Genomic DNA, 280,754 nt, shown 5'->3' on the forward strand with positions numbered 1-280,754 from the left:
TGGGTGTCAGTGTATGTCTGTGTTAATGGGTGTAATTGTATGTCTTTGTTACTTTGTGTCAGGGTGTGTCTTTGTTACGTGGTGTAAGTGTGTGTCTGTGTTACTGGGTGTCAGTGTATGTCTTTGTTACTTGGTGTATGTGTGTGCCTGTGTTACTGTGTGTCAGTGTATGTCTTTGTTACTTGGTGTAAGTGTATGTCTTTGTTACTTGGTGTCAGTGCGTGTCTTTGTTACTTTGTGTCAGTGTGTGTCTGTGTTACTGGGTGACAGTGTATGTCGTTGTTACTTGGTATAAGTGTGTGTCTGTGTTACTGGGTGTCAGTGTATGTCTTTGTTACTTGGTGTAATTGCGCGTCTGTGTTACTGGGTGTCAGTGTATGTCTTTGTTACTGGGTGTCAGTGTGTGTCTTTCTTACTTGGTGCAAGTGTGTGTCTGTGTTACTGGGTGTCAGTGTATGTCTTTGTTACTGGTGTCAGTGTGTGTCTTTGTTACTTGGTGTAAGTGTGAGTCTGTGTTACTGGGTGTCAGTGTATGTCTTTGTTACTGGGTGTCAGTGTGTGTCTTTGTTACTTGGTGTAAGCGTGTGTCTTTGTTACTGGGTGTCAGTGTATGTCTTTGTTATTTGGTGTCAGTGTATGTCTTTGTTACTTGGTGTAAGTGTATGTCTGTGTTACTGGGTGTCATTGTGTGTCTTTGTTACTTGGTGTAAGTGTGTGCCTGTGTTACTGGGCGTCAGTGTCTGTCTTTGTTACATGGTGTAAGTGTATGTCTGTGTTACTGGGTGTCAGTGCATGTCTGTGTTACTGGGTGGAAGTGTATGTCTTTGTTACTTGGTGTAAGTGTTTGTCTGTGTTACTGGGCGTCAGTGTCTGTCTTTGTTACTTGGTGTAAGTTTATGTCTTTGATACTGGGTGTCAGTGCGTGCCTTTGTTACTTGGTGTCAGTGTTTGTCTGTGTTACTGGGTGTCAGTGTATGTCTTTGTTACTTGGTGTAAGTGTGTGTCTGTGTTACTGGGTGTCAGTGTATGTCTTTGTTACTTGGTGTAAGTGTATGTCTTTGTTACTTGGTGTCAGTGCGTGTCCTTGTTACTTTGTGTCAGTGTGTGTCTGTGTTACTGGGTGTCAGTGTATGTCGTTGTTACTTGGTGTCAGTGTGTGTCTGTATTACTGGGTGTCAGTGTATGTCTTTGTTACTTGGTGTAAGTGCGTGTCTGTGTTACTGGGCGTCAGTGTCTGTCTTTGTTACTTGGTGTAATTGTATGTCTTTGTTACTGGGTGTCAGTGCATGTCTGTGTTACTGGGTGGAAGTGTATGTCTTTGTTACTTGGTGTAAGTGTGTGTCTGTGTTACTGGGCGTCAGTGTCTGTCTTTGTTACATGGTGTAAGTTTATGTCTTTGATACTGGGTGTCAGTGCGTGTCTTTGTTACTTGGTGTCAGTGTTTGTCTGTGTTACTGGGTGTCAGTGTATGTCTTTGTTACTTGGTGTAAGTGTGTGTCTGTGTTACTGGGTGTCAGTGTATGTCTTTGTTACTTGGTGTAATTGCGTGTCTGTGTTACTGGGTGTCAGTGTATGTCTTTGTTAATTGGTGCAAGTGTGTGTCTGTGTTACTGGGTGTCAGTGTATGTCTTTGTTACTGGGTGTCAGTGTGTGTCTTTCTTACTTGGTGCAAGTGTATGTCTGTGTTACTGGGTGTCAGTGTATGTCTTTGTTACTGGGTGTCAGTGTGTGTCTTTGTTACTTGGTGTAAGTGTGTGTCTGTGTTACTGGGTGTCAGTGTATGTCTTTGTTACTGGGTGTCAGTGTGTGTCTTTGTTACTTGGTGTAAGCGTGTGTCTTTGTTGCTGGGTGTCAGTGTATGTCTTTGTTATTTGGTGTCAGTGTATGTCTTTGTTACTTGGTCTAAGTGTATGTCTTCGTTACTGCTTGTCAGTGTGTGTCTTTGTTACTTGGTGTAAGCGTGTGTCTGTGTTACTGGGCGTCAGTGTCTGTCTTTGTTACTTGGTGTAAGTGTATGGCTGTGTTACTGGGTGTCAGTGCATGTCTGTGTTACTGGGTGGAAGTGTATGTCTTTGTTACTTGGTGTAAGTGTTTGTCTGTGTTACTGGGCGTCAGTGTCTGTCTTTGTTACTTGGTGTAAGTTTATGTCTTTGATACTGGGTGTCAGTGCGTGTCTTTGTTACTTGGTGTCATTGTTTGTCTGTGTTACTGGGTGTCAGTGCATGTCTGTGTTACTGGGTGGAAGTGTATTTCTTTGTTACTTGGTGTAAGTGTGTGTCTGTGTTACTGGGCGTCAGTGTCTGTCTTTGTTACTTGGTGTAAGTTTATGTCTTTGATACTGGGTGTCAGTGCGTGTCTTTGTTACTTGGTGTCAGTGTTTGTCTGTGTTACTGGGTGTCAGTGTATGTCTTTGTTACTTGGTGTAAGTGTGTGTCTGTGTTACTGGGTGTCAGTGTATGTCTTTGTTACTTGGTGTAATTGCGTGTCTGTGTTACTGGGTGTCAGTGTATGTCTTTGTTAATTGGTGCAAGTGTGTGTCTGTGTTACTGGGTGTCAGTGTATGTCTTTGTTACTGGGTGTCAGTGTGTGTCTTTCTTACTTGGTGCAAGTGTATGTCTGTGTTACTGGGTGTCAGTGTATGTCTTTGTTACTGGGTGTCAGTGTGTGTCTTTGTTACTTGGTGTAAGTGTGTGTCTGTGTTACTTGGTGTCAGTGTATGTCTTTGTTACTGGGTGTCAGTGTGTGTCTTTGTTACTTGGTGTAAGCGTGTGTCTTTGTTGCTGGGTGTCAGTGTATGTCTTTGTTATTTGGTGTCAGTGTATGTCTTTGTTACATGGTCTAAGTGTATGTCTTCGTTACTGCGTGTCAGTTTGTGTCTTTGTTACTTGGTGTAAGCGTGTGTCTGTGTTACTGGGCGTCAGTGTCTGTCTTTGTTACTTGGTGTAAGTGTATGGCTGTGTTACTGGGTGTCAGTGCATGTCTGTGTTACTGGGTGGAAGTGTATGTCTTTGTTACTTGGTGTAAGTGTTTATCTGTGTTACTGGGCGTCAGTGTCTGTCTTTGTTACTTGGTGTAAGTTTATGTCTTTGATACTGGGTGTCAGTGCGTGTCTTTGTTACTTGGTGTCATTGTTTGTCTGTGTTACTGGGTGTCAGTGTATGTCTTTGTTACTTGGTGTAAGTGTGTGTCTGTGTTACTGGGTGTCAGTGTATGTCTTTGTTACTTGGTGTAAGTGTATGTCTTTGTTACTTGGTGTCAGTGCGTGTCTTTGTTACTTTGTGTCAGTGTGTGTCTGTGTTACTGGGTGTCAGTGTATGTCTTTGTTACTTGGTGTAAGTGCGTGTCTGTGTTACTGGGTGTCAGAGTATGTCTTTGTTACTTGGTGCAAGTGTGTGTCTGTGTTACTGGGTGTCAGTGTATGACTTTGTTACTGGGTGTCAGTGTGTGTCTTTGTTACTTGGTGTAAGTTTGTGTCTGTGTTACTGGGTGTCAGTGTATGTCTGTGTTACTTGGTGTAAGTGCGTGTCTTTATTACTGGATGTCAGTGTATGTCTTTGTTATTTGGTGTCAGTGTATGTCTTTGTTACTTGGTGTAAGTGTATGTCTTTGTTACTGCGTGTCAGTGTGTGTCTTTGTTACTTGGTGTAAGTGTGTGTCTGTGTTACTGGGCGTCAGTGTCTGTCTTTGTTACTTGGTGTAAGTGTATGTCTGTGTTACTGGGTGTCACTGCATGTCTGTGTTACTGGGTGGAAGTGTATGTCTTTGTTATTTGGTGTAAGTGTGTGTCTGTGTTACTGGGCGTCAGTGTATGTCTTTGTTACTTGGTGTAAGTGTATGTCTTTGACACTGGGTGCCAGTGCGTGTCTTTGTTACTTGGTGTAAGTGTCTGTCTTAGTTACTGGGTGTCAGTGTATGTCTGTGTTAATGGGTGTAAGTGTATGTCTTTGTTACTGGGTGGAAGTGTATGTCTTTGATACTGGGTGTCAGTGTATGTCTTTGTTACTTGGTGTCAGTGTGTGTCTTGGTTACTTGGTGGAAGTGTGCGTCTGTGTTACTGGGTTTCAGTATATGTCTGTGTTACTGGATGTAAGTGTATGTCTTTGTTACTGGTTGTCAGTGTATGTCTTTGTTACTTGGTGTCAGTGCGTGTCTTTGCTACTTGGTGTCAGTGTGTGTCTGTGTTACTGGGTGTCAGTGTATGTCTTTGTTACTTGGTGTAAGTGTGTGTCTGTGTTACTGGATGTCAGTGTATGTCTTTGTTACTTGGTGTAAGTGTGTGTCTGTGTTACTGGGTGTCAGTGTATGTCTTTGTTACTGGGTGTCAGTGTATGTCTGTGTTACTTGGAGCAAGTGTGTGTCTGTGTTACTGTGTGTCAGTGTATGTCTTTGTTACTTGGTGTAAGTGTGTGTCTGTGTTACTGGGTGTCAGTGTCTGTCTTTGTGACTTGGTGCAAGTGTGTGTCTGTGTTACAGGGTGTCAGTGTATGTCTTTGTTACTGGGTGTCAGTGTCTGTTTTTGTTACTTGGTGCAAGTGTGTGTCTGTGTTACTGGGTGTCAGTTTATGTCTTTGTTACTTGGTGTTTGTGTGTGTCTCTGTTACTGGGTGTCAGTGTATGTCTTTGTTACTGGGTGTCAGAGTGTGTCTTTGTTACTTAGTGTAAGTGTGTGTCTTTGTTACTGGGTGTTAGTGTATGTCTTTGTTACTGGGTGACAGTGTATGTCCTTGTTACTTGGTGTCAGTGTGTGTCTGTGTTACTGGGTGTCAGTGTGTGTGTGTGTTACTGTGTGTCACTGTGTGTCTTAGTTATTGTGTGTCAGTGTATGTCTTTGTTTCTTGGTGTCAGTGTGTGTCTGTGTTACTTGGTGTAAGTTTGTGTCTTTGATACATGGTGTCAGTGTATGTCTTTGTAACTGGGTGTCAGTGTATGTCTTTGTTACTTGGTGTCACTGTATGTCTTTGTTACTGGGTGTCAGTGTGTGTCTTTGTTACTTGGTGTTAGTGTGTCTCTTTGTTACTGGGTGTCAGTGCATGTCTTTGTTACTGGGTGTCAGTGCATGTATTTGTTGCTTGGTGTAAGTTTGTGTCTGTGTTACTGGGTGTCAGTGTATGTCTGTGTTACTTGGTGTAAGTGTGTGTCTTTGTTACTGGGTGTCAGTGTATGTCTTTGTTATTTGGTGTCAGCGTATGTCTTTGTTACTTGGTGTAAGTGTATGTCTTTGTTACTGCGTGTCAGTGTATGTCTTTGTTACTTGGTGTCAGTGTATGACTGTGTTACTTGGTGTCAGTGTCTGTCTTTGTTACTTGGTGCAAGTGTGTGTCTGTGTTACTGGGTGTCAGTGTATGTCTTTGTTACTGGGTGTCAGTGTTTGTCTGTGTTACTGGGTGTCAGTATATGTCTTTGTTACTTGGTGTAAGTGTGTGTCTGTGTTACTGGGTGTCAGTGTATGTCTTTGTTACTTGTTGTCAGTGTGTGTCTGTGTTACTGGGTGTCAGTGTATGTCTGTGTTAATGGGTGTAAGTGTATGTCTTTGTTACTGTGTGTCAGGGTGTGTCTTTGTTACGTGGTGTAAGTGTGTGTCTGTGTTACTGGGTGTCATTGTATGTCTTTGTTACTTGGTGTATGTGTGTGCCTGTGTTACTGTGTGTCAGTGTATGTCTTTGTTACTTGGTGTAAGTATATGTCTTTGTTACTTGGTGTCAGTGCGTGTCTTTGTTACTTTGTGTCAGTGTGTGTCTGTGTTACTGGGTGACAGTGTATGTCGTTGTTACTTGGTGTAAGTGTGTGTCTGTGTTACTGGGTGTCAGTGTATGTCTTTGTTACTTGATGTAATTGCGTGTCTGTGTTACTGGGTGTCAGTGTATGTCTTTGTTAATTGGTGCAAGTGTGTGTCTGTGTTACTGGGTGTCAGTGTATGTCTTTGTTACTTGGTGTCAGTGTGTGTCTTTCTTACTTGGTGCAAGTGTGTGTCTGTGTTACTGGGTGTCAGTGTATGTCTTTGTTACTGAGTGTCAGTGTGTGTCTTTGTTACTTGGTGTAAGTGTGAGTCTGTGTTACTGGGTGTCAGTGTATGTCTTTGTTACTGGGTGTCAGTGTGTGTCTTTGTTACTTGGTGTAAGAGTGTGTCTTTGTTACTGGGTGTCAGTGTATGTCTTTGTTATTTGGTGTCAGTGTATGTCTTTGTTACTTGGTGTAAGTGTATGTCTGTGTTACTGGGTGTCATTGTGTGTCTTTGTTACTTGGTGTAAGTGTGTGCCTGTGTTACTGGGCGTCAGTGTCTGTCTTTGTTACATGGTGTAAGTGTATGTCTGTGTTACTGGGTGTCAGTGCATGTCTGTGTTACTGGGTGGAAGTGTATGTCTTTGTTACTTGGTGTAAGTGTTTGTCTGTGTTACTGGGCGTCAGTGTCTGTCTTTGTTACTTGGTGTAAGTTTATGTCTTTGATACTGGGTGTCAGTGCGTGTCTTTGTTACCTGGTGTCAGTGTTTGTCTGTGTTACTGGGTGTCAGTGTATGTCTTTGTTACTTGGTGTAAGTGTGTGTCTGTGTTACTGGGTGTCAGTGTATGTCTTTGTTACTTGGTGTAAGTGTATGTCTTTGTTACTTGGTGTAAGCGTGTGTCTGTGTTACTGGGCGTCAGTGTCTGTCTTTGTTACTTGGTGTAAGTGTATGGCTGTGTTACTGGGTGTCAGTGCATGTCTGTGTTACTGGGTGGAAGTGTATGTCTTTGTTACTTGGTGTAAGTGTTTATCTGTGTTACTGGGCGTCAGTGTCTGTCTTTGTTACTTGGTGTAAGTTTATGTCTTTGATACTGGGTGTCAGTGCGTGTCTTTGTTACTTGGTGTCATTGTTTGTCTGTGTTACTGGGTGTCAGTGTATGTCTTTGTTACTTGGTGTAAGTGTGTGTCTGTGTTACTGGGTGTCAGTGTATGTCTTTGTTACTTGGTGTAAGTGTATGTCTTTGTTACTTGGTGTCAGTGCGTGTCTTTGTTACTTTGTGTCAGTGTGTGTCTGTGTTACTGGGTGTCAGTGTATGTCTTTGTTACTTGGTGTAAGTGCGTGTCTGTGTTACTGGGTGTCAGAGTATGTCTTTGTTACTTGGTGCAAGTGTGTGTCTGTGTTACTGGGTGTCAGTGTATGACTTTGTTACTGGGTGTCAGTGTGTGTCTTTGTTACTTGGTGTAAGTTTGTGTCTGTGTTACTGGGTGTCAGTGTATGTCTTTGTTACAGGTGTAAGTGTGTGTCTGTGTTACTGGGTGTCAGTGTATGTCTGTGTTACTTGGTGTAAGTGCGTGTCTTTATTACTGGATGTCAGTGTATGTCTTTGTTATTTGGTGTCAGTGTATGTCTTTGTTACTTGGTGTAAGTGTATGTCTTTGTTACTGCGTGTCAGTGTGTGTCTTTGTTACTTGGTGTAAGTGTGTGTCTGTGTTACTGGGCGTCAGTGTCTGTCTTTGTTACTTGGTGTAAGTGTATGTCTGTGTTACTGGGTGTCACTGCATGTCTGTGTTACTGGGTGGAAGTGTATGTCTTTGTTATTTGGTGTAAGTGTGTGTCTGTGTTACTGGGCGTCAGTGTATGTCTTTGTTACTTGGTGTAAGTGTATGTCTTTGACACTGGGTGCCAGTGCGTGTCTTTGTTACTTGGTGTAAGTGTGTGTCTTAGTTACTGGGTGTCAGTGTATGTCTGTGTTAATGGGTGTAAGTGTATGTCTTTGTTACTGGGTGGAAGTGTATGTCTTTGATACTGGGTGTCAGTGTATGTCTTTGTTACTTGGTGTCAGTGTGTGTCTTGGTTACTTGGTGGAAGTGTGCGTCTGTGTTACTGGGTTTCAGTATATGTCTGTGTTACTGGATGTAAGTGTATGTCTTTGTTACTGGTTGTCAGTGTATGTCTTTGTTACTTGGTGTCAGTGCGTGTCTTTGCTACTTGGTGTCAGTGTGTGTCTGTGTTACTGGGTGTCAGTGTATGTCTTTGTTACTTGGTGTAAGTGTGTGTCTGTGTTACTGGATGTCAGTGTATGTCTTTGTTCCTTGGTGCAAGTGTGTGTCTGTGTTACTGGGTGTCAGTGTATGTCTTTGTTACTGGGTGTCAGTGTATGTCTGTGTTACTTGGAGCAAGTGTGTGTCTGTGTTACTGTGTGTCAGTGTATGTCTTTGTTACTTGGTGTAAGTGTGTGTCTGTGTTACTGGGTGTCAGTGTCTGTCTTTGTGACTTGGTGCAAGTGTGTGTCTGTGTTACAGGGTGTCAGTGTATGTCTTTGTTACTGGGTGTCAGTGTCTGTTTTTGTTACTTGGTGCAAGTGTGTGTCTGTGTTACTGGGTGTCAGTTTATGTCTTTGTTACTTGGTGTTTGTGTGTGTCTCTGTTACTGGGTGTCAGTGTATGTCTTTGTTACTGGGTGTCAGAGTGTGTCTTTGTTACTTAGTGTAAGTGTGTGTCTTTGTTACTGGGTGTTAGTGTATGTCTTTGTTACTGGGTGACAGTGTATGTCCTTGTTACTTGGTGTCAGTGTGTGTCTGTGTTACTGGGTGTCAGTGTGTGTGTGTGTTACTGTGTGTCACTGTGTGTCTTAGTTATTGTGTGTCAGTGTATGTCTTTGTTTCTTGGTGTCAGTGTGTGTCTGTGTTACTTGGTGTAAGTTTGTGTCTTTGATACATGGTGTCAGTGTATGTCTTTGTTACTGGGTGTCAGTGTATGTCTTTGTTACTTGGTGTCACTGTATGTCTTTGTTACTGGGTGTCAGTGTGTGTCTTTGTTACTTGGTGTTAGTGTGTCTCTTTGTTACTGGGTGTCAGTGCATGTCTTTGTTACTGGGTGTCAGTGCATGTATTTGTTACTTGGTGTAAGTTTGTGTCTGTGTTACTGGGTGTCAGTGTATGTCTGTGTTACTTGGTGTAAGTGTGTGTCTTTGTTACTGGGTGTCAGTGTATGTCTTTGTTATTTGGTGTCAGCGTATGTCTTTGTTACTTGGTGTAAGTGTATGTCTTTGTTACTGCGTGTCAGTGTATGTCTTTGTTACTTGGTGTCAGTGTATGACTGTGTTACTTGGTGTCAGTGTCTGTCTTTGTTACTTGGTGCAAGTGTGTGTCTGTGTTACTGGGTGTCAGTGTATGTCTTTGTTACTGGGTGTCAGTGTTTGTCTGTGTTACTGGGTGTCAGTATATGTCTTTGTTACTTGGTGTAAGTGTGTGTCTGTGTTACTGGGTGTCAGTGTATGTCTTTGTTACTTGTTGTCAGTGTGTGTCTGTGTTACTGGGTGTCAGTGTATGTCTGTGTTAATGGGTGTAAGTGTATGTCTTTGTTACTGTGTGTCAGGATGTGTCTTTGTTACGTGGTGTAAGTGTGTGTCTGTGTTACTGGGTGTCATTGTATGTCTTTGTTACTTGGTGTATGTGTGTGCCTGTGTTACTGTGTGTCAGTGTATGTCTTTGTTACTTGATGTAAGTATATGTCTTTGTTACTTGGTGTCAGTGCGTGTCTTTGTTACTTTGTGTCAGTGTGTGTCTGTGTTACTGGGTGACAGTGTATGTCGTTGTTACTTGGTGTAAGTGTGTGTCTGTGTTACTGGGTGTCAGTGTATGTCTTTGTTACTTGATGTAATTGCGTGTCTGTGTTACTGGGTGTCAGTGTATGTCTTTGTTAATTGGTGCAAGTGTGTGTCTGTGTTACTGGGTGTCAGTGTATGTCTTTGTTACTTGGTGTCAGTGTGTGTCTTTCTTACTTGGTGCAAGTGTGTGTCTGTGTTACTGGGTGTCAGTGTATGTCTTTGTTACTGAGTGTCAGTGTGTGTCTTTGTTACTTGGTGTAAGTGTGAGTCTGTGTTACTGGGTGTCAGTGTATGTCTTTGTTATTTGGTGTCAGTGTATGTCTTTGTTACTTGGTGTAAGTGTATGTCTGTGTTACTGGGTGTCATTGTGTGTCTTTGTTACTTGGTGTAAGTGTGTGCCTGTGTTACTGGGCGTCAGTGTCTGTCTTTGTTACATGGTGTAAGTGTATGTCTGTGTTACTGGGTGTCAGTGCATGTCTGTGTTACTGGGTGGAAGTGTATGTCTTTGTTACTTGGTGTAAGTGTTTGTCTGTGTTACTGGGCGTCAGTGTCTGTCTTTGTTACTTGGTGTAAGTTTATGTCTTTGATACTGGGTGTCAGTGCGTGTCTTTGTTACCTGGTGTCAGTGTTTGTCTGTGTTACTGGGTGTCAGTGTATGTCTTTGTTACTTGGTGTAAGTGTGTGTCTGTGTTACTGGGTGTCAGTGTATGTCTTTGTTACTTGGTGTAAGTGTATGTCTTTGTTACTTGGTGTCAGTGCGTGTCTTTGTTACTTTGTGTCAGTGTGTGTCTGTGTTACTGGGTGTCAGTGTATGTCGTTGTTACTTGGTGTCAGTGTGTGTCTGTATTACTGGGTGTCAGTGTATGTCTTTGTTACTTGGTGTAAGTGCGTGTCTGTGTTACTGGGCGTCAGTGTCTGTCTTTGTTACTTGGTGTAATTGTATGTCTGTGTTACTGGGCGTCAGTGCATGTCTGAGTTACTGGGTGGAAGTGTATGTCTTTGTTACTTGGTGTAAGTGTGTGTCTGTGTTACTGGGCGTCAGTGTCTGTCTTTGTTACTTGGTGTAAGTTTATGTCTTTGATACTGGGTGTCAGTGCGTGTCTTTGTTACTTGGTGTCAGTGTTTGTCTGTGTTACTGGGTGTCAGTGTATGTCTTTGTTACTTGGTGTAAGTGTGTGTCTGTGTTACTGGGTGTCAGTGTATGTCTTTGTTACATGTTGTAAGTGTGTGTCTGTGTTACTGGGTGTCAGTGTATGTCTGTGTTAATGGGTGTAAGTCTATGTCTTTGTTACTGGGTGTCAGTGTGTGTCTTTGTTACTTGGTGTAAGTGTGTGTCTGTGTTACTGGGTGTCAGTGTATGTCTTTGTTACTTGGTGTAAGTGTGTGCCTGTGTTACTGTGTGTCAGTGTATGTCTTTGTTACTTGGTGTAAGTGTATGTCTTTGTTACTTGGTGTCAGTGCGTGTCTTTGTTACTTTGTGTCAGTGTGTGTCTGTGTTACTGGGTGTCAGTGTATGTCGTTGTTACTTGGTGTAAGTGTGTGTCTGTGTTACTGGGTGTCAGTGTATGTCTTTGTTACTTGGTGTAAGTGCGTGTCTGTGTTACTGGGTGTCAGTGTATGTCTTTGTTACTTGGTGCAAGTGTGTGTCTTTGTTACTGGGTGTCAGTGTGTGTCTTTGTTACTTGGTGTAAGTGTGTGTCTGTGTTACTGGGTGTCACTGTATGTCTTTGTTACTGGGTGTCAGTGTATGTCCTTGTTACTTGGTGTCAGTGTGTGTCTGTGTTACTGGGTGTCAGTGTGTGTCTTTGTTCCTGTGTGTCAGTGTATGTCTTTGTTACTGGGTGTAAGTGTGTGTCTTTTTTACTGGGTGTCAGTGTATGTCTTTGTTATTTGGTGTCAGTGTATGTCTTTGTTACTTGGTGTAAGTGTATGTCTTTGTTACTGCGTGTCAGTGTGTGTCTTTGTTACATGGTGTAATTGTATGTCTGTGTTACTGGGTGTCAGTGCATGTCTGTGTTACTGGGTGGAAGTGTATGTCTTTGTTACTGTGTGTCAGTGTATGTCTTTGTTACTTGGTGTAAGTGTGTGTCTGTGTTACTGGGCGTCAGTGTCTGTCTTTGTTACATGGTGTAATTGTATGTCTGTGTTACTGGGTGTCAGTGCATGTCTGTGTTACTGGGTGGAAGTGTATGTCTTTGTTACTGTGTGTCAGTGTATGTCTTTGTTACTGGGTGTAAGTGTGTGTCTTTGTTACTGGGTGTCAGTGTATGTCTTTGTTATTTGGTGTCAGTGTATGTCTTTGTTACTTGGTGTAAGTGTATGTCTTTGTTACTGCGTGTCACTGTGTGTCTTTGTTACTTGGTGTAAGTGTGTCTCTGTTTTACTGGGCGTCAGTGTCTGTCTTTGTTACTTGGTGTAAGTTTATGTCTTTGATACTGGGTGTCAGTGCGTGCATTTGTTACTTTGTGTCAGTGTGTGTCTGTGTTAATGGGTGTCATTGTATGTCTTTGTTACTTGGTGTAAGTGTGTGTCTGTGTTACTGGGTGTCAGTGTATGTCTTTGTTACTTGTTGTAAAGGTGTGTCTGTGTTACTGGGTGTCAGTGTATGTCTGTGTTAATGGGTGTACGTGTATGTCTTTGTTACTGGGTGTCAGTGTGTGTCTTTGTTAGTTGGTGTAAGTGTGTGTCTGTGTTACTGGGTGTCAGTGTATGTCTTTGTTACTTGGTGTAAGTGTGTGCCTGTGTTACTGTGTGTCAGTGTTTGTCTTTGTTACTTGGTGTAAGTGTATGTCTTTGTTACTTGGTGTCAGTGCGTGTCTTTGTTACTTTGTGTCAGTGTGTGTCTGTGTTAATGGGTGTCAGTGTATGTCGTTGTTACTTGGTGTAAGTGTGTGTCTGTGTTACTGGGTGTCAGTGTATGTCTTTGTTACTTGGTGTAAGCGCGTGTCTGTGTTACTGGGTGTCAGTGTATATCTTTGTTACTTGGTGCAAGTGTGTGTCTGTGTTACTGGGTGTCAGTGTATGTCTTTGTTACTGGGTGTCAGTGTGTGTCTTTGTTACTTGGTATAAGTGTGTGTCTGTGTTACTGGGTGTCAGTGTATGTCTTTGTTACTGGGTGTCAGTGTATGTCCTTGTTACTTGGTGTCAGTGTGTGTCTGTGTTACTGGGTGTCAGTGTGTGTCTTTGTTACTGTGTGTCAGTGTATGTCTTTGTTACTTGGTGTAAGTGTGTGTCTGTGTTACTGGGTGTCAGTGTATGTCTGTGTTAATGGGTGTAAGTGTATGTCTTTGTTACTGGGAGTCAGTGTGTGTCTTTGTTACTTGGTGTAAGTGTGTGTCTGTGTTACTGGGTGTCAGTGTATGTCTTTGTTACTTGTTGTAAGTGTGTGTCTGTGTTACTGGGCGTCAGTGTCTGTCTTTGTTACTTGGTGTAAGTGTATGTCTGTGTTACTGGGTTTCAGTGCATGTCTGTGTTACTGGGTGGAAGTGTATGTCTTTGTTACTTGGTGTAAGTGTGTGTCTGTATTACTGGGCGTCAGTGTCTGTCTTTTTTACTTGGTGTAAGTGTATGTCTTTGATACTGGGTGTCAGTGTGTGTCTTTCTTACTTGGTGCAAGTGCGTGTCTGTGTTACTGGGCGTCAGTGTATGTCTTTGTTACTGGGTGTCAGTGTGCGTCTTTTTTACTTGGTGTAAGTGTGTGTCTGTGTTACTGGGTGTCAGTGTGTGTCTGTGTTACTGGGTGTCAGTGTGTGTCTTTGTTACTTGGTGTAAGCGTGTGTCTTTGTTACTGGGTGTCAGTGTATGTCTTTGTTATTTGGTGTCAGTGTATGTCTTTGTTACTTGGTGTAAGTGTATGTCTTTGATACTGCGTGTCAGTGTGTGTCTTTGTTACTTGGTGTAAGTGTGTGTCTGTGTTACTGGGTGTCAGTGTGTGTCTTTGTTAGTTGGTGTAAGTGTGTGTCTGTGTTACTGGGTGTCAGTGTATGTCTTTGTTACTTGGTGTAAGTGTGTGCCTGTGTTACTGTGTGTCAGTGTTTGTCTTTGTTACTTGGTGTAAGTGTATGTCTTTGTTACTTGGTGTCAGTGCGTGTCTTTGTTACTTTGTGTCAGTGTGTGTCTGTGTTAATGGGTGTCAGTGTATGTCGTTGTTACTTGGTGTAAGTGTGTGTCTGTGTTACTGGGTGTCAGTGTCTGTCTTTGTTACTTGGTGTAAGTGCGTGTCTGTGTTACTGGGTGTCAGTGTATGTCTTTGTTACTTGGTGCAAGTGTGTGTCTGTGTTACTGGGTGTCAGTGTATGTCTTTGTTACTGGGTGTCAGTGTGTGTCTTTGTAACTTGGTATAAGTGTGTGTCTGTGTTACTGGGTGTCAGTGTATGTCTTTGTTACTGGGTGTCAGTGTATGTCCTTGTTACTTGGTGTCAGTGTGTGTCTGTGTTACTGGGTGTCAGTGTGTGTCTTTGTTACTGTGTGTCAGTGTATGTCTTTGTTACTTGGTGTAAGTGTGTGTCTGTGTTACTGGCTGTCAGTGTATGTCTGTGTTAATGCGTGTAAGTGTATGTCTTTGTTACTGGGAGTCAGTGTGTGTCTTTGTTACTTGGTGTAAGTGTGTGTCTGTGTTACTGGGTGTCAGTGTATGTCTTGGTTACTTGTTGTAAGTTTGTGTCTGTGTTACTGGGGGTCGGTGTATGCTGTGTTAATGGGTGTAAGTGTATGTCTTTGTTACTGAGTGTGTGTGTGCGTCTTTGTTACTTGGTGTAAGTGTGTGTCTGTGTTACTCGGTGTCAGTGTATGTCTTTGTTACTTGGTGTAAGTGTGTGCCTGTGTTACTGTGTGTCAGTGTATGTCGTTGTTACTTGGTGTAAGTGTGTGTCTGTGTTACTGGGTGTCAGTGTATGTCTTTGTTTCTTGGTGTAAGTGCGTGTCTGTGTTACTGGGTGTCAGTGTATGTCTTTGTTACTTGGTGCAAGTGTATGTCTTTGTTACTTGGTGTCAGTGCGTGTCTTTGTTACTTTGTGTCAGTGTGTGTCTGTGTTAATGGGTGTCAGTGTATGTCGTTTTTACTTGGTGTAAGTGTGTGTCTGTGTTACTGGGTGTCAGTGTATGTCTTTGTTACTTGGTGTAAGTGCGTGTCTGTGTTACTGGGTGTCAGTGTATGTCTTTGTTACTTGGTGCAAGTGTGTGTCTGTGTTACTGGGTGTCAGTGTATGTCTTTGTTACTGGGTGTCAGTGTGTGTCTTTGTTACTTGGTATAAGTGTGTGTCTGTGTTACTGGGTGTCAGTGTATGTCTTTGTTACTGGGTGTCAGTGTATGTCCTTGTTACTTGGTGTCAGTGTGTGTCTGTGTTACTGGGTGTCAGTGTGTGTCTTTGTTACTGTGTGTAAGTGTATGTCTTTGTTACTTGGTGTAAGTGTGTGTCTGTGTTACTGGGTGTCACTGTATGTCTGTGTTAATGGGTGTAAGTGTATGTCTTTGTTACTGGGAGTCAGTGTGTGTCTTTGTTACTTGGTGTAAGTGTGTGTCTGTGTTACTGGGTGTCAGTGTATGTCTTGGTTACTTGTTGTAAGTGTGTGTCTGTGTTACTGGGGGTCGGTGTATGTCTGTGTTAATGGGTGTAAGTGTATGTCTTTGTTACTGAGTGTGTGTGTGCGTCTTTGTTACTTGGTGTAAGTGTGTGTCTGTGTTACTGGGTGTCAGTGTATGTCTTTGTTACTTGGTGTAAGTGTGTGCCTGTGTTACTGTGTGTCAGTGTATGTCGTTGTTACTTGGTGTAAGTGTGTGTCTGTGTTACTGGGTGTCAGTGTATGTCTTTGTTTCTTGGTGTAAGTGCGTGTCTGTGTTACTGGGTGTCAGTGTATGTCTTTGTTACTTGGTGCAAGTGTGTGTCTGTGTTACTGGGTGTCAGTGTATGTCTTTGTTACTGGGTGTCAGTGTGTGTCTTTGTTACTTGGTGTAAGTGTCTGTCTGTGTTACTGGGTGTCAGTGTATGTCTTTGTTACTGGGAGTCAGTGTATGTCCTTGTTACTTGGTGTCAGTGTGTGTCTGTGTTCCTGGGTGTCAGTGTGTGTCTTTGTTACTGTGTGTCAGTGCATGTCTTTGTTACTTGGTGTAAGTGTGTGTCTGTGTTACTGGGTGTCAGTGTGTGTCTTTGTTACTTGGTGTCAGTGCATGTCTTTGTTACTTGATGTAAGTGTATGTCTTTGTTACTGGGTGTCAGTGTGTGTCTTTGTTACTTGGTGTTAGTGTGTCTCTTTGTTACTGGGTGTCAGTGTATGTCTTTGTTATTTGGTGTCAGTGCATGTCTTTGTTACTTGGTGTAAGTGTGTGTCTGTGTTACTGGGTGTCAGTGTATGTCTGTGTTACTTGGGGGAAGTGTGTGTCTTTGTTACTGGGTGTCAGTGCATGTCTTTGTTATTTGGTGTCAGTGTATGTCTTTGTTACTTGGTGTAATTGTATGTCTTTGTTACTGCGTGTCAGTGTGTGTCTTTGTTACTCGGTGTAAGTTTGTGTCTGTGTTACTGGGCGTCAGTGTCTGTCTTTGTTACTTGGTGTAAGTGTATGTCTGTGTTACTGGGTTTCAGTGCATGTCTGTGTTACTGGGTGGAAGTGTATGTCTTTGTTACTTGGTGTAAGTGTGTGTCTGTATTACTGGGCGTCAGTGTCTGTCTTTGTTACTTGGTGTAAGTGTATGTCTTTGATACTGGGTGTCAGTGTATGTCTTTGTTACTTGGTGTAAGTGTGTGTCTGTGTTACTGGGTGTCAGTGTATGTCTTTGTTACTTGTTGTAAGTGTGCGTCTGTGTTACTGGGTGTCAGTGTATGTCTGTGTTAATGGGTGTAAGTGTATGTCTTTGTTACTGTGTGTCAGTGTGTGTCTTTGTAACGTGGTTTAAGTGTGTGTCTGTGTTACTGGGTGTCAGTGTATGTCTTTGTTACTTGGTGTAAGTGTGTGCCTGTGTTACTGTGTGTCTGTGTATGTCTTTGTTACTTGGTGTCAGTGCGTGTCTTTGTTACTTTGTGTCAGTGTGTGTCTGTGTTACTGGGTGTCAGTGTATGTCGTTGTTACTTGGTATAAGTGTGTGTCTGTGTTACTGGGTGTCAGTGTATGTCCATGTTACTTGGTGTAATTGCGTGTCTGTGTTACTGGGTGTCAGTGTATGTCTTTGTTAATTGGTGCAAGTGTGTGTCTGTGTTACTGGGTGTCAGTGTATGTCTTTGTTACTGGGTGTCAGTGTGTGTCTTTCTCACTTGGTGCAATTGCGTGTCTGTGTTACTGGGTGTCAGTGTATGTCTTTGTTACTGGGTGTCAGTGTGTGTCTATGTTACTTGGTGTAAGTGTGTGTCTGTGTTACTGGGTGTCAGTGTGTGTCTTTGTTACTTGGTGTAAGCGTGTGTCTTTGTTACTGGGTGTCAGTGTATGTCTTTGTTATTTGGTGTCAGTGTATGTCTTTGTTACTTGGTGTAAGTGTATGTCTTTGTTACTGCGTGTCAGTGTGTGTCTTTGTTACTTGGTGTAAGTGTGTGTCTGTGTTACTGGGCGTCAGTGTCTGTCTTTGTTACTTGGTGCAAGTGTATGTCTGTGTTACTGGGTGTCAGTGCATGTCTGTGTTACTGGGTGGAAGTGTATGTCTTTGTTACTTGGTGTAAGTGTTTGTCTGTGTTACTGGGCGTCAGTGTCTGTCTTTGTTACTTGGTGTAAGTTTATGTCTTTGATACTGGGTGTCAGTGCGTGTCTTTGTTACTTGGTGTCATTGTTTGTCTGTGTTACTGGGTGTCAGTGTATGTCTTTGTTACTTGGTGTAAGTGTGTGTCTGTGTTACTGGGTGTCAGTGTATGTCTTTGTTACTTGGTGTAAGTCTATGTCTTTGTTACTTGCTGTCAGTGCGTGTCTTTGTTACTTTGTGTCAGTGTGTGTCTGTGTTACTGGGTGTCAGTGTATGTCTTTGTTACTTGGTGTAAGTGTGTGTCTGTGTTACTGGGTGTCAGTGTATGTCCTTGTTACTTGGTGTCAGTGTGTGTCTGTGTTCCTGGGTGTCAGTGTGTGTCTTTGTTACTGTGTGTCAGTGCATGTCTTTGTTACTGGGTGTCAGTGTGTGTCTTTGTTACTTGGTATAAGTGTGTGTCTGTGTTACTGGGTGTCAGTGTATGTCTTTGTTACTGGGTGTCAGTGTATGTCCTTGTTACTTGGTGTCAGTGTGTGTCTGTGTTACTGGGTGTCAGTGTGTGTCTTTGTTACTGTTTGTCAGTGTATGTCTTTGTTACTTGGTGTAAGTGTGTGTCTGTGTTACTGGGTGTCAGTGTATGTCTGTGTTAATGGGTGTAAGTGTATGTCTTTGTTACTGGGAGTCAGTGTGTGTCTTTGTTACTTGGTGTAAGTGTGTGTCTGTGTTACTGGGTGTCAGTGTATGTCTTTGTTACTTGTTGTAAGTGTATGTCTGTGTTAATGGGTGTAAGTGTATGTCTTTGTTACTGAGTGTGTGTGTGCGTCTTTGTTACTTGGTGTAAGTGTGTGTCTGTGTTACTGGGTGTCAGTGTATGTCTTTGTTACTTGGAGTAAGTGTGTGCCTGTGTTACTGTGTGTCAGTGTATGTCGTTGTTACTTGGTGTAAGTGTGTGTCTGTGTTACTGGGTGTCAGTGTATGTCTTTGTTACTTGGTGTAAGTGCGTGTCTGTGTTACTGGGTGTCAGTGTATGTCTTTGTTACTTGGTGCAAGTGTGTGTCTGTGTTACTGGGTGTCAGTGTATGTCTTTGTTACTGGGTGTCAGTGTGTGTCTTTGTTACTTGGTGTAAGTGTGTGTCTGTGTTACTGGGTGTCAGTGTATGTCTTTGTTACTGGGTGTCAGTGTATGTCCTTGTTACTTGGTGTCAGTGTGTGTCTGTGTTCCTGGGTGTCAGTGTGTGTCTTTGTTACTGTGTGTCAGTGCATGTCTTTGTTACTTGGTGTAAGTGTGTGTCTGTGTTACTGGGTGTCAGTGTGTGTCTTTGTTACTTGGTGTCAGTGCATGTCTTTGTTACTTGATGTAAGTGTATGTCTTTGTTACTGGGTGTCAGTGTGTGTCTTTGTTACTTGGTGTTAGTGTGTCTCTTTGTTACTGGGTGTCAGTGTATGTCTTTGTTATTTGGTGTCAGTGCATGTCTTTGTTACTTGGTGTAAGTGTGTGTCTGTGTTACTGGGTGTCAGTGTATGTCTGTGTTACTTGGGGGAAGTGTGTGTCTTTGTTACTGGGTGTCAGTGCATGTCTTTGTTATTTGGTGTCAGTGTATGTCTTTGTTACTTGGTGTAATTGTATGTCTTTGTTACTGCGTGTCAGTGTGTGTCTTTGTTACTCGGTGTAAGTGTGTGTCTGTGTTACTGGGCGTCAGTGTCTGTCTTTGTTACTTGGTGTAAGTGTATGTCTGTGTTACTGGGTTTCAGTGCATGTCTGTGTTACTGGGTGGAAGTGTATGTCTTTGTTACTTGGTGTAAGTGTGTGTCTGTATTACTGGGCGTCAGTGTCTGTCTTTGTTACTTGGTGTAAGTGTATGTCTTTGATACTGGGTGTCAGTGTATGTCTTTGTTACTTGGTGTAAGTGTGTGTCTGTGTTACTGGGTGTCAGTGTATGTCTTTGTTACTTGTTGTAAGTGTGTGTCTGTGTTACTGGGTGTCAGTGTATGTCTGTGTTAATGGGTGTAAGTGTATGTCTTTGTTACTGTGTGTCAGTGTGTGCCTTTGTAACGTGGTTTAAGTGTGTGTCTGTGTTACTGCGTGTCAGTGTATGTCTTTGTTACTTGGTGTAAGTGTGTGCCTGTGTTACTGTGTGTCTGTGCATGTCTTTGTTACTTGGTGTCAGTGCGTGTCTTTGTTACTTTGTGTCAGTGTGTGTCTGTGTTACTGGGTGTCAGTGTATGTCGTTGTTACTTGGTATAAGTGTGTGTCTGTGTTACTGGGTGTCAGTGTATGTCTTTGTTACTTGGTGTAATTGCGTGTCTGTGTTACTGGGTGTCAGTGTATGTCTTTCTTACTTGGTGCAAGTGCGTGTCTGTGTTACTGGGTGTCAGTGTATGTCTTTGTTACTGGGTGTCAGTGTGTGTCTTTGTTACTTGGTGTAAGTGTGTGTCTGTGTTACTGGGTGTCAGTGTGTGTCTTTGTTACTTTGTGTAAGCGTGTGTCTTTGTTACTGGGTGTCAGTGTATGTCTTTGTTATTTGGTGTCAGTGTATGTCTTTGTTACTTGGTGTAAGTGTATGTCTTTGTTACTGCGTGTCAGTGTGTGTCTTTGTTACTTGGTGTAAGTGTGTGTCTGTGTTACTGGGTGTCAGTGTGTGTCTTTGTTAGTTGGTGTAAGTGTGTGTCTGTGTTACTGGGTGTCAGTGTATGTCTTTGTTACTTGGTGTAAGTGTGTGCCTGTGTTACTGTGTGTCAGTGTTTGTCTTTGTTACTTGGTGTAAGTGCATGTCTTTGTTACTTGGTGTCAGTGCGTGTCTTTATTACTATGTGTCAGTGTGTGTCTGTGTTAATGGCTGTCAGTGTATGTCGTTGTTACTTGGTGTAAGTGTGTGTCTGTGTTACTGGGTGTCAGTGTATGTCTTTGTTACTTGGTGTAAGTGCGTGTCTGTGTTACTGGGTGTCAGTGTATGTCTTTGTTACTTGGTGCAAGTGTGTGTCTTTGTTACTGGGTGTCAGTGTATGTCTTTGTTACTGGGTGTCAGTGTGTGTCTTTGTTACTTGGTATAAGTGTGTGTCTGTGTTTCTGGGTGTCAGTGTATGTCTTTGTTACTGGGTGTCAGTGTATGACCTTGTTACTTGGTGTCAGTGTGTGTCTGTGTTACTGGGTGTCAGTGTGTGTCTTTGTTACTGTGTGTCAGTGTATGTCTTTGTTACTTGGTGTAAGTGTGTGTCTGTGTTACTGGGTGTCAGTGTATGTCTGTGTTAATGGGTGTCAGTGTATGTCGTTGTTACTTGGTGTAAGTGTGTGTCTGTGTTACTGGGTGTCAGTGTATGTCTTTGTAACTTGGTGTAAGTGCGTGTCTGTGTTACTGGGTGTCAGTGTATGTCTTTGTTACTTGGTGCAAGTGTGTGTCTGTGTTACTGGGTGTCAGTGTATGTCTTTGTTACTGGGTGCCAGTGTGTGTCTTTGTTACTTGGTATAAGTGTGTGTCTGTGTTACTGGGTGTCAGTGTATGTCTTTGTTACTGGGTGTCAGTGTATGTCCTTGTTACTTGATGTCAGTGTGTGTCTGTGTTACTGGGTGTCAGTGTGTGTCTTTGTTACTGTGTGTCAGTGTATGTCTTTGTTACTTGGTGTAAGTGTGTGTCTGTGTTACTGGGTGTCAGTGTATGTCTTTGTTACTTGGTGCAAGTGTGTGTCTGTGTTACTGGGTGTCAGTGTATGTCTTTGTTACTGGGTGTCAGTGTGTGTCTTTGTTACTTGGTGTAAGTGTGTGTCTGTGTTACTGGGTGTCAGTGTATGTCTTTGTTACTGGGTGTCAGTGTATGTCCTTGTTACTTGGTGTCAGTGTGTGTCTGTGTTCCTGGGTGTCAGTGTGTGTCTTTGTTACTGTGTGTCAGTGCATGTCTTTGTTACTTGGTGTAAGTGTGTGTCTGTGTTACTGGGTGTCAGTGTGTGTCTTTGTTACTTGGTGTCAGTGCATGTCTTTGTTACTTGATGTAAGTGTATGTCTTTGTTACTGGGTGTCAGTGTGTGTCTTTGTTACTTGGTGTTAGTGTGTCTCTTTGTTACTGGGTGTCAGTGTATGTCTTTGTTATTTGGTGTCAGTGCATGTCTTTGTTACTTGGTGTAAGTGTGTGTCTGTGTTACTGGGTGTCAGTGTATGTCTGTGTTACTTGGGGGAAGTGTGTGTCTTTGTTACTGGGTGTCAGTGCATGTCTTTGTTATTTGGTGTCAGTGTATGTCTTTGTTACTTGGTGTAAGTGTATGTCTTTGTTACTGCGTGTCAGTGTGTGTCTTTGTTACTTGGTGTAAGTGTGTGTCTGTGTTACTGGGTGTCAGTGTGTGTCTTTGTTAGTTGGTGTAAGTGTGTGTCTGTGTTACTGGGTGTCAGTGTATGTCTTTGTTACTTGGTGTAAGTGTGTGCCTGTGTTACTGTGTGTCAGTGTTTGTCTTTGTTACTTGGTGTAAGTGTATGTCTTTGTTACTTGGTGTCAGTGCGTGTCTTTATTACTATGTGTCAGTGTGTGTCTGTGTTAATGGGTGTCAGTGTATGTCGTTGTTACTTGGTGTAAGTGTGTGTCTGTGTTACTGGGTGTCAGTGTATGTCTTTGTTACTTGGTGTAAGTGCGTGTCTGTGTTACTGGGTGTCAGTGTATGTCTTTGTTACTTGGTGCAAGTGTGTGTCTGTGTTACTGGGTGTCAGTGTATGTCTTTGTTACTGGGTGTCAGTGTGTGTCTTTGTTACTTGGTATAAGTGTGTGTCTGTGTTACTGGGTGTCAGTGTATGTATTTGTTACTGGGTGTCAGTGTACGTCCTTGTTACTTGGTGTCAGTGTGTGTCTGTGTTACTGGGTGTCAGTGTGTGTCTTTGTTACTGTGTGTCAGTGTATGTCTTTGTTACTTGGTGTAAGTGTGTGTCTGTGTTACTGGGTGTCAGTGTATGTCTGTTTTAATGGGTGTCAGTGTATGTCGTTGTTACTTGGTGTAAGTGTGTGTCTGTGTTACTGGGTGTCAGTGTATGTCTTTGTTACTTGGTGTAAGTGCGTGTCTGTGTTACTGGGTGTCAGTGTGTGTCTTTGTTACTTGGTGCAAGTGTGTGTCTGTGTTACTGGGTGTCAGTGTACGTCTTTGTTACTGGGTGTCAGTGTGTGTCTTTGTTACTTGGTATAAGTGTGTGTCTGTGTTACTGGGTGTCAGTGTATGTCTTTGTTACTGGGTGTCAGTGTATGTCCTTGTTACTTGGTGTCAGTGTGTGTCTGTGTTACTGGGTGTCAGTGTGTGTCTTTGTTACTGTGTGTCAGTGTATGTCTTTGTTACTTGGTGTAAGTGTGTGTCTGTGTTACTGGGTGTCAGTGTATGTCTTTGTTACTTGGTGCAAGTGTGTGTCTGTGTTACTGGGTGTCAGTGTATGTCTTTGTTACTGGGTGTCAGTGTGTGTCTTTGTTACTTGGTGTAAGTGTGTGTCTGTGTTACTGGGTGTCAGTGTATGTCTTTGTTACTGGGTGTCAGTGTATGTCCTTGTTACTTGGTGTCAGTGTGTGTCTGTGTTCCTGGGTGTCAGTGTGTGTCTTTGTTACTGTGTGTCAGTGCATGTCTTTGTTACTTGGTGTAAGAGTGTGTCTGTGTTACTGGGTGTCAGTGTGTGTCTTTGTTACTTGGTGTCAGTGCATGTCTTTGTTACTTGATGTAAGTGTATGTCTTTGTTACTGGGTGTCAGTGTGTGTCTTTGTTACTTGGTGTTAGTGTGTCTCTTTGTTACTGGGTGTCAGTGTATGTCTTTGTTATTTGGTGTCAGTGCATGTCTTTGTTACTTGGTGTAAGTGTGTGTCTGTGTTACTGGGTGTCAGTGTGTGTCTTTGTTACTCGGTGTAAGTGTGTGTCTGTGTTACTGGGCGTCAGTGTCTGTCTTTGTTACTTGGTGTAAGTGTATGTCTGTGTTACTGGGTTTCAGTGCATGTCTGTGTTACTGGGTGGATGTGTATGTCTTTGTTACTTGGTGTAAGTGTGTGTCTGTTTTACTGGGCGTCAGTGTCTGTCTTTGTTACTTGGTGTAAGTGTATGTCTTTGATACTGGGTGTCAGTGTATGTCTTTGTTACTTGGTGGAAGTGTGTGTCTGTGTTACTGGGTGTCAGTGTATGTCTTTGTTACTTGTTGTAAGTGTGTGTCTGTGTTACTGGGTGTCAGTGTATGTCTGTGTTAATGGGTGTAAGTGTATGTCTTTGTTACTGTGTGTCAGTGTGTGCCTTTGTAACGTGGTTTAAGTGTGTGTCTGTGTTACTGGGTGTCAGTGTATGTCTTTGTTACTTGGTGTAAGTGTGTGCCTGTGTTACTGTGTGTCTGTGTATGACTTTGTTACTTGGTGTCAGTGCGTGTCTTTGTTACTTTGTGTCAGTGTGTGTCTGTGTTACTGGGTGTCAGTGTATGTCGTTGTTACTTGGTATAAGTGTGTGTCTGTGTTACTGGGTGTCAGTGTATGTCTTTGTTACTTGGTGTAATTGCGTGTCTGTGTTACTGGGTGTCAGTGTATGTCTTTGTTAATTGGTGCAAGTGTGTGTCTGTGTTACTGGGTGTCAGTGTATGTCTTTGTTACTGGGTGTCAGTGTGTGTCTTTCTTACTTGGTGCAAGTGCGTGTCTGTGTTACTGGGTGTCAGTGTATGTCTTTGTTACTGGGTGTCAGTGTGTGTCTTTGTTACTTGGTGTAAGTGTGTGTCTGTGTTACTGGGTGTCAGTGTGTGTCTTTGTTACTTGGTGTAAGCGTGTGTCTTTGTTACTGGGTGTCAGTGTATGTCTTTGTTATTTGGTGTCAGTGTATGTCTTTGTTACTTGGTGTAAGTGTATGTCTTTGTTACTGCGTGTCAGTGTGTGTCTTTGTTACTTGGTGTAAGTGTGTGTCTGTGTTACTGGGTGTCAGTGTGTGTCTTTGTTAGTTGGTGTAAGTGTGTGTCTGTGTTACTGGGTGTCAGTGTATGTCTTTGTTACTTGGTGTAAGTGTGTGCCTGTGTTACTGTGTGTCAGTGTTTGTCTTTGTTACTTGGTGTAAGTGTATTTCTTTGTTACTTGGTGTCAGTGCGTGTCTTTATTACTATGTGTCAGTGTGTGTCTGTGTTAATGGGTGTCAGTGTATGTCGTTGTTACTTGGTGTAAGTGTGTGTCTGTGTTACTGGGTGTCAGTGTATGTCTTTGTTACTTGGTGTAAGTGCGTGTCTGTATTACTGGGTGTCAGTGTATGTCTTTGTTACTTGGTGCAAGTGTGTGTCTGTGTTACTGGGTGTCAGTGTATGTCTTTGTTACTGGGTGTCAGTGTGTGTCTTTGTTACTTGGTATAAGTGTGTATCTGTGTTACTGGGTGTCAGTGTATGTCTTTGTTACTGGGTGTCAGTGTATGTCCTTGTTACTTGGTGTCAGTGTGTGTCTGTGTTACTGGGTGTCAGTGTGTGTCTTTGTTACTGTGTGTCAGTGTATGTCTTTGTTACTTGGTGTAAGTGTGTGTCTGTGTTACTGGGTGTCAGTGTATGTCTGTGTTAATGGGTGTAAGTGTATGTCTTTGTTACTGGGAGTCAGTGTGTGTCTTTGTTACTTGGTGTAAGTGTGTGTCTGTGTTACTGGGTGTCAGTGTATGTCTTTGTTACTTGTTGTAAGTGTGTGTCTGTGTTACTGGGTGTCGGTGTATGTCTGTGTTAATGGGTGTAAGTGTATGTCTTTGTTACTGAGTGTGTGTGTGCGTCTTTGTTACTTGGTGTAAGTGTGTGTCTGTGTTACTGGGTGTCAGTGTATGTCTTTGTTACTTGGTGTAAGTGTGTGCCTGTGTTACTGTGTGTCAGTGTATGTCGTTGTTACTTGGTGTAAGTGTGTGTCTGTGTTACTGGGTGTCAGTGTATGTCTTTGTTACTTGGTGTAAGTGCGTGTCTGTGTTACTGGGTGTCAGTGTATGTCTTTGTTACTTGGTGCAAGTGTGTGTCTGTGTTACTGGGTGTCAGTGTATGTCTTTGTTACTGGGTGTCAGTGTGTGTCTTTGTTACTTGGTGTAAGTGTGTGTCTGTGTTACTGGGTGTCAGTGTATGTCTTTGTTACTGGGTGTCAGTGTATGTCCTTGTTACTTGGTGTCAGTGTGTGTCTGTGTTCCTGGGTGTCAGTGTGTGTCTTTGTTACTGTGTGTCAGTGCATGTCTTTGTTACTTGGTGTAAGTGTGTGTCTTTGTTACTGGGTGTCAGTGTGTGTCTTTGTTACTTGGTGTCAGTGCATGTCTTTGTTCCTTGATGTAAGTGTATGTCTTTGTTACTGGGTGTCAGTGTGTGTCTTTGTTACTTGGTGTTAGTGTGTCTCTTTGTTACTTGGTGTCAGTGTATGTCTTTGTTATTTGGTGTCAGTGCATGTCTTTGTTACTTGGTGTAAGTGTGTGTCTGTGTTACTGGGTGTCAGTGTATGTCTGTGTTACTTGGGGGAAATGTGTGTCTTTGTTACTGGGTGTCAGTGCATGTCTTTGTTATTTGGTGTCAGTGTATGTCTTTGTTACTTGGTGTAATTGTATGTCTTTGTTACTGCGTGTCTGTGTGTGTCTTTGTTACTCGGTGTAAGTGTGTGTCTGTGTTACTGGGCGTCAGTGTCTGTCTTTGTTACTTGGTGTAAGTGTATGTCTGTGTTACTGGGTTTCAGTGCATGTCTGTGTTACTGGGTGGAAGTGTATGTCTTTGTTACTTGGTGTAAGTGTGTGTCTGTATTACTGGGCGTCAGTGTCTGTCTTTGTTACTTGGTGTAAGTGTATGTCTTTGATACTGGGTGTCAGTGTATGTCTTTGTTACTTGGTGTAAGTGTGTGTCTGTGTTACTGGGTGTCAGTGTATGTCTTTGTTACTTGTTGTAAGTGTGTGTCTGTGTTACTGGGTGTCAGTGTATGTCTGTGTTAATGGGTGTAAGTGTATGTCTTTGTTACTGTGTGTCAGTGTGTGTCTTTGTAACGTGGTTTAAGTGTGTGTCTGTGTTACTGGGTGTCAGTGTATGTCTTTGTTACTTGGTGTAAGTGTGTGCCTGTGTTACTGTGTGTCTGTGTATGTCTTTGTTACTTGGTGTCAGTGCGTGTCTTTGTTACTTTGTGTCAGTGTGTGTCTGTGTTACTGGGTGTCAGTGTATGTCGTTGTTACTTGGTATAAGTGTGTGTCTGTGTTACTGGGTGTCAGTGTATGTCTTTGTTACTTGGTGTAATTGCGTGTCTGTGTTACTGGGTGTCAGTGTATGTCTTTGTTAATTGGTGCAAGTGTGTGTCTGTGTTACTGGGTGTCAGTGTATGTCTTTGTTACTGGGTGTCAGTGTGTGTCTTTCTTACTTGGTGCAAGTGCGTGTCTGTGTTACTGGGTGTCAGTGTGTGTCTTTGTTACTTGGTGTAAGTGTGTGTCTGTGTTACTGGGTGTCAGTGTGTGTCTTTGTTACTTGGTGTAAGCGTGTGTCTTTGTTACTGGGTGTCAGTGTATGTCTTTGTTATTTGGTGTCAGTGTATGTCTTTGTTACTTGGTGTAAGTGTATGTCTTTGTTACTGCGTGTCAGTGTGTGTCTTTGTTACTTGGTGTAAGTGTGTGTCTGTGTTACTGGGTGTCAGTGTGTGTCTTTGTTAGTTGGTGTAAGTGTGTGTCTGTGTTATTGGGTGTCAGTGTATGTCTTTGTTACTTGGTGTAAGTGTGTGCCTGTGTTACTGTGTGTCAGTGTTTGTCTTTGTTACTTGGTGTAAGTGTATGTCTTTGTTACTTGGTGTCAGTGCGTGTCTTTGTTACTTTGTGTCAGTGTGTGTCTGTGTTAATGGGTGTCAGTGTATGTCGTTGTTACTTGGTGTAAGTGTGTGTCTGTGTTACTGGGTGTCAGTGTATGTCTGTGTTAATGGGTGTAAGTGTATGTCTTTGTTACTGTGTGTCAGTGTGTGTCTTTGTAACGTGGTTTAAGTGTGTGTCTGTGTTACTGGGTGTCAGTGTATGTCTTTGTTACTTGGTGTAAGTGTGTGCCTGTGTTACTGTGTGTCTGTGTATGTCTTTGTTACTTGGTGTCAGTGCGTGTCTTTGTTACTTTGTGTCAGTGTGTGTCTGTGTTACTGGGTGTCAGTGTATGTCGTTGTTACTTTGTATAAGTGTGTGTCTGTGTTACTGGGTGTCAGTGTATGTCTTTGTTACTTGGTGTAATTGCGTGTCTGTGTTACTGGGTGTCAGTGTATGTCTTTGTTAATTGGTGCAAGTGTGTGTCTGTGTTACTGGGTGTCAGTGTATGTCTTTGTTACTGGGTGTCAGTGTGTGTCTTTCTTACTTGGTGCAATTGCGTGTCTTTGTTACTGGGTGTCAGTGTATGTCTTTGTTACTGGGTGTCAGTGTGTGTCTTTGTTACTTGGTGTAAGTGTGTGTCTGTGTTACTGGGTGTCAGTGTGTGTCTTTGTTACTTGGTGTAAGCGTGTGTCTTTGTTACTGGGTGTCAGTGTATGTCTTTGTTATTTGGTGTCAGTGTATGTCTTTGTTACTGGGTGTCAGTGCATGTCTGTGTTACTGGGTGGAAGTGTATGACTTTGTTACTTGGTGTAAGTGTTTGTCTGTGTTACTGGGCGTCAGTGTCTGTCTTTGTTACTTGGTGTAAGTTTATGTCTTTGATACTGGGTGTCAGTGCGTGTCTTTGTTACTTGGTGTCATTGTTTGTCTGTGTTACTGGGTGTCAGTGTATGTCTTTGTTACTTGGTGTAAGTGTGTGTCTGTGTTACTGGGTGTCAGTGTATGTCTTTGTTACTTGGTGTAAGTCTATGTCTTTGTTACTTGCTGTCAGTGCGTGTCTTTGTTACTTTGTGTCAGTGTGTGTCTGTGTTACTGGGTGTCAGTGTATGTCTTTGTTACTTGGTGTAAGTGTGTGTCTGTGTTACTGGGTGTCAGTGTATGTCTTTGTTACTTGGTGTAAGTCTATGTCTTTGTTACTTGCTGTCAGTATATGTCTTTGTTACTTTGTGTCAGTGTGTGTCTGTGTTACTGGGTGTCAGTGTATGTCGTTGTTACTTGGTGTAAGTGTGTGTCTGTATTACTGGGTGTCAGTGTATGTCTTTGTTACTTGGTGTAAGTGCGTGTCTGTGTTACTGGGTGTCAGAGTATGTCTTTGTTACTTGGTGCAAGTGTGTGTCTGTGTTACTGGGTGTCAGTGTATGACTTTGTTACTGGGTGTCAGTGTGTGTCTTTGTTACTTGGTGTAAGTTTGTGTCTGTGTTACTGGGTGTCAGTGTATGTCTTTGTGACTTGGTGTCAGTGTATGTCTTTGTTACTTGATGTACGTGTGTCTGTGTTACTGGGTGTCAGTGTATGTCTGTGTTACTTGGTGTAAGTGTGTGTCTGTGTTACTGGGTATCATTGTATGTCTTTGTGACTTGGTGTCAGTGTATGTCTTTGTTACTGGGTGTAAGTGTGTGTCTGTGTTACTTGGTGTCAGTGTATGACTTCGTTACTGTTTATTAGTGTTTCTCTGTGTTACTGGGTGTCAGTGTGTGTTTGTTTGTGTTACTTGGTGTCAGTGTATGTCTTTGTTACTCGGTGTAAGTGTGTGTCTGTGTTACTGGGCGTCAGTGTCTGTCTTTGTTACTTGGTGTAAGTGTATGTCTGTGTTACTGGGTTTCAGTGCATGTCTGTGTTACTGGGTGGAAGTGTATGTCTTTGTTACTTGGTGTAAGTGTGTGTCTGTATTACTGGGCGTCAGTGTCTGTCTTTGTTACTTGGTGTAAGTGTATGTCTTTGATACTGGGTGTCAGTGTATGTCTTTGTTACTTGGTGTAAGTGTGTGTCTGTGTTACTGGGTGTCAGTGTATGTCTTTGTTACTTGTTGTAAGTGTGTGTCTGTGTTACTGGGTGTCAGTGTATGTCTGTGTTAATGGGTGTAAGTGTATGTCTTTGTTACTGTGTGTCAGTGTGTGTCTTTGTAACGTGGTTTAAGTGTGTGTCTGTGTTACTGGGTGTCAGTGTATGTCTTTGTTACTTGGTGTAAGTGTGTGCCTGTGTTACTGTGTGTCTGTGTATGTCTTTGTTACTTGGTGTCAGTGCGTGTCTTTGTTACTTTGTGTCAGTGTGTGTCTGTGTTACTGGGTGTCAGTGTATGTCGTTGTTACTTGGTATAAGTGTGTGTCTGTGTTACTGGGTGTCAGTGTATGTCTTTGTTACTTGGTGTAATTGCGTGTCTGTGTTACTGGGTGTCAGTGTATGTCTTTGTTAATTGGTGCAAGTGTGTGTCTGTGTTACTGGGTGTCAGTGTATGTCTTTGTTACTGGGTGTCAGTGTGTGTCTTTCTTACTTGGTGCAAGTGCGTGTCTGTGTTACTGGGTGTCAGTGTGTGTCTTTGTTACTTGGTGTAAGTGTGTGTCTGTGTTACTGGGTGTCAGTGTGTGTCTTTGTTACTTGGTGTAAGCGTGTGTCTTTGTTACTGGGTGTCAGTGTATGTCTTTGTTATTTGGTGTCAGTGTATGTCTTTGTTACTTGGTGTAAGTGTATGTCTTTGTTACTGCGTGTCAGTGTGTGTCTTTGTTACTTGGTGTAAGTGTGTGTCTGTGTTACTGGGTGTCAGTGTGTGTCTTTGTTAGTTGGTGTAAGTGTGTGTCTGTGTTATTGGGTGTCAGTGTATGTCTTTGTTACTTGGTGTAAGTGTGTGCCTGTGTTACTGTGTGTCAGTGTCTGTCTTTGTTACTTGGTGTAAGTGTATGTCTTTGTTACTTGGTGTCAGTGCGTGTCTTTGTTACTTTGTGTCAGTGTGTGTCTGTGTTAATGGGTGTCAGTGTATGTCGTTGTTACTTGGTGTAAGTGTGTGTCTGTGTTACTGGGTGTCAGTGTATGTCTGTGTTAATGGGTGTAAGTGTATGTCTTTGTTACTGTGTGTCAGTGTGTGTCTTTGTAACGTGGTTTAAGTGTGTGTCTGTGTTACTGGGTGTCAGTGTATGTCTTTGTTACTTGGTGTAAGTGTGTGCCTGTGTTACTGTGTGTCTGTGTATGTCTTTGTTACTTGGTGTCAGTGCGTGTCTTTGTTACTTTGTGTCAGTGTGTGTCTGTGTTACTGGGTGTCAGTGTATGTCGTTGTTACTTTGTATAAGTGTGTGTCTGTGTTACTGGGTGTCAGTGTATGTCTTTGTTACTTGGTGTAATTGCGTGTCTGTGTTACTGGGTGTCAGTGTATGTCTTTGTTAATTGGTGCAAGTGTGTGTCTGTGTTACTGGGTGTCAGTGTATGTCTTTGTTACTGGGTGTCAGTGTGTGTCTTTCTTACTTGGTGCAATTGCGTGTCTTTGTTACTGGGTGTCAGTGTATGTCTTTGTTACTGGGTGTCAGTGTGTGTCTTTGTTACTTGGTGTAAGTGTGTGTCTGTGTTACTGGGTGTCAGTGTGTGTCTTTGTTACTTGGTGTAAGCGTGTGTCTTTGTTACTGGGTGTCAGTGTATGTCTTTGTTATTTGGTGTCAGTGTATGTCTTTGTTACTTGGTGTAAGTGTATGTCTTTGTTACTGCGTGTCAGTGTGTGTCTTTGTTACTTGGTGTAAGTGTGTGTCTGTGTTACTGGGCGTCAGTGTCTGTCTTTGTTACTTGGTGTAAGTGTATGTCTGTGTTACTGGGTGTCAGTGCATGTCTGTGTTACTGGGTGGAAGTGTATGTCTTTGTTACTTGGTGTAAGTGTTTGTCTGTGTTACTGGGCGTCAGTGTCTGTCTTTGTTACTTGGTGTAAGTTTATGTCTTTGATACTGGGTGTCAGTGCGTGTCTTTGTTACTTGGTGTCATTGTTTGTCTGTGTTACTGGGTGTCAGTGTATGTCTTTGTTACTTGGTGTAAGTGTGTGTCTGTGTTACTGGGTGTCAGTGTATGTCTTTGTTACTTGGTGTAAGTCTATGTCTTTGTTACTTGCTGTCAGTGCGTGTCTTTGTTACTTTGTGTCAGTGTGTGTCTGTGTTACTGGGTGTCAGTGTATGTCTTTGTTACTTGGTGTAAGTGTGTGTCTGTGTTACTGGGTGTCAGTGTATGTCTTTGTTACTTGGTGTAAGTCTATGTCTTTGTTACTTGCTGTCAGTATATGTCTTTGTTACTTTGTGTCAGTGTGTGTCTGTGTTACTGGGTGTCAGTGTATGTCGTTGTTACTTGGTGTAAGTGTGTGTCTGTATTACTGGGTGTCAGTGTATGTCTTTGTTACTTGGTGTAAGTGCGTGTCTGTGTTACTGGGTGTCAGAGTATGTCTTTGTTACTTGGTGCAAGTGTGTGTCTGTGTTACTGGGTGTCAGTGTATGACTTTGTTACTGGGTGTCAGTGTGTGTCTTTGTTACTTGGTGTAAGTTTGTGTCTGTGTTACTGGGTGTCAGTGTATGTCTTTGTTACTGGGTGTCAGTGTATGTCTTTGATACTGGTTGTCAGTGTATGTCTTTGTTACTTGGTGTCAGTGCGTGTCTTTGCTACTTGGTGTCAGTGTGTGTCTGTGTTACTGGGTGTCAGTGTATGTCTTTGTTACTTGGTGTAAGTGTGTGTCTGTGTTACTGGATGTCAGTGTATGTCTTTGTTACTTGGTGTAAGTGTGTGTCTGTGTTACTGGGTGTCAGTGTCTGTCTTTGTTACTTGGTGCAAGTGTGTGTCTGTGTTACTGGGTGTCAGTGTATGTCCTTGTTACTGGGTGTCAGTGTATGTCTTTGTTACTTGGTGTAAGTGTGTGTCTGTGTTACTGTGTGTCAGTGTATGTCTTTGTTACTTGGTGTAAGTGTGTGTCTGTGTTACTGGGTGTCAGTGTATGTCTTTGTTACTTGTTGCAAGTTTGTGTCTGTGTTACTGGGTGTCAGTGTATGTCTTTGTTACTTGGTGCAAGTGTATGTCTTTGTTACTGGGTGTCAGTGTATGTCTTTGTTTCATGGTGTATGTGTGTGTCTGTGTTACTGGGTGTCAGTGTATGTCTTTGTTATTTGGTGTCAGTGCATGTCTTTGTTACTTGGTGTAAGTGTGTGTCTGTGTTACTGGGTGTCAGTGTATGTCTGTGTTACTTGGGGGAAGTGTGTGTCTTTGTTACTGGGTGTCAGTGCATGTCTTTGTTATTTGGTGTCAGTGTATGTCTTTGTTACTTGGTGTAATTGTATGTCTTTGTTAGTGCGTGTCAGTGTGTGTCTTTGTTACTTGGTGTAAGTGTCTGTCTGTGTTACTGGTCGTCAGTGTCTGTCTTTGTTACTTGGTGCAAGTGTATGTCTGTGTTACTGGGTGTCAGTGCATGTCTGTGTTACTGGGTGGAAGTGCATGTCTTTGTTACTTGGTGTAAGTGTGTGTCTGTATTACTGGGCGTCAGTGTCTGTCTTTGTTACTTGGTGTAAGTGTATGTCTTTGATACTGGGTGTTAGTGCGTGTCTTTGTTACTTGGTGTCAGTGTTTGTCTGTGTTACTGGGTGTCAGTGTATGTCTTTGTTACTTGGTGTAAGTGTGTGTCTGTGTTACTGGGTGTCAGTGTATGTCTTTTTTACTTGTTGTAAGTGTGTGTCTGTGTTACTGGGTGTCAGTGTATGTCTGTGTTAATGGGTGTAAGTGTATGTCTTTGTTACTGTGTGTCAGTGTGTGTCTTTGTTTCGTGGTGTAAGTGTGTGTCTGTGTTACTGGGTGTCAGTGTATGTCTTTGTTACTTGGTGTAAGTGTGTGCCTGTGTTACTGTGTGTCAGTGTATGTCTTTGTTACTTGGTGTAAGTGTATGTCTTTGTTACTTGGTGTCAGTGCGTGTCTTTGTTACTTTGTGTCAGTGTGTGTCTGTGTTACTGGGTGTCAGTATATGTCGTTGTTACTTGGTATCAGTGTGTGTCTGTGTTACTGGGTGTCAGTGTATGTCTTTGTTACTTGGTGTAATTGCGTGTCTGTGTTACTGGGTGTCAGTGTATGTCTTTGTTAATTTGTGCAAGTGTGTGTCTGTGTTACTGGGTGTCAGTGTATGTCTTTGTTACTGGGTGTCAGTGTGTGTCTTTCTTACTTGGTGCAAGAGTGTGTCTGTGTTACTGGGTGTCAGTTTATGTCTTTGTTACTGGGTGTCAGTGTGTGTCTTTGTTACTTGGTGTAAGTGTGTGTCTGTGTTACTGGGTGTCAGTGTATGTCTTTGTTACTGGGTGTCAGTGTGTGTCTTTGTTACTTGGTGTAAGCGTGTGTCTTTGTTACTGGGTGTCAGTGTATGTCTTTGTTATTTGGTGTCAGTGTATGTCTTTGTAACTTGGTGTCAGTGTATGTCTTTGTTACTGCGTGTCAGTGTGTGTCTTTGTTACTTGGTGTAAGTGTGTGTCTGTGTTACTGGTCGTCAGTGTCTGTCTTTGTTACTTGGTGTAAGTGTATGTCTGTGATACTGGGTGTCACTGCATGTCTGTGTTACTGGGTGGAAGTGTATGTCTTTGTTACTTGGTGTAAGTGTTTGTCTGTGTTACTGGGCGTCAGTGTATGTCTTTGTTATTTGGTGTCAGTGCATGTCTTTGTTACTTGGTGTAAGTGTGTGTCTGTGTTACTGGGTGTCAGTGTATGTCTGTGTTACTTGGGGGAAGTGTGTGTCTTTGTTACTGGGTGTCAGTGCATGTCTTTGTTATTTGGTGTCAGTGTATGTCTTTGTTACTTGGTGTAATTGTATGTCTTTGTTAGTGCGTGTCAGTGTGTGTCTTTGTTACTTGGTGTAAGTGTGTGTCTGTGTTACTGGGCCTCAGTGTCTGTCTTTGTTACTTGGTGCAAGTGTATGTCTGTGTTACTGGGTGTCAGTGCATGTCTGTGTTACTGGGTGGAAGTGTATGTCTTTGTTACTTGGTGTAAGTGTGTGTCTGTATTACTGGGCGTCAGTGTCTGTCTTTGTTACTTGGTGTAAGTGTATGTCTTTGATACTGGGTGTTAGTGCGTGTCTTTGTTACTTGGTGTCAGTGTTTGTCTGTGTTACTGGGTGTCAGTGTATGTCTTTGTTACTTGGTGTAAGTGTGTGTCTGTGTTACTGGGTGTCAGTGTATGTCTTTGTTACTTGTTGTAAGTGTGTGTCTGTGTTACTGGGTGTCAGTGTATGTCTGTGTTAATGGGTGTAAGTGTATGACTTTGTTACTGTGTGTCAGTGTGTGTCTTTGTTTCGTGGTGTAAGTGTGTGTCTGTGTTACTGGGTGTCAGTGTATGTCTTTGTTACTTGGTGTAAGTGTGTGCCTGTGTTACTGTGTGTCAGTGTATGTCTTTGTTACTTGGTATAAGTGTATGTCTTTGTTACATGGTGTCAGTGCGTGTCTTTGTTACTTTGTGTCAGTGTGTGTCTGTGTTACTGGGTGTCAGTATATGTCGTTGTTACTTGGTATAAGTGTGTGTCTGTGTTACTGGGTGTCAGTGTATGTCTTTGTTACTTGGTGTAATTGCGTGTCTGTGTTACTGGGTGTCAGTGTATGTCTTTGTTAATTTGTGCAAGTGTGTGTCTGTGTTACTGGGTGGCAGTGTATGTCTTTGTTACTGGGTGTCAGTGTGTGTCTTTCTTACTTGGTGCAAGTGTGTGTCTGTGTTACTGGGTGTCAGTGTATGTCTTTGTTACTGGGTGTCAGTGTGTGTCTTTGTTACTTGGTGTAAGTGTGTGTCTGTGTTACTGGGTGTCAGTGTATGTCTTAGTTACTGGGTGTCAGTGTGTGTCTTTGTTACTTGGTGTAAGCGTGTGTCTTTGTTACTGGGTGTCAGTGTATGTCTTTGTTATTTGGTGTCAGTGTATGTCTTTGTAACTTGGTGTCAGTGTATGTCTTTGTTACTGCGTGTCAGTGTGTGTCTTTGTTACTTGGTGTAAGTGTGTGTCTGTGTTACTGGGCGTCAGTGTCTGTCTTTGTTACTTGGTGTAAGTGTATGTCTGTGATACTGGGTGTCACTGCATGTCTGTGTTACTGGGTGGAAGTGTATGTCTTTGTTACTTGGTGTAAGTTTATGTCTTTGATACTGGGTGTCAGTGCGTGTCTTTGTTACTTGGTGTCAGTGTTTGTCTGTGTTACTGGGTGTCAGTGTATGTCTTTGTTACTTGTTGTAAGTGTGTGTCTGTGTTACTGGGTGTCAGTGTATGTCTTTGTTACTTGGTGTAAGTGTATGTCTTTGTTACTTGCTGTCAGTGCGTGTCTTTGTTACTTTGTGTCAGTGTGTGTCTGTGTTACTGGGTGTCAGTGTATGTCGTTGTTACTTGGTGTAGGTGTGTGTCTCTATTACTGGGTGTCAGTGTATGTCTTTGTTACTTGGTGTAAGTGCGTGTCTGTGTTACTGGGTGTCAGAGTATGTCTTTGTTACTTGGTGCAAGTGTGGGTCTGTGTTACTGGGTGTCAGTGTATGACTTTGTTACTGGGTGTCAGTGTGTGTCTTTGTTACTTGGTGTAAGTGTGTGTCTGTGTTACTGGGTGTCAGTGTATGTCTTTGTTACTGGGTGTCAGTGCATGTCTTTGATACTGGTTGTCAGTGTATGTCTTTGTTACTTGGTGTCAGTGCGTGTCTTTGCTACTTGGTGTCAGTGTGTGTCTCTGTTACTGGGTGTCAGTGTATGTCTTTGTTACTTGGTGTAAGTGTGTGTCTGTGTTACTGGATGTCAGTGTATGTCTTTGTTACTTGGTGTAAGTGTTTGTCTGTGTTACTGGGTGTCAGTGTCTGTCTTTGTTACTTGGTGCAAGTGTGTGTCTGTGTTACTGGGTGTCAGTGTATGTCTTTGTTACTGGGTGTCAGTGTATGTCTTTGTTACTTGGTGTAAGTGTGTGTCTGTGTTACTGTGTGTCAGTGTATGTCTTTGTTACTTGGTGTAAGTGTGTGTCTGTGTTACTGGGTGTCAGTGTCTGTCTTTGTTACTTGTTGCAAGTGTGTGTCTGAGTTACTGGGTGTCAGTGTATGTCTTTGTTACTGGGTGTCAGTGTCTGTCTTTGTTACTTGGTGCAAGTGTGTGTCTGTGTTACTGGGTGTCAGTGTATGTCTTTGTTACATGGTGTATGTGTGTGTCTGTGTTACTGGGTGTCAGTGTGTGTCTGTGTTACTGGGTGTCAGTGTATGTCTTTGTTACTTGGTGTAAGTGTGTGCCTGTGTTACTGTGTGTCAGTGTATGTCTTTGTTACTTGGTGTAAGTGTATGTCTTTGTTACTTGGTGTCAGTGCGTGTCTTTGTTACTTTGTGTCTGTGTGTGTCTGTGTTACTGGGTGTCAGTGTATGTCGTTGTTACTTGGTGTAAGTGTGTGTCTGTGTTACTGGGTGTCAGTGTATGTCTTTGTTACTTGGTGTAAGTGCGTGTCTGTGTTACTGGGTGTCAGTGTATGTCTTTGTTACTTGGTGCAAGTGTGTGTCTGTGTTACTGGGTGTCAGTGTATGACTTTGTTACTGGGTGTCAGTGTGTGTCTTTGTTACTTGGTGTAAGTGTGTGTCTGTGTTCCTCGGTGTCAGTGTATGTCTTTGTTACTGGGTGTCAGTGTATGTCTTTGATACTGGTTGTCAGTGTATGTCTTTGTTACTTGGTGTCAGTGCGTGTCTTTGCTACTTGGTGTAAGTGTGTGTCTGTGTTACTGGGTGTCAGTGTCTGTCTTTGTTACTTGGTGCAAGTGTGTGTCTGTGTTACTGGGTGTCAGTGTATGTCTTTGTTACTTGGTGCAAGTGTATATCTGTGTTACTGGGTGTCAGTGCATGTCTGTGTTGCTGGGTGGAAGTGTATGTCTTTGTTACTTGGTGTAAGTGTGTGTCTGTATTACTGGGCGTCAGTGTCTGTCTTTGTTACTTGGTGTAAGTGTATGTCTTTGATACTGGGTGTCAGTGCGTGTCTTTGTTACTTGGTGTCAGTGTTTGTCTGTGTTACTGGGTGTCAGTGCATGTCTGTGTTGCTGGGTGGAAGTGTATGTCTTTGTTACTTGGTGTAAGTGTGTGTCTGTATTACTGGGCGTCAGTGTCTGTCTTTGTTACTTGGTGTAAGTGTATGTCTTTGATACTGGGTGTCAGTGCGTGTCTTTGTTACTTGGTGTCAGTGTTTGTCTGTGTTACTGGGTGTCAGTGTATGTCTTTGATACTTGTTGTAAGTGTGTGTCTGTGTTACTGGGTGTCAGTGTATGTCGTTGTTACTTGGTGTAAGTGTGTGTCTCTATTACTGGGTGTCAGTGTATGTCTTTGTTACTTGGTGTAAGTGCGTGTCTGTGTTGCTGGGTGTCAGAGTATGTCTTTGTTACTTGGTGCAAGTGTGTGTCTGTGTTACTGGGTGTCAGTGTATGTCTTTGTTACTGGGTGTCAGTGCATGTCTTTGATACTGGTTGTCAGTGTATGTCTTTGTTACTTGGTGTAAGTGTGTGTCTGTGTTACTGGGTGTCAGTGTATGTCTTTGTTACTGGGTGTCAGTGCATGTCTTTGATACTGGTTGTCAGTGTATGTCTTTGTTACTTGGTGTCAGTGCGTGTCTTTGCTACTTGGTGTCAGTGTGTGTCTGTGTTACTGGGTGTCAGTGTATGTCTTTGTTACTTGGTGTAAGTGTGTGTCTGTGTTACTGGATGTCAGTGTATGTCTTTGTTACTTGGTGTAAGTGTTTGTCTGTGTTACTGGGTGTCAGTTTCTGTCTTTGTTACTTGGTGCAAGTGTGTGTCTGAGTTACTGGGTGTCAGTGTATGTCTTTGTTACTGGGTGTCAGTGTCTGTCTTTGTTACTTGGTGCAAGTGTGTGTCTGTGTTACTGGGTGTCAGTGTATGTCTTTGTTACATGGTGTATGTGTGTGTCTGTGTTACTGGGTGTCAGTGTGTGTCTGTGTTACTGGGTGTCAGTGTATGTCTTTGTTACTTGGTGTAAGTGTGTGCCTGTGCTACTGTGTGTCAGTGTATGTCTTTGTTACTTGGTGTAAGTGTATGTCTTTGTTACTTGGTGTCAGTGCGTGTCTTTGTTACTTTGTGTCTGTGTGTGTCTGTGTTACTGGGTGTCAGTGTATGTCGTTGTTACTTGGTGTAAGTGTGTGTCTGTGTTACTGGGTGTCAGTGTATGTCTTTGTTACTTGGTGTAAGTGCGTGTCTGTGTTACTGGGTGTCAGTGTATGTCTTTGTTACTTGGTGCAAGTGTGTGTCTGTGTTACTGGGTGTCAGTGTATGACTTTGTTACTGGGTGTCAGTGTGTGTCTTTGTTACTTGGTGTAAGTGTGTGTCTGTGTTACTCGGTGTCAGTGCATGTGTGTGTGTGTGCTTCCGTGTTCTTCAATACCTGTTCTGTAATCTTTGTGTGTATGTGTTTATATTGCTGTGTCTGGCTCTGTGCCTATGGTGCAATCTCATGCATGTGTGTGTGTATGTCTGGCTCAGTAACTGGGGTCTGAAGTGTGTGTGTGTGTGTGTGTGTGTGTGTGTGTGTGTGTGTGTGTGTGTGTGTGTGTGTGTGTGTGTGTGTGTGTGTGTGTGTGTGTGTGTGTGTCTTTTTTTGTGTGTCTGGCTCAGTACCTGAGTTGTCATCCTTGTGTTTGTGCCTGTCTGACCATGTGGGCGTGTGTGTGTGCCTGAGTGCCTACATTATGGGGTGCGTGTGTGTGTAATTGTTCATCGCTCAGCACCTGGTTGTGATTTGTACGTTTGGGTGCGTGTACACATGCGTGCATTGCGGGTAGCACTCTGTGTTCCTATGCGTGTGTTGACATATGTGTGTCCCTGTTCGTGTTGCACAGTCCCTGTTTCGTAATCTTTGTGTGTGTATGTGTGTTTGTGTCTCTGGCTCAGTGTCTGTGGTGTGATCTCATGCATGTATGCGTCTGTGTGTACATGTCTGGCTCAGTGCCTGGGGTGTGATCTGTGCATTTGTTTGTGTGTGCGTGTATGTGTGTGTCCAGAAAAGTGCTTGAGATGTGAACAAAGAACAAAGAGCAAAGAAAATTACAGGAACAGGTCCTTCGGCCTCCAAGCCTGCGCCGATCCAGATCCTCTATCTAAACATGTCGCCTATTTTCTAAGGGTCTGTATCTCTTTGCTTCCTGCCCATTCATGTATCTGTCCAGATACATCTTAAAAGACGCTATCGTGCCCGCGTCTACCACCTCCGCTGGCAACGCGTTCCAGGCACCCACCACCCTCTGTGTAAAGAACTTTCCACGCATATCTCCCCTAAACATTTCCCCTCTCACTTTGAACTCGTGACCCCTAGTAATTGAATCCCCCACTCTCGGAAAAAGCTTCTTGCTATCCACCCTGTCTATACCTCTTATGATTTTGCACACCTCAATCTGGTCCCCCCTCAAACTTCGTCTTTCTAATGAAAATAATCCTAATCTACTCAACCTCTCTTCATAGCTCGCGCCCTACGTACCAGGCAACATCCTGGTGAACCTCCTCTGCACCCTCTCCAAAGCATCTACATCCGTTTGGTAATGTGGTGACCAGAACTGCACGCAGTATTCCAAATGTGGCCGAACCAAAGTCTTATACAACTGTAACATGTCCTGCCAACCTTTGTACTCAATACCCCGTCCGATGAAGGAAAGCATGCCATATGCCTTCTTGACCACTCTATTGACCTGCGTTGCCACCTTCAGGGAACAATGGACCTGAACACCCAAATCTCTCTGCACATCAATTCGCCCCAGGACTTTTCCATTTACTGGATAGTTCACTCTTGAATTGGATCTTCCAAAATGCATCACCTCGCATTTGCCCTGATTGAACTCCATCTGCCATTTCTCTGCACAACTCTCCAATCTATCTATATTCTGCTGTATTCTCTGACAGTCCCCTTCACTATCTGCTACTCCACCAAACTTAGTGTCGTCTGCAAACTTGCTAATCGGCCACCTATACTTCCTTCAAAATCATTTATGTATATCACAAACAACAGTGGTCCCAGCACGTATCCCTGTGGAACACCACTGGTCACACGTCTCCATTTTGAGAAACTCCCTTCCACTGCTACTCTCTGTCTCCTGTTGCCCAGCCAGTTCTTTATCCATCTAGCTAGTACACCCTGGACCCCATGCGACTTCACTTTCTCCATCAGCCTACCATGGGGAACTTTATCAAACGCCTTACTGTAGTCCATGTATATGAAATCTACAGCCCTTCCCTCATCAATCAACTTTGTCACTTCCTCAAAGAATTCTATTAAGTTGGTAAGACATGACCTTCCCTGCACAAAACCATGTTGCCTATCACTGATAAGCCCATTTTTTTCCAAATGGGAATAGATCCTATCCCTCAGTAACTTCTCCAGCAGCTTCCCTACCACTGTCGTCAGGCTCACCGGTCTATAATTACCTGGATTCTCCCTGCTACCCTTCTTAAACAAGGGATAACATTAGCAATTCTCCAGTCCTCCGGGACCTCACCCGTGTTTAAGGATGCTTCAAAGATATCTGTTACGGCCCCAGCTATGTGATATGCTTGTGTGTGTGTATGTGTATCTGCTTCAGTGCCTGGGGTGAGATTTGTGTGTGCATGTGTGTGTTTCTTTGTGTGTGTGCATGTGTGTGCGTGTGTGTGTTTGTGTATGTGTGTTAGGATTTTTGTGTGCGTTTGTGTGTGTGTGTCTCTGGCCTGAGTTGTGCTTTGTTTCTTCATGCGTGTGTCTTCAAGTGCCAGGTGCCTATGTCTGTTTATGGCTTCAGTGCCTGGGCTGTGCTCCATGTCTGAGTGTGTGTGTGTGCTTATGTCTCAGGGCCTGGGCTGTGCTGTGTGTGTGTGTGTGTATGTGCGTGTGTGTTTTTGTGTGCGTGTGTGTGTGTGTATTTCAGGGTCTGGGATGTGGTGCGTGCATTTGTACGTGTTTGTTTGTGTGTCTCAGCGCTTCAGTTGTGCCGTGCATGCGTGTGTGTACATCAGGGCCTGTGGTGTGTGTGTGTGTGTGTCTGATTTTTATGCCTTGGGGCCTGGGTTGTGGTGTTTGTGTATCTATGAGAGTGTCTCAGTGCTTAGGTTGTTCTGTGTGTCTGTGCGTGTGTGCCTCTCAGGGATTGTGTTCTGTTGTGTATGTGTGTCTCAGGGCCTGGGCTCTGCTGTGAGTGTGTATGTGTGTGTGTGTTTGTGTGTGTGCGTGTGTGTGTGTGGTTGGGTGGGTGTTTGTGTTTATGTGTGCATCTCAGTGATTGTGTTCTGTTTTGTAATTGTGTCTCCGGGATTGGGCTATGCTGTGTGTGTGTATGTGTGTGTGTGTGTGTGTGTGTGTGTGTGTACTTGTGTGTGTGTGTACTTATATGTCTCAGGGCCAGGGATGTGTGCTGTCTCTCTATGTGTGTGCAATTCTCACTCAGGGTCTTGGTTCTCTTTTTCTGTGTGGTTGCATATCAGAACCTCGTTTGTGCTGTATGTGATTTGTGTGTGTGCGTGTGTGTGCGTGCGTGTGTGCGTGTGTGTGCGTGCGTGTTTGTGTCTATCTGTCCGGCTCTGTGCCGGGGGTATGAACTGAGTCAGTGTGTGTATTTTTATGTGTGTGTGCGTGTGGGTCTGTGTGTGTGTGTGTCTGTGTGTGTGTGTATTCATGTTCCTCCGGACCTGTTTTCTAATCTTTATGTGTGTGCGTGAGTTTGTGCTTGTGTCTGTCTCAGTGCCCATGTCATACAGACAAAGAGTTATACAGCACAGAATCAGGCCTTTCGGCACATCGTATGTGTGCCTGCCATCCAGAACCCAACTATTCTAATCCCATTTGCCTGCACTTGGCCTGTAACTTGTATGCTATGGCGTTTCAAGTACTCATCTAAATACTTCTTAAATGGTATGAGGGTTCCTGCCTCCACCACCCCTTCAGGCAGTGTGTTCCAGATTCCAACCAACCCTCTGGGTGATTTGCTTTTCTCAAATAGCCACTATACCTCCTAGCCCTTACCTTACATCTATGCCCCCTGGTTCTTGACTCCTCCGCTAAAGGGGAAATGTTTCTTCCTATCTAACCTATCAATGCGCCTCATAATCTTGTACACCTCAATCATGTCCCCCTTCAGCCTTCTCCGCTCCAAGGAAAACAACCCTAGCCTTTTCTGTCTCTCTTCATAGCTGAAATGCCGCAGCCCAGGCAACATCCTGGTGAATCTCCTCTGCACCCTCCCCAGTGCAATCACATCCTTCCTGTAGTGTGATGCCCAGAACTGTAACAGTACTCCAGCTGTGGTCTAACTAACTTTTTATACAGCTGCATCATAACCTCCCTGCTCTTACATTCTATGCCTCGGATAATAAAGGCAGGTATTCCATAGGTCTTCCTAAACACCTTATCTACCTGTGCTGCTGCCCTCAGTGATCTATGGACATGTTTACCAAGGTTTGTCTGACCTTATGTACTTCCTATTGTCCTACCATCCAATGTATATTCCATTGCCTTGTTAGTCCTCCCAACTGCATTACCTCGCGCTTTTCAGGATTGCATTCCATTTACCACTGCTCCGCCCACCTTACCAGCCCATCCAAATCGTCCTGTAATCTAAGGACGTTTTCCTCACTATTTACAGAACCACCAACTTTCGTGTCATCTGCGAACTTACTTTTCAAACCTCCTGTATTCACGACTAAATCATTAATGTACATTACAAGCAAGAAGGGTCCCAGCACCGATCCCTGCGGTACACCACTGGTCACAAGCTTCCACTCACAAAAACAGCCGTCAACTATTACCCTCTGCGTCCTGCCACTCAGCCAATTTTGGATCCAATTTGCCAAATTGCTCTGGATCCCATGGTCTCTTCCCTGCTTAACCAATCTCCCAGGCGGGACCTTATCAAAATCCTTACTGAAATCCATGTATACCACATCCACTGCATTACCCTCATTTACACATCTAGTCATCTCCTCGAAAAATTCAAACAATTTAGTTAGACACGATCTCCCCCTGAGAAAACCATGCTGTCTATCCCTGATTAAACCCTGCCTCAGCAATTGGAGATTAATCCTGTCCCTCAGAATATTTTCCAATATTTTCCCAACCACTGATGTGGGAAGACTCACCTGCCTATAATTACGTGGTTTATCTATGGTGTGATCTCATGCGTGTGTGTGTATTTGTGTTCCTCAGTACCTGTTTTGGAATATATGTGTGTGTATGTGTGCGTGTGTGTGTGTGTGTGTGCCTCAACACCTGGGTTGTGATTTGTGTGTGCGTGCGTGTGGGTATATGCATCCGTGCATTGCTGGGTAGTAATCTGTGTGTAAGTGTGCATGATTACATGTGTGTGCGCCTGGCTCTTGGCCTGGCTGTGAGCTGTGTGTGTGTGTCTCTGTGTGTATGCGTGTGTCTCTCTCTGAGCCTGGGATTGTAAATGTGTGTTTGTGTGTGTGTGTAACTCAGGGCCAGGGTCTCATCTTTGTGTGTGTATGCACATCTGTGTATCTGTGTGTCTGTGTTTGTGCATGTGTGTATATGGCTCAGTACAGTATTGTTTTACTGTCTTTACTGTATTACTCAGTACCTTGCTCTATGGCAGTGTGGCCTGGACAACGTACATCAGCCAAGAGAGACGTCTCAATTCATTCCATCTTCGCTGCCTCCGGAGAATCCTTGGCATCAGGTGGCAGGACCGTATCTCCAACACAGAAGTCCTCGAGGCAGCCAACATCCTCAGCATATACACCTTACTAAGCCAGCGGCGCCTGAGATGGCTTGGCCATGTGAACCGCATGGAAGATTGCAGGATCCCCAAGGACACGTTGTGCAGCGAGCTCGTCGCTGGTATCAGGACCACCGGCCGTCCATGGCTCCGCTTTAAAGACGTCTGCAAACGCGACATGAAGTCCTGTGACATTGATCACAAGTCGTGGGAGTCAGTTGCCAGCGATCGCCAGAGCTGGCGGGCAACCATAATTGCGGGGCTGAAGTGAGGTGAGTCGAAGAGGCTTAGTAGTTGGTAGGCAAAAAGTCAGAAGCGCAAGGAGAGAGCCAACTGTGTAATAGCCCCGACAACCAATTTTATCTGCAGCACCTGTGGAAGAGTCTGTCACTCTAGAATTGGCCTTTATATCCACTCCAGGCGCTGCTGCACAAACCACTGACCATCTCCAGGCGTGTACCCATTCTCCCTCGAGACAAGGAGGCCAAAGAAGAAGAGTATATTGTGATCTGTGTGTATGCGTGTGTGTTTGTGTGTGTGCGTCTCTGTGTGCTTGTTTAGCTCAGTGTCTGGAGTGCGATCGCTGTGTTTGTGCGCGCGTGTGTGTGTACTTGCATGCGTGCATTGCTGGGTAGCAATCTGTGTGTATGTGCATGTGTGTCTCTGGCTCTTAGCCCGGGGGTGTGAACTGTGTCTGTGTTTCTGTGTGTCTGTGTGTGTTTGTCTGTCTGTGCATGTGTCCGTGTTAGCATGTCACTCTGACTCAGTGCCTGGGGTCTGTTGTGTGTGTGTGTGTGTGTGTGTGTACCTGTGTGTCTGTGTGTCTGTGTCTGTTTGTATGTGTTTGCATACCTGTCTGGCTCTGTGCCTGGATTCTGATCAGTGTGCATGTTTGGTCATTGGGGCCAGTCAGGAAGGCCCCGGTGAAGGGGATTGGAGGGGTGATCATAAAGCTCAGGGGGAGGGATTTCCTGTGACGTTCATTGAATCCCGGCCGGGTCTCTTCATTGGCCACAGATTGCCCATGGAGGAGGAAGACTTCCCAAGCTCGCAGCTGGGAAACCGTTTATCGAAAATGCCCTCACCACTTGAAGAAACATGATCAAGAAATTTGCACACGATGCAAAAATTGACCATGTGGTAGATAGCGAGGAGGATAACTGTCGGCTCCAGGAAGATCTTGATGGTCTGGTCAGCTGAGCAGAAAAGTGGCAAAATGGAATTCAACTTGGAGAAGTGTGAGGTGATGCATTTGGGAAAGTCAAACAAGCCAAAGGTATACACGATCAATGGGAAAATACTGAGCAGTGTAAAGGACGTGAGCGACCTTGGAGTGAAGGTCTGTAGATCCCTGAAGGAAGCAGGACAGATCGAAAAGGTGGTTAATAAGGCATATGAAATCTTTCCTTTATTAGCTGAGCTATATAATATAAGACCAGGGAGGGCATGCTAGAACTGTATAAATCATTAGTTAGGCTACAACTTGAGTACTGTGTGCATATCTGGTCACCTCATTACAGAAAGGATGTATTTTCACTAGAGAGGGTACAGATGAGATTTATGAGAATGTTGCCAGGACTGGAAAATGCAGCTATGAGGAAAGATTGGATAGGCTGCGGTTGTTCTACTTGAAACAGAGGAGGCGGAGGGAAGATCTGATTGAAATGTTCAAAATTTTGAGGGGCATGGATAGAGTGGAGGTGAATGATCTATTCATCTTAGCAGAGAGATCAATGACTCGGGGGCATAGGTTTAAAGTGATTGGTGGAAAGATGAGAGAGGAGATGAGGAAAAATCTTCATCCAGAGTGTGATGGGGGTCTGGAACTCACTGTCTGAAATCCTGAACGCATTTTAAAGGTGCCTTGATGCACCTCAAGTGCCGTAATCTGCAAGGCAACGGACCAAACGCTGGAAGGTGGGATTCGACTTGAGGGTTCGTTATTTGGCCGGCAGAGACACAATGGGCCAAGTGGCCTCTTTCTGTCTTGTAAACATTCTATGATTTTCTATTATTGTTCTATGATTTTCTAGCTGCCGATAGGCTGTTTCAGTGAAGGAGCGTGTATGTGGTAGGAAGGTCACCTCGGGGTCAAATATGACACCAAGGTGCGAACAGTCTGGCTTAGTCTCACACATTTGCCAGGGAGAGGGATGGTGACGGTAGCCAGGGAATGAAGTTTGGAGCGGGGACTGAAATCAATAGCTTCAATCTTCTCAAATTTGAATTGTCACAGCAGATGTGTGAGGTAATACATTTTAAAAGGATGTATGTGGAGAGACAACACAAGCTACATGTTACAACTGTAAAGGGAGTGCAAGAACAGAGAGACCTGGGGAGTTTATGTGTAAATCGTTGAAGGTCACAGGACATGTTAACAAAGCAATTAATAAAGCATATGAGATCCTGGGCTTTATAAATAGTGGCGTGGAAATTAAAATTAGACGCTATGTTAAATCTATATAAAACACTATGGCACTTCCCAGTACATGACACATGGAACAGCAGAATTTTAATCATATAGTACCAGGGATCTGGAAATTCAGTAAAGTGGAAAGATTGGAAAAGCTGGGATTATTCTGTTCAGAGCAGTGAAGAGAAAGGGGAAATTTTAACACAGAATTCAAAATCACAAAGGGTTTTGATATGGCAATTAATGTGAAACATTTTCCAGTGTCTTAGAAAGTTTGGTATTAAGAAGACACAGATTCAAGATAATTGAGAAAGAACCAGAGGTAATATGAGGAGAATTTACATACACAGCGAGTTGTTGGGATCTGAAATTCACTGCCTGAAAACATCGTGGAACCAGGTTCACTAATATGTTTCAAAATGCGATTTAACAAAAACTTAAAAAGGCAAAAAAAAGGAGTCTGGGGAAAGTGAAGGGGAGAGGAGAGAACATGAAAGAGGGAAAGGGATATAGAAAGAACGGATAAATCAGGTTAGCATCGCTATTTGGGCAGTGGAGTCATGATCTGCCCATGCCCGTTCCTGTTGAGGCAGGTGACACACAAACTTCCTGCTGCCTCCTCAATTCTATTAATTCTACCTCCAGCTATACAGCTATGATAGGCATATCACCCAAACACAGTGCAACAGAATTCCTGACATTCTGCCTTCTCTCTTACAGGGCAGGGTACCCCATAATCAAAGGGAGCAGCGATGTACTGGTGGAGGCCAGGCAAACCTTTATTCCCTGAGCCTGAGGGAGGAGATGGTTCTTCACATCATGGGACTGGCTGTGACTAATCCCGTAGTATCTGGCATCACTGAGCGCTTTCAGGATGATGCTATGTCCGTGCCTTATGTCCCTTCTTAATTCCCACCTCCCCCTCATCCTGCTGTCTGGAATGATGTACAAGCTGCAGATGGTGGGATCATAGATGTCACTGCGGTGTATACATGAGGTTGAGTGATTTGTGGATAGCACGTTTATGGATGTGGTCATCCCACAACTTAAGAAAATGCAGGGATAGAGGGAATGGGTGATCACCAGACTGTTAAGAAGAATCAAACAGGTAGCAAAGGAGACCACTGACTGCATCTCACTCTCCAACCAGTATTCAATACTGAGGAAATTGATGGTTCATCTGGGGACTGCAGTCAGAGACAGGGCCATGGGACCAGGGCTGTCCCAGCTCTACTGGGGGGTACAGGGAAGATTGGAATGTTGATAGTGATAGGAGATTCGATAGTTGGGGAGCAGGCTGGCGTTTCTGTGGCCGTAGGCATGTATCCAGTATGGTAGCTTGCCTCCCTGGTGTCAGGGCCAAGCATAGTACTGAGCAGCTGCAGAGAATCCTGAAGGTGGATGGTGAACAGCCAGAAGTCGTGGTCCACATCGGTACAAACGACATAGGCAGAAAGAGGAATAAGTTCTTGCAGTCAGAATTCAGGGAACAGGGAAAGTTGTGCATGCATCGAAGTTCAATGAAACTGTGACTTTAATGGTCACTGATAGCTCCGTCCTCACCCTAGTGTGAGGTTCCAGGTCGTGTTCAGTAGGTGATACAGCTCTGTGACCACCTCCTCATTGAATCAGAATCGCCTCACACACTGCTCTTGGGTTAGGTGCAGGTAGGAAAAATGCTCTTGGAAAATCCTCCTCCCTCTTTACAGAGCATCTGCTCTCTGCAGCCTCTGCTCCATTTGTTGATCATATTACAGACCCAGAGACACTGTAACTACAGTCCGCATAACTGGTCCAGAGTTGGAGTATCAAGTCCTCTGTCCTCCCTGAATATCTGCATCAGCTCACAACACAACCTCCAAAAAACCATCCACAGCACCTCCATTAAGTTTACAAAAGCAGAAGCAAGACAAAAGTCACTCACCTGTAATTTGGATGACTGGTCCTTTTAAATATCACTCGAGGGGGTTCCGCGTGCAGTTAAGTGAACGTTCAGCTGAGAGTGACCAACACAGGCAGCCAGTGGACACGCACAGTTTCAAAGACGTGTATCGAAATTGTCTGAATTGTACATTCAAACCCCTTCTCATATGAGCAACGCACACATGGTACGACTGAACTACAGCCCTGCCCAGCATGGGACACTGTGCAGACCGCACTAGATGTGGCTGGCTATGTAGATCACACCAACAACACATGTACAGTGTAGCCAGGCTAGACCTCTGCCCAGCATGTGTCACTGTGCAGATCACAATAGGAGTGGCCGGCTTTGTGTTTTTCATCATTTTATGGATCTTTGCTTCCATACCATCTGCACCAGTGGTGCTACAGAGTAGAAAATTATGGCTCAGGACAGAGGGAAAGATATTCATTTTAGAAAGAGAATTGACAAAAATATTGAAAGCAAAAGAGTTGCAGGAATATTTAAATTGAAATGGAATTGGGATTAATTGGAGGGTGAAGCCATGGAGGGATTCAAACACAAGAATGAGAATATTAAAATTAAGGTGCTGCCACACCGAGAGCCAATGTAGATCAGTGAGCACAGGGTGATGGGTGATCGGGTTTTGGTGTGAGGTAGGATAAAGGCAGCAGAGTTCTGGATGGGCTGTGGTTTATAGAGGTTTATAACTGGGAGGATGACCAGGATAGAATTGGAATAGTCAAGACTGGTTTAAAAAAGGCACAGATGAGGGCTCATGTAGCAGTTGGGCGGAGGCAGAGTGCAAATAGGCAATACTACAGAGGTGGTAGTGGGCAGTTATGGAGAGAATATGGAGATGATTTCAGCTCAGGTTTAAATGGAACACAGATGTTGTAAGCAGTCTGATTCAGCCTCAGACATTGGCCTGGCAGGGGTATATGTTTCACAGATCCGGGATGGAGTTTGTGATGGAGACCAATGACAGTGGCTTCAGCATTGCCAAAAATTATATAGCAAAACAGTATTACAGAGAAACAGGGTTTGCAGATCTCCTAGCTAGAAATAGAGACAGTAGCAGCAGCAAAGATGAGACAGCAAATTACAGGAACTTTAGTACAGTTAACAATGGTTTATAGAACATCGAACATAGAACAGTACAGCACAGTACAGGCCCTTCGGCCCACGATGTGGTGCCGATCCTTTAACCTGCCCTCAGATCACACTACCTACATACCCTTCATTCTACTATCATCCATGTACCTATCCAAGAGTCCCTTAAATGTCCCTAATCTGCTTCTAATACGACCGCTGGCAGTGCATTCCACGCACCCACCACTCTCTGTGTAAAAAACCTACCTCTGACATCTCTCCTGAACCTTCATCCAATCAACTTAAAATTATGCCCCCTGGTGACAGCCCTTTCCGCCCTGCGAGAAAGTCTCTGGCTAGCCACACTATCGATGCCTCTCATCATCTTGTACACCTCTATCAAGTCACCTCTGATCCTTCTTCGCTCCAATGAGAAAAGCCCGAGCTCCCTCAACATTTCTTCATAAGACATGCCCTCCAGTCCAGGCAGCATCCTGGTAAATCTTCTCTGCACCCTCTCTAAAGCTTCCACATCCTTGCTATAATGAGGCGACCAGAACCGAACACAATATTCCAAGTGTGGTCTAACCAGGGATTTATAGAGCTGCAACATAACCTCGTGGCTCTTAAACTCAATCCTCCTGTTAATGAAAGCCCACAGCCCATACGCCTTCTTAACAACCCTATCAACTTGGGTGGCAACTTTGAGGGATCTATGGACGTAAATCCCAAGATCCCTCTCTTCCTCCACACTGCCAAGAATCCTGTCTTTCAGCCTGTATTCTGCATTCCAATTCGACCTTCCAAAATGAATCACTTCACACTTTTCCAGGTTGAACTCCATCTGCCACCTCGCAGCCCAACTCTGCATCCTGTCAATGTCCCGTTACAACCTACAACAGCCCTCCACATTATCCATAACTCCAGCAACCGTTGTGTCATCGGCAAACTTACTATCCCATCCTTCCACTTCCTCATCCAAGTCACTTATAAAAATCACAAAGAGCAGAGGTCCCAGAATAGATCCATGCGGAACACCACTTGTCACCGAGTTCCAGGTTGAATAATTTCCATCTACTACCATCGTCTGTCTTCTATGGGCCAGCCAATTCTGTATCCAGACAGCCATATTTCCCTGTATCCCATGCCTCCTACTTTCTGAATGAGCCGACCATGGGGAACCTTATCAAACGCCTTGCTAAAACATATATACCACATCCACTGCTCTTCCTTCATCAATGTGTTTTGTCACATTTTCAAATAATTCAATAAGGCGTGTGAGGCATGACCTGCCCCTCACAAAGCCATGCTGACTGTCTCTAATCAAACCATGCTTTTCCAAATAGTCATAAATCCTGTCTCTCAGAATCCACTCCAATAATTTGCCCACTACTGACATAAGACTGACTGGTCTATAATTCCCAGGGTTATCCCTATTCCCTTTCTTGATCAAGGGAACAATATTTGCCATCCTCCAATCATCTGGTACTACTCAAGTGGACGGTGAGGACGCAAAGATTATCGCTAAAGGCGCAGCAATCTCTTCCCTCGCTTCCCGTAATAACCTTGGGTAAATCCCGTCTGGCCCTGCGGACGTATATATCCTCATATCTTTCAAACTTTCCAGCACATCCTCCATCTTAACATCAACCTGTTCGAGCATATCAACCTGTTTCACTCTGTCCTCACAAACGACAAGGTCCCTTTCACTAGTGAATACTGAAACAAAGTATTCATTTCGGACCTCCCTTACCTCCTCCGATTCCAGGCACAAGTTCCCTCCACTATCCCTGATCGGCCCTACCCTCACTCTGGCCATCCTCTTGTTCCTCACATAAGTGTAGAACGCCTTGGGATTTTCCTTAATCCTACCTGCCAAGACTTTTTCATGTCCCCTTCTAGCTCTCCTAAGTCCATTCTTCAGTTCCTTCCTGGCTACCTTGTAACCCTCCAAAGCCCTGTCTGATTCTTTCTTCCTCAACCTTAAGTAAATTCATTCTTCCTCTTGACCAGCTGTTCCACATCTCTTGTCATCCACGGTTCCTTCACCCTACCATCCCATACTTGCCTCATCGGGACAAACCCATCTAGCTGTCGCAGCAAGTGCTCCCTAAACAATCTGCACATTTCTGTCGTGCATTTCCCAGAGAACATCTGTTCCCAATGTAAGCTCCCCAGTTCCTGGCTAACAGCATTGCAATTCCCCCTCCCCCAATTAAATATTTTCCCATCCCATCTGCTCCTATCCCTCTCCATGACGGTAGTAAAGCTCAGGGCTAATAGCTGAGATAGAACTTCACCAGGGGTAACAGCAGCAGCAAGGATGGCAGAGTAAATAACAGGAGCAGTAATGCAGTTAAACATGGTTTATAGAATCAATAGCGGTATAGAGAGACTTACCAGGGACACCAATAATGGCGAGGATGGGATAGTAAATGTTTTTCGTAATCTGAAGTGCGATGTAGATCCGAGATGTTAATGATAGCCAATCATAATATGTAGAAAGATAATGAAGATCCGAGGAGAAACTCCTGTCCATTGTTGTAACATTCCAGACTATTTTTCTCAGGTTCTGACCCATTGTTGTAACATTCCAATCTATTGTGCTCAGATTGTGATTCTGTTCTCCCTACTCCCTCTCTCTGGAACCGTTGATCACTGTTCGTGCTGGGGGTGATGATCCTGCTGCCAATATGCAGATCACATTGAAAAGAGTGCTGCATTAATAGAAGTTAGAAAGTCTCCAGAGATACAATTATTGTCCATGAAGACTGACATTAATTACAACCACTGAACAAACAGTTTCAGTTAACCCCGTTAAACCCAACACTTTTTGTACCACAATAAAGTGGAATATTTACCCGGTCTGAATGGGATGTATGAGGGCTACTGAGGGAAGGAATGGTATACATAGCAGAGTACCTGGTCAGAATCTTCCAATCCTACTTGGATATTGGAGAGATGACAAAGGACTATAGGGTTGCAAATGTTACACCTTATACAAAAAGGTCAGATGTGGCAAACCCTGTAATTACTGACCAATGAGACTAATGTCACGACTGGGGACATTTCTAGAGGTGCCAACAAAGGGGAAACACATTTGTTGCTTGGAAAGACAATGGCTAGCAACACAGATATGCTAATGACAAATTATGGCTGGCAAACTTCAACAACAACAACTTACACATTTCTAGCGCCTTTAACGTTATAAAACATCCCAAGGTGATTCGCAGGACACTGAGACACAACAAGAGATATGAGCTCAGATGACCAACAGCTTGGTCAAAGAAGCAGGTTTTAAGGGGTGTCTTGAAGGAGGGATGTGGGATGGAGAGGCAGAGAGATGTAGGGAGGATATTACAAAGCTTGGGGCCCGGCAGCTGAAGGCATGGCCGCCAGTAGTGCAGTGAGTAAAATCCCGGATGCAAAATAGGGCAGAATTAGACACGCACAAATATCTCAGTGGGTTGTGGAGCTGGAGGCGATTACAGAGATAGGGAGAGGCAAGGCTGTGGAGGGATCTGAAAACAAGGATGACAGTTTGAAAATTAAGGCATTACATGACAGGGAGCCGAAGTCTGTCAGTGATAGATGAACAGGACTTGGTATGAGCTAAGACATGGGCAGCAGAGTTCTGGATGACCTCATGGAGACAAAGAGCAGAATGTGGGAGATCAGCCAGGAGTGAATTGGAATAGTCACATCCAGAGGTGACGAAGGCAGGAATGATGTTTCAGCAGCAGATGGGCTGCAACAGGGGTCAAGTCGGGCGCTGTTGCTGAGGTAGAGATAGGCTGTTGTAATGATATGCTGAAAATCAGGTTGTAAGCTCATTTTGTGTTCAAATGTGACATCAAGGTTGTAAACAGACTCTCTGAATCTACTTGTATACCCATTAATGTGGTCGCTTGTTAAAAGCGTTTCTAAAGTCAATGTACACTCCATCCATTGCACTTCCCCATTTACCATGTCCACTCCTGCCACAAAGAATTCGATGAAGTTTATCAAGCACTAAGAATTCCTTTTGTAACGTGTGTTGTTGCTCATACAGAAGATTATTATTTGGCACATTAAATGTTAGCAGTGACAGAGAGCCTTTGTTTTAATGCCATTTATCATGAGGTATAACAGGGACATGAGGAAAAACAGGCACAAAGGAACTGATGAAACATTAGAGAAAGAACCAAATGCTTCGTCAGAGAGTGGGGTTTACTGAGGGGAAGGAAATGGGCTGATTAGGAATGATTTTGGAGAGTAGGCCTCAGTCAGCTAAAGATATGGCTACAAATTGTGAGTGGAAGAGAAAGAAGCATACTAAAATACAACAATAGCCAGGTGCATCTGTATAGTGTCTTTAACATAGCAAATTATCCCACGGAGTCCAACAGAGCAATCATCAGATAGCTAGCGACCTGTAGCCGCAAGAAAAGAGATATCAGGAGGAGTGTCCATTAGCTCAGTCTAAAAGAAGGAGATGGTTGGAAGCTGGAGGGCTTAAGGAGAACTTCTAGAGCATGGAGTGAAGGCACAAATAGGGCAACTGTAGGTCATAAATAAAAAAACAGAGGGTGGGAGGGTTGAGGAATTGTAAGGCTTCAGGACATTACACATCTTGGGTTGGAGATAGTGTGAAGGGATTAAAAATGAGGATGGACAACAGAGAGGGGAGAAATTGAGATCATGATTCCGTTTGATGATCTTACATAGACCCGTGCTGATGAGAGACATTGAAAAGGAGGGACACAGATGGAGGGGGGGGGGGGAGAGAGGGGGGAGACCTTCTGACAGTGCAGTGCTCCCTCAGTACTGACCCTCTGACAGTGCAGCACTCCCTCAGTACTGACCCTCTGACAGTGCAGTGCTCCCTCAGTACTGACACCTCTGACAGTGTCGCACTCCCTCAGTATTGACCCTCTGACAGCGAAGCACACCCTCAGTACTGACCCTCTGACAGTGCAGTGCTCCCTCAGTACTGACTCTCTGACAATGCAGCACTCCCTCAGTACTGCCCCTCTGACAGTGCAACACTCCCTCAGTACTGCCCCTCTGACAGTGCAGTGCTCCCTTAGTACTGACCCTTCGACAGTGCAGCGCTCCCTCAGTATTGACCCTCTGACAGTGCAGCACTACCTCAGTACTGAGGGAGCACTGCACTGTCAGAGGGGCAGTACTGAGGGAGTGCTGCATTGTCAGAGTGTCAGTACTGAGGGAGCAATGCACTGTCAGAGGGTCAGTACTGAGGGAGTGCTGCACTGTCAGAGGGTCAGTACTGAGGGAGTATGACACTGTCAGAGGGGTCAGTACTGAGGAAGCACTGTAGTGTCAGAGAGGCAGTACTGAGAGAGTGCTGCACTGTCAGAGGGTCAGTACTGAGGGAGTGCTGCACTGTCAGAGGGTCAGTACTGAGGGAGTGCTGAACTTTCAAAGGGGCAGTACTGAGGGAGTGCTGCACTGTCAGAGGGTCAGTAATGAGGGTGTGCTGAACTTTCAAATGGTAAGTACTGAGGGAGTGCTGCACTGTCAGAGGGTCAGTGTTGAGGGAGTGCTGCACCGTTAGAGGGTCAGTACTGAGGGAGTGCTACACTGTCAGAGGGTCAGTACTGAGGGAGTGCTGCACTGTTAGAGGGTCAGTACTGAGGGAGTGCTGTAGTGTCAGAGGGTCAGTGTTGAGGGAGTGCAGAACCGTTAGAGGGTCAGTACTGAGGGAGTGCTGCATTGTTAGAGGGTCAGTACTGAGGGAGTGCTGCACTGTCAGAGGGTCAGTAATGAGGGTGTGGTGAACTTTCAAAGGGGCAGTACTGAGGGAGTGCTGCACTCTTGGAGGGTCAGTACTGAGGGAGTGCTGTAGTGTCAGAGGGTCAGTAATGGGGGAGTGCTGCACTATTAGAGGGTCAGTACTGAGGGAGTGCTGCACTGTCAGAGGGTAAGTACTGAGGGAGTGCTGTAGTGTCAGAGAGGCAGTACTGAGGGAGTGCTGCACTATCAGAGGGTCAGTAATGGGGGAGTGCTGCACTGTCAGAGAATCAGTATTGAGGGAGTGCTGAACTTTCAAAGGGGCAGTACTGAGGGAGTGCTGCACTGTCAGAGGGTCAGTACTGAGGGAGTGCTGCACTATCAGAGGGTCAGTAATGGGGGAGTGCTGCACTATTAGAGGGTCAGTACTGAGGAAGTGCTGAACTATCAATGGGGCAGTACTGAGGGAGTGCTGCACTGTCAGAGGGTCAGTAATGGGAGAGTGCTGCACTATTAGAGGGTCAGTACTGAGGGAGTGCTGCACTGTCAAAGGGGCAGTACTGAGGGAGTGCTGCACTATTAGAGGGTCAGTACTGAGGGAGTGCTGCACTGTCAGAGGGTCAGTAATGGGGGAGTGCTGCACTATTAGAGGGTCAGTACTGAGGGAGTGCTGCACTGTCAAAGGGGCAGTACTGAGGGAGTGCTGCACTGTCAAAGGGGCAGTACTGAGGGAGTGCTGCACTGTCAGAGGGTCAGCAATGTTTTTATTTTTTTTAATTCATTCATGGGATGTGGGCGTCGCTGGCCAGGCCAGCATTTATTGCCCAACCCTAATTGCCCTTGAGAAGGTGGTGGTGAGCTGCCTTCTTGAACTGCTGCAGTCCGTGTGGTGTAGATACACCCACAGTGCTGTTCGGAAGGGAGTTCCAGGATTTTGACCCAGCGACAGTGAAGGAACGGCGATATAGTTCCAAGTCAGGATGGTGTGTGACCTGGAGGGGAATTTGCATGTGGTGGTGTTCCCATGTATTTTCTGCCCTTGTCCTTCTAGTTGGTAGAGGTCGAGGGTTTGGAAGGTGCTGTCTAAGGAGCCTTGGTGCATTTCTGCAGTGCATCTTGTGGATGGTACACACTGCCGCCACTGTGCGTCGGCGGTAGAGGGAGTGAGTGTTTGTAGATGGGGTGCCAATCAAGCGGACTGCTTTGTCCTGGATGGTGTCGAGCTTCTCGAGTGTTGTTGGAGCTGCACCCATCCAGGCAAGTGGAGAGTATTCCATCACACTCCTGACTTGTGCCTTGTAGATGGTGGACAGGCTTTGGGGAGTCAGGAGGTGAGTTACTCGCCTCAGGATTCCTGGCCTCTGACCTGCGCTTGTCGCCATGGTATTTATATGGCTACTCCAGTTCAGTTTCTGGTCAATGGTAGCCCCTGGGATGTTGATAGTGGGGGACTCAGCGATGGTAATGCCATTAAATGTCAAGGGGAGATGGTAAGATTCTCTCTTGTTGGAGATGGTCATTGCCTGGCACTTGTGTGGCGCGAATGTTACTTGCCATTTATCAGCCCAAGACTGGATATTGTCCAGGTCTTGCTGCGTTTCTACATGGACTACTTCAGTATCTGAGGAGTGACAAATGGTGCTGAACATTGTGCAATCATCAGCGAACATCCCTACTTCTGACCTTATGATTGAAGGAAGGTCATTGATGAAGCAGCTGAAGATAGTTGGGCCTAGGACACGACCCTGAGTTGTAGCTGTACTGGAACAGCTTGGCTCGGGGCGTGGCAAGTTCTGGAGCACAGGTCTTCAGTACTATTGCCGGAATATTGTCAGAGCCCATAGCAGTTGCAGTATCCAGTACCTTCAGTCGTTTCTTGGTATCATGCGGAGTGAATCGAATTGGCTGAGGTCTGGCATCTGTGATGCTGGGGACTTCAGGAGGAGGCCGAGATGGATCATCAACTCAGCACTTCTGGCTGAAGATTGTTGCAAATGTTTCAGCCTTATCTTTCGCACTGATGTGCTGGGCTCCCCCATCATTGAGGTTGGGGATATTTGTGGATCCACCTCCTCCAGTTAGTTGTTTAATTGTCCACCACCATTCATGGCTGGATGTGGCAGGACTGCAGAGCTTAGATCTGATCCGTTGGTTATGGGATCACTTAGCTCTGTCTATCGCATGCTGCTTACCAATTTAGCATGTAAGTAGTCCTGTGTTGTAGCTTCACCAGGTTGACACCTCATTTTGAGGTATGCCTGGTGCTGCTCCTGGCATGCCCTCCTGCACTCTTCATTGAACCAGGGTTGGTCTCCTGGCTTGATGGTAATGGTAGAGTGGGGGATATGCCGGGCCATGAGGTTACAGATTGTGGTTGAGTACAATTCTGCTGCTGCTGATGGCCCACAGCGCCTCATGGATGCCCAGTTTTGCATTGCTAGATCTGTTCAAAATCTATCCCATTTAGAACGGTGGGCGTGCCACACAACACGATGGACGGTATCCTCAATATGAAGGCGAGACTTCGTCTGCACAAGGACTGTGCGGTGGTCACTCCTACCAATACTGTCATGGACAGAAGCATCTGCGGCAGGCAGATTGGTATGGAAAACAGGCTCCATCCCGGGAAGGATTTCTTGGCCCTGGAGTGGGTGCAGCACAGATTCACCAGAATGACACTCGGGTTGAAAGGATTAAATTGTGAGGACAGAGTGCGTAGACTAGGCTTCTATTCACTTGCGTGCAGGAGATTAAGGGGTGATTTAACTGTTATCACAAACCTCTCTTTCCTCTCCATCGACTCTGAACATGTGCCTCAAATACGTGCCCTCTTTCCTACTGCTCCATCTTTCCATCCCTGCCACAGTACTGAAACAGCCCTTATCCAAGTCCCAATTCCCATGCTATGTGACTGCTCTCACCTGTTTCCATTCTTATCTCATCGTAGCCAGAAGATCAGTTGCAATGTCTTCTCGAATATAAAAGCAAAATACTGCGGATGCTGGAAATCTGAAACAAAAACAAGAAATGCTGGATTCACTCAGCAGGTCTGGCAGCATCTGTGGAAAGAGAAGCAGAGTTAACGTTTCGGGTCAGTGACCCTTCTTCGGAACTGACAAATATTAGAAAAGTCACAGATTATAAACAAGTGAGGTGGGGGTTGGGCAAGAGATAACAAAGGAGAAGGTGCAGATTGGACCAGGCCACATAGCTGACCAAAAGGTCACGGAGCAAAGGCAAACAATATGTTAATGGTGTGTTGAAAGACAAAGCATTAGTACAGATTAGGTGTGAATACACTGAATATTGAACAGCAGCAAGTGCAAACCTGAAGAAAAACAACCTGAAAAAAACAGTGGGTAAGCAAACAGAACAAACTAAGATGAAATGAAATAAATGCAAAAAAAGATTGTAAAAAATGTAAAAAATGTAAAAAGGAATGTAAATAAAAAAAAAGAAGGAAGAAAAAATAACTAAAAATGACTAAAAATGAAATTATTGAACTCAATGTTCAGTCCGGCAGGCTATAGTGTGCCTAATCGGTAGATGAGATGCTGTTCCTCGAGCTTGCGTTGATGTTCACTGGAACACTGCAGCAATCCCAGGACAGAGATGTGAGCATGAGACCAGGAGCGAGTGTTGAAATGGCAAGCAACCGGAAGCTCAGGGTCCTGCTTGCGGACTAAGCGGAGATGTTCTGCAAAGCGGTCACCCAGTCTGCGCTTGGTCTCCCCAATGTAGAGGAGACCACACTGTGAGCAGCGAATACAGTATACTACATTGAAAGAAGTACAAGTAAATCGCTGCTTCACCTGAAAGGAGTGTTTGGGGCCTGGGATAGTGAGGAGAGAGGAGGTAAATGGGCAGGTATTATACCTCCTGCGATTGCAAGGGAAGGTGCCCTGGGACGGGGACGAGGTGGTGGGGGTAATGGAGGAGTGGACCAGGATGTCGCGGAAGGGAACGATCCCTTCGGAATGCTGACAGGGGAAGGGAGGGGAAGATGCGACTGGTAGTGGCATCACGCTGGAGGTAGCGAAAATGGCGGAGGATGATCCTTTGGATATGGAGGCTGGTGGGATGAAAAGTGAGGACAAGGGGAACCCTGTCACGGTTCTGGGAGGGAGGGGAAGGGGTGAGGGTAGAGGTGCGGGGAATGGGTCGGACACGGTTGAGGGCCCTGTCAACCACAGTGGGGGGAAATCCTCGGTTGAGGAAAAAGGAGGTCATATCAGAAGCAAACGTCATGGAAGGTAGCATCATCAGAGCAGATGCGTCGGAGACGGAGAAACTGGGAGAATGGAATGGAGTCCTTACAGGAGGTAGGGTGTGAAGAAGTGTAGTCGAGGTCGCTGTGGGAGTCGGTGGGCTTATAATGGATATTAGTAGACAACCTATCCCCAGAGATGGAGACAAAGAAGTCGAGGAAGGGAAGGGAAGTGTCAGAGATGGACCATGTAAAGGTGAGAGAAGGGTGGAAATTGGAAGCAAAGTTGATAAAGTTTTCTAGTTCGGGGCGGGAGCAGGAAACGGCACCGATACAGTCATCAATGTACCGGAAAAAGAGTTGGGGGAGGGGGCCTGAGTAGGACTGGAACAAAGAATGCTCGACATATCCCACAAAAAGACAGGCATAACTAGGACCCATGCGGGTACCCATAGCGACACCTTTTACTTGAAGGAAATGCATGGAGTTGAAGGAGAAGTTGTTCAATGTGAGAACAAGTTCAGCCAGGCGGAGGAGGGTGTTGGTGGATGGGGACTGGTTGGGCCTCTGTTCAAGGAAGAAGTGGAGAGCCCTCAAACCATCCTGGTGGGGGATGGAGGTGTAGAGCGATTGGACGTCCATAGTGAAGAGGAGGCGGTTGGGACCAGGAAACTGGAAATTGTCAAAATGACGTAGGGCGTCAGAAGAGTCACGGATGTAGGTGGGAAGAGACTGGACCAGCGGAGAAAAGATAGAGTCTAGATAGGAAGAAATAAGTTCAGTGGGGCAGGAGCAGGCTGACACAGTGGGTCTGCCGGGACAGTCCCGTTTGTGGATTTTGGGAAGGAGGTAGAAGCGGGCTGTCCGGGGTTGCGGGACTATAAGGTTGGAAGCTGTAGAGGGAAGATCTCCAGAGGAGATGAGGTCAGTGACAGTCCTTTGGACGGTGGCTTGATGTTCGGTGGTGGGGTCATGGTCCAGAGGGAGGTAGGAAGAGGTGTCTGTGAGTTGGCGTTGAGCTTCTGCAAGGTAGAGGTCGGTACGCCATACAACAACAGCACCACCCTTGTCTGCAGGTTTGATGACCATGTCGGGGTTAGACCTGAGAGAACGGAGTGCCTCAAGTTCAGAGGGGGACAGGTTAGAGTGAGTGAGGGGGGCAGAGAAATTGAGACGACCAATGTCTCACCGACAGTTTTCAATGAAGAGATCAAGAGCGGGTAAGAGGCCAGGGTGTGGGGTCCAGGTAGAGGGAGAATGCTGGAGGCGGGTGAATGGGTCTGCTGGTCGGGGGGAGGACTCCTGGTCGAAGAAGTGAGCCCGGAGGCGGAGGCGACGGAAGAAGAGCTCAACGCCATGCCGAGCGCGAAATTCATTGTGGTGGGGGCGTAAGGGGATAAAACTGAGACCTTTGCTGAGTACAGAACGCTCAGCATCAGCGAGGGGGAGGTCAGAGGGTATAGTGAATACACGGCAAGGGGTCAGATCAGAAGGGGTGGGGTCAGAGGGAAGTGAAGGGGAAGAAGGATCTGGAGGGGCATTAGTCCCCATCAGCTGCTGGAGCTTGCGTTCCTTAACACCTGAAAGGAAGAAAAAAGGTTTTTTGTTAATGCATCGGATGAGACGTAAGATGAGATGAAACTGCGGAGTAGAACAGATTTGAGATAAGGTGAGACGGTGCTGCTGGAGAGAGAGGTCCAGTGTGTGCATGTGGCGGCGCATAGCACTGAGTGTGGATCTCAGGATGCGGCGAGAGTAGCAGTCCGAGGAACGTTGTATTTCTCGGAGTCTTCTTTTCCTGCTCCAGCACTGTTACCTCTGGTGTCTTCCCAAGGATCCATCCTTCTGCTTCTCATCGACATACAACATCATCCAAAAGCACAGTGTTTGTTTTCCCATGTACACTGACAACACCCAGCTCTACCCCTCCACTGTCTTTGATTTGTTAAGTTGCTTGTCTGACATCCAGTACTGGATGAGCAGACATTTCCTCCAGTTAAATATTTCATTCCCAAAAACTCTGTTCTCTCGCCACCAACTCCATCCTTCTCCCTGACAACTGACTGAACTGAACCAGCCTGTTCATTGGGAGGCATTGCCCATTTTGTGTGCCCTCCCATCTCTGTTCCCGTCTCCAAGGGCAGGATTTTATCCTGCCCATTGTTGCAGAAAACTACCCCAAGCACACTCAAGAAATTCACTATGTTTCTGACATGTGCTAGCCTGATAATCCCAATCTATATGAAAGTTATACTAAAGAATGGTGGAGCAGGCTCGTGGCCATAGGGCCTGCTCCTGCTCCTATTTCTTACGTTTTTATGTCTGTGGTGTGGCAAGCTAGTGGAAAGATGCATTGCAAGAGATCACCAGCATATTTATATTCTTGGCAATTGTAAATATTCATGAGTCGTAACTCAACCAGAATCAATTCTCCAATATTGTTTTGCAAGTGGAACCACACTCATTTTGTTGTAGCTGGCAATGACAAAATCTTCGCCTACAAAATAGCTGAGCATTTCTCTCTCAACAACCTCCTTTGTACAATAAACCTGATAGAAAGTGTGGAACTGCTAATCTTATTTGACCCAAGCTGAGTTTCTGACCTGAAATCCTTTTCATTACAAAAGCCTATTTCCATCATACTTCAGACCTCACCTATGCTTTTGTTACCTCCAGTCTCCAGTATTCAAAACCCTCCTGGCTGCCTTTTCATCCTCCATAATCATCAGCTTGCCTAAAGCCTTACTTTACGAATCCTATCCTATACTCAATCTTGCTGACCCATAACCATCCCTTTAAAATGTAGTTGTTTTGCGTGGTCCCTTTAATTTTTTTTGCTCAACCTTGTTATTTGTAATAGAACAAGGCCTGTGTAGTACCTTTCAGGTGTACCCACCAGCCTGTTCACAACCTTGACATCCTATTTAACCCTGAGCTGAGCTATCACCCCCATATTTGCACCATCACTAAGACCACCGATTTCCACCTCTATAACTTTGTCTGTCTCTGCTGCTGCTTGAGCTCATCTGCGGCTGAAACCCTCATCCATGCTTTTGTTACCTCCAGACTGGACTCTTCCAATGCTCTCCTGACCAGTCTCCCACATTCGATACTCTGTGTCAGCACATCCACAAGTCTGCTGCCCATGTTCGAACTCACACCAAGAGCTTTGTGCACAGAGTGGCAAGAATCCACGAAATGGGAATTTGGTGAGAATGGGATTTTGGTGCAGGGGAAAAGGAGGTGTGAAATAATTTAAACCCAGGGGTAACAATAAATATATAAATAACCAGGAATTCATTAGATCAAAATGGATTTTTTAAAGTAAATGATGGGAAGCTGAGAGCCGTTGCCTGCAATTCCTGTGGAATGTGGGAACACGGAGATACAAACATGCGAATTAGGAGCAGGAGTAGGCCACTCGGCCCCTCGAACCTGCTCTACCATTCAATAGGTTCATGGCGAAACTGATTACTCCATCATTTCCACCGACGCCCGATATCCTTCAACCACCTTGCTTATGAAGAATCTATCTACCTCTGTCTGAAAAATATTCTCAGACTCTGCTTCCACCGCCTTTTGAGGAAGAGAATTCCAAAGGCTCAGGACCCTCGGAGAGAACAAATTTCTCCTCATCTCTGTCTTAAATGGGCAACCCCTTATTTTTAAACAGTGACCCCCTAGTTCGAGATTGCCCCACAAGGAGAAACATCCTTTCCACATCCACCCTGTCAAGACACCTCAGAATCTTATATGTTTTAAGCAAGTCGCCTCTTACACTTCTAAATACCAGTGAATACAAGCCTAACCTGTTCAATCTTTCCTCGTGTGACAGCCCGCCCATTTCAGCTACTAGTCGAGGAAACCTCCTCTGAACTGCATCCAATGCGTTTACATACTTCCTTAAATAAGGAGATAAATACTGTTCACATTACTGGGTGTCAATGTGTGTCTATGTTACTGGGTGTCAGTGTGCGTCTGTTTGTGTTACTGCGTGTCAATGTGTGTCTGTGTTACTGGGTGTCAGGTGTGTTTATGTTACTGGGTGCCACAGTGTTTGTTTTACTGGGTGTCAGTGTGTGTCTGTTTGTTTTACTGGGTGTCAGTGTGTGTCTGTTTATGTTATTTGGTGTCAGTTTGTGTCTGTGCTACTGGGTGTCAGTGTGTTTCTGTTTGTGTTACTGCGTGTCAGTGTGTGTCTGTGGTACTGGATGTCAATGTGTGTCTGTGTTACTGGGTGTTAGTGTGTGTCTGTGTTCCTGGGTGTCAGTGTGCGTCTGTGGTACTGGGTGTCAGGTGTGTTTATGTTACTGGGTGCCACAGTGTTTGTGTTGCTGTGTGTCAGTGTGTGTCTGTTTATGTTATTTGGTGTCAGTGTGTGTCTGTGCTCCTGGGTGTCAGAGTGTGTCTGTTTATGTTATTTGGTGTCAGTTTGTGTCTCTGCTACTGGTTGTCAGTGAGTTTCTGTTTGTGTTACTGGGTGTCAGTGTGTGTCTGTTTATGTTACATGGTGTCAGTGAGTGTCTGTGTTACTGGGTGTCAGTGTGTATCTGTTTATGTTATTTGGTGTCAGTTTGTGTCTGTGCTACCGGGTGTCAGTGTGTTTCTGTTTGTGTTACTGGGTGTCAGTGTGTTTCTGTGTTACTGGGTGTCAGTGTGTGTCTGTGTTACTGGGTGTCAGTGTGTGTGCGTGTTACTGGCGGTCAGTGTGTTTTTGTTTGTGTTACTGGATGTCAGTGTGCGTCTGTGACACAGGGTGCCAGTGTGTGTTTGTTTGTGTTTCTGGATGTCAGTGTGCATCTGTGACACAGGGTGCCAGTGTGTATCTGTATTACTGGTTGTAATTGTGCATCTGTGACACTGGGTGTCAGTGTGTGTCAGTGACACTGGATGTCAATGTATGTCTGCGTTCTTGGGTGTCAGTGTGTGCCTGTTTTACAGGGTGTCAGTGTGTGTCTCAGGTACTGGGTGTCAGTGTTTGTCTGTGGTCCTGGGTGTCAGAGTGTGTCTGTGTTACTGGGTGCCAGTGTGTGTCTGTGGTACTGGGTGTCAGTGTGCGTCTATGATACTGGGTGTCAGGTGTGTATGTGTTTCTGGGTGAAAGTCTGTTTCTGCTTGTGTTACTGTGTGACAGTGGGTGTCTGTGCAACTGGGTGTCAGTGTGCTTCTGTTTGTGTTACTGGGTGTCAGTGTGTGTCTGTGTTACTGGGTGTCAGTGTGTGTGTGTGTGTGTGTTACTGGGTGTCAGAGTGTGTGTGCGTTACTGGGTGTCAGTGTGTGTCTATGACACTGGGTATCTGTGTGTGATTAATTGTGTTACTGGGTGTCAGTGTGTGTCTGTGTTACTGGGTGTCAGTGTGTGTCTGTTTGTGTTACTGGATGTCAGAGTGTGTGTATGTTACTGGGTGTAAGTGTGTGTCTATGATACTGGGTGTAAGGTGTGTTTATGTTACTGGGTGCTGCAGTGTTTGTGTTACTGGGTGTCAGTGTGTGGCTGTGTTACTGGGTGTCAGTGTGTGACAGTGTTGCTGGGTGTCAGTGTGTGTCAAAAATACTGGATGTCAATGTATGTCTGCGTTCTTGGGTGTCAGTGTGTGTCTGTTTTACATGGTGTCAGTATGTGTCAGTGACACTGGGTATCAGTGTGTATCAGTGTCTTGGGAGTCAGTGTGTGTCTGTGATACCGGGTGTCAGTGTGTGTCTATGATATGGGTTGCCAGTCTGTGATTGATTGTGTTCCTGGGTGTCAGTGTGTGTCTGTGTACTGGGTGTCAGTGTGTGTCTGTTCGTGTTACTGGGTGTCAGTGTGTCTTAAAGTGTTACTTGGTGTAAGTGTGTGCATGTTTGCCTTCCTGGGTGCCAGTGATTGTCTGAGTTACTGGGTGTCAGTATGTGTTTATTACTGGGTGTCACTGTTTATCTTTGTTCCTGGGTGTTAGTGCGTGTCTATGATACTGGGTGTCAGAGTGTGTGTGTGTTACTGGGTGTCAGTGCGTGTCTGTGATAGTGGGTGTCAATGTGTGTCTGTGTTCTTGGGTGTCAGTGTGTGTCTGTGTTACTGGGTGTCAGTGTGTGTCTGTATATGTTATTGGGTGTCAGTGTGGGTCTCCTTATGTCACTTGGTGTCACTGTGTGTATGTGTTACTGGGTGTCTGTGTGTGTCTGTTTGTGTTACTTGGTGTAAGTATGTCTCTGTGACACTGGGTATCAGTGTGTATCAGTGTCTTGGGAGTCAGTGTGATCCTGTGATACCGGCTGTCAGTGCGCTTCTATGATATGGGTTGTCCGTCTGTGATTGATTGTGTTCCCGGGTGTCAGTGTGTGTCAGTGTACTGTGTATGTGATAGTGTCTGTGATAGTGGGTGTCAATGTGTGTCTGTGTTCTTGGGTGTCAGTGTGTGTCTGTGTTACTGGGTGTCAGTGTGTGTCAATGATACTGGGTGTCAGGTGTGTGTGTGTTACTGGGTGTCAGTGTGTGTCTTAGGTACTGGGTGTCAGTGTTTTTCTGTGTTCCTGGGTGTCAGTATGTGTCTGTGTTACTGGGTGTCAGTGTGTGTCTGTTGGTGTTAATGGGTGTCAGTGTGTGTCTGTTTATGTTACTTGGTGTCAGTGTGTTTCTGTGCTACTGGATGTCAGTGTGTTTCTGTTTGTGTAAGTGGGTGTCAGTGTGTGTAATTGTTACTGTGTATGAGTGCATGTCTGTGATAGTGGGTGTCAGTGTGTGTATGTGTTACTGGGTGTCAGTGGGTGTCTGTGATACTGGGTGTCTGTGTGTGTCTGTGTTCCTGGGTGTCAGTGTGTGTCCGTGTTACTGGGTGTTAGTGTGCGTCTGTGGTACTGGATGTCAGTGTGTGTCTGTGTTACTGGGTGTTAGTGTATGTCTGTGGTACTGGATGTCAGTGTTTGTCTGTGTTCCTGGGTGTCAGTGTGTTTCTGTTTATCTTACTGAGTGTCAGTGTGTGACTGTGTTACTGGGTGTCAGTATGTTTCTGTTTATGTTACTGGGTTTCATTGCTTGCCTATGATACTGGGTGTCAGTGTGTGTCTGTTTGTGCTACGGGGTGTCAGTGCGTGTCTGTGATAGTGGGTGTCAATGTGTGTCTGTGTTCCTGGGTGTCAGTGTGTGTCTGTGTCACTGGGTGTCAGTCTGTGTCTGTTTATGTTACTGGGTGTCAGTGTGTGTCTTTTTGTGTTACTGGGTGTCAGTGTGTGTCTTTTTGTGTTACTGGGTGTCAGTGTGTGTCTCGTTATGTTACTTGGTGTCACTGTGTGTCTGTGTTACTGGGTGTCTGTGTGTGTCTGTTTGTGTTACTTGGTGTCAGTATGTGTCAGTGACACTGGGTATCAGTGTGTATCAGTGTCTTGGGAGTCAGTGTGTGTCTGTGATACCGGGTGTCAGTGTGTGTCTATGATATGGGTTGCCAGTCTGTGATTGATTGTGTTCCTGGGTGTCAGTGTGTGTCTGTGTACTGGGTGTCAGTGTGTGTCTGTTCGTGTTACTGGGTGTCAGTGTGTGTTACTGTGTTACTTGGTGTAAGTGTGTGCATGTTTGCCTTCCTGGGTGCCAGTGATTGTCTGAGTTACTGGGTGTCAGTATGTGTTTATTACTGGGTGTCACTGTTTATCTTTGTTCCTGGGTGTTAGTGCCTGTCTATGATACTGGGTGTCAGTGTGTGTGTGTGTTACTGGGTGTCAGTGCGTGTCTGTGATAGTGGATGTCAATGTGTGTCTGTGTTCTTGGGTGTCAGTGTGTGTCTGTGTTACTGGGTGTCAGTGTGTGTCTGTATATGTTATTGGGTGTCAGTGTGGTTCTCCTTATGTCACTTGGTGTCACTGTGTGTCTGTGTTACTGGGTGTCTGTGTGTGTCTGTTTGTGTTACTTGGTGTAAGTATGTCTCTGTGACACTGGGTATCAGTGTGTATCAGTGTCTTGGGAGTCAGTGTGATCCTGTGATACCGGCTGTCAGTGCGTTTCTATGATATGGGTTGTCCGTCTGTGATTGATTGTGTTCCCGGGTGTCAGTGTGTGTCAGTGTACTGTTTCTGTGATAGTGGGTGTCAATGTGTGTCTGTGTTCTTGGGTGTCAGTGTGTGTCTGTGTTACTGGGTGTCAGTGTGTGTCAATGATACTGGGTGTCAAGTGTGTGTGTGTTACTGGGTGTCAGTGTGTGTCTTAGGTACTGGGTGTCAGTGTTTTTCTGTGTTCCTGGGTGTCAGTATGTGTCTGTTTTACTGGGTGTCAGTGTGTGTCTGTTGGTGTTAATGGGTGTCAGTGTGTGTCTGTTTATGTTACTTGGTGTCAGTGTGTGTCTGTGCTACTGGATGTCAGTGTGTTTCTGTTTGTGTAAGTGGGTGTCAGTGTGTGTAATTGTTACTGTGTATGAGTGCATGTCTGTGATAGTGGGTGTCAGTGTGTGTATGTGTTACTGGGTGTCAGTGGGTGTCTGTGATACTGGGTGTCTGTGTGTGTCTGTGTTCCTGGGTGTCAGTGTGTGTCCGTGTTACTGCGTGTCAGTGTGTGTCTGTGGTACTGGATGTCAGTGTGTGTCTGTGTTACTGGGTGTTAGTGTATGTCTGTGGTACTGGATGTCAGTGTTTGTCTGTGTTCCTGGGTGTCAGTGTGCGTCTGTTGTACTGGGTGTCAGGTGTGTTTATGTTACTGGGTGACACAGTGTTTGTGTTACTGGGTGTCAGTGTGTGTCTGTTTATGTTATTTGGTGTCAGTGTGTGTCTGTGCTCCTGGGTGTCAGAGTGTGTCTGTTTATGTTATTTAGTGTCAGTTTGTGTCTCTGCTACTGGGTGTCAGTGTATCTCTGTTTGTGTTACTGGGTGTCAGTGTGTTTCTGTGTTACTGGGTGTCAGTGTGTGTCTGTTTATGTTACTTGGTGTCAGTTTGTGTCTGTGCTACTGGATGTCAATGTGTTTCTGTTTGTGTAAGTGGGTGTCAGTGTGTGTAATTGTTACTGTGTATGCGTGCATGTCTGTGATAGTGGGTGTCAGTGTGTGTATGTGTTACTGGGTGTCAGTGGGAGTCTGTGATACTGGGTGTCAGTGTGTGTCTGTGTTCCTGGGTGTCAGTTTGTGTCCGTGTTACTGGGTGTCAGTGTGTGCCTGTGGTACTGGATGTCAGTGCATGTCCGTGTTACTGGGTGTCAGTGTGTGTCTGTGTTCCTGGGTGTCAGTTTGTGTCCGTGTTACTGTGTGTCAGTGTGTGTCTGTGGTACTGGATGTCAGTGCATGTCCGTGTTACTGGGTGTCAGTGTGTGTCTGTGATACTGGGTGTCAGTGTGTGTCGGTGTTCCTGGGTGCCAGTGTGTGTCCGTGTTACTGGGTGTCAGTGTGTCTCTGTGGTACTGGATGTCAGTGTGTGTTTCTTACTGGGTGTCAGTGTGTCTCTGTGTTACTAGATGTCAGTGTGTGTCCGTGTTACTGGGTGTCAGTGTATGTCTTTGTTACTTGGTGTAAGTGTATGTCTTTGTTACTGGGTGTCAGTGTATGTCTGTGTTACTGGGTGTAAGTGTATGTCTTTGTTACTTGGTGTCAGTGTATGTCTTTGTTACTTGGTGTCAGTGTGTGTCTGTGTTATTGGGGAACAGTGTATGTCTTTGTTACTGGGTGTCAGTGTGTGTCTTTGTTACATGGTGTCAGTGTATGTCTGTGTTACTGGGTGTCAGTGTGTGTCTGTTTATGTTACTTGGTGTCAGTTTGTGTCTGTGCTACTGGATGTCAATGTGTTTCTGTTTGTGTAAGTGGGTGTCAGTGTGTGTAATTGTTACTGTGTATGCGTGCATGTCTGTGAAGGTGGGTGTCAGTGTGTGTATGTGTTACTGGGTGTCAGTGTGTGTCTGTGTTACTGGGTGTCAGTGTATGTCTTTGTTACTGGGTATCAGTGTATGTCTTTGTTACTCGGTGTCAGTGTATGTCTTTGTTACTCGGTGTCAGTGTATGTCTGTGTTACTGGGTATCAGTGTATGTCTTTGTTACTCGGTGTCAGTGTATGTCTTTGTTACTTGGTGTCAGTGTATGTCTCTGTTACTTGGTGTCAGTGTATGTCTTTGTTACTTGGTGTCAGTGTATGTCTTTGTTACTGGGTTTCAGTGTATGTCTGTGTTACTTGGTGTCAGTGTATGTCTTTGTTACTTGGTGCCAGTGTATGTCTGTGTTACTGGGTGTCAGTGTATGTCTTTGTTACTTGGTGTAAGTGTGTGTCTGTGTTACTGGATGTCAGTGTGTGTCTGTGTTACTGGGTGTTAGTGTATGTCTGTGGTACTGGATGTCAGTGTTTGTCTGTGTTCCTGGGTGTCAGTGTATGTCTGTGTTACTGGGTATCAGTGTATGTCATTGTTACTCGGTGTCAGTGTATGTCTTTGTTACTTGGTGTCTGGGTGTGTCTGTGTTATTGGGGAACAGTGTGTCTTTGTTACTGGGTGTCAGTGTATGTCTTTGTTACTTGGTGTAAGTGTGTGTCTGTGTTAAAGGGTGTAAGTGTATGTCTTTGTTACTTGGTGTCAGTGTATGTCTTTGTTACTTGGTGTCAGTGTGTGTCTGTGTTATTGGGGAACAGTGTATGTCTGTGTTACTGGGTGTCAGTGTATGTCTTTGTTACTGGGTGTCAGTGTATGTCTTTGTTACTTGGTGTCAGTGTATGTCTGTGTTACTGGGTATCAGTGTATGTCTTTGTTACTCGGTGTCAGTGTATGTTTTTGTTACTGGGTGTCAGTGTATGTCTGTGTTACTGGGTGTCAGTGTATGTCTTTGTTACTTGGTGTCAGTGTATGTCTGTGTTACTGGGTGTCAGTGTATGTCTTTGTTATTTGGTGTCAGTGTATGTCTGTGTTACTGGGTGTCAGTGTATGTCTTTGTTACTGGGTGTCAGTGTATGTCTTTGTTACTTGGTGTCAGTGTATGTCTGTGTTACTGGGTATCAGTGTATGTCTGTGTTACTGGGTTTCAGTGTATGTCTTTGTTACTTGGTGTCAGTGTATGTCTGTGTTACTGGGTGTCAGTGTATGTCTTTGTTACTTGGTGCCTGTGTATATCTTTGTTTCTGGGTGTCAGTGTATGTCTGTGTTACTTGGTGTCAGTGTATGTCTTTGTTACTTGGTTTCAGTGTATGTCTGTGTTACTGGGTGTCAGTGTTTGTCTTTGTTACTTGGTGTCAGTGTATGTCTGTGTTACTGGGTATCAGTGTATGTCTTTGTTACTCGGTGTCAGTGTATGTTTTTGTTACTTGGTGTCAGTGTATGTCTGTGTTACTGGGTATCAGTGTATGTCTTTGTTACTTGGTGTCAGTGTGTGTCTCTGTTATTGGGGAACAGTGTATGTCTTTGTTACTGGGTGTCAGTGTATGTCTGTGTTACTGGGTGTCAGTGTATGTCTGTGTTACTTGGTGTCAGTGTATGTGTTTGTTACTGGGTATCAGTGTATGTCTTTGTTACTCGGTGTCAGTGTATGTCTTTGTTACTTGGTGTCAGTGTATGTCTGTGTACTGGGAGTCAGTGTATGTCTTTGTTACTTGGTGTCAGTGTATGTCTGTGTTACTTGGTGTCAGTGTATGTCTGTGTTACTGGGTGTCAGTGTGTGTCTTTGTTACTTGGTGTCAGTGTATGTCTGTGTTACTGGGTGTCAGTGTGTGTCTTTGTTACTGGGTGTCAGTGTATGTCTGTGTTACTTGGTGTCAGTGTATGTCTTTGTTACTTGGTGTCAGTGTATGTCTTTGTTACTGGGTGTCAGTGTATGTCTTTGTTACTTGTTGTCAGTGTATGTCTGTGTTACTGGGTGTCAGTGTATGTCTGTGTTACTGGGTGTCAGTGTATGTCTTTGTTACTTGGTGTCAGTGTATGTCTGTGTTACTGGGTATCAGTGTATGTCTTTGTTACTCGGTGTCAGTGTATGTCTTTGTTACTTGGTGTCAGTGTATGTCTGTGTTACTGGGTGTCAGTGTATGTCTTTGTTACTTGGTGTCAGTGTATGTCTTTGTTACTTGGTGTCAGTGTATGTCTTTGTTACTTGGTGTCAGTGTATGTCTGTGTTACTGGGTGTCAGTGTATGTCTTTGTCACTCGGTGTCTGTGTATGTCTTTGTTACTTGGTGTCAGTGTATGTCTGTGTTACTGGGTATCAGTGTATGTCTTTGTTACTCGGTGTCAGTGTATGTGTTTGTTACTTGGTGTCAGTGTATGTCTGTGTTACTGGGTGTCAGTGTATGTCTTTGTTACTTGGTGTCAGTGTATGTCTTTGTTACTTGGTGTCAGTGTATGTCTGTGTTACTGGGTGTCAGTGTATGTCTTTGTCACTCGGTGTCTGTGTATGTCTTTGTTACTTGGTGTCAGTGTATGTCTGTGTTACTGGGTGTCAGTGTATGTCTTTGGTACTTGGTGTCAGTGTATGTCTGTATTACTGGGTGTCAGTGTATGACATTGTTACTTGGTGTCAGTGTATGTCTTTGTTAATGGGTGTCAGTGTATGTCTGTGTTACTTGGTGTCAGTGTATGTCTTTGTTACTTGGTGTGAGTGTATGTCTGTGTTACTGGGTGTCAGTGTATTTCTTTGTTACTTGGTGTCAGTGTGTGTCTGTGTTACTGGGTGTCAGTGTATGCCTGTGTTACTGGGGGTCAGTGCATGTCTGTGTTACTGGGTGTCAGTGTGTGTCTTTGTTGATGGGTGTAAGTGTGTGTCTGTGTTACTGGGTGTCAGTGTATGACTTTGTTACTTGGTGTCAGTGTATGTCTTTGTTAATGGGTGTCAGTGTATGTCTGTGTTACTTGGTGTCAGTGTATGTCTTTGTTACTTGGTGTCAGTGTATGTCTGTGTTACTGGGTGTCAGTGTATGTCTTTGTTACTTGGTGTCAGTGTATTTCTTTGTTACTTGGTGTCAGTGTGTGTCTGTGTTACTTGGTGTCAGTGTATGCCTGTGTTACTGGGGGTCAGTGCATGTCTGTGTTACTGGGTGTCAGTGTGTGTCTTTGTTGATGGGTGTAAGTGTGTGTCTGTGTTACTGGGTGTCAGTGTGTGTCTTTGTTACTGGGTGTATGTGTGTGTCTGTGTTACTGGGTGTCAGTGTAATTCGTTGTTACTGGGTATCAGTGTATGTATTTGTTACTTGGTGTCAGTGTGTGTCTGTGTTACTGTGTGTTTGTGTTTCTTTGTTACTGGGTGTCAGTGTATGTCTTTGTTACTTGGTGCAAGTGTGTGTCTGTGTTACTGGGTGTCAGTGTGTGTCTTTGTTACTTGGTGTCAGTGCATGTCTGTGTGTAAGTGTATTTCTTTGTTACTGGGTGTCATTGCGTGTCTTTGTTACTTGGTGTCAGTGCGTGTCGATGTTACTGGGTGTCAGTGTATGTCTTTGTTACTTGGTGTAAGTGTGTGTCTGTGTTTCTGGGTGTCAGTGTATGTCTTTGTTACTTGGTGTAACTGTGTGTCTGTGTTAATGGGTGTCAGTGTATGTCTGTGTTACTGGGTGTAAGTGTCTGTCTTTGTTACTTGGTGCAAGTAATGTCTTTGATAATGGGTGTCAGTGTGTGTCTTTGTTACTTGGAGGAAGTGTGCGTCTGTGTTACTGGGTGTCAGTGTATGTCTTTGTTACTGGGTGTCAGTGTGTGTCTTTGCTACTTGGTGTAAGTGTGCGTCTGTGTTACTGGGTGTCAGTGTATGTCTTTGTTACTTGGTGTCAGTGTATGTCTGTGTTACTGGGTGTCAGTGTATGTCTTTGTTACTTGGTGTCAGTGTATGTCTTTGTTACTTGGTGTCAGTGTATGTCTGTGTTACTTGGTGTCAGTGTATGTCTTTGTTACTTGGTGTCAGTGTATGTCTGTGTTACTGGGTGTCAGTGTATTTCTTTGTTACTTGGTGTCAGTGTGTGTCTGTGTTACTGGGTGTCAGTGTATGCCTGTGTTACTGGGGGTCAGTGCATGTCTGTGTTACTGGGTGTCAGTGTGTGTCTTTGCTGATGGGTGTAAGTGTGTGTCTGTGTTACTGGGTGTCAGTGTATGACTTTGTTACTTGGTGTCAGTGTATGTCTTTGTTAATGGGTGTCAGTGTATGTCTGTGTTACTTGGTGTCAGTGTATGTCTTTGTTACTTGGTGTCAGTGTATGTCTGTGTTACTGGGTGTCTGTGTGTGTCTTTGTTACTTGGTGTCAGTGTATGTCTGTGTTACTGGGTGTCAGTGTATGTCTTTGTTACTTGGTGTCAGTGTATTTCTTTGTTACTTGGTGTCAGTGTGTGTCTGTGTTACTTGGTGTCAGTGTATGCCTGTGTTACTGGGGGTCAGTGCATGTCTGTGTTACTGGGTGTCAGTGTGTGTCTTTGTTGATGGGTGTAAGTGTGTGTCTGTGTTACTGGGTGTCAGTGTGTGTCTTTGTTACTGGGTGTATGTGTGTGTCTGTGTTACTGGGTGTCAGTGTAATTCGTTGTTACTGGGTATCAGTGTATGTATTTGTTACTTGGTGTCAGTGTGTGTCTGTGTTACTGTGTGTTTGTGTTTCTTTGTTACTGGGTGTCAGTGTATGTCTTTGTTACTTGGTGTAAGTGTGTGTCTGTGTTACTGGGTGTCAGTGTGTGTCTTTGTTACTTGGTGTCAGTGCATGTCTGTGTGACTGGGTGTAAGTGTATTTCTTTGTTACTGGGTGTCATTGCGTGTCTTTGTTACTTGGTGTCAGTGCGTGTCGATGTTACTGGGTGTCAGTGTATGTCTTTGTTACTTGGTGTAAGTGTGTGTCTGTGTTTCTGGGTGTCAGTGTATGTCTTTGTTACTTGGTGTAACTGTGTGTCTGTGTTAATGGGTGTCAGTGTATGTCTGTGTTACTGGGTGTAAGTGTCTGTCTTTGTTACTTGGTGCAAGTAATGTCTTTGATAATGGGTGTCAGTGTGTGTCTTTGTTACTTGGAGGAAGTGTGCGTCTGTGTTACTGGGTGTCAGTGTATGTCTTTGTTACTGGGTGTCAGTGTGTGTCTTTGCTACTTGGTGTAAGTGTGCGTCTGTGTTACTGGGTGTCAGTGTATGTCTTTGTTACTTGGTGTAAGTGTATGTCTGTGTTATTGGGCGTCAGTGTATGTCTGTGTTACTGGGTGTAAATGTATGTCTTTGTTACTGGGTGTCAGTGCGTGTCTTTGTTACTTGGCGTCAGTGTGTGTCTGTGTTACTGGGTGTCAGTGTATGTCTTTGTTACTTGGTGTAAGTGTGTGTCTGTGTTACTGGGTGTCAGTGTATGTGTTTGTTACTTGGTGTAAGTGTGTGTCTGTGTTACTGGGTGTCAGTGTCTGTCTTTGTTACTTGGTGCAAGTAATGTCTTTGATAATGGGTGTCAGTGTGTGTCTTTGTTACTTGGAGGAAGTGTGCGTCTGTGTTACTGGGTGTCAGTGTATGTCTTTGTTACTGGGTGTCAGTGTATGTCCTTGTTACTTGGTGTGAGTGTGTGTCTGTGTTACTGGATGTCAGTGCATGTCTTTCTTACTTGGTGTCAGTGTATGTCTGTGTTACTTGGTGTAAGTGTATGTCTTTGTTACTGGGTGTCAGTGCATGTCTTTGTTACTTGGTGTCAGTGAGTGTCTATGTTACTTGGTGTCAGTGTATGTCTGTGTTACTGGGTGTCAGTGTGTGTCTTTGTTACTTGGTGTCAGTGTATGTCTGTGTTACTGGGTGTCAGTGTATGTCTTTGTTACTTGGTGTCAGTGTATGTCTGTGTTACTGGGTATCAGTGTATGTCTTTGTTACTCGGTGTCAGTGTATGTCTTTGTTACTTGGTGTCAGTGTATGTCTGTGTTACTGGGTGTCAGTGTATGTCTTAGTTACTTGGTGTCAGTGTATGTCTGTGTTATTGGGTGTCAGTGTATGTCTTTGTTACTTGGTGTCAGTGTATGTCTGTGTTACTGGGTGTCAGTGTATGTCTTTGTTACTTGGTGTCAGTGTATGTCTTTGTTACTGGGTGTCAGTGTATGTCTTTGTTACTGGGTGTCAGTGTATGTCTGTGTTACTGGGTATCAGTGTATGTCTTTGTTACTGGGTATCAGTGTATGTCTTTGTTACTCGGTGTCAGTGTATGTCTTTGTTACTTGGTGTCAGTGTATGTCTGTGTTACTGGGTGTCAGTGTATGTCTTTGTTACTTGGTGTCAGTGTATGTCTTTGTTAATGGGTGTCAGTGTATGTCTGTGTTACTTGGTGTCAGTGTATGTCTTTGTTACTTGGTGTCAGTGTATGTCTGTGTTACTGGGTGTCAGTGTGTGTCTTTGTTACTTGGAGGAAGTGTGCGTCTGTGTTACTGGGTGTCAGTGTATGTCTTTGTTACTGGGTGTCAGTGTATGTCCTTGTTACTTGGTGTGAGTGTGTGTCTGTGTTACTGGATGTCAGTGCATGTCTTTCTTACTTGGTGTCAGTGTATGTCTGTGTTACTTGGTGTAAGTGTATGTCTTTGTTACTGGGTGTCAGTGCATGTCTTTGTTACTTGGTGTCAGTGAGTGTCTATGTTACTGGGTTTCAGTGTATGTCTTTGTTACTTGGTGTCAGTGTATGTCTGTGTTACTGGGAGTCAGTGTGTGTCTTTGTTACTTGGTGTCAGTGCATGTCTGTGTTACTGGGTGTCAGTGTATGTCTTTGTTACTTGGTGTCAGTGTATGTCTGTGTTACTGGGTATCAGTGTATGTCTTTGTTACTCGGTGTCTGTGTATGTCTTTGTTACTTGGTGTCAGTGTATGTCTGTGTTACTGGGTGTCAGTGTATGTCTTAGTTACTTGGTGTCAGTGTATGTCTGTGTTATTGGGTGTCAGTGTATGTCTTTGTTACTTGGTGTCAGTGTATGTCTGTGTTACTGGGTGTCAGTGTATGTCTTTGTTACTTGGTGTCAGTGTATGTCTGTGTTACTGGGTGTCAGTGTATGTCTTTGTTACTTGGTTTCAGTGGATGTCTGTGTTACTGGGTGTCAGTGTATGTCTGTGTTACTGGGTATCAGTGTATGTCTGTGTTACTCGGTGTCAGTGTATGTCTTTGTTACTTGGTGTCAGTGTATGTCTGTGTTACTGGGTGTCAGTGTATGTCTTTGTTACTTGGTGTCAGTGTATTTCTTTGTTACTTGGTGTCAGTGTGTGTCTGTGTTACTGGGTGTCAGTGTATGCCTGTGTTACTGGGGGTCAGTGCATGTCTGTGTTACTGGGTGTCAGTGTGTGTCTTTGTTACTTGGTGTCAGTGTATGTCTGTGTTACTGGGTGTCAGTGTATGTCTTTGTTACTGGGTGTCAGTGTATGTCTGTATTACTGGGTGTCAGTGTATGACTTTGTTTCTTGGTGTCAGTGTATGTCTTTGTTAATGGGTGTCAGTGTATGTCTGTGTTACTTGGTGTCAGTGTATGTCTTTGTTACTTGGTGTCAGTGTATGTCTGTGTTACTGGGTGTCAGTGTGTGTCTTTGTTACTTGTTGTCAGTGTATGTCTGTGTTACTGGGTGTCAGTGTATGTCTTTGTTACTTGGTGTCAGTGTATTTCTTTGTTACTTGGTGTCAGTGTGTGTCTGTGTTACTGGGTGTCAGTGTATGCCTGTGTTACTGGGGGTCAGTGCATGTCTGTGTTACTGGGTGTCAGTGTGTGTCTTTGTTGATGGGTGTAAGTGTGTGCCTGTGTTACTGTGTGTCAGTGTGTGTCTTTGTTTCTGGGTGTAAGTGTGTGTCTGTGTTACTGGGTGTCAGTGTATGTCTTTGTTACTGGGTATCAGTGTATGTATTTGTTACTTGGTGTCAGTGTGTGTCTGTGTAACTGTGTGTTTGTGTTTCTTTGTTACTGGGTGTCAGTGTATGTCTTTGTTACTTGGTGTAAGTGTGTGTCTGTGTTACTGGGTGTCAGTGTGTGTCTTTGTTACTTGGTGTCAGTGTGTGTCTGTGTGACTGGGTGTAAGTGTATTTCTTTGTTACTGGGTGTCATTGCGTGTCTTTGTTACTTGGTGTCAGTGAGTGTCGATGTTACTGGGTGTCAGTGTATGTCTTTGTTACTTGGTGTAAGTGTGTGTCTGTGTTTCTGGGTGTCAGTGTATGTCTTTCTTACTTGGTGTCAGTGTATGTCTGTGTTACTTGGTGTAAGTGTATGTCTTTGTTACTGGGTGTCAGTGCATGTCTTTGTTACTTGGTGTCAGTGAGTGTCTATGTTACTGGGTTTCAGTGTATGTCTTTGCTACTTGATGTAAGTGTTTGTCTGTGTTTCTGGGTGTCAGTGTAAGTCTTTGTTACTTGGTGTAAGTGTGTGTCTGTGTTACTGGGTGTCAGTGTATGTCTGTGTTACTGGGTGTAAGTGCATGTCTTTGTTACTGGTTATCAGTGTATGTCTTTGTTACTTGGTGTCAGTGTAAGTCTTTGTTACTTGGTGTCTGTGTGTGTCTGTGTTACTGGGTTTCAGTGTATGTCTTTGTTACTAGTTGTAAGTGTGTGTTTGTGTTACTGGGTGTCAGTGTCAGTCTTTGCTACTTGGTGTCAGTGTATGTCTGTGTTACTGGATATCAGTGTATGTCTTTGTTACTCGGTGTCAGTGGATGTCTTTTTTACTTGGTGTCAGTGTATGTCTGTGTTACTGGGTGTCAGTGTATGTCTTTGTTACTTGGTGCCAGTGTATGTCTGTGTTACTGGGTGTCAGTGTATGTCTTTGTTACTTGGTTTCAGTGGATGTCTGTGTTACTGGGTGTCAGTGTATGTCTGTGTTACTGGGTATCAGTGTATGTCTTTGTTACTCGGTGTCAGTGTATGTCTTTGTTACTTGGTGTCAGTGTATGTCTGTGTTACTGGGTGTCAGTGTATGTCTTTGTTACTTGGTGTCAGTGTATTTCTTTGTTACTTGGTGTCAGTGTGTGTCTGTGTTACTGGGTGTCAGTGTATGCCTGTGTTACTGGGGGTCAGTGCATGTCTGTGTTACTGGGTGTCAGTGTGTGTCTTTGTTACTTGGTGTCAGTGTATGTCTGTGTTACTGGGTGTCAGTGTATGTCTGTGTTACTGGGTGTCAGTGTATGTCTTTGTTACTGGGTGTAAGTGCATGTCTTTGTTACTGTGTGTCAGTGCATGTCTTTGTTACTTGGTGTCAGTGTATGTCTTTGTTACTGGGTGTCAGTGTATGTCTGTGTTATTGGGGAACAGTGTATGTCTTTGTTACTGGGTGTAAGTGTATGTCTTTGTTACTTGGCGTCAGTGTATGTCTGTGTTACTGGTGTCAGTGTATGTCTTTGTTACTGGGTGTCAGTGTATGTCTTTGTTACTTGGTGTTAGTGTATGTCTTTGTTACTTGGTGTCAGTGTATGTCTTTGTTACTTGGTGTCAGTGTATGTCTGTGTTACTGGGTGTCAGTGTATGCCTTTGTTACTTGATGACAGTATATGTCTGTGTTATTGGGTGTCAGTGTATGTCTTTGTCACTGGGTGTCAGTGTATGTCTTTGTTACTTGGTATCAGTGTATGTCTGTGTTACTGGGTGTCAGTGTATGTCTGTGTTACTGGGTATCAGTGTATGTCTGTGTTACTGGGTGTCCGTGTATGTCTTTGTTACTTGGTGTCAGTGTATGTCTTTGTTTCTGGGTGTCAGTGTATGTCTGTGTTACTTGGTGTCAGTGTATGTCTTTGTTACTTGGTGTCAGTGTATGTCTGTGTTACTGGGTGTCAGTGCATGTCTGTGTTACTGGGTGTCAGTGTGTGTCTTTGTTACTTGGTGTCAGGGTATGTCTGTGTTACTGGGTGTCAGGGTATGTCTTTGTTACTGGGTGTCAGTGTATGTCTGTGTTACTGGGTGTAAGTGTATGTCTTTGTTACTTGGTTTCAGTGTATGTCTTTGTTACTTGGTGTCAGTGTGTGTCTGTATTATTGGGGAACAGTGCATGTCTTTGTTACTGGGTGTCAGTGTATGTCTTTGTTACTTGGTGTCAGTGTATGTCTGTGTTACTGGGTGTCAGTGTATGTCTTTGTTACTGGGTGTCAGTGTATGTCTGTGTTACTGGGTGTCAGTTTATGTCTTTGTTACTGGGTGTCAGTGTATGTCTTTGTTACTTGGTGTCAGTGTATGTCTGTGTTACTGGGTATCAGTGTATGTCTTTGTTACTCGGTGTCAGTGTATGTCTTTGTTACTTGGTGTCAGTGTATGTCTGTGTTACTGGGTGTCAGTGTATGTCTTTGTTACTTGGTGTCAGTGTATGTCTGTGTTACTTGGTGTCAGTGTATGTCTGTTTTACTGGGTGTCAGTGTATGTCTTTGTTACTTGGTGTCAGTGTATGTCTTTGTTACTTGGTGTCAGTGTGTGTCTGTGTTACTGGGTGTCAGTGTATGCCTGTGTTACTTTGTGTCAGTGCATGTCTGTGTTAGTTGGTGTCAGTGTGTGTCTGTGTTACTGGGTGTCATTGTGTGTCTTTGTTAATGGGTGTAAGTGTGTGTCTGTGTTACTGGGTGTCAGTGTATGTCTTTGTTACTGGGTTTCAGTGTATGTATTTGTTACTTGGTGTCAGTGTGTGTCTGTGTTACTTAGTGTCAGTGTATGTCTGTGATGACTGGGTGTAAGTGTATGTCTTTGTTACTGGGTGTCATTGCGTGTCTTTGTTACTTGGTGTCAGTGAGTGTCGATGTTACTGGGTGTCAGTGTATGTCTTTGTTACTTGGTGTAAGTGTGTGTCTGTGTTTCTGGGTGTCAGTGTATGTCTTTGTTACTTGGTGTAACTGTGTGTCTGTGTTACTGGGTGTCAGTGTATGTCTATGTTACTGGGTGGAAATGTATGTCATTGTTACTTGGTTTCAGTGTGTGTCTTTGTTACTTGGTGTAAGTGTGCGTCAGTGTTACTGGGTGTCAGTGTATGTCTTTGTTACTTGGTGTAAGTGTATGTCTGTGTTATTGGTTGTCAGTGTATGTCTATGTTACTGGGTGGAAATGTATGTCTTTGTTACTGGGTGTCAGTGCGTGTCTTTGTTACTTGGTGTCAGTGTGTGTCTGTGTTACTGGGTGTCAGTGTATGTCTTTGTTACTTGGTGTAAGTGTGTCTGTGTTACTGGGTGTCAGTGTATGTCTTTGTTACTTGGTGTCAGTGTATGTCTGTTTTACTGGGTGTCAGTGTATGTCTGTGTTACTGGGTGTCAGAGTGTGTCTTTGTTACTGGGTGTCAGTGTATGTCTGTGTTACTGGGTGTAAGTGTATGTCTTTGTTACTTGGTGTCAGTGTATGTCTTTGTTACTTGGTGTCAGTGTGTGTCTCTGTTATTGGGGAACAGTGTATGTCTTTGTTACTGGGTGTCAGTGTATGTCTTTGTTACTTGTTGTCAGTGTATGTCTGTGTTACTGGGTGTCAGTGTATGTCTTTGTTACTGGGTGTCAGTGTATGTCTTTGTTACTTGGTGTCAGTGTATGTCTGTGTTACTGGGTATCAGTGTATGTCTTTGTTACTCGGTGTCAGTGTATGTCTTTGTTACTCGGTGTCAGTGTATGTCTGTGTTACTGGGTGTCAGTGTATGTCTTTGTTACTTGGTGTCAGTGTATGTCTGTGTTATTGGGTGTCAGTGTATGTCTTTGTTACTTGGTGTCAGTGTATGTCTGTGTTACTGGGTGTCAGTTTATGTCTTTGTTACTTGGTGTCAGTGTATGTCTTTGTTACTTGGTGTCAGTGTATGTCTGTGTTACTGGGTATCAGTGTATGTCTTTGTCACTCGGTGTCAGTGTATGTCTTTGTTACTGGGTGTCAGTGTATGTCTTTGTTACTTGGTGTAAGTGTGTGTCTGTGTTTCTGGGTGTCAGTGTATGTCTTTGTTACTTGGTGTAACTGTGTGTCTGTGTTAATGGGTGTCAGTGTATGTCTGTGTTTCTGGGTGTAAGTGTATGTCTTTGTTACTTGGTGTCAGTGTCTGTCTTTGCTACTTGGTGTAAGTGTGCGTCTGTGTTACTGGGTGTCAGTGTATGTCTTTGTTACTTGGTGTAAGTGTATGTCTGTGTTATTGGGCGTCAGTGTATGTCTGTGTTACTGGGTGTAAATGTATGTCTTTGTTACTGGGTGTCAGTGCGTGTCTTTGTTACTTGGCGTCAGTGTGTGTCTGTGTTACTGGGTGTCAGTGTATGTGTTTGTTACTTGGTGTCAGTGTATGTCTGTGTTACTGGGTATCAGTGTATGTCTGTGTTACTGGGTGTAAATGTATGTCTTTGTTACTGGGTGTCAGTGTATGTCTTTGTTACTTGGTGTCAGTGTATGTCTGTGTTACTGGGTGTCAGTTTATGTCTTTGTTACTTGGTGTCAGTGTATGTCTTTGTTACTTGGTGTCAGTGTATGTCTGTGTTACTGGGTATCAGTGTATGTCTTTGTCACTCGGTGTCAGTGTATGTCTTTGTTACTGGGTGTCAGTGTCTGTCTTTGTTACTTGGTGCAAGGGTATGTCTTTGGTACTGGGTGTCAGTGTGTGTCTTTGTTACTTGGAGGAAGTGTGCGTCTGTGTTACTGGGTGTCAGTGTATGTCTTTGTTACTGGGTGTCAGTGTATGTCCTTGTTACTTGGTGTGAGTGTGTGTCTGTGTTACTGGATGTCAGTGCATGTCTTTCTTACTTGGTGTCAGTGTATGTCTGTGTTACTTGGTGTAAGTGCATGTCTTTGTTACTGGGTGTCAGTGCATGTCTTTGTTACTTGGTGTCAGTGAGTGTCTATGTTACTGGGTTTCAGTGTATGTCTTTGTTACTTGGTGTAAGTGTGTGTCTGTGTTACTGGGTGTCAGTGTATGTCTGTGTTACTGGGTGTAAGTGCATGTCTTTGTTACTGGTTGTCAGTTTATGTCTTTGTTACTTGGTGTCAGTGCATGTGTTTGCTACTTGGCGTAAGTGTGTGTATGTGTTACTGGCTGTCAGTGTATGTCTTTGTTACTTGGTGTAAGTGTGTGTCTGTGTTACTGGATGTCAGTGTATGTCTTTGTTACTTGGTGTCAGTGTGTGTCTGTGTTACTGGGTGTCAGTGTATGTCTTTGTTACTAGTTGTAAATGTGTGTTTGTGTTACTTGGTGTCAGTGTCCGTCTTTGCTACTTGGTGTCAGTGTATGTCTGTGTTACTGGGTATCAGTGTATGTCTTTGTTACTCGGTGTCAGTGGATGTCTTTGTTACTTGGTGTCATTGTAAGTCTGTGTTACTGGGTGTCAGTGTATGTCTTTGTTACTTGGTGTCAGTATATGTCTGTGTTACTGGGTGTCAGTGTATGTCTTTGTTACCGGGTGTCAGTGTATGTCTTTGTTACTTGGTTTCAGTGTATGTCTGTGTTACTGGGTGTCAGTGTATGTCTTTGTTACTTGGTGTCAGTATATGTCTGTGTTACTGGGTGTCAGTGTATGTCTGTGTTACTGGGTGTCAGTGTATGTCTTTGTTACTTGGTTTCAGTGTATGTCTGTGTTACTGGGTGTCAGTGTATGTCTTTGTTACCGGGTGTCAGTGTATGTCTTTGTTACTTGGTGTCAGTGTATGTCTGTGTTACTGGGTATCAGTGTATGTCTTTGTTACTCGGTGTCAGTGTATGTCTTTGTAACTTGGTGTCAGTGTATGTCTGTGTTACTGGGTGTCAGTGTATGTCTTTGTTACTTGGTGTCAGTGTATGTCTGTGTTACTGGGTGTCAGTGTATGTTTTTGTTGCTTGGTGTCAGTGTATGTCTTTGTTACTGGGTGTCAGTGTATGTCTCTGCTACTTGGTGTCAGTGTATGTCTTTGTTACTTGGTGTCAGTGTATGTCTGTGTTACTGGGTGTCAGTGTATGTCTGTGTTACTGGGTGTCAGTGTGTGTCTTTGTTACTTGGTGACAGTGTATGTCTGTGTTACTGGGTGTCAGTGTTTGTCTTTGTTACTTGGTGTCAGTGTATGTCTTTGTTACTTGGTGTCAGTGTGTGTCTGTGTTACTGGGTGTCAGTGTATGTCTTTGTTACTTGGTGTCAGTGTATGTCTGTGTTACTGGGTGTCAGTGTATGTCTTTGTTACTGGGTGTAAGTGTGTGTCTGTGTTACTGGGTGTCTGTGTATGTCTTTGTTACTGGGTGTCAGTGTATGTCTTTGTTACTTGGTGTCAGTGTATGTCTGTGTTACTGGGTATCAGTGTATGTCTTTGTTACTCGGTGTCAGTGTATGTCTTTGTTACTTGGTGTCAGTGTATGTCTGTGTTACTGGGTGTCAGTGTATGTCTGTGTTACTGGGTGTCAGTGTATGTCTTTGTTACTTGGTGTCAGTGTATGTCTGTGTTACTGGGTGTCAGTGTATGTCTTTGTTACTTGGTGTCAGTGTATGTCTGTGTTACTGGGTGTCAGTTTATGTCTTTGTTACTGGGTGTCAGTGTATGTCTTTGTTACTTGGTGTCAGTGTATGTCTGTGTTACTGGGTATCAGTGTATGTCTTTGTTACTCGGTGTCAGTGTATGTCTTTGTTTCTTGGTGTCAGTGTATGTCTGTGTTACTGGGTGTCAGTGTATGTCTTTGTTACTTGGTGTCAGTGTATGTCTATGTTACTTGGTGTCAGTGTATGTCTTTGTTACTTGGTGTCCGTGTATGTCTGTGTTACTGGGTGTCAGTGTATGTCTGTGTTACTGGGTGTCATTGTTTGTCTTTGTTACTTGGTGTCAGTGTATGTCTTTTTTACTGGGTGTCAGTGTATGTCTTTGTTACTTGGTGTCAGTGTATGTCTTTGTTACTTGGTGTCAGTGTGTGTCTGTGTTACTGGGTGTCAGTGTATGCCTGTGTTACTTTGTGTCAGTGCATGTCTGTGTTAGTTGGTGTAAGTGTGTGTCTTTGTTACTTGGTGTCAGTGTGTGTCTGTGTTACTGGGTGTTATTGTGTGTCTTTGTTACTTGGTGTCAGAGTGTGTCTGTGTCACTGGGTTTCAGTGTGTGTCTTTGTTACTGTTTGTCAGTGTATGTCTGTGTTACTTGGTGTCAGTGTGTGTCTGTGTCACTGGGTGTCAGTGTATGTCTTTGTTACTTGTTGTAATTGTGTGTCTGTGTTACTGGGTGTCATTGTGTGTCTTTGTTACTGGGTGTAAGTGTGTGTCTGTGTTACTGGGTGTCAGTGTATGTCTTTGTTACTGGGTGTCAGTGTATGTCCTTGGTACTTGGTGTCAGTGTGTGTCTGTGTTACTGGGTGTCAGTGTGTGTCTGGGTTACTGGGTGTCAGTGTGTGTCTTTGTTACTTGGTGTCAGTGTATGTCTTTGTTATTTGGTGTAAGTGTGTGTCTTTGTTACTTGGTGTCAGTGTATGTCTTTGTTACTGGGTGTCAGTGTATGTCTTTGTCACTTGGTGTCAGTGTATGTCTTTGTTACTGGGTGTCAGTGTGTGTCTTTGTTACTTGGTGTAAGTGTGTGTCTGTGTTACTGGGTGTCAGTGTATGTCTGTGTTACTTGGTGTAAGTGTGTGTGTTTGTTATTTGGTGTCAGTGCATGTCTTTGTTACTTGCTGTAAGTATGTGTCTGTGTTACTGTGTGTCAGTGTATGTCTTTGTTAATTGGTGTAATTTGTGTCTGTGTTACTGGTGTCAGTGTATGTCTTTGTTACTTGGTGTAAGTGTATGTCTTTGTTACTGCGTGTCAGTGTGTGTCCTTGTTACTTGGTGTAAGTGTGTGTCTGTGTTACTGGGCGTCAGTGTCTGTCTTTGTTACTCGGTGCAAGTGTATGTCTGTGTTACTAGGTGTCAGTGCATGTCTGTGTTACTGGGTGGAAGTGTATGTCTTTGATACTGGGTGTCAGTGCGTGTCTGTGTTACTTGGTGTCAGTGTATGTCTTTGTTACTTGGTGTCAGTGTATGTCTGTGTTACTGGGTGTCAAGCAATGTCTTTGTTACTTGGTGTCAGTGTATGTCTTTGTTACTGGGTGTCAGTGTATGTCTTTGTTACTGGATGTAAGTGTGTGTCTTTGTTACTGGGTGTCAGTGTATGTCTTTGTTATTTGGTGTCAGTGTATGTCTATGTTACTTGGTGTAAGTGTATGTCTTTGTTACCGCGTGTCAGTGTATGTCTTTGTTACTTGGTGTAAGTGTGTGTCTGTGTTACTGGGTGTCAGTGCATGTCTTTGTTACTTGTTGTAAGTGTGTGTCTGTGATACTGGGTGTCAGTGTATGTCTGTGTTTATGGGTGTAAGTGTATGTCTTTGTTACTGGGTGTCAGTGTGTGTCTTTGTTACTGTGTGTCAGTGTATGTCTTTGTTACTTGGTGTAAGTGTGTGTCTGTATTACTGGGTGTCAGTGTGTGTCTTTGTTACTTGGTGTCAGTGTATGTCTTTGTTACTGGGTGTAAGTGAGTGTCTTTGTTTCTGGGTGTCAGTGTATGTCTTTGTTATTTGGTGTCAGTGTATGTCTTTGTTACTTGGTGTAAGTGTGTGTCTTTGTTACTGCGTGTCAGTGTACGTCTTTGTTACTTGGTGTCAGTGTATGTCTGTGTGACTGGGTGTAACTGTATGTCTTTGTTACTGGGTGTCAATGCATGTCTTTGTTAGTTGGTGGCAGTGAGTGTCTATGTTACTGGGTGTCAGTGTATGTCTTTGTTACTTGATGTAAGTGTGTGTCTGTGTTACTGGGTGTCAGTGTATGTCTGTGTTACTGGGTGTAAGTGTATGTCTTTGTTACTTGGTGTAAGTGTGTGTCTTTGTTACTTGGTGGAAGTGTGCGTCTGGGTTACTGGGTGTCAGTTTATGTCTGTGTTACTGGGTGTAATTGTATGTCTTTGTTACTGGTTGTCAGTGTATGTCTTTGTTACTTGGTGTCAGTGCGTGTCTTTGCTACTTGGTGTCAGTGCGTGTCTTTGCTACTTGGTGTCAGTGTGTGTCTGTGTTACTGGGTGTCAGTGTATGTCTTTGTTACTTGGTGTATGTGTGTGTCTGTGTTACTGGGTGTCAGTGTGTGTCTTTGTTACTTGGTGTCAGTGTATGTCTTTGTTACTTGGTGTAAGTGTGTGTCTGTGTTACTGTGTGTCAGTGCATGTCTTTGTTACTGGGTGTAAGTGTGTGTCTTTGTTACTGGGTGTCAGTGTATGTCTTTGTTATTTGGTGTCAGTGTATGTCTTTGTTATTTGGTGTCAGTGTATGTCTTTGATACTTGGTGTAAGTGTATGTCTTTGTTACTGCGTGTCAGTGTGTGTCTTTGTTACTTGGTGTAAGTGTGTGTCTGTGTTACTGGGTGTCAGTGCATGTCTGTGTTACTGGGTGGAAGTGTATGTCTTTGTTACTTGGTGTAAGTGAGTGTCTGTGTTACTGGGCGTCAGTGTCTGTCTTTGTTATTTGGTGTAAGTTTATGTCTTTGATACTGGGTGTCAGTGCGTGTCTTTGTTACTTGGTGTCAGTGTTTGTCTGTGTTACTGGGTGTCAGTGTATGTCTTTGTTACTTGTTGTAAGTGTGTGTCTGTGTTACTGGGTGTCAGTGTATGTCTGTGTTAATGGGTGTAAGTGTATGTCTTTGTTACTGGGTGTCAGTGTGTGTCTTTGTTACTTGGTGTAAGTGTGTGTCTGTGTTACTGGGTGTCAGTGTATGTCTTTGTTAATTGGTGTAAGTGTTATCCTGTGTTACTGTGTGTCAGTGTTTGTCTTTGTTACTTGGTGTAAGTGTATGTCTTTGTTACTTGGTGTCAGTGTGTGTCTGTGTTACTGGGTGTCAGTGTGCGTCTTTGTTACTGGGTGTCAGTGTGCGTCTGTGTTACTGGGTGTCAGTGTATGTCTTTGTTACTTGTTGTAAGTGTGTGTCTGTGTTACTGGGTGTCATTGTATGTCTGTGTTAATGGGTGTAAGTGTATGTCTTTGTTACTGGGTGTCAGTGTGTGTCTTTGTTACTTGGTGTAAGTGTGTGTCTGTGTTACTGGGTGTCAGTGTATGTCTTTGTTACATGGTGTAAGTGTGTGCCTGTGTTACTGGGTGTCAGTGTATGTCTTTGTTACTGGGTGTCAGTGTCTGTGTTTGTTACTTGGTGTCAGTGTATGTCTGTGTTACTGGGTATCAGTGTATGTCTTTGTTACTCGGTGTCAGTGTATGTCTTTGTTACTTGGTGTCAGTGCGTGTCTTTGTTACTGGGTGTCAGTGTATGTCTTTGTTACTTGGTGCAAGTGTGTGTCTGTGTTACTGGGTGTCAGTGTATGTCTTTGTTACTGGGTGTCAGTTTGTGTCTTTGTTACTTGGTGTAAGTGTGTGTCTGTGTTACTGGGTGTCAGTGTATGTCTTTGTTATTGGGTGTCAGTGTATGTCCTTGTTACTTGGTGTCAGTGTGTGTCTGTGTTACTGGGTGTCAGTGTGTGTCTTTGTTACTGTGTGTCAGTGTATGTCTTTGTTACTTGGTGTAAGTGTGTGTCTGTGTTACTGGGTGTCAGTGTGTGTCTTTGTTACTTGGTGTCAGTGTGTGTCTTTGTTACTTGGTGTCAGTGTGTGTCTTTGTTACTGGGTGTAAGTGAGTGTCTTTGTTTCTGGGTGTCAGTGTATGTCTTTGTTATTTGGTGTCAGTGTATGTCTTTGTTACTTGGTGTAAGTGTATGTCTTTGTTACTGCGTGTCAGTGTACGTCTTTGTTACTTGGTGTCAGTGTATGTCTGTGTGACTGGGTGTAACTGTATGTCTTTGTTACTGGGTGTCAATGCATGTCTTTGTTAGTTGGTGTCAGTGAGTGTCTATGTTACTGGGTGTCAGTGTATGTCTTTGTTACTTGATGTAAGTGTGTGTCTGTGTTACTGGGTGTCAGTGTATGTCTGTGTTACTGGGTGTAAGTGTATGTCTTTGTTACTTGGTGTCAGTGTGTGTCTTTGTTACTTGGTGGAAGTGTGCGTCTGGGTTACTGGGTGTCAGTTTATGTCTGTGTTACTGGGTGTAATTGTATGTCTTTGTTACTGGTTGTCAGTGTATGGCTTTGTTACTTGGTGTCAGTGCGTGTCTTTGCTACTTGGTGTCAGTGTGTGTCTGTGCTACTGGGTGTCAGTGTATGTCTTTTTTACTTGGTGTATGTGTGTGTCTGTGTTACTGGGTGTCAGTGTGTGTCTTTGTTACTTGGTGTCAGTGTATGTCTTTGTTACTTGGTGTAAGTGTGTGTCTGTGTTACTGGGTGTCAGTGCATGTCTTTGTTACTGGGTGTAAGTGTGTGTCTTTGTTACTGGGTGTCAGTGTATGTCTTTGTTATTTGGTGTCAGTGTATGTCTTTGTTACTTGGTGTAAGTGTATGTCTTTGTTACTGCGTGTCAGTGTGTGTCTTTGTTACATGGTGTAAGTGTGTGTCTGTGTTACTGGGCGTCAGTGTCTGTCTTTGTTACTTGGTGTAATTGTATGTCTGTGTTACTGTGTGTCAGTGCATGTCTGTGTTACTGGGTGGAAGTGTATGTCTTTGTTACTTGGTGTAAGTGTGTGTCTGTGTTACTGGGCGTCAGTGCGTCTCTTTGTTACTTGGTGTCAGTGTTTGTCTGTGTTACTGGGTGTCAGTGTATGTCTTTGTTACTTGGTGTAAGTGTGTGTCTGTGTTACTGGGTGTCAGTGTATGTCTTTGTTACTTGTCGTAAGTGTGTGTCTGTGATACTGGGTGTCAGTGTATGTCTGTGTTTATGGGTGTAAGTGTATGTCTTTGTTACTGGGTGTCAGTGTGTGTCTTTGTTACTGTGTGTCAGTGTATGTCTTTGTTACTTGGTGTAAGTGTGTGTCTGTATTACTGGGTGTCAGTGTGTGTCTTTGTTACTTGGTGTCAGTGTATGTCTTTGTTACTGGGTGTAAGTGAGTGTCTTTGTTTCTGGGTGTCAGTGTATGTCTTTGTTATTTGGTGTCAGTGTATGTCTTTGTTACTTGGTGTAAGTGTGTGTCTTTGTTACTGCGTGTCAGTGTACGTCTTTGTTACTTGGTGTCAGTGTATGTCTGTGTGACTGGGTGTAAGTGTATGTCTTTGTTACTTGGTGTCAATGTGTGTCTTTGTTACTTGGTGGAAGTGTGCGTCTGGGTTACTGGGTGTCAGTTTATGTCTGTGTTACTGGGTGTAATTGTATGTCTTTGTTACTGGTTGTCAGTGTATGTCTTTGTTACTTGGTGTCAGTGCGTGTCTTTGCTACTTGGTGTCAGTGTGTGTCTGTGTTACTGGGTGTCAGTGTATGTCTTTGTTACTTGGTGTATGTGTGTGTCTGTGTTACTGGGTGTCAGTGTGTGTCTTTGTTACTTGGTGTCAGTGTATGTCTTTGTTACTTGGTGTAAGTGTGTGTCTGTGTTACTGTGTGTCAGTGCATGTCTTTGTTACTGGGTGTAAGTGTGTGTCTTTGTTACTGGGTGTCAGTGTATGTCTTTGTTATTTGGTGTCAGTGTATGTCTTTGTTACTTGGTGTAAGTGTATGTCTTTGTTACTGCGTGTCAGTGTGTGTCTTTGTTACTTGGTGTAAGTGTGTGTCTGTGTTACTGGGTGTCAGTGCATGTCTGTGTTACTGGGTGGAAGTGTATGTCTTTGTTACTTGGTGTAAGTGAGTGTCTGTGTTACTGGGCGTCAGTGTCTGTCTTTGTTACTTGGTGTAAGTTTATGTCTTTGATACTGGGTGTCAGTGCGTGTCTTTGTTACTTGGTGTCAGTGTTTGTCTGTGTTACTAGGTGTCAGTGTATGTCTTTGTTACTTGGTGTAAGTGTGTGTCTGTGTTACTGGGTGTCAGTGTATGTCTTTGTTACTTGGTGTAAGTGTGTGTCTGTGTTACTGGGTGTCAGTGTATGTCTGTGTTAATGGCTGTAAGTGTTATCCTGTGTTACTGTGTGTCAGTGTTTGTCTTTGTTACTTGGTGTAAGTGTATGTCTTTGTTACTTGGTGTCAGTGCGTGTCTTTGTTACTTTGTGTCAGTGTGTGTCTGTGTTACTGGGTGTCAGTGTATGTCGTTGTTACTTGGTGTAAGTGTGTCTCTGTGTTACTGGGTGTCAGTGTATGTCTTTGTTACTGGGTGTCAGTGTATGTCCTTGTTACTTGGTGTGAGTGTGTGTCTGTGTTACTGGGTGTCAGTGCATGTCTTTCTTACTTGGTGTCAGTGTATGTCTGTGTTACTGGGTGTAAGTGCATGTCTTTGTTACTTGGTGTCATTGCATGTCTTTGTTACTGGGTGTCAGTGTATGTCTGTGTTATTGGGGAACATCGTAAGTCTTTGTTACTGGGTGTCAGTGTATGTCTGTGTTACTGGGTGTCAGTGTATGTCTTTGTTACTTGGTGTCAGTGTATGTCTGTGTTACTGGGTATCAGTGTATGTCTTTGTTACTCGGTGTCAGTGCATGTCTTTGTTACTTGGTGTCAGTGTATGTCTTTGTTACTTGGTGTCAGTGTATGTCTGTGTTACTGGGTGTCAGTGTATGTCTGTGTTACTTGGTGTCAGTGTATGTCTGTGTTACTGGGTGTCAGTGTATGTCTTTGTTACTGGGTGTCAGTGTATGTCTTTGTTACTTGGTGTCAGTGTATGTCTGTGTTACTGGGTATCAGTGTATGTCTTTGTTACTCGGTGTCAGTGTATGTCTTTGTTACTTGGTGTCAGTGTATGTCTGTGTTACTGGGTGTCAGTGTATGTCTTTGTTACTTGGTGTCAGTGTATGTCTGTGTTACTGGGTGTCAGTGTATGTCTTTGTTACTTGGTGTCAGAGTATGTCTGTGTTACTTGGTGTCAGTGTATGTCTTTGTTACTTGGTGTCAGTGTATGTCTGTGTTACTGGGTGTCAGTGTATGTCTGTGTTACTGGGTGTAAGTGTGTGTCTTTGTTACTTGGTGTCAGTGTGTGTCTGTGTTACTGGGTGTCAGTGTGTGACTGTGTTACTGGGTGTCAGTGCATGTCTGTGTTAGTTGGTGTAAGTGTGTGTCTTTGGTACTTGGTGTCAGTGTGTGTCTGTGTTACTGGGTGTCAGTGTGCGTCTTTGTTACTGGGTGTAAGTGTGTGTCTGTGTTACTGGGTGTCAGTGTATGTCTTTGTTACTTGTTGTAAGTGTGTGTCTGTGTTACTGGGTGTCATTGTATGTCTGTGTTAATGGGTGTAAGTGTATGTCTTTGTTACTGGGTGTCAGTGTGTGTCTTTGTTACTTGGTGTAAGTGTGTGTCTGTGTTACTGGGTGTCAGTGTATGTCTTTGTTACATGGTGTAAGTGTGTGCCTGTGTTACTGGGTGTCAGTGTATGTCTTTGTTACTGGGTGTCAGTGTATGTGTTTGTTACTTGGTGTCAGTGTATGTCTGTGTTACTGGGTATCAGTGTATGTCTTTGTTACTCGGTGTCAGTGTATGTCTTTGTTACTTGGTGTAAGTGTATGTCTTTGTTACTTGGTGTCATTGCGTGTCTTTGTTAATTTGTGTCAGTGTGTGTCTGTGTTACTGGGTGTCAGTGTATGTCGTTGTTACTTGGTTTAAGTGTGTGTCTGTGTTACTGGGTGTCAGAGTATGTCTTTGTTACTTGGTGTAAGTGCGTGTCTGTGTTACTGGGTGTCAGTGTATGTCTTTGTTACTTGGTGCAAGTGTGTGTCTGTGTTACTGGGTGTCAGTGTATGTCTTTGTTACTGGGTGTCAGTTTGTGTCTTTGTTACTTGGTGTAAGTGTGTGTCTGTGTTACTGGGTGTCAGTGTATGTCTTTGTTATTGGGTGTCAGTGTATGTCCTTGTTACTTGGTGTCAGTGTGTGTCTGTGTTACTGGGTGTCAGTGTGTGTCTTTGTTACTGTGTGTCAGTGTATGTCTTTGTTACTTGGTGTAAGTGTGTGTCTGTGTTACTGGGTGTCAGTGTGTGTCTTTGTTACTTGGTGTCAGTGTATGTCTTTGTTACTGGGTGTAAGTGAGTGTCTTTGTTTCTGGGTGTCAGTGTATGTCTTTGTTATTTGGTGTCAGTGTATGTCTTTGTTACTTGGTGTAAGTGTATGTCTTTGTTACTGCGTGTCAGTGTACGTCTTTGTTACTTGGTGTCAGTGTATGTCTGTGTGACTGGGTGTAACTGTATGTCTTTGTTACTGGGTGTCAATGCATGTCTTTGTTAGTTGGTGTCAGTGAGTGTCTATGTTACTGGGTGTCAGTGTATGTCTTTGTTACTTGATGTAAGTGTGTGTCTGTGTTACTGGGTGTCAGTGTATGTCTGTGTTACTGGGTGTAAGTGTATGTCTTTGTTACTTGGTGTCAGTGTTTGTCTTTGTTACTTGGTGGAAGTGTGCGTCTGGGTTACTGGGTGTCAGTTTATGTCTGTGTTACTGGGTGTAATTGTATGTCTTTGTTACTGGTTGTCAGTGTATGGCTTTGTTACTTGGTGTCAGTGCGTGTCTTTGCTACTTGGTGTCAGTGTGTGTCTGTGTTACTGGGTGTCAGTGTATGTCTTTGTTACTTGGTGTATGTGTGTGTCTGTGTTACTGGGTGTCAGTGTGTGTCTTTGTTACTTGGTGTCAGTGTATGTCTTTGTTACTTGGTGTAAGTGTGTGTCTGTGTTACTGGGTGTCAGTGCGTGTCTTTGTTACTGGGTGTAAGTGTGTGTCTTTGTTACTGGGTGTCAGTGTATGTCTTTGTTATTTGGTGTCAGTGTATGTCTTTGTTACTTGGTGTAAGTGTATGTCTTTGTTACTGCGTGTCAGTGTGTGTCTTTGTTACTTGGTGTAAGTGTGTGTCTGTGTTACTGGGCGTCAGTGTCTGTCTTTGTTACTTGGTGTAATTGTATGTCTGTGTTACTGTGTGTCAGTGCATGTCTGTGTTACTGGGTGGAAGTGTATGTCTTTGTTACTTGGTGTAAGTGTGTGTCTGTGTTACTGGACGTCAGTGTCTGTCTTTGTTACTTGGTGTAAGTTTATGTCTTTGATACCGGGTGTCAGTGCGTGTCTTTGTTACTTGGTGTCAGTGTTTGTCTGTGTTACTGGGTGTCAGTGTATGTCTTTGTTACTTGGTGTAAGTGTGTGTCTGTGTTACTGGGTGTCAGTGTATGTCTTTGTTACTTGTTGTAAGTGTGTGTCTGTGTTACTGGGTGTCAGTGTATGTCTGTGTTAATGGGTGTAAGTGTATGTCTTTGTTACTGGGTGTAAGTGTGGGTCTGTGTTACTGGGTGTCAGTGTATGTCTTTGCTACTGGGTGTCAGTGTGTGTCTTTGTTACTTGGTGTAAGTGTGTGTCTGTGTTACTGGGTGTCAGTGTATGTCTTTGTTACTTGGTGTAAGTGTGTGCCTGTGTTACTGTGTGTCAGTGTATGTCTTTGTTACTTGGTGTAAGTGTATGTCTTTGTTGCTTGGTGTCAGTGCATGTCTTTGTTACTTTGTGTCAGTGTGTGTCTGTGTTACTGGGTGTCAGTGTATGTCGTTGTTACTTGGTGTAAGTGTGTGTCTGTGTTACTGGGTGTCAGTGTATGTCTTTGTTACTTGGTGTAAGTGCGTGTCTGTGTTACTGGGTGTCAGTGTATGTCTTTGTTACTAGGTGCAAGTCTGTGTCTGTGTTACTGGGTGTCAGTGTATGTCTTTGTTACTGGGTGTCAGTGTGTGTCTTTGTTACTTGGTGTAAGTGTGTGTCTGTGTTACTGGGTGTCAGTGTATGTCTTTGTTACTGGGTGTCAGTGTATGTCCTTGTTACTTGGTGTCAGTGTGTGTCTGTGTTACTGGGTGTCAGTGTGTGTCTTTGTTACTGTGTCAGTGTATGTCTTTGTTACTGGGTGTAAGTGTGTGTCTTTGTTATTTGGTGTCAGTGTATGTCTTTGTTACTTGGTGTATGTGTATGTCTTTGTTACTGCGTGTCAGTGTGTGTCTTTGTTACTTGGTGTAAGTGTGTGTCTGTGTTACTGGGCGTCAGTGTCTGTCTTTGTTACTTGGTGTAATTGTATGTCTGTGTTACTGGGTGTCAGTGCATGTCTGTGTTACTGGGTTGAAGTGTATGTCTTTGTTACTTGGTGTAAGTGTGTGTCTGTCTTTGTTACTTGGTGTAAGTTTATGTCTTTGATACTGGGTGTCAGTGCGTGTCTTTGTGACTTGGTGTCAGTGTTTGTCTGTGCTACTGGGTGTCAGTGTATGTCTTTGTTACTTGGTGTAAGTGTGTGTCTGTGTTACTGGGTGTCAGTGTATGTCTTTGTTACTTGTTGTAAGTGTGTGTCTGTGTTTTTGAGTGTCAGTGTATGTCTGTGTTAATGGGTGTAAGTGTATGTCTTTGTTACTGGGTGTCAGTGTGTGTCTTTGTTACTTGGTGTAAGTGTGTGTCTGTGTTACTGGGTGTCAGTGTATGTCTTTGTTACTTGGTGTAAGTGTTATCCTGTGTTACTGTGTGTCAGTGTTTGTCTTTGTTACTTGGTGTAAGTGTTGTCTTTGTTACTTGGTGTCAGTGCGTGTCTTTGTGACTTTGTGTCAGTGTGTGTCTGTGTTTTTGAGTGTCAGTGTATGTCTGTGTTACTGGGTGTAAGTGTATGTCGTTGTTACTTGGTGTAAGTGTGTCTCTGTGTTACTGGGTGTCAGTGTATGTCTTTGTTACTGGGTGTAAGTGCATGTCTTTGTTACTTGGTGTCAGTGAGTGTCTATGTTACTGGGTGTCAGTGTATGTCTTTGTTACTTGGTGTCAGTGTATGTCTTTGTTACTTGGTGTCAGTGTGTGTCTGTGTTACTGGGTGTCAGTGTATGTCTGTGTTACTGGTGTCAGTGTATGTCTTTGTTACTGGGTGTCAGTGTATGTCTGTGTTATTGGGGAACATCGTATGTCTTTGTTACTGGTTGTCAGTGTATGTCTATGTTACTTGGTGTCAGTGTATGTCTGTGTTACTGGTGTCAGTGTATGTCTTTGTTACTGGGTGTCAGTGTATGTCTTTGTTACTTGGTGTCAGTGTATGTCTGTGTTACTGGGTATCAGTGTATGTCTTTGTTACTCGGTGTCAGTGTATGTCTTTGTTACTTGGTGTCAGTGTATCTCTTTGTTACTTGGTGTCAGTGTATGTCTGTGTTACTGGGTGTCTGTGTATGCCTTTGTTACTTGGTGTCAGTGTATGTCTGTGTTACTGGGTGTCAGTGTATGTCTTTGTTACTGGGTGTCAGTGTATGTCTTTGTTACTTGGTGTCAGTGTATGTCTGTGTTACTGGGTGTCAGTGTATGTCTTTGTTACTGGGTGTCAGTGTATGTCTTTGTTACTTGGTGTCAGTGTATGGCTGTGTTACTGGGTATCAGTGTATGTCTTTGTTACTCGGTGTCAGTGTATGTCTGTGTTACTGGGTGTCAGTGTATGTCTTTGTTACTTGGTGTCCGTGTATGTCTGTGTTACTGGCTGTCAGTGTATGTCTTTGTTACTTGGTGTCAGTGTATGTCTTTGTTACTTGGTGTCAGTGTATGTCTGTGTTACTGGGTATCAGTGTATGTCTGTGCTACTGGGTGTAAGTGTGTGTCTTTGTTACTTGGTGTCAGTGGATGTCTGTGTTACTGGGTGTCAGTGTATGTCTTTGTTACTTGGTGTCAGTGTCTGTCTGTGTTACTGGGTGTCAGTGTATGCCTGTGTTACTGGGTGTCAGTGCATGTCTGTGTTAGTTGGTGTAAGTGTGAGTCTTTGTTACTGGGTGTAAGTGTCTGCCTGTGTTACTGTGTGTCAGTGTATGTCTTTGTTACTTGGTGTAAGTGTATGTCTTTGTTACTTGGTGTCAGTGCTTGTCTTTGTTACTTTGTGTCAGTGTGTGTCTGTGTTACTGGGTGTCAGTGTATGTCGTTGTTACTTGGTTTAAGTGTGTGTCTGTGTTACTGGGTGTCAGTGTATGTCTTTGTTACTTGGTGTAAGTGCGTGTCTGTGTTACTGGGTGTCAGTGTATGTCTTTGTTACTTGGTGCAAGTGTGTGTCTGTGTTACTGGGTGTCAGTGTATGTCTTTGTTACTGGGTGTCAGTTTGTGTCTTTGTTACTTGGTGTAAGTGTGTGTCTGTGTTACTGGGTGTCAGTGTATGTCTTTGTTACTGGGTGTCAGTGTATGTCCTTGTTACTTGGTGTCAGTGTGTGTCTGTGTTACTGGGTGTCAGTGTGTGTCTTTGTTACTGTGTGTCAGTGTATGTCTTTGTTACTTGGTGTAAGTGTGTGTCTGTGTTACTGGGTGTCAGTGTGTGTCTTTGTTACTTGGTGTCAGTGTATGTCTTTGTTACTGAGTGTAAGTGAGTGTCTTTGTTTCTGGGTGTCAGTGTATGTCTTTGTTATTTGGTGTCAGTGTATGTCTTTGTTACTTGGTGTAAGTGTATGTCTTTGTTACTTGGTGTAAGTGTATGTCTTTGTTACTGCGTGTCTGTGTGTGTCTTTGTTACTTGGTGTCAGTGTATGTCTTTGTTACTTGCTGTCAGTGTCTGTCTGTGTTACTGGGTGTCAGTGTATGCCTGTGTTACTGGGTGTCAGTGCATGTCTGTGTTAGTTGGTGTAAGTGTGTGTCTTTGTTACTTGGTGTCAGTGTTTGTCTGTGTGACTGGGTGTCAGTGTATGTCTTTGTTACTTGGTGTAAGTGTGTGTCTGTGTTTCTGGGTGTCAGTGTATGTCTTTGTTACTTGTTGTAAGTGTGTGTCTGTGTTACTGGGTGTCAGTGTATGTCTGTGTTAATGGGTGTAAGTGTATGTCTTTGTTACTGGGTGTCAGTGTGTGTCTTTGTTACTTGGTGTAAGTGTGTGTCTGTGTTACTGGGTGTCAGTGTATGTCTTTGTTACTTGGTGTAAGTGTGTGCCTGTGTTACTGTGTGTCAGTGTATGTCTTTGTTACTTGGTGTAAGTGTATGTCTTTGTTACTTGGTGTCAGTGCGTGTCTTTGTTACTTTGTGTCAGTGTGTGTCTGTGTTACTGGCTGTCAGTGTATGTCGTTGTTACTTGGTGTAAGTGTGTGTCTGTGTTACTGGGTGTCAGTGTATGTCTTTGTTACTAGGTGTAAGTGCGTGTCTGTGTTACTGGGTGTCAGTGTATTTCTTTGTTACTTGGTGCAAGTGTGTGTCTGTGTTACTGGGTGTCAGTGTATGTCTTTGTTACTGGGTGTCAGTGTGTGTCTTTGTTACTTGGTGTAAGTGTGTGTCTGTGTTACTGGGTGTCAGTGTATGTCTTTGTTACTGGGTGTCAGTGTATGTCCTTGTTACTTGGTGTCAGTGTATGTCCTTGTTACTGGGTGTCAGTGTGTGTCTTTGTTACTGTGTGTCAGTGTATGTCTTTGTTACTTGGTGTAAGTGTGTGTCTCTGTTACTGGGTGTCAGTGTATGTCTGTGTTAATGGGTGTAAGTGTATGTCTTTGTTACTGGGTGTCAGTGTGTGTCTTTGTTACTTGGTGTAAGTGTGTGTCTGTGTTACTGGGTGTCAGTGTATGTCCTTGTTACTTGGTGTCAGTGTGTGTCTGTGTTACTGGGTGTCAGTGTATGTCTGTGTTACTTGATGTCAGTGTATGTCGTTGTTACTTGGTGTAAGTGTGTGTCTGTGTTACTGGTTATCAGTGTATGTCTTTGTGACTCGGTGTCCGTGCATGTCTTTGTTACTGGGAGTCAGTGTATGTCTTTGTTACTGTGTATCAGTGTTTCTCTATGTTACTTGGTGTAAGTGTGTGTCTTTGTTACTTGGTGTAATTGTATGTCTTTGTTACTTGGTGTCAGTGTATGTCTTTGTTACTTGGTGTCAGTGTGTGTCTATGTTACTGGGTATCAGTGTCTGTCTTTGTCACTTGGTGTCAGTGTATGTCTTTGTTACTTCGGTGTCAGTGTGTGTCTATGTTACTGGGTATCAGTGTATGTCTTTGTGACTTGGTATCAATGTATGTCTTTGTTACTTGATGTCAGTGTATGTCTTTGTTACTGTGTGTCAGTGTGTGTCTGTGTTACTTGGTGTCAGTGTATGTCTTTGTTACTGTGTATCAGTGGTTCTCTGTGTTACTGGGTGTCAGTGTGTGTTTGTTTGTGTTACTGGCTGTCAGTGTGTGTCTGTGACACTAGGTGTCAGTATTTAGTTTAGTTTAGAGATACAGCACTGAAACAGGCCCTTCGGCCCACCGAGTCTGTGCCGACCATCAACCACCCATTTATACTAATCCTACAGTCATCCCTTATTTCTATCACATCCGCACCTGTCCCTATATATTTCCCTACCACCTACCTATACTAGGGGCAATTAATGATGGCCAATTAACCTATCAACCTGCAAGTCTTTGGCATGTGGGAGGAAACCGGAGCAGCCGGAGGAAACTCACGCAGACACAGGGAGAACATGCAAACTCCGCACAGGCAGTACCCAGAATCGAACCCGGGTCCCTGGAGCTGTGAGGCTGCGGTGCGAACCACTGCGCCAAGGTGCCCCCCCCCCCCCCCAGTGTGTGCCTGTGTTACTGGGTATCAGTGTATGTCTTTGATACTTGGTGTAAGTGTGTGTCTGTGTTTACTGGGTATCAGTGTATGTCTTTGTTACTTGGTGTCAGTGTATGTCTGTGTTACTTGGTGTAAGTGTGTGTCTGTGTTACTGGGTATCAGTGTATGTCTGTTACTTGGTGTAAGTTTGCATCTGTGTTACTGGGTATCAGTGTATGTCTTTGTACTGGGTGTCAGTATGTGTCTTTGTGACTTGGTGTCATTGTATGTCTTTGTGACTTGGTGTCAGTGTATGTCTTTGTTACCTGGTGTCAGTGTGTGTCTGTGTTACTGGGTATCAGTGTATGTCTTTGTTACTTGGTGTCAGTGTATGTCTTTGTTACTTGGTGTCAGTGTATGTCTTTGTTACTTGGTGTAATTGCATGTCTTTGTTACTTGGTGTCAGTGTATGTCTGTGTTACTTGGTGTAAGTGTATGTCTGTGTTACTTGGTGTCAGTGTATGTCTTTGTTACTTGGTGTCAGTGTGTGTCTATGTTACTGGGTATCAGTGTCTGTCTTTGTGAATTGGTGTCAGTGTATGTCTTTGTTACTTGGTGTCAGTGTGTGTCTATGTTACTGGGTATCAGTGTATGTATTTGTGACTTGGAATCAATGTATGTCTTTGTTACTTGGTGTCAGTGTATGTCTGTGTTACTTGGTGTAAGTGTGTGTCTGTGTTACTGGGTATCAGTGTATATGTCTGTTACTTGGTGTAAGTGTGCTTCTGTGTTACTGGGTATCAGTGTATGTCTTAGTGACTGGGTGTCAGTATGTGTCTTTGTGACTTGGTGTCATTGTATGTCTTTGTTACTTGCTGTCAGTGTATGTCTGTGTTACTTGGTGTAAGTGTGTGTCTTTGTTACTTGGTTTCAGTGTGTGTCTGTGTTACTGGGTATCAGTGTATGTCTTTGTTACTTGGTGTCAGTGTATGTCTTTGTTACTTGGCGTAAGTGTATGTCTTTGTTACTTGGTGTCAGTGTGTGTCTGTGTTACTGGTTATCAGTGTATGTCTTTGTGACTCGGTGTCCGTGCATGTCTTTGTTACTGGGTGTCAGTGTATGTCTTTGTTACTTGGTGGCAGTGCGTGTCTGTGTGTCAGTGTATGTCTTTGTTACTGTGTATCAGTGTTACTCTATGTTACTTGGTGTCAGTGTGTGTCTGTGTTACTGGGTGTCAGTGTATGTCTTTGTTACTTGTTGTAAGTGTGTGTCTGTGTTACTGGGTGTCAGTGTATGTCTTTGTTACTTGTTGTAAGTGTGTGTCTGTGTTACTGGGTGTCAGTGTATGTCTGTGTTAATGGGTGTAAGTGTGTGTCTGTGTTACTGGGTGTCAGTGTATGTCTTTGTTACTTGTTGTAAGTGTGTGTCTGTGTTACTGGGTGTCAGTGTATGTCTGTGCTAATGGTGTAAGTGTATGTCCTTGTTACTTGGTGTCAGTGTGTGTCTGTGTTACTGGGTGTCAATGTGTGTCTTTGTTACTGTGTGTCAGTGTATGTCTTTGTTACTTGGTGTATGTGTGTGTCTGTGTTACTGGGTGTCAGTGTGTGTCTTTGTTACTTGGTGTCAGTGTATGTCTTTGTTACTGAGTGTAAGTGAGTGTCTTTGTTTCTGGGTGTCAGTGTATGTCTTTGTTATTTGGTGTCAGTGTATGTCTTTGTTACTTGGTGTAAGTGTATGTCTTTGTTACTGCGTGTCTGTGTGTGTCTTTGTTACTTGGTGTAAGTGTGTGTCTGTGTTACTGGGCGTCAGTGTCTGTCTTTGTTACTTGGTGTAATTGTATGTCTGTGTTACTGGGTGTCAGTGCATGTCTGTGTTACTGGGTGGAAGTGTATGTCTTTGTTACTTGGTGTAAGTGTGTGTCTGTGTTACTGGGCGTCAGTGTCTGTCTTTGTTACTTGGTGTAAGTTTATGTCTTTGTTACTTGGTGTCAGTGTATGTCTGTGTTACTGGGTGTCATTGTGTGTCTTTGTTACTTGGTGTCAGTGTATGTCTGTGTTACTGGGTGTCAGTGTATGTCTTCGTTACTTGGTGTCAGTGTATGTCTGTGTTACTGGGTATCAGTGTATGTCTGTGTTACTGGGTGTAAGTGTGTGTCTTTGTTACTTGGTGTCAGTGGATGTCTGTGTTACTGGGTGTCAGTGTATGTCTTTGTTACTTGGTGTCAGTGTATGTCTTTGTTACTTGGTGTCAGTGTCTGTCTGTGTTACTGGGTGTCAGTGTCTGCCTGTGTTACTGGGTGTCAGTGCATGTCTGTGTTAGTTGGTGTAAGTGTGTGTCTTTGTTACTTGGTGTCAGTGTGTGTCTGTGTTACTGTGTGTCAGTGTGTGTCTGTGTTACTTGGTGTAAGTGTGTGTCTGTGTTACTGGGTGTCAGTTTCTGTCTTTGTTACTTGGTGTAATTGTATGTCTGTGTTACTGGGTGTCAGTGCATGTCTGTGTTATTGGGTGGAAGTGTATGTCTTTGTTACTTGGTGTAAGTGTGTGTCTGTGTTACTGGGCGTCAGTGTCTGTCTTTGTTACTTGGTGTAAGTTTATGTCTTTGTTACTTGGTGTCAGTGTATGTCTGTGTTACTTGGTGTCAGTGTATGTCTTCGTTACTTGGTGTCAGTGTATGTCTGTGTTACTGGGTATCAGTGTATGTCTGTGTTACTGGGTGTAAGTGTGTGTCTTTGTTACTTGGTGTCAGTGGATGTCTGTGTTACTGGGTGTAAGTGTATGTCTTTGTGACTTGGTGTCAGTGTATGTCTTTGTTACTTGGTGTCAGTGTGTGTCTATGTTACTGGGTATCAGTGTCTGTCTTTGTGAATTGGTGTCAGTGTATGTCTTTGTTACTTGGTGTCAGTGTGTGTCTATGTTACTGGGTATCAGTGTATGTATTTGTGACTTGGAATCAATGTATGTCTTTGTTACTTGGTGTCAGTGTATGTCTGTGTTACTTGGTGTAAGTGTGTGTCTGTGTTACTGGGTATCAGTGTATATGTCTGTTACTTGGTGTAAGTGTGCTTCTGTGTTACTGGGTATCAGTGTATGTCTTAGTGACTGGGTGTCAGTATGTGTCTTTGTGACTTGGTGTCATTGTATGTCTTTGTTACTTGCTGTCAGTGTATGTCTGTGTTACTTGGTGTAAGTGTGTGTCTTTGTTACTTGGTGTAAGTGTATGCCTTTGTTACTTGGTAACAGTGGATGTCTTTGTTACTTGGTTTCAGTGTGTGTCTGTGTTACTGGGTATCAGTGTATGTCTTTGTTACTTGGTGTCAGTGTATGTCTTTGTTACTTGGCGTAAGTGTATGTCTTTGTTACTTGGCGTAAGTGTATGTCTTTGTTACTTGGTGTCAGTGTGTGTCTGTGTTACTGGTTATCAGTGTATGTCTTTGTGACTCGGTGTCCGTGCATGTCTTTGTTACTGGGTGTCAGTGTATGTCTTTGTTACTTGGTGGCAGTGCGTGTCTGTGTGTCAGTGTATGTCTTTGTTACTGTGTATCAGTGTTACTCTATGTTACTTGGTGTCAGTGTGTGTCTGTGTTACTGGGTGTCAGTGTATGTCTTTGTTACTTGTTGTAAGTGTGTGTCTGTGTTACTGGGTGTCAGTGTATGTCTTTGTTACTTGTTGTAAGTGTGTGTCTGTGTTACTGGGTGTCAGTGTATGTCTGTGTTAATGGGTGTAAGTGTGTGTCTGTGTTACTGGGTGTCAGTGTATGTCTTTGTTACTTGTTGTAAGTGTGTGTCTGTGTTACTGGGTGTCAGTGTATGTCTGTGCTAATGGTGTAAGTGTATGTCCTTGTTACTTGGTGTCAGTGTGTGTCTGTGTTACTGGGTGTCAATGTGTGTCTTTGTTACTGTGTGTCAGTGTATGTCTTTGTTACTTGGTGTATGTGTGTGTCTGTGTTACTGGGTGTCAGTGTGTGTCTTTGTTACTTGGTGTCAGTGTATGTCTTTGTTACTGAGTGTAAGTGAGTGTCTTTGTTTCTGGGTGTCAGTGTATGTCTTTGTTATTTGGTGTCAGTGTATGTCTTTGTTACTTGGTGTAAGTGTATGTCTTTGTTACTGCGTGTCTGTGTGTGTCTTTGTTACTTGGTGTAAGTGTGTGTCTGTGTTACTGGGCGTCAGTGTCTGTCTTTGTTACTTGGTGTAATTGTATGTCTGTGTTACTGGGTGTCAGTGCATGTCTGTGTTACTGGGTGGAAGTGTATGTCTTTGTTACTTGGTGTAAGTGTGTGTCTGTGTTACTGGGCGTCAGTGTCTGTCTTTGTTACTTGGTGTAAGTTTATGTCTTTGTTACTTGGTGTCAGTGTATGTCTGTGTTACTGGGTGTCATTGTATGTCTTTGTTACTTGGTGTCAGTGTATGTCTGTGTTACTGGGTGTCAGTGTATGTCTTCGTTACTTGGTGTCAGTGTATGTCTGTGTTACTGGGTATTAGTGTATGTCTGTGTTACTGGGTGTAAGTGTGTGTCTTTGTTACTTGGTGTCAGTGGATGTCTGTGTTACTGGGTGTCAGTGTATGTCTTTGTTACTTGGTGTCAGTGTATGTCTTTGTTACTTGGTGTCAGTGTCTGTCTGTGTTACTGGGTGTCAGTGTATGCCTGTGTTACTGGGTGTCAGTGCATGTCTGTGTTAGTTGGTGTAAGTGTGTGTCTTTGTTACTTGGTGTCAGTGTGTGTCTGTGTTACTGGGTGTCAGTGTATGTCTGTGTTAATGGGTGTAAGTGTGTGTCTGTGTTACTGGGTGTCAGTGTATGTCTTTGTTACTTGTTGTAAGTGTGTGTCTGTGTTACTGGGTGTCAGTGTATGTCTGTGCTAATGGTGTAAGTGTATGTCCTTGTTACTTGGTGTCAGTGTGTGTCTGTGTTACTGGGTGTCAATGTGTGTCTTTGTTACTGTGTGTCAGTGTATGTCTTTGTTACTTGGTGTATGTGTGTGTCTGTGTTACTGGGTGTCAGTGTGTGTCTTTGTTACTTGGTGTCAGTGTATGTCTTTGTTACTGAGTGTAAGTGAGTGTCTTTGTTTCTGGGTGTCAGTGTATGTCTTTGTTATTTGGTGTCAGTGTATGTCTTTGTTACTTGGTGTAAGTGTATGTCTTTGTTACTGCGTGTCTGTGTGTGTCTTTGTTACTTGGTGTAAGTGTGTGTCTGTGTTACTGGGCGTCAGTGTCTGTCTTTGTTACTTGGTGTAATTGTATGTCTGTGTTACTGGGTGTCAGTGCATGTCTGTGTTACTGGGTGGAAGTGTATGTCTTTGTTACTTGGTGTAAGTGTGTGTCTGTGTTACTGGGCGTCAGTGTCTGTCTTTGTTACTTGGTGTAAGTTTATGTCTTTGTTACTTGGTGTCAGTGTATGTCTGTGTTACTGGGTGTCATTGTATGTCTTTGTTACTTGGTGTCAGTGTATGTCTGTGTTACTGGGTGTCAGTGTATGTCTTCGTTACTTGGTGTCAGTGTATGTCTGTGTTACTGGGTATCAGTGTATGTCTGTGTTACTGGGTGTAAGTGTGTGTCTTTGTTACTTGGTGTCAGTGGATGTCTGTGTTACTGGGTGTCAGTGTATGTCTTTGTTACTTGGTGTCAGTGTATGTCTTTGTTACTTGGTGTCAGTGTCTGTCTGTGTTACTGGGTGTCAGTGTGTGTCTTTGTTACTTGGTGTAAGTGTGTGTCTGTGTTACTGGGCGTCAGTTTCTGTCTTTGTTACTTGGTGTAATTATATGTCTGTGTTACTGGGTGTCAGTGCATGTCTGTGTTACTGGGTGGAAGTGTATGTCTTTGTTACTTGGTGTAAGTGTGTGTCTGTGTTACTGGGCGTCAGTGTCTGTCTTTGTTACTTGGTGTAAGTTTATGTCTTTGTTACTTGGTGTCAGTGTATGTCTGTGTTACTTGGTGTCAGTGTATGTCTTCGTTACTTGGTGTCAGTGTATGTCTGTGTTACTGGGTATCAGTGTATGTCTGTGTTACTGGGTGTAAGTGTGTGTCTTTGTTACTGGGTGTCAGTGTATGTCTTTGTTACTTGGTGTCAGTGTATGTCTTTGTTACTTGGTGTCAGTGTATGTCTTTGTTACTTGGTGTCAGTGTCTGTCTGTGTTACTGGGTGTCAGTGTATGCCTGTGTTACTGGGTGTCAGTGCATGTCTGTGTTAGTTGGTGTAAGTGTGTGTCTTTGTTACTTGGTGTCAGTGTGTGTCTGTGTTACTGGGTGTCAGTGTGTGTCTTTGTTACTGGGTGTAAGTGTGTGTCTGTGTTACTGGGTGTCAGTGTATGTCTTTGTTACTTGCTGTAGGTGTGTGTCTGTGTTACTGGGTGTCAGTGTATGTCTGTGTTAATGGGTGTAAGTGTATGTCTTTGTTACTGCGTGTCAGTGTGTGTCTTTGTTACTTGGTGTAAGTGTGTGTCTGTGTTACTGGGTGTAAGTGTATGTCTTTGTTACATGGTGTAAGTGTGTGCCTGTGTTACTGTGTGTCAGTGTATGTCTTTGTTACTTGGTGTAAGTGTATGTGTTTGTTACTTGGTGTCAGTGCTTGTCTTTGTTACTTTGTGTCAGTGTGTGTCTGTGTTACTGGGTGTCAGTGTATGTCGTTGTTACTTGGTTTAAGTGTGTGTCTGTGTTACTGGGTGTCAGTGTATGTCTTTGTTACTTGGTGTAAGTGCGTGTCTGTGTTACTGGGTGTCAGTGTATGTCTTTGTTACTTGGTGCAAGTGTGTGTCTGTGTTACTGGGTGTCAGTGTATGTCTTTGTTACTGGGTGTCAGTTTGTGTCTTTGTTACTTGGTGTAAGTGTGTGTCTGTGTTACTGGGTGTCAGTGTATGTCTTTGTTACTGCGTGTCAGTGTATGTCCTTGTTACTTGGTGTCAGTGTGTGTCTGTGTTACTGGGTGTCAGTGTGTGTCTTTGTTACTGTGTGTCAGTGTATGTCTTTGTTACTTGGTGTAAGTGTGTGTCTGTGTTACTGGGTGTCAGTGTGTGTCTTTGTTACTTGGTGTCAGTGTATGTCTTTGTTACTGGGTGTAAGTGAGTGTCTTTGTTTCTGGGTGTCAGTGTATGTCTTTGTTATTTGGTGGCAGTGTATGTCTTTGTTACTTGGTGTAAGTGTATGTCTTTGTTACTGCGTGTCTGTGTGTGTCTTTGTTACTTGGTGTAAGTGTGTGTCTGTGTTACTGGGCGTCAGTGTCTGTCTTTGTTACTTGGTGTAATTGTATGTCTGTGTTACTGGGTGTCAGTGCATGTCTGTGTTACTGGGTGGAAGTGTATGTCTTTGTTACTTGGTGTAAGTGTGTGTCTGTGTTACTGGGCGTCAGTGTCTGTCTTTGTTACTTGGTGTAAGTTTATGTCTGTGTTACGGGGTGTCAGTGTATGTCTTTGTTACTTGTTGTAAGTGTGTGTCTGTGTTACTGGGTGTCAGTGTATGTCTGTGTTAATGGGTGTAAGTGTATGTCTTTGTTACTGGGTGTCAGTGTGTGTCTTTGTTACTGGGTGTCAGTGTGTGTCTTTGTTACTTGGTGTAAGTGTGTGTCTGTGTTACTGTGTGTCAGTGTATGTCTGTGTTAGTTGGTGTAAGTGTGTGTCTTTGTTACTTGGTGTCAGTGTGTGTCTGTGTTACTGGGTGTCAGTGTGTGTCTTTGTTACTGGGTGTAAGTGTGTGTCTGTGTTACTGGGTGTCAGTGTATGTCTTTGTTACTTGTTGTAAGTGTGTGTCTGTGTTACTGGGTGTCAGTGTATGTCTTTGTTACATGGTGTAAGTGTGTGCCTGTGTTACTGTGTGTCAGTGTATGTCTTTGTTACTTGGTGTAAGTGTATGTCTTTGTTACTTGGTGTCAGTGCGTGTCTTTGTTACTTTGTGTCAGTGTTTGTCTGCGTTACTGGGTGTCAGTGTATGTCGTCGTTACTTGGTTTAAGTGCGTGTCTGTGTTACTGGGTGTCAGTGTATGTCTTTGTTACTTGGTGTAAGTGCGTGTCTGTGTTACTGGGTGTCAGTGTATGTCTTTGTTACTTGGTGCAAGTGTGTGTCTGTGTTACTGGGTGTCAGTGTATGTCTTTGTTACTGGGTGTCAGTGTATGTCCTTGTTACTTGGTGTCAGTGTGTGTCTGTGTTACTGGGTGTCAGTGTGTGTCTTTGTTACTGTGTGTCAGTGTATGTCTTTGTTACTTGGTGTAAGTGTGTGTCTGTGTTACTGGGTGTCAGTGTGTGTCTTTGTTACTTGGTGTCAGTGTATGTCTTTGTTACTGGGTGTAAGTGAGTGCCTTTGTTTCTGGGTGTCAGTGTATGTCTTTGTTATTTGGTGTCAGTGTATGTCTTTGTTACTTGGTGTAAGTGTATGTCTTTGATAATGCGTGTCAGTGTGTGTCTTTGTTACTTGGTGTAAGTGTGTGTCTGTGTTACTGGGCGTCAGTGTCTGTCTTTGTTACTTGGTGTAATTGTATGTCTGTGTTACTGGGTGTCAGTGCATGTCTGTGTTACTGGGTGGAAGTGTATGTCTTTGTGACACGGTGTCCGTGCATGTCTTTGTTACTGGGAGTCAGTGTATGTCTTTGTTACTTGGTGGCAGTGTGTGTCTGTGTGTCAGTGTATGTCTGTGTTACTGTGTATCAGTGTTTCTCTATGTTACTTGGTGTCAGTGTGTGTCTATGTTACTGGGTATCAGTGTCTGTCTTTGTCACTTGGTGTCAGTGTATGTCTTTGTTACTTCGGTGTCAGTGTGTGTCTATGTTACTGGGTATCAGTGTATGTCTTTGTGACTTGGTATCAATGTATGTCTTTGTTACTTGATGTCAGTGTATGTCTTTGTTACTGTGTATCAGTGGTTCTCTGTGTTACTGGGTGTCAGTGTGTGTTTGTTTGTGTTACTGGCTGTCAGTGTGTGTCTGTGACACTAGGTGTCAGTATTTAGTTTAGTTTAGAGATACAGCACTGAAACAGGCCCTTCGGCCCACCGAGTCTGTGCCGACCATCAACCACCCATTTATACTAATCCTACAGTCATCCCTTATTTCTATCACATCCCCACCTGTCCCTATATATTTCCCTACCACCTACCTATACTAGGGGCAATTAATGATGGCCAATTAACCTATCAACCTGCAAGTCTTTGGCATGTGGGAGGAAACCGGAGCAGCCGGAGGAAACTCACGCAGACACAGGGAGAACTTGCAAACTCCGCACAGGCAGCACCCAGAATCTAACCCGGGTCCCTGGAGCTGTGAGGCTGCGGTGCGAACCACTGCGCCAAGGTGCCACCCCCCCCCCCCCCCCCCCCTCAGTGTGTGCCTGTGTTACTGGGTATCAGTGTATGTCTTTGATACTTGGTGTAAGTGTGTGTCTGTGTTTACTGGGTATCAGTGTATGTCTTTGTTACTTGGTGTCAGTGTATGTCTGTGTTACTTGGTGTAAGTGTGTGTCTGTGTTACTGGGTATCAGTGTATGTCTCTGTTACTTGGTGTAAGTTTACGTCTGTGTTACTGGGTATCAGTGTATGTCTTTGTACTGGGTGTCAGTATGTGTCTTTGTGACTTGGTGTCATTGTATGTCTTTGTTACTTGGTGTCAGTGTATGTCTGTGTTACTTGATGTAAGTGTGTGTCTTTATTACTTGGTGTAAGTGTATGTCTTTGTTACTTGGTGTCAGTGTATGTCTTTGTTACTTGGTGTAATTGCATGTCTTTGTTACTTGGTGTCAGTGTATGTCTGTGTTACTTGGTGTCAGTGTATGTCTTTGTGACTTGGTGTCAGTGTATGTCTTTGTGACTTGGTGTCAGTGTATGTCTTTGTTACTTGGTGTCAGTGTATGTCTTTGTTACTTGGTGTCAGTGTATGTCTTTGTTACTTGGTGTCAGTGTATGTCTTTGTTACTTGGTGTCAGTGTATGTCTTTGTTACTTGGTGTCAGTGTGTGTCTATGTTACTGGGTATCAGTGTCTGTCTTTGTGAATTGGTGTCAGTGTATGTCTTTGTTACTTGGTGTCAGTGTGTGTCTATGTTACTGGGTATCAGTGTATGTCTTTGTGACTTGGAATCAATGTATGTCTTTGTTACTTGGTGTCAGTGTATGTCTGTGTTACTTGGTGTAAGTGTGTGTCTGTGTTACTGGGTATCAGTGTATGTGTCTGTTACTTGGTGTAAGTGTGCTTCTGTGTTACTGGGTATCAGTGTATGTCTTTGTGACTGGGTGTCAGTATGTGTCTTTGTGACTTGGTGTCATTGTATGTCTTTGTTACTTGCTGTCAGTGTATGTCTGTGTTACTTGGTGTAAGTGTGTGTCTTTGTTACTTGGTGTAAGTGTATGCCTTTGTTACTTGGTACCAGTGTATGTCTTTGTTACTTGGTTTCAGTGTGTGTCTGTGTTACTGGGTATCAGTGTATGTCTTTGTTACTTGGTGTCAGTGTATGTCTTTGTTACTTCGCGTAAGTATATGTCTTTGTTACTTGGTGTCAGTGTGTGTCTGTGTTACTGGTTATCAGTGTATGTCTTTGTGACTCGGTGTCCGTGCATGTCTTTGTTACTGGGTGTCAGTGTATGTCTTTGTTACTTGGTGGCAGTGTGTGTCTGTGTGTCAGTGTATGTCTTTGTTACTGTGTATCAGTGTTACTCTATGTTACTTGGTGTCAGTGTGTGTCTGTGTTACTGGGTGTCAGTGTATGTCTTTGTTACTTGTTGCAAGTGTGTGTCTGTGTTACTGGGTGTCAGTGTATGTCTTTGTTACTTGTTGTAAGTGTGTGTCTGTGTTACTGGGTGTCAGTGTATGTCTGTGTTAATGGGTGTAAGTGTATGTCTTTGTTACTGGGTGTCAGTGTGTGTCTTTGTTACTTGGTGTAAGTGTGAGTCTGTGTTACTGGGTGTCAGTGTATGTCTTTGTTACATGGTGTAAGTGTGTGCCTGTGTTACTGTGTGTCAGTGTATGTCTTTGTTACTTGGTGTAAGTGTATGTCTTTGTTACTTGGTGTCAGTGCTTGTCTTTGTTACTTTGTGTCAGTGTGTGTCTGTGTTACTGGGTGTCAGTGTATGTCGTTGTTACTTGGTTTAAGTGTGTGTCTGTGTTACTGGGTGTCAGTGTATGTCTTTGTTACTTGGTGTAAGTGCGTGTCTGTGTTACTGGGTGTCAGTGTATGTCTTTGTTACTTGGTGCATGTGTGTGTCTGTGTTACTGGGTGTCAGTGTATGTCTTTGTTACTGGGTGTCAGTTTGTGTCTTTGTTACTTGGTGTAAGTGTGTGTCTGTGTTTCTGGGTGTCAGTGTATGTCTTTGTTACTGGGTGTCAGTGTATGTCCTTGTTACTTGGTGTCAGTGTGTGTCTGTGTTACTGGGTGTCAGTGTGTGTCTTTGTTACTGTGTGTCAGTGTATGTCTTTGTTACTTGGTGTAAGTGTGTGTCTGTGTTACTGGGTGTCAGTGTGTGTCTTTGTTACTTGGTGTCAGTGTATGTCTTTGTTACTGAGTGTAAGTGAGTGTCTTTGTTTCTGGGTGTCAGTCTATGTCTTTGTTATTTGGTGTCAGTGTATGTCTTTGTTACTTGGTGTAAGTGTATGTCTTTGTTACTGCGTGTCTGTGTGTGTCTTTGTTACTTGGTGTAAGTGTGTGTCTGTGTTACTGGGCGTCAGTGTCTGTCTTTGTTACTTGGTGTAATTGTATGTCTGTGTTACTGGGTGTCAGTGCATGTCTGTGTTACTGGGTGTCAGTGCATGTCTGTGTTACTGGGTGGAAGTGTATGTCTTTGTTACTTGGTGTAAGTGTGTGTCTGTGTTACTGGGCGTCAGTGTCTGTCTTTGTTACTTGGTGTCAGTTTATGTCTTTGTTACTTGGTGTCAGTGTATGTCTGTGTTACTGGGTGTCATTGTATGTCTTTGTTACTTGGTGTCAGTGTATGTCTGTGTTACTTGGTGTCAGTGTATGTCTTTGTTACTTGGTGTCAGTGTATGTCTTTGTTACTGGGTATCAGTGTATGTCTGTGTTACTGGGTGTAAGTGTGTGTCTTTGTTACTTGGTGTCAGTGGATGTCTGTGTTACTGGGTGTCAGTGTATGTCTTTGTTACTTGGTGTCAGTGTATGTCTTTGTTACTTGGTGTCAGTGTATGTCTTTGTTACTTGGTGTCAGTGTCTGTCTGTGTTACTGGGTGTCAGTGTATGCCTGTGTTACTGGGTGTCAGTGCATGTCTGTGTTAGTTGGTGTAAGTGTGTGTCTTTGTTACTTGGTGTCAGTGTGTGTCTGTGTTACTGGGTGTCAGTGTGTGTCTTTGTTACTGGGTGTAAGTGTGTGTCTTTGTTACTGGGTGTAAGTGTGTGTCTTTGTTACTTGCTGTAAGTGTGTGTCTGTGTTACTGGGTGTCAGTGTATGTCTGTGTTAATGGGTGTAAGTGCATGTCTGTGTTAATGGGTGTCAGTGTGTGTCTTTGTTACTTGGTGTAAGTGTGTGTCTGTGTTACTGGGTGTCAGTGTATGTCTTTGTTACATGGTGTAAGTGTGTGCCTGTGTTACTGTGTGTCAGTGTATGTCTTTGTTACTTGGTGTAAGTGTATGTCTTTGTTACTTGGTGTCAATGCTTGTCTTTGTTACTTTGTGTCAGTGTGTGTCTGTGTTACTGGGTGTCAGTGTATGTCGTTGTTACTTGGTTTAAGTGTGTGTCTGTGTTACTGGGTGTCAGTGCATGTCTTTGTTACTTGGTGTAAGTGCGTGTCTGTGTTACTGGGTGTCAGTGTATGTCTTTGTTACTTGGTGCAAGTGTGTGTCTGTGTTACTGGGTGTCAGTGTATGTCTTTGTTACTGGGTGTCAGTTTGTGTCTTTGTTACTTGGTGTAAGTGTGTGTCTGTGTTACTGGGTGTCAGTGTATGTCTTTGTTACTGGGTGTCAGTGTATGTCCTTGTTACTGGGTGTCATTGTGTGTCTGTGTTACTGGGTTTCAGTGAGTGTCTTTGTTACTGTGTGTCAGTGTATGTCTTTGTTACTTGGTGTAAGTGTGTGTCTGTGTTACTGGGTGTCAGTGTGTGTCTTTGTTACTTGGTGTCAGTGTATGTCTTTGTTACTGGGTGTAAGTGAGTGTCTTTGTTTCTGGGTGTCAGTGTATGTCTTTGTTATTTGGTGTCAGTGTATGTCTTTGTTACTTGGTGTAAGTGTATGTCTTTGTTACTGCGTGTCTGTGTGTGTCTTTGTTACTTGGTGTAAGTGTGTGTCTGTGTTACTGGGCGTCAGTGTCTGTCTTTGTTACTTGGTGTAATTGTATGTCTGTGTTACTGGGTGTCAGTGCATGTCTGTGTTACTGGGTGAAAGTGTATGTCTTTGTTACTTGGTGTAAGTGTGTGTCTGTGTTACTGGGCGTCAGTGTCTGTCTTTGTTACTTGGTGTAAGTTTATGTCTTTGATACTGGGTGTCAGTGCGTGTCTTTGTTACTTGGTGTCAGTGTTTGTCTGCGTTACTGGGTGTCAGTGTATGTCTTTGTTACTTGTTGTAAGTGTGTGTCTGTGTTACTGGGTGTCAGTGTATGTCTTTGTTACTTGTTGTAAGTGTGTGTCTGTGTTACTGGGTGTCAGTGTATGTCTGTGTTAATGGGTGTAAGTGTATGTCTTTGTTACTGGGTGTCAGTGTGTGTCTTTGTTACTTGGTGTAAGTGTGTGTCTGTGTTACAGGGTGTCAGAATATGTCTTTGTTACTTGGTGTAAGTGTGTGCCTGTGTTACTGTGTGTCAGTGTATGTCTGTGTTAGTTGGTGTAAGTGTGTGTCTTTGTTACTTGGTGTCAGTGTGTGTCTGTGTTACTGGGTGTCAGTGTGTGTCTGTGTTACTGGGTGTAAGTGTGTGTCTGTGTTACTGGGTGTCAGTGTATGTCTTTGTTACTTGTTGTAAGTGTGTGTCTGTGTTACTGGGTGTCAGTGTATGTCTTTGTTACATGGGGCAAGTCTGTGCCTGTGTTACTGTGTGTCAGTGTATGTCTTTGTTACTTGGTGTAAGTGTATGTCTTTGTTACTTGGTGTCAGTGCGTGTCTTTGTTACTTTGTGTCAGTGTGTGTCTGCGTTACTGGGTGTCAGTGTATGTCGTCGTTATTTGGTTTAAGTGTGTGTCTGTGTTACTGGGTGTCAGTGTATGTCTTTGTTACTTGGTGTAAGAGCGTGTCTATGTTACTGGGTGTCAGTGTATGTCTTTGTTACTTGGTGCAAGTGTGTGTCTGTGTTACTGGGTGTCAGTGTATGTCTTTGTTACTGGGTGTCAGTTTGAGTCTTTGTTACTTGGTGTAAGTGTGTGTCTGTGTTACTGGGTGTCAGTGTATGTCTTTGTTACTGGGTGTCAGTGTATGTCCTTGTTACTTGGTGTCAGTGTGTGTCTGTGTTACTGGGTGTCAGTGTGTGTCTTTGTTACTGTGTGTCAGTGTATGTCTTTGTTACTTGGTGTAAGTGTGTGTCTGTGTTACTGGGTGTCAGTGTGTGTCTTTGTTACTTGGTGTCAGTGTATGTCTTTGTTACTGGGTGTAAGTGAGTGCCTTTGTTTCTGGGTGTCAGTGTATGTCTTTGTTATTTGTTGTCAGTGTATGTCTTTGTTACTTGGTGTAAGTGTATGTCTTTGTTAATGCGTGTCAGTGTGTGTCTTTGTTACTTGGTGTAAGTGTGTGTCTGTGTTACTGGGCGTCAGTGTCTGTCTTTGTTACTTGGTGTAATTGTATGTCTGTGTTACTGGGTGTCAGTGCATGTCTGTGTTACTGGGTGGAAGTGTATGTCTTTGTTACTTGGTGTAAGTGTGTGTCTGTGTTACTGGGCGTCAGTGTCTGTCTTTGTTACTTGGTGTAAGTTTATGTCTTTGATACTGGGTGTCAGTGCGTGTCTTCGTTACTTGGTGTCAGTGTTTGTCTGTGTGACTGGGTGTCAGTGTATGTCTTTGTGACTCGGTGTCCGTGCATGTCTTTGTTACTGGGAGTCAGTGTATGTCTTTGTTACTTGGTGGCAGTGTGTGTCTGTGTGTCAGTGTATGTCTGTGTTACTGTGTATCACTGTTTCTCTATGTTACTTGGTGTAAGTGTGTGTCTTTGTTACTTGGTGTAATTGTATGTCTTTGTTACTTGGTGTCAGTGTATGTCTTTGTTACTTGGTGTCAGTGTGTGTCTATGTTACTTGGTATCAGTGTCTGTCTTTGTCACTTGGTGTCAGTGTATGTCTTTGTTACTTCGGTGTCAGTGTGTTTCTATGTTACTGGGTATCAGTGTATGTCTTTGTGACTTGGTATCAATGTATGTCTTTGTTACTTGATGTCAGTGTATGTCTTTGTTACTGTGTGTCAGTGTGTGTCTGTGTTACTTGGTGTCAGTGTATGTCTTTGTTACTTGTTGTAAGTGTGTGTCTGTGTTACTGGGTGTCAGTGTATGTCTTTGTTACATGGGGCAAGTCTGTGCCTGTGTTACTGTGTGTCAGTGTATGTCTTTGTTACTTGGTGTAAGTGTATGTCTTTGTTACTTGGTGTCAGTGCGTGTCTTTGTTACTTTGTGTCAGTGTGTGTCTGCGTTACTGGGTGTCAGTGTATGTCGTCGTTATTTGGTTTAAGTGTGTGTCTGTGTTACTGGGTGTCAGTGTATGTCTTTGTTACTTGGTGTAAGAGCGTGTCTGTGTTACTGGGTGTCAGTGTATGTCTTTGTTACTTGGTGCAAGTGTGTGTCTGTGTTACTGGGTGTCAGTGTATGTCTTTGTTACTGGGTGTCAGTTTGAGTCTTTGTTACTTGGTGTAAGTGTGTGTCTGTGTTACTGGGTGTCAGTGTATGTCTTTGTTACTGGGTGTCAGTGTATGTCCTTGTTACTTGGTGTCAGTGTGTGTCTGTGTTACTGGGTGTCAGTGTGTGTCTTTGTTACTGTGTGTCAGTGTATGTCTTTGTTACTTGGTGTAAGTGTGTGTCTGTGTTACTGGGTGTCAGTGTGTGTCTTTGTTACTTGGTGTCAGTGTATGTCTTTGTTACTGGGTGTAAGTGAGTGCCTTTGTTTCTGGGTGTCAGTGTATGTCTTTGTTATTTGTTGTCAGTGTATGTCTTTGTTACTTGGTGTAAGTGTATGTCTTTGTTAATGCGTGTCAGTGTGTGTCTTTGTTACTTGGTGTAAGTGTGTGTCTGTGTTACTGGGCGTCAGTGTCTGTCTTTGTTACTTGGTGTAATTGTATGTCTGTGTTACTGGGTGTCAGTGCATGTCTGTGTTACTGGGTGGAAGTGTATGTCTTTGTTACTTGGTGTAAGTGTGTGTCTGTGTTACTGGGCGTCAGTGTCTGTCTTTGTTACTTGGTGTAAGTTTATGTCTTTGATACTGGGTGTCAGTGCGTGTCTTTGTTACTTGGTGTCAGTGTTTGTCTGTGTGACTGGGTGTCAGTGTATGTCTTTGTGACTCGGTGTCCGTGCATGTCTTTGTTACTGGGAGTCAGTGCATGTCTTTGTTACTTGGTGGCAGTGTGTGTCTGTGTGTCAGTGTATGTCTGTGTTACTGTGTATCACTGTTTCTCTATGTTACTTGGTGTAAGTGTGTGTCTTTGTTACTTGGTGTAATTGTATGTCTTTGTTACTTGGTGTCAGTGTATGTCTTTGTTACTTGGTGTCAGTGTGTGTCTATGTTACTTGGTATCAGTGTCTGTCTTTGTCACTTGGTGTCAGTGTATGTCTTTGTTACTTCGGTGTCAGTGTGTTTCTATGTTACTGGGTATCAGTGTATGTCTTTGTGACTTGGTATCAATGTATGTCTTTGTTACTTGATGTCAGTGTATGTCTTTGTTACTGTGTGTCAGTGTGTGTCTGTGTTACTTGGTGTCAGTGTATGTCTTTGTTACTGTGTATCAGTGGTTCTCTGTGTTACTGGGTGTCAGTGTGTGTTTGTTTGTGTTACTGGCTGTCAGTGTGTGTCTGTGACACTAGGTGTCAGTATTTAGTTTAGTTTAGAGATACAGCACTGAAACAGGCCCTTCGGCCCACCGAGTCTGTGCCGACCATCAACCACCCATTTATACTAATCCTACAGTCATCCCTTATTTCTATCACATCCCCACCTGTCCCTATATATTTCCCTACCACCTACCTATACTAGGGGCAATTAATGATGGCCAATTAACCTATCAACCTGCAAGTCTTTGGCATGTGGGAGGAAACCGGAGCAGCCGGAGGAAACTCACGCAGACACAGGGAGAACTTGCAAACTCCGCACAGGCAGTACCCAGAATCGAACCCGGGTCCCTGGAGCTGTGAGGCTGCGGTGCGAACCACTGCGCCAAGGTGCCCCCCCCCCCCCCCTCCCAGTGTGTGCCTGTGTTACTGGGTATCAGTGTATGTCTTTGATACTTGGTGTAAGTGTGTGTCTGTGTTTACTGGGTATCAGTGTATGTCTTTGTTACTTGGTGTCAGTGTATGTCTGTGTTACTTGGTGTAAGTGTGTGTCTGTGTTACTGGGTATCAGTGTATGTCTCTGTTACTTGGTGTAAGTTTGCGTCTGTGTTACTGGGTATCAGTGTATGTCTTTGTACTGGGTGTCAGTATGTGTCTTTGTGACTTGGTGTCATTGTATGTCTTTGTTACTTGGTGTCAGTGTATGTCTGTGTTACTTGATGTAAGTGTGTGTCTTTATTACTTGGTGTAAGTGTATGCCTTTGTTACTTGGTGTCAGTGTATGTCTTTGTTACCTGGTGTCAGTGTGTGTCTTTGTTACTGGGTATCAGTGTATGTCTTTGTCACTTGGTGTCAGTGTATGTCTTTGTTACTTGGTGTAATTGCATGTCTTTGTTACTTGGTGTCAGTGTATGTCTGTGTTACTTGGTGTAAGTGTATGTCTTTGTGACTTGGTGTCAGTGTATGTCTTTGTGACTTGGTGTCAGTGTATGTCTTTGTGACTTGGTGTCAGTGTATGTCTTTGTTACTTGGTGTCAGTGTGTGTCTATGTTACTGGGTATCAGTGTCTGTCTTTGTGAATTGGTGTCAGTGTATGTCTTTGTTACTTGGTGTCAGTGTGTGTCTATGTTACTGGGTATCAGTGTATGTCTTTGTTACTTGGTGTCAGTGTATGTCTGTGTTACTTGGTGTAAGTGTGTGTCTGTGTTACTGGGTATCAGAGTATGTGTCTGTTACTTGGTGTAAGTGTGCTTCTGTGTTACTGGGTATCAGTGTATGTCTTTGTGACTGGGTGTCAGTATGTGTCTTTGTGACTTGGTGTCATTGTATGTCTTTGTTACTTGCTGTCAGTGTATGTCTGTGTTACTTGGTGTAAGTGTGTGTCTTTGTTACTTGGTGTAAGTGTATGCCTTTGTTACTTGGTACCAGTGTATGTCTGTGTTACTGGGTGTCAGTGTATGTCTTTGTTACTTGGTGTCAGTGTATGTCTTTGTTACTTGGTGTCAGTGTATGTCTTTGTTACTTGGCGTAAGTGTATGTCTTTGTCACTTGGTGTCCGTGCATGTCTTTGTTACTGGGTGTCAGTGTATGTCTTTGTTACTTGGTGGCAGTGTGTGTCTGTGTGTCAGTGTATGTCTTTGTTACTGTGTATCAGTGTTACTCTATGTTACTTGGTGTCAGTGTGTGTCTGTGTTACTGGGTGTCAGTGTATGTCTTTGTTACTTGGTGTCAGTGTATGTCTGTGTTGCTTGGTTTAATTGTGTGTCTTGGTTACTTGGTGTAAGTGTATGTCTTTGTTACTGGGTGTCAGTGTGTGTCTTTGAGACTTGGTGTCAGTGTATGTCTTTGTTACTTGGTGTAAGTGTGTGTCTGTGTTACTGGGTATCAGTGTATGTCTTTGTTACTTTGTGTCAGTGTATGTCTGTTTTACTTGGTGTAAGCGTGTGTCTGTGTTACTGGGTATCAGTGTATGTCTCTGTTACTTGGTGTAAGTGTGTGTCTGTGTTAGTGGGTATCAGTGTATGTCTTTGTAACTTGGTGTCATTGTATGTCTTTGTTACTGGCTGTCAGTATGTGTCTTTGTGACTTGGTGTCATTGTATGTCTTTGTTACTTGGTGTAAGTGTGTGTCTGTGTTACTGGGTATCAGTGTATGTTTTTGTTACTTGGTGTCAGTGTATGTCAAAATACATGGTGTAAGTGTATGTCTTTGTTACTTGGTGTAATTGTCTGTCTTTGTTACTTGGTGTCATTGTATGTCTGTGTTACTTGGTGTCATTGTATGTCTGTGTTACTTGGTGTAAGTGTGTGTCTTTGTTACTTGGTGTAAGTGTATGCCTTTGTTACTTGGTGTCAGTGTATGACTTTGCTACTTGGTGTAAGTGTATGTCTTTGTTACTTGGTGTCAGTGTATGTCGTTGTTACTTGGTGTAAGTGTGTGTCTGTGTTACTGGTTATCAGTGTATGTCTATGTGACTCGGTGTCCGTGCATGTCTTTGTTACTTGGTGTAAGTGTGTGTCTTTGTTACTTGGTGTAAGTGTATGCCTTTGTTACTTGGTGTCAGTGTATGACTTTGCTACTTGGTGTAAGTGTATGTCTTTGTTACTTGGTGTCAGTGTATATCTGTGTTACTTGGTGTAAGTGTGTGTCTTTGTTACTTGGTGTAATTGTATGTCTTTGTTACTTGGTGTCAGTGTATGTCTGTGTTACTTGGTGTCAGTGTATGTCTGTGTTACTTGGTGTCAGTGTATGTCTGTGTTACTTGGTGTCAGTGTGTGTCTATGTTACTGGGTATCAGTGTCTGTCTTTGTGACTTGGTGTCAGTGTATGTCTTTGTTACTTGGTGTCAGTGTGTGTCCATGTTACTGGGTATCAGTGTATGTCTTTGTGACTTGGTATCAATGTATGTCTTTGTTACTTGGTGTCAGTGTATGTCTTTTTTACTGGGTGTCAGTGTGTGTCTGTGTTACTTGGTGTCAGTGTATGTCTTTGTTACTGTGTATCAGTGTTTCTCTGTGTTACTGGGTGTCAGTGTCTGTTTATTTGTATTACTGGGTGTCAGTGTGTGAATGTGACACTAGGTGTCAGTATTTAGTTTAGTTTAGAGAAACAGCACTTAAACAGGCCCTTCGGCCCACCGAGTCTGTGCCGACCATCAACCACCCATTTATACTAATCCTACAGTAATCCCTTATTTCTATCACATCCCCTCCTGTCCCTATATATTTCCCTACCACCTACCTATACAAGGACAATTAATGATGGCCAATTAACCTATCAACCTGCAAGTCTTTGGCATGTGGGAGGAAACCGGAGCACCCGGAGGAAACTCACGCAGACACAGGGAGAACTTGCAAACTCCGCACAGGCAGTACCCAGAATCGAACCCGGGTCCCTGGAGCTGTGAGGCTGCGGTGCGAACCACTGCGCCAAGGTGCCCCCCCCCCCCCCCCCCGCCCCCCCAGTGTGTGCCTGTGTTACTGGGTATCAGTGTATGTCTTTGATACTTGGTGTAAGTGTGTGTCTGTGTTTACTGGGTATCAGTGTATGTCTTTGTTTCTTGGTGTCAGTGTATGTCTGTGTTACTTGGTGTAAGAGTGTGTCCGTGTTACTGGGTATCAGTGTATGTCTCTGTTACTTGGTGTAAGTGTGCGTCTGTGTTACTGGGTATCAGTGTATGTCTTTGTGACTGGGTGTCAGTATGTGTCTTTGTGACTTGGTGTCATTGTATGTCTTTGTTACTTGGTGTCAGTGTATGTCTGTGTGTCAGTGTATGTCTTTGTTACTTGGTGTCAGTGTATGTCTTTGTTACTTGGTGTCAGTGTGTGTCTGTGTTACTGGGTATCAGTGTATGTCTTTGTTACTTGGTGTCAGTGTATGTCTTTGTTACTTAGTGTAAGTGTATGCCTTTGTTACTTGGTGTCAGTATATGTCTTTGTTACTTGGTGTCAGTGTGTGTCTGTGTTACTGGGTATCAGTGTATGTCTTTGTTACTTGGTGTCAGTGTATGTCTTTGTTACTTGGTGTAAGTGTATGTCTTTGTTACTTGGTGTCAGTGTATGTCGTTGTTACTTGGTGTAAGTGTGTGTCTGTGTTACTGGTTATCAGTGTATGTCTTTGTGACTCGGTGTCTGTGCATGTCTTTGTTACTGGGTGTCAGTGTATGTCATTGTTACTTGGTGGCAGTGTGTGTCTGTGTGTCAGTGTATGTCTTTGTTTCTGTGTATCAGTGTTACTCTATGTTATTTGGTGTCAGTGTGTGTCTGTGTTACTGGGTGTCAGTGTATGTCTTTGTTACTTGGTGTCAGTGTATGTCTGTGTTGCTTGGTGTAATTGTGTGTCTTGGTTACTTGGTGTAAGTGTATGTCTTTGTTATGTGTATCAGTGGTTCTCTGTGTTACTGGGTGTCAGTGTATGTCTTTGTTACTTGGTGTCAGTGTATGTCTTTGTTATTGGGTGCAAGTGTGTGTCTGTGTTACTGGGTATCAGTGTATGTCTTTGTTACTTGGTGTAAGTGTGTGTCTGTGTTACTGTGTAACAGTGTATGTCTTTGTTACTTGGTGTCAGTGTATGTCTGTGTGACTTGGTGTCGGTGTGTGTCTTTGTTACTTGGTGTAATTGTATGTCTTTGTTACTTGGTGTCAGTGTATGTCTGTGTTACTTGGTGTCAGTGTATGTCTTTGTTACTTGGTGTCAGTGTATGTCTTTGTTACTTGGTGTAAGTGTGTGCCTGTGATACTTGGTGTAAGTGTGTGTCTGTGTTACTTGGTATCAGTGTATGTCTTTGTTACTTGGTGTCAGTGCATGTCTGTGTTACTTTGTGGATGTGAGTGTCTGTGTTACTGGGTATCAGTGTATGTCTTTGTGACTTGCTGTCAGTGTATGTCTTTGTTACTGGGTGTCAGTGTATGTCTTTGTTACTGGGTGTCAGTGTATGTCTTTGTTATGTGTATCAGTGGTTCTCTGTGTTACTGGGTGTCAGTGTGTGTTTGTTTGTGTTACTGGGTGTCAGTGTGTGTCTGTGACACTAGGTGTCAGTATTTATGTTAGTTTCGAGATACAGCACTGAAACAGGCCCTTCGGCCAACCGAGTCTGTGCCGACCATCAACCACCCATTTATACTAATCCTACACTAATCCCGTATTCCTATCACATCCCCACCTGTCCCTATATATTTCCTTACCACCTACCTATACTAGGGTCAATTTATAATGGCCAATCAACCTACCAACCTGCAAGTCTTTGGCATGTGGGAAGAAACCGGAGCAGCCGGAGGAAACTCACGCAGACACAGGGAGAACTTGCAAACTCCGCACAGGCAGTATCCAGAATCGAACCCGGGTCCCTGGAGCTGTGAGGCTGCTAACCATGTGCCAATATGCCGCCCAGTGTGTGTCTGTGCTACTGGGTATCAGTGTATGTCTTTGTTACTTTGTGTCAGTGTATGTCTGTGTTACTTGGTGTAAGTGTGTGTCTGTGTTACTTGGTATCAGTGTATGTCTTTGTTACTTGGTGTAAGTGTGTGTCTGTGTTACTGTGTAACAGTGTATGTCTTTGTTACTTGGTGTCAGTGTATGTCTGTGTGACTTGGTGTCGGTGTGTGTCTTTGTTACTTGGTGTAATTGTATGTCTTTGTTACTTGGTGTCAGTGTATGTCTGTGTTACTTGGTGTAAGTGTATGTCTTTGTTACTTGGTGTCAGTGTATGTCTTTGTGACGTTGTGTCATTGTCTGTCTTTGTTACTGGGTGTCAGTGTCTGTCTTTGTGACTTGGTGTCAGTGTATGTCTTTGTTACTTGGTGTCAGTGTATGTCTTTGTTATTGGGTGCAAGTGTGTGTCTGTGTTACTGGGTATCAGTGTATGTCTTTGTTACTTGGTGTAAGTGTGTGTCTGTGTTACTGTGTAACAGTGTATGTCTTTGTTACTTGGTGTCAGTGTATGTCTGTGTGACTTGGTGTCGGTGTGTGTCTTTGTTACTTGGTGTAATTGTATGTCTTTGTTACTTGGTGTCAGTGTATGTCTGTGTTACTTGGTGTCAGTGTATGTCTTTGTTACTTGGTGTCAGTGTATGTCTTTGTTACTTGGTGTAAGTGTGTGCCTGTGATACTTGGTGTAAGTGTGTGTCTGTGTTACTTGGTATCAGTGTATGTCTTTGTTACTTGGTGTAAGTGTGTGTCTGTGTTACTGTGTAGCAGTGTATGTCTTTGTTACTTGGTGTCAGTGTATGTCTGTGTGACTTGGTGTCGGTGTGTGTCTTTGTTACTTGGTGTAATTGTATGTCTTTGTTACTTGGTGTCAGTGTATGTCTGTGTTACTTGGTGTCAGTGTATGTCTGTGTTACTTGGTGTCAGTGTATGTCTTTGTGACGTTGTGTCATTGTCTGTCTTTGTTACTGGGTGTCAGTGTCTTTCTTCGTTACTTGGTGTCAGAGTTTGTCTTTGTTACTGGGTGTCAGTGTCTGTCTTTGTGACTTGGTGTCAGTGTATGTCTTTGTTACTTGGTGTCAGTGTATGTCTTTGTTATTGGGTGCAAGTGTGTGTCTGTGTTACTGGGTATCAGTTTATATCTTTGTTACTTGGTGTAAGTGTGTGTCTGTATTACTGGTTATCAGTGCATGTCTTTGCAACATGGTGACAGTGTATGTCTGTGTTACTTGGTGTAAGTGTGTGTCTTTGATACTTGGTGTAATTGTATGTCTTTGTTACTTGGTGTCAGTGTATGTCTGTGTTACTTGGTGTAAGTGTATGTCTGTGTTACTTGGTGTAAGTGTATGTCTTTGTTACTTGGTGTCAGTGCATGTCTTTGTTACTTGGTGTAAGTGTGTGCCTGTGATACTTGGTGTAAGTGTGTGTCTGTGTTACTGTTAAACAGTGTATGTCTTTGTTACTTGGTGTCAGTGTATGTCTTTGTTACTTGGTGTAAATGAGTGTTTGTGTTACTTGGTGTAAGATTGTGTCTGTGTCGTTTGGTATCAGTGTATGTCTTTCTTACTTGGTGTAAGTGTGTGTCTGTGTTACTGGGTATCAGTGTATGTCTTTGTTACTTGGTGTCAGTGTATGTCTTTGTTACTTGGTGTAAGAGTATGTCTTTGTTACTTGGTGTCAGTGTATGTCTTTGTTACTTGGTGTAAGTGTGTGTCTGTGTTACTGGGTGTCAGTGTGTGTCTGTGTTACTTGGTATAAGTGTGTGTCTGTGTTACTTGGAGTCCGTGTCTGGCTGTGTTACTGGGTGTCAGTGTATGTCTTTGCTACTTGGTGTAAGTGTGTGTCTGTGTTACTGGGTATCAGTGTCTGTCTTTGTTACATGGTGTCAGTGTGTGTCTGTGTTACTGGGTATCAGTGTATGTCTTTGTTACTTGGCGTCAGTGCATGTCTGTGTTACTTGGTGTAAGTGTGTGTTTGTGTTATGGATATCAGTGTATGTCTTTGTGACCTGGTGTCAGTGTATGTCTTTGTTACTGGGTGTCAGTGTGTGTCTTTGTGTCTTGGTGTCAGTGGATGTCTTTGTTACTTGGTGTAATTGTATGTCTTTGTTACTTGGTTTCAGTGTATTTCTTTGTTACTTGGTGTAAGTGAGTGTTTGTGTTACTTGGTGTAAGTGTGTGTCTGTGTCACTTGGTATCAGTGTGTGTCTTTGTTACTGGGTGTCAGTGTGTGTCTTTGTGACTTGGTGCCAGTGTATGTCTTTGTTACTTGGTGTAATTGTATGTCTTTGTTACTTGGTGTCAGTGTATGTCTTTGTTACTTGGTGTCAGTGTGTGTCTGTGTTACTTGGTGTAAGTCTATGTCTTTGTTACTTGGTGTCCGTGTGTGTCTGTGTCACTGGGTGTCAGTGTATGTCTTTGTTACTGGGTGTCAGTGTAGGTCTTTGTTACTTGGTGTAACTGTGTGTCTGTGTTACTGGGTATCAGTGTCTGTCTATGTTACTTGGTGTAAGTGTGTGTCTGTGTTACTGGGTATCAGTGTATGTCTTTGTTACTTGGTGTCAGTGTATATCTGTGTTACTTGGTGTAAGTGTGTGTCTGTGTTACTGTGTAACAGTGTATGTCTTTGTTACTTGGTGTCAGTGTATGTCTGTGTGACTTGGTGTCGGTGTGTGTCTTTGTTACTTGGTGTAATTGTATGTCTTTGTTACTTGGTGTCAGTGTATGTCTGTGTTACTTGGTGTAAGTGTATGTCTTTGTTACTTTGTGTCAGTGTATGTCTTTGTGACGTTGTGTCATTGTCTGTCTTTGTTACTGGGTGTCAGTGTCTTTCTTCGTTACTTGCTGTAATTGTATGTCTTTGTTACTTGGTGTCAGTGTGTGTCTGTGTTACTGGGTATCAGTTTATATCTTTGTTACTTGGTGTAAGTGTGTGTCTGTGTTACTGGATATCAGTGCATGTCTTTGCTACATGGTGACAGTGTATGTCTGTGTTACTTGGTGTAAGTGTGTGTCTTTGATACTTGGTGTAATTGTATGTCTTTGTTACTTGGTGTCAGTGTATGTCTGTGTTACTTGGTGTAAGTGTATGTCTTTGTTACTTGGTGTCAGTGTATGTCTTTGTTACTTGGTGTAAGTGTGTGCCTGTGATACTTGGTGTAAGTGTGTGCCTGTGTTACTGTTTAACAGTGTGTGTCTGTGTCGTTTGGTGTCAGTGTATGTCTTTGTTACTTGGTGTAAGTGTGTGTCTGTGTTACTGGGTATCAGTGTATGTCTTTGTTACTTGGTGTCAGTGTATGTCTTTGTTACTTGGTGTCAGTGTATGTCTTTGTTACTTGGTGTCAGTGTGTGTCTGTGTTACTGGGTGTCAGTGTGTGTCTGTGTTACTTGGTGTAAGTGTGTGTCTGTGTTACTTGGTGTCCGTGTGTGGCTGTGTTACTGGGTGTCAGTGTATGTCTTTGTTACTGGGTGCCAGTGTATGTCTTTGCTACTTGGTGTAAGTGTGTGTCTGTGTTACTGGGTATTAGTGTCTGTCTTTGTTACATGGTGTCAGTGTGTGTCTGTGTTACTGGGTATCAGTGTATGTCTTTGTTACTTGGCGTCAGTGCATGTCTGTGTTACTTGGTGTAAGTGTGTGTCTGTGTTACTGGATATCAGTGTATGTCTTTGTGACCTGGTGTCAGTTTATGTCTTTGTTACTGGGTGTCAGTGTGTGTCTTTGTGTCTTGGTGTCAGTGTATTTCTTTGTTACTTGGTGTTAGTGAGTGTTTGTGTTACTTGGTGTAAGTGTGTGTCTTTGTCACTTGGTATCAGTGTGTGTCTTTGTTACTGGGTGTCAGTGTGTGTCTTTGTGACTTGGTGTCAGTGTATGTCTTTGTTACTTGGTGTAATTGTATGTCTTTGTTACTTGGTGTCAGTGTATGTCTTTGTTACTTGGTGTCAGTGTATGTCTTTGTTACTTGGTGTCAGTGTGTGTCTGTCTTACTTGGTGTAAGTCTATGTCGTTGTTACTTGGTGTCCGTGTGTGTCTGTGTCACTGGGTGTCAGTGTATGTCTTTGTTACTGGGTGTCAGTGTATGTCTTTGTTACTTGGTGTAACTGTGTGTCTGTGTTACTGGGTATCAGTGTCTGTCTTTGTTACTTGGTGTAAGTGTGTGTCTGTGTTACTGGGTATCAGTGTATGTCTTTTTGACTTGGTGTCAGTGTATGTCTTTGTTACTGGGTGTCAGTGTGTGTCTGTGCTACTTGGTGTCAGTGGATGTCTTTGTTATTTGGTGTCAGTGTATGTCTTTGTTACTTGGTGTAAGTGTGTGTCTTTGTTACTTGGTGTAAGTGTATTTCTTTGTTACTTGGTGTCAGTGTATGTCTTTGTGACGTGGTGTCAGTGTATGTCTTTGTTACTGGGTGTCAGTGTCTGTCTTTGTGACTTGATGTCAGTGTATGTCTTTGTTACTTGGTGTCAGTGTATGTCTTTGTTACTGGGTGCAAGTGAGTGTCTGTGTTACTGGGTATCAGTTTATATCTTTGTTACTGGGTGCAAGTGAGTGTCTGTGTTACTGGGTATCAGTTTATATCTTTGTGACTTGGTGTCAGTGTATGTCTTTGTTAATTGGTGTAATTGTACGTCTTTGTTACTTGGTTCCATTGTATTTCTTTGTTACCTGGTGTAAGTGAGTGTTTGTGTTACTTGGTGTAAGTGTGTGTCTGTGTCATTTGGTATCAGTGTATGTCTTTGTTACTGGGTGTCAGTGTGTGTCTTTGTGAATTGGTGTAAGTGCATGTCTTTGTTACTTGGTGTAATTGTATGTCTTTGTTACTTGGTGGCAGTGTGTGTCTGTGTTACTTGGTGTAAGTCTGTGTCTTTGTTACTTGGTGTCCGTGTGTGTCTGTGTCACTGGGTGTCAGTGTATGTCTTTGTTACTGGGTGACAGTGTATGTCTCTGTTACTTGGTGTAAGTGTGTGTCTGAGTTACTGGGTATCAGTGTATGTCTTTGTGACTTGGTATCAGTGTATGTCTTTGTTACTTGGTGTCATTGTATGTCTGTGTTACTTGGTGTAACTGTGTGTCTGTGTTACTGGGTATCAGTGTATGTCTTTGTTACTTGGTGTAAGTGTGTGTCTTTGTTACTTGGTGTAAGTGTATTTCTTAGTTACTTGGTGTCAGTGTTTGTCTTTGTTACTGGGTGTCAGTGTCTGTCTTTGTGACTTGATGTCAGTGTATGTCTTTGTTATTGGGTGCAAGTGTGTGTCTGTGTTACTGGGTATCAGTTTATATCTTTGTTACTTGGTGTAAGTGTGTGTCTGTGTTACTGGTTATCAGTGCATGTCTTTGCTACATGGTGACAGTGTATGTCTGTGTTTCTTGGTGTAAGTGTGTGTCTTTGTTACTTGGTGTAATTGTATGTCTTTGTTACTTGGTGTCAGTGTACGTCTTTGTTACTTGGTGTAAGTGTGTGTCTGTGTTACTTGGTGTAAGTGTGTGTCTGTGTTACTTGGTGTAAGTGTGTGTCTGTGTTACTTGGTATCAGTGTATGTCTTTGTTACTTGGTGTAAGTGTGTGTCTGTGTTACTGGTTAAAAGTGTATGTCTTTGTTACCTGGTGTCAGTGTATGTCTTTGTTACTTGGTGTAATTGAGTGTTTGTGTTACTTGGTGTAAGTGTGTGTCTGTGTCACTTGGTATCAGTGTATGTCTTTGTTACTTGGTGTAAGTGTGTGTCTGTGTTACTGGGTATCAGTGTATATCTTTGTTACTTGTTGTCAGTGTATGTCTTTGTTACTTGGTGTAAGTGTGTGTCTGTGTTACTGGGTGTCAGTGTGTGTCTGTGTTACTTGGTGTAAGTGTGTGTCTGTGTTACTTGGTGTAAGTGTGTGTCTTTGTTACTGGGTGTCAGTGTATGTCTTTGTTACTGGGTGCAAGTGAGTGTCTGTGTTACTGGGTATCAGTTTATATCTTTGTTACTTGGTGACAGTGTATGTCTGTGTTACTTGGTGTAAGTGTGTGTCTTTGTTACTTGGTGTAATTGTATGTCTGTGTTTCTTGGTATCAGTGTATGTCTTTGTTACTTGGTGTAAGTGTGTGTCTGTGTTACTGGGTAACAGTGTATGTCTTTGTTACTTGGTGTAAGTGTATGTCTTTGTTACTTGGTGTAAGTGAGTGTTTGTGTCACTTGGTATCACTGTATGTCTTTGTTACTTGTTGTAAGTGTGTGTCTGTGTTACTGGGTATCAGTGTATGTCATTGTTACTTGGTGTCAATGTATGTCTTTGTTACTTGGTGTAAGTGTATGTCTTTGTTACTTGGTGTCAGTGTATGTCTTTGTTACTTGGTGTAAGTGTGTGTCTTTGTTACTTGGTGTAAGTGTATGTCTTTGTTACTTGGTGTCAGTGTATGTCTTTGTTACTTGGTGTAAGTGTGTGTCTGTGTTACAGGGTGTCAGTGTGTGTCTGTGTTACTTGGTGTCCGTGTGTGGCTGTGTTACTGGGTGTCAGTGTATGTCTCTGTTACTGGGTGTCAGTGTATGTCTTTGTTAGTTGGTGTAAGTGTGTGTCTGTGTTACTGGGTATCAGTGTATGTCTTTTTTACTTGGTGTAAGTGTGTGTCTGTGTTACTGCGTATCAGTGTATGTCTGTGTTACTTGGTGTCATTGTATGTCTGTGTTACTTGGTGTAACTGTGTGTCTGTGTTACAGGGTATCAGTGTATGTCTTTGTTACTTGGTGTAAGTGTGTGTCTTTGTTACTTGGTGTAAGTGTATTTCTTTGTTACTTGGTGTCAGTGTATGTCTTTGTGACGTGGTGTCAGTGTATGTCTTTGTGACGTGGTGTCAGTGTTTGTCTTTGTTACTGGGTGTCAGTGTCTGTCTTTGTGACTTGATGTCAGTTTATGTCTTTGTTACTTGGTGTCAGTGTACGTCTTTGTTACTTGGTTCCATTGTATTTCTTTGTTACTTGGTGTAAGTGAGTGTTTGTGTTACTTGGTGTAAGTGTGTGTCTGTTTAATTTGGTATCAGTGTATGTCTTTGTTAATGGGTGTCAGTGTGTGTCTTTGTGACTTGGTGTCAGTGCATGTCTTTGTTACTTGGTGTAATTGTATGTCTTTGTTACTTGGTGTCAGTGTATGTCTTTGTTACTTGGTGTCAGTGTATGTCTTTGTTACTTGGTGTCAGTGTGTGTCTGTGTTACTTGGTGTAAGTCTGTGTCTTTGTTACTTGGTGTCCGTGTGTGTCTGTGTCACTGGGTGTCAGTGTATGTCTTTGATACTGGGTGGCAGTGCATGTCTTTGTTACTTGGTGTAAGTGTGTGTCTGTGTTACTGGGTATCAGTGTATGTCTTTGTGACTTGGTATCAGTGTATGTCTTTGTTACTTGGTGTCATTGTATGTCTGTGTTACTTGGTGTCATTGTATGTCTGTGTTACTGGGTATCAGTGTATGTCTTTGTTACTTGGTGTAAGTGTGTGTCTTTGTTACTTGGTGTAAGTGTATTTCTTAGTTACTTGGTGTCAGTGTATGTCTTTGTGACGTGGTGTCAGTGTTTGTCTTTGTTACTGGGTGTCAGTGTCTGTCTTTGTGACTTGATGTCAGTGTATGTCTTTGTTATTGGGTGCAAGTGTGTGTCTGTTTTACTGGGTATCAGTTTATATCTTTGTAACTTGGTGTAAGTGTGTGTCTGTGTTACTGGTTATCAGTGCATGTCTTTGCTACATGGTGACAGTGTATGTCTGTGTTTCTTGGTGTAAGTGTGTGTCTTTGTTACTTGGTGTAATTGTATGTCTTTGTTACTTGGTGTCAGTGTAAGTCTTTGTTACATGGTGTAAGTGTGTGTCTGTGTTACTTGGTGTAAGTGTGTGTCTGTGTTTCTTGGTATCAGTGTATGTCTTTGTTACTTGGTGTAAGTGTGTGTCTGTGTTACTGGTTAAAAGTGCATGTCTTTGCTACATGGTGACAGTGTATGTATGTGTTTCTTGGTGTAAGTGTGTGTCTTTGTTACTTGGTGTAATTGTATGTCTTTGTTACTTGGTGTCAGTGTACGTCTTTGTTACATGGTGTAAGTGTGTGTCTGTGTTACTTGGTGTAAGTGTGTGTCTGTGTTACTTGGTATCAGTGTATGTCTTTGTTACCTGGTGTCAGTGTATGTCTTTGTTACTTGGTGTAATTGAGTGTTTGTGTTACTTGGTGTAAGTGTATGTCTTTGTTACTTGGTGTAAGTGTATATCTTTGTTACTTGTTGTCAGTGTATGTCTTTGTTACTTGGTGTAAGTGTGTGTCTGTGTTACTTGGTGTAAGTGTGTGTCTTTGTTACTTGGTGTCCGTGTGTGGCTGTGTTACTGGGTGTCAGTGTATGTCTTTGTTACTGGGTGCAAGTGAGTGTCTGTGTTACTGGGTATCAGTTTATATCTTTGTTACTTGGTGTAAGTGTGTGTCTGTGTTACTGGGTATCAGTGCATGTCTTTGCTACATGGTGACAGTGTATGTCTTTGTGACTTGGTATCAGTGTATGTCTTTGTTACTTGGTGTCATTGTATGTCTGTGTTACTTGGTGTAACTGTGTGTCTGTGTTACAGGGTATCAGTGTATGTCTTTGTTACTTGGTGTAAGTGTGTGTCTTTGTTACTTGGTGGAAGTGTATTTCTTTGTTACTTGGTGTCAGTGTATGTCTTTGTGACGTGGTGTCAGTGTATGTCTTTGTTACTGGGTGTCAGTGTCTGTCTTTGTGACTTGATGTCAGTGTATGTCTTTGTTACTTGGTGTCAGTGTATGTCTTTGTTACTGGGTGCAAGTGAGTGTCTGTGTTACTGGGTATCAGTTTATATCTTTGTTACTGGGTGCAAGTGAGTGTCTGTGTTACTGGGTATCAGTTTATATCTTTGTGACTTGGTGTCAGTGTATGTCTTTGTTAATTGGTGTAATTGTACGTCTTTGTTACTTGGTTCCATTGTATTTCTTTGTTACCTGGTGTAAGTGAGTGTTTGTGTTACTTGGTGTAAGTGTGTGTCTGTGTCATTTGGTATCAGTGTATGTCTTTGTTACTGGGTGTCAGTGTGTGTCTTTGTGAATTGGTGTCAGTGCATGTCTTTGTTACTTGGTGTAATTGTATGTCTTTGTTACTTGGTGTCAGTGTGTGTCTGTGTTACTTGGTGTAAGTCTGTGTCTTTGTTACTTGGTGTAAGTCTGTGTCTTTGTCACTGGGTGTCAGTGTATGTCTTTGTTACTGGGTGACAGTGTATGTCTCTGTTACTTGGTGTAAGTGTGTGTCTGAGTTACTGGGTATCAGTGTATGTCTTTGTGACTTGGTATCAGTGTATGTCTTTGTTACTTGGTGTCATTGTATGTCTGTGTTACTTGGTGTAACTGTGTGTCTGTGTTACTGGGTATCAGTGTATGTCTTTGTTACTTGGTGTAAGTGTGTGTCTTTGTTACTTGGTGTAAGTGTATTTCTTAGTTACTTGGTGTCAGTGTATGTCTTTGTTACTGGGTGTCAGTGTCTGTCTTTGTGACTTGATGTCAGTTTATATCTTTGTTACTTGGTGTAAGTGTGTGTCTGTGTTACTGGTTATCAGTGCATGTCTTTGCTACATGGTGACAGTGTATGTCTGTGTTTCTTGGTGTAAGTGTGTGTCTTTGTTACTTGGTGTAATTGTATGTCTTTGTTACTTGGTGTCAGTGTACGTCTTTGTTACTTGGTGTAAGTGTGTGTCTGTGTTACTTGGTGTAAGTGTGTGTCTGTGTTTCTTGGTATCAGTGTATGTCTTTGTTACTTGGTGTAAGTGTGTGTCTGTGTTACTGGTTAAAAGTGTATGTCTTTGTTACCTGGTGTCAATGTATGTCTTTGTTACTTGGTGTAATTGAGTGTTTGTGTTACTTGGTGTAAGTGTGTGTCTGTGTCACTTGGTATCAGTGTATGTCTTTGTTACTTGGTGTAAGTGTGTGTCTGTGTTACTGGGTATCAGTGTATGTCTTTGTTACTTGGTGTCAGTGTATGTCTTTGTTACTTGGTGTAAGTGTATATCTTTGTTACTTGTTGTCAGTGTATGTCTTTGTTACTTGGTGTAAGTGTGTGTCTGTGTTACTGGGTGTCAGTGTGTGTCTGTGTTACTTGGTGTAAGTGTGTGTCTTTGTTACTTGGTGTCCGTGTGTGGCTGTGTTACTGGGTGTCAGTGTATGTCTTTGTTACTGGGTGCAAGTGAGTGTCTGTGTTACTGGGTATCAGTTTATATCTTTGTTACTTGGTGAAAGTGTGTGTCTGTGTTACTGGGTATCAGTGCATGTCTTTGCTACATGGTGACAGTGTATGTCTGTGTTACTTGGTGTAAGTGTGTGTCTTTGTTACTTGGTGTAATTGTATGTCTGTGTTTCTTGGTATCAGTGTATGTCTTTGTTACTTGGTGTAAGTGTGTGTCTGTGTTACTGGGTAACAGTGTATGTCTTTGTTACTTGGTGTAAGTGTATGTCTTTGTTACTTGGTGTAAGTGAGTGTTTGTGTCACTTGGTATCACTGTATGTCTTTGTTACTTGTTGTAAGTGTGTGTCTGTGTTACTGGGTATCAGTGTATGTCATTGTTACTTGGTGTCAATGTATGTCTTTGTTACTTGGTGTAAGTGTATGTCTTTGTTACTTGGTGTCAGTGTATGTCTTTGTTACTTGGTGTAAGTGTGTGTCTTTGTTACTTGGTGTAAGTGTATGTCTTTGTTACTTGGTGTCAGTGTATGTCTTTGTTACTTGGTGTAAGTGTGTGTCTGTGTTACAGGGTGTCAGTGTGTGTCTGTGTTACTTGGTGTCCGTGTGTGGCTGTGTTACTGGGTGTCAGTGTATGTCTTTGTTACTGGGTGTCAGTGTATGTCTTTGTTAGTTGGTGTAAGTGTGTGTCTGTGTTACTGGGTATCAGTGTATGTCTTTTTTACTTGGTGTAAGTGTGTGTCTGTGTTACTGCGTATCAGTGTATGTCTGTGTTACTTGGTGTCAGTGTATGTCTGTGTTACCTGGTGTAAGTGTGTGTCTGTGTTACTGGGTATCAGTGTATGTCTTTGTTACTTGGTGTAAGTGTATGTCTTTGTTACTCGGTGTAAGTGTGTGTATTTGTTACTGGGTATCAGTGTATGTCTTTTTGACTTGGTGTCAGTGTATGTCTTTGTTACTGGGTGTCAGTGTGTGTCTGTGCTACTTGGTGTCAGTGGATGTCTTTGTTATTTGGTGTCAGTGTGTGTCTGTGTTACTGGGTATCAGTGTATGTCTTTGTGACTTGGTATCAGTGTATGTCTTTGTTACTTGGTGTCATTGTATGTCTGTGTTACTTGGTGTAACTGTGTGTCTGTGTTACAGGGTATCAGTGTATGTCTTTGTTACTTGGTGTAAGTGTGTGTCTTTGTTACTTGGTGTAAGTGTATTTCTTTGTTACTTGGTGTCAGTGTATGTCTTTGTGACGTGGTGTCAGTGTTTGTCTTTGTTACTGGGTGTCAGTGTCTGTCTTTGTGACTTGGTGTCAGTGTATGTCTTTGTTACTTGGTGTCAGTGTATGTCTTTGTTACTGGGTGCAAGTGAGTGTCTAAGTTACTGGGTATCAGTTTATATCTTTGTTACTGGGTGCAAGTGAGTGTCTGTGTTACTGGGTATCAGTTTATATCTTTGTGACTTGGTGTCAGTGTATGTCTTTGTTACTTGGTGTAATTGTACGTCTTTGTTACTTGGTTCCATTGTATTTCTTTGTTACTTGGTGTAAGTGAGTGTTTGTGTTACTTGGTGTAAGTGTGTGTCTGTGTAATTTGGTATCAGTGTATGTCTTTGTTACTGGGTGTCAGTGTGTGTCTTTGTGACTTGGTGTCAGTGCATGTCTTTGTTACTTGGTGTAATTGTATGTCTTTGTTACTTGGTGTCAGTGTATGTCTTTGTTACTTGGTGTCAGTGTGTGTCTGTGTTACTTGGTGTAAGTCTGTGTCTTTGTTACTTGGTGTCCGTGTGTGTCTGTGTCACTGGGTGTCAGTGTATGTCTTTGTTACTGGGTGGCAGTGCATGTCTTTGTTACTTGGTGTAAGTGTGTGTCTGTGTTACTGGGTATCAGTGTATGTCTTTGTGACTTGGTATCAGTGTATGTCTTTGTTACTTGGTGTCATTGTATGTCTGTGTTACTTGGTGTCATTGTATGTCTGTGTTACTGGGTATCAGTGTATTTCTTAGTTACTTGGTGTCAGTGTCTGTCTTTGTGACTTGATGTCAGTGTATGTCTTTGTTATTGGGTGCAAGTGTGTGTCTGTGTTACAGGGTATCAGTGTATGTCTTTGTTACTTGGTGTAAGTGTGTGTCTTTGTTACTTGGTGTAAGTGTATTTCTTTGTTACTTGGTGTCAGTGTATGTCTTTGTGACGTGGTGTCAGTGTATGTCTTTGTTACTGGGTGTCAGTGTCTGTCTTTGTGACTTGATGTCAGTGTATGTCTTTGTTACTGGGTATCAGTTTATATCTTTGTTACTGGGTGCAAGTGAGTGTCTGTGTTACTGGGTATCAGTTTATATCTTTGTGACTTGGTGTCAGTGTATGTCTTTGTTACTTGGTGTAATTGTACGTCTTTGTTACTTGGTTCCATTGTATTTCTTTGTTACTTGGTGTAAGTGAGTGTTTGTGTTACTTGGTGTAAGTGTGTGTCTGTGTAATTTGGTATCAGTGTATGTCTTTGTTACTGGGTGTCAGTGTGTGTCTTTGTGACTTGGTGTCAGTGCATGTCTTTGTTACTTGGTGTAATTGTATGTCTTTGTTACTTGGTGTCAGTGTATGTCTTTGTTACTTGGTGTCAGTGTATGTCTTTGTTACTTGGTGTCAGTCTGTGTCTTTGTTACTTGGTGTCCGTGTGTGTCTGTGTCACTGGGTGTCAGTGTATGTCTTTGTTACTGGGTGGCAGTGTATGTCTTTGTTACTTGGTGTAAGTGTGTGTCTGTGTTACTGGGTATCAGTGTATGTCTTTGTGACTTGGTATCAGTGTATGTCTTTGTTACTTGGTGTCATTGTATGTCTGTGTTACTTGGTGTAACTGTGTGTCTGTGTTACTGGGTATCAGTGTATGTCTTTGTTACTTGGTGTAAGTGTGTGTCTTTGTTACTTGGTGTAAGTGTATTTCTTAGTTACTTGGTGTCTGTGTATGTCTTTGTGACGTGGTGTCAGTGTTTGTCTTTGTTACTGGGTGTCAGTGTCTGTCTTTGTGACTTGATGTCAGTGTATGTCTTTGTTACTGGGTGCAAGTGTGTGTCTGTGTTACTGGGTATCAGTTTATATCTTTGTAACTTGGTGTAAGTGTGTGTCTGTGTTACTGGTTATCAGTGCATGTCTTTGCTTCATGGTGACAGTGTATGTCTGTGTTTCTTGGTGTAAGTGTGTGTCTTTGTTACTTGGTGTAATTGTATGTCTTTGTTACTTGGTGTCAGTGTACGTCTTTGTTACATGGTGTAAGTGTGTGTCTGTGTTACTTGGTGTAAGTGTGTGTCTGTGTTTCTTGGTATCAGTGTATGTCTTTGCTACTTGGTGTAAGTGTGTGTCTGTGTTACTGGTTATCAGTGCATGTCTTTGCTACATGGTGACAGTGTATGTATGTGTTTCTTGGTGTAAGTGTGTGTCTTTGTTACTTGGTGTAATTGTATGTCTTTGTTACTTGGTGTCAGTGTACGTCTTTGTTACATGGTGTAAGTGTGTGTCTGTGTTACTTGGTGTAAGTGTGTGTCTGTGTTTCTTGGTATCAGTGTATGTCTTTGTTACCTGGTGTCAGTGTATGTCTTTGTTACTTGGTGTAATTGAGTGTCTGTGTTACTGGGTGTCAGTGTGTGTCTGTGTTACTTGGTGTAAGTGTGTGTCTGTGTTACTGGGTGTCAGTGTGTGTCTGTGTTACTGGGTGTCAGTGCATGTCTTTGTTACTGGGTGCAAGTGAGTGTCTGTGTTACTGGGTATCAGTTTATATCTTTGTTACTTGGTGTAAGTGTGTGTCTGTGTTACTGGGTATCAGTGCATGTCTTTGCTACATGGTGACAGTGTATGTCTGTGTTACTTGGTGTAAGTGTGTGTCTTTGTTACTTGGTGTAATTGTATGTCTGTGTTTCTTGGTATCAGTGTATGTCTTTGTTACTTGGTGTAATTGTGTGTCTGTGTTACTGGGTAACAGTGTATGTCTTTGTTACTTGGTGTCAGTGTATGTCTTTGTTACTGGGTGTCAGTGTATGTCTTTGTTACTGGGTGTAAGTGTGTGCCTGTGTTACTGGGTATCAGTGTATGTCTTTGTGAATTGGTATCAGTGTATGTCTTTGTTACTTGGTGTCATTGTATGTCTGTGTTACTTGGTGTAACTGTGTTTCTGTGTTACTGGGTATCAGTGTATGTCTTTGTTACTTGGTGTAAGTGTGTGTCTTTGTTACTTGGTGTAAGTGTATTTCTTAGTTACTTGGTGTCAGTGTATGTCTTTGTGACGTGGTGTCAGTGTTTGTCTTTGTTACTGGGAGTCAGTGTCTGTCTTTGTGACTTGATGTCAGTGTATGTCTTTGTTACTTGGTGTAAGTGTGTGTCTGTGTTACTGGGTGTCAGTGTGTGTCTGTGTTACTTGGTGTAAGTGTGTGTCTTTGTTACTTGGTGTCCGTGTGTGGCTGTGTTACTGGGTGTCTGTGTATGTCTTTGTTACTGGGTGCAAGTGAGTGTCTGTGTTACTGGGTATCAGTTTATATCTTTGTTACTTGGTGAAAGTGTGTGTCTGTGTTACTGGGTATCAGTGCATGTCTTTGCTACATGGTGACAGTGTATGTCTGTGTTACTTGGTGTAAGTGTGTGTCTTTGTTACTTGGTGTAATTGTATGTCTGTGTTTCTTGGTATCAGTGTATGTCTTTGTTACTTGCTGTAAGTGTGTGTCTGTGTTACTGGGTAACAGTGTATGTCTTTGTTACTTGGTGTCAGTGTATGTCTTTGTTACTTGGTGTAAGTGAGTGTTTGTGTCACTTGGTATCACTGTATGTCTTTGTTACTTGGTGTAAGTGTGTGTCTGTGTTACTGGGTATCAGTGTATGTCATTGTTACTTGGTGTCAATGTATGTCTTTGTTACTTGGTGTAAGTGCCTGTCTTTGTTACTTGGTGTCAGTGTATGTCTTTGTTACTTGGTGTAAGTGTGTGTCTTTGTTACTTGGTGTAAGTGTATGTCTTTGTTACTTGGTGTCAGTGTATGTCTTTGTTACTTGGTGTAAGTGTGTGTCTGTGTTACAGGGTGTCAGTGTGTGTCTGTGTTACAGGGTGTCCGTGTGTGGCTGTGTTACTGGATGTCAGTGTATGTCTTTTTTACTTGGTGTAAGTGTGTGTCTGTGTTACTGCGTATCAGTGTATGTCTGTGTTACTTGGTGTCAGTGTATGTCTGTGTTACCTGGTGTAAGTGTGTGTCTGTGTTACTGGGTATCAGTGTATGTCTTTGTTACTTGGTGTAATTGTATGTCTTTGTTACTCGGTGTAAGTGTGTGTATTGGTTACTGGGTATCAGTGTATGTCTTTTTGACTTGGTGTCAGTGTATGTCTTTGTTACTGGGTGTCAGTGTGTGTCTGTGCTACTTGGTGTCAGTGGATGTCTTTGTTATTTGGTGTCAGTGTGTGTCTGTGTTACTGGGTATCAGTGTATGTCTTTGTTACTTGGTGTCATTGTATGTCTGTGTTACTTGGTGTAACTGTGTGTCTGTGTTACAGGGTATCAGTGTATGTCTTTGTGACGTGGTGTCAGTGTTTGTCTTTGTTACTGGGTGTCAGTGTCTGTCTTTGTGACTTGATGTCAGTGTATGTCTTTGTTACTTGGTGTCAGTGTATGTCTTTGTTACTGGGTGCAAGTGAGTGTCTGTGTTACTGGGTATCAGTTTATATCTTTGTTACTGGGTGCAAGTGAGTGTCTGTGTTACTGGGTATCAGTTTATATCTTTGTGACTTGGTGTCAGTGTATGTCTTTGTTACTTGGTGTAATTGTACGTCTTTGTTACTTGGTTCCATTGTATTTCTTTGTTACTTGGTGTAAGTGAGTGTTTGTGTTACTTGGTGTAAGTGTGTGTCTGTGTAATTTGGTATCAGTGTATGTCTTTGTTACTGGGTGTCAGTGTGTGTCTTTGTGACTTGGTGTCAGTGCGTGTCTTTGTTACTTGGTGTAATTGTCTGTCTTTGTTACTTGGTGTCAGTGTATGTCTTTGTTACTTGGTGTCAGTGTGTGTCTGTGTTACTTGGTGTAAGTCTGTGTCTTTGTTACTTGGTGTCCGTGTGTGTCTGTGTCACTGGGTGTCAGTGTATGTCTTTGTTACTGGGTGTCAGTGTATGTCTTTGTTACTTGGTGTAAGTGTGTGTCTGTGTTACTGGGTATCAGTGTATGTCTTTGTGACTTGGTATCAGTGTATGTCTTTGTTACTTGGTGTCATTGTATGTCTGTGTTACTTGGTGTAACTGTGTGTCTGTGTTACTGGGTATCAGTGTATGTCTTTGTTACTTGGTGTAAGTGTGTGTCTTTGTTACTTGGTGTAAGTGTATTTCTTAGTTACTTGGTGTCAGTGTATGTCTTTGTGACGTGGTGTCAGTGTTTGTCTTTGTTACTGGGTGTCAGTGTCTGTCTTTGTGACTTGATGTCAGTGTATGTCTTTGTTATTGGGTGCAAGTGTGTGTCTGTGTTACTGGGTATCAGTTTATATCTTTGTTACTTGGTGTAAGTGTGTGTCTGTGTTACTGGTTATCAGTGCATGTCTTTGCTACATGGTGACAGTGTATGTCTGTGTTTCTTGGTGTAAGTGTGTGTCTTTGTTACTTGGTGTAATTGTATGTCTTTGTTACTTGGTTTCAGTGTACGTCTTTGTTACTTGGTGTAAGTGTGTGTCTGTGTTACTTGGTGTAAGTGTGTGTCTGTGTTTCTTGGTGTAAGTGTATGTCTTTGTTACTTGGCGTAAGTGTGTGTCTGTGTTACTGGTTAAAAGTGTATGTCTTTGTTACTTGGTGTAATTGAGTGTTTGTGTTACTTGGTGTAAGTGTGTTTCTGTGTCACTTGGTATCAGTGTATGTCTTTGTTACTTGGTGTCAGTGTATGTCTTTGTTACTTGGTGTAAGTGTATATCTTTGTTACTTGTTGTCAGTGTATGTCTTTGTTACTTGGTGTAAGTGTGTGTCTGTGTTACTGGGTGTCAGTGTGTGTCTGTGTTACTTGGTGTAAGTGTGTGTCTTTGTTACTTGGTGTCCGTGTGTGGCTGTGTTACTGGGTGTCCGTGTATGTCTTTGTTACTGGGAGCAAGTGAGTGTCTGTGTTACTGGGTATCAGTTTATATCTTTGTTACTTGGTGTAAGTGTGTGTCTGTGTTACTGGGTATCAGTGCATGTCTTTGCTACATGGTGACAGTGTATGTCTGTGTTACTTGGTGTAAGTGTGTGTCTTTGTTACTTGGTGTAATTGTATGTCTGTGTTTCTTGGTATCAGTGTATGTCTTTGTTACTTGGTGTAATTGTGTGTCTGTGTTACTGGGTAACAGTGTATGTCTTTGTTACTTGGTGTCAGTGTATGTCTTTGTTACTGGGTGTCAGTGTATGTCTTTGTTACTTGGTGTAAGTGTGTGTCTGTGTTACTGGGTATCAGTGTATGTCTTTGTGACTTGGTATCAGTGTATGTCTTTGTTACTTGGTGTCATTGTATGTCTGTGTTACTTGGTGTAACTGTGTGTCTGTGTTACTGGGTATCAGTGTATGTCTTTGTTACTTGGTGTAAGTGTGTGTCTTTGTTACTTGGTGTAAGTGTATTTCTTAGTTACTTGGTGTCAGTGTATGTCTTTGTGACGTGGTGTCAGTGTTTGTCTTTGTTACTGGGTGTCAGTGTCTGTCTTTGTGACTTGATGTCAGTGTATGTCTTTGTGACTTGGTGTAAGTGTGTGTCTGTGTTACTGGGTGTCAGTGTGTGTCTGTGTTACTTGGAGTAAGTGTGTGTCTTTGTTATTTGGTGTCCGTGTGTGGCTGTGTTACTGGGTGTCTGTGTATGTCTTTGTTACTGGGTGCAAGTGAGTGTCTGTGTTACTGGGTATCAGTTTATATCTTTGTTACTTGGTGAAAGTGTGTGTCTGTGTTACTGGGTATCAGTGCATGTCTTTGCTACATGGTGACAGTGTATGTCTGTGTTACTTGGTGTAAGTGTGTGTCTTTGTTACTTGGTGTAATTGTATGTCTGTGTTTCTTGGTATCAGTGTATGTCTTTGTTACTTGGTGTAAGTGTGTGTCTGTGTTACTGGGTAACAGTGTATGTCTTTGTTACTTGGTGTCAGTGTATGTCTTTGTTACTTGGTGTAAGTGAGTGTTTGTGTCACTTGGTATCACTGTATGTCTTTGTTACTTGGTGTAAGTGTGTGTCCGTGTTACTGGGTATCAGTGTATGTCATTGTTACTTGGTGTCAATGTATGTCTTTGTTACTTGGTGTAAGTGTCTGTCTTTGTTACTTGGTGTCAGTGTATGTCTTTGTTACTTGGTGTAAGTGTGTGTCTTTGTTACTTGGTGTAAGTGTGTGTCTTTGTTACTTGGTGTAAGTGTATGTCTTTGTTACTTGGTGTAAGTGTATGTCTTTGTTACTTGGTGTAAGTGTGTGTCTGTGTTACAGGGTGTCAGTGTGTGTCTGTGTTACTTGGTGTCCGTGTGTGGCTGTGTTACTGGATGTCAGTGTATGCCTTTGTTACTGGGTGTCAGTGTATGTTTTTGTTAGTTGGTGTAAGTGTGTGTCTGTGTTACTGGGTATCAGTGTCTGTCTTTTTTACTTGGTGTAAGTGTGTGTCTGTGTTACTGCGTATCAGTGTATGTCTGTGTTACTTGGTGTCAGTGTATGTCTGTGTTACCTGGTGTAAGTGTGTGTCTGTGTTACTGGGTATCAGTGTATGTCTTGTTTACTTGGTGTAAGTGTATGTCTTTGTTACTCGGTGTAAGTGTGTGTATTTGTTACTGGGTATCAGTGTATGTCTTTTTGACTTGGTGTCAGTGTATGTCTTTGTTACTGGGTGTCAGTGTGTGTCTGTGCTACTTGGTGTCAGTGGATGTCTTTGTTATTTGGTGTCAGTGTGTGTCTGTGTTACTGGGTATCAGTGCATGTCTTTGTGACTTGGTATCAGTGTATGTCTTTGTTACTTGGTGTCATTGTATGTCTGTGTTACTTGGTGTAACTGTGTGTCTGTGTTACAGGGTATCAGTGTATGTCTTTGTTACTTGGTGTAAGTGTGTGTCTTTGTTACTTGGTGTAAGTGTATTTCTTTGTTACTTGGTGTAAGTGTATTTCTTTGTTACTTGGTGTCAGTGTATGTCTTTGTGACGTGGTGTCAGTGTTTGTCTTTGTTACTGGGTGTCAGTGTCTGTCGTTGTGACTTGATGTCAGTGTATGTCTTTGTTACTTGGTGTCAGTGTATGTCTTTGTTACTGGGTGCAAGTGAGTGTCTGTGTTGCTGGGTATCAGTTTATATCTTTGTTACTGGGTGCAAGTGAGTGTCTGTATTACTGGGTATCAGTTTATATCTTTGTGACTTGGTGTCAGTGTATGTCTTTGTTACTTGGTGTAATTGTACGTCTTTGTTACTTGGTTCCATTGTATTTCTTTGTTACTTGGTGTAAGTGAGTGTTTGTGTTACTTGGTGTCAGTGTGTGTCTGTGTAATTTGGTATCAGTGTATGTCTTTGTTACTGGGTGTCAGTGTGTGTCTTTGTTACTTGGTGTAATTGTATGTCTTTGTTACTGGGTGTCAGTGTATGTCTTTGTTACTGGGTGTAAGTGTGTGTCTGTGTTACTGGGTATCAGTGTATGTCTTTGTGACTTGGTATCAGTGTATGTCTTTGTTACTTGGTGTCATTGTATGTCTGTGTTACTTGGTGTAACTGTGTGTCTGTGTTACTGGGTATCAGTGTATGTCTTTGTTACTTGGTGTAAGTGTGTGTCTTTGTTACTTGGTGTAAGTGTATTTCTTAGTTACTTGGTGTCAGTGTATGTCTTTGTGACGTGGTGTCAGTGTTTGTCTTTGTTACTGGTTGTCAGTGTCTGTCTTTGTGACTTGATGTCAGTGTATGTCTTTGTTATTGGGTGCAAGTGTGTGTCTGTGTTACTGGGTATCAGTTTATATCTTTGTTACTTGGTGTAAGTGTGTGTCTGTGTTACTGGTTATCAGTCCATGTCTTTGCTACATGGTGACAGTGTATGTCTGTGTTTCTTGGTGTAAGTGTGTGTCTTTGTTACTTGGTGTAATTGTATGTCTTTGTTACTTGGTGTCAGTGTACGTCTTTGTTACTTGGTGTAAGTGTGTGTCTGTGTTACTTGGTGTAAGTGTGTGTCTGTGTTTCTTGGTATCAGTGTATGTCTTTGTTACTTGGTGTAAGTGTGTGTCTGTGTTACTGGTTAAAAGTGTATGTCTTTGTTACCTGGTGTCAGTGTATGTCTTTGTTACTTGGTGTAATTGCGTGTTTGTGTTACTTGGTGTAAGTGTGTGTCTGTGTCACTTGGTATCAGTGTATGTCTTTGTTACTTGGTGTAAGTGTGTGTCTGTGTTACTGGGTATCAGTGTATGTCTTTGTTACTTGGTGTCAGTGTATGTCTTTGTTACTTGGTGTCAGTGTATATCTTTGTTACTTGTTTTCAGTGTATGTCTTTGTTACTTGGTGTAAGTGTGTGTCTGTGTTACTGGGTGTCAGTGTGTGTCTGTGTTACTTGGTGTAAGTGTGTGTCTTTGTTACTTGGTGTCCGTGTGTGGCTGTGTTACTGGGTGTCAGTGTATGTCTTTGTTACTGGGTGCAAGTGAGTGTCTGTGTTACTGGGTATCAGTTTATATCTTTGTTACTTGGTGTAAGTGTGTGTCTGTGTTACTGGGTAACAGTGCATGTCTTTGCTACATGGTGACAGTGTATGTCTGTGTTACTTGGTGTAAGTGTGTGTCTATGTTACTTGGTGTAATTGTATGTCTGTGTTTCTTGGTATCAGTGTATGTCTTTGTTACTTGGTGTAAGTGTGTTTCTTTGTTACTGGGTAACAGTGTATGTCTTTGTTACTTGGTGTCAGTGTATGTCTTTGTTACTGGGTGTCAGTGTATGTCTTTGTTACTGGGTGTCAGTGTATGTCTGTGTTACTGGGTATCAGTGTATGTCTTTGTGACTTGGTATCAGTGTATGTATTTGTTACTTGGTGTCACTGTATGTCTGTGTCACTTGGTGTAACTGTGTGTCTGTGTTACTGGGTATCAGTGTATGTCTTTGTTACTTGGTATAAGTGTGTGTCTTTGTTACTTGGTGTAAGTGTATTTCTTAGTTACTTGGTGTCAGTGTATGTCTTTGTGACGTGGTGTCAGTGTTTGTCTTTGTTACTGGGTGTCAGTGTCTGTCTTTGTGACTTGATGTCAGTGTATGTCTTTGTTATTGGGTGCAAGCGTGTGTCTGTGTTACTGGGTATCAGTTTATATCTTTGTTACTTGGTGTAAGTGTGTGCTGTGTTACTGGTTATCAGTGCATGTCTTTGCTACATGGTGACAGTGTATGTCTGTGTTTCTTGGTGTAAGTGTGTGTCTTTGTTACTTGGTGTAATTGTATGTCTTTGTTACTTGGTGTCAGTGTACGTCTTTGTTACTTGGTGTAAGTCTGTGTCTTTGTTACTTGGTGTCCGTGTGTGTCTTCGTTACTGGGTGTCAGTGTATGTCTTTGTTACTTGGTGTAAGTGTGTGTCTGTGTTACTGGGTATCATTGTATGTCTTTGTTACTTGGTGTCAGTGTATGTCTGTGTTACTTGGTGTAAGTGTGTGTCTGTGTTACTGGGTATCAGTGTTTGTCTTTGTGACTTGGTGTCAGTGTATGTCTTTGTTACTTGGTGTAAGTGTGTGTCTGTGTTACTTTGTGTAAGTGTGTGTCTGTGTTTCTTGGTATCAGTGTATGTCTTTGTTACTTGGTGTAAGTGTGTGTCTGTGTTACTGGTTAACAGTGTATGTCTTTGTTACCTCGTGTCAGTGTATGTCTTTGTTACATGGTGTAAGTGAGTGTTTGTGTTACTTGGTGTAAGTGTGTGTCTGTGTCACTTGGTATCAGTGTATGTCTTTGTTACTTGGTGTAAGTATGTGTCTGTGTTACTGGGTATCAGTGTATGTCTTTGTTACTTGGTGTCAGTGTATGTCTTTGTTACTTGGTGTAAGTGTATATCTTTGTTACTTGTTGTCAGTGTATGTCTTTGTTACTTGGTGTAAGTGTGTGTCTGTGTTACTGGGTGTCAGTGTGTGTCTGTGTTACTGGGTGTCAGTGTGTGTCTGTGTTACCTGGTGTAAGTGCGTGTCTTTGTGACTTGGTGTCATTGTATGTCTTTGTTACTTGCTGTAATTGTATGTCTTTGTTACTTGGTTTCAGTGTATGTCTTTGTTACTTGGTGTAAGTGAGTGTTTGTGTTACCTGGTGTAAGTGTATGTCTGGGTCACTTGGTATCAGTGTATGTCTTTCTTACTGGGTGTCAGTGTATGTCTTTGTTACTTGGTGTCAGTGTGTGGCTGTGTTACTGGGTGTCAGTGTATGTCTTTGTTACTGGGTGCAAGTGAGTGTCTGTGTTACTGGGTATCAGTTTATATCTTTGTTACTTGGTGAAAGTGTGTGTCTGTGTTGCTGGGTATCAGTGCATGTCTTTGCAACATGGTGACAGTGTATGTCTGTGTTACTTGGTGTAAGTGTGTGTCTTTGTTACTTGGTGTAATTGTATGTCTGTGTTTCTTGGTATCAGTGTATGTCTTTGTTACTTGGTGTAAGTGTGTGTCTGTGTTACTGGGTAACAGTGTATGTCTTTGTTACTTGGTGTCAGTGTATGTCTTTGTTACTTGGTGTAAGTGAGTGTTTGTGTCACTTGGTATCACTGTATGTCTTTGTTACTTGGTGTAAGTGTGTGTCTGTGTTACTGGGTATCAGTGTCTGTCTTTGTTACTTGGTGTCAGTGTATGTCTTTGTTACTTGGTGTAAGTGTGTGTCTTTGTTACTTGGTGTACGTGTATGTCTTTGTTACTTGGTGTCAGTGTATGTCTTTGTTACTTGGTGTAAGTGTGTTTCTGTTATACAGGGTGTCAGTGTGTGTCTGTGTTACTTGGTGTCCGTGTGTGGCTGTGTTACTGGGTGTCAGTGTATGTCTTTGTTACTGTGTGTCAGTGTATGTTTTTGTTCGTTGGTGTAAGTGTGTGTCTGTGTTACTGGGTATCAGTGTATGTCTTTTTTACTTGGTGTAAGTGTGTGTCTGTGTTACTGCGTATCAGTGTATGTCTGTGTTACTTGGTGTCAGTGTATGTCTGTGTTACCTGGTGTAAGTGCGTGTCTTTGTGACTTGGTGTCATTGTATGTCTTTGTTACTTGGTGTAATTGTATGTCTTTGTTACTTGGTTTCAGTGTATGTCTTTGTTACTTGGTGTAAGTGAGTGTTTGTGTTACCTGGTGTAAGTGTATGTCTGGGTCACTTGGTATCAGTGTATGTCTTTCTTACTGGGTGTCAGTGTATGTCTTTGTTACTTGGTGTCAGTGTGTGTCTGTGTTACTTGGTGTAAGTCTGTGTCTTTGTTACTTGGTATCCGTGTGTGTCTGCGTTACTGGGTGTCAGTGTATGTCTTTGTTACTTGGTGTAAGTGTGTGTCTGTGTTACTGGGTATCATTGTATGTCTTTGTGACGTGGTGTCATTGTCTGTCTTTGTTACTGTGTGTCAGTGTCTGTCATTCGTTACTTGGTGTCAGTGTTTGTCTTTGTTACTGGGTGTCAGTGTCTGTCTTTTTGACTTGGTGTCAGTGTATGTCTTTGTTACTTCGTGTCAGTGTATGTCTTTGTTACTGGGTGCAAGTGTGTGTCTGTGTTACTGGGTATCAGTTTATATCTTGGTTACTTGGTGTCATAGAACATAGAACATAGAACATACAGCACAGAACAGGCCCTTCGGCCCACAATGTTGTGCCGATCCTTTGTCCTCTGTCAAGGACAATTTAATCTATACCCCATCATTCTCCTTTATCCATATACCTATCCAAAAGCCTTTTGAAAGTCCCTAAAGTTTCTGACTCAACAACTTCCCCGGGCAAGGCATTCCATGCCTCGACCACTCTCTGGGTAAAGAACCTTCCCCTGACATCCCCCTTATATCTCCCACCCTTCACCTTAAATTTATGACCCCTTGTAACGCTTTGCTCCACCCGGGGAAAAAGTTTCTGACTGTCTACCCTATCTATTCCCCTGATCATCTTATAAACCTCTATCATGTCACCCCTCATCCTTCTCTTTTCTAATGAGAAGAGGCCTAGAATGTTCAGCCTTTCCTCGTAAGACTTATTCTCCATTCCAGGCAACATCCTGGTAAATCTCCTCTGCACCCTCTCCAAGGCTTCCACATCCTTCCTAAAATGAGGCGACCAGAACTGCACACAGTACTCCAAATGAGGCCTTACCAAGGTCCTGTACAGCTGCATCATCACCTCACGGCTCTTAAATTCAATCCCTCTGCTAATGAACGCTAACACCCCATATGCCTTCTTCACAGCCCTATCCACTTGAGTTGCAACTTTCAATGATCTATGCACATAGACCCCAAGGTCTCTCTGCTCCTCCACATGCCCAAGAACCCTACCGTTAACCCAGTATTTTGCATTCATGTTTGTCCTTCCAAAATGGACGACCTCACACTTTTCAGGGTTAAACTCCATCTGCCACTTTTCAGCCCAGCACTGCAACCTATCCAAGTCCCTTTGCAGACGACAATAGCCCTCCTCGGTATCCACAACTCCACCAACCTTTGTATCATCTGCAAATTTACTGACCCACCCTTCGACTTCCTCATCCAAGTCGTTAATAAAAATCACAAACAGGAGAGGACCCAGAACTGATCCCTGCGGCACGCCACTGGTAACTGGGCTCCAGGCTGAGTATTTACCATCTAAGACCACTCTCTGCCTTCTATCAGTTAGCCAATTCTTAATCCAACTGGCCACATTCCCCACTATCCCATGCCTCCTGACTTTCTCCATAAGTCTACCATGGGGGACCTTATCAAATGCCTTACTAAAATCCATGTACACCACATCCACTGGTTTACCCTCATCCACTTGCTTGGTCACCTGCTCAAAGAATTCAATCAGGCTTGTGAGGCAAGACCTACCCCTCACAAAACCGTGCTGACTGTCCCGAATCAAGCAGTGTCTTTCCAGATGCTCAGAAATCCTATCCCTCAGCACCTTTTCCATCAACTTGCCTACCACCGAAGTAAGACTAACTGGCCTGTAATTCCCAGGGTTGTTCCTATTCCCTTTCTTGAACAGGGGCACAACATTTGCCACCCTCCAATCACCTGGTACCACCCCCGTCAGCAGAGAAGATGAAAAGATCATTGCCAGCGGCTCTGCAATTTCATCCCTTGCTTCCCATAACATCCTTGGATATACCCCGTCAGGCCCGGGAGACTTGTCTATCTTCAAGTTATTCAAAAACCCCAACACATCTTCCCTCCTAACGAGCACTTCCTCGAGCTTACCAGTCTGCTTCCCACCGTCCTCTTCAGTAATACACCCCTTCTCATTCGTAAAAACCGAAGAGAAGTATTCATTCAAAACCTCACTTATCTCTTCCGGCTCAACACACAGTCTCCCGCTATTGTCCTTGACCGGACCTACGGTCCCCCTAGTCATCCTCATATTTCTGACATACGCGTAAAAGGCCTTGGGGTTTTCTTTTATCCTACCCGCCAAGCATTTTTCATGCCCTCTCTTAGCTCTCCTAATCCCTTTCTTCAGATCCTTCCTGGCCATCTTGTATCCCTCCAGAGCTATGCCTGTGCCCTTTTTCCTCAACTTTATATACGCGTCCTTCTTCTTCCTAACAAGACTCTCAACCTCTCTTGTCAACCACGGTTCCCTCACATGACCATCCCTTCCCTGTCTGACAGGGACATGCTTATCAATGGCCCCTACTATCTGCTCCTTGAAAAAGTTCCACATTTCGACCGTGCCCTTCCCTGCCAGCATATGCTCCCAACTTATGCTCCTCAGTTCCTGCCTGACAGCATCATATCTACCCTTCCCCCAATTGTAAACCTTGCCTTGTTGCACATACCTATCCCTCTCCATTACCACAGTGAATGCTACAGAATTGTGATCACTATCTCCAAAGTGCTCGCCCACCAACAGCTCTATCACTTGCCCTGGTTCATTACCTAGTACCAAATCCAATATTGCCTCCCCTCTGGTCGGGCAGTCTACATACTGAGTCAGAAAAGCTTCCTGGACATACTGCACAAACACTACCCCATCCAAACTATTTGATCTAAAGAGTTGCCAATCAATATTTGGGAAGTTGAAATCCCCCATAATTACTACCCTGTGACTTCTGCTCCTTTCCAAAATCTGTTTCCCAATCTGCTCTTCCACCTCCCTGCTGCTATTGGGGGGCCTATAGAAAACTCCCATCAAGGTGACTGCTCCTTTCCTGTTCCTGACCTCAACCCACAGTGCCTCAGTCGGCAGATCCTCCTCGAAAATTCTTTTAGCAGTTGTTACACTATTTCTAACTAACAATGCCACCCCCCCACCTCTTTTACCACCATTCCTAATCTTATGAAAACATCTATAACCAGGTACCTCCAAAAACCATTCCTCCCCCTCACCTATCCACGTTTCAGTGATGGCCACAACATCGTAGTCCCAAGTGCCCATCCACGCCTTCAATTCACTCACCTTATTCCTGATGCTTCTTGCGTTGAAGTATACGCACTTTAACCCTTCTCCGTGCCCATCTGTCCTCTGTGACAGTGCTACCTTCCCCAATACCTCACTACACTCTTTGTCTTTCTGAGTGGACCCACTGGTCCCTGGATTACAAGTCCGGTTCCCATCCCCCTCCCAAACTAGTTTAAACCCTCCCGAACAGTACTAGCAAACCTCCCTCCCAGGATATTGGTGCCCCTCTGGTTCAGATGCAGCCCGTCCTGTTTGAACAGGTCCCATCTTCCCCAGAATGCAGTCCAATTATCCAAGAACTGGAAGCCCTCCCTCCTACACCATTCCTGCAGCCACGTGTTCAGCTGTGCTCTCTCCCTATTCCTAGCCTCACTATCACGTGGCGCCGGCAACAAACCAGAGATAACAACTCTGTCCGTCCGAGCTTTCAGCTTCCAGCCTAACTCCCTAAACTCACTTCTAACATCTGTGCCACCCTTCCTTCCTACGTCGTTGGTGCCAATGTGCACCACGACCTCTGGCTGCTCCCCCTCCCCTTTAAGGATCCTGAAGACGCGATCACAAACATCACGGACCCTGGCACCAGGGAGGCAACAAACCATCCGTGCGTCTCGCCTGCGCCCACAGAACCGCCTGTCCGTACTCCTCACCATCGAGTCCCCGATGACTAGTGCTCTCCCATTCTCCCTCCTTCCCTTCTGAGCCACAGTGCAGGACCCCGTGCCAGAGGCCCGGTCACTGCAGCCTGCCCCCGATAGGCCGTCCCCCCCAACAGTATCTAAAACTGTATACTTGTTGTTGAGGGGAACGACCACAGGAGATCCCTGCACTGACCTCTTCCCACCTCTAACTGTTACCCAGCTGCCTTTGATTTGTGGAGTAACGACCTCCGTGTAGCTTCTATCTATCAACCCCTCAGCTTCCCGAATGATCCTCAGTTCATCCAGCTCCAGCTCCAATTCCCTAACACGGTCTGATAGGAGCTGGAGACGGATGCACTTCCAGCAGGTGAAGTCGGCAGGGCCACCGGAGGTTTCCCTCACCTCGAACATTCTGCAGGAGGAGCAATACACTACACTGGCTGCCATTTCTTTTATTCAATTACCCCTTAGTTAAGTACAACTCTAGATATTAACAAAAACAGTAAATAGCTTACCTGCTCAGTCCTTTTTGGTTAGAGGAGGAGGGTAAAAAGGGTCTTATTATTAGGTTAGAGGAGGAGGATGGGTGTGAGACACTACATGTGTAGTGGCTCGGGTTTACTCAGCTCCGCACCTTTAAGGAAAATACCTACCCAGGAGTCCTCGCTGCCGACCAGCTTCCGGTTCCTCCGGCGCCAAAAGAAACTCAAAGACAAGGAAAACAGTAAGTAAAACAGTAAGTACTTACTTTTAAAACACAGCTCCTGATGCCTTCACTCACCCACCGAAGAGTCGCTACCTTCTCCTGCTGCTCCGCCGGGAAATGTCCGTGTGTGTCTGTGTTACTGGGTATCTGTGTATGTCTTTGTGACTTGGTGTCAGTGTATGTCTTTGTTACTGGGTGTCAGTGTGTGTCTTTGTGATTTGGTGTCAGTGTATGTCTTTGTTACTTGGTGTAATTGGAGATCTTTGTTACTTGGTTTCAGTGTATGTCTTTGTTACTTGGTGTAAGTGAGTGTTTGTGTTACTTGGTGTAAGTGTGTGTCTTTGTAACTTGGTATCAGTGTGTGTCTTTGTTACTGGGTGTCAGTGTGTGTCTTTGTGACTTGGTGTCAGTGTATTTCTTTGTTACTTGGTGTAATTGTATGTCTTTGTTACTTGGTGTCAGTGTATGTCTTTGTTACTTGGTGTCAGTGAGTGTCTGTGTTACTTGGTGTAAGTCTGTGCCTTTGGTACTTGGTGTCCGTCTGTGTCTGTGTTACTGGGTGTCAGTGTATGTCTTTGTTACTGGGTGTCAGTCTATGTCTTTGTTACTTGGTGTAAGTGTGTGTCTGTGTTACTGGGTATCAGTGTCTGTCTTTGTTACTTGGTGTAAGTGTGTGTCTGTGTTACTGGGTATCAGTGTATGTCTTTGTTACTTGGTGTCAGTGTATGTCTGTGTTACTTGGTGTAAGTGTGTGTCTGTGTTACTGGGTATCAGTGTATGTCTTTGAGACTTGGTGTCAGTGTATGTCTTTGTTACTTGGTGTAAGTATGTGTCTGTGTTACTGGGTATCAGTGTATGTCTTTGTGACTTGGTGTCAGTGTATGTCTTTGTTACTTGGTGTAAGTATGTGTCTGTGTTACTGGGTATCAGTGTATGTCTTTGTGACTTGGTGTCAGTGGATGTCTTTGTTACTTGGTGTCAGTGTGTGTCTGTGTTACTGGGTATCAGTGTATGTCTTTGTGACTTGGTATCAGTGCATGTCTTTGTTACTTGGTGTCATTGTATGTCTGTGTTACTGGGTGTAACTGTGCGTCTGTGTTACTGGGTATCATTGTATGTCTTTGTTACTTGGTGTAAGTGTATGTCTGTGTTACTTGGTGTAAGTGTGTGTCTGTGTTACAGGGTATCAGTGTATGTCTTTGTGACTTGGTGTCACTGCATGTCTTTGTTACTGGGTGTCAGTGTGTGTCTTTGTGACTTGGTGTCACTGTATGTCTTTGTTACTGGGTGTCAGAGTGTGTCTGTGTTACTTGGTATCAGTGTATGTCTTTGTTGCTTGGTGTCAGTGTATGTCAAAATACTTGGTGTAAGTGTATGTCTTTGTTACTTGGTGTAATTGTCTGTCTTTGTTACCTGGTGTCAGTGTATGCCTGTGTTACATTGAGTAAGTGTGTGTCTGTGTTACTGGGTATCAGTGTATGTCTTTGTTACTTGGTGTAAGTGTGTGTCTGTGTTACTGGGTATCAGTGTATGCCTTTGTTACTTGGTGTCAGTGTATGTCTTTTTTACTGGGTGTCAGTGTGTGTCTGTGTTACTTGGTGTCAGTGTATGTCTTTGTTACTGTGTAACAGTGTTTCTCTGTGTTACTGGGTTTCAGTTTGTGTTTGTTTGTGTTACTGGGTGTCAGTGTGTGTCTGTGTTACTGGGTGTCAGTGTATGTCTTTGTTACTGGGTGTCAGTGTATGTCTTTGTTACTTGGTGTAAGTGTGTGTCTGTGTTACTGGGTATCAGTGTCTGTCTTTGTTACTTGGTGTAAGTGTGTGTCTGTGTTACTGGGTATCAGTGTATGTCTTTGTTACTTGGTGTCAGTGTATGTCTGTGTTACTTGGTGTAAGTGTGTGTCTGTGTTACTGGGTATCAGTGTATGTCATTGTTAGTTGGTGTAAGTGTGTGTCTTTGTTACTTGGCGTAATTGTATGTCTTTGTTACTTGGTGTCTGTGTATGTCTGTGTTACTTGGTGTAAGTGTATGTCTTTGTTACTTGGTGTAAGTGTATGTCTTTGTGACGTGGTGTCATTGTCTGTCTTTGTTACTGTGTGTCAGTGTCTGTCTTCGTTACTTGGTGTCAGTGTTTGTCTTTGTTACTGGGTGTCAGTGTCTGTCTTTTTGACTTGGTGTCAGTGTATGTCTTTGTTACTTCGTGTCAGTGTATGTCTTTGTTACTGGGTGCAAGTGTGTGTCTGTGTTACTGGGTATCAGTTTATATCTTGGTTACTTGGTGTCCGTGTGTGTCTGTGTTACTGGGTATCTGTGCATGTCTTTGCTACATGGTGACAGTGTATGTCTGTGTTACTTGGTGTAAGTGAGTGTTTGTGTTACTTGGTGTAAGTGTGTGTCTTTGTAACTTGGTATCAGTGTATGTCTTTGTGACTTGGTGTCAGTGTATGTCTTTGTTACTGGGTTTCAGTGTGTGTCTTTGTGATTTGGTGTCAGTGTATGTCTTTGTTCCTTGGTGTAATTGTATATCTTTGTTACTTGGTTTCAGTGTATGTCTTTGTTACTTGGTGTAAGTGAGTGTTTGTGTTACTTGGTGTAAGTGTGTGTCTTTGTAACTTGGTATCAGTGTGTGTCTTTGTTACTGGGTGTCAGTGTGTGTCTTTGTGACTTGGTGTCATTGTATTTCTTTGTTACTTGGTGTAAGTGAGTGTTTGTGTTACTTGGTGTAAGTGTGTGTCTTTGTTACTTGGTGTCAGTGTATGTCTTTGTTACTTGGTGTCCGTCTGTGTCTGTGTTACTTGGTGTCAGTGTATGTCTTTGTTACTGGGTGTCAGTCTATGTCTTTGTTGCTTGGTGTAAGTGTGTGTCTGTGTTACTGGGTATCAATGTCTGTCTTTGTTACTTGGTGTAAGTGTGTGTCTGTGTTACTGGGTATCAGTGTATGTCTTTGTTACTTGGTGTCAGTGTATGTCTGTGTTACTTGGTGTAAGTGTGTGTCTGTGTTACTGGGTATCAGTGTATGTCTTTGAGACTTGGTGTCAGTGTATGTCTTTGTTACTTGGTGTCAGTGTGTGTCTGTTTTACTGGGTATCAGTATATGTCTTTGTGACTTGGTATCAGTGCATGTCTTTGTTACTTGGTGTCATTGTATGTCTGTGTTACTGGGTGTAACTGTGTGCCTGTGTTACTGGGTATCATTGTATGTCTTTGTTACTTGGTGTCAGTGTATGTCTGTGTTACTTGGTGTAAGTGTGTGTCTGTGTTACAGGGTATCAGTGTATGTCTTTGTGACTTGGTGTCATTGTATGTCTTTGTTACTGGGTGTCAGTGTGTGTCTTTGTGACTTGGTGTCACTGTATGTCTTTGTTACTGGGTGTCAGAGTGTGTCTGTGTTACTGGGTATCAGTGTATGTCTTTGTTACTTGGTGTCAGTGTATGTCAAAATACTTGGTGTAAGTGTATGTCTTTGTTACTTGGTGTAATTGTCTGTCTTTGTTACCTGGTGTCAGTGTATGCCTGTGTTACATGGTGTAAGTGTGTGTCTGTGTTACTGGGTATCAGTGTATGTCTTTGTTACCTGGTGAAAGTGTGTGTCTGTGTTACTGGGTATCAGTGTATGTCTTTGTTACTTGGTGTCATTGTATGTCTTTTTTACTGGGTGTCAGTGTGTGTCTGTGTTACTTGGTGTCAGTGTATGTCTTTGTTACTGTGTAACATTGTTTCTCTGTGTTACTGGGTGTCAGTTTGTGTTTGTTTGTGTTACTGGGTGTCATTGTGTGTCTGTGTTACTGGGTGTCAGTGTATGTCTTTGTTACTGGTTGTCAGTGTATGTCTTGGTTACTTGGTGTAAGTGTGTGTCTGTGTTACTGGGTATCAGTGTCTGTCTTTGTTACTTGGTGTAAGTGTGTGTCTGTGTTACTGGGTATCAGTGCATGTCTTTGTTACTTGGTGTCAGTGTATGTCTGTGTTACTTGGTGTAAGTGTGTGTCTGTGTTACTGGGTATCTGTGTTTGTCTTTGAGACTTGGTGTCAGTGTATGTCTTTGTTACTTGGTGTAATTATGTGTCTGTGTTACTGGGTATCAGTGTATGTCTTTGTGACTTGGTGTCAGTGGATGTCTTTGTTACTTGGTGTCAGTGTGTGTCTGTGTAACTGGGTATCAGTGTATGTCTTTCTGACTTGGTATCAGTGTATGTCTTTGTTACTTGGTGTCATTGTATGTCTGTGTTACTGGGTGTAACTGTGTGTCTGTGTTAGTGGGTATCAGTGTATGTCTTTGTTACTTGGTGTCAGTGTATGTCTGTGTTACTTGGTGTAAGTGTGTGTCTTTGTTACTGGGTGTCAGTGTGAGTCTTTGTGACTTGGTTTCACTGTATGTCTTTGTTACTGGGTGTCAGTGTGTGTCTGTGTTACTGGGTATCAGTGTATGTCTTTGTTACTTGGTGTCAGTGTATGTCAAAATACTTGGTGTAAGTGTATGTCTTTGTTACTTGGTGTAATTGTCTGTCTTTGTTACCTGGTGTCAGTGTATGTCTGTGTTACATGGTGTAAGTGTGTGTCTGTGTTACTGGGTATCAGTGTATGTCTTTGTTACTTGGTGTAAGTGTGTGTCTGTGTTACTGGGTATCAGTGTATGTCTTTGTTACTTGGTGTCAGTGTATGTCTTTTTTACTGGGTGTCAGTGTGTGTCTGTGTTACTTGGTGTCAGTGTATGTCTTTGTTACTGTGTAACAGTGTTTCTCTGTGTTACTGGGTGTCAGTTTGTGTTTGTTTGTGTTACTGGGTGTCAGTGTGTGTCTTTGTGACTTGGTGTCAGTGTATGTCTTTGTTACTAGGTGTAAGTGTGTATCTGTGTTACTGGGTATCAGTGTATGTCTTTGTTAATTGATGTCAGTGTGTTTGTTTGTGTTATTGGGTGTCAGTATGTGTCTGTGTTACTTGGTGTAAGTCTGTGTCTTTGTTACTTGGTGTCCGTGTGTGTCTGTGTTACTGGGTGTCAGTGTATGACTTTGTTACTGGGTGTCAGTGTATGTCTTTATTACTTGTTGTAAGTTTGTGTCTGTGTTACTGGGTGTCAGTGTATGTCTGTGTTACTTGGTGTAAGTGTGTGTCTGTGTTACTGGGTATCAGTGTATGCCTTTGTGACTTGGTGTCAGTGTATGTCTTTGTTACTGGGTGTCAGTGTGTGTCTTTGTGACTTGGTGTCAGTGTATGTCTTTGTTAATTGGTGTAATTGTATGTCTGTGTTTCTTGGTATCAGTGTATGTCTTTGTTACTTGGTGTAAGTGTGTGTCTGTGTTACTGGGTAACAGTGTATGTCTTTGTTACTTGGTGTTAGTGTATGTCTTTGTTACTTGGTGTAAGTGAGTGTTTGTGTTACTTGGTGTAAGTGTGTCTCTTTGTTACTTGGTGTCAGTGTATGTCTTTGTTACTTGGTGCAAGTGTGTGTCTGTGTTACTGGGTGTCAGTGTGTGTCTGTGTTACTTGGTGTAAGTGTGTGTCTGTGTTATTTGGTGTCCGTGTGTGGCTGCATTACTGTGTGTCAGTGTATGTCTTTGTTACTGGGTGTCAGTGTATGTCTTTGTTACTTGGTGTAAGTGTGAGTCTGTGTTACTGGGTATCAGTGTCTGTCTTTGTAACTTGGTGTCAGTGTGTGTCTGTCTTACTGGGTATCAGTGTATGTCTTTGTTACTTGGTGTCAGTGCATGTCTGTGTTACTTGGTGTAAGTGTGTGTCTGTGTTACTGGATATCAATGTATGTCTTTGTGACTTGGTGTCAGTGTATGTGTTTGTTACTGGGTGTCAGTGTGTGTCTTTGTGACTTGGTGTCAGTGTATGTCTTTGTTACTTGGTGTAATTGTATGTCTTTGTTACTTGGTTTCAGTGTATTTCTTTGTAACTTGGTGTAAGTGAGTGTTTGTGTTACTTGGTGTAAGTGTGTGTCTGTGTCACTTGGTATCAGTGTGTGTCTTTGTTACTGGGTGTAAGTGTGTGTCTTTGTGACTTGGTGTCAGTGTATGTCTTTGTTACTTGGTGTAATTGTATGTCTTTGTTACTTGGTGTCAGTGTATGTCTTTGTTACTTGGTGTCAGTGTGTGTCTGTGTTACTTGGTGTAAGTCTGTGTCTTTGTTACTTGGTGTCCGTGTGTGTCTGTGTCACTGGGTGTCAGTGTATGTCTTTGTTACTGGGTGTCAGTGTATGTCTTTGTTACTTGGTGTAACTGTGTGTCTGTGTTACTGGGTATCAGTGTCTGTCTTTGTTACTTGGTGTAAGTGTGTGTCTGTGTTACTGGGTATCAGTGTATGTCTTTGTTACTTGGTGACAGTGTATATCTGTGTTACTTGGTGAAAGTGTGTGTCTGTGTTACTGGGTATCAGTGTATGTCTTTGTGACTTGGTGTCAGTGTATGTCTTTGTTACTGGGTGTCAGTGTGTGTCTGTGCTACTTGGTGTCAGTGGATGTCTTTGTTATTTGGTGTCAGTGTGTGTCTGTGTTCCTGTGTATCAGTGTATGTCTTTGTGACTTGGTATCAGTGTATGTCTTTGTTACTTGGTGTCATTGTATGTCTGTGTTACTTGGTGCAACTGTGTGTCTGTGTTACTGGGTATCAGTGTATGTCTTTGTTACTTGGTGTAAGTGTGTGTCTTTGTTACTTGGTGTAAGTGTATTTCTTTGTTACTTGGTGTCAGTGTATGTCTTTGTGACGTGGTGTCAGTGTCTGTCTTTGTTACTGGGTGTCAGAGTCTGTCTTCGTTACTTGGTGTCAGTGTTTGTCTTTGTTACTGAGTGTCAATGACTGTCTTTGTGACTTGATGTCAGTGTATGTCTTTGTTACTTGGTGTCAGTGTATGTCTTTGTTACTGGGTGCAAGTGAGTGTCTGTGTTACTGGGTATCAGTTTATATCTTTGTTACTTAGTGTAAGTGTGTGTCTGTGTTACTGGGTATCATTGCATGTCTTTGCTACATGGTGACAGTGTATGTCTGTGTTACTTGGTGTAAGTCTATGTCTTTGTTACTTGGTATCAGTGTATGTCTTTGTTACTGGGTGTAAGTGTGTGTCTGTGTTAATTGGTGTAAGTGTGTGCCTGTGTTTCTTGGTATCAGTGTATGTCTTTGTTACTTGGTGTAAGTGTGTGTCTGTGTTACTGGGTAACAGTGTATGTCTTCTGTTACTTGGTGTCAGTGCATGTCTTTTTTACTTGGTTTAAGTGAGTGTTTGTGTTACTTGGTGTAAGTGTGTGTCCGTGTCACTTGGTATCAGTGTATGTCTTTGTTACTTGGTGTAAGTGTGTGTCTGTGTTACTGGGTGTAAGTGTATGTCTTTGTTACTTGGTGTCAGTGTCTGTCTTTGTTACTTGGTGTAAGTGTGTGTCTTTGTTACTTGGTGTAATTGTATGTCTTTGTTACTGGGTATCAGTGTATGTCTTTGTTACTTGGTGTCAGTGTATGTCTTTGTTACTTGGTGTAAGTGTGTGTCTTTGTTACTTGGTGTAATTGTATGTCTTTGTTACTTGGTGTCAGTGTATGTCTTTGTTACTTGGTGTAAGTGTGTGTCTGTGTTACTGGGTATCAGTGTATGTCTTTGTTACTTGGTGTCAGTGTATGTCTTTGTTACTTGGTGTCAGTGTATGTCTTTGTTACTTGGTGTAAGTGTGTGTCTTTGTTACTTGGTGTCAGTGTATGTCTTTGTTACTTGGTGTCAGTGTATGTCTTTGTTATTGGGTGCAAGTGTGTGTCTGTGTTACTGGGTATCAGTTTATATCTTTGTTACTTGGTGTAAGTGTGTGTCTGTGTTACTGGTTATCAGTGCATGTCTTTGCTACATGGTGACAGTGTATGTCTGTGTTTCTTGGTGTAAGTGTGTGTCTTTGTTACTTGGTGTAAGTGTGTGTCTGTGTTTCTTGGTATCAGTGTATGTCTTTGTTACTTGGTGTAAGTGTATGTCTGTGTTACTTGGTGTCAGTGTGTGTCTGTGTTTCTTGGTATCAGTGTATGTCTTTGTTACTTGGTGTAAGTGTGTGTCTGTGGTACTGGTTAACAGTGTATGTCTTTGTTACCTGCTGTCAGTGTATGTCTTTGTTACTTGGTGTAAGTGAGTGTTTGTGTTACTTGGTGTAAGTGTGTGTCTGTGTCACTTGGTATCAGTGTATGTCTTTGTTACTTGGTGTAAGTGTGTGTCTATGTTACTGGGTATCAGTGTATGTCTTTGTTACTTGGCGTCAGTGTAGGTCTTTGTTACTTGGTGTAAGTGTATATCGTTGTTACTTGTTGTCAGTCTATGTCTTTGTTACTTGGTGTAAGTGTGTGTCTGTGTTACTGGGTGTCAGTGTGTGTCTGTGTTACTTGGTGTAAGTGTGTGTCTTTGTTACTTGGTGCCCATGTGTGGCTGTGTTACTGGGTGTCAGTGTATGTCTTTGTTACTGGGTGCAAGTGAGTGTCTGTGTTACTGGGTATCAGTTTATATCTTTGTTATTGGTGTAAGTGTGTGTCTGTGTTACTGGGTATCAGTGCATGTCTTTGCTACATGGTGACAGTGTATGTCTGTGTTACTTGGTGTAAGTGTGTGTCTTTGTTACTTGGTGTAATTGTATGTCTGTGTTTCTTGGTATCAGTGTATGTCTTTGTTACTTGGTGTAAGTGTGTGTCTGTGTTACTTGGTGTAATTGTATGTCTTTGTTACTTGGTGTCAGTGTATGTCTTTGTTACTTGGTGTAAGTGAGTGTTTGTGTTACTTGGTGTAAGTGTGTGTCTGTGTCACTTGTTATCACTGTATGTCTTTGTTACTTGGTGTAAGTGTGTGTCTGTGTTACTGGGTATCAGTGTATGTCTTAGTTACTTGGTGTCAGTGTATGTCTTTGTTACTTGGTGTAAGTGCGTTTTTGTTACTTGGTGTAAGTGTATGTCTTTGTTACTTGGTGTCAGTGTATGTCTTTGTTACTTGGTGTAAGTGTGTGTCTGTGTTACAGGGTGTCAGTGTGTGTCTGTGTTACTTGGTGTCCGTGTGTGGCTATGTTACTGGGTGTCAGTGTATGTCTTTGTTACTGGGTGTCAGTGTATGCCTTTGTTAGTTGGTGTAACTGTGTGTCTTTGTTACTGGGTATCAGTGTACGTCTTTTTTCCTTGGTGTAAGTGTGTGTCTGTGTTACTGCGTATCAGTGTATGTCTGTGTTACTTGGTGTCAGTGAATGTCTGTGTTACCTGGTGTAAGTGTGTGTCTGTGTTACTGGGTATCAGTGTATGTCTTTGTGACTTGGTGTCAGTGTATGTCTTTATTACTGGGTGTCAGTGTGTGTCTTTGTGACTTGGTGTCAGTGTATGTCTTTGTTACTTGGTGTAATTGTATGTCTTTGTTACTTGGTTTCAGTGTATGTCTTTGTTACTTGGTGTAAGTGAGTGTTTTTGTTACTTGGTGTAAGTGTGTGTCTGGGTCACTTGGTATCAGTGTATGTCTTTGTTACTGGGTGCCAGTGTATGTCTTTGTTACTGGGTGTCAGTGTATGTCTTTGTTACTTGGTGTAAGTGTGTGTTGTGTTACTGGGTATCAGTTTATATCTTGGTTACTTGGTGTAAGTGTGTGTCTGTGTTACTGGGTATCATTGTATGTCTTTGTGAATTGGTGTCAGTGTATGTCTTTGTTACTTGGTGTAAGTGTGTGCCTGTGTTACTGGGTATCAGTGTATGTCTTTGTTACTTGGTGTCAGTGTATGTCTTTGTTACTGGGCGTCAGTGTGTGTCTGTGTTACTGGGTAAAAGTGTATGTCTTTGTGACTTGGTATCAGTGTATGTCTTTGTTACTTGGTGTCATTGTATGTCTGTGTTACTTGGTGTAACTGTGTGTCTGTGTTACTGGGTATCAGTATATGTCATTGTTAGTTGGTGTAAGTGTGTGTCTTTGTTACTTGGCGTAATTGTATGTCTTTGTTACTTGGTGTCAGTGTATGTCTGTGTTACTTGGTGTAAGTGTATGTCTTTGTTACTTGGTGTAAGTGTATGTCTTTGTGACGTGGTGTCATTGTCTGTCTTTGTTACTGTGTGTCAGTGTCTGTCTTCCTTACTTGGTGTCAGTGTTTGTCTTTGTTACTGGGTGTCAGTGTCTGTCTTTTTGACTTGGTGTCAGAGTATGTCTTTGTTACTTCGTGTCAGTGTATGTCTTTGTTACTGGGTGCAAGTGTGTGTCTGTGTTACTGGGTATCAGTTTATATCTTGGTTACTTGGTGTAAGTGTGTGTCTGTGTTACTGGGTATCTGTGCATGTCTTTGCTACATGGTGACAGTGTATGTCTGTGTTACTTGGTGTAAGTGTGTGTCTTTGTTACTTGGTGTAATTGTATGTCTTTGTTACTTGGTGTCAGTGTATGTCTGTGTTACTTGGTGTAAGTGTGTGTCTGTGTCACTTGGTATCAGTGTATGTCTTTGTTACTTGGTGTAAGTGTGTGTCTGTGTTACTGGGTATCAGTGTATGTCTTTGTTACTTGGTGTCAGTGTATGTCTTTGTTACTTGGTGTAAGTGTATGTCTTTGTTACTTGGTGTCAGTGTATGTCTTTGTTACTTGGTGTAAGTGTGTGTCTGTGTTTCTGTGTGTCAGTGTGTGTCCGTGTTACTTGGTGTAAGTGTGTGTCTTTGTTACTTGGTGTCCGTGTGTGGCTGTGTTACTGGGTGTCAGTGTATGTCTTTGTTACTGGGTGTCAGTGTATGTCTTTGTTACTTGGTGCAAGTGTGTGTCTGTGTTAGTGGGTATCAGTGTATGTCTTTGTCACTTAATGTCAGTGTATGACTTTGTTACTGGGTGTCAGTGTGTGTCTTTGTGACTTGGTGTCAGTGTATGTCTTTGTTACTTGGTGTAATTGTATATCTTTGTTACTTGGTTTCAGTGTATGTCTTTGTTACTTGGTGTAAGTGAGTGTTTGTGTTACTTGGTGTAAGTGTGTGTCTTTGTAACTTGGTATCAGTGTGTGTCTTTGTTACTGGGTGTCAGTGCGTGTCTTCGTGACTTGGTGTCAGTGTATTTCTTTGTTACTTGGTGTAATTGTATGTCTTTGTTACTTGGTGTCAGTGTATGTATTTGTTACTTGGTGTCAGTGAGTGTCTGTGTTACTTGGTGTAAGTCTGTGCCTTTGGTACTTGGCGTCCGTCTGTGTCTGTGTTACTGGGTGTCAGTGTATGTCTTTGTTACTGGGTGTCAGTGTATGTCTTTGTTACTTGGTGTAAGTGTGTGTCTGTGTTACTGGGTATCAGTGTCTGTCTTTGTTACTTGGTGTAAGTGTGTTTCTATGTTACTGGGTATCAGTGTATGTCTTTGTTACTTGGTGTCAGTGTATGTCTGTGTTACTTGGTGTAAGTGTGTGTCTGTGTTACTGGGTATCAGTGTATATCTTTGAGACTTGGTGTCAGTGTATGTCTTTGTTACTTGGTGTAAGTATGTGTCTGTGTTACTGGGTATCAGTGTATGTCTTTGTGACTTGGTGTCAGTGGATGTCTTTGTTACTTGGTGTCAGTGTGTGTCTGTGTTACTGGGTATCAGTGTATGTCTTTGTGACTTGGTATCAGTGCATGTCTTTGTCACTTGGTGTAAGTGTGTGCCTGTGTTACAGGATATCAGTGGATGTCTTTGTGACTTGGTGTCACTGTATGTCTTTGTTACTGGGTGTCAGTGTGTGTCTTTGTGACTTGGTGTCACTGTATGTCTTTGTTACTGGGTGTCAGAGTGTGTCTGTGTTACTGGGTATCAGTGTATGTCTTTGTTACTTGGTGTCAGTGTATGTCAAAATACTTGGTGTAAGTGTATGTCTTTGTTACTTGGTGTAATTGTCTGTCTTTGTTACCTGGTGTCAGTGTATGTCTGTGTTACATGGTGTAAGTGTTTGTCTGTGTTACTGGGTATCAGTGTATGTCTTTGTTACTTGGTGTAAGTGTGTGTCTGTGTTACTGGGTATAAGTGTATGTCTTTGTTACTTGGTGTCAGTGTATGTCTTTTTTACTGTGTTTCAGTGTGTGTCTGTGTTACTTGGTGTCAGTGTATGTCTTTGTTACTGTGTAACAGTGTTTCTCTGTGTTACTGGGTGTCAGTTTGTGTTTGTTTGTGTTACTGGGTGTCAGTGTGTGTCTGTGTTACTGGGAGTCAGTGTATGTCTTTGTTACTGGGTGTCAGTGTATGTCTTTGTTACTTGGTGTAAGTGTGTGTCTGTGTTACTGGGTATCAGTGTCTGTCTTTGTTACTTGGTGTAAGTGTGTGTCTGTGTTACTGGGTATCAGTGTATGTCTTTGTTACTTGGTGTCAGTGTATGTCTTTGTTACTTGGTGTAATTATGTGTCTGTGTTACTGGGTATCAGTGTATGTCTTTGTGACTTGGTGTCAGTGGATGTCTTTGTTACTTGGTGTCAGTGTATGTATTTTTTACTGGGTGTCAGTGTGTGTCTGTGTTACTTGGTGTCAGTGTATGTCTTTGTTACTGTGTAACAGTGTTTCTATGAGTTACTGGGTGTCAGTTTGTGTTTGTTTGTGTTACTGGGTGTCAGTGTGTGTCTTTCTGACTTGCTGTCAGTGTATGTCTTTGTTACTTGGTGTAAGTGTGTATCTGTGTTACTGGGTATCAGTGTATGTCTTTGTTAGTTGATGTCAGTGTGTTTGTTTGTGTTATTGGGTGTCAGTATGTGTCTGTGTTACTTGGTGTAAGTCTGTGTCTTTGTTACTTGGTGTCCATGTGTGTCTGTGTTACTGGGTGTCAGTGTATTTCTTTGTTACTGGGTGTCAGTGTATGTCTTTGTTACTTGTTGTAAGTTTGTGTCTGTGTTACTGGGTGTCCGTGTATGTCTGTGTTACTTGGTGTAAGTGTGTGTCTGTTTTACTGGGTATCAGTGTATGCCTTTGTGACTTGGTGTCAGTGTATGTCTTTGTTACTGGGTGTCAGTGTGTGTCTTTGTGACTTGGTGTCAGTGTATGTCTTTGTTACTTGGTGTAAGTGTATGTCTTTGTTAATGGGTGTCAGTGTGTGTCTGTGTTACTGGATATCAGTGTATGTCTTTGAGACTTGGTGTCAGTGTATGTCTTTGTTACTTGGTGTAAGTGTATGTCTTTGTTACTGGGTGTCAGTGTGTGTCTGTGTTACTTGGTGTCCGTGTGTGGCTATGTTACTGGGTGTCAGTTTATGTCTTTGTTACTGGGTGTCAATGTGTGTCTGTGTTACTGGATATCAGTGTATGTCTTTGAGACTTGGTGTCAGTGTATGTCTTTGTAACTTGGTGTAATTATGTGTCTGTGTTACTGGGTATCAGTGTATGTCTTTGTTACTTGGTGTCAGTGTATGTCTTTGTTACTTGGTGTAAGTGTATGTCTTTGTTACTTTGTGTCAGTGTATGTCTTTGTTACTTGGTGTAAGTGTGTGTCTTTGTTACTTGGTGTAAGTGTATGTCTTTGTTACTTGGTGTCAGTGTATGTCTTTGTTACTTGGTGTAAGTGTGTGTCTGTGTTACTGGGTGTCAGTGTGTGTCTGTGTTACTGGGTGTCAGTGTATGTCTTTGTTACTTGGTGTAAGTGTGTGTCTGTGTTACTGGGTATCAGTGTCTGTCTTTGTTACTTGGTGTAAGTGTGTGTCTGTGTTACTGGGTATCAGTGTATGTCTTTGTTACTTGGTGTCAGTGTATGTCTTTGTTACTTGGTGTAATTATGTGTCTGTGTTACTGGGTATCAGTGTATGTCTTTGTGACTTGGTGTCAGTGGATGTCTTTGTTACTTGGTGTCAGTGTATGTATTTTTTACTGGGTGTCAGTGTGTGTCTGTGTTACTTGGTGTCAGTGTATGTCTTTGTTACTGTGTAACAGTGTTTCTATGAGTTACTGGGTGTCAGTTTGTGTTTGTTTGTGTTACTGGGTGTCAGTGTGTGTCTTTGTGACTTGGTGTAAGTGTATGTCTTTGTTACTGGGTGTCAGTGTGTGTCTGTGTTACTGGATATCAGTGTATGTCTTTGAGACTTGGTGTCAGTGTATGTCTTTGTTACTTGGTGTAAGTGTATGTCTTTGTTACTGGGTGTCAGTGTGTGTCTGTGTTACTTGGTGTCCGTGTGTGGCTATGTTACTGGGTGTCAGTGTATGTCTTTGTTACTGGGTGTCAGTGTGTGTCTGTGTTACTGGGTATCAGTGTATGTCTTTGAGACTTGGTGTCAGTGTATGTCTTTGTTACTTGGTGTAATTATGTGTCTGTGTTACTGGGTATCAGTGTATGTCTTTGTTACTTGGTGTCAGTGTATGTCTTTGTTACTTGGTGTAAGTGTATGTCTTTGTTACTTGGTGTCAGTGTATGTCTTTGTTACTTGGTGTAAGTGTGTGTCTTTGTTACTTGGTGTAAGTGTATGTCTTTGTTACTTGGTGTCAGTGTATGTCTTTGTTACTTGGTGTAAGTGTGTGTCTGTGTTACTGGGTGTCAGTGTGTGTCTGTGTTACTTGGTGTCCGTGTGTGGCTATGTTACTGGGTGTCAGTGTATGTCTTTGTTACTGGGTGTCAGTGTATGTCTTTGTTAGTTGGTGTAAGTGTGTGTCTGTGTTACTGGGTATCAGTGTCTGTCTTTTTTACTTGGTGTAAGTGTGTGTCTGTGTTACTGCGTATCAGTGTATGTCTGTGTTACTTGGTGTCAGTGTATGTCTGTGTTACTTGGTGTAAGTGTGTGTCTGTGTTACTGGGTATCAGTGTATGTCTTTGTGACTTGGTGTCAGTGTATGTCTTTATTACTGGGTGTCAGTGTGTGTCTTTGTGACTTGGTGTCAGTGTATGTCTTTGTTACTTGGTGTAATTGTATGTCTTTGTTACTTGGATTCAGTGTATGTCTTTGTTACTTGGTGTAAGTGAGTGTTTGTGTTACTTGGTGTATGTGTGTGTCTGGGTCACTTGGTATCAGTGTATGTCTTTGTTACTGGCTGTCAGTGTATTTCTTTGTTACTGGGTGTCAGTGTATGTCTTTGTTACTTGGTGTAAGTGTGTGTCTGTGTTACTGGGTATCAGTGTCTGTCTTTGTTACTTGGTGTAAGTGTGTGTCTGTGTTACTGGGTATCATTGTATGTCTTTGTTACTTGGTGTCAGTGTATGTCTGTGTTACTTGGTGTAAGTGTGTGTCTGTGTTACTGGGTATCAGTGTTTGTCTTTGTGACTTGGTGTCAGTGTATGTCTTTGTTACTTGGTGTAAGTGTGTGTCTGTGTTAATGGGTATCAGTGTATGTCTTTGTTACTTGGTGTCAGTGTATGTCTTTGTTACTGGGCGTCAGTGTGTGTCTGTGTTACTGGGTATCAGTGTATTTCTTTGTGACTTGGTATCAGTGTATGTCTTTGTTACTTGGTGTCATTGTATGTCTGTGTTACTTGGTGTAACTGTGTGTCTGTGTTACTGGGTATCAGTGTATGTCATTGTTAGTTGGTGTAATTGTGTGTCTTTGTTACTTGGCGTAATTGTATGTCTTTGTTACTTGGTGTAAGTGTATGTCTTTGTGACGTGGTGTCATTGTCTGTCTTTGTTACTGTGTGTCTGTGTCTGTCTTCGTTACTTGGTGTCAGTGTTTGTCTTTGTTACTGGGTGTCAGTGTCTGTCTTTTTGACTTGGTGTCAGTGTATGTCTTTGTTACTTCGTGTCAGTGTATGTCTTTGTTACTGGGTGCAATTGTGTGTCTGTGTTACTGGGTATCAGTTTATATCTTTGTTACTTGGTGTAAGTGTGTGTCTGTGTTACTGGGTATCAGTGCATGTCTTTGCTACATGGTGACAGTGTATGTCTGAGTTACTTGGTGTAAGTGTGTGTCTTTGTTACTTGGTGTAATTGTATGTCTTTGTTACTTGGTGTCAGTGTATGTCTGTGTTACTTGGTGTAAGTGTGTGTCTGTGTTTCTTGGTATCAGTGTTTGTCTTTGTTACTTGGTGTAAGTGTGTGTCTGTGTTACTGGGTAACAGTGTATGTCTTTGTTACTTGGTGTCAGTGTATGTCTTTGTTACTTTGTGTAAGTGAGTATTTGTGTTACTTGGTGTAAGTGTGTGTCTGTGTCGGTTGGTATCAGTATATGTCTTTGTTACTTGGTGTAAGTGTGTGTCTGTGTTACTGGGTATCAGTGTATGTCTTTGTAACTTGGTGTCAGTGTATGTCTTTGTTACTTGGTGTAAGTGTATGTATTTGCTACTTGGTGTCAGTGTATGTCTTTGTTACCTTGTGTAAGTGTGTGTCTGTGTTACTGGGTGTCAGTGTGTGTCTGTGTTACTTGGTGTAAGTGTGTGTCTTTGTTACTTGGTGTCCGTGTGTGGCTGTGTTACTGGGTGTCAGTGTATGTCTTTGTTACTGGGTGTCAGTGTATGTCTTTGTTACTTGGTGTAAGTGTGTGTCTGTTTTACTGGGTATCAGTGTATGTCTTTGTGACTTGGTGTCAGTGTATGTCTTTGTTACTGGGTGTCAGTGTGTGTCTTTGTGACTTGGTGTCAGTGTATGTCTTTGTTACTTGCTGTAATTGTATATATTTGTTACTTGGTTTCAGTGTATGTCTTTGTTACTTGGTGTAAGTGAGTGTTTGTGTTACTTGGTTTAAGTGTGTCTCTTTGTAACTTGGTATCAGTGTGTGTCTTTGTTACTGGGTGTCAGTGTGTGTCTTTGTGACTTGGTGTCAGTGTATTTCTTTGTTACTTGGTGTAATTGTATGTCTTTGTTACTTGGTGTCAGTGTATGTCTTTGTTACTTGGTGTCAGTGAGTGTCTGTGTTACTTGGTGTAAGTCCGTGCCTTTGTTACTTGGTGTCCGTGTGTGTCTGTGTTACTGGGTGTCAGTGTATGTCTTTGTTACTTGGTGTAAGTGTGTGTCGGTGTTACTGGGTATCATTGTCTGTCTTTGTTACTTGGTGTAAGTGTGTGTCTGTGTTACTTGGTGTAAGTGTGTGTCTGTGTTACTGGGTATCAGTGTATGTCTTTGAGACTTGGTGTCAGTGTATGTCTTTGTTACTTGGTGTAAGTATGTGTCTGTGTTACTGGGTATCAGTGTATGTCTTTGTGACTTGGTGTCAGTGGATGTCTTTGTTACTTGGTGTCAGTGTGTGTCTGTGTTACTGGGTATCGGTGTATGTCTTTGTGACTTGGTAGCAGTGTATGTCTTTGTTACTTGGTGTCATTGTATGTCTGTGTTACTGGGTGTAACTGTGTGTCTGTGTTACTGGGTATCAGTGTATGTCTTTGTTACTTGGTGTCAGTGTATGTCTGTGTTACTTGGTGTAAGTGTGTGTCTGTGTTACAGGGTATCAGTGTATGTCTTTGTGACTTGGTGTCACTGTATGTCTTTGTTACTGGGTGTCAGTGTGTCTCTTTGTGACTTGGTTTCACTGTATGTCTTTGTTACTGGGTGTCAGTGTGTGTCTGTGTTACTTGGTGTCAGTGTATGTCAAAATACTTGGTGTAAGTGTATGTCTTTGTTACTTGGTGTAATTGTCTGTCCTTGTTACCTGGTGTCAGTGTATGTCTGTGTTACGTGGTGTAAGTGTGTGTCTGTGTTACTGGGTATCAGTGTATGTCTTTGTTACTTGCTGTAAGTGTGTGTCTGTGTTACTGGGTATCAGTGTATGTCTTTGTTACTTGGTGTCAGTGTATGTCTTTTTTACTGGGTGTCAGTGTGTGTCTGTGTTACTTGGTGTCAGTGTATGTCTTTGTTACTGTGTAACAGTGTTTCTCTGTGATACTGGGTGTCACTTTGTGTTTGTTTGTGTTACTGGGTGTCAGTGTATGTCTGTGTTACTTGGTGTCAGTGTATGTCTTTGTTACTGTGTAACAGTGTTTCTCTGTGTTACTGGGTGTCAGTTTGTGTTTGTTTGTGTTACTGGGTGTCAGTGTGTGTCTTTGTGACTTGGTGTCAGTGTATGTCTTTGTTACTTGGTGTAAGTGTGTATCTGTGTTACTGGGTATCAGTGTATGTCTTTGTTAATTGATGTCAGTGTGTTTGTTTGTGTTATTGGGTGTCAGTATGTGTCTGTATTACTTGGTGTAAGTCTGTGTCTTTGTTACTTGGTGTCCGTGTGTGTCTGTGTTACTGGGTGTCAGTGTATGTCTTTGTTACTGTGTGTCAGTGTATGTCTTTGTTACTTGGTGTAAGTGTGTGTCTGTGTTATGGGTGTCAGTGTATGTCTGTGTTACTTGGTGTAAGTGTGTGTCTGTGTTACTGGGTATCAGTGTATGCCTTTGTGACTTGGTGTCAGTGTATGTCTTTGTTACTGGGGGTCAGTGTGCGTCTTTGTGACTTGGTGTCTGTGTATGTCTTTGTTACTGGGTGTCAGTGTGTGTCTTTGTGACTTGGTTTCACTGTATGTCTTTGTTACTGGGTGTCAGTGTGTGTCTGTGTTACTGGGTATCAGTGTATGTCTTTGTTACTTGGTGTCAGTGTATGTCAAAATACTTGGTGTAAGTGTATGTCTTTGTTACTTGGTGTAATTGTCTGTCTTTGTTACCTGGTGTCAGTGTATGTCTGTGTTACGTGGTGCAAGTGTGTGTCTGTGTTACTGGGTATCAGTGTATGTCTTTGTTACTTGCTGTAAGTGTGTGTCTGTGTTACTGGGTATCAGTGTATGTCTTTGTTACTTGGTGTCAGTGTATGTCTTTTTTACTGGGTGTCAGTGTGTGTCTGTGTTACTTGGTGTCAGTGTATGACTTTGTTACTGTGTAACAGTGTTTCTCTGTGATACTGGGTGTCACTTTGTGTTTGTTTGTGTTACTGGGTGTCAGTGTATGTCTGTGTTACTTGGTGTCAGTGTATGTCTTTGTTACTGTGTAACAGTGTTTCTCTGTGTTACTGGGTGTCAGTTTGTGTTTGTTTGTGTTACTGGGTGTCAGTGTGTGTCTTTCTGACTTGGTGACAGTGTATGTCTTTGTTACTTGGTGTAAGTGTGTATCTGTGTTACTGGGTATCAGTGTATGTCTTTGTTAATTGATGTCAGTGTGTTTGTTTGTGTTATTGGGTGTCAGTATGTGTCTGTATTACTTGGTGTAAGTCTGTGTCTTTGTTACTTGGTGTCCGTGTGTGTCTGTGTTACTGGGTGTCAGTGTATGCCTTTGTGACTTGGTGTCAGTGTATGTCTTTGTTACTTGGTGTAAGTGTATGTCTGTGTTACTGGGTGTCAGTGTATGTCTTTGTTACTTGGTGTAAGTGTGTGTCTGTGTTACTGGGTAACAGTTTATGTTTTTGTTACTTGGTGTCAGTGTATGTCTTTGTTACTTGGTGTATTTGAGTGTTTGTTTGTCTTACTTGGTGTAAGTGTGTATCTGTGTCACTTGGTATCAGTGTATGTCTTTGTTACTTGGTGTAAGTGTGTGTCTGTGTTACTGGTTATCAGTGTATGTCTTTGTTACTTGGTGTCAGTGTATGTCTTTGTTACTTGGTGTAAGTGTATGTCTTTGTTACTTGGTGTCAGTGTATGTCTTTGTTACTTGGTGTAAGTGTGTGTCTTTGTTACTTGTTGTAAGTGTATGTCTTTGTTACTTGGTGTCAGTGTATGTCTTTGTTACTTGGTGTAAGTGTGTGTCTGTGTTACTGGGTGTCAGTGTGTGTCTGTGTTACTTGGTGTCCGTGTGTGGCTGTGTTACTGGGTGTCAGTGTATGTCTTTGTTACTGGGTGTCAGTGTATGTCTTTGTTAGTTGGTGTAAGTGTGTGTCTGTGTTACTGGGTATCAGTGTCTGTCTTTTTTACTTGGTGTATGTGTGTGTCTGTGTTACTGCGTATCAGTGTATGTCTGTGTTACTTGGTGTCAGTGTATGTCTGTGTTAGTTGGTGTAAGTGTGTGTCTGTGTTACTGGGTATCAGTGTATGTCTTTGTGACTTTGTGTCAGTGTATGTCAAAATACTTGCTGTAAGTGTATGTCTTTGTTACTTGGTGTAATTGTCTGTCGTTGTTACTTGGTGTAAGTATATGTCTTGGTTACTTGGTTTCAGTGTATGTCTTTGTTACTTGGTGTCAGTGTGTGTCTGTGTTACTGGGCATCAGTGTATGTCTTTGTGACTTGGTATCAGTGTATGTCTTTGTGACCTGGTGTCAGCGTATGTCTTTTTTACTGGGTGTCAATGTGTGTCTGTGTTACTTGGTTTCAGTGTATGTCTTTGTTACTGTATATCAGTATTTCTCTGTGTTACTGGGTGTCAGTGCGAGTTTGTTTGTGTTACTGGGTATCAGTGCATGTCTTTGTGTCTTGGTATCAGTGTATGTCTTTGTTACTTGGTGTAAGTGTGTGTCTGTGTTACTGCGTGTCAGTGTGTGTCTGTGTTACTTGGTGTAAGTGTGTGCCTTTGTTACTTGGCTTCCGTGTGTGTCTGTGTTACTGAGTGTCAGTGTATGTCTTCGTTACTTGGTGTCAGTGTCTGTCTTTGTTACTTGGTGTAAGTGTGTGTCTGTGTTACTTGGTGTCCGTGTGTGTCTGTGTTACTGGGTGTCAGTGTATGTCTTTGTTACTTGGTGTCAGTGTATGTCTTTGTTACTTGGTGTCAGTGTATGTCAAAATACTTGGTGTAAGTGTATGTCTTTGTTACTTGGTGCAATTGTCTCTCTTTGTTACTTGGTGTCAGTGTATGTCTGTGTTACTTGGTGAAAGTGTGTGTCTTTGTTACTGGGTGTCAGTGTGTGTCTGTGACACTAGGTGTCAGTATTTAGTTTAGTTTCGAGATACAGCACTGAAACAGGCCCTTCGGCCCACCGAGTCTGTGCCGACCATCAACCACCCATTTATACTAATCCCAGATTCCAATAACATCCCCACCGGTCCCTTTATATTTCTTTAACACCTACCTATACTAGGAGCAATTTATAATGGCCAATTAACCTATCAACCTGCAAGTCTTTGGCATGTGGGAGGAAACCGGAGCACCCGGCGGAAACCCACGCAGACACAGGGAGAACTTGCAAACTCCGCACAGGCAGTATCCAGAATCAGAACCCGGGCCCCTGGAGCTGTGAGGCTGCAGTGCTAACCACTGCACCACTGTGCCGCCCAGTGTGTGTCTGTGTTGCTGGGTGTCAGTGTGTGTCTGTGTTACTGGGTGTCAGTGTGTGTCTGTGTTACTTGGTGTAAGTGTGTGTCTTTGTTACTTGGTGTCCGCGTGTGTCTGTGTTACTGGGTGTCATTGTATGTCTTTGTTACTGGGTGTCAGTGTATGTCTTTGTGACTTGGTGTCAGTGTATGTCTTTGTTACTTGGTGTAAGTGTTTGTCTGTGTTACTGGATATCAGTGTCTGTCTTTGTTACTTGGTGTAAGTGTGTGTCTGTGTTACTGGGTATCAGTGTATGGCTTTGTTACTTGGTGTCAGTGCATGTCAAAATACCTGGTGTAAGTGTATGTCTTTGTTACTTGGTGTAATTGTCTGTCTTTGTTACTTGGTGTAAGTGTGTGTCTTTGTTACTTGGTGTCAGTGTGTGTCTGTGTTCCTGGGTGTCAGTGTATGTCTTTGTTCCTGTACATCAGTGTGTGTCAGTGACACTAGGAGTCAGTATTTAGTTTAGTTTAGAGATACAGCTCTGAAACAGGCCGTTCGGCCCACCGAGTCTGTGCCGACCATCAACCACCCATTTATACTAATCCTACACGAATCCCATATTCCAATAACATCCCCACCGGTCCCTTTATATTTCTTTACCACCTACCTATACAAGGGGCGATTTATGATGGCCAATTAAACTATCAACCTGCAAGTCTTTGGCATGTGGGAGGAATCCGGATCACCCGGAGGAAACCCACGCAGACACAGGGAGAACTTGCAAACTCCGCACAGGCAGTATCCAGAATCGAACCCGGGCCCCTGGAGCTGTGAGGCTGCAGTTCTAACCACTGCGCCACTGTGCCGCCCAGTGTGTGTCTATGTTACTGGGTATCAGTGTATGTCTTTGTGACTTGGTGTCATTGTATGTCTTTGTTACTGGGTGTCAGTATGTGGCTTTGTGACTTGGTGTCAGTGTATGTCTTTGTTACTTGGTGTAATTGTCTGTCTTTGTTGCTTGGTGTCAGTGTGTTTGTTTGTGTTACTGGGTGTCAGTGTGTGTCTGTGTTACTTGGTGTATGTGTGTGTCTTTGTTACTTGGTGTCCGTGTGTGTCTGTGTTACTGGGTGTCATTGTATGTCTTTGTTACTGGGTGTCAGAGTATGTCTTTGTTACTTGGTGTAAGTGTGTGTCTGTTTCACTGGGTATTAGTGTCTGTCTTTGTTACTTGGTGTCAGTGTATGTCTGTGTGACTTGGTGTAAGTGTGTGTCTTTGTTACTTCGTGTAATTGTCTGTCTTTGTTACTTGGTGTAAGTGTGTGTCTGTGTTACTTGGAGTCAGTGTGTGTCTGTGTTACTGGGTATCAGTGTATGTCTTTGAGACTTGGTGTCAGTGTATGTCTTTGTTACTTGGTGTAAGTATGTGTCTGTGTTACTGGGTATCAGTGTATGTCTTTGTGACTTGGTGTCAGTGGATGTCTTTGTTACTTGGTGTCAGTGTGTGTCTGTGTTACTGGGTATCGGTGTATGTCTTTGTGACTTGGTAGCAGTGTATGTCTTTGTTACTTGGTGTCATTGTATGTCTGTGTTACTGGGTGTAACTGTGTGTCTGTGTTACTGGGTATCAGTGTATGTCTTTGTTACTTGGTGTCAGTGTATGTCTGTGTTACTTGGTGTAAGTGTGTGTCTGTGTTACAGGGTATCAGTGTATGTCTTTGTGACTTGGTGTCACTGTATGTCTTTGTTACTGGGTGTCAGTGTGTCTCTTTGTGACTTGGTTTCACTGTATGTCTTTGTTACTGGGTGTCAGTGTGTGTCTGTGTTACTTGGTGTCAGTGTATGTCAAAATACTTGGTGTAAGTGTATGTCTTTGTTACTTGGTGTAATTGTCTGTCCTTGTTACCTGGTGTCAGTGTATGTCTGTGTTACGTGGTGTAAGTGTGTGTCTGTGTTACTGGGTATCAGTGTATGTCTTTGTTACTTGCTGTAAGTGTGTGTCTGTGTTACTGGGTATCAGTGTATGTCTTTGTTACTTGGTGTCAGTGTATGTCTTTTTTACTGGGTGTCAGTGTATGTCTTTGTTACTTGGTGTAAGTGTGTGTCTGTGTTATGGGTGTCAGTGTATGTCTGTGTTACTTGGTGTAAGTGTGTGTCTGTGTTACTGGGTATCAGTGTATGCCTTTGTGACTTGGTGTCAGTGTATGTCTTTGTTACTGGGTGTCAGTGTGCGTCTTTGTGACTTGGTGTCAATGTATGTCTTTGTTACTGGGTGTCAGTGTGTGTCTTTGTGACTTGGTTTCACTGTATGTCTTTGTTACTGGGTGTCAGTGTGTGTCTGTGTTACTGGGTATCAGTGTATGTCTTTGTTACTTGGTGTCAGTGTATGTCAAAATACTTGGTGTAAGTGTATGTCTTTGTTACTTGGTGTAATTGTCTGTCTTTGTTACCTGGTGTCAGTGTATGTCTGTGTTACGTGGTGCAAGTGTGTGTCTGTGTTACTGGGTATCAGTGTATGTCTTTGTTACTTGGTGTCAGTGTATGTCTTTTTTACTGGGTGTCAGTGTGTGTCTGTGTTACTTGGTGTCAGTGTATGACTTTGTTACTGTGTAACAGTGTTTCTCTGTGATACTGGGTGTCACTTTGTGTTTGTTTGTGTTACTGGGTGTCAGTGTATGTCTGTGTTACTTGGTGTCAGTGTATGTCTTTGTTACTGTGTAACAGTGTTTCTCTGTGTTACTGGGTGTCAGTTTGTGTTTGTTTGTGTTACTGGGTGTCAGTGTGTGTCTTTCTGACTTGGTGACAGTGTATGTCTTTGTTACTTGGTGTAAGTGTGTATCTGTGTTACTGGGTATCAGTGTATGTCTTTGTTAATTGATGTCAGTGTGTTTGTTTGTGTTATTGGGTGTCAGTATGTGTCTGTATTACTTGGTGTAAGTCTGTGTCTTTGTTACTTGGTGTCCGTGTGTGTCTGTGTTACTGGGTGTCAGTGTATGCCTTTGTGACTTGGTGTCAGTGTATGTCTTTGTTACTGGGTGTCAGTGTGCGTCTTTGTGACTTGGTGTCAATGTATGTCTTTGTTACTGGGTGTCAGTGTGTGTCTTTGTGACTTGGTTTCACTGTATGTCTTTGTTACTGGGTGTCAGTGTGTGCCTGTGTTACTGGGTATCAGTGTATGTCTTTGTTACTTGGTGTCAGTGTATGTCAAAATACTTGGTGTAAGTGTATGTCTTTGTTACTTGGTGTAATTGTCTGTCTTTGTTACCTGGTGTCAGTGTATGTCTGTGTTACGTGGTGCAAGTGTGTGTCTGTGTTACTGGGTATCAGTGTATGTCTTTGTTACTTGGTGTCAGTGTATGTCTCTTTTACTGGGTGTCAGTGTGTGTCTGTGTTACTTGGTGTCAGTGTATGACTTTGTTACTGTGTAACAGTGTTTCTCTGTGATACTGGGTGTCACTTTGTGTTTGTTTGTGTTACTGGGTGTCAGTGTATGTCTGTGTTACTTGGTGTCAGTGTATGTCTTTGTTACTGTGTAACAGTGTTTCTCTGTGTTACTGGGTGTCAGTTTGTGTTTGTTTGTGTTACTGGGTGTCAGTGTGTGTCTTTCTGACTTGGTGACAGTGTATGTCTTTGTTACTTGGTGTAAGTGTGTATCTGTGTTACTGGGTATCAGTGTATGTCTTTGTTAATTGATGTCAGTGTGTTTGTTTGTGTTATTGGGTGTCAGTATGTGTCTGTATTACTTGGTGTAAGTCTGTGTCTTTGTTACTTGGTGTCCGTGTGTGTCTGTGTTACTGGGTGTCAGTGTATGCCTTTGTGACTTGGTGTCAGTGTATGTCTTTGTTACTTGGTGTAAGTGTATGTCTGTGTTACTGGGTGTCAGTGTATGTCTTTGTTACTTGGTGTAAGTGTGTGTCTGTGTTACTGGGTAACAGTTTATGTTTTTGTTACTTGGTGTCAGTGTATGTCTTTGTTACTTGGTGTATTTGAGTGTTTGTTTGTCTTACTTGGTGTAAGTGTGTATCTGTGTCACTTGGTATCAGTGTATGTCTTTGTTACTTGGTGTAAGTGTGTGTCTGTGTTACTGGTTATCAGTGTATGTCTTTGTTACTTGGTGTCAGTGTATGTCTTTGTTACTTGGTGTAAGTGTATGTCTTTGTTACTTGGTGTCAGTGTATGTCTTTGTTACTTGGTGTAAGTGTGTGTCTTTGTTACTTGTTGTAAGTGTATGTCTTTGTTACTTGGTGTCAGTGTATGTCTTTGTTACTTGGTGTAAGTGTGTGTCTGTGTTACTGGGTGTCAGTGTGTGTCTGTGTTACTTGGTGTCCGTGTGTGGCTGTGTTACTGGGTGTCAGTGTATGTCTTTGTTACTGGGTGTCAGTGTATGTCTTTGTTAGTTGGTGTAAGTGTGTGTCTGTGTTACTGGGTATCAGTGTCTGTCTTTTTTACTTGGTGTATGTGTGTGTCTGTGTTACTGCGTATCAGTGTATGTCTGTGTTACTTGGTGTCAGTGTATGTCTGTGTTAGTTGGTGTAAGTGTGTGTCTGTGTTACTGGGTATCAGTGTATGTCTTTGTGACTTTGTGTCAGTGTATGTCAAAATACTTGCTGTAAGTGTATGTCTTTGTTACTTGGTGTAATTGTCTGTCGTTGTTACTTGGTGTAAGTATATGTCTTGGTTACTTGGTTTCAGTGTATGTCTTTGTTACTTGGTGTCAGTGTGTGTCTGTGTTACTGGGCATCAGTGTATGTCTTTGTGACTTGATATCAGTGTATGTCTTTGTGACCTGGTGTCAGCGTATGTCTTTTTTACTGGGTGTCAATGTGTGTCTGTGTTACTTGGTTTCAGTGTATGTCTTTGTTACTGTATATCAGTATTTCTCTGTGTTACTGGGTGTCAGTGCGAGTTTGTTTGTGTTACTGGGTATCAGTGCATGTCTTTGTGTCTTGGTATCAGTGTATGTCTTTGTTACTTGGTGTAAGTGTGTGTCTGTGTTACTGCGTGTCAGTGTGTGTCTGTGTTACTTGGTGTAAGTGTGTGCCTTTGTTACTTGGCTTCCGTGTGTGTCTGTGTTACTGAGTGTCAGTGTATGTCTTCGTTACTTGGTGTCAGTGTCTGTCTTTGTTACTTGGTGTAAGTGTGTGTCTGTGTTACTTGGTGTCCGTGTGTGTCTGTGTTACTGGGTGTCAGTGTATGTCTTTGTTACTTGGTGTCAGTGTATGTCAAAATACTTGGTGTAAGTGTATGTCTTTGTTACTTGGTGCAATTGTCTCTCTTTGTTACTTGGTGTCAGTGTATGTCTGTGTTACTTGGTGAAAGTGTGTGTCTTTGTTACTGGGTGTCAGTGTGTGTCTGTGACACTAGGTGTCAGTATTTAGTTTAGTTTCGAGATACAGCACTGAAACAGGCCCTTCGGCCCACCGAGTCTGTGCCGACCATCAACCACCCATTTATACTAATCCCAGATTCCAATAACATCCCCACCGGTCCCTTTATATTTCTTTAACACCTACCTATACTAGGAGCAATTTATAATGGCCAATTAACCTATCAACCTGCAAGTCTTTGGCATGTGGGAGGAAACCGGAGCACCCGGCGGAAACCCACGCAGACACAGGGAGAACTTGCAAACTCCGCACAGGCAGTATCCAGAATCAGAACCCGGGCCCCTGGAGCTGTGAGGCTGCAGTGCCAACCACTGCACCACTGTGCCGCCCAGTGTGTGTCTGTGTTGCTGGGTGTCAGTGTGTGTCTGTGTTACTGGGTGTCAGTGTGTGTCTGTGTTACTTGGTGTAAGTGTGTGTCTTAGTTACTTGGTGTCCGCGTGTGTCTGTGTTACTGGGTGTCATTGTATGTCTTTGTTACTGGGTGTCAGTGTATGTCTTTGTGACTTGGTGTCAGTGTATGTCTTTGTTACTTGATGTAAGTGTTTGTCTGTGTTACTGGATATCAGTGTCTGTCTTTGTTACTTGGTGTAAGTGTGTGTCTGTGTTACTGGGTATCAGTGTATGGCTTTGTTACTTGGTGTCAGTGCATGTCAAAATACTTGGTGTAAGTGTATGTCTTTGTTACTTGGTGTAATTGTCTGTCTTTGTTACTTGGTGTAAGTGTGTGTCTTTGTTACTTGGTGTCAGTGTGTGTCTGTGTTCCTGGGTGTCAGTGTATGTCTTTGTTCCTGTACATCAGTGTGTGTCAGTGACACTAGGAGTCAGTATTTAGTTTAGTTTAGAGATACAGCTCTGAAACAGGCCGTTCGGCCCACCGAGTCTGTGCCGACCATCAACCACCCATTTATACTAATCCTACACGAATCCCATATTCCAATAACATCCCCACCGGTCCCTTTATATTTCTTTACCACCTACCTATACAAGGGGCGATTTATGATGGCCAATTAAACTATCAACCTGCAAGTCTTTGGCATGTGGGAGGAATCCGGATCACCCGGAGGAAACCCACGCAGACACAGGGAGAACTTGCAAACTCCGCACAGGCAGTATCCAGAATCGAACCCGGGCCCCTGGAGCTGTGAGGCTGCAGTTCTAACCACTGCGCCACTGTGCCGCCCAGTGTGTGTCTATGTTACTGGGTATCAGTGTATGTCTTTGTGACTTGGTGTCATTGTATGTCTTTGTTACTGGGTGTCAGTATGTGGCTTTGTGACTTGGTGTCAGTGTATGTCTTTGTTACTTGGTGTAATTGTCTGTCTTTGTTGCTTGGTGTCAGTGTGTTTGTTTGTGTTACTGGGTGTCAGTGTGTGTCTGTGTTACTTGGTGTATGTGTGTGTCTTTGTTACTTGGTGTCCGTGTGTGTCTGTGTTACTGGGTGTCATTGTATGTCTTTGTTACTGGGTGTCAGAGTATGTCTTTGTTACTTGGTGTAAGTGTGTGTCTGTTTCACTGGGTATTAGTGTCTGTCTTTGTTACTTGGTGTCAGTGTATGTCTGTGTGACTTGGTGTAAGTGTGTGTCTTTGTTACTTCGTGTAATTGTCTGTCTTTGTTACTTGGTGTCAGTGTGTGTCTGTGTTACTGTGTGTCAGTGTGTGTCTTTGTGACTTGGTGTCAGTGTATGTCTTTGTTACTTGGTGTAAGTGTGTGTCTGTGTTACTTGGAGTCAGTGCATGTCAAAATACTTGGTGTCAGTGTATGTCTTTGTTACCTGGTGTAATTGTCTGTCTTTGTTACTTGGATTAAGTGTGTGTATTTGTTACTTGGTGTCAGTGTATGTCTTTGTTACTTGGTGTCAGTGTGTGTCTGTGTTCCTGGGTGTCAGTGTATGTCTTTGTTGCTGGGTGTCAGTGTATGTCTTTGTTACTTGGTGTCAGTGTGTGTCTGTGTTACTGGGTGTCAGTGTGTGTCTTTGTGACTTGGTGTCAGTGTATGTCTTTGTTACTTGTTGTAAGTGTGTGTCTGTGTTACCTGGTGTCAGTGCATGTCAAAATACTTGGTGTCAGTGTATGTCTTTGTTACTTGGTGTAATTGTCTGTCTTTGTTACTTGTTGTAAGTGGATGTCTTTGTTACTTGGATTAAGTGTGTGTATTTGTTACTTGGTGTCAGTGTATGTCTCGGTTAATTGGTGTCAGTGTGTGTCTGTGTTCCTGGGTGTCAGTGTATGTCTTTGTTACTGTGTATCAGTGTGTGTTACTGGGTGTCAGTGTGTGTCTGTGACACTAGGTGTCAGTATTTTGTTTAGTTTAGAGATACAGCACTGAAACAGGCCCTTCGGCCCACCGAGTCTGTGCCGACCATCAACCACCCATTTATACTAATCCCAGATTCCAATAACATCCCCACCGTTCCCTTTATATTTCTTTAACACCTACCTATACTAGGAGCAATTTATAATGGCCAATTAACCTATCAACCTGCAAGTCTTTGGCATGTGGGAGGATACCGGAGCACCCGGCGGAAACCCACGCAGACACAGGGAGAACTTGCAAACTCCGCACAGGCAGTATCCAGAATCGAACCCGGGCCCCTGGAGCTGTGAGGCTGCAGTTCTAACCACTGCGCCACTGTGCCGCCCAGTGTGTGTCTATGTTACTGGGTATCAGTGTATGTCTTTGTGACTTGGTGTCATTGTATGTCTTTGTTACTGGGTGTCAGTATGTGGCTTTGTGACTTGGTGTCAGTGTATGTCTTTGTTACTTGGTGTAATTGTCTGTCTTTGTTGCTTGGTGTCAGTGTGTTTGTTTGTGTTACTGGGTGTCAGTGTGTGTCTGTGTTACTTGGTGTATGTGTGTGTCTTTGTTACTTGGTGTCCGTGTGTGTCTGTGTTACTGGGTGTCATTGTATGTCTTTGTTACTGGGTGTCAGAGTATGTCTTTGTTACTTGGTGTAAGTGTGTGTCTGTTTCACTGGGTATTAGTGTCTGTCTTTGTTACTTGGTGTCAGTGTATGTCTGTGTGACTTGGTGTAAGTGTGTGTCTTTGTTACTTCGTGTAATTGTCTGTCTTTGTTACTTGGTGTCAGTGTGTGTCTGTGTTACTGTGTGTCAGTGTGTGTCTTTGTGACTTGGTGTCAGTGTATGTCTTTGTTACTTGGTGTAAGTGTGTGTCTGTGTTACTTGGAGTCAGTGCATGTCAAAATACTTGGTGTCAGTGTATGTCTTTGTTACCTGGTGTAATTGTCTGTCTTTGTTACTTGGATTAAGTGTGTGTATTTGTTACTTGGTGTCAGTGTATGTCTTTGTTACTTGGTGTCAGTGTGTGTCTGTGTTCCTGGGTGTCAGTGTATGTCTTTGTTGCTGGGTGTCAGTGTATGTATTTGTTACTTGGTGTCAGTGTGTGTCTGTGTTACTGGGTGTCAGTGTGTGTCTTTGTGACTTGGTGTCAGTGTATGTCTTTGTTACTTGTTGTAAGTGTGTGTCTGTGTTACTTGGATTAAGTGTGTGTATTTGTTACTTGGTGTCAGTGTATGTCTCGGTTAATTGGTGTCAGTGTGTGTCTGTGTTCCTGGGTGTCAGTGTATGTCTTTGTTACTGTGTATCAGTGTGTGTTACTGGGTGTCAGTGTGTGTCTGTGACACTAGGTGTCAGTATTTTGTTTACTTTAGAGATACAGCACTGAAACAGGCCCTTCGGCCCACCGAGTCTGTGCCGACCATCAACCACCCATTTATACTAATCCCAGATTCCAATAACATCCCCACCGTTCCCTTTATATTTCTTTAACACCTACCTATACTAGGAGCAATTTATAATGGCCAATTAACCTATCAACCTGCAAGTCTTTGGCATGTGGGAGGATACCGGAGCACCCGGCGGAAACCCACGCAGACACAGGGAGAACTTGCAAACTCCGCACAGGCAGTATCCAGAATCAGAACCCGGGCCCCTGGAGCTGTGAGGCTGCAGTGCTAACCACTGCACCACTGTGCCGCCCAGTGTGTGTCTGTGTTGCTGGGTGTCAGTGTATGTATTTGTTACTTGGTGTCAGTGTGTGTCCGTATTACTTGGTGTAAGTGTGTGTCTGTGTTACTGGGTGTCAGTGTGTGTCTGTGTTACTTGGTGTAAGTGTGTGTCTTTGTTACTTGGTGTCCGTGTGTGTCTGTGTTACTGGGTGTCAATGTATGTCTTTGTTACTGGGTGTCAGTGTATGTCTTTGTTACTTGGTGTAAGTGTGTGTCTGTGTTACTGGATATCAGTGTCTGTCTTTGTTACTTGGTGTAAGTGTGTGTCTGTGTAACTGGGTATCAGTGTATGTCTTTGTTACTGGGTGTCAGTGTGTGTCTTTGTGACTTGGTGTCAGTGCATGTCTTTCTTACTTGGTGTAACTGTGTGTCTGTGTTACTGGGTATAAGTGTATGGCTTTGTTACTTGGTGTCAGTGCATGTCAAAATACTTGGTGTAAGTGTATGTCTTTGTTACTTGGTGTAATTGTCTGTCTTTGTTACTTGGTGTATGTGTGTGTCTTTGTTACTTGGATTAAGTGTGTGTATTTGTTACTTGGTGTCAGTGTATGTCTTTGTTACTTGGTGGCAGTGTGTGTCTGTGTTCCTGGGTGCCAGTGTATGTCTTTGTTGCTGGGTGTCAGTGTATGTCTTTGTTACTTGGTGTAAGTGTGTGTCTGTGTTACTGGGTATCAGTGTATGTCTTTGTTACTGGGTGTCAGTGTGTGTCTTTGTGACTTGGTGTCAGTCTATGTCTTTGTTACTTGGTGTAAGTGTGTGTCTGTATTACTGGGTATCAGTGTATGTCTTTGTTACTTGGTGTCAGTGTATGTCTTTGTTACTTGGTGAAAGTGTGTGTCTTTGTTACTTGGTGTAAGTGTATGTCTTTGTTACTTGGTGTAAGTGTGTGTCTTTGTTACTTGGTGTCAGTGTGTGTCTGTGTTCCTGGGTGTCAGTGTATGTCTTTGTTACTGTGTATCAGTGTGTGTTACTGGGTGTCAGTATTTAGTTTAGTTTAGAGATACAGGACTGAAACAGGCCCTTCGGCCCACCGTGTCTCTGCCGACCATCAACCACCCATTTATACTAATCCTACACGAATCCCATATTCCAATAACATCCCCACCGGTCCCTTTATATTTCTTTACCACCTACCTATACTAGGGGCAATTTATGATGGCCAATTAACCTATCAACCTGCAAGTCTTTGGCATGTGGGAGGAAACCGGAGCACCCGGAGGAAACCCACGCAGACACAGGGAGAACTTGCAAACTCCGCACAGGCAGTATCCAGAATCGAACCCGGGCCCCTGGAGCTGTGAGGCTGCAGTGCTAACCACTGCGCCACTGTGCCGCCCAGTGTGTGTCTATGTTACTGGGTATCAGTGTATGTCTTTGTGACTTGGTGTCAGTGTATGTCTTTGTTACTGGGTATCAGTGTATGTCTTTGTTACTTGGTGTCAGTGTATGTCAAAATACTTGGTGTACGTGTATGTCTTTGTTACTTGGTGTAATTGTATATCTTTGCTACTTGGGGTCAGTGGGTGTCTGTGTTACTGGGTATCAGTGTATGTCTTGGTGACTTGGTATCAGTGTATGTCTTTGTGACTTGGTGTCAGTGCATGACTTTGTTACTTGGTGTCTGTGTGTGTCTGTGTTACTGGGTATCAGTGTATGTCTTTGTGACTTGGTATCAGTGTATGTCTTTGTTACTGGGTGTCAGTGTGTGTCTGTGTTACTGGGTGTCAGTGTATGTCTTTGTTACTTGGTGTCAGTGTGTGTCCGTGTTACTGGGTGTCAGTGTGTTTGTTTGTGTTTCTGGGTGTCATTGTGTGTCTGTGTTACTTGGTGTAAGTGTGTGTCTGTGTTACTGAGTGTCATTGTATGTCTTTGTTACTGGGTGTCAGTGTATGTCTTTGTCACTTGGTGTAAGTGTGTGTCTGTGTTACTTGGTGTCAGTGTATGTCTGTGTGACTTGGTGTAAGTGTGTGTCTTTGTTACTTACCTCGTGTAATTGTCTGTCTTTGTTACTTGGTGTATGTGTGTGTCTTTGTTACTTGGATTAAGTGTGTGTATTTGTTACTTGGTGTCAGTGTATGTCTTTGTTACTTGGTGGCAGTGTGTGTCTGTGTTCCTGGGTGCCAGTGTATGTCTTTGTTGCTGGGTGTCAGTGTATGTCTTTGTTACTTGGTGTAAGTGTGTGTCTGTGTTACTGGGTATCAGTGTATGTCTTTGTTACTGGGTGTCAGTGTGTGTCTTTGTGACTTGGTGTCAGTGTATGTCTTTGTTACTTGGTGTAAGTGTGTGTCTGTATTACTGGGTATCAGTGTATGTCTTTGTTACTTGGTGTCAGTGTATGTCTTTGTTACTTGGTGAAAGTGTGTGTCTTTGTTACTTGGTGTAAGTGTATGTCTTTGTTACTTGGTGTAAGTGTGTGTCTTTGTTACTTGGTGTCAGTGTGTGTCTGTGTTCCTGGGTGTCAGTGTATGTCTTTGTTACTGTGTATCAGTGTGTGTTACTGGGTGTCAGTATTTAGTTTAGTTTAGAGATACAGGACTGAAACAGGCCCTTCGGCCCACCGTGTCTCTGCCGACCATCAACCACCCATTTATACTAATCCTACACGAATCCCATATTCCAATAACATCCCCACCGGTCCCTTTATATTTCTTTACCACCTACCTATACTAGGGGCAATTTATGATGGCCAATTAACCTATCAACCTGCAAGTCTTTGGCATGTGGGAGGAAACCGGAGCACCCGGAGGAAACCCACGCAGACACAGGGAGAACTTGCAAACTCCGCACAGGCAGTATCCAGAATCGAACCCGGGCCCCTGGAGCTGTGAGGCTGCAGTGCTAACCACTGCGCCACTGTGCCGCCCAGTGTGTGTCTATGTTACTGGGTATCAGTGTATGTCTTTGTGACTTGGTGTCAGTGTATGTCTTTGTTACTGGGTATCAGTGTATGTCTTTGTTACTTGGTGTCAGTGTATGTCAAAATACTTGGTGTACGTGTATGTCTTTGTTACTTGGTGTAATTGTATATCTTTGCTACTTGGGGTCAGTGGGTGTCTGTGTTACTGGGTATCAGTGTATGTCTTTGTGACTTGGTATCAGTGTATGTCTTTGTGACTTGGTGTCAGTGCATGACTTTGTTACTTGGTGTCTGTGTGTGTCTGTGTTACTGGGTATCAGTGTATGTCTTTGTGACTTGGTATCAGTGTATGTCTTTGTTACTGGGTGTCAGTGTGTGTCTGTGTTACTGGGTGTCAGTGTATGTCTTTGTTACTTGGTGTCAGTGTGTGTCCGTGTTACTGGGTGTCAGTGTGTTTGTTTGTGTTTCTGGGTGTCAGTGTGTGTCTGTGTTACTTGGTGTAAGTGTGTGTCTGTGTTACTGAGTGTCATTGTATGTCTTTGTTACTGGGTGTCAGTGTATGTCTTTGTCACTTGGTGTAAGTGTGTGTCTGTGTTACTTGGTGTCAGTGTATGTCTGTGTGACTTGGTGTAAGTGTGTGTCTTTGTTACTTACCTCGTGTAATTGTCTGTCTTTGTTACTTGGTGTCATTGTGTGTCTGTGTTACTGGGTGTCAGTGTGTGTCTTTGTGACTTGGTGTCAGTGTATGTCTTTGCTACTTGGTGTAAGTGTGTGTCTGTGTTACTTGGTGTCAATGCATGTCAAAATACTTGGTGTCAGTGTATGTCTTTGTAACCTGGTGTAATTGTCTGTCTTTGTTACTTGGTGTAAGTGTGTGTCTTTGTTACTTGGATTAAGTGTGTGTATTTGCTACTTGGTGTCAGTGTATGTCTTTGTTACTTGGTGTCAGTGTGTGTCTGTGTTCCTGGGTGTCAGTGTATGTCTTTGTTGCTGGGTGTCAGTGTATGTCTTTGTTACTTGGTTTCAGTGTGTGTCTGTGTTACTGGGTGTCAGTGTGTGTCTTTGTGACTTGGTGTCAGTGTATGTCTTTGTTACTTGTTGTAAGTGTGTGTCTGTGTTACTTGGTGTCAGTGCATGTCAAAATACTTGGTGTCAGTGTATGTCTTTGTTACTTGGTGTAATTGTCTGTCTTTGTTACTTGTTGTAAGTGTATGTCTTTGTTACTTGGATTAAGTGTTTGTATTTGTTACTTGGTGTCAGTGTATGTCTCGGTTAATTGGTGTCAGTGTGTGTCTGTGTTCCTGGGTGTCAGTGTATGTCTTTGTTACTGTGTATCAGTGTGTGTTACTGGGTGTCAGTGTGTGTCTGTGACACTAGGTGTCAGTATTTTGTTTAGTTTCGAGATACAGCACTGAAACAGGCCCTTCGGCCCACCGAGTCTGTGACGACCATCAACCACCCATTTATACTAATCCCAGATTCCAATAACATCCCCACCGGTCTCTTTATATTTCTTTAACACCTACCTATACTGGGAGCAATTTATAATGGCCAATTAACCTATCAACCTGCAAGTCTTTGGCATGTGGGAGGAAACCGGAGCACCCGGCGGAAACCCACGCAGACACAGGGAGAACTTGCAAACTCCGCACAGGCAGTATCCAGAATCAGAACCCGGGCCCCTGGAGCTGTGAGGCTGCAGTGCTAACCACTGCACCACTGTGCCGCCCAGTGTGTGTCTGTGTTGCTGGGTGTCAGTGTATGTATTTGTTTCTTGGTGTCAGTGTGTGTCCGTATTACTTGGTGTAAGTGTGTGTCTGTGTTACTGGGTTTCAGTGTGTGTCTGTGTTACTTGGTGTCCGTGTGTGTCTGTGTTACTGGGTGTCATTGTATGTCTTTGTTACTGGGAGTCAGTGTATGTCTTTGTTACTTGGTGTAAGTGTGTGTCTGTGTTACTGGATATCAGTGTCTGTCTTTGTTACTTGGTGTAAGTGTGTGTCTGTGTTACTGGGTATCAGTGTATGTCTTTGTTACTGGGTGTCAGTGTGTGTCTTTGTGACTTGGTGTCAGTGTATGTCTTTGTTACATGGTGTAAGTGTGTGTCTGTGTTACTGGATATCAGTGTATGGCTTTGTTACTTGGTGTCAGTGCATGTCAAAATACTTGGTGTAAGTGTATGTCTTTGTTACTTGGTGTCAGTGTATGTCTTTGTAACCTGGTGTAATTGTCTGTCTTTGTTACTTGGTGTAAGTGTGTGTCTTTGTTACTTGGATTAAGTGTGTGTATTTGTTACTTGGTGTCAGTGTATGTCTTTGTTACTTGGTGTCAGTGTGTGTCTGTGTTCCTGGGTGTCAGTGTATGTCTTTGTTGCTGGGTGTCAGTGTATGTCTTTGTTACTTGGTTTCAGTGTGTGTCTGTGTTACTGGGTGTCAGTGTGTGTCTTTGTGACTTGGTGTCAGTGTATGTCTTTGTTACTTGTTGTAAGTGTGTGTCTGTGTTACTTGGTGTCAGTGCATGTCAAAATACTTGGTGTCAGTGTATGTCTTTGTTACTTGGTGTAATTGTCTGTCTTTGTTACTTGTTGTAAGTGTATGTCTTTGTTACTTGGATTAAGTGTGTGTATTTGTTACTTGGTGTCAGTGTATGTCTCGGTTAATTGGTGTCAGTGTGTGTCTGTGTTCCTGGGTGTCAGTGTATGTCTTTGTTACTGTGTATCAGTGTGTGTTACTGGGTGTCAGTGTGTGTCTGTGACACTAGGTGTCAGTATTTTGTTTAGTTTCGAGATACAGCACTGAAACAGGCCCTTCGGCCCACCGAGTCTGTGACGACCATCAACCACCCATTTATACTAATCCCAGATTCCAATAACATCCCCACCGGTCTCTTTATATTTCTTTAACACCTACCTATACTGGGAGCAATTTATAATGGCCAATTAACCTATCAACCTGCAAGTCTTTGGCATGTGGGAGGAAACCGGAGCACCCGGCGGAAACCCACGCAGACACAGGGAGAACTTGCAAACTCCGCACAGGCAGTATCCAGAATCAGAACCCGGGCCCCTGGAGCTGTGAGGCTGCAGTGCTAACCACTGCACCACTGTGCCGCCCAGTGTGTGTCTGTGTTGCTGGGTGTCAGTGTATGTATTTGTTACTTGGTGTCAGTGTGTGTCCGTATTACTTGGTGTAAGTGTGTGTCTGTGTTACTGGGTTTCAGTGTGTGTCTGTGTTACTTGGTGTCCGTGTGTGTCTGTGTTACTGGGTGTCATTGTATGTCTTTGTTACTGGGAGTCAGTGTATGTCTTTGTTACTTGGTGTAAGTGTGTGTCTGTGTTACTGGATATCAGTGTCTGTCTTTGTTACTTGGTGTAAGTGTGTGTCTGTGTTACTGGGTATCAGTGTATGTCTTTGTTACTTGGTGTCAGTGTGTGTCTTTGTGACTTGGTGTCAGTGTATGTCTTTGTTACATGGTGTAAGTGTGTGTCTGTGTTACTGGATATCAGTGTATGGCTTTGTTACTTGGTGTCAGTGCATGTCAAAATACTTGGTGTAAGTGTATGTCTTTGTTACTTGGTGTAATTGTCTGTCTTTGTTACTTGGTGTAATTGTCTGTCTTTGTTACTTGGTGTAAGTGTGTGTCTTTGTTACTTGGATTAAGTGTGTGTATTTGTTACTTGGTGTCAGTGTATGTCTTTGTTACTTGGTGTCAGTGTGTGTCTGTGTTCCTGGGTGTCAGTGTATGTCTTTGTTGCTGGGTGTCAGTGTATGTCTTTGTTACTTGGTGCAAGTGTGTGTCTGTGTTACTGGGTATCAGTGTATGTCTTTGTTACTTGGTGTAAGTGAGTGTCTGTGTTACTGGGTATCAGTGTATGTATTTGTTACTGGGTGTCAGTGTGTGTCTTTGTGACTTGGTGTCAGTGTATGTCTTTGTTACTTGGTGTAAGTGTGTGCCTGTGTTACTGGGTATCAGTGTATGTCTTTGTTACTTGGTGTAATTGTCTGTCTTTGTTACTTGGTGAAAGTGTGTGTCTTTGTTACTTGGTGTCAGTGTATGTCTTTGTTAAATGGTGTAAGTGTGTGTCTGTGTTACTGGATATCAGTGTCTGCCTTTGTTACTTGGTGTAAGTGTGTGTCTGTGTTACTGGGTATCAGTGTATGTCTTTGTTACTGGGTGTCAGTGTGTGTCTTTGTGACTTGGTGTCAGTGTATGTCTTTGTTACTTGTGTCAGTGTGTGTCTGTGTTACTGGGTATCAGTGTCTGTCTTTGTTACTTGGTGTAAGTGTGTGTCTGTGTTACTGGGTATCAGTGTATGTCTTTGTTACTGGGTGTCAGTGTGTGTCTTTGTGACTTGGTGAAAGTGTATGTCTTTGTTACTTGGTGTAAGTGTGTGTCTTTCTTACTTGGTGTCAGTGTGTGTCTGTGTTCCTGGGTGTCAGTGTATGTCTTTGTTACTGTGTATCAGTGTGTGTTACTGGGTGTCAGTATTTAGTTTAGTTTCGAGATACAGCACTGAAACAGGCCCTTCGGCCCACCGAGTCTCTGCCGACCATCAACCACCCACTTATACTAATCCTACACGAATCCCATATTCCAATAACATCCCCACCGGTCACTTTATATTTCGTTACCACCTACCTATACTAGGGGCAATTAATGATGGCCAATTAACCTATCAACCTGCAAGTCTTTGGCATGTGGGAGGAAACCGGAGCACCCGGAGGAAACCCACGCAGACACAGGGAGAACTTGCAAACTCCGCACAGGCTATATCCAGAATCGAACCCGGGCCCCTGGAGCTGTGAGGCTGCAGTGCTAACCACTGCGCCACTGTGCCGCCCAGTGTGTGTCTATGCTACTGGGTATCAGTTTATGTCTTTGTGACTTGGTGTCAGTGTATGTCTTTGTTACTGGGTATCAGTGAATGTCAAAATACTTGGTGTAAGTGTATGTCTTTGTTACTTGGTGTAATTGTCTGTCTTTGCTACTTGGTGTCAGTGGGTGTCTGTGTTACTGGGTATCAGTGTATGTCTTTGTGACTTGGTATCAGTGTATGTCTTCGTGACTTGGTGTCAGTGTATGACTTTGTTACTTGGTGTCCGTGTGTGTCTGTGTTACTGGGTATCAGTGTATGTCTTTGTGACTTGGTATCAGTGTATGTCTTTGTTACTGGGTGTCAGTGTGTGTCTGTGTTACTGGGTGTCAGTGTATGTCTTTGTTACTTGGTGTCAGTGTGTGTCTGTGTTACTTGGTGTAAGTGTGTGTCTCTGTTACTGAGTGTCATTGTATGTCTTTGTTACTGGGTGTCAGTATATGTCTTTGTCACTTGGTGTAAGTGTGTGTCTATGTTACTTGGTGTCAGTGTATGTCTGTGTGACTTGGTGTAAGTGTGTGTCTTTGTTACTTCGTGTAATTGTCTGTCTTTGTTACTTGGTGTCAGTGTGTGTCTGTGTTACTGGGTGTCAGTGTGTGTCTTTGTGACTTGGTGTCAGTGTATGTCAAAATACTTGGTGTCAGTATATGTCTTTGTTACCTGGTGTAATTGTCTGTCTTTGGTACTTGGTGTAAGTGTGTGTCTTTGTTACTTGGATTAAGTGTCTGTATTTGTTACTTGGTGTCAGTGTATGTCTTTGTTACTTGGTGTCAGTGTGTGTCTGTGTTCCTGGGTGTCAGTGTATGTCTTTGCTACTGAGTATCAGTGTGTGTTACTGGGTGTCAGTGTGTGTCTGTGTCACTAGGTGTCAGTATTTTGTTTTGTTTAGAGATACAGCACTGAAAGAGGCCCTTCGGCCCACCGAGTCTGTGCCGACCATCAACCACCCATTTATACTAATCCCAGAAGAATCCCATATTCCAATAACATCCCCACCGGTCCCTTTATATTTCTTTACCACCTACCTATACTCGGGGCAATTTATAATGGCCAATTAACCGATCAACCTGCAAGTCTTTGGCATGTGGGAGGAAACCGGAGCACCCGGAGGAAACCCACGCAGACACAGGGAGAACTTGCAAACTCCGCACAGGCAGTACCCAGAATCGACCTCTGGCCCCCAGAGCTGTGAGGCTGCAGTGCTAACCAGTGCACCACTGTGCCGCCCAGTGTGTGTCTATGTTACTGGGTGTCAGTGTATGTCTTTGTGACTTGGTTTCAGTGTGTGTCCGTATTACTTGGTGTAAGTGTGTGTCTGTGTTACTGGGTGTCAGTGTGTGTCTGTGTTACTTGGTGTAAGTGTGTGTCTGTGTTACTGGGTATCAGTGTATGTCTGTGTGACTTGGTGTCAGTGCATGTCAAAATACTTGGTGTAAGTGTGTGTCTGTGTTACTTGTTGTAAGTGTGTGTCTGTGTTACTGGGTATCAGTGTGTGTCTATGTTACTGGGTATCAGTGTATGTCTTTGTGACTTGGTGTCAGTGTGTGTCTGTGTTACTGGGTGTCAGTGTGTGTCTTTGTGACTTGGTGTCAGTGTCTGTATTTGTTACTTGGTGTCAGTGTGTGTCCGTATTACTTGGTGTAAGTGTGTGTCTATGTTACTGGGTATCAGTGTATGTCTTTGTGACTTGGTGTCAGTGTATGTCTTTGTTACTGGGTATCAGTGTATGTCTTTGTTACTTGGTGTCAGTGAATGTCAAAATACTTGGTGTAAGTGTATGTCTTTGTTACTTGGTGTAATTGTCTGTCTTTGCTACTTGGTGTCAGTGGGTGTCTGTGTTACTGGGTATCAGTGTATGTCTTTGTGACTTGGTATCAGTGTATGTCTTCGTGACTTAGTGTCAGTGTATGACTTTGTTACTTGGTGTCTGTGTGTGTCTGTGTTACTGGGTATCAGTGTATGTCTTTGTGACTTGGTATCAGTGTATGTCTTTGTTACTGGGTGTCAGTGTGTGTCTGTGATACTGGGTGTCAGTGTATGTCTTTGTTACTTGGTGTCAGTGTGTGTCTGTGTTACTTGGTGTAAGTGTGTGTCTGTGTTACTGAGTGTCATTGTATGTCTTTGTTACTGGGTGTCAGTGTATGTCTTTGTCACGTGGTGTAAGTGTGTGTCTGTGTTACTTGGTGTCAGTGTATGTCTGTGTGACTTGGTGTAAGTGTGTGTCTTTGTTACTTCGTGTAATTGTCTGTCTTTGTTACTTGGTGTCAGTGTGTGTCTGTGTTACTGGGTGTCAGTGTGTGTCTTTGTGACTTGGTGTCAGTGTATGTCAAAATACTTGGTGTCAGTATATGTCTTTGTTACCTGGTGTAATTGTCTGTCTTTGGTACTTGGTGTAAGTGTGTGTCTTTGTTACTTGGATTAAGTGTCTGTATTTGTTACTTGGTGTCAGTGTATGTCTTTGTTACTTGGTGTCAGTGTGTGTCTGTGTTCCTGGGTGTCAGTGTATGTCTTTGTTACTGAGTATCAGTGTGTGTTACTGGGTGTCAGTGTGTGTCTGTGTCACTAGGTGTCAGTATTTTGTTTTGTTTAGAGATACAGCACTGAAACAGGCCCTTCGGCCCACCGAGTCTGTGCCGACCATCAACCACCCATTTATACTAATCCCAGAAGAATCCCATATTCCAATCACATCCCCACCGGTCCCTTTATATTTCTGTACCACCTACCTATACTAGGGGCAATTTATAATGGCCAATTAACCGATCAACCTGCATGTCTTTGGCATGTGGGAGGAAACCGGAGCACCCGGAGGAAACCCACGCAGACACAGGGAGAACTTGCAAACTCCGCACAGGCAGTACCCAGAATCGACATCTGGCCCCCAGAGCTGTGAGGCTGCAGTGCTAACCAGTGCACCACTGTGCCGTCCAGTATGTGTCTGTGTTGCTGGGTGTCAGTGTATGTCTTTGTTACTTGGTTTCAGTGTGTGTCCATATTACTTGGTGTAAGTGTGTGTCTGTGTTACTGGGTGTCAGTGTGTGTCTGTGTTACTTGGTGTAAGTGTGTGTCTTTGTTACTTGGTGTCCGTGTGTGTATGTGTTACTGGGTATCATTGTATGTCTTTGTTACTGGGTGTCAGTGTAGGTCTTTGTTACTTGGTGTAAGTGTGTGTCTGTGTTACCGGGTATCAGTTTCTGTCTTTGTTACTTGGTGTAAGTGTGTGTCTGTGTTACTTTTTGAAAGTGTGTGTCTGTGTTACTGGGTATCAGTGTATGTCTGTGTGACTTGGTGTCAGTGCATGTCAAAATACTTGGTGTAAGTGTATGTCTGTGTTACTTGTTGTAAGTGTGTGTCTGTGTTACTGGGTATCAGTGTGTGTCTATGTTACTGGGTATCAGTGTATGTCTTTGTGACTTGGTGTCAGTGTGTGTCTGTGTTACTGGGTGTCAGTGTGTGTCTTTGTGACTTGGTGTCAGTGTCTGTATTTGTTACTTGGTGTCAGTGTGTGTCCGTATTACTTGGTGTAAGTGTGTGTCTGTGTTACTGGGTGTCAGTGTGTGTCTGTGTTACTTGGTGTAAGTGTGTGTCTTTGTTACTTGGTGTCCGTGTGTGTCTGTGTTACTGGGTGTCATTGTATGTCTTTGTTACTGGGTGTCAGTGTATGTCTTTGTTACTTGGTGTAAGTGTGTGTCTGTGTTACTGGATATCAGTGTCTGTCTTTGTTACTTGGTGTAAGTGTGTGTCTGTGTTACTGGGTATCAGTGTATGTCTTTGTTACTGGGTGTCAGTGTGTGTCTTTGTGACTTGGTGTCAGTGTATGTCTTTGTTACTTGGTGTAAGTGTGTGTCTGTGTTACTGGGTATCAGTGTATGGCTTTGTTACTTGGTGTCAGTGCATGTCAAAATACTTGGTGTAAGTGTATGTCTTTGTTACTTGGTGTAATTGTCTGTCTTTGTTACTTGGTGTAAGTGCGTGTCTTTGTTACTTGGATTAAGTGTGAGTATTTGTTACTTGGTGTCAGTGTATGTCTTTGTTACTTGGTGTCAGTGTGTGTCTGTGTTCCTGGGTGTCAGTGTATGTCTTTGTTGCTGGGTGTCAGTGTATGTCTTTGTTACTTGGTGTAAGTGTGTGTCTGTGTTACTGGGTATCAGTGTGTGTCTTTGTTACTTGGTGGAAGCCTGTGTCTGTGTTCCTTGGTATCAGTGTATGTCTTTGTTACTGGGTGTCAGTGTGTGTCTTTGTGACTTGGTGTCAGTGTATGTCTTTGTTACTTGGTGTAAGTGTGTGTCTGTGTTACTGGGTGTCAGTGTATGTCTTTGTTACTGGGTGTCAGTGTCTGTCTTTGTTACTTGGTGTAAGTGTGTGTCTGAGTTACTGGGTATCAGTGTCTGTCTTTGTTACTTGGTGTAAGTGTGTGTCTGTGTTACTGGGTATCAGTGCATGTCTTTGTTACTTGGTGTCAGTGTATGTCTGTGTTACTTGGTGTAAGTGTGTGTCTGTGTTACTGGGTATCAGTGTATGTCTTTGTGACTTGGTGTCAGTGTATGTCTTTGTTACTGGGTGTCAGTGTGTGTCTTTGTGACTTGGTGTCAGTGTATGCCAAAATACTTGGTGTAAGTGTATGTCTTTGTTACTTGGTGTAATTGTCTGTCTTTGTTACTTGGTGTCAGTGTATGTCAGCGGGACCCGAGAGAAGTCCTGTGAAAAGGTGCCCCGAACACCCAAAACATCCACAAACGGCCCCCCCGGCCGCAACTTCAAAGCGCCCGCGGGAGATGGCTCGGAGAGCATCTGCAGCGCACTGTCGGCAATGCTGCATGCCTTTATTTAAACCACTGCAAAAAAAAAAAACCCTTAGCAAATGTAATCACCTCTAAGTCTGCCAAATGATGCTTCACCTCCCGAAGGACGTGGATGAGCTTTCCGGACGTCGATGGTGGGCACTGAGGAAATGGCTTATTACCTGCACCAGATTCCACCCCCCCTCCCCCCCTTTACCCCCCTTCCACCCCCCCCCCACCCCCGTCCCCTTCCCTGCTCCACCCTCTCAGCTCACCACCTCACAACCCGGTCCCAGCCCGCCCCCCCTCGCACCATCTTCACCCCGCACCCCCTTCCCCTGCACCACCCCCCCCACCCCCTCCCTCTACCCCTCCCCCTTGCATCCCCTCCTCCCACCGGCACCATCCTACACCTGTGTAGGGGCCCCAACAACCCCACTGCCTTGTGGGCGTCTCGGGAGAGACCAAGGCTAAGGGAGTAAACCCTAACAGAAAATCCGGAGCGGAACCCCGTAGGCGGTCATGTGTCACCTTTGGCATGTTTCCGGCAGTTCCTGCAGCCATACTGGTGCCAAACGTCGTGTCCTGCACTCCTTTGGACCCCACCAGAAAGGCCGAGAGGGGGGTTTTGACGACTGGGCAACTCTCAACCTCCATAAATTTGCCCAGGCATGCGCCATGGAGAGGTCACTCCATAGTTGCCTCACAGCGACTAAAACAACACGGAAGGCAGCAGTTACGGGTTATAAGTCCAGATAAATTGGCGTAGAAACTGGGCGCCACGGGTTGCCTTTGTCGGTGGGAGAGGTCATTGCACCTCACTGGACAGCTACCGCCCGCCTCAAACCGGTCAATAAGGTTCTGTCCCGCCACAGTCTGCCTGCTTCAATGGGTGCTTGGAGCTCAGGGTCATTGCCCGAAAGGTGGACTGATACACCGCACCAAACAACATGAAAAAAGGAAAGAAGGTACCAGCCCTTCGCTTTGCAAGCTGGAACGTCAGAACTATGTGTCCTGGCCTGTCGGAAGACCTTACACAAATCAACGATTCTCGGAAGACCGCCATCATTAACAACGAGCTCAGTAGACTCAATGTAGACATTGCAGCACCTCAGGAGACTCGCCTCCCCGCGAGTGGCTCTCTAGCAGAGCAAGACTACACCTTCTTCTGGCAGGGCAGGGATCCTGAAGAACCAAGACAGCATGGAGTGGGCTTCGCCATCAGAAACTCCTTGCTCAGCATGATAGAGCCTCCCTCAAATGGCTCGGAACGCATACTGCCCATCCGACTGCTCACCACCTCTGGTCCAGTACACCTACTCAGCATCTATGCTCCAACACTCTGCTCCGCACCTGAAGCTAAAGACCAGTTCTATGAACAACTCCATAACATCATTAGCAGCATCCCCAACACCGAACACCTATTCCTGCTGGGGGACTTTAATGCCAGGGTTGGGGCCGACCATGACTCATGGCCCTCCTGCCTTGGGCGCTATGGCGTTGGAAGGATGAATGAGAACGGGCAGAGACTGCTTGCGTTGTGTACCTATCATAACCTCTGCATCACCAACTCGTTCTTTCACACTAAACCCTGTCACCAGGTTTCATGGAGGCACCCAAGATCACGTCGTTGGCACCAGCTAGACCTCATTGTCACAAGGCGAGCCGCCTTAAACAGTGTTCAAATCACACGCAGCTTCCACAGTGCGGACTGCGACACCGACCACTCCCTGGTGTGCAGCAAGGTTAGACTCAGACCAAAGAAGTTGCATCATTCCAAGCAGAAGGGCCACCCGCGCATCAACACGAGCAGAATTTCTCACCCACAGCTGTTACAAAAATTTCTAAATTCACTTGTAACAGCCCTTCAAAACACTCCCACAGGGGATGCTGAGACCAAGTGGGCCCACATCAGAGACGCCATCTATGAGTCAGCTTTGACCACCTACGGCAAAAGTGCGAAGAGAAATGCAGACTGGTTTCAATCTCATAATGAAGAGCTGGAACCCGTCATAGCCGCTAAGCGCATTGCACTTTTGAACTACAAGAAAGCCCCCAGCGATTTAACATCCGCAGCACTTAAAGCAGCCAGAAGTACTGCACAAAGAACAGCTAGGCGTTGCGCAAACGACTACTGGCAACACCTATGCAGTCATATTCAGCTGGCCTCAGACACCGGAAACATCAGAGGAATGTATGATGGCATGAGGAGAGCTCTTGGGCCAACCATCAAGAAGATCGCCCCCCTCAAATCTAAATCGGGGGACATAATCACTGACCAACGCAAACAGATGGACCGCTGGGTTGAGCACTACCTAGAACTGTACTCCAGGGAGAATGCTGTCACTGAGACTGCCCTCAATGCAGCTCAGCCTCTACCAGTCATGGATGAGCTGGACATACAGCCAACCAAATCGGAACTCAGTGATGCCATTGATTCCCTAGCCAGCGGAAAAGCCCCTGGGAAGGACAGCATTACCCCTGAAATAATCAAGAGTGCCAAGCCAGCTATACTCTCAGCACTACATGAACTGCTATGCCTGTGCTGGGACGAGGGAGCAGTACCCCAGGACATGCGCGATGCCAACATCATCACCCTCTATAAAAACAAAGGTGACCGCGGTGACTGCAACAACTACCGTGGAATCTCCCTGCTCAGCATAGTGGGGAAAGTCTTTGCTCGAGTCGCTCTGAACAGGCTCCAGAAGCTGGCCGAGCGCGTCTACCCTGAGGCACAGTGTGGCTTTCGTGCAGAGAGATCGACTATTGACATGCTGTTCTCCCTTCGTCAGATACAGGAGAAATGCCGTGAACAACAGATGCCCCTCTACATTGCTTTCATTGATCTCACCAAAGCCTTTGACCTCGTCAGCAGACGTGGTCTCTTCAGACTACTAGAAAAGATCGGATGTCCACCAAAGCTACTAAGTATCATCACCTCATTCCATGACAATATGAAAGGCACAATTCAACATGGTGGCTCCTCATCAGAGCCCTTTCCTATCCTGAGTGGTGTGAAACAGGGCTGTGTTCTCGCACCCACACTTTTTGGGATTTTCTTCTCCCTGCTGCTTTCACATGCGTTCAAATCCTCTGAAGAAGGAATTTTCCTCCACACAAGATCAGGGGGCAGGTTGTTCAACCTTGCCCGTCTAAGAGCGAAGTCCAAAGTACGGAAAGTCCTCATCAGAGAACTCCTCTTTGCTGACGATGCTGCTTTAACATCTCACACTGAAGAATGCCTGCAGAGTCTCATCGACAGGTTTGCGTCTGCCTGCAATGAATTTGGCCTAACCATCAGCCTCAAGAAAACGAACATCATGGGGCAGGATGTCAGAAATACTCCATCCATCAATATTGGCGATCACGCTCTGGAAGTGGTTCAAGAGTTCACCTACCTAGGCTCAACTATCACCAGTAACCTGTCTCTAGATGCAGAAATCAACAAGCGCATGGGTAAGGCTTCCACTGCTATGTCCAGACTGGCCAAGAGAGTGTGGGAAAATGGCGCACTGACACGGAACACAAAAGTCCGAGTGTATCAGGCCTGTGTCCTCAGTACCTTGCTCTACGGCAGCGAGGCCTGGACAACGTATGCCAGCCAAGAGCGACGTCTCAATTCATTCCATCTTCGCTGCCTTCGGAGAATACTTGGCATCAGGTGGCAGGAATATATCTCCAAAACAGAAGTCCTTGAAGCGGCCAACACCCCCAGCTTATACACACTACTGAGTCAGCGGCGCTTGAGATGGCTTGGCCATGTGAGCCGCATGGAAGATGGCAGGATCCCCAAAGACACATTGTACAGCGAGCTCGCCACTGGTATCAGACCCACCGGCCGTCCATGTCTCCGTTATAAAGACGTCTGCAAACGCGACATGAAATCGTGTGACATTGATCACAAGTCGTGGGAGTCAGTTGCCAGCATTCGCCAGAGCTGGCGGGCAGCCATAAAGACAGGGCTAAATTGTGGCGAGTCGAAGAGACTTAGTAGTTGGCAGGAAAAAAGACAGAGGCGCAAGGGGAGAGCCAACTGTGCAACAGCCCCAACAAACAAATTTCTCTGCAGCACCTGTGGAAGAGCCTGTCACTCCAGAATTGGACTTTATAGCCACTCCAGGCGCTGCTTCACAAACCACTGACCACCTCCAGGCGCGTATCCATTGTCTCTCGAGATAAGGAGGCCCAAAAGAATGTCAGTGTTACTTGGTGTAAGTGTCTGTCTTTGTGACTTGGTATCAGTGTATGTGTTCGTGACTTGGTGTCAGTGTCTGTCTTTGTTACTTGGTATACGTGTGTCTGTGTTACTGGGTGTCAGTGTATGTCTGTGTTACTTGGTGTAAGTGTGTGTCTGTGTTACTGGGTATCAGTGGATGTCTTTGTGACTTGGTGTCAGTTTATGTCTTTGTTACTGGGTGTCAGTGTGTGTCTTTGTGACTTGTTGTCAGTGTATGTCTTTGTTACTTGGTGTAAGTGTGTGTCTGTGTTACTGGGTATCAGTGTATGTCTTTGTTACTTGGTGTCAGTGTATGTCAAAATACTTGGTGTAGGTGTATGTCTTTGTTACTTGGTGAAATTGTCTGTCTTTGTTACTTGGTGTAAGTGTATGTCTTTGTTACTTGGTGTCAGTGTATGTCTTTGTTACTTGGTGTCAGTGTGTGTCTGTGTTACTGGGTATCAGTGTATGTCTTTGTGACTTGGTATCAGTGTATGTCTTTGTGACTTGGTGTCAGTGTATGTCTTTGATACTGGGTGTAAGTGTGTGTCTGTGTTACTTGGTGTCAGTGTATGTCTTTGTTACTGTTTATTAGTGTTTCTCTGTGTTACTGTGTGTCAGTGTGTGTTTGTTTGTGTTACTTGGTGTCAGTGTATGTCTTTGTTACTTGGTGTAAGTGTGTGTCTGTGTTACTGGGTATCAGTGTCTGTCTTTGTTACTTGGTGTAAGTGTGTGTCTTTGTTACTTGGTGGAAGTGTATGTCTTTGTTACTTGGTGTAAGTGTGTGTCTGTGTTACTTGGTGTAAGTGTTTGTCTGTGTTCCTGGGTATCAGTGTATGTCTTTGTTACTTGGTGTCAGTGTATGTCTGTGTTACTTGGTGTAAGTGTGTGTCTGTGTTACTGGGTGTCAGTGTAGTGTATGTGTTACATGGTGTAAGTGTGTGTCTTTGTTACTTGGTGTCCGTGTGTGTCTGTGTTACTGGGTGTCAGTGCATGTCTTTGTTACTTGGTGTCAGTGTATATCTGTGTTAGTTGGTGTAAGTGTGTGTCTTTGTTACTTGGTGTAATTGTAATTCTTTGTTTCTTGGTGTCAGTGTATGTCTGTGTTACTTGGTGTAAGGGTATGTCTTTGTGACTTGGTGTAAGTTTCTGTCTGTGTTACTTGGTGTAAGTGTGTATCTGTGTTCCAGAGTATCAGTGTGTGTCTTTGTTACTTGGTGTCAGTGTATGTCTGTGTTACTTGGCGTAAGTGTGTGTCTTCGTTACTTGGTGTCAGTGTATGTCTGTGTTACCTGGTGTAAGTGTGTGTCTTTGTTACTTGGTGTCCGTGTGTGTCTGTGTTACTGGGTGTCAGTGTATGTCTTTGTTACTGGGTGTCAGTGTATGTCTTTGTTACTGGGTGTCAGTGTGTGTCTGAGTTACTGGGTATCAGTGCATGTCTCTGTTACTTGGTGTCAGTGTATGTCTGTGTTACTTGGTGTAAGTGTGTGTCTGTGTTACTGGGTATCAGTTTATGTCTTTGTGACTTGGTGTCCGTGTATGTCTTTGTTACTGGGTGTCAGTGTGTGTCTTTGTGACTTGGTGTCAGTGTATGCCAAAATACTTGGTGTAACTGTATGTCTTTGTTACTTGGTGTAATTGTCTGTCTTCGTTACTTGGTGTCAGTGTATGTCAGTGTTACTTGGTGTAAGTGTATGACTTTGTGACTTGGTATCAGTGTATGTCTTTGTGACTTGGTTTCAGTGTATGTCTTTGTTACTTGATGTACGTGTGTCTGTGTTACTGGGTGTCAGTGTATGTCTGTGTTACTTGGTGTAAGTGTGTGACTGTGTTACTGGGTATCAGTGTATGTCTTTGTGACTTGGTGTCAGTGTATGTTTTTGTTACTGGGTGTAAGTGTGTGTCTGTGTTACTTGGTGTCAGTGTATGACTTTGTTACTGTTTATTAGTGTTTCTCTGTGTTACTGGGTGTCAGTGTTTGTTTGTTTGTGTTACTTGGTGTCAGTGTATGTCTTTGTTACTTGGTGTAAGTGTGTGTCTGTGTTACTGGGTATCAGTGTCTGTCTTTGTTACTTGGTGTAAGTTTGTGTCTGTGTTAATTGGTGTAAGTGTTTGTCTGTGTTCCTGGGTATCAGTGTATGTCTTTGTTACTTGGTGTCAGTGTATGTCTGTGTTACTTGGTGTAAGTGTGTGTCTGTGTTACTGGGTATCAGTGTATGTCTTTGTTACTTGGTGTACGTGTATGTCTGTGTTACTTGTTGTAAGTGTGTGTCTGTGTAACTGGGTATCAGTGTGTGTCTATGTTACTGGGTATCAGTGTATGTCTTTGTGACTTGGTGTCAGTGTGTGTCTGTGTTACTGGGTGTCAGTGTGTGTCTTTGTGACTTGGTGTCAGTGTATGTCTTTGTTACTTGGTATAAGTGTGTGTCTGTGTTACTTGGTGTAAGTGTGTGTCTGTGTTACTGGGTGTCATTGTATGTCTTTGTTACCTGGTGTCAGTGTATGTCTTTGTTACTTGGTGTAAGTGTGTGTCTGTGTTACTGGGTATCAGTGTCTGTCTTTGTTACTTGGTGTAATAGACTGTCTTTGTTACTTGGTGTAAGTGTGTGTCTTTGTTCATTGGATTAAGTGTGTGTCTTTGTTACTTGGTGTCAGTGCATGTCTTTGTTACTTGGTGTCAGTGTATGTCTGTGTTACTTGTTGTAAGTGTGTGTCTGTGTTACTGGGTATCAGTGTGTGTCTTTGTTACTTGGTGTCCGTGTATGTCTGTATTACTGGGTGTCATTGTATGTCCTTGTTATAGGGTGTCAGAGTATGTCTTTGTTACTTGATGTAAGTGTGTGTCTGTTTCACTGGGTATTAGTGTCTGTCTTTGTTACTTGGTGTAAGTGTGTGTCTGTGTTACTTGGTGTCAGTGTATGTCTGTGTGACTTGGTGTAAGTGTGTGTCTTTGTTACTTCGTGTAATTGTCTGTCTTTGTTACTTGGTGTCAGTGTGTGTCTGTGTTACTGGGTGTCAGTGTGTGTCTTTGTGACTTGGTGTCAGTGTATGTCTTTGTTACTTGGTGTAAGTGTGTGTCTGTGTTACTTGGTGTCAGTGCATTTCAAAATAGTTGGTGTCAGTGTATGTCTTTGTTACCTGGTGTAATTGTCTGTTTTTGTTACTTGGTGAAAGTGTGTGTCTTTGTTACCTGGTGTAAGTGTATGTCTTTGTTACTTGGTGTCCGTGTGAGTCTGTGTTACTGGGTGTCAGTGTATGTCTTTGTTACTTGGTGTCAGTGTATGTCTGTGTTACCTGGTGTAAGTGTGTGTCTTTTTTACTTGGTGTCCGTGTGAGTCTTTGTTACTGGGTGTCAGTGTATGTCTTTGTTACTGGGTGTCAGTGTATGTCTTTGTTACTTGGTGTAAGTGTGTGTCTGAGTTACTGGGTATCAGTGTCTGTCTTTGTTACTTGGTGTAAGTGTGTGTCTGTGTTACTGGGTATCAGTGCATGTCTTTGTTACTTGGTGTCAGTGTATGTCTGTGTTACTTGGTGTACGTGTGTGTCTGTGTTACTGGGTATCAGTGTACGTCTTTGTGACTTGGTGTCAGTGTATGTCTTTGTTACTGGGTGTCAGTGTGTGTCTTTGTGACTTGGTGTCAGTGTATGCCAAAATACTTGGTGTAAGTGTATGTCTTTGTTACTTGGTGTAATTGTCTGTCTTTGTTACTTGGTGTCAGTGTATGTCAGTGTTACGTGGTGTAAGTGTATGTCTTTGTGACTTGGTATCAGTGTATGTGTTCGTGGCTTGGTGTCAGTGTATGTCTTTGTTACTTGGTGTACGTGTGTCTGTGTTACTGGGTGTCAGTGTATGTCTGTGTTACTTGGTGTAAGTGTGTGTCTGTGTTACTGGGTATCAGTGTATGTCTTTGTGACTTGGTGTCAGTTTATGTCTTTGTTACTGGGTGTCAGTGTGTGTCTTTGTGACTTGTTGTCAGTGTATGTCTTTGTTACTTGGTGTAAGTGTGTGTCTGTGTTACTGGGTATCAGTGTATGTCTTTGTTACTTGGTGTCAGTGTATGTCAAAATACTTGGTGTAGGTGTATGTCTTTGTTACTTGGTGAAATTGTCTGTCTTTGTTACTTGGTGTAAGTGTATGTCTTTGTTACTTGGTGTCAGTGTATGTCTTTGTTACTTGGTGTCAGTGTGTGTCTGTGTTACTGGGTATCAGTGTATATCTTTGTGACTTGGTATCAGTGTATGTCTTTGTGACTTGGTGTCAGTGTATGTCTTTGTTACTGGGTGTAAGTGTGTGTCTGTGTTACTTGGTGTCAGTGTATGTCTTTGTTACTGTTTATTAGTGTTTCTCTGTGTTACTGTGTGTCAGTGTGTGTTTGTTTGTGTTACTTGGTGTCAGTGTATGTCTTTGTTACTTGGTGTAAGTGTGTGTCTGTGTTACTGGGTATCAGTGTCTGTCTTTGTTACTTGGTGTAAGTGTGTGTCTTTGTTACTTGGTGTAAGTGTATTTCTTTGTTACTTGGTGTAAGTGTGTGTCTGTGTTACTTGGTGTAAGTGTTTGTCTGTGTTCCTGGGTATCAGTGTATGTCTTTGTTACTTGGTGTCAGTGTATGTCTGTGTTACTTTGTGTAAGTGTGTGTCTGTGTTACTGGGTGTCAGTGTAGTGTATGTGTTACTTGGTGTAAGTGTGTGTCTTTGTTACTTGGTGTCCGTGTGTGTCTGTGTTACTGGGTGTCAGTGCATGTCTTTGTTACTTGGTGTCAGTGTATATCTGTGTTACTTGGTGTAAGTGTATGTCTGTGTTACTTGGTGTAAGGGTATGTCTTTGTGTCTTGGTGTAAGTTTATGTCTGTGTTACTTGGTGTAAGTGTGTATCTGTGTTCCAGAGTATCAGTGTGTGTCTTTGTTACTTGGTGTCAGTGTATGTCTGTGTTACTTGGTGTAAGTGTGTGCCTTCGTTACTTGGTGTCAGTGTATGTCTGTGTTACCTGGTGTAAGTGTGAGTCTTTGTTACTTGGTGTCCGTGTGTGTCTGTGTTACTTGGTGTCAGTGTATGTCTTTGTTACTGGGTGTCATTGTATGTCTTTGTTACTTGGTGTAAGTGTGTGTCTGAGTTACTGGGTATCAGTGTCTGTCTTTGTTACTTGGTGTAAGTTTGTGTCTGTGTTACTGGGTATCAGTGCATGTCTTTGTTACTTGGTGTCAGTGTATGTCTGTGTTACTTGGTGTAAGTGTGTGTCTGTGTTACTGGGTATCAGTTTATGTCTTTGTGATTTGGTGTCAGTGTATGTCTTTGTTACTGGGTGTCAGTGTGTGTCTTTGTGACTTGGTGTCAGTGTATGCCAAAATACTTGGTGTAAGTGTATGTCTTTGTTACTTGGTGTAATTGTCTGTCTTTGTTACTTGGTGTCAGTGTATGTCAGTGTTACTTGGTGTAAGTGTATGACTTTGTGACTTGGTATCAGTGTATGTCTTTGTGATTTGGTTTCAGTGTATGTCTTTGTTACTTGATGTACGTGTGTCTGTGTTACTGGGTGTCAGTGTATGTCTGTGTTACTTGGTGTAAGTGTGTGTCTGTGTTACTGGGTATCAGTGTATGTCTTTGTCACCTGGTGTCAGTGTATGTCTTTGTTACTGGGTGTAAGTGTGTGTCTGTGTTACTTGGTGTCAGTGTATGACTTCGTTACTGTTTATCAGTGTTTCTCTGTGTTACTGGGTGTCAGTGTGTGTTTGTTTGTGTTACTTGGTGTCAGTGTATGTCTTTGTTACTTGGTGTAAGTGTGTGTCTGTGTTACTGGGTATCAGTGTCTGTCTTTGTTACTTCGTGTAAGTGTGTGTCTGTGTTACTTGGTGTAAGTGTTTGACTGTGTTCCTGGGTATCAGTGTGTGTATGTGTTACTTGGTGTAAGTGTGTGTCTTTGTTACTTGGTGTAAGTGTGTGTCTGTGTTACTGGGTGTCAGTGCATGTCTTTGTTACTTGGTGTCAGTGTATATCTGTGTTACTTGGTGCAAGTGTGTGTCTTTGTTACATGGTGTCAGTGCATGTCTTTGTTACTTGGTGTCAGTGTATGTCTGTGTTACTTGGTGTAAATGTATGTCTCTGTTACTTGGTGTAAGTGTGTGTCTGTGTTACGTGGTGTAAGTGTGTGTCTGTGTTCCTGGGTATCAGTGTATGTCTTTGTTACTTGGTGTCAGTGTATGTCTGTGTTACTTGGTGTACGTGTGTGTCTGTGTTACTGGGTGTCAGTGTATGTCTGTGTTACTAGGTGTAAGTCTGTGTCTTTGTTACTTGGTGTCCGTGTATTTCTGTGTTACTGCGTGTAAGTGTGTGTCTTTGTTACTTGGTGTCCGTGTGTGTCTGTGTTAGTGGGTGTCAGTGTATGTCTTTGTTACTGGGTGTCAGTGTATGTCTTTGTTACTTGGTGTAAGTGTGTGTCTGTGTTACTGGGTATCAGTGCATGTCTTTGTTACTTGGTGTCAGTGTATGTTTGTGTTACTTGGTGTAAGTGTGTGTCTGTGTTACTGGGTATCAGTGTATGTCTTTGTTACTGGGTGTCAGTGTGTGTCTTTGTGACTTGGTGTCAGTGTATGCCAAAATACTTGGTGTCAGTGTATGTCTTTGTTACTGGGTGTCAGTGTGTGTCTTTGTGACTTGGTGTCAGTGTATGCCAAAATACTTGGTGTAAGTGTATGTCTTTGTTACTTGGTGTAATTGTCTGTCTTTGTTACTTGGTGTCAGTGTATGTCAGTGTTACTTGGTGTAAGTGTATGACTTTGTGACTTGGTATCAGTGTATGTCTTTGTGACTTGGTTTCAGTGTATGTCTTTGTTACTTGATGTACGTGTGTCTGTGTTACTGGGTGTCAGTGTATGTCTGTGTTACTTGGTGTAAGTGTGTGTCTGTGTTACTGGGTATCAGTGTATGTCTTTGTGACTTGGTGTCAGTGTATGTCTTTGTTACTGGGTGTAAGTGTTTGTCTGTGTTACTTGGTGTCAGTGTATGACTTTGTTACTGTTTATTAGTGTTTCTCTGTGTTACTGGGTGTCAGTGTGTGTTTGTTTGTGTTACTTGGTGTCAGTGTTTGTCTTTGTTACTTGGTGTAAGTGTGTGTCTGTGTTACTGGGTATCAGTGTCCGTCTTTGTTACTTGGTGTAATTGTGTGTCTGTGTTAATTGGTGTAAGTGTTTGTCTGTGTTCCTGGGTATCAGTGTATGTCTTTGTGACGTGGCGTCAGTGTATGTCTGTGTTACTTGGTGTAAGTGTGTGTCTGTGTTACTGGGTATCAGTGTATGTCTTTGTTACTTTGTGTCAGTGTATGTCTGTGTTACTTGGTGTAAGTGTGTGTCTGTGTTACTGGGTGTCAGTGTGTGTATGTGTTACTTGGTGTAAGTGTGTGTCTTTGTTACTTGGTGTCCGTGTGTGTCTGTGTTACTGGGTGTCAGTGTGTGTCTTTGTTACTTGGTGTAATTGTATGTCTTTGTTACTTGGTGTCAGTGTATGTCTATGTTACTTGGTGTAAATGTATGTCTTTGTTACTTGGTGTAAGTGTGTGTCTGTGTTACGTGGTGTAAGTGTGTGTCTGTGTTCCTGGGTATCAGTGTATGTCTTTGTTACTTGGTGTCAGTGTAGGTCTGTGTTACTTGGTGTACGTGTGTGTCTGTGTTACTGGGTGTCAGTGTATGACTGTGTTACTTGGTGTAAGTCTGTGTCTTTGTTACTTGGTGTCCGTGTATTTCTGTGTTACTGCGTGTAAGTGTGTGTCTTTGTTACTTGGTGTCCGTGTGTGTCTGTGTTACTGGGTGTCAGTGTATGTCTTTGTTACTGGGTGTCAGTGTGTGTCTTTGTTACTTGGTGTAAGTGTATGTCTTTGTTACTTGGTGTAAGTGTGTGTCTGTGTTACTTGTTGTAAGTGTTTGTCTGTGTTCCTGGGTATCAGTGTATGTCTTTGTTACTTGGTGTCAGTGTATGTCTGTGTTACTTGGTGTAAGTGTGTGTCTGTGTTACTGGGTGTCAGTGTAGTGTATGTGTTACTTGGTGTAAGTGTGTGTCTTTGTTACTTGGTGTCCGTGTGTGTCTGTGTTACTGGGTGTCAGTGCATGTCTTTGTTACTTGGTGTCAGTGTATATCTGTGTTACTTGGTGTAAGTGTGTGTCTTTGTTACTTGGTGTAATTTTAATTCTTTGTTACTTGGTGTCAGTGTATGTCTGTGTTACTTGGTGTAAGGGTATGTCCTTCTGACTTGGTGTAAGTTTATGTCTGTGTTACTTGGTGTAAGTGTGTATCTGTGTTCCAGAGTATCAGTGTGTGTCTTTGTTACTTGGTGTCAGTGTATGTCTGTGTTACTTGGTGTAAGTGTGTGCCTTCGTTACTTGGTGTCAGTGTATGTCTGTGTTACCTGGTGTAAGTGTGTGTCTTTGTTACTTGGTGTCCGTGTGTGTCTGTGTTACTGGGTGTCAGTGTATGTCTTTGTTACTGGGTGTCATTGTATGTCTTTGTTACTTGGTGTAAGTGTGTGTCTGAGTTACTGGGTATCAGTGTCTGTCTTTGTTACTTGGTGTAAGTTGTGTCTGTGTTACTGGGTATCAGTGCATGTCTTTGTTACTTGGTGTCAGTGTATGTCTGTGTTACTTGGTGTAAGTGTGTGTCTGTGTTACTGGGTATCAGTTTATGTCTTTGTGACTTGGTGTCAGTGTATGTCTTTGTTACTGGGTGTCAGTGTGTGTCTTTGTGACTTGGTGTCAGTGTATGCCAAAATACTTCGTGTAAGTGTATGTCTTTGTTACTTGGTGTAATTGTCTGCCTTTGTTACTTGGTGTCAGTGTATGTCAGTGTTACTTGGTGTAAGTGTATGACTTTGTGACTTGGTATCAGTGTATGTCTTTGTGACTTGGTTTCAGTGTATGTCTTTGTTACTTGATGTACGTGTATCTGTGTTACTGGGTGTCAGTGTATGTCTGTGTTACTTGGTGTAAGTCTCTGTCTTTGTTACTTGGTGTCCGTGTATTTCTGTGTTACTGCGTGTAAGTGTGTGTCTTTGTTACTTGGTGTCCGTGTGTGTCTGTGTTAGTGGGTGTCAGTGTATGTCTTTGTTACTGGGTGTCAGTGTATGTCTTTGTTACTTGGTGTAAGTGTGTGTCTGTGTTACTGGGTATCAGTGCATGTCTTTGTTACTTGGTGTCAGTGTATGTTTGTGTTACTTGGTGTAAGTGTGTGTCTGTGTTACTGGGTATCAGTGTATGTCTTTGTTACTGGGTGTCAGTGTGTGTCTTTGTGACTTGGTGTCAGTGTATGCCAAAATACTTGGTGTCAGTGTATGTCTTTGTTACTGGGTGTCAGTGTGTGTCTTTGTGACTTGGTGTCAGTGTATGCCAAAATACTTGGTGTAAGTGTATGTCTTTGTTACTTGGTGTAATTGTCTGTCTTTGTTACTTGGTGTCAGTGTATGTCAGTGTTACTTGGTGTAAGTGTATGACTTTGTGACTTGGTATCAGTGTATGTCTTTGTGACTTGGTTTCAGTGTATGTCTTTGTTACTTGATGTACGTGTGTCTGTGTTACTGGGTGTCAGTGTATGTCTGTGTTACTTGGTGTAAGTGTGTGTCTGTGTTACTGGGTATCAGTGTATGTCTTTGTGACTTGGTGTCAGTGTATGTCTTTGTTACTGGGTGTAAGTGTTTGTCTGTGTTACTTGGTGTCAGTGTATGACTTTGTTACTGTTTATTAGTGTTTCTCTGTGTTACTGGGTGTCTGTGTTTGTTTGTGTTACTTGGTGTCAGTGTTTGTCTTTGTTACTTGGTGTAAGTGTGTGTCTGTGTTACTGGGTATCAGTGTCCGTCTTTGTTACTTGGTGTAATTGTGTGTCTGTGTTAATTGGTGTAAGTGTTTGTCTGTGTTCCTGGGTATCAGTGTATGTCTTTGTTACTTGGTGTCAGTGTATGTCTGTGTTACTTGGTGTAAGTGTGTGTCTGTGTTACTGGGTATCAGTGTATGTCTTTGTTACTTTGTGTCAGTGTATGTCTGTGTTACTTGGTGTAAGTGTGTGTCTGTGTTACTGGGTGTCAGTGTGTGTATGTGTTACTTGGTGTAAGTGTGTGTCTTTGTTACTTGGTGTCCGTGTGTGTCTGTGTTACTGGGTGTCAGTGTGTGTCTTTGTTACTTGGTGTAATTGTATGTCTTTGTTACTTGGTGTCAGTGTATGTCTATGTTACTTGGTGTAAATGTATGTCTTTGTTACTTGGTGTAAGTGTGTGTCTGTGTTACGTGGTGTAAGTGTGTGTCTGTGTTCCTGGGTATCAGTGTATGTCTTTGTTACTTGCTGTCAGTGTATGTCTGTGTTACTTGGTGTACGTGTGTGTCTGTGTTACTGGGTGTCAGTGTAGTGTATGTGTTACTTGGTGTAAGTGTGTGTCTTTGTTACTTGGTGTCCGTGTGTGTCTGTGTTACTGGGTGTCAGTGCATGTCTTTGTTACTTGGTGTCAGTGTATATCTGTGTTACTTGGTGTAAGTGTGTGTCTTTGTTACTTGGTGTAATTTTAATTCTTTGTTACTTGGTGTCAGTTTATGTCTGTGTTACTTGGTGTAAGGGTATGTCCTTCAGACTTGGTGTAAGTTTATGTCTGTGTTACTTGGTGTAAGTGTGTATCTGTGTTCCAGAGTATCAGTGTGTGTCTTTGTTACTTGGTGTCAGTGTATGTCTGTGTTACTTGGTGTAAGTGTGTGCCTTCGTTACTTGGTGTCAGTGTATGTCTGTGTTACCTGGTGTAAGTGTGTGTCTTTGTTACTTGGTGTCCGTGTGTGTCTGTGTTACTGGGTGTCAGTGTATGTCTTTGTTACTGGGTGTCATTGTATGTCTTTGTTACTTGGTGTAAGTGTGTGTCTGAGTTACTGGGTATCAGTGTCTGTCTTTGTTACTTGGTGTAAGTTTGTGTCTGTGTTACTGGGTATCAGTGCATGTCTTTGTTACTTGGTGTCAGTGTATGTCTGTGTTACTTGGTGTAAGTGTGTGTCTGTGTTACTGGGTATCAGTTTATGTCTTTGTGACTTGGTGTCAGTGTATGTCTTTGTTACTGGGTGTCAGTGTGTGTCTTTGTGACTTGGTGTCAGTGTATGCCAAAATACTTCGTGTAAGTGTATGTCTTTGTTACTTGGTGTAATTGTCTGTCTTTGTTACTTGGTGTCAGTGTATGTCAGTGTTACTTGGTGTAAGTGTATGACTTTGTGACTTGGTATCAGTGTATGTCTTTGTGACTTGGTTTCAGTGTATGTCTTTGTTACTTGATGTACGTGTATCTGTGTTACTGGGTGTCAGTGTATGTCTGTGTTACTTGGTGTAAGTGTGTGTCTGTGTTACTGGGTATCAGTGTATGTCTTTGTTACTTGGTGTCAGTGTATGTCTGTGTTACGTGGTGTACGTGTGTGTCTGTGTTACTGGGTGTCAGTGTATGTCTGTGTTACTTGGTGTAAGTCTGTGTCTTTGTTACTTGGTGTCCGTGTATTTCTGTGTTACTGCGTGTAAGTGTGTGTCTTTGTTACTTGGTGTCCGTGTGTGTCTGTGTTAGTGGGTGTCAGTGTATGTCTTTGTTACTGGGTGTCAGTGTATGTCTTTGTTACTTGGTGTAAGTGTGTGTCTGTGTTACTGGGTATCAGTGCATGTCTTTGTTACTTGGTGTCAGTGTATGTTTGTGTTACTTGGTGTAAGTGTGTGTCTGTGTTACTTGGTGTCAGTGTATGCCAAAATACTTGGTGTCAGTGTATGTCTTTGTTACTGGGTGTCAGTGTGTGTCTTTGTGACTTGGTGTCAGTGTATGCCAAAATACTTGGTGTAAGTGTATGTCTTTGTTACTTGGTGTAATTGTCTGTCTTTGTTACTTGGTGTCAGTGTATGTCAGTGTTACTTGGTGTAAGTGTATGACTTTGTGACTTGGTATCAGTGTATGTCTTTGTGACTTGGTTTCAGTGTATGTCTTTGTTACTTGATGTACGTGTGTCTGTGTTACTGGGTGTCAGTGTATGTCTGTGTTACTTGGTGTAAGTGTGTGTCTGTGTTACTGGGTATCAGTGCATGTCTTTGTTACTTGGTGTCAGTGTATGTTTGTGTTACTTGGTGTAAGTGTGTGTCTGTGTTACTGGGTATCAGTGTATGTCTTTGTTACTGGGTGTCAGTGTGTGTCTTTGTGACTTGGTGTCAGTGTATGCCAAAATACTTGGTGTCAGTGTATGTCTTTGTTACTGGGTGTCAGTGTGTGTCTTTGTGACTTGGTGTCAGTGTATGCCAAAATACTTGGTGTAAGTGTATGTCTTTGTTACTTGGTGTAATTGTCTGTCTTTGTTACTTGGTGTCAGTGTATGTCAGTGTTACTTGGTGTAAGTGTATGACTTTGTGACTTGGTATCAGTGTATGTCTTTGTGACTTGGTTTCAGTGTATGTCTTTGTTACTTGATGTACGTGTGTCTGTGTTACTGGGTGTCAGTGTATGTCTGTGTTACTTGGTGTAAGTGTGTGTCTGTGTTACTGGGTATCAGTGTATGTCTTTGTGACTTGGTGTCAGTGTATGTCTTTGTTACTGGGTGTAAGTGTTTGTCTGTGTTACTTGGTGTCAGTGTATGACTTTGTTACTGTTTATTAGTGTTTCTCTGTGTTACTGGGTGTCAGTGTGTGTTTGTTTGTGTTACTTGGTGTCAGTGTTTGTCTTTGTTACTTGGTGTAAGTGTGTGTCTGTGTTACTGGGTATCAGTGTCCGTCTTTGTTACTTGGTGTAATTGTGTGTCTGTGTTAATTGGTGTAAGTGTTTGTCTGTGTTCCTGGGTATCAGTGTATGTCTTTGTTACTTGGTGTCAGTGTATGTCTGTGTTACTTGGTGTAAGTGTGTGTCTGTGTTACTGGGTATCAGTGTATGTCTTTGTTACTTTGTGTCAGTGTATGTCTTTGTTACTTTGTGTCAGTGTGTGTCTGTGTTACTGGGTGTCAGTGTGTGTATGTGTTACTTGGTGTAAGTGTGTGTCTTTGTTACTTGGTGTCCGTGTGTGTCTGTGTTACTGGGTGTCAGTGTGTGTCTTTGTTACTTGGTGTAATTGTATGTCTTTGTTACTTGGTGTCAGTGTATGTCTATGTTACTTGGTGTAAATGTATGTCTTTGTTACTTGGTGTAAGTGTGTGTCTGTGTTACGTGGTGTAAGTGTGTGTCTGTGTTCCTGGGTATCAGTGTATGTCTTTGTTACTTGCTGTCAGTGTATGTCTGTGTTACTTGGTGTACGTGTGTGTCTGTGTTACTGGGTGTCAGTGTAGTGTATGTGTTACTTGGTGTAAGTGTGTGTCTTTGTTACTTGGTGTCCGTGTGTGTCTGTGTTACTGGGTGTCAGTGCATGTCTTTGTTACTTGGTGTCAGTGTATATCTGTGTTACTTGGTGTAAGTGTGTGTCTTTGTTACTTGGTGTAATTGTAATTCTTTGTTACTTGGTGTCAGTGTATGTCTGTGTTACTTGGTGTAAGGGTATGTCCTTCAGACTTGGTGTAAGTTTATGTCTGTGTTACTTGGTGTAAGTGTGTATCTGTGTTCCAGAGTATCAGTGTGTGTCTTTGTTACTTGGTGTCAGTGTATGTCTGTGTTACTTGGTGTAAGTGTGTGCCTTCGTTACTTGGTGTCAGTGTATGTCTGTGTTACCTGGTGTAAGTGTGTGTCTTTGTTACTTGGTGTCCGTGTGTGTCTGTGTTACTGGGTGTCAGTGTATGTCTTTGTTACTGGGTGTCATTGTATGTCTTTGTTACTTGGTGTAAGTGTGTGTCTGAGTTACTGGGTATCAGTGTCTGTCTTTGTTACTTGGTGTAAGTTTGTGTCTGTGTTACTGGGTATCAGTGCATGTCTTTGTTACTTGGTGTCAGTGTATGTCTGTGTTACTTGGTGTAAGTGTGTGTCTGTGTTACTGGGTATCAGTTTATGTCTTTGTGACTTGGTGTCAGTGTATGTCTTTGTTACTGGGTGTCAGTGTGTGTCTTTGTGACTTGGTGTCAGTGTATGCCAAAATACTTCGTGTAAGTGTATGTCTTTGTTACTTGGTGTAATTGTCTGTCTTTGTTACTTGGTGTCAGTGTATGTCAGTGTTACTTGGTGTAAGTGTATGACTTTGTGACTTGGTATCAGTGTATGTCTTTGTGACTTGGTTTCAGTGTATGTCTTTGTTACTTGATGTACGTGTATCTGTGTTACTGGGTGTCAGTGTATGTCTGTGTTACTTGGTGTAAGTGTGTGTCTGTGTTACTGGGTATCAGTGTATGTCTTTGTTACTTGGTGTCAGTGTATGTCTGTGTTACGTGGTGTACGTGTGTGTCTGTGTTACTGGGTGTCAGTGTATGTCTGTGTTACTTGGTGTAAGTCTGTGTCTTTGTTACTTGGTGTCCGTGTATTTCTGTGTTACTGCGTGTAAGTGTGTGTCTTTGTTACTTGGTGTCCGTGTGTGTCTGTGTTAGTGGGTGTCAGTGTATGTCTTTGTTACTGGGTGTCAGTGTATGTCTTTGTTACTTGGTGTAAGTGTGTGTCTGTGTTACTGGGTATCAGTGCATGTCTTTGTTACTTGGTGTCAGTGTATGTTTGTGTTACTTGGTGTAAGTGTGTGTCTGTGTTACTGGGTATCAGTGTATGTCTTTGTTACTGGGTGTCAGTGTGTGTCTTTGTGACTTGGTGTCAGTGTATGCCAAAATACTTGGTGTCAGTGTATGTCTTTGTTACTGGGTGTCAGTGTGTGTCTTTGTGACTTGGTGTCAGTGTATGCCAAAATACTTGGTGTAAGTGTATGTCTTTGTTACTTGGTGTAATTGTCTGTCTTTGTTACTTGGTGTCAGTGTATGTCAGTGTTACTTGGTGTAAGTGTATGACTTTGTGACTTGGTATCAGTGTATGTCTTTGTGACTTGGTTTCAGTGTATGTCTTTGTTACTTGATGTACGTGTGTCTGTGTTACTGGGTGTCAGTGTATGTCTGTGTTACTTGGTGTAAGTCTGTGTCTGTGTTACTGGGTATCAGTGTATGTCTTTGTGACTTGGTGTCAGTGCATGTCTTTGTTACTGGGTGTAAGTGTTTGTCTGTGTTACTTGGTGTCAGTGTATGACTTTGTTACTGTTTATTAGTGTTTCTCTGTGTTACTGGGTGTCAGTGTGTGTTTGTTTGTGTTACTTGGTGTCAGTGTTTGTCTTTGTTACTTGGTGTAAGTGTGTGTCTGTGTTACTGGGTATCAGTGTCCGTCTTTGTTACTTGGTGTAATTGTGTGTCTGTGTTAATTGGTGTAAGTGTTTGTCTGTGTTCCTGGGTATCAGTGTATGTCTTTGTTACTTGGTGTCAGTGTATGTCTGTGTTACTTGGTGTAAGTGTGTGTCTGTGTTACTGGGTATCAGTGTATGTCTTTGTTACTTTGTGTCAGTGTATGTCTGTGTTACTTGGTGTAAGTGTGTGTCTGTGTTACTGGGTGTCAGTGTGTGTATGTGTTACTTGGTGTAAGTGTGTGTCTTTGTTACTTGGTGTCCGTGTGTGTCTGTGTTACTGGGTGTCAGTGTGTGTCTTTGTTACTTGGTGTAATTGTATGTCTTTGTTACTTGGTGTCAGTGTATGTCTATGTTACTTGGTGTAAATGTATGTCTTTGTTACTTGGTGTAAGTGTGTGTCTGTGTTACGTGGTGTAAGTGTGTGTCTGTGTTCCTGGGTATCAGTGTATGTCTTTGTTACTTGCTGTCAGTGTATGTCTGTGTTACTTGGTGTACGTGTGTGTCTGTGTTACAGGGTGTCAGTGTATGACTGTGTTACTTGGTGTAAGTCTGTGTCTTTGTTACTTGGTGTCCGTGTATTTCTGTGTTACTGCGTGTAAGTGTGTGTCTTTGTTACTTGGTGTCCGTGTGTGTCTGTGTTACTGGGTGTCAGTGTATGTCTTTGTTACTGGGTGTCAGTGTGTGTCTTTGTTACTTGGTGTAAGTGTATGTCTTTGTTACTTGGTGTAAGTGTGTGTCTGTGTTACTTGTTGTAAGTGTTTGTCTGTGTTCCTGGGTATCAGTGTATGTCTTTGTTACTTGGTGTCAGTGTATGTCTGTGTTACTTGGTGTAAGTGTGTGTCTGTGTTACTGGGTGTCAGTGTAGTGTATGTGTTACTTGGTGTAAGTGTGTGTCTTTGTTACTTGGTGTCCGTGTGTGTCTGTGTTACTGGGTGTCAGTGCATGTCTTTGTTACTTGGTGTCAGTGTATATCTGTGTTACTTGGTGTAAGTGTGTGTCTTTGTTACTTGGTGTAATTGTAATTCTTTGTTACTTGGTGTCAGTGTATGTCTGTGTTACTTGGTGTAAGGGTATGTCTTTGTGACTTGGTGTAAGTTTATGTCTGTGTTACTTGGTGTAAGTGTGTATCTGTATTCCAGAGTATCAGTGTGTGTCTTTGTTACTTGGTGTCAGTGTATGTCTGTGTTACTTGGTGTAAGTGTGTGCCTTCGTTACTTGGTGTCAGTGTATGTCTGTGTTACCTGGTGTAAGTGTGTGTCTTTGTTACTTGGTGTCCGTGTGTGTCTGTGTTACTGGGTGTCAGTGTATGTCTTTGTTACTGGGTGTCATTGTATGTCTTTGTTACTTGGTGTAAGTGTGTGTCTGAGTTACTGGGTATCAGTGTCTGTCTTTGTTACTTGGTGTAAGTTTGTGTCTGTGTTACTGGGTATCAGTGCATGTCTTTGTTACTTGGTGTCAGTGTATGTCTGTGTTACTTGGTGTAAGTGTGTGTCTGTGTTACTGGGTATCAGTTTATGTCTTTGTGACTTGGTGTCAGTGTATGTCTTTGTTACTGGGTGTCAGTGTGTGTCTTTGTGACTTGGTGTCAGTGTATGCCAAAATACTTCGTGTAAGTGTATGTCTTTGTTACTTGGTGTAATTGTCTGTCTTTGTTACTTGGTGTCAGTGTATGTCAGTGTTACTTGGTGTAAGTGTATGACTTTGTGACTTGGTATCAGTGTATGTCTTTGTGACTTGGTTTCAGTGTATGTCTTTGTTACTTGATGTACGTGTGTCTGTGTTACTGGGTGTCAGTGTATGTCTGTGTTACTTGGTGTAAGTGTGTGTCTGTGTTACTGGGTATCATTGTATGTCTTTGTGACTTGGTGTCAGTGTATGTCTTTGTTACTGGGTGTAAGTGTGTGTCTGTGTTACTTGGTGTCAGTGTATGACTTCGTTACTGTTTATTAGTGTTTCTCTGTGTTACTGGGTGTCAGTGTGTGTTTGTTTGTGTTACTTGGTGTCAGTGTATGTCTTTGTTACTTGGTGTAAGTGTGTGTCTGTGTTACTGGGTATCAGTGTCTGTCTTTGTTACTTGGTGTAAGTGTTTGTCTGTGTTACTTGGTGTAAGTGTTTGACTGAGTTCCTGGGTATCAGTGTATGTCTTTGTTACTTGGTGTCAGTGTATGTCTGTGTTACTTGGTGTAAGTGTGTGTCTGTGTTACTGGGTATCAGTGTATGTCTTTGTTACTTTGTGTCAGTGTATGTCTGTGTTACTTGGTGAAAGTGTGTGTCAGTGTTACTGGGTGTCAGTGTGTGTATCTGTTACTTGGTGTAAGTGTGTGTCTTTGTTACTTGGTGTAAGTGTGTGTCTGTGTTACTGGGTGTCAGTGCATGTCTTTGTTACTTGGTGTCAGTGTATATCTGTGTTACTTGGTGCAGGTGTGTGTCTTTGTTACATGGTGTAATTGTATGTCTTTGTTACTTGGTGTCAGTGTATGTCTGTGTTACTTGGTGTAAGTGTGTGTCTGTGTTACTGGGTATCAGTTTATGTCCTTGTGACTTGGTGTCAGTGTATGTCTTTGTTACTGGGTGTCAGTGTGTGTCTTTGTGACTTGGTGTCAGTGTATGCCAAAATACTTCGTGTAAGTGTATGTCTTTGTTACTTGGTGTAATTGTCTGTCTTTGTTACTTGGTGTCAGTGTATGTCAGTGTTACTTGGTGTAAGTGTATGACTTTGTGACTTGGTATCAGTGTATGTCTTTGTGACTTGGTTTCAGTGTATGTCTTTGTTACTTGATGTACGTGTATCTGTGTTACTGGGTGTCAGTGTATGTCTGTGTTACTTGGTGTAAGTGTGTGTCTGTGTTACTGGGTATCAGTGTATGTCTTTGTTACTTGGTGTCAGTGTATGTCTGTGTTACGTGGTGTACGTGTGTGTCTGTGTTACTGGGTGTCAGTGTATGTCTGTGTTACTTGGTGTAAGTCTGTGTCTTTGTTACTTGGTGTCCGTGTATTTCTGTGTTACTGCGTGTAAGTGTGTGTCTTTGTTACTTGGTGTCCGTGTGTGTCTGTGTTAGTGGGTGTCAGTGTATGTCTTTGTTACTGGGTGTCAGTGTATGTCTTTGTTACTTGGTGTAAGTGTGTGTCTGTGTTACTGGGTATCAGTGCATGTCTTTGTTACTTGGTGTCAGTGTATGTTTGTGTTACTTGGTGTAAGTGTGTGTCTGTGTTACTGGGTATCAGTGTATGTCTTTGTTACTGGGTGTCAGTGTGTGTCTTTGTGACTTGGTGTCAGTGTATGCCAAAATACTTGGTGTCAGTGTATGTCTTTGTTACTGGGTGTCAGTGTGTGTCTTTGTGACTTGGTGTCAGTGTATGCCAAAATACTTGGTGTAAGTGTATGTCTTTGTTACTTGGTGTAATTGTCTGTCTTTGTTACTTGGAGTCAGTGTATGTCAGTGTTACTTGGTGTAAGTGTATGACTTTGTGACTTGGTATCAGTGTATGTCTTTGTGACTTGGTTTCAGTGTATGTCTTTGTTACTTGATGTACGTGTGTCTGTGTTACTGGGTGTCAGTGTATGTCTGTGTTACTTGGTGTAAGTGTGTGTCTGTGTTACTGGGTATCAGTGTATGTCTTTGTGACTTGGTGTCAGTGTATGTCTTTGTTACTGGGTGTAAGTGTTTGTCTGTGTTACTTGGTGTCAGTGTATGACTTTGTTACTGTTTATTAGTGTTTCTCTGTGTTACTGGGTGTCAGTGTGTGTTTGTTTGTGTTACTTGGTGTCAGTGTTTGTCTTTGTTACTTGGTGTAAGTGTGTGTCTGTGTTACTGGGTATCAGTGTCCGTCTTTGTTACTTGGTGTAATTGTGTGTCTGTGTTAATTGGTGTAAGTGTTTGTCTGTGTTCCTGGGTATCAGTGTATGTCTTTGTTACTTGGTGTCAGTGTATGTCTGTGTTACTTGGTGTAAGTGTGTGTCTGTGTTACTGGGTATCAGTGTATGTCTTTGTTACTTTGTGTCAGTGTATGTCTGTGTTACTTGGTGTAAGTGTGTGTCTGTGTTACTGGGTGTCAGTGTGTGTATGTGTTACTTGGTGTAAGTGTGTGTCTTTGTTACTTGGTGTCCGTGTGTGTCTGTGTTACTGGGTGTCAGTGTGTGTCTTTGTTACTTGGTGTAATTGTATGTCTTTGTTACTTGGTGTCAGTGTATGTCTATGTTACTTGGTGTAAATGTATGTCTTTGTTACTTGGTGTAAGTGTGTGTCTGTGTTACGTGGTGTAAGTGTGTGTCTGTGTTCCTGGGTATCAGTGTATGTCTTTGTTACTTGCTGTCAGTGTATGTCTGTGTTACTTGGTGTACGTGTGTGTCTGTGTTACTGGGTGTCAGTGTATGACTGTGTTACTTGGTGTAAGTCTGTGTCTTTGTTACTTGGTGTCCGTGTATTTCTGTGTTACTGCGTGTAAGTGTGTGTCTTTGTTACTTGGTGTCCGTGTGTGTCTGTGTTACTGGGTGTCAGTGTATGTCTTTGTTACTGGGTGTCAGTGTGTGTCTTTGTTACTTGGTGTAAGTGTATGTCTTTGTTACTTGGTGTAAGTGTGTGTCTGTGTTACTTGTTGTAAGTGTTTGTCTGTGTTCCTGGGTATCAGTGTATGTCTTTGTTACTTGGTGTCAGTGTATGTCTGTGTTACTTGGTGTAAGTGTGTGTCTGTGTTACTGGGTGTCAGTGTAGTGTATGTGTTACTTGGTGTAAGTGTGTGTCTTTGTTACTTGGTGTCCGTGTGTGTCTGTGTTACTGGGTGTCAGTGCATGTCTTTGTTACTTGGTGTCAGTGTATATCTGTGTTACTTGGTGTAAGTGTGTGTCTTTGTTACTTGGTGTAATTGTAATTCTTTGTTACTTGGTGTCAGTGTATGTCTGTGTTACTGGGTGTCAGTGTATGTCTTTGTTACTGGGTGTCATTGTATGTCTTTGTTACTTGGTGTAAGTGTGTGTCTGAGTTACTGGGTATCAGTGTCTGTCTTTGTTACTTGGTGTAAGTTTGTGTCTGTGTTACTGGGTATCAGTGCATGTCTTTGTTACTTGGTGTCAGTGTATGTCTGTGTTACTTGGTGTAAGTGTGTGTCTGTGTTACTGGGTATCAGTTTATGTCTTTGTGACTTGGTGTCAGTGTATGTCTTTGTTACTGGGTGTCAGTGTGTGTCTTTGTGACTTGGTGTCAGTGTATGCCAAAATACTTCGTGTAAGTGTATGTCTTTGTTACTTGGTGTAATTGTCTGTCTTTGTTACTTGGTGTCAGTGTATGTCAGTGTTACTTGGTGTAAGTGTATGACTTTGTGACTTGGTATCAGTGTATGTCTTTGTGACTTGGTTTCAGTGTATGTCTTTGTTACTTGATGTACGTGTGTCTGTGTTACTGGGTGTCAGTGTATGTCTGTGTTACTTGGTGTAAGTGTGTGTCTGTGTTACTGGGTATCATTGTATGTCTTTGTGACTTGGTGTCAGTGTATGTCTTTGTTACTGGGTGTAAGTGTGTGTCTGTGTTACTTGGTGTCAGTGTATGACTTCGTTACTGTTTATTAGTGTTTCTCTGTGTTACTGGGTGTCAGTGTGTGTTTGTTTGTGTTACTTGGTGTCAGTGTATGTCTTTGTTACTTGGTGTAAGTGTGTGTCTGTGTTACTGGGTATCAGTGTCTGTCTTTGTTACTTGGTGTAAGTGTTTGTCTGTGTTACTTGGTGTAAGTGTTTGACTGAGTTCCTGGGTATCAGTGTATGTCTTTGTTACTTGGTGTCAGTGTATGTCTGTGTTACTTGGTGTAAGTGTGTGTCTGTGTTACTGGGTATCAGTGTATGTCTTTGTTACTTTGTGTCAGTGTATGTCTGTGTTACTTGGTGAAAGTGTGTGTCAGTGTTACTGGGTGTCAGTGTGTGTATCTGTTACTTGGTGTAAGTGTGTGTCTTTGTTACTTGGTGTAAGTGTGTGTCTGTGTTACTGGGTGTCAGTGCATGTCTTTGTTACTTGGTGTCAGTGTATATCTGTGTTACTTGGTGCAAGTGTGTGTCTTTGTTACATGGTGTAATTGTATGTCTTTGTTACTTGGTGTCAGTGTATGTCTGTGTTACTTGGTGTAAATGTATGTCTCTGTTACTTGGTGTAAGTGTGTGTCTGTGTTACGTGGTGTAAGTGTGTGTCTGTGTTCCTGGGTATCAGTGTATGTCTTTGTTACTTGGTGTCAGTGTATGTCTGTGTTACTTGGTGTACGTGTGTGTCTGTGTTACTGGGTGTCAGTGTATGTCTGTGTTAATTGGTGTAAGTCTGTGTCTTTGTTACTTGGTGTCCGTGTATTTCTGTGTTACTGCGTGTAAGTGTGTGTCTTTGTTACTTGGTGTCCGTGTGTGTCTGTGTTACTGGGTGTCAGTGTATGTCTTTGTTACTGGGTGTCAGTGTATGTCTTTGTTACTTGGTGTAAGTGTGTGTCTGTGTTACTGGGTATCAGTGCATGTCTTTGTTACTTGGTGTCAGTGTATGTTTGTGTTACTTGGTGTAAGTGTGTGTCTGTGTTACTGGGTATCAGTGTATGTCTTTGTTACTGGGTGTCAGTGTGTGTCTTTGTGACTTGGTGTCAGTGTATGCCAAAATACTTGGTGTAAGTGTATGTCTTTGTTACTTGGTGTAATTGTCTGTCTTTGTTACTTGGTGTCAGTGTATGTCAGTGTTACTTGGTGTAAGTGTGTGTCTTTGTTACTTGGTGTCAGTGTATGTCATTGTGACTTGGTATCAGTATATGTCTTTGTGACTTGGTGTCAGTGTATGTCTTTGTTACTTGGTGTAAGTGTGTGTCTGTGTTACTGGGTGTCAGTGTATTTCTGTGTTACTTGGTGTATGTGTGTGTCTGTGTTACTGGGTATCAGTGTATTTCTTTGTGACTTGGTGTCAGTTTATGTCTTTGTTACTGGGTGTCAGTGTGTTTCTTTGTGACTTGTTGTCAGTGTATATGTCTTTGTTACTTAGTGTACGTGTGTGTCTGTGTTACTGGGTATCAGTGTATGTCTTTGTTACTTGGTGTCAGTGTATGTCAAAATACCTGTTGTAGGTGTATGTCTTTGTTACTTGGTGTAAGTGTATGTCTTTGTTACTTGGTGTCAGTGTATGTCTTTGTTACTTGGTGTCAGTGTGTATCTGTGTTACTCGGTATCAGTGTATGTCTTTGTGACTTGGTATCAGTGTATGTCTTTGTGACTTGGTGCCAGTGTATGTCTTTGTCACTGGGTGTAAGTGTGTGTCTGTGTTACTTGGAGTAAGTGTGTGTCTGTGTTAATTGGTGTAAGTGTGTGTCTGTGTTCCTGGGTATCAGTGTATGTCTTTGTTACTTGCTGTCAGTGTATGTCTTTGTTACTGTTTATTAGTGTTTCTCTGTGTTACTGGGTGTCAGTGTGTGTTTGTTTGTGTTACTTGGTGTCAGTGTATGTCTTTGTTACTTGGTGTAAGTGTGTGTCTGTGTTACTGGGTATCAGTGTCTGTCTTTGTTACTTGGTGTAAGTGTGTGTCTTTGTTACTTGGTGTAATTGTATGTCTTTGTTACATGGTGTCAGTGTATGTCTGAGTTACTTGGTGTAAGTGTATGTCTTTGTTACTTGGTGTAAGTGTGTGTCTGTGTTACTTGGTGTAATTGTGTGTCTGTGTTCCTGGGTATCAGTGTATGTCTTTGTTAGTTGGTGTCAGTGTATGTCTGTGTTACTCGGTGTATGTGTGTGTCTGTGTTAATGGGTATCAGTGTATGTCTTTGTTACTTGATGTCAGTGTATGTCTGTCTTACTTGGTGTAAGTGTGTGTCTGTGTTACTGGGTGTCAGTGTGTGTATGTGTTACTTGGTGTAAGTGTGTGTCTTTGTTACTTGGTGTCCGTGTGTGTCTGTGTTACTGGGTGTCAGTGCATGTCTTTGTTACTTGGTGTCAGTGTATATCTGTGTTACTTGGTGTAAGTGTGTGTCTTTGTTACTTGGTGTAATTGTATGTCTTTGTTACTTGGTGTCAGTGTATGTCTGTTTCACTTGGTCTAAGTGTATGTCTGTGTTCATGGGTATCAGTGTATGTCTTTGTTACTTGGTATCAGTGTATGTCTGTGTTACATGGTGTAAGTGTGTGTCTGTGTTACTGGTTGTCAGTGTATGTCTGTGTTACTTGGTGTAAGTCTGTGTCTTTGTTACTTGGTGTCCGTGTGTGTCTGTTTTACTGGGTGTCAATGTATGTCTTTGTTACTGGGTGTCAGTGTCTGTCTTTGTTACTTGGTGTAAGTGTGTGTCTGTGTTACTGGGTATCAGTGTCTGCCTTTGTTACTTGGTGTAAGTGTTTGTCTGTGTTACTGGGTATCAGTGTATGTCTTTGTTACTTGGTGTCAGTGTATGTCTTTGTTACTGGGTGTCAGTTTGTGTCTTTGTGAGTTGGTGTCAGTGTATGTCTTTGTTACTTGGTGTAAGTGTGTGTCTGTGTTACTGGGTATCAGTGTATATCTGTGTTACTTGGTGTAAGTGTGTGTCTTTGTTACTTGGTGTCAGTGTATGTCTGTTTCACTTGGTGTAAGTGTATGTCTGTGTTCCTGGGTATCAGTGTATGTCTTTGTTACTTGGTATCAGTGTATGTCTGTGTTACATGGTGTAAGTGTGTGTCTGTGTTACTGGTTGTCAGTGTATGTCTGTGTTACTTGGTGTAAGTCTGTGTCTTTGTTACTTGGTGTCCGTGTGTGTCTGTGTTACTGGGTGTCAGTGTATGTCTTTGTTACTGGGTGTCAATGTATGTCTTTGTTACTTGGTGTAAGTGTGTGTCTGTGTTACTGGGTATCAGTGTCTGCCTTTGTTACTTGGAGTAAGAGTGTGTCTGTGTTACTTGGTATCAGTGTATGTCTTTGTTACTTGGTGTCAGTGTATGTCTTTGTTACTGGGTGTCAGTTTGTGTCTTTGTGACTTGGTGTCAGTGTATGTCTTTGTTACTTGGTGTAAGTGTGTGTCTGTGTTATTGGGTATCAGTGTCTGTCTTTGTTACTTGGTGTCAGTGTATGTCAAAATACTTGGTGTAAGTGTATATCTTTGTTACTTTGTGTAGTAGTCTGACTTTGTTACTTGGTGTAAGTGTATGTCTTTGTTGGTTGGTGTCAGTGTATGTCTTTGTTACTTGGTGTCAGTGTATGTCTGTGTTACTTGGTGTAAGTGTATGTCTTTGTTACTTGGTGTAAGTGTATGTCTTTGTTACTTGGTGTCAGTGTATGTCTTTGCTACTTGGTGTCAGTGTGCGTCTGTGTTACTGGTATCAGTGCATGTCTTTGTTACTTGCTGTCAGTGTATGTCTTTGTTACTGTTTATTAGTGTTTCTCTGTGTTACTGGGTGTCAGTGTGTGTTTGTTTGTGTTACTTGGTGTCAGTGTATGTCTTTGTTACTTGGTGTAAGTGTGTGTCTGTGTTACTGGGTATCAGTGTGTGTCTTTGTTACTTGGTGTAATTGTATGTCTTTGTTACATGGTGTCAGTGTATGTCTGAGTTACTTGGTGTAAGTGTATGTCTTTGTTACTTGGTGTAAGTGTGTGTCTGTGTTACTTGGTGTAATTGTGTGTCTGTGTTCCTGGGTATCAGTGTATGTCTTTGTTACTTGGTGTCAGTGTATGTCTGTGTTACTCGGTGTATGTGTGTGTCTGTGTTACTGGGTATCAGTGTATGTCTTTGTTACTTGGTGTCAGTGTATGTCTGTCTTACTTGGTGTAAGTGTGTGTCTGTGTTACTGGGTGTCAGTGTGTGTATGTGTTACTTGGTGTAGGTGTGTGTCTTTGTTACTTGGTGTCCGTGTGTGTCTGTGTTACTGGGTGTCAGTGCATGTCTTTGTTACTTGGTGTCAGTGTATATCTGTGTTACTTGGTGTAAGTGTGTGTCTTTGTTACTTGGTGTAAGTGTATGTCTTTGTTCCTGGGTATCAGTGTATGTCTTTGTTACTTGGTATCAGTGTATGTCTGTGTTACATGGTTTAAGTGTGTGTCTGTGTTACTGGTTGTCAGTGTATGTCTGTGTTACTTGGTGTAAGTCTGTGTCTTTGTTACTTGGTGTCCGTGTGTGTCTGTGTTACTGGGTGTCAGTGTATGTCTTTGTTACTGGGTGTCAATGTATGTCTTTGTTACTTGGTGTAAGTGTGTGTCTGTGTTACTGGGTATCAGTGTCTGCCTTTGTTACTTGGTGTAAGTGTGTGTCTGTGTTAGTGGGTATCAGTGTATGTCTTTGTTACTTGGTGTCAGTGTATGTCTTTGTTACTGGGTGTCAGTTTGTGTCTTTGTGACTTGGTGTCAGTGTATGTCTTTGTTACTTGGTGTAAGTGTGTGTCTGTGTTATTGGGTATCAGTGTCTGTCTTTGTTACTTGGTGTCAGTGTATGTCAAAATACTTGGTGTAAGTGTATATCTTTGTTACTTGGTGTAGTAGTCTGATTTTGTTACTTGGTGTAAGTGTATGTCTTTGTTGCTTGGTGTCAGTGTATGTCTTTGTTACTTGGTGTCAGTGTATGTCTGTGTTACTTGGTGTAAGTGTATGTCTTTGTTACTTGGTGTAAGTGTATGTCTTTGTTACTTGGTGTCAGTGTATGTCTTTGCTACTTGGTGTCAGTGTGCGTCTGTGTTACTGGTATCAGTGCATGTCTTTGTGTCTTGGTATCAGTGTATGTTTTTGTTAATGGGTGTCAGTGTATGTCTGTGTTACTGGGTGTCAGAGTGTGTCTGTGTTACTGGGTATCAGGGTATGTCTTTGTGACTTGGTATCAGTGTATGTCTTTGTTACTGGGTGTCAGTGTGTGTCTTTGTGACTTGGTGTCAGTGTATGTCTTTGTTACTTGGTGTCAGTGTATGTTTGTTGTTACTTGGTGTAAGTGTGTGTCAGTGTACCAGTGTATGTCTTTGTGACTTGCTGACAGTGTATGTCTTTGTTACTGGGTGTCAGTGTGTGTCTTTGTGACTCGGTGTCAGTGTATGTCTTTGTTACTTGCTGCAAGTGTGTGTCTGTGATACTGGGTATCAGTGTATGTCTTTGTTACTTGGTATCAGTGTATGTCTGTGTTACCTGGTGTAAGTGTGTGTCTGTGTTACTGGTTGTCAGTGTATGTCTGTGTTACTTGGTGTAAGTCTGTGTCTTTGTTACCTGGTGTCCGTGTGTGTCTGTGTTACTGGGTGTCAGTGTATGTCTTTGTTACTGGGTGTCAGTGGATGTCTTTGTTACTTGGTGTAAGTGTGTGTCTGTGTTACAGGCTTTCAGTGTCTGTCTTTGTTACTTGGTGTAAGTGTGTGTCTGTGTTACTGGGTATCAGTGTATGTCTTTGTTACTTGGCGTCAGTGTATGTCTGTGTTACTTGGTGTAAGTGTGTAACTGTGTTACTGGGTATCAGTGTATGTCTTTGTGACTTGGTGTCAGTGTATGTCTTTGTTACTGGGTGTCAGTTTGTGTCTTTGTGACTTGGTATCAGTGTATGTCTTTGTTACTGGGTGTCAGTGTGTGTCTGTGTTACTGGGTATCAGTGTATGTCTTTGTGACTTGGTATCAGTGTATGTCTTTGTTACTGGGTGTCAGTGTGTGTCTGAGTTACTTGGTGTAAGTGTATGTCTTTGTTACTTGGTGTAAGTGTGTGTCTGTGTTACTTGGTGTAATTGTGTGTCTGTGTTCCTGGGTATCAGTGTATGTCTTTGTTACTTGGTGTCAGTGTATGTCTGTGTTACTCGGTGTATGTGTGTGTCTGTGTTACTGGGTATCAGTGTATGTCTTTGTTACTTGGTGTCAGTGTATGTCTGTCTTACTTGGTGTAAGTGTGTGTCTGTGTTACTGGGTGTCAGTGTGTGTATGTGTTACTTGGTGTAAGTGTGTGTCTTTGTTACTTGGTGTCCGTGTGTGTCTGTGTTACTGGGTGTCAGTGCATGTCTTTGTTACTTGGTGTCAGTGTATATCTGTGTTACTTGGTGTAAGTGTGTGTCTTTGTTACTTGGTGTAAGTGTATGTCTGTGTTCCTGGGTATCAGTGTATGTCTTTGTTACTTGGTATCAGTGTATGTCTGTGTTACATGGTGTAAGTGTGTGTCTGTGTTACTGGTTGTCAGTGTATGTCTGTGTTACTTGGTGTAAGTCTGTGTCTTTGTTACTTGGTGTCCGTGTGTGTCTGTGTTACTGGGTGTCAGTGTATGTCTTTGTTACTGGGTGTCAATGTATGTCTTTGTTACTTGGTGTAAGTGTGTGTCTGTGTTACTGGGTATCAGTGTCTGCCTTTGTTACTTGGTGTAAGTGTGTGTCTGTGTTAGTGGGTATCAGTGTATGTCTTTGTTACTTGGTGTCAGTGTATGTCAAAATACTTGGTGTAAGTGGATATCTTTGTTACTTGGTGTAGTAGTCTGACTTTGTTACTTGGTGTAAGTGTATGTCTTTGTTGCTTGGTGTCAGTGTATGTCTTTGTTACTTGGTGTCAGTGGATGTCTGTGTTACTTGGTGTAAGTGTATGTCTTTGTTACTTGGTGTAAGTGTATGTCTTTGTTACTTGGTGTCAGTGTATGTCTTTGCTACTTGGTGTCAGTGTGCGTCTGTGTTACTGGTATCAGTGCATGTCTTTGTGACTTGGTATCAGTGTATGTTTTTGTTAATGGGTGTCAGTGTGTGTCTGTGTTACTCGGTATCCGTGTACATCTTTGTGACTTGGTATCAGTGTATGTCTGTGTTACTGGGTGTCAGAGTGTGTCTGTGTTACTGGGTATCAGGGTATGTCTTTGTGACTTGGTATCAGTGTATGTCTTTGTTACTGGGTGTCAGTGTGTGTCTTTGTGACTTGGTGTCAGTGTATGTCTTTGTTACTTGGTGTCAGTGTATGTCTGTTGTTACTTGGTGTAAGTGTGTGTCAGTGTACCAGTGTATGTCTTTGTGACCTGCTGTCAGTGTATGTCTTTGTTACTTGGTGTCAGTGTGTGTCTTTGTGACTCGGTGTCAGTGTATGTCTTTGATACTTACTGCAAGTGTGTGTCTGTGATACTGGGTATCAGTGTATGTCTTTGTTACTTGGTATCAGTGTATGTCTGTGTTACCTGGTGTAAGTGTGTGTCTGTGTTACTGGTTGTCAGTGTATGTCTGTGTTACTTGGTGTAAGTCTGTGTCTTTGTTACCTGGTGTCCGTGTGTGTCTGTTTTACTGGTTGTCAGTGTATGTCTTTGTTACTGGGTGTCAGTGGATGCCTTTGTTACTTGGTGTAAGTGTGTGTCTGTGTTACTGGCTTTCAGTGTCTGTCTTTGTTACTTGGTGTAAGTGTGTGTCTGTGTTACTGGGTATCAGTGTATGTCTTTGTTACTTGGCGTCAGTGTATGTCTGTGTTACTTGGTGTAAGTGTGTAACTGTGTTACTGGGTATCAGTGTATGTCTTTGTGACTTGGTGTCAGTGTATGTCTTTGTTACTGGGTGTCAGTTTGTGTCTTTGTGACTTGGTATCAGTGTATGTCTTTGTTACTGGGTGTCAGTGTGTGTCTGTGTTACTGGGTATCAGTGTATGTCTTTGTGACTTGGTATCAGTGTATGTCTTTGTTACTGGGTGTCAGTGTGTGTCTGTGTTCCTGGGTATCAGTGTATGTCCTTGTGACTTGGTGTCAGTGTATGTCTTTGTTACTGGGTGTCAGTGTGTATCTTTGTGACTTGGTGTCAGTGTATGTCTTTGTTACTTGCTGCAAGTGTGTGTCTGTGATACTGGGTATCAGTGTATGTCTTTGTTACTTGGTGTCAGTGTATGTCTGTGTTACTTGGTGTAAGTGTGTGTCTGTGTATCAGTGTATGCCTTTGTGACTTGGTGTCAGTGTATGTCTTTGTTACTGGGTGTCAGTGTATGTCTTTGTGACTTGGTGTCAGTGTATGTCTGTGTTACTGGGGGTCAGTGTGTGTCTGTTTTACTGGGGGTCAGTGTGTGTTTCTAACTGGGCATCAGTGTGTGTCTCTGTTACTTGGTGTAAGTGTATGTCTTTGTTACTTGGTGTCAGTGTATGTGTTTGTGACTTGGTGTCATTGTATGTCTTTGTTACTGTTTATTAGTGTTTCTCTGTGTTACTGCGTGTCAGTGTGTGTTTGTTTGTGTCACTGGGTGTCTGTGTTTATCTGTGACACGAGGTGTCAGCATTTAGTTTAGTTTAGAGATACAGCACTTTAACAGGCCCTTCGGCCCTCCGAGTCTGTGCCGACCATCAACAACCCATTTATTCTAATCCTATACTAATCCCGTATTCCTATCACATCCCCACCTGTCCCTATATATTTCCCGACCACCTACCTATACTAGGGGCAATTTATGATGGCCAATTAACCTATCAACCTGCAAGTCATTGGCATGTGGGAGGAAACCGGAGCACCCGGAAGAAACCCACGCAGACACAAGTGAACTTGCAAACTCCGCACAGGCAGTACCCAGAAACGAACCTGGGTCCCTGGAGCTGTGAGGCTTCGGTGCTAACCACTGCGCCAATGTGCCCCCCCACCCACCCAGTCTGTGCCTGTGTTACTGGGTATCAGTGTATGTCTTTGTTACTTGGTGTCAGTGTATGTCTCTGTTACTTGGTGTAAGTGTGTGTCTTTGTGACTTGGTGTCCGTGTGTGTCTGCGTTACTGGGTGTCAGTGTATGTCTTTGTTACTGGGTGTCAGTGTATGTCTTTGTTACTTGGTGTAAGTGTGTGTCTGTGTTACTGGGTATCAGTGTCTGTCTTTGTTACTTGGTGTAAGTGTGTGTCTGTGTTTCGGGGTATCAGTGCATGTCTTTGTTACTTGGTGTCAGTGTATGTCTGTGTTACTTGGTGTAACTGTGTGTCTGTGTTACTGGGCATCAGTGTATGTCTTTGTGACTTGGTGTTAGTGTATGTCTTTGTTACTGGGTGTCAGTGTGTGTCTTTGTGACTTAGTGTCAGTGTATGTCAAAATACTTGGTGCAAGTGTATGTATATGTTACTTGGTGTAATTGTCTGTCTTTGTTACTTGGTGTCAGTGTATGTCTGTGTTACTTGGTGTCAGTGTATGTCTTTGTTACTGGGTGTAAGTGTGTGTCTGTGTTACTGGGTATCAGTGTCTGTCTTTGTTACTTGGTGTAAGTGTGTGTCTGTGTTACTTGGTGTAAGTGTTTGTCTGTGTTCCTGGGTATCAGTGTATGTCTTTGTTACTTGGTGTCAGTGTATGACTGTGTTTCTTGGTGTAAGTGTGTGTCTGTGTTACTGGGTATCAGTGTATGTCTTTGTTACTTTGTGACAGTGTATGTCTGTGTTACTTGGTGTAAGTGTGTGTCTGTGTTACTGGGTGTCAGTGTGTGTATGTGTTACTTGGTGTAAGTGTGTGTCTTTGTTACTTGGTGTCCGTGTGTGTCTGTGTTACTGGGTGTCAGTGCATGTCTTTGTTACTTGGTGTCAGTGTATATCTGTGTTACTTGGTGTAAGTGTGTGTCTTTGTTACTTGGTGAAATTGTATGTCTTTGTTGCTTGGTGTCAGTGTATGTCTTTGTTACTTGGTGTCAGTGTATGTCTGTGTTACTTGGTGTAAGTGTGTGTCTGTGTTACTGGGTGTCAGTGTATGTCTGTGTTACTTGGTGTAAGTCTGTGTCTTTGTTACTTGGTGTCCGTGTGTATCTGTGTTACTGGGTGTCAGTGTATGTCTTTGTTACTGGGTGTCAATGTATGTCTTTGTTACTTGGTGTAAGTGTGTGTCTGTGTTACTGGGTATCAGTGTCTGCCTTTGTTACTTGGTGTAAGTGTGTGTCTGTGTTACTGGGTATCAGTGTATGTCTTTGTTACTTGGTGTCAGTGTATGTCTTTGTTACTGGGTGTCAGTTTGTGTCTTTGTGACTTGGTGTCAGTGTATGTCTTTGTTACTTGGTGTAAGTGTGTGTCTGTGTTATTGGGTATCAGTGTCTGTCTTTGTTACTTGGTGTCAGTGTATGTCAAAATACTTGGTGTAAGTGTATATCTTTGTTACTTTGTGTAGTAGTCTGACTTTGTTACTTGGTGTAAGTGTATGTCTTTGTTGCTTGGTGTCAGTGTATGTCTTTGTTACTTGGTGTCAGTGTATGTCTGTGTTACTTGGTGTAAGTGTATGTCTTTGTTACTTGGTGTAAGTGTATGTCTTTGTTACTTGGTGTCAGTGTATGTCTTTGCTACTTGGTGTCAGTGTGCGTCTGTGTTACTGGTATCAGTGCATGTCTTTGTTACTTGCTGTCAGTGTATGTCTTTGTTACTGTTTATTAGTGTTTCTCTGTGTTACTGGGTGTCAGTGTGTGTTTGTTTGTGTTACTTGGTGTCAGTGTATGTCTTTGTTACTTGGTGTAAGTGTGTGTCTGTGTTACTGGGTATCAGTGTGTGTCTTTGTTACTTGGTGTAATTGTATGTCTTTGTTACATGGTGTCAGTGTATGTCTGAGTTACTTGGTGTAAGTGTATGTCTTTGTTACTTGGTGTAAGTGTGTGTCTGTGTTACTTGGTGTAATTGTGTGTCTGTGTTCCTGGGTATCAGTGTATGTCTTTGTTACTTGGTGTCAGTGTATGTCTGTGTTACTCGGTGTATGTGTGTGTCTGTGTTACTGGGTATCAGTGTATGTCTTTGTTACTTGGTGTCAGTGTATGTCTGTCTTACTTGGTGTAAGTGTGTGTCTGTGTTACTGGGTGTCAGTGTGTGTATGTGTTACTTGGTGTAAGTGTGTGTCTGTGTTACATGGTGTCCGTGTGTGTCTGTGTTACTGGGTGTCAGTGCATGTCTTTGTTACTTGGTGTCAGTGTATATCTGTGTTACTTGGTGTAAGTGTGTGTCTTTGTTACTTGGTGTAAGTGTATGTCTTTGTTACTTGGTATCAGTGTATGTCTGTGTTACATGGTGTAAGTGTGTGTCTGTGTTACTGGTTGTCAGTGTATGTCTGTGTTACTTGGTGTAAGTCTGTGTCTTTGTTACTTGGTGTCCGTGTGTGTCTGTGTTACTGGGTGTCAGTGTATGTCTTTGTTACTGGGTGTCAATGTATGTCTTTGTTACTTGGTGTAAGTGTGTGTCTGTGTTACTGGGTATCAGTGTCTGCCTTTGTTACTTGGTGTAAGTGTGTGTCTGTGTTAGTGGGTATCAGTGTATGTCTTTGTTACTTGGTGTCAGTGTATGTCTTTGTTACTGGGTGTCAGTTTGTGTCTTTGTGACTTGGTGTCAGTGTATGTCTTTGTTACTTGGTGTAAGTGTGTGTCTGTGTTATTGGGTATCAGTGTCTGTCTTTGTTACTTGGTGTCAGTGTATGTCAAAATACTTGCTGTCAGTGTATTTCTGTGTTACTTGGTGTAAGTGTATGTCTTTGTTACTTGGAGTAAGTGTATGTCTTTGTTACTTGGTGTCAGTGTATGTCTTTGCTACTTGGTGTCAGTGTGCGTCTGTGTTACTGGTATCAGTGCATGTCTTTGTGACTTGGTATCAGTGTATGTTTTTGTTAATGGGTGTCAGTGTGTGTCTGTGTTACTCGGTATCCGTGTACATCTTTGTGACTTGGTATCAGTGTATGTCTGTGTTACTGGGTGTCAGAGTGTGTCTGTGTTACTGGGTATCAGGGTATGTCTTTGTGACTTGGTATCAGTGTATGTCTTTGTTACTGGGTGTCAGTGTGTGTCTTTGTGACTTGGTGTCAGTGTATGTCTTTGTTACTTGGTGTCAGTGTATGTTTGTTGTTACTTGGTGTAAGTGTGTGTCAGTGTACCAGTGTATGTCTTTGTGACTTGCTGTCAGTGTATGTCTTTGTTACTGGGTGTCAGTGTGTGTCTTTGTGACTCGGTGTCAGTGTATGTCTTTGTTACTTGCTGCAAGTGTGTGTCTGTGATACTGGGTATCAGTGTATGTCTTTGTTACTTGGTATCAGTGTATGTCTGTGTTACCTGGTGTAAGTGTGTGTCTGTGTTACTGGGTATCAGTGTATGTCTTTGTTACTTGGCGTCAGTGTATGTCTGTGTTACTTGGTGTAAGTGTGTAACTGTGTTACTGGGTATCAGTGTATGTCTTTGTGACTTGGTGTCAGTGTATGTCTTTGTTACTGGGTGTCAGTTTGTGTCTTTGTGACTTGGTATCAGTGTATGTCTTTGTTACTGGGTGTCAGTGTGTGTCTGTGTTACTGGGTATCAGTGTATGTCTTTGTGACTTGGTATCAGTGTATGTCTTTGTTACTGGGTGTCAGTGTGTGTCTGAGTTACTTGGTGTAAGTGTATGTCTTTGTTACTTGGTGTAAGTGTGTGTCTGTGTTACTTGGTGTAATTGTGTGTCTGTGTTCCTGGGTATCAGTGTATGTCTTTGTTACTTGGTGTCAGTGTATGTCTGTGTTACTCGGTGTATGTGTGTGTCTGTGTTACTGGGTATCAGTGTATGTCTTTGTTACTTGGTGTCAGTGTATGTCTGTCTTACTTGGTGTAAGTGTGTGTCTGTGTTACTGGGTGTCAGTGTGTGTATGTGTTACTTGGTGTAAGTGTGTGTCTTTGTTACTTGGTGTCCGTGTGTGTCTGTGTTACTGGGTGTCAGTGCATGTCTTTGTTACTTGGTGTCAGTGTATATCTGTGTTACTTGGTGTAAGTGTTTGTCTTTGTTACTTGGTGTAAGTGTATGTCTGTGTTCCTGGGTATCAGTGTATGTCTTTGTTACTTGGTATCAGTGTATGTCTGTGTTACATGGTGTAAGTGTGTGTCTGTGTTACTGGTTGTCAGTGTATGTCTGTGTTACTTGGTGTAAGTCTGTGTCTTTGTTACTTGGTGTCCGTGTGTGTCTGTGTTACTGGGTGTCAGTGTATGTCTTTGTTACTGGGTGTCAATGTATGTCTTTGTTACTTGGTGTAAGTGTGTGTCTGTGTTACTGGGTATCAGTGTCTGCCTTTGTTACTTGGTGTAAGTGTGTGTCTGTGTTAGTGGGTATCAGTGTATGTCTTTGTTACTTGGTGTCAGTGTATGTCAAAATACTTGGTGTAAGTGGATATCTTTGTTACTTGGTGTAGTAGTCTGACTTTGTTACTTGGTGTAAGTGTATGTCTTTGTTGCTTGGTGTCAGTGTATGTCTTTGTTACTTGGTGTCAGTGTATGTCTGTGTTACTTGGTGTAAGTGTATGTCTTTGTTACTTGGTGTAAGTGTATGTCTTTGTTACTTGGTGTCAGTGTATGTCTTTGCTACTTGGTGTCAGTGTGCGTCTGTGTTACTGGTATCAGTGCATGTCTTTGTGACTTGGTATCAGTGTATGTTTTTGTTAATGGGTGTCAGTGTGTGTCTGTGTTACTCGGTATCCGTGTACATCTTTGTGACTTGGTATCAGTGTATGTCTGTGTTACTGGGTGTCAGAGTGTGTCTGTGTTACTGGGTATCAGGGTATGTCTTTGTGACTTGGTATCAGTGTATGTCTTTGTTACTGGGTGTCAGTGTGTGTCTTTGTGACTTGGTGTCAGTGTATGTCTTTGTTACTTGGTGTCAGTGTATGTCTGTTGTTACTTGGTGTAAGTGTGTGTCAGTGTACCAGTGTATGTCTTTGTGACTTGCTGTCAGTGTATGTCTTTGTTACTTGGTGTCAGTGTGTGTCTTTGTGACTCGGTGTCAGTGTATGTCTTTGATACTTGCTGCAAGTGTGTGTCTGTGATACTGGGTATCAGTGTATGTCTTTGTTACTTGGTATCAGTGTATGTCTGTGTTACCTGGTGTAAGTGTGTGTCTGTGTTACTGGTTGTCAGTGTATGTCTGTGTTACTTGGTGTAAGTCTGTGTCTTTGTTACCTGGTGTCCGTGTGTGTCTGTTTTACTGGTTGTCAGTGTATGTCTTTGTTACTGGGTGTCAGTGGATGCCTTTGTTACTTGGTGTAAGTGTGTGTCTGTGTTACTGGCTTTCAGTGTCTGTCTTTGTTACTTGGTGTAAGTGTGTGTCTGTGTTACTGGGTATCAGTGTATGTCTTTGTTACTTGGCGTCAGTGTATGTCTGTGTTTCTTGGTGTAAGTGTGTAACTGTGTTACTGGGTATCAGTGTATGTCTTTGTGACTTGGTGTCAGTGTATGTCTTTGTTACTGGGTGTCAGTTTGTGTCTTTGTGACTTGGTATCAGTGTATGTCTTTGTTACTGGGTGTCAGTGTGTGTCTGTGTTACTGGGTATCAGTGTATGTCTTTGTGACTTGGTATCAGTGTATGTCTTTGTTACTGGGTGTCAGTGTGTGTCTGTGTTCCTGGGTATCAGTGTATGTCCTTGTGACTTGGTGTCAGTGTATGTCTTTGTTACTGGGTGTCAGTGTGTATCTTTGTGACTTGGTGTCAGTTTATGTCTTTGTTACTTGCTGCAAGTGTGTGTCTGTGATACTGGGTATCAGTGTATGTCTTTGTTACTTGGTGTCAGTGTATGTCTGTGTGACTTGGTGTAAGTGTGTGTCTGTGTATCAGTGTATGCCTTTGTGACTTGGTGTCAGTGTATGTCTTTGTTACTGGGTGTCAGTGTATGTCTTTGTGACTTGGTGTCAGTGTATGTCTGTGTTACTGGGGGTCAGTGTGTGTCTGTTTTACTGGGGGTCAGTGTGTGTTTCTAACTGGGCATCAGTGTGTGTCTCTGTTACTTGGTGTAAGTGTATGTCTTTGTTACTTGGTGTCAGTGTATGTGTTTGTGACTTGGTGTCATTGTATGTCTTTGTTACTGTTTATTAGTGTTTCTCTGTGTTACTGCGTGTCAGTGTGTGTTTGTTTGTGTCACTGGGTGTCTGTGTTTATCTGTGACACGAGGTGTCAGCATTTAGTTTAGTTTAGAGATGCAGCACTTTAACAGGCCCTTCGGCCCTCCGAGTCTGTGCCGACCATCAACAACCCATTTATTCTAATCCTATACTAATCCCGTATTCCTATCACATCCCCACCTGTCCCTATATATTTCCCGACCACCTACCTATACTAGGGGCAATTTATGATGGCCAATTAACCTATCAACCTGCAAGTCATTGGCATGTGGGAGGAAACCGGAGCACCCGGAAGAAACCCACGCAGACACAAGGAGAACTTGCAAACTCCGCACAGGCAGTACCCAGAAACGAACCTGGGTCCCTGGAGCTGTGAGGCTTCGGTGCTAACCACTGCGCCAATGTGCCCCCCCCACCCACCCAGTCTGTGCCTGTGTTACTGGGTATCAGTGTATGTCTTTGTTACTTGGTGTCAGTGTATGTCTCTGTTACTTGGTGTAAGTGTGTGTCTTTGTGACTTGGTGTCCGTGTGTGTCTGCGTTACTGGGTGTCAGTGTATGTCTTTGTTACTGGGTGTCAGTGTATGTCTTTGTTACTGGGTGTAAGTGTGTGTCTGTGTTACTGGGTATCAGTGTCTGTCTTTGTTACTTGGTGTAAGTGTGTGTCTGTGTTTCGGGGTATCAGTGCATGTCTTTGTTACTTGGTGTCAGTGTATGTCTGTGTTACTTGGTGTAACTGTGTGTCTGTGTTACTGGGCATCAGTGTATGTCTTTGTGACTTGGTGTTAGTGTATGTCTTTGTTACTGGGTGTCAGTGTGTGTCTTTGTGACTTAGTGTCAGTGTATGTCAAAATACTTGGTGCAAGTGTATGTATATGTTACTTGGTGTAATTGTCTGTCTTTGTTACTTGGTGTCAGTGTATGTCTGTGTTACTTGGTGTCAGTGTATGTCTTTGTTACTGGGTGTAAGTGTGTGTCTGTGTTACTGGGTATCAGTGTCTGTCTTTGTTACTTGGTGTAAGTGTGTGTCTGTGTTACTTGGTGTAAGTGTTTGTCTGTGTTCCTGGGTATCAGTGTATGTCTTTGTTACTTGGTGTCAGTGTATGACTGTGTTTCTTGGTGTAAGTGTGTGTCTGTGTTACTGGGTATCAGTGTATGTCTTTGTTACTTTGTGACAGTGTATGTCTGTGTTACTTGGTGTAAGTGTGTGTCTGTGTTACTGGGTGTCAGTGTGTGTATGTGTTACTTGGTGTAAGTGTGTGTCTTTGTTACTTGGTGTCCGTGTGTGTCTGTGTTACTGGGTGTCAGTGCATGTCTTTGTTACTTGGTGTCAGTGTATATCTGTGTTACTTGGTGTAAGTGTGTGTCTTTGTTACTTGGTGAAATTGTATGTCTTTGTTGCTTGGTGTCAGTGTATGTCTTTGTTACTTGGTGTCAGTGTATGTCTGTGTTACTTGGTGTAAGTGTGTGTCTGTGTTACTGGGTGTCAGTGTATGTCTTTGTTACTGGGTGTCAATGTATGTCTTTGTTACTTGGTGTAAGTGTGTGTCTGTGTTACTGGGTATCAGTGTCTGCCTTTGTTACTTGGTGTAAGTGTGTGTCTGTGTTACTGGGTATCAGTGTATGTCTTTGTTACTTGGTGTCAGTGTATGTCTTTGTTACTGGGTGTCAGTTTGTGTCTTTGTGACTTGGTGTCAGTGTATGTCTTTGTTACTTGGTGTAAGTGTGTGTCTGTGTTATTGGGTATCAGTGTCTGTCTTTGTTACTTGGTGTCAGTGTATGTCAAAATATTTGGTGTAAGTGTATATCTTTGTTACTTTGTGTAGTAGTCTGACTTTGTTACTTGGTGTAAGTGTATGTCTTTGTTGCTTGGTGTCAGTGTATGTCTTTGTTACTTGGTGTCAGTGTATGTCTGTGTTACTTGGTGTAAGTGTATGTCTTTGTTACTTGGTGTAAGTGTATGTCTTTGTTACTTGGTGTCAGTGTACGTCTTTGCTACTTGGTGTCAGTGTGCGTCTGTGTTACTGGTATCAGTGCATGTCTTTGTTACTTGCTGTCAGTGTATGTCTTTGTTACTGTTTATTAGTGTTTCTCTGTGTTACTGGGTGTCAGTGTGTGTTTGTTTGTGTTACTTGGTGTCAGTGTATGTCTTTGTTACTTGGTGTAAGTGTGTGTCTGTGTTACTGGGTATCAGTGTGTGTCTTTGTTACTTGGTGTAATTGTATGTCTTTGTTACATGGTGTCAGTGTATGTCTGAGTTACTTGGTGTAAGTGTATGTCTTTGTTACTTGGTGTAAGTGTGTGTCTGTGTTACTTGGTGTAATTGTGTGTCTGTGTTCCTGGGTATCAGTGTATGTCTTTGTTACTTGGTGTCAGTGTATGTCTGTGTTACTCGGTGTATGTGTGTGTCTGTGTTACTGGGTATCAGTGTATGTCTTTGTTACTTGGTGTCAGTGTATGTCTGTCTTACTTGGTGTAAGTGTGTGTCTGTGTTACTGGGTGTCAGTGTGTGTATGTGTTACTTGGTGTAAGTGTGTGTCTGTGTTACTTGGTGTCCGTGTGTGTCTGTGTTACTGGGTGTCAGTGCATGTCTTTGTTACTTGGTGTCAGTGTATATCTGTGTTACTTGGTGTAAGTGTGTGTCTTTGTTACTTGGTGTAAGTGTATGTCTTTGTTACTTGGTATCAGTGTATGTCTGTGTTACATGGTGTAAGTGTGTGTCTGTGTTACTGGTTGTCAGTGTATGTCTGTGTTACTTGGTGTAAGTCTGTGTCTTTGTTACTTGGTGTCCGTGTGTGTCTGTGTTACTGGGTGTCAGTGTATGTCTTTGTTACTGGGTGTCAATGTATGTCTTTGTTACTTGGTGTAAGTGTGTGTCTGTGTTACTGGGTATCAGTGTCTGCCTTTGTTACTTGGTGTAAGTGTGTGTCTGTGTTAGTGGGTATCAGTGCATGTCTTTGTTACTTGGTGTCAGTTTATGTCTTTGTTACTGGGTGTCAGTTTGTGTCTTTGTGACTTGGTGTCAGTGTATGTCTTTGTTACTTGGTGTAAGTGTGTGTCTGTGTTATTGGGTATCAGTGTCTGTCTTTGTTACTTGGTGTCAGTGTATGTCAAAATACTTGGTGTCAGTGTATGTCTGTGTTACTTGGTGTAAGTGTATGTCTTTGTTACTTGGAGTAAGTGTATGTCTTTGTTACTTGGTGTCAGTGTATGTCTTTGCTACTTGGTGTCAGTGTGCGTCTGTGTTACTGGTATCAGTGCATGTCTTTGTGACTTGGTATCAGTGTATGTTTTTGTTAATGGGTGTCAGTGTGTGTCTGTGTTACTCGGTATCCGTGTACATCTTTGTGACTTGGTATCAGTGTATGTCTGTGTTACTGGGTGTCAGAGTGTGTCTGTGTTACTGGGTATCAGGGTATGTCTTTGTGACTTGGTATCAGTGTATGTCTTTGTTACTGGGTGTCAGTGTGTGTCTTTGTGACTTGGTGTCAGTGTATGTCTTTGTTACTTGGTGTCAGTGTATGTTGTTGTTACTTGGTGTAAGTGTGTGTCAGTGTACCAGTGTATGTCTTTGTGACTTGCTGTCAGTGTATGTCTTTGTTACTGGGTGTCAGTGTGTGTCTTTGTGACTCGGTGTCAGTGTATGTCTTTGTTACTTGCTGCAAGTGTGTGTCTGTGATGCTGGGTATCAGTGTATGTCTTTGTTACTTGGTATCAGTGTATGTCTGTGTTACCTGGTGTAAGTGTGTGTCTGTGGTACTGGTTGTCAGTGTATGTCTGTGTTACTTGGTGTAAGTCTGTGTCTTTGTTACCTGGTGTCCGTGTGTGTCTGTGTTACTGGGTGTCAGTGTATGTCTTTGTTACTGGGTGTCAGTGGATGTCTTTGTTACTTGGTGTAAGTGTGTGTCTGTGTTACTGGCTTTCAGTGACTGTCTTTGTTACTTGGTGTAAGTGTGTGTCTGTGTTACTGGGTATCAGTGTATGTCTTTGTTACTTGGCGTCAGTGTATGTCTGTGTTACTTGGTGTAAGTGTGTAACTGTGTTACTGGGTATCAGTGTATGTCTTTGTGACTTGGTGTCAGTGTATGTCTTTGTTACTGGGTGTCAGTTTGTGTCTTTGTGACTTGGTATCAGTGTATGTCTTTGTTACTGGGTGTCAGTGTGTGTCTGTGTTACTGGGTATCAGTGTATGTCTTTGTGACTTGGTATCAGTGTATGTCTTTGTTACTGGGTGTCAGTGTGTGTCTGTGTTCCTGGGTATCAGTGTATGTCCTTGTGACTTGGTGTCAGTGTATGTCTTTGTTACTGGGTGTCAGTGTGTATCTTTGTGACTTGGTGTCAGTGTATGTCTTTGTTACTTGCTGCAAGTGTGTGTCTGTGATACTGGGTATCAGTGTATGTCTTTGTTACTTGGTGTCAGTGTATGTCTGTGTTACTTGGTGTAAGTGTGTGTCTGTGTATCAGTGTATGCCTTTGTGACTTGGTGTCAGTGTATGTCTTTGTTACTGGGTGTCAGTGTATGTCTTTGTGACTTGGTGTCAGTGTATGTCTGTGTTACTGGGGGTCAGTGTGTGTCTGTTTTACTGGGGGTCAGTGTGTGTTTCTAACTGGGCATCAGTGTGTGTATGTGTTACTTGGTGTAAGTGTGTGTCTTTGTTACTTGGTGTCCGTCTGTGTCTGTGTTACTGGGTGTCAGTGCATGTCTTTGTTACTTGGTGTCAGTGTATATCTGTGTTACTTGGTGTAAGTGTGTGTCTTTGTTACTTGGTGAAATTGTATGTCTTTGTTACTTGGTGTCAGTGTATGTCTGTGTGACTTGGTGTAAATGTATGTCTTTGTTACTTGGTGTAAGTGTGTGTCTGTGTTACTTGGTGTACGTGCGTGTCTGTGTTACTGGGTGTCAGTGTACGTCTGTGTTACTTGGTGTAAGTCTGTGTCTTTGTTACTTGGTGTCCGTGTATTTCTGTGTTACTGCGTGTAAGTGTGTGTCTTTGTTACTTGGTGTCAGTGTGTGTCTGTGTTACTGGGCATCAGTGTATGTCTTTGTGACTTGGTATCAGTATATGTCTTTGTGAATTGGTGTCAGTGTATGTCTTTGTTACTTAGTGTACGTGTGTGTCTGTGTTACTGGGTGTCAGTGTATTTCGGTGTTACTTGGTGTAAGTGTGTGTCTGTGTTACTGTGTATCAGTGTATTTCTTTGTGACATGGAGTCAGTTTATGTCTTTCTTACTGGGTGTCAGTGTGTGTCTTTGTGACTTGTTGTCAGTGTATGTCTTTGTTACTTAGTGTACGTGTGTGTCTGTGTTACTGGGTATCAGTGTATGTCTTTGTTACTTGGTGTCAGTGTATGTCAAAATACCTGGTGTAGGTGTATGTCTTTGTTACTTGGTGTAAGTGTATGTCTTTGTTACTTGGTGTCAGTGTATGTCTTTGTTACTTGGTGTAAGTGTGTGTCTGTGTTACTGGGTATCAGTGTATGTCTTTGTGACTTGGTATCAGTGTATGTCTTAGTGACTTGGTGCCAGTGTATGTCTTTGTTACTGGATGTAAGTGTGTGTCTGTGTTACTTGGTGTAAGTGTGAGTCTGTGTTACTTGGTGTAAGTGTGTGTCTGTGTTCCTGGGTATCAGTGTATGTCTTTGTTACTTGGTGTCAGTGTATGTCTGAATTACCTGGTGTAAGTGTGTGTCTGTGTTACTGGGTATCAGTGTATGTCTCTGTTGCTTGGTGTCAGTGTATGTCTGTGTTACGTGGTGTAAGTGTGTGTCTGTGTTACTGGGTATCAGTGTATGTCTTTGTTACTTGGTGTCAGTGTATGTCTGTGTTACTTCGTGTAAGTGTGTATCTGTGTTACTGGGTGTCAGTGTATGTCTGTGTTACTTAGTGTAAGTCTGTGTCTTTGCTACTTGGTGTCCGTGTGTGTCTGTGTTACTGGGTGTCAGTGTATGTCTTTGTTACTGGGTGTCAGTGTATGTCTTTGTTACTTGGTGTAAGTGTGTGTCTGTGTTACTGGGTATCAGTGTCTGTCTTTGTTACTTGGTGTAAGTGTGTGTCTGTGTTACTGGGTATCAGTGTCTGTCTTTGTTACTTGGTGTCAGTGTGTGTCTGTGTTACTGGGTATCAGTGTATGTCTTTGTTACTTGGTGTCAGTGTATGTCTGTGTTACTTGGTGTAAGTGTGTGTCTTTGTTACTTGGTGTCCGTGTGTGTCTGTGTTACTGGCTATCAGTGTATGTCTTTGTGACTTGGTGTCAGTGTAAGTCTTTGTTACTGGGTGTCAGTGTGTGTCTTTGTGACTTGGTGTCAGTGTATGCCAAAATACTTGATGTAAGTGTATGTCTTCGTTACTTGGTGTAATTGTCTGTCTTTGTCACTTGGTGTCAGTGTATGTCAGTGTTACTTGGTGTAAGTGTGTGTCTTTGTTACTTGGTGTCAGTGTATGTATTTGTTACTTGGTGTCAGTGTGTGTCTGTGTTACTTGGCATCAGTGTATGTCTTTGTGACTTGGTGTCAGTGTATGTCTTTGTTACTTGGTTTAAGTTTGTGTCTGTGTTACTGGGTGTCAGTGTCTGTCTGTGTTACTTGGTGTAAGTGTGTGTCTGTGTTACTGGGTATCAGTGTATGTCTTTGTTACTTGGTGTCAGTTTATGTCTTTTTTACTGGGTGTCAGTGTATGTCTTTGTGACTTGTTGTCAGTGTATGTCTTTGTTACTTGGTGTAAGTGTGTGTCTGTGTTACTGGGTATCAGTGTATGTCTTTGTTACTTGGTGTCAGTTTATGTCTTTTTTACTGGGTGTCAGTGTATGTCTTTGTGACTTGTTGTCAGTGTATGTCTTTGTTACTTGGTGTAAGTGTGTGTCTGTGTTACTGGGTATCAGTGTATGTCTTTGTTACTTGGTGTCAGTGTATGTCAAAATATTTGGTGTAGGTGTATGTCTTTGTTACTTGGTGTAATTGTCTGTCTTTGTTACTTGGTGTAAGTGTATGTCTTTGTTACTTGGTGTCAGTGTGTGTCTGTGTTACTGGGTATCAGTGTATGTCTTTGTGACTTGGTATCAGTGTATGTCTTTGTGACTTGGTGTCAGTGTATGTCTTTGTTACTGGGTGTAAGTGTATGTCTTTGTTACTGGGTGTAAGTGTGTGTCTCTGTTACTCGGTGCCTGTGTATGTCTTTGTTACTGTTTATTAGTGTTTCTCTGTGTTACTGGGTGTCAGTGTGTGTTTGTTTGTGTTACTTGGTGTCAGTGTATGTCTTTGTTACTGAGTGTCAGAGTGTGTCTGTGTTACTGGGTATCAGTGTCTGTCTTTGTTACTTGGTGTAAGTGTGTGTCTTTGTTACTTGGTGTAAGTGTATGTCTTTGTTACTTGGTGTAAGTGTGTGTCTGTGTTACTTGGTGTAAGTGTGTGTCTGTGTTCCTGGGTATCAATGTATGTCTTTGTCACTTGGAGTCAGTGTATGTCTGTGTTAGTTGTTGTAAGTGTGTGTCTGTGTTACTGGGTATCATTGTATGTCTCTGTTGCTTGGTGTCAGTGTATGTCTGTGTTACTTGGTGTAAGTGTGTGTCTGTGTTACGTGGTGTAAGTGTGTGTCTGTGTTCCTGGGTATCAGTGTATGTCTTTGTTACTTGGTGTCAGTTTATGTCTTTTTTACTGGGTGTCAGTGTATGTCTTTGTGACTTGTTGTCAGTGTATGTCTTTGTTACTTGGTGTAAGTGTGTGTCTGTGTTACTGGGTATCAGTGTATGTCTTTGTTACTTGGTGTCAGTGTATGTCAAAATATTTGGTGTAGGTGTATGTTTTTGTTACTTGGTGTAATTGTCTGTCTTTGTTACTTGGTGTAAGTGTATGTCTTTGTTACTTGGCGTCAGTGTATGTCTTTGTTACTTGGTGTCAGTGTGTGTCTGTGTTACTGGGTATCAGTGTATGTCTTTGTGACTTGGTATCAGTGTATGTCTTTGTGACTTGGTGTCAGTGTATGTCTTTGTTACTGGGTGTAAGTGTGTGTCTGTGTTACTCGGTGCCAGTGTATGTCTTAGTTACTGTTTATTAGTGTTTCTCTGTGTTACTGGGTGTCAGTGTGTGTTTGTTTGTGTTACTTGGTGTCAGTGTATGTCTTTGTTACTGAGTGTCAGAGTGTGTATGTTTTACTGGGTATCAGTGTCTGTCTTTGTTCCTTGGTGTAAGTGTGTGTCTTTGTTACTTGGTGTAAGTGTATGTCTTTGTTACTTGGTGTAAGTGTGTGTCTGTGTTACTTGGTGTAAGTGTGTGTCTGTGTTCCTGGGTATCAATGTATGTCTTTGTTACTTGGAGTCAGTGTATGTCTGTGTTAGTTGTTGTAAGTGTGTGTCTGTGTTACTGGATATCAGTGTATGTCTCTGTTGCTTGGTGTCAGTGTATGTCTGTGTTACTTGGTGTAAGTGTGTGTCTGTGTTACGTGGTGTAAGTGTGTGTCTGTGTTCCTGGGTATCAGTGTATGTCTTTGTTACTTGGTGTCCGTGTGTGTCTGTGTTACTGGGTGTCAGTGCATGTCTTTGTTACTTGGTGTCAGTGTATATCTGTGTTACTTGGTGTAAGTGTGTGTCTTTGTTACTTGGCGTAATTGTATGTCTTTGTTACTTGATGTCAGTGTATGTCTGTGTTGCTTGGTGTAAATGTATGTCTTTGTTACTTGGTGTAAGTGTGTGTCTGTGTTACGTGGTGTAAGTGTGTGTCTGTGTTCCTGGGTATCAGTGTATGTCTTTGTTACTTGGTGTCAGTGTGTGTCTGTGTTACTGGGTATCAGTGTATGTCTTTGTGACTTGGTATCAGTGTATGTCTTTGTGACTTGGTGTCAGTGTATGTCTTTGTTACTGGGTGTAAGTGTGTGTCTGTGTTACTCGGTGTCAGTGTATGTCTTTGTTACTGTTTATTAGTGTTTCTCTGTGTTACTGGGTGTCAGTGTGTGTTTGTTTGTGTTACTTGGTGTCAGTGTATGTCTTTGTTACTGAGTGTCAGAGTGTGTCTGTGTTACTGGGTATCAGTGTCTGTCTTTGTTACTTGGTGTAAGTGTGTGTCTTTGTTACTTGGTGTAAGTGTATGTCTTTGTTACTTGGTGTAAGTGTGTGTCTGTGTTACTTGGTGTAAGTGTGTGTCTGTGTTCCTGGGTATCAATGTATGTCTTTGTTACTTGGAGTCAGTGTATGTCTGTGTTAGTTGTTGTTTGTGTGTGTCTGTGTTACTGGGTATCAGTGTATGTCTCTGTTGCTTGGTGTCAGTGTATGTCTGTGTTACTTGGTGTCAGTGTGTGTCTGTGTTACTGGGTATCAGTGTATGTCTTTGTGACTTGGTGTCAGTGTATGTCTTTGTTACTGGGTGTAAGTGTGTGTCTGTGTTACTCGGTGCCAGTGTATGTCTTTGTTACTGTTTATTAGTGTTTCTCTGTGTTACTGGGTGTCAGTGTGTGTTTGTTTGTGTTACTTGGTGTCAGTGTATGTCTTTGTTACTGAGTGTCAGAGTGTGTCTGTGTTACTGGGTATCAGTGTCTGTCTTTGTTACTTGGTGTAAGTGTGTGTCTTTGTTACTTGGTGTAAGTGTATGTCTTTGTTACTTGGTGTAAGTGTGTGTCTGTGTTACTTGGTGTAAGTGTGTGTCTGTGTTCCTGGGTATCAATGTCTGTCTTTGTCACTTGGAGTCAGTGTATGTCTGTGTTAGTTGTTGTAAGTGTGTGTCTGTGTTACTGGGTATCAGTGTATGTCTCTGTTGCTTGGTGTCAGTGTATGTCTGTGTTACTTGGTGTAAGTGTGTGTCTGTGTTACGTGGTGTAAGTGTGTGTCTGTGTTCCTGGGTATCAGTGTATGTCTTTGTTACTTGGTGTCAGTTTATGTCTTTTTTACTGGGTGTCAGTGTATGTCTTTGTGACTTGTTGTCAGTGTATGTCTTTGTTACTTGGTGTAAGTGTGTGTCTGTGTTACTGGGTATCAGTGTATGTCTTTGTTACTTGGTGTCAGTGTATGTCAAAATATTTGGTGTAGGTGTATGTCTTTGTTACTTGGTGTAATTTTCTGTCTTTGTTACTTGGTGTAAGTGTATGTCTTTGTTACTTGGCGTCAGTGTATGTCTTTGTTACTTGGTGTCAGTGTGTGTCTGTGTTACTGGGTATCAGTGTATGTCTTTGTGACTTGGTATCAGTGTATGTCTTTGTGACTTGGTGTCAGTGTATGTCTTTGTTACTGGGTGTAAGTGTGTGTCTGTGTTACTCGGTGCCAGTGTATGTCTTTGTTACTGTTTATTAGTGTTTCTCTGTGTTACTGGGTTTCAGTGTGTGTTTGTTTGTGTTACTTGGTGTCAGTGTATGTCTTTGTTACTGAGTGTCAGAGTGTGTATGTGTTACTGGGTATCAGTGTCTGTCTTTGTTCCTTGGTGTAAGTGTGTGTCTTTGTTACTTGGTGTAAGTGTATGTCTTTGTTACTTGGTGTAAGTGTGTGTCTGCGTTACTTGGTGTAAGTGTGTGTCTGTGTTCCTGGGTATCAATGTATGTCTTTGTTACTTGGAGTCAGTGTATGTCTGTGTTAGTTGTTGTAAGTGTGTGTCTGTGTTACTGGGTATCAGTGTATGTCTCTGTTGCTTGGTGTCAGTGTATGTCTGTGTTACTTGGTGTAAGTGTGTGTCTGTGTTACGTGGTGTAAGTGTGTGTCTGTGTTCCTGGGTATCAGTGTATGTCTTTGTTACTTGGTGTCCGTGTGTGTCTGTGTTACTGGGTGTCAGTGCATGTCTTTGTTACTTGGTGTCAGTGTATATCTGTGTTACTTGGTGTAAGTGTGTGTCTTTGTTACTTGGCGTAATTGTATGTCTTTGTTACTTGGTGTCAGTGTATGTCTGTGTTGCTTGGTGTAAATGTATGTCTTTGTTACTTGGTGTAAGTGTGTGTCTGTGTTACGTGGTGTAAGTGTGTGTCTGTGTTCCTGGGTATCAGTGTATGTCTTTGTTACTTGGTGTCAGTGTGTGTCTGTGTTACTGGGTATCAGTGTATGTCTTTGTGACTTGGTATCAGTGTATGTCTTTGTGACTTGGTGTCAGTGTATGTCTTTGTTACTGGGTGTAAGTGTGTGTCTGTGTTACTCGGTGTCAGTGTATGTCTTTGTTACTGTTTATTAGTGTTTCTCTGTGTTACTGGGTGTCAGTGTGTGTTTGTTTGTGTTCCTTGGTGTCAGTGTATGTCTTTGTTACTGAGTGTCAGAGTGTGTCTGTGTTACTGGGTATCAGTGTCTGTCTTTGTTACTTGGTGTAAGTGTGTGTCTTTGTTACTTGGTGTAAGTGTATGTCTTTGTTACTTGGTGTAAGTGTGTGTCTGTGTTACTTGGTGTAAGTGTGTGTCTGTGTTCCTGGGTATCAATGTATGTCTTTGTTACTTGGAGTCAGTGTATGTCTGTGTTAGTTGTTGTAAGTGTGTGTCTGTGTTACTGGGTATCAGTGTATGTCTCTGTTGCTTGGTGTCAGTGTATGTCTGTGTTACTTGGTGTCAGTGTGTGTCTGTGTTACTGGGTATCAGTGTATGTCTTTGTGACTTGGTATCAGTGTATGTCTTTGTGACTTGGTGTCAGTGTATGTCTTTGTTACTGGGTGTAAGTGTGTGTCTGTGTTACTCGGTGCCAGTGTATGTCTTTGTTACTGTTTATTAGTGTTTCTCTGTGTTACTGGGTGTCAGTGTGTGTTTGTTTGTGTTACTTGGTGTCAGTGTATGTCATTGTTACTGAGTGTCAGAGTGTGTCTGTGTTACTGGGTATCAGTGTCTGTCTTTGTTACTTGGTGTAAGTGTGTGTCTTTGTTACTTGGTGTAAGTGTATGTCTTTGTTACTTGGTGTAAGTGTGTGTCTGTGTTACTTGGTGTAAGTGTGTGTCTGTGTTCCTGGGTATCAATGTATGTCTTTGTTACTTGGAGTCAGTGTATGTCTGTGTTAGTTGTTGTAAGTGTGTGTCTGTGTTACTGGGTATTAGTGTATGTCTCTGTTGCTTGGTGTCAGTGTATGTCTGTGTTACTTGGTGTAAGTGTGTGTCTGTGTTACGTGGTGTAAGTGTGTGTCTGTGTTCCTGGGTATCAGTGTATGTCTTTGTTACTTGGTGTCCGTGTGTGTCTGTGTTACTGGGTGTCAGTGCATGTCTTTGTTACTTGGTGTCAGTGTATATCTGTGTTACTTGGTGTAAGTGTGTGTCTTTGTTACTTGGCGTAATTGTATGTCTTTGTTACTTGGTGTCAGTGTATGTCTGTGTTGCTTGGTGTAAATGTATGTCATTGTTACTTGGTGTAAGTGTGTGTCTGTGTTACGTGGTGTAAGTGTGTGTCTGTGTTCCTGGGTATCAATGTATGTCTTTGTTACTTGGTGTCAGTGTGTGTCTGTGTTACTGGGTATCAGTGTATGTCTTTGTGACTTGGTATCAGTGTATGTCTTTGTGACTTGGTGTCAGTGTATGTCTTTGTTACTGGGTGTAAGTGTGTGTCTGTGTTACTCGGTGTCAGTGTATGTCTTTGTTACTGTTTATTAGTGTTTCTCTGTGTTACTGGGTGTCAGTGTGTGTTTGTTTGTGTTACTTGGTGTCAGTGTATGTCTTTGTTACTGAGTGTCAGAGTGTGTCTGTGTAACTGGGTATCAGTGTCTGTCTTTGTTACTTGGTGTAAGTGTGTGTCTTTGTTACTTGGTGTAAGTGTATGTCTTTGTTACTTGGTGTAAGTGTGTGTCTGTGTTACTTGGTGTAAGTGTGTGTTTGTGTTCCTGGGTATCAATGTATGTCTTTGTTACTTGGAGTCAGTGTATGTCTGTGTTAGTTGTTGTAAGTGTGTGTCTGTGTTACTGGGTATCAGTGTATGTCTCTGTTGCTTGGTGTCAGTGTATGTCTGTGTTACTTGGTGTAAGTGTGTGTCTGTGTTACGTGGTGTAAGTGTGTGTCTGTGTTCCTGGGTATCAGTGTATGTCTTTGTTACATGGTGTCCGTGTGTGTCTGTGTTACTGGGTGTCAGTGCATGTCTTTGTTACTTGGTGTCAGTGTATATCTGTGTTACTTGGTGTAAGTGGGTGTCTTTGTTACTTGGTGTAATTGTATGTCTTTGTTACTTGGTGTCAGTGTATGTCTGTGTTGCTTGGTGTAAATGTATGTCTTTGTTACTTGGTGTAAGTGTGTGTCTGTGTTACGTGGTGTAAGTGTGTGTCTGTGTTACTGGGTGTCAGTGTATGTCTGTGTTACTTGGTGTAAGTCTGTGTCTTTGTTACTTGGTGTCCGTGTATTTCTGTGTTACTGCGTGTAAGTGTGTGTCTTTGTTACTTGGTGTCCGTGTGTGTCTGTGTTAATGGGTGTCAGTGTATGTCTTTGTTACTGGGTGTCAGTGTATGTCTGTGTTACTTGGTGTACGTGTGTGTCTGTGTTACTGGGTGTCAGTGTATGTCTGTGTTACTTGGTGTAAGTCTGTGTCTTTGTTACTTGGTGTCCGTGTATTTCTGTGTTACTGCGTGTAAGTGTGTGTCTTTGTTACTTGGTGTCCGTGTGTGTCTGTGTTACTGGGTGTCAGTGTATGTCTTTGTTACTGGGTGTCAGTGTATATCTTTGTTACTTGGTGTAAGTGTGTGTCTGTGTTACTGGGTATCAGTGCATGTCTTTGTTACTTGGTGTCAGTGTATGTCTGTGTTACTTGGTGTAAGTGTGTGTCTGTGTTACTGGGTATCAGTGTATGTCTTTGTTACTGGGTGTCAGTGTGTGTCTTTGTGACTTGGTGTCAGTGTATGCCAAAATACTTGGTGTAAGTGTATGTCTTTGTTACTTTGTGTAATTGTCTGTCTTTGTTACTTGGTGTATGTGTGTGTCTTTGTTACATGGTGTCAGTGTATGTCTTTGTTACTTGGTGTCATTGTGTGTCTGTGTTACTGGGCATCAGTGTTTGTCTTTGTGACTTGGTATCAGTGTATGTCTTTGTGACTTGGTGTCAGTGTATGTCTTTGTTACTTGGTGTAAGTGTGTGTCTGTGTTACTGGGTGTCAGTGTATTTCTGTGTTACATGGTGTAAGTGTGTGTCTGTGTTACTGGGTATCAGTGTATGTCTTTGTGACTTGGTGTCAGTTTATGTCTTTGTTACTGGGTGTCAGTGTGTGTCTTTGTGCCTTGTTGTCAGTGTATGTCTTTGTTACTTAGTGTACGTGTGTGTCTGTGTTACTGGGTATCAGTGTATGTCTTTGTTACTTGGTGTCAGTGTATGTCAAAATACCTGGTGTAGGTGTATGTCTTTGTTACTTGGTGTCAGTGTATGTCTTTGTTACTTGGTGTCAGTGTGTGTCTATCTTACTGGGTATCAGTGTATGTCTTTGTGACTTGGTATCAGTGTATGTCTTTGTGACTTGGTGCCAGTGTATGTCTTTGTTACTGGGTGTAAGTGTGTGTCTGTGTTACTTGGTGTCTGTGTATGTCTTTGTTACTGTTTATTAGTGTTTCTCTGTGTTACTGGGTGTCAGTGTGTGTTTGTTTGTTTTACTTGGTGTCAGTGTATGTCTTTGTTACTTGGTGTAAGTGTGTGTCTGTGTTACTGGGTATCAGTGTCTGTGTTTGTTACTTGGTGTAAGTGTGTGTCTTTGTTACTTGGTGTAATTGTATGTCTGTGTTATTTGGTGTCAGTGTATGTCTGTGTTACTTGGTGTAAGTGTATGTCTTTGTTACTTGGTGTAAGTGTATGTCTGTGTTACTTGGTGTAAGTGTGTGTCTGTGTTACTGGGTATCAGTGTATGTCTTTGTTACTTTGCGTGAGTGTATGGCTTTGTTACTTGGTGTAAGTGTGTGTCTGTGTTACTAGGTGTCAGTGTGTGTATGTGTTACTTGGTGTAAGTTTGTGTCTTTGTTACTTGGTGTCCGTGTGTGTCTGTGTTACAGGGTGTCAGTGCATGTCTTTCTTACTTGGTGTCAGTGTATATCTGTGTTACTTGGTGTAAGTGTGTGTCTTTGTTACTTGGTGTAATTGTATGTCTTTGTTCCTTGGTGTCATTGTATGTCTGTGTTTATTGGTGTAAATGTATGTCTTTGTTACTTGGTGTAAGTGTGTGTCTGTGTTACGTGGTGTAAGTGTGTGTCTGTGTTCCTGGGTATCAGTGTATGTCTTTGTTACTTGGTGTCAGTGTATGTCTGTGTTACTTGGTGTAAGTGTGTGTCTGTGTTACCGGGTGTCAATGTATGTCTGTGTTACTTGGTGTAAGTCTGTGTCTTTGTTACTTGGTGTCCGTGTGTGTCTGTGTTACTGGGTGTCAGTGTATGTCTTTGTTACTGGGTGTCAGTGTATGTCTTTGTTACTTGGTGTAAGTGTGTGTCTGTGTTACTGGGTGTCAGTGTCTGCCTTTGTTACTTGGTGTAAGTGCGTGTCTGTGTTACTGGGTACCAGTGTATGTCTTTGTTACTTGGTGTCAGTGTATGTCTGTGTTACTTGGTGTAAGTGTGTGTCTTTGTTACTTGGTGTCCGTGTGTGTCTGTGTTACTGGGTGTCAGTGTATGTCTTTGTTACTCGGTGTCAGTGTATGTGTTTGTGACTTGGTGTCTATGTATGTCTTTGTGACTTGGTATCAGTGTATGTCTTTGTGACTTGGTGTCAGTGTATGTCTTTGTTACTGGGTGTAAGTGTGTGTCTGTGTTACTCGGTGTCAGTGTATGTCTTTGTTACTGTTTATTAGTGTTTCTCTGTGTTACTGGGTGTCAGTGTGTGTTTGTTTGTGTTACTTGGTGTCAGTGTATGTCTTTGTTACTGAGTGTCAGAGTGTGTCTGTGTTACTGGGTATCAGTGTCTGTCTTTGTTACTTGGTGTAAGTGTGTGTCTTTGTTACTTGGTGTAAGTGTATGTCTTTGTTACTTGGTGCAAGTGTGTGTCTGTGTTACTTGGTGTAAGTGTGTGTCTGTGTTCCTGGGTATCAATGTATGTCTTTGTTACTTGGTGTCAGTGTATGTCTGTGTTAGTTGGTGTAAGTGTGTGTCTGTGTTACTGGGTATCAGTGTATGTCTCTGTTGCTTGGTGTCAGTGTATGTCTGTGTTACTTGGTGTAAGTGTGTGTCTGTGTTACGTGGTGTAAGTGTGTGTCTGTGTTCCTGGGTATCAGTGTATGTCTTTGTTACTTGGTGTCCGTGTGTGTCTGTGTTACTGGGTGTCAGTGCATGTCTTTGTTACTTGGTGTCAGTGTATATCTGTGTTACTTGGTGTAAGTGTGTGTCTTTGTTACTTGGTGTAATTGTATGTCTTTGTTGCTTGGTGTCAGTGTAGGTCTGTGTTGCTTGGTGTAAATGTATGTCTTTGTTACTTGGTGTAAGTGTGTGTCTGTGTTACGTGGTGTAATTGTGTGTCTGTGTTCCTGGGTATCAGTGTATGTCTTTGTTACTTGGTGTCAGTGTATGTCTGTGTTACTTGGTGTACGTGTGTCTCTGTGTTACTGGGTGTCAGTGTATGTCAGCGTTACTTGGTGTAAGTCTGTGTCTTTGTTACTTGGTGTCCGTGTATTTCTGTGTTACTGCGTGTAAGTGTGTGTCTTTGTTACTTGGTGTCCGTGTGTGTCTGTGTTACTGGGTGTCAGTGTATGTCTTTGTTACTGGGTGTCAGTGTATGTCTTTGTTACTTGGTGTAAGTGTGTGTCTGTGTTACTGGGTATCAGTGCATGTCTTTGTTACTTGGTATCAGTGTATGTCTGTGTTACTTGGTGTAAGTGTGTGTCTTTGTGTCATGGTGTCAGTGTATGCCAAAATACTTGGTGTAAGTGTATGTCTTTGTTACTTTGTGTAATTGTCTGTCTTTGTTACTTGGTGTCAGTATATGTCAGTGTTACTTGGTGTAAGTGTGTGTCTTTGTTACTTGGTGTCAGTGTATGTCTTTGTTACTTGGTGTCATTGTGTGACTGTGTTACTGGGCATCAGTGTTTGTCTTTGTGACTTGGTATCAGTGTATGTCTTTGTGACTTGGTGTCATTGTATGTCTTTGTTACTTGGTGTAAGTGTGTGTCTGTGTTACTGGGTGTCAGTGTATTTCTGTGTTACTTGGTGTAAGTGTGTGTCTGTGTTACTGGGTATCAGTGTATGTCTTTGTGACTTGGTGTCAGTTTATGTCTTTGTTACTGGGTGTCATTGTGTGTCTTTGTGACATGTTGTCAGTGTATGTCTTTGTTACTTAGTGTACGTGTGTGTCTGTGTTACTGGGTATCAGTGTATGTCTTTGTTACTTGGTGTCAGTGTATGTCAAAATACCTGGTGTAGGTGTATGTCTTTGTTACTTGGTGTCAGTGTATGTCTTTGTTACTTGGTGTCAGTGTGTGTCTGTGTTACTGGGTATCAGTGTATGTCTTTGTGACTTGGTATCAGTGTATGTCTTTGTGACTTGGTGCCAGTGTATGTCTTTGTTACTTGGTGTAAGTGTGTGTCTGTGTTACTTGGTGTCAGTGTATGTCTTTGTTACTGTTTATTAGTGTTTCTCTGTGTTACTGCGTGTCAGTGTGTGTTTGTTTGTTTTACTTGGTGTCAGTGTATGTCTTTGTTACTTGGTGTAAGTGTGTGTCTGTGTTACTGGGTATCAGTGTCTGTCTTTGTTACTTGGTGTAAGTGTGTGTCTTTGTTACTTGGTGTAATTGTATGTCTGTGTTATTTGGTGTCATTGTATGTCTGTGTTACTTGGTGTAAGTGTATGTCTTTGTTACTTGGTGTAAGTGTGTGTCTGTGTTACTTGGTGTAAGTGTGTGTCTGTGTTCCTGGGTATCAGTGTATGTCTTTGTTAATTGCTGTCAGTGTATGTCTGTGTTACTTGGTGTAAGTGTGTGTCTGTGTTACTGGGTATCAGTGTATGTCTTTGTTACTTTGCGTGAGTGTATGTCTTTGTTACTTGGTGTAAGTGTGTGTCTGTGTTACTGGGTGTCAGTGTGTGTCTGTGTTACTTGGTGTAAGTGTGTGTCTTTGTTACTTGGTGTCCGTGTGTGTCTGTGTTACTGGGTTTCAGTGCTTGTCTTTCTTACTTGGTGCCAGTGTATATCTGTGTTACTTGGTGTAAGTGTGTGTCTTTGTTACTTGGTGTAATTGCATGTCTTTGTTACTTGGTGTCAGTGTATGTCTGTGTTTTTTGGTGTAAATGTATGTCTTTGTTACTTGGTGTAAGTGTGTGTCTGTGTTACGTGGTGTAAGAGTGTGTCTGTGTTCCTGGGTATCAGTGTATGTCTTTGTTACTTGGTGTCAGTGTATGTCTGTGTTACTTGGTGTAAGTGTGTGTCTGTGTTACTGGGTGTCAGTGTATGTCTGTGTTACTTGGTGTAAGTCTGTGTCTTTGTTACTTGGTGTCCGTGTGTGTCTGTGTTACTGGGTGTCAATGTATGTCTTTGTTACTGGGTGTCAGTGTATGTCTTTGTTACTTGGTGTAAGTGTGTGTCTGTGTTACTGGGTGTCAGTGTCTGTCTTTGTTACTTGGTGTCAGTGTGTGTCTGTGTTAATTGGTGTAAGTGTGTGTCTTTGTTACTTGGTGTCCGTGTGTGTCTGTGTTACTGGGTGTCAGTGTATGTGTTTGTGACTTGGTGTCAGTGTAGGTCTTTGTTACTGTTTATTAGTGTTTCTCTGTGTCACTGCGTATCAGTGTGTGTTTGTTTGTGCCACTGGGTGTCAGTGTTTATCTGTGACACTAGGTGTCAGTATTTAGTTTAGTTTCGAGATACAGCACTTTAACAGGCCCTTTCGGCACACCGGGTCTGTGCCGACCATCAACCACCCATTTATACTAATCCTACACTAATCCCGTATTCCTATCACATCCCCACCTGTCCCTATATATTTCCCTACAACCTACCTATTCAAGGGGCAATTTATGATGGCCAATTAACCTATCAACCTGCAAGTCTTTGGCATGTAGGAGGAAACCGGAGCACCCGGAGGAAACCCACGCAGACACAGGGCGAACTTGCAAACTCCGCACAGGCAGTACCCAGAATCGAACCCGGTTCCCTTGAGCTGTGAGGCTGCGGTGCTAACCACTGCGCCAATGTGCCCCCTCGCCCCGCCACCCCCCAGTGTGTGCCTGTGTTACTGGGTATCAGTGTATGTCTTTGTTACTTGGTGTCAGTGTATGTCTGTGTTACTTGGTGTAAGTGTGTGTCTTTGTTACTTGGTGTCCGTGTGCGTCTGCGTTACTGGGTGTCAGTGTATGTCTTTGTTACTGGGTGTCAGTGTATGTCTTTGTTACTTGGTGTAAGTGTGTGTCTGTGTTACTGGGTATCAGTGTCTGTCTTTGTTACTTGGTGTAAGTGTGTGTATGTGTTACTGGGTATCAGTGCATGTCTGTGTTACTTGGTGTCAGTGTATGTCTGTGTTACTTGGTGTAAGTGTGTGTCTGTGTTACTGGGTATCAGTCGTTGTCTTTGTGACTTGGTGTCAGTGTATGCCAAAATACTTGGTGTAAGTGTATGTCTTTGTTACATGTTGTAATTGTCTGTCTTTGTTACTTGGTGTCAGTGTATGTCAGTGTTACTAGGTGTAAGTGTGTGTCTTTGTTACTGGGCGTCAGTGTATGTCTTTGTGACTTGGTATCAGTGTATGTCTTTGTTACTTGGTGTAAGTGTGTGTCTGTGTTACTGGGTGTCAGTGTATGTCTGTGTTACTTGGTGTAAGGATGTGTCTGTGTCACTGTGTATCAGTGTATGTCTTTGTTACTTGGTGTCAGTGTATGTCAAAACACTTGGTGTAGGTGTATGTCTTTGTTACTTGGTGCAATTGTCTGTCTTTGTTACTTTGTGTAAGTGTATGTCTGTGTTACTGGGTATCAGTGTATGTCTTTGTGACTTGGTATCAGTGTATGTCATTGTGACTTGGTGTCAGTGTTTTGTCTTTGTTACTGGGTGTCAGTGTGTGTCTGTGTTACTGGGTGTCAGTGTATGTCTTTGTTACTTTTTATTAGTGTTTCTCTGTGTTACTGGGTGTCAGTGTGTGTTTGTTTGTGTTACTTGGTGTCAGTGTATGTCTTTGTTACTTGGTGTAAGTGTGTGTCTGTGTTACTGGGTATCAGTGTCTGTCTTTCTTACTTGGTGTAAGTGTGTGTCTTTGTTACTTGGTGTAAGTGTATGTCTTTGTTACTTGGTGTAAGTGTGTGCCTGTGTTACTTGGTGTAAGTGTGTGTCTGTGTTCCTGGGTATCAGTGTATGTCTTTGTTACCTGGTATCAGTGTATGTCTGTGTGACTTGGTGTAAGTGTGTGTCTGTGTTACTGGGTATCAGTGTATGTCTCTGTTGCTTGGTGTCAGTGTATGTCTGTGTTACTTGGTGTAAGTGTGTGTCTGTGTTACGTGGTGTAAGTGTGTGTCTGTGTTCCTGGGTATCAGTGTTTGTCTTTGTGACTTGGTATCAGTGTATTTCTTTGTGACTTCGTCTCAGTGTATGTCTTTGTTACTGAGTTTCAGTGTGTGTCTGTGTTACTGGGTGTCAGTGTATGTCTTTGTTACTGTTTATTAGTGTTTCTCTGTGTTACTGGGTGTCAGTGTGTGTTTGTTTGTGTTACTTGGTGTCAGTGTATGTCTTTGTTACTTGGTGTAAGTGTGTGTCTGTGTTACTGGGTATCAGTGTCTGTCTTTGTTACTTGGTGTAAGTGTGTGTCTTTGTTACTTGGTGTAAGTGTATGTCTTTGTTCCTTGGTGTAAGTGTGTGTCTGTGTTACTTGGTGTAAGTGTGTGTCTGTGTTCCTGGGTATCAGTGTATGTCTTTGTTACTTGGTGTCAGTGTATGTCTGTGTTACTTGGTGTAAGTGTGTGTCTGTGTTACTGGGTATCAGTGTATGTCTCTGTTGCTTGGTGTCAGTGTATGTCTCTGTTGCTTGGTGTCTGTGTATGTCTGTGTTACGTGGTGTAAGTGTGTGTCTGTGTTACTGGGTATCAGTGTATGTATTTTTACAAGGTTTCAGTGTATGTCTTTGTTACTTGGTGTCAGTGTGTGTCTGTGTTACTGGGCATCAGTGTATGTCTTTGTGACTTGGTATCAGTGTATGTCTTTGTGACTTGGTGTCAGTGTATGTCTTTGTTACTTGGTGTAAGTGTGTGTCTGTGTTACTGGGTATCAGTGTACGTCTTTGTGACTTGGTGTCAGTTTATGTCTTTGTTACTGGGTGTCAGTGTGTGTCTTTGTGACTTGTTGTCAGAGTATGTCTTTGCTACTTGGTGTAAGTGTGTGTCTGTGTTACTGGGTATCAGTGTATGTCTTTGTTACTTGGTGTCAGTGTATGTCAAAATACTTGGTGTAGGTGTATGTCTTTGTTACTTGGTGTAATTGTCTGTCTTTGTTACTTGGTGTAAGTGTATGTCTTTGTGACTTGGTGTCAGTGTATGTCTTTGTTACTGTTTATTAGTGTTCCTCTGTATTACTGGGTGTCAGTGTGTGTTTATTTGTGTTACTTGGTGTCAGTGTATGTCTTTGTTACTGAGTGTCAGAGTGTGTCTGTGTTACTGGGTATCAGTGTCTGTCTTTGTTACTTGGTGTAAGTGTGTGTCTTTGTTACTTGGTGTAAGTGTATGTCTTTGTTACTTGGTGTAAGTGTGTGTCTGTGTTACTTGGAGTAAGTGTGTGTCTGTGTTACTTGGAGTAAGTGTATGTCTGGGTTACTGGGTATCAGTGTATGTCTCTGTTGCTTGGTGTCAGTGTATGTCTGTGTTACTTGGTGTAAGTGTGTGTCTGTGTTACTGGGTATCAGTGTATGTCTCTGTTGCTTGGTGTCAGTGTATGTCTGTGTTACTTGGTGTAAGTGTGTGTCTGTGTTACGTGGTGTAAGTGTGTGTCTGTGTTCCTGGGTATCAGTGTATGTCTTTGTTACTTGGTGTCCGTGTGTGTCTGTGTTACTGGGTGTCAGTGCATGTCTTTGTTGCTTGGTGTCAGTGTATGTCTGTGTTGCTTGGTGTAAATGTATGTCTTTGTTACTTGGTGTCAGTGTATGTCTTTGTTACTTGGTGTAAGTGTGTGTCTGTTACTGGGTATCAGTGTCTGTGTTTGTTACTTGGTGTAAGTGTGTGTCTTTGTTACTTGGTGTAATTGTATGTCTGTGTTATTTGGTGTCAGTGTATGTCTGTGTTACTTGGTGTAAGTGTATGTCTGTGTTACTTGGTGTAAGTGTGTGTCTGTGTTCCTGGGTATCAGTGTATGTCTTTGTTACTTGCTGTCAGTGTATGTCTGTGTTACTTGGTGTAAGTGTGTGTCTGTGTTACTGGGTATCAGTGTATGTCTTCGTTACTTTGCGTGAGTGTATGTCTTTGTTACTTGGTGTAAGTGTGTGTCTGTGTTACTAGGTGTCAGTGTGTGTATGTGTTACTTGGTGTAAGTTTGTGTCTTTGTTACTTGGTGTCCGTGTGTGTCTGTGTTACTGGGTGTCAGTGCATGTCTTTCTTACTTGGTGTCAGTGTATATCTGTGTTACTTGGTGTAAGTGTGTGTCTTTGTTACTTGGTGTAATTGTATGTCTTTGTTCCTTGGTGTCAGTGTATGTCTGTGTTTTTTGGTGTAAATGTATGTCTTTGTTACTTGGTGTAAGTGTGTGTCTGTGTTACGTGGTGTAAGTGTGTGTCTGTGTTCCTGGGTATCAGTGTATGTCTTTGTTACTTGGTGTCAGTGTATGTCTGTGTTACTTGGTGTAAGTGTGTGTCTGTGTTACCGGGTGTCAGTGTATGTCTGTGTTACTTGGTGTAAGTCTGTGTCTTTGTTACTTGGTGTCCGTGTGTGTCTGTGTTACTGGGTGTCAGTGTATGTCTTTGTTACTGGGTGTCAGTGTATGTCTTTGTTACTTGGTGTAAGTGTGTGTCTGTGTTACTGGGTGTCAGTGTCTGTCTTTGTTACTTGGTGTAAGTGCGTGTCAGTGTTACTGGGTACCAGTGTATGTCTTTGTTACTTGGTGTCAGTGTATGTCTGTGTTACTTGGTGTAAGTGTGTGTCTTTGTTCCTTGGTGTCCGTGTGTGTCTGTGTTACTGGGTGTCAGTGTCTGTCTTTGTTACTCGGTGTCAGTGTATGTTTTTGTGACTTGGTGTCAGTGTATGTCTTTGTGACTTGGTATCAGTGTATGTCTTTGTGACTTGGTGTCAGTGTATGTCTTTGTTACTGGGTGTAAGTGTGTGTCTGTGTTACTCGGTGTCAGTGTATGTCTTTGTTACTGTTTATTAGTGTTTCTCTGTGTTACTGGGTGTCAGTGTATGTTTGTTTGTGTTACTTGGTGTCAGTGTATGTCTTTGTTACTGAGTGTCAGCGTGTGTCTGAGTTACTGGGTATCAGTGTCTGTCTTTGTTACTTGGTGTAAGTGTGTGTCTTTGTTACTTGGTGTAAGTGTATGTCTTTGTTACTTGGTGCAAGTGTGTGTCTGTGTTACTTGGAGTAAGTGTGTGTCTGTGTTACTTGGAGTAAGTGTGTGTCTGTGTTCCTGGGTATCAATGTATGTCTTTGTTACTTGGAGTCAGTGTATGTCTGTGTTACTTGGTGTAAGTGTGTGTCTGGGTTACTGGGTATCAGTGTGTGTCTGTGTTCCTGGGTATCAGTGTATGTCTTTGTTACTTGGTGTCCGTGTGTGTCTGTGTTACTGGGTGTCAGTGCATGTCTTTGTTGCTTGGTGTCAGTGTATGTCTGTGTTGCTTGGTGTAAATGTATGTCTTTGTTACTTGGTGTCAGTGTATGTCTTTGTTACTTGGTGTAAGTGTGTGTCTGTTACTGGGTATCAGTGTCTGTGTTTGTTACTTGGTGTAAGTGTGTGTCTTTGTTACTTGGTGTAATTGTATGTCTGTGTTATTTGGTGTCAGTGTATGTCTGTGTTACTTGGTGTAAGTGTATGTCTGTGTTACTTGGTGTAAGTGTGTGTCTGTGTTCCTGGGTATCAGTGTATGTCTTTGTTACTTGCTGTCAGTGTATGTCTGTGTTACTTGGTGTAAGTGTGTGTCTGTGTTACTGGGTATCAGTGTATGTCTTCGTTACTTTGCGTGAGTGTATGTCTTTGTTACTTGGTGTAAGTGTGTGTCTGTGTTACTAGGTGTCAGTGTGTGTATGTGTTACTTGGTGTAAGTTTGTGTCTTTGTTACTTGGTGTCCGTGTGTGTCTGTGTTACTGGGTGTCAGTGCATGTCTTTCTTACTTGGTGTCAGTGTATATCTGTGTTACTTGGTGTAAGTGTGTGTCTTTGTTACTTGGTGTAATTGTATGTCTTTGTTCCTTGGTGTCAGTGTATGTCTGTGTTTTTTGGTGTAAATGTATGTCTTTGTTACTTGGTGTAAGTGTGTGTCTGTGTTACGTGGTGTAAGTGTGTGCCTGTGTTCCTGGGTATCAGTGTATGTCTTTGTTACTTGGTGTCAGTGTATGTCTGTGTTACTTGGTGTAAGTATGTGTCTGTGTTACCGGGTGTCAGTGTATGTCTGTGTTACTTGGTGTAAGTCTGTGTCTTTGTTACTTGGTGTCCGTGTGTGTCTGTGTTACTGGGTGTCAGTGTATGTCTTTGTTACTGGGTGTCAGTGTATGTCTTTGTTACTTGGTGTAAGTGTGTGTCTGTGTTACTGGGTGTCAGTGTCTGTCTTTGTTACTTGGTGTAAGTGCGTGTCTGTGTTACTGGGTACCAGTGTATGTCTTTGTTACTTGGTGTCAGTGTATGTCTGTGTTACTTGGTGTAAGTGTGTGTCTTTGTTCCTTGGTGTCCGTGTGTGTCTGTGTTACTGGGTGTCAGTGTCTGTCTTTGTTACTCGGTGTCAGTGTATGTTTTTGTGACTTGGTGTCAGTGTATGTCTTTGTGACTTGGTATCAGTGTATGTCTTTGTGACTTGGTGTCAGTGTATGTCTTTGTTACTGGGTGTAAGTGTGTGTCTGTGTTACTCGGTGTCAGTGTATGTCTTTGTTACTGTTTATTAGTGTTTCTCTGTGTTACTGGGTGTCAGTGTATGTTTGTTTGTGTTACTTGGTGTCAGTGTATGTCTTTGTTACTGAGTGTCAGCGTGTGTCTGTGTTACTGGGTATCAGTGTCTGTCTTTGTTACTTGGTGTAAGTGTGTGTCTTTGTTACTTGGTGTAAGTGTATGTCTTTGTTACTTGGTGCAAGTGTGTGTCTGTGTTACTTGGTGCAAGTGTGTGTCTGTGTTCCTGGGTATCAATGTATGTCTTTGTTACTTGGTGTCAGTGTATGTCTGTGTTAGTTGGTGTAAGTGTGTGTCTGTGTTACTGGGTATCAGTGTATGTCTCTGTTGCTTGGTGTCAGTGTATGTCTGTGTTACTTGGTGTAAGTGTGTGTCTGTGTTACGTGGTGTAAGTGTGTGTCTGTGTTCCTGGGTATCAGTGTATGTCTTTGTTACTTGGTGTCCGTGTGTGTCTGTGTTACTGGGTGTCAGTGCATGTCTTTGTTACTTGGTGTCAGTGCATATCTGTGTTACTTGGTGTAAGTGTGTGTCTTTGTTACTTGGTGTAATTGTATGTCTTTGTTGCTTGGTGTCAGTGTATGTCTGTGTTGCTTGGTGTAAATGTATGTCTTTGTTACTTGGTGTACGTGTGTGTCTGTGTTACGTGGTGTAAGTGTGTGTCTGTGTTCCTGGGTATCAGTGTATGTCTTTGTTACTTGGTGTCAGTGTATGTCTGTGTTACTTGGTGTACGTGTGTGTCTGTGTTACTGGGTGTCAGTGTATGTCAGCGTTACTTGGTGTAAGTCTGTGTCTTTGTTACTTGGTGTCCGTGTATATCTGTGTTACTGCGTGTAAGTGTGTGTCTTTGTTACTTGGTGTCCGTGTGTGTCTGTGTTACTGGGTGTCAGTGTATGTCTTTGTTACTGGGTGTCAGTGTATGTCTTTGTTACTTGGTGTAAGTGTGTGTCTGTGTTACTGGGTATCAGTGCATGTCTTTGTTACTTGGTGTCAGTGTATGTCTGTGTTACTTGGTGTAAGTGTGTCTCTGTGTTACTGGGTATCAGTGTATGTCTTTGTTACTGGGTGTCAGTGTGTGTCTTTGTGACATGGTGTCAGTGTATGCCAAAATACTTGGTGTAAGTGTATGTCTTTGTTACTTTGTGTAATTGTCTGTCTTTGTTACTTGGTGTCAGTATATGTCAGTGTTACTTGGTGTAAGTGTGTGTCTTTGTTACTTGGTGTCAGTGTATGTCTTTGTTACTTGGTGTCATTGTGTGACTGTGTTACTGGGCATCAGTGTTTGTCTTTGTGACTTGGTATCAGTGTATGTCTTTGTGACTTGGTGTCAGTGTATGTCTTTGTTACTTGGTGTAAGTGTGTGTCTGTGTTACTGGGTGTCAGTGTATTTCTGTGTTACTTGGTGTAAGTGTGTGTCTGTGTTACTGGGTATCAGTGTATGTCTTTGTGACTTGGTGTCAGTTTATGTCTTTGTTACTGGGTGTCATTGTTTGTCTTTGTGACATGTTGTCAGTGTATGTCTTTGTTACTTAGTGTACGTGTGTGTCTGTGTTACTGGGTATCAGTGTATGTCTTTGTTACTTGGAGTCAGTGTATGTCAAAATACCTGGTGTAGGTGTATGTCTTTGTTACTTGGTGTCAGTGTATGTCTTGTTACTTGGTGTCAGTGTATGTCTGTGTTACTGGGTATCAGTGTATGTCTTTGTGACTTGGTATCAGTGTATGTCTTTGTGACTTGGTGCCAGTGTATGTCTTTGTTACTGGGTGTAAGTGTGTGTCTGTGTTACTTGGTGTCAGTGTATGTCTTTGTTACTGTTTATTAGTGTTTCTCTGTGTTGCTGCGTGTCAGTGTGTGTTTGTTTGTTTTACTTGGTGTCAGTGTATGTCTTTGTTACTTGGTGTAAGTGTGTATCTGTGTTACTGGGTATCAGTGTCTGTCTTTGTTACTTGGTGTAAGTGTGTGTCTTTGTTACTTGGTGTAATTGTATGTCTGTGTTATTTGGTGTCATTGTATGTCTGTGTTACTTGGTGTAAGTGTATGTCTTTGTTACTTGGTGTAAGTCTGTGTCTGTGTTACTTGGTGTAAGTGTGTGTCTGTGTTCCTGGGTATCAGTGTATGTCTTTGTTAATTGCTGTCAGTGTATGTCTGTGTTACTTGGTGTAAGTGTGTGTCTGTGTTACTGGGTATCAGTGTATGTCTTTGTTACTTTGCGTGAGTGTATGTCTTTGTTACTTGGTGTAAGTGTGTGTCTGTGTTACTGGGTGTCAGTGTGTGTCTGTGTTACTTGGTGTAAGTGTGTGTCTTTGTTACTTGGTGTCCGTGTGTGTCTGTGTTACTGGGTTTCAGTGCATGTCTTTCTTACTTGGTGCCAGTGTATATCTGTGTTACTTGGTGTAAGTGTGTGTCTTTGTTACTTGGTGTAATTGCATGTCTTTGTTACTTGGTGTCAGTGTATGTCTGTGTTTTTTGGTGTAAATGTATGTCTTTGTTACTTGGTGTAAGTGTGTGTCTGTGTTTCGTGGTGTAAGAGTGTGTCTGTGTTCCTGGGTATCAGTGTATGTCTTTGTTACTTGGTGTCAGTGTATGTCTGTGTTACTTGGTGTAAGTGTGTGTCTGTGTTACTGGGTGTCAGTGTATGTCTGTGTTACTTGGTGTAAGTCTGTGTCTTTGTTACTTGGTGTCCGTGTGTGTCTGTGTTACTGGGTGTCAGTGTATGTCTTTGTTACTGGGTGTCAGTGTATGTCTTTGTTACTTGGTGTAAGTGTGTGTCTGTGTTACTGGGTGTCAGTGTCTGTCTTTGTTACTTGGTGTCAGTGTGTGTCTGTGTTAATTGGTGTAAGTGTGTGTCTTTGTTACTTGGTGTCCGTGTGTGTCTGTGTTACTGGGTGTCAGTGTATGTCTTTGTTCCTCGGTGTCAGTGTATGTGTTTGTGACTTGGTGTCAGTGTATGTCTTTGTTACTGTTTATTAGTGTTTCTCTGTGTCACTGCGTATCAGTGTGTGTTTGTTTGTGTCACTGGGTGTCAGTGTTTATCTGTGACACTAGGTGTCAGTATTTAGTTTAGTTTAGAGATACAGCACTTTCACAGGCCCTTTCGGCACACCGGGTCTGTGCCGACCATCAACCACCCATTTATACTAATCCTACACTAATCCCGTATTCCTATCACATCCCCACCTGTCCCTATATATTTCCCTACAACCTACCTATTCAAGGGGCAATTTATGATGGCCAATTAACCTATCAACCTGCAAGTCTTTGGCATGTAGGAGGAAACCGGAGCACCCGGAGGAAACCCACACAGACACAGGGCGAACTTGCAAACTCCGCACAGGCAGTACCCAGAATCGAACCCGGTTCCCTTGAGCTGTGAGGCTGCGGTGCTAACCACTGCGCCAATGTGCCCCCCCGCCCCGCCCCGCCCCGCCCCGCCCCGCCCCGCCACCCCCCAGTGTGTGCCTGTGTTACTGGGTATCAGTGTATGTCTTTGTTACTTGGTGTCAGTGTATGTCTGTGTTACTTGGTGTAAGTGTGTGTCTTTGTTACTTGGTGTCCGTGTGCGTCTGCGTTACTGGGTGTCAGTGTATGTCTTTGTTACTGGGTGTCAGTGTATGTCTTTGTTACTTGGTGTAAGTGTGTGTCTGTGTTACTGGGTATCAGTGTCTGTCTTTGTTACTTGGTGTAAGTGTGTGTCTGTGTTACTGGGTATCAGTGCATGTCTGTGTTACTTGGTGTCAGTGTATGTCTGTGTTACTTGGTGTAAGTGTGTGTCTGTGTTACTGGGTATCAGTGGTTGTCTTTGTGACTTGGTGTCAGTGTATGCCAAAATACTTGGTGTAAGTGTATGTCTTTGTTACTTGTTGTAATTGTCTGTCTTTGTTACTTGGTGTCAGTGTATGTCAGTGTTACTAGGTGTAAGTGTGTGTCTTTGTTACTGGGCATCAGTGTATGTCGTTGTGACTTGGTATCAGTGTATGTCTTTGTTACTTGGTGTAAGTGTGTGTCTGTGTTACTGGGTGTCAGTGTATGTCTGTGTTACTTGGTGTAAGGATGTGTCTGTGTCACTGTGTATCAGTGTATGTCTTTGTTACTTGGTGTCAGTGTATGTCAAAATACTTGGTGTAGGTGTATGTCTTTGTTACTTGGTGTAATTGTCTGTCTTTGTTACTTTGTGTAAGTGTATGTCTGTGTTACTGGGTATCAGTGTATGTCTTTGTGACTTGGTATCAGTGTATGTCTTTGTGACTTGGTGTCAGTGTTTTGTCTTTGTTACTGGGTGTCAGTGTGTGTCTGTGTTACTGGGTGTCAGTGTATGTCTTTGTTACTTTTTATTAGTGTTTCTCTGTGTTACTGGGTGTCAGTGTGTGTTTGTTTGTGTTACTTGGTGTCAGTGTATGTCTTTGTTACTTGGTGTAAGTGTGTGTCTGTGTTACTGGGTATCAGTGTCTGTCTTTCTTACTTGGTGTAAGTGTGTGTCTTTGTTACTTGGTGTAAGTGTATGTCTTTGTTTCTTGGTGTAAGTGTGTGCCTGTTTTACTTGGTGTAAGTGTGTGTCTGTGTTCCTGGGTATCAGTGTATGTCTTTGTTACCTGGTATCAGTGTATGTCTGTGTGACTTGGTGTAAGTGTGTGTCTGTGTTACTGGGTATCAGTGTATGTCTCTGTTGCTTGGTGTCAGTGTATGTCTGTGTTACTTGGTGTAAGTGTGTGTCTGTGTTATGTGGTGTAAGTGTGTGTCTGTGTTCCTGGGTATCAGTGTTTGTCTTTGTGACTTGGTATCAGTGTATTTCTTTGTGACTTCGTGTCAGTGTATGTCTTTGTTACTGAGTTTCAGTGTGTGTCTGTGTTACTGGGTGTCAGTGTATGTCTTTGTTACTGTTTATTAGTGTTTCTCTGTGTTACTGGGTGTCAGTGTGTGTTTGTTTGTGTTACTTGGTGTCAGTGTATGTCTTTGTTACTTGGTGTAAGTGTGTGTCTGTGTTACTGGGTATCAGTGTCTGTCTTTGTTACTTGGTGTAAGTGATTGTCTTTGTTACTTGGTGTAAGTGTATGTCTTTGTTACTTGGTGTAAGTGTGTGTCTGTGTTACTTGGTGTAAGTGTGTGTCTGTGCTCCTGGGTATCAGTGTATGTCTTTGTTACTTGGTGTCAGTGTATGTCTGTGTTACTTGGTGTAAGTGTGTGTCTGTGTTACTGGGTATCAGTGTATGTCTCTGTTGCTTGGTGTCAGTGTATGTCTCTGTTGCTTGGTGTCAGTGTATGTCTCTGTTGCTTGGTGTCTGTGTATGTCTGTGTTACGTGGTGTAAGTGTGTGTCTGTGTTACTGGGTATCAGTGTATGTATTTGTTACAAGGTTTCAGTGTATGTCTTTGTTACTTGGTGTCAGTGTGTGTCTGTGTTACTGGGCATCAGTGTATGTCTTTGTGACTTGGTATCAGTGTATGTCTTTGTGACTTGGTGTCAGTGTATGTCTTTGTTACTTGGTGTAAGTGTGTGTCTGTGTTACTGGGTATCAGTGTATGTCTTTGTGACTTGGTGTCAGTTTATGTCTTTGTTACTGGGTGTCAGTGTGTGTCTTTGTGACTTGTTGTCAGTGTATGTCTTTGCTACTTGGTGTAAGTGTGTGTCTGTGTTACTGGGTATCAGTGTATGTCTTTGTTACTTGGTGTCAGTGTATGTCAAAATACTTGGTGTAGGTGTATGTCTTTGTTACTTGGTGTAATTGTCTGTCTTTGTTACTTGGTGTAAGTGTATGTCTTTGTTACTTGGTGTCAGTGTATGTCTTTGTTACTTGGTGTCAGTGTGTGTCTGTGTTACTTGGTGTACGTGTGTGTCTGTGTTACTGGGTGTCAGTGTATGTCAGCGTTACTTGGTGTAAGTCTGTGTCTTTGTTACTTGGTGCCCGTGTATTTCTGTGTTACTGCGTGTAAGTGTGTGTCTTTGTTACTTGGTGTCCGTGTGTGTCTGTGTTACTGGGTGTCAGTGTATGTCTTTGTTACTGGGTGTCAGTGTATGTCTTTGTTACTTGGTGTAAGTGTGTGTCTGTGTTACTGGGTATCAGTGCATGTCTTTGTTACTTGGTGTCAGTGTATGTCTGTGTTACTTGGTGTAAGTGTGTCTCTGTGTTACTGGGTATCAGTGTATGTCTTTGTTACTGGGTGTCAGTGTGTGTCTTTGTGACATGGTGTCAGTGTATGCCAAAATACTTGGTGTAAGTGTATGTATTTGTTACTTTGTGTAATTGTCTGTCTTTGTTACTTGGTGTCAGTATATGTCAGTGTTACTTGGTGTAAGTGTGTGTCTTTGTTACTTGGTGTCAGTGTATGTCTTTGTTACTTGGTGTCATTGTGTGACTGTGTTACTGGGCATCAGTGTTTGTCTTTGTGACTTGGTATCAGTGTATGTCTTTGTGACTTGGTGTCAGTGTATGTCTTTGTTACTTGGTGTAAGTGTGTGTCTGTGTTACTGGGTGTCAGTGTATTTCTGTGTTACTTGGTGTAAGTGTGTGTCTGTGTTACTGGGTATCAGTGTATGTCTTTGTTACTTGGAGTCAGTGTATGTCAAAATACCTGGTGTAGGTGTATGTCTTTGTTACTTGGTGTCAGTGTATGTCTTTGTTACTTGGTGTCAGTGTGTGTCTGTGTTACTGGGTATCAGTGTATGTCTTTGTGACTTGGTATCAGTGTATGTCTTTGTGACTTGGTGCCAGTGTATGTCTTTGTTACTGGGTGTAAGTGTGTGTCTGTGTTACTTGGTGTCAGTGTATGTCTTTGTTACTGTTTATTAGTGTTTCTCTGTGTTACTGTGTGTCAGTGTGTGTTTGTTTGTTTTACTTGGTGTCAGTGTATGTCTTTGTTACTTGGTGTAAGTGTGTGTCTGTGTTACTGGGTATCAGTGTCTGTCTTTGTTACTTGGTGTAAGTGTGTGTCTTTGTTACTTGGTGTAATTGTATGTCTGTGTTATTTGGTGTCATTGTATGTCTGTGTTACTTGGTGTAATTGTATGTCTTTGTTACTTGGTGTAAGTCTGTGTCTGTGTTACTTGGTGTAAGTGTGTGTCTGTGTTACTGGGTATCAGTGTATGTCTTTGTTACTTTGCGTGAGTGTATGTCTTTGTTACTTGGTGTAAGTGTGTGTCTGTGTTACTGGGTGTCAGTGTGTGTCTGTGTTACTTGGTGTAAGTGTGTGTCTTTGTTACTTCGTGTCCGTGTGTGTCTGTGTTACTGGGTTTCAGTGCATGTCTTTCTTACTTGGTGCCAGTGTATATCTGTGTTACTTGGTGTAAGTGTGTGTCTTTGTTACTTGGTGTAATTGCATGTCTTTGTTACTTGGTGTCAGTGTATGTCTGTGTTTTTTGGTGTAAATGTATGTCTTTGTTACTTGGTGTAAGTGTGTGTCTTTGTTTCGTGTTGTAAGAGTGTGTCTGTGTTCCTGGGTATCAGTGTATCTCTTTGTTACTTGGTGTCAGTGTATGTCTGTGTTACTTGGTGTAAGTGTGTGTCTGTGTTACTGGGTGTCAGTGTATGTCTGTGTTACTTGGTGTAAGTCTGTGTCTTTGTTACTTGGTGTCCGTGTGTGTCTGTGTTACTGGGTGTCAGTGTATGTCTTTGTTACTGGGTGTCAGTGTATGTCTTTGTTACTTGGTGTAAGTGTGTGTCTGTGTTACTGGGTGTCAGTGTCTGTCTTTGTTACTTGGTGTCAGTGTGTGTCTGTGTTAATTGGTGTAAGTGTGTGTCTTTGTTACTTGGTGTCCGTGTGTGTCTGTGTTACTGGGTGTCAGTGTATGTCTTTGTTCCTCGGTGTCAGTGTATGTGTTTGTGACTTGGTGTCAGTGTATGTCTTTGTTACTGTTTTTTAGTGTTTCTCTGTGTCACTGCGTATCAGTGTGTGTTTGTTTGTGTCACTGGGTGTCAGTGTTTATCTGTGACACTAGGTGTCAGTATTTAGTTTAGTTTAGAGGTACAGCACTTTCACAGGCCCTTTCGTCACACCGGGTCTGTGCCGACCATCAACCACCCATTTATACTAATCCTACACTAATCCCGTATTCCTATCACATCCCCACCTGTCCCTATATATTTCCCTACAACCTACCTATTCAAGGGGCAATTTATGATGGCCAATTAACCTATCAACCTGCAAGTCTTTGGCATGTAGGAGGAAACCGGAGCACCCGCAGGAAACCCACGCAGACACAGGGCGAACTTGCAAACTCCGCACAGGCAGTACCCAGAATCGAACCCGGTTCCCTTGAGCTGTGAGGCTGCGGTGCTAACCACTGCGCCAATGTGCCCCCCCGCCCCGCCCCGCCCCGCCACCCCCCAGTGTGTGCCTGTGTTACTGGGTATCAGTGTATGTCTTTGTTACTTGGTGTCAGTGTATGTCTGTGTTACTTGGTGTAAGTGTGTGTCTTTGTTACTTGGTGTCCGTGTGCGTCTGCGTTACTGGGTGTCAGTGTATGTCTTTGTTACTGGGTGTCAGTGTATGTCTTTGTTACTTGGTGTAAGTGTGTGTCTGTGTTACTGGGTATCAGTGTCTGTCTTTGTTACTTGATGTAAGTGTGTGTCTGTGTTACTGGGTATCAGTGCATGTCTGTGTTACTTGGTGTCAGTGTATGTCTGTGTTACTTGGTGTAAGTGTGTGTCTGTGTTACTGGGTATCAGTGGTTGTCTTTGTGACTTGGTGTCAGTGTATGCCAAAATACTTGGTGTAAGTGTATGTCTTTGTTACTTGTTGTAATTGTCTGTCTTTGTTACTTGGTGTCAGTGTATGTCAGTGTTACTAGGTGTAAGTGTGTGTCTTTGTTACTGGGCATCAGTGTATGTCGTTGTGACTTGGTATCAGTGTATGTCTTTGTTACTTGGTGTAAGTGTGTGTCTGTGTTACTGGGTGTCAGTGTATGTCTGTGTTACTTGGTGTAAGGATGTGTCTGTGTCACTGTGTATCAGTGTATGTCTTTGTTACTTGGTGTCAGTGTATGTCAAAATACTTGGTGTAGGTGTATGTCTTTGTTACTTGGTGTAATTGTCTGTCTTTGTTACTTTGTGTAAGTGTATGTCTGTGTTACTGGGTATCAGTGTATGTCTTTGTGACTTGGTATCAGTGTATGTCTTTGTGACTTGGTGTCAGTGTTTTGTCTTTGTTACTGGGTGTCAGTGTGTGTCTGTGTTACTGGGTGTCAGTGTATGTCTTTGTTACTTTTTATTAGTGTTTCTCTGTGTTACTGGGTGTCAGTGTGTGTTTGTTTGTGTTACTTGGTGTCAGTGTATGTCTTTGTTACTTGGTGTAAGTGTGTGTCTGTGTTACTGGGTATCAGTGTCTGTCTTTCTTACTTGGTGTAAGTGTGTGTCTTTGTTACTTGGTGTAAGTGTATGTCTTTGTTTCTTGGTGTAAGTGTGTGCCTGTTTTACTTGGTGTAAGTGTGTGTCTGTGTTCCTGGGTATCAGTGTATGTCTTTGTTACCTGGTATCAGTGTATGTCTGTGTGACTTGGTGTAAGTGTGTGTCTGTGTTACTGGGTATCAGTGTATGTCTCTGTTGCTTGGTGTCAGTGTATGTCTGTGTTACTTGGCCTAAGTGTGTGTCTGTGTTACGTGGTGTAAGTGTGTGTCTGTGTTCCTGGGTATCAGTGTTTGTCTTTGTGACTTGGTATCAGTGTATTTCTTTGTGACTTCGTGTCAGTGTATGTCTTTGTTACTGAGTTTCAGTGTGTGTCTGTGTTACTGGGTGTCAGTGTATGTCTTTGTTACTGTTTATTAGTGTTTCTCTGTGTTACTGGGTGTCAGTGTGTGTTTGTTTGTGTTACTTGGTGTCAGTGTATGTCTTTGTTACTTGGTGTAAGTGTGTGTCTGTGTTACTGGGTATCAGTGTCTGTCTTTGTTACTTGGTGTAAGTGATTGTCTTTGTTACTTGGTGTAAGTGTATGTCTTTGTTACTTGGTGTAAGTGTGTGTCTGTGTTACTTGGTGTAAGTGTGTGTCTGTGCTCCTGGGTATCAGTGTATGTCTTTGTTACTTGGTGTCAGTGTATGTCTGTGTTACTTGGTGTAAGTGTGTGTCTGTGTTACTGGGTATCAGTGTATGTCTCTGTTGCTTGGTGTCAGTGTATGTCTCTGTTGCTTGGTGTCAGTGTATGTCTCTGTTGCTTGGTGTCTGTGTATGTCTGTGTTACGTGGTGTAAGTGTGTGTCTGTGTTACTGGGTATCAGTGTATGTATTTGTTACAAGGTTTCAGTGTATGTCTTTGTTACTTGGTGTCAGTGTGTGTCTGTGTTACTGGGCATCAGTGTATGTCTTTGTGACTTGGTATCAGTGTATGTCTTTGTGACTTGGTGTCAGTGTATGTCTTTGTTACTTGGTGTAAGTGTGTGTCTGTGTTACTGGGTATCAGTGTATGTCTTTGTGACTTGGTGTCAGTTTATGTCTTTGTTACTGGGTGTCAGTGTGTGTCTTTGTGACTTGTTGTCAGTGTATGTCTTTGCTACTTGGTGTAAGTGTGTGTCTGTGTTACTGGGTATCAGTGTATGTCTTTGTTACTTGGTGTCAGTGTATGTCAAAATACTTGGTGTAGGTGTATGTCTTTGTTACTTGGTGTAATTGTCTGTCTTTGTTACTTGGTGTAAGTGTATGTCTTTGTTACTTGGTGTCAGTGTATGTCTTTGTTACTTGGTGTCAGTGTGTGTCTGTGTTACTGGGTATCAGTGTATGTCTTTGAGACTTGGTATCAGTGTATGTCTTTGTGACTTGGTGTCAGTGTATGTCTTTGTTACTGTTTATTAGTGTTCCTCTGTGTTACTGGGTGTCAGTGTGTGTTTATTTGTGTTACTTGGTGTCAGTGTATGTCTTTGTTACTGAGTGTCAGAGTGTGTCTGTGTTACTGGGTATCAGTGTCTGTCTTTGTGACTTGGTGTAAGTGTGTGTCTTTGTTACTTGGTGTAAGTGTATGTCTTTGTTACTTGGTGTAAGTGTGTGTCTGTGTTACTTGGAGTACGTGTGTGTCTGTGTTCCTGGGTATCAATGTATGTCTTTGTTACTTGGAGTCAGTGTATGTCTGTGTTACTTGGTGTAAGTGTGTGTCTGGGTTACTGGGTATCAGTGTATGTCTCTGTTGCTTGGTGTCAGTGTATGTCTGTGTTACTTGGCCTAAGTGTGTGTCTGTGTTACGTGGTGTAAGTGTGTGTCTGTGTTCCTGGGTATCAGTGTATGTCTTTGTTATTTGGTTTCAGTGTATGTCTGTGTTACTTGGTGTAAGTCTGTGTCTTTGTTACTTGGTGTCCGTGTGTGTCTGTGTTACTGGGTATCAGTGTCTGTCTTTGTTACTTGGTGTAAGTGTGTGTCTGTGTTACTGGGTATCAGTGTATGTCTTTGTTACTTGGTGTCAGTGTATGTATGTGTTACTTGGTGTAAGCGTGTGTCTTTGTTACTTGGTGTCCGTGTGTGTCTGTGTTACTGGGTGTCAGTGTATGTCTTTGTTACTCGGTGTAGGTGTATGTGTTTGTGACTTGGTGTCAGTGTATGTCCTTGTTACTGTTTTTTAGTATTTCTCTGTGTTACTGCGTGTCAGTGTGTGTTTGTTTGTGTCACTGGGTGTCAGTGTTTATCTGTGACACTAGGTGTCAGTATTTAGTTTAGTTTAGAGATACAGCAATTTAACAGGCCCTTCGGCCCACCGAGTCTGTGCCGACCATCAACCACCCATTTATACTAATCCTACACTAATCCCGTATTCCTATCACATCCCCACCTGTCCCTATATATTTCCCTACAACCTACCTATACTAGGGGCAATTTTGATGGCCAATTAACCTATCAACCTGCAAGTATTTGGCATGTGGGAGGAAACCGGAGCACCCGGAGGAAACCCACGCAGACACAGGGAGAACTTGCAAACTCCGCACAGGCAGTAGCCGGAATCGAACCCGGGTCCCTGGAGCTGTGAGGCTGCGGTGCTAACCACTGCGCCAATGTGCCCCCCCCCCCCCCCCCCCCCCCAGTGTGTGCCTGTGTTACTGGGTATCAGTGTATGTCTCTGTTACTTGGTGTCTGTGTATGTCTGTGTTACTTGTTGTAAGTGTGTGTCTTTGTTACTTGGTGTCCGTGTGTGTCTATGTTACTGGGTGTCAGTGTAAGTCTTTGTTACTGGGTGTCAGTTTATGTCTTTGTTACTTGGTGTAAGTGTGTGTCTGTGTTACTTGGTGTAAGTGTGTGTCTGTGTTACTGGGTATCAGTGCTTGTCTTTGTTACTTGGTGTCAGTGTATGTCTGTGTTCCTTGGTGTTAGTGTGTGTCTGTGTTACTGGGTATCAGTGTATGTCTTTGTGACTTGGTGTCAGTGTATGTCTTTGTTACTGGGTGTCAGTGTGTGTCTTTGTGACTTGGTGTCAGTGTATGCCAAAATACTTGATGTAAGTGTATGTCTTTGTTACTTGGTGTAATTGTCTGTCTTTGTTACTTTGTGTCAGTGTATGTCAGTGTTACTAGATGTAAGTGTGTGTCTTTGTTACTTGGTGTCAGTGTATGTCTTTGTTACTTGGTGTAAGTGTGTGTCTGTGTTACTGGGCATCATTGTATGTCTTTGTGACTTGGTATCAGTGTATGTCTTTGTGACTTGGTGTCAGTGCATGTCTTTGTTACTTGGTGTAAGTGTGTGTCTGTGTTACTGGGTGTCAGTGTATGTCTGTGTTACTTGGTGTAAGTGTGTGTCTGTGTTACTGGGTATCAGTGTATGTCTTTGTGACTTGGTGTCAGTTTATGTCTTTGTTACTGGGTGTCAGTGTGTGTTTTTGTGAATTGTTGTCAGTGTATGTCTTTGTTACTTGGTGTAAGTGTGTGTCTGTGTTACTGGGTATCAGTGTATGTCTTTGTTACTTGGTGTCAGTCTATGTCTGTGTTACTTGGTGTAAGTGTGTTTCTTTGTTACTTGGTGTCCGTGTGTGTCTATGTTACTGGGTGTCAGTGTATGTCTTTGTTACTGGGTGTCAGTTTATGTCTTTGTTACTTGGTGTAAGTGTGTGTCTGTGTTACTGGGTATCAGTGTCTGTCTTTGTTACTTGGTGTAAGTGTGTGTCTGTGTTACTGGGTATCAGTGCTTGTCTTTGTTACTTGGTGTCAGTGTATGTCTGTGTTACTTGCTGTAAGTGTGTGTCTGTGTTACTGGGTATCATTGTATGTCTTTGTGACTTGGTGTCAGTGTATGTCTTTGTTACTGGGTGTCAGTGTGTGCCTTTGTGACTTGGTGTCAGTGTATGCCAAAATACTTTATGTAAGTGTATGTCTTTGTTACTTGGTGTAATTGTCTGTCTTTGTTACTTGGTGTCAGTGTATGTCAGTGTTACTAGGTGTAAGTGTGTGTCTTTGTTACCTGGTGTCAGTGTATGTCTTTGTTACTTGGTGTCAGTGTGTGTCTGTGTTACTGGGCATCAGTGTATGTCTTTGTGACTTGGTATCAGTGTATGTCTTTGTGACCTGGTGTCAGTGTATCACTTTGTTACTGGTGTAAGTGTGTGTCTGTGTTACTGGGTGCCAGTGTATGTCTGTGTTACTTGGTGTAAGTCTGTGTCTGTGTTACTGGGTATCAGTGTATGTCTTTGTGACTTGGTGTCAGTTTATGTCTTTGTTACTGGGTGTCAGTGTGTGTTTTTGTGACTTGTTGTCAGTGTATGTCTTTGTTACTTGGTGTAAGTGTGTGTCTGCGTTACTGGGTATCAGTGTATGTCTTTGTTACTTGGTGTCAGTGTATGTCAAAATACTTGGTGTAGGTGTATGTCTTTGTTACTTGGTGTAATTGTCTGTCTTTGTTACTTGGTGTAAGTGTATGTCTTTGTTACTTGGTGTCAGTGTATGTCTTTGTTACTTGGTGTCAGTGTGTGTCTGTGTTACTGGGTATCAGTGTATGTCTTTGTGACTTGGTATCAGTGTATGTCTTTGTGACTTGGTGTCAGTGTATGTCTTTGTTACTGGGTGTAAGTGTGTGTCTATGTTACTTGGTGTCAGTGTATGTCTTTGTTACTGTTTATTAGTCTTTCCCTGTGTTACTGGGTGTCAGTGTGTGTTTGTTTGTGTTACTTGGTGTCAGTGTATGTCTTTGTTACTGAGTGTCAGAGTGTGTCTGTGTTACTGGGTATCAGTGTATGTCTTTGTTACTTGGTGTAAGTGTGTGTCTGTGTTACTTGGTGTAAGTGTGTGTCTGTGTTCCTGGGTGTCAGTGTATGTCTTTGTTACTTGGTGTAAGTGTGTGTCTGTGTTACTGGGTATCAGTGTCTGTCATTGTTACTTGGTGTAAGTGTGTGTCTGTGTTACTGGGTATCAGTGCATGTCTTTGTTACTTGGAGTAAGTGTGTGTCTGTGTTACTAGGTATCAGTGTATGTCTCTGTTGCTTGGTGTCAGTGTATGTCTGTGTTACTTGGCGTAAGTGTGTGTCTGTGTTACGTGGTGTAAGTGTGTGTCTGTGTTCCTGGGTATCAGTGTATGTCTTTGTGACTTGGTGTCAGTGTATGTCTGTGTTACTTGGTGTAAGTCTGTGTCTGTGTTACTGGGTGTCAGTGTATGTCTGTGTTACTTGGTGTAAGTCTGTGTCTTTGTTACTTGGTGTCCGTGTGTGTCTGTGTTACTGGGTGTCAGTGTATGTCTTTGTTACTGGGTGTCAGTGTATGTCTTTGTTACTTGGTGTCAGTGTATCTCAGTGTTACTTGGTGTAAGTGTGCGTCTTTGTTACTTGGTGTAAGTGTGTGTCTGTGTTACTGGGTATCAGTGTATGTCTTTGTGACTTGGTGTCAGTTTATGTCTTTGTTACTGGGTGTCAGTGTGTGTCTTTGTGACTTGTTGTCAGTGTATGTCTTTGTTACTTGGTGTAAGTGTGTGTCTGTGTTACTGGGTATCTGTGTCTGTCTTTGTTACTTGGTGTAAGTGTATGTCTTTGTAACTTGGTGTCAGTGTATGTCTTTGTTACTTGGTGTCAGTGTGTGTCTGTGTTACTGGGTATCAGTGTATGTCTTTGTGACTTGGTATCAGTGTATGTCTTTGTGACTTGGTGTCAGTGTATGTCTTTGTTACTGGGTGTATGTGTGTGTCTGTGTTACTTGGTGTCAGTGTATGTCTTTGTTACTGTTTATTAGTGTTTCTCTGTGTTACTGGGTTTCAGTGTGTTTTGTTTGTGTTACTTGGTGTCAGTGTATGTCTTTGTTACTGGGTGTCAGAGTGTGTCTGTGGTACTGGGTATCAGTGTATGTCTTTATGAATTGGTATCAGTGTATGTCTTTGTTACTGGGTGTCAGTGTGTGTCTGTGTTCCTGGGTATCAGTGTATGTCTTTGTGACTTGGTGTCAGTGTATGTCTTTGTTACTGGGTGTCAGTGTGTGTCTTTGCGACTTGGTGTCAGTGTATGTCTTTGTTACCTGGTGTAAGTGTGTGTCTGTGATACTGTTTATCCCTGTGTGTCTTTGTGACTTGGTGTCAGTGTGTGTCTGTGTTCCTGGTTATCAGTGTATGTCTTTGTTACTTGGTATCAGTGTATGTCTCTGTTACTTGGTGTAAGTGTGTGTCTGTGTTACTGGTTGTCAGTGTATGTCTGTGTTACTTGGTGTAAGTCTGTGTCTTTGTTACTTGGTGTCCGTGTGTGTCTGTGTTACTGGGTGTCAGTGTATGTCTTTGTTACTTGGGGTAAGTGTGTGTCTGTGTTACTGGGTATCAGTGTCTGTCTTTGTTACTTGGTGTAAGTGTGTGTCTGTGTTACTGGGTATCAGTGTATGTCTTTGTTACTTGGTGTCAGTGTATGTCTGTGTTACTTGGTGTAAGTGTGTGTCTTTGTTACTTGGTGTCCGTGTGTGTCTGTGTTACTGGGTATCAGTGTCTGTCTTTGTTACTTGGTGTAAGTGTGTGTCTGTGTTACTGGGTATCAGTGTATGACTTTGTTACTTGGTGTCAGAGTATGTCGAAATACTTGGTGTAGGTGTATGTCTTTGTTACTTGGTGTAATTGTGTGTCTTTGTTACTTGGTGTAAGTGTATGTCTTTGTTACTTGGTGTCAGTGTATGTCTTTGTTACTTGGTGTCAGTGTGTGTCTGTGTTACTGGGTATCAGTGTATGTCTTTGTGACTTGGTATCAGCGTATGTCTTTGTGAATTGGTGTCAGTGTATGTCTTTGTACTGTGTGTAAGTGTGTGTCTGTGTTACTGGGTATCAGTGTTTGTCTTTGTGACTTGGTATCAGTGTATGTCTTTGTGACCTGGTGTCATTGTATGTCTTTGTTATTGGGTGTCAGTGTGTGCCTGTTTTACTTGGTGTCACTGTATGTCTTTGTTACTGTTTATTAGTGTTTCTCTGTGTTACTCGGTGTCAGTGTGTGTTTGTTTGTGTTACTTGGTGTCAGTGTATGTCTTTGTTACTGGGTGTCAGAGTGTGTCTCTGTTACTGGGTATCAGTGTATGTCTTTGTGACTTGGTATCAGTGTATGTCTTTGTTACTGGGTGTCAGTGTGTGTCTGTGTTCCTGGGTATCAGTGTACGTCTTTGTGACTTGGTGTCAGTGTATGTCTTTGTTAGTGGGTGTCAGTGTGTGTCTTTGTGACTTGGTGTCAGTGTATGTCTTTGTTACTTGGTGTAAGTGTGTGTCTGTGATACTGGGTATCAGTGTATGTCTTTGTTACTTGGTGTCAGTGTATGTCTGTGTTACTTGGTGTACGTGTGTGTCTGTGTATCAGTGTATGTCTTTGTGACTTGGTGTCAGTGTATGTCTTTGCTACTGGGTGTCAGTGTGTGTCTTTGTGACTTGGTGTCAGTGTGTGTCTGTGTTCCTCGGTATCAGTGTATGTCTTTGTTACTTGGTATCAGTGTATGTCTGTGTTACTTGGTGTAAGTGTGTGTCTGTGTTACTGGTTGTCAGTGTATGTCTGTGTTACTTGGTGTAAGTCTGTGTCTTTGTTACTTGGTGTCCGTGTGTGTCTGTGTTACTGGGTGTCAGTGTATGTCTTTGTTACTGGGTGTCAGTGTATGTCTTTGTTACTTGGTGTAAGTGTGTGTCTGTGTTACTGGGTATCAGTGTCTGTCTTTGTTACTAGGTGTAAGTGTGTGTCTGTGTTACTGGGTATCAGTGTATGTCTTTGTTACTTGGTGTCAGTGTATGTCTGTGTTACTTGGTGTAAGTGTGTGTCTTTGTTACTTGGTGTCCGTGTGTGTCTGTGTTACTGGGTGTCTGTGTATGTCTTTGTTACTGGGTGTCATTGTATGTCTTTGTTACTTGGTGTAAGTGTGTGTCTGTGTTACTGGGTATCAGTGTCTGTCTTTGTTACTTGGTGTAAGTGTGTGTCTGTGTTACTGGGTATCAGTGTATGTCTTTGTTACTTGGTGTAAGTGTGTGTCTGTGTTACTGTGTATCAGTGTATGACTTTGTTACTTGGTGTCAGTGTATGTCAAAATACTTGGTGTAGGTGTATGTCTTTGTTACTTGGTGTAATTGTGTGTCTTTGTTACATGGTGTAAGTGTATATCTTTGTTACTTGGTGTCAGTGTATGTCTTTGTTACTTGGTGTCAGTGTGTGTCTGTGTTACTGGGTATCAGTGTATGTCTTTGTGACTTGGTATCAGTGTATGTCTTTGTGAATTGGTGTCAGTGTATGTCTTTGTTCCTGGGTGTAAGTGTGTGTCTGTGTTACTTGGTGTCAGTGTATGTCTTTGTTACTGTTTATTAGTGTTTGTCTTTGTTACTTGGTGTCAGTGTATGTCTGTGTTACTTGGTGTAAGTGTGTGTCTTTGTTACTTGGTCTCCGTGTGTGTCTGTGTTACTGGGTATCAGTGTCTGTCTTTGTTACTTGGTGTAAGTGTGTGTCTGTGTTACTGGGTATCAGTGTATGTCTTTGTTACTTGGTGTAAGTGTGTGTCTGTGTTACTGGGTATCAGTGTATGACTTTGTTACTTGGTGTCAGAGTATGTCGAAATACTTGGTGTAGGTGTATGTCTTTGTTACTTGGTGTAATTGTGTGTCTTTGTTACTTGGTGTAAGTGTATGTCTTTGTTACTTGGTGTCAGTGTATGTCTTTGTTACTTGGTGTCAGTGTGTGTCTGTGTTACTGGGTATCAGTGTATGTCTTTGTGACTTGGTATCAGCGTATGTCTTTGTGAATTGGTGTCAGTGTATCTCTTTGTACTGTGTGTAAGTGTGTGTCTATGTTACTGGGTATCAGTGTTTGTCTTTGTGACTTGGTATCAGTGTATGTCTTTGTGACCTGGTGTCATTGTATGTCTTTGTTATTGGGTGTCATTGTGTGTCTGTTTTACTTGGTGTCAGTGTATGTCTTTGTTACTGTTTATTAGTGTTTCTCTGTGTTACTGGGTGTCAGTGTGTGTTTGTTTGTGTTACTTGGTGTCAGTGTATGTCTTTGTTACTGGGTGTCAGAGTGTGTCTCTGTTACTGGGTATCAGTGTATGTCTTTGTGACTTGGTATCAGTGTATGTCTTTGTTACTGGGTGTCAGTGTGTGTCTGTGTTCCTGGGTATCAGTGTATGTCTTTGTGACTTGGTGTCAGTGTATGTCTTTGTTACTGGGTGTCAGTGTGTGTCTTTGTGACTTGGTGTCAGTGTATGTCTTTGTTACTTGGTGTAAGTGTGTGTCTGTGATACTGGGTATCAGTGTATGTCTTTGTTTCTTGGTGTCAGTGTATGTCTGTGTTACTTGGTGTACGTGTGTGTCTGTGTATCAGTGTATGTCTTTGTGACTTGGTGTCAGTGTATGTCTTTGCTACTGGGTGTCAGTGTGTGTCTTTGTGACTTGGTGTCAGTGTGTGTCTGTGTTCCTCGGTATCAGTGTATGTCTTTGTTACTTGGTATCAGTGTATGTCTGTGTTACTTGGTGTAAGTGTGTGTCTGTGTTACTGGTTGTCAGTGTATGTCTGTGTTACTTGGTGTAAGTCTGTGTCTTTGTTACTTAGTGTCCGTGTGTGTCTGTGTTACTGGGTGTCAGTGTATGTCTTTGTTACTGGGTGTCAGTGTATGTCTTTGTTACTTGATGTAAGTGTGTGTCTGTTTTACTGGGTATCAGTGTCTGTCTTTGTTACTAGGTGTAAGTGTGTGTCTGTGTTACTGGGTATCAGTGTATTTCTTTGTTACTTGGTGTCAGTGTATGTCTGTGTTACTTGGTGTAAGTGTGTGTCTTTGTTACTTGGTGTCCGTGTGTGTCTGTGTTACTGGGTGTCTGTGTATGTCTTTGTTACTTGGTGTCAGTGTATGTCTGTGTTACTTGGTGTAAGTGTGTGTCTTTGTTACTTGGAGTCCGTGTGTGTCTGTGTTACTGGGTGTCTGTGTATGTCTTTGTTACTGGGTGTCATTGTATGTCTTTGTTACTTGGTGTAAGTGTGTGTCTGTGTTACTGGGTATCAGTGTCTGTCTTTGTTACTTGGTGTCAGTGTGTGTCTGTGTTACTGGGTATCAGTGTATGTCTTTGTTACTTGGTGTAAGTGTGTGTCTGTGTTACTGTGTATCAGTGTATGACTTTGTTACTTGGTGTCAGTGTATGACAAAATACTTGGTGTAGGTGTATGTCTTTGTTACTTGGTGTAATTGTGTGTCTTTGTTACATGGTGTAAGTGTATATCTTTGTTACTTGGTGTCAGTGTATGTCTTTGTTACTTGGTGTCAGTGTGTGTCTGTGTTACTGGGTATCAGTGTATGTCTTTGTGACTTGGTATCAGTGTATGTCTTTGTGAATTGGTGTCAGTGTATGTCTTTGTTCCTGGGTGTAAGTGTGTGTCTGTGTTACTTGGTGTCAGTGTATGTCTTTGTTACTGTTTATTAGTGTTTCTCTGTGTTACTGGGTGTCAGTGGGTGTTTGTTTGTGTTACTTGGTGTCAGTGTATGTCTTTGTTACTTGTTGTAAGTGTGTGTGTCTGTGTTACTGGGTATCAGTGTCTGTCTTTGTGACTTGGTGTAAGTGTGTGTCTTTGTTACTTGGTGTAATTGTCTGTCTTTGTTACTTGGTGTCAGTGTATGTCTGTGTTACTTGGTGTAAGTGTATGACTTTGTTACTTGATTTAAGTGTGTGTCTGTGTTACTTGGTGTAAGTGAGTGTCTGTGTTCCTGGGTATCAGTGTATGTCTTTGTTACTTGGTGTCAGTGTATGTCTGTGTTACTTGGTGTAAGTGAGTGTCTGTGTTCCTGGGTATCAGTGTATGTCTTTGTTACTTGGTGTCAGTGTATGTCTGTCTTACTTGGTGTAAGTGTGTGTCTGTGTTACTGGGTGTCAGTGTGTGTATCTGTTACTTGGTGTAATTGTGTGTCTTTGTTACTTGGTGTCCGTGTGTGTCTGTGTTACTGGGTGTCAGTGCATGTCTTTGTTACTTGGTGTCAGTGTATATCTGTGTTACTTGGTGTAAGTGTGTGTCTTTGTTACTTGGTGTAATTGTATGTCTTTGTTACTTGGTGTCAGTGTATGTCTGTTTTACTTGGTGTTAATGTATGTCTGTGTTCCTGGGTATCAGTGTATGTCTTTGTTACTTGGTATCAGTGTATGTCTGAGTTACTTGGTGTAAGTGTATGTCTGTGTTACTGGTTGTCAGTGTATGTCTGTGTTACTTGGTGTAAGTCTGTGTCTTTGTTACTTGGTGTCCGTGTGTGTCTGTGTTACTTGGTGTCAGTGTATGTCTTTGTTACTGGGTGTCAGTGTATGTCTTTGTTACTTGGTGTAAGTGTGTGTCTGTGTTACTGGGTATCAGTGTCTGCCTTTGTTACTTGGTGTAAGTGAGTGTCTGTGTTACTGGGTATCAGTGTATGTCTTTGTTACTTGGTGTCAGTGTATGTCTGTGTTACTTGGTGTAAGTGTGTATCTGTGTTACTGGGTATCAGTGTATGTCTTTGTGTCTTGGTGTCAGTGTATGTCTTTGTTACTGGGTGTCAGTTTGTTTCTTTGTGACTTGGTGTCAGTGCATGTCTTTGTTACTTGGTGTCAGTGTATGTCAAAATACTTGGTGTAAGTGTATATCTTTGTTACATGGTGTAATTGTCTGACTTTGTTACTTGGTGTAAGTGTATGTCTTTGTTACTTGGTGTCAGTGTATGTCTTTGTTACTTGGTGTCAGTGTATGTCTGTGTTACTTGGTGTAAGTGTGTGTCTTTGTTACTTGGTGTAAGTGTATGTCTTTGTTACTTGGTGTCAGTGTGTGTCTGTGTTACTGGGTATCAGTGTATGTCTTTGTGACTTTGTATCAGTGTATTAGAATTAGAATTAGAATATTACTGCGCAGTACAGGCCCTTCGGCGTTCGATGTTGCGCCGATCATCTGACCTACACTATTCCATTTACATCCATATATCTATCCAATGACCACTTAAATGCCCTTAAAGTTGGCGAGTCTACTACTGTTGCAGGCAGGGCGTTCCACGCCCCTACTACTCTCTGCGTAAAGAAACTACCTCTGACATCTGTCCTATATCTTTCACCCCTCAACTTAAAGCTATGTCCCCTCGTGTTCGCCATCCTCATCCGAGGAAAAAGACTCTCACTATCCACCCTATCTAACCCTCTGATTATCTTGTATGTCTCTATTAAGTCACCTCTCCTCCTCCTTCTCTCTAACGAAAACAACCCCAAGTCCTTCAGCCTTTCCTCGTAAGACCTTCCTTCCATACCAGGCAACATCCTAGTAAATCTCCTCTGCACCCTTTCCAAAGCTTCGACATCCTTCCTATAATGCGGTGAGCAGAACTGCACGCAATACTCCAGGTGCGGCCTCACCAGAGTTTTGTACAGCTGCATCATGACCTCGTGGCTCCGAAACTCGATCCCACTACTAATAAAGGCTAACACACCATATGCCTTCTTAACAGCCCTATTAACCTGGGTAGCAACTTTCAGGGATTTATGTACCTGGATACCAAGATCTCTCTGCTCATCTACACTACCAAGAATCTTCCCATTAGCCCAGTACTCTGCATTGCTGTTACTCCTTCCAAAGTGAATCACCTCACACTTCTCCGCATTAAACTCCATTTGCCATCTCTCAGCCCAGCTCTGCAGCCTATCTATGTCCCTCTGTACCCTACAGCACCCTTCGACACTATCCACAACTCCACCGACCTTCGTGTCATCCGCAAATTTACTAACCCACCCTTCTACACCCTCATCCAGGTCGTTTATAAAAATGACAAACAGCAGTGGCCCCAAAACAGAACCTTGCGGTACACCACTAGTAACTAAACTCCAGGATGAACATCTGCCATCAACCACCACCCTCTGTCTTCTTTCAGCTAGCCAATTTCTGATCCAAAGCTCTAAATCACCTTCAACCCCATACTTCCGTATTTTCTGCAATAGCCTACCGTGGGGAACCTTATCAAACGCCTTACTGAAATCCATATACACCACATCCACGGCTTTACCCTCATCCACCTGTTTGGTCACCTTCTCGAAAAACTCAATAAGGTTTGTGAGGCACGACCTACCTTTCACAAAACCGTGCTGACTATCGCAAATGAACTTATTCTTTTCAAGATGATTATAAATCCTGTCTCTTATAACCTTTACCAACATTTTACCCACAACCGAAGTAAGGCTCACAGGTCTATAATTACCAGGGCTGTCTCTACTCCCCTTCTTGAACAAGGGGACAACATTTGCTATCCTCCAGTCCTCCAGCACTACTCCTGTCGACAATGACGACATAAAGATCAACAACAACGGCTCTGCAATCTCCTCCCTGGCTTCCCAGAGAATCCTAGGATAAATCCCATCTGGCCCAGGGGACTTATCTATTTTCACTCTTTCCAAAATTGCTAACACCTCCTCCTTGTGAATCTCAATCCCATCTAGCCTAGTAGGCTGTATCTCAGTAATCTCCTCGGCAACATTTTCTTTTTCTACTGTAAATACTGACGAAAAATATTCATTTAACGCTTCCCCTATCTCCTCTGATTCCGCACACAACTTCCCACTACTATCCTTGATTGGCCCTGTTCTAACTCTTATCATTCGTTTATTCCTGATATACCTATAGAAAGCCTTAGGGTTTTCTTTGATCCTATCCGCCAATGACTTCTCGTGTCCTCTCCTTGCTCTTCTTAGCCCTCCCTTTAGATCCTTCCTGGCTAGCTTGTAACTCTCAAGCGCCCTAACTGAGCCTTCACGTCTCATCCTAACATAAGCCGCCCTCTTCCTCTTGACAAGCGCTTCAACTTCTTGAGTAAACCACGGCTCCCTCGCTCGACAACTTCCTCCCTGCCTGACAGGTACATACTTATCAAGGACACGCATTAGCTGCTCCTTGAATAAGCTCCACATTTCGTTTGTGCCCATCCCCTGCAGTTTCCTTCCCCATCCTACACATCCTAAATCTTGCCTAATCGCGTCATAATTTCCTTTCCCCCAGCTATAATTCTTGCCCTGCGGTATATACCTGTCCCTGCCCATCGCTAAGGTAAACCTAACCGAATTGTGATCACTATCGCCAAAGTGCTCACCTACATCTAAATCGAACACCTGGCCGGGTTCATTACCCAGTACCAAATCCAATGTGGCATCGCCCCTGGTTGGCCTGTCCACATACTGTGTCAGAAAACCCTCCTGCACACACTGGACAAAAACAGACCCATCTAAAGTACTCGAACTATAGTATTTCCAGTCAATATTTGGAAAGTTAAAGTCCCCCATAACCACTACCCTGTTACTCTCGCTCCTGTCGAGAATCATCTTCGCTATCCTTTCCTCTACATCTCTGGAACTATTCGGAGGTCTATAGAAAACACCCAACAGGGTGACCTCTCCTCTCCTGTTTCTAACCTCGGCCCATACTACCTCAGTAGACGAGTCCTCAAACGTCCTTTCTGCCCCTGTAATACTTTCATTGATTAACAATGCCACACCCCCCCCCCCTCTTTTACCCTCTTCTCTGTTCTTACTGAAACATCTAAATCCCGGAACCTGCAACATCCATTCCTGCCCCTGCTCTACCCATGTCTCTGAAATGGCCACAACATCAGGATCCCAGGTACCAACCCATGCTGCAAGCTCACCCACCTTATTCCGGATGCTCCTGGCGTTGAAGTAGACACACTTTAAACCAAGTTCTTGCTTGCCAGTGCCCTCTTGCGTCCCTGTAACCTTATCCCCTACCTCACTACTCTCAACAGCCTGTACACTGGAACTACAATTTAGGTTCCCATTCCCCTGCTGATTTAGGTTAAACGAAGAGCACTAACAAATCTCCCCCCCAGGATATTGGTACCCCTCTGGTTCAGGTGAAGACCATCCTGTTTGTAGAGGTCCCACCTACCCCAGAAAGAGCCCCAATTATCCAGGAAACCAAAACCCTCCCTCCTACACCATCCCTGCAGCCACGTGTTCAACTCCTCTCTCTCCCTATTCCTCTCTTCGCTAGCACGTGGCACAGGCAACAACCCAGAGATAACAACTCTGGCTGTTCTCGCTCTAAGATTCCACCCTCGCTCCCTGAATTTCTGCCT

Source organism: Heterodontus francisci, unplaced genomic scaffold, assembly GCF_036365525.1.
Source record: "Heterodontus francisci isolate sHetFra1 unplaced genomic scaffold, sHetFra1.hap1 HAP1_SCAFFOLD_99, whole genome shotgun sequence".
NCBI classification, from domain to species: domain Eukaryota; kingdom Metazoa; phylum Chordata; class Chondrichthyes; order Heterodontiformes; family Heterodontidae; genus Heterodontus; species Heterodontus francisci.